We start from the raw sequence: 219,123 nt of genomic DNA, 5'->3' as shown, positions 1-219,123 counted from the left end.
AGTTTATCATACTAATGTTGAGCAAGATTTTGCTACTTACCCAAAGCTGATAAGTAGCAGAGCAATTTCTTAACCCAAGATCTCTCTGATGCTGAAGGTCATGCTCTTGACCTCTATGCCATACTGCCCCTCTTTAAAGCTGACCTTGAAATGCAGGTATGATTAGGTGATATAGTCAAGGGCTGTTATTTTAACTAATGGTTGACTATTTATTCAACACCGAGCTTCTCTACAAGGCACCCCTGCTTATTTGGCGATAAGATGCATTAAATATATTTCTATAAAGCTTCACTTTAAATTACTTAAATTAATGTCTAAATAGTGTCTGTATGATTAGATGGGGCATAGTGAAAGAAAATATCATCTATGTTTTTAGAGTTCCTTGGTCTTAAAAGCTTAAATGTTACAAATAATTAAAACCCTTAGCTAGCCATGAAATGGATTGAACAATAAAAATTAAATAGGCTTTAGGTAAACAATCTCAAATTAGCTGAGTTCTGTAATCATGTCTATTAAATGTTCATATTGTGAAAAACTATAATTTAGAATTCAGACACAATTTTGTATTTACAAACATCTCTATAAACATCTATTACCTTATCATTAAGAAAAATGTTAGCTTCTCTAATCCACACTCTCAAAAAAAAATAGCTGTTTTCTTTATGATTGGCAGCCATAAAATAAATGAATACCTTTCAAAGGAAATTTGGGAGACAAGTATTCTGCCACACTTGATTTTAGACTCTGAAGCCTTAAAAATATGCTATGAAGCACCAATTTAGCTTGCAAAATATTATTTACCAAATGCCCTGAAAAAAATGGATATTAACTTGTTAAAACTCTTTTAACAAGGGGAAGCAGTAAATTAGTAAGAGGCAAGCATTTCTTTAATTGGAGCCCATAATTGGGGGGAAAATTGCTCTGTGCAAACTCATCTGAAGTCACTGCAGTGGCCAACTATAGAAACTTGAAGACAACTGCATCCCAAGACAAAACTATGTTATCTTCAAGTATGAAAGCAAAGGTCATTTATTCAAGAAATATTTTCTTAGCACATACTACATTTTGCTCCATTCCTTTAGTTTATTTGATAAGCTATGTTCTTGATAAGCAATTAGGAATCAGGGAATAGAACAAAAACAAAACTAAAAACCATAGCAAGATTTAGATTTGAGTACGGGTTCTACCACTTGATGCTGTGTGACCTTGAACAAGTAAATACATCTTATTGAGCTCCAGTCCTCTCTTTAAATTGGAGCTAAATATTAATACTTGTTTCAGCTTTACCAGGTTTTCTGAAGATTAAATGCCCTAATGTCAGTGCCCTGCAAAGTACTAAGAGTCATTATTAATCTAATTATTGCATCATTATTTGATTATGTATATTTAAAAGATGTAAGAATTGCTTATTTAAAAGTTAAACCTAATCAAACCACTGTTCTGCATATTGAGAGGTACTCTGTCAAAGATCTATTTTACTAGAGCTTTGCTTCCCAGTATCTGCTTTTAACCGTTTATTTGTATTTCCTACTTGTTGAGATCATAAGCAAAAGGCAGACAAATTCTTTCATTCTGTTATTTGTTCACTCAAAAACTATTTATTAAATGCCTATCAGCTTCCAGGGCTTTGCTAGATGCTGGGAATATTGAGGTAAATAAGCCAGATCTGCTAATTGTCCTCAAGGGGCTATAGTATAAAGGGTAGAAAAGTCAGGGGGGAAAAAATGAGTGTGCGTGTGCTCAAGCCATTACTCTGTAGTGTAAATGCTGTGAAGGAGAGGTCCTTGACATTGTGGGTCATGGGACATGATGACTATATTCTCTAAGCAGAGATCATTATTCAAATGATCCTCCTCAGAAACTAAGCACTTGGCAGTAAACTCACCCATAACACACAGCTGAAAAAAGCAACTTGAAGTGCTCAGTGGTGTCAACCTCATCCATCCCTGTGTCTGCCGTATAGGCTCCTGCCACGTGCATAGCCCGTAAGGGGACTGGAGGGTTCTTGTGGTGCATTAGTACTGCTCCCTCACTGCGTTTGGCTGGTGTGGTGGTTTAAAGCTGTCTGTGACCCAGAAAGACATGTTCTGACATTTAATCCATTCCTGTGGATGTGAGCCCATTGTAAGTGATGAGGCTACTTCAGTTAAGGTGTGACCCAACTCATTCAGGATGAGTCTTAATCCTATTACTGGAGTCCTTTATACACAGAATGAGCGAGCAAGTGAGATAGAAAGCCACAGAAGCAAGAAGCTGAAAGCAACGAAACCTGAAAGAGGAGGGAGAGCCCAACAGACACCACCAAGTGCCTTGCCATGTGACAGAGGAGTCAAGGATTGCCGGCAGCTGGCCTTCGGGAAGAAAACATAGCTTTGATGATGCCTCGTTTTGAATATTTTCATGGCCTCAGAACTGTAAACTAATAAATTCCCTTAGGTTACAGCCAAGCTTTTTACACAGTATCTGCTTTGAGCAGCCTAGGAAACTAAAAGAGTTGGACTGAGCATCTTCTGAACCAAAACATGGACTTCTTGAGACAATTACAAGCTTCTTCTCCTGTATTGTCCCCTCACTCACCCATTTGCCCAAGGCTGAATTCCACTTCTATTTCATAACAAGATTAGAAGGAGTTGCAAAATAGGTACTATAAACATTGAAATCCACTCAAGAAAGAAGGTCTTTTTAAGAAGCTGTCAAAGAGAATGAAGCAAGCAGAATGATATATGAAGAAAAGCATTCCATTATACTCTTGTACCACTGCCATTGTCATTCATCCTGTCATTTATCTTTAAAAAGTCAATGAAGGAGAATCCAGATAGGGAAAAATGTGGTCCCTGCCATTGGGATTGGCCATGCTTGGAGGCTGACTCTAGGGCAGGGCAGCCTGAGATCTGTCAGGGCCATGTTTACTAACAACGTGATATTTCATTGAGAACCTGAGAGGAATAAGTAGGAGCCTCCATTGTACTTGAGGCTTGACTGTACAGGTGTATTCTTGTTTTTCCCAGGTAAAAGCAAGTAGTTACTGACTTTTAGAATCAGTAGAGACACTAAAGAGTGCTGAGCATAAACCGATCATAGTAAAGTGGGTAGAATCTGAGAGGACAGAAGACAAAATGAGATTTGGATTAGGAACTACTGGAAATCTTGAGATAACTATTATGATTGTAGCCCTTAATCATTGGTCAAACCAATAACCATAACCTCCTGCTTTCTTAACTGGAAGTATGAGTGTGTTATAAGGGTTAGTGCATGGCACAAGGAGTCCTCTTTTGATGAAATTCTCTACTACAGGTCTTAATCCTTTCTTAGCTTCTCATTGAAGGGAGGATTGAGGCAACTTTGGTAAAGTTTTAGACAGATCTCTCTGGACCTTTATAGGCTCAACTCCAAGTGTTTTACCCACATCGCTTTAAACTTTGGTTTCAGTGTCTTGGAGAGAACTTGGGAACTGAAGAACTGAGCAAGGGTAATCAAAGTCAGCTATTATGGTGACTCAAAGAGTCCTCTGAAATTTCAAGGAATAATTCCTCAGGCAGGCATTCTATTTTGCAACATAATTTGCCTCTGCCTAAGAGGTTGGTGGCATGCTTTCTAAAATAAGAGATGAATGGGTATCTTGTAAAGGCCCTATTAGTTACATTTAATAATTGAGGCAAAAGACTAGTCTGTGGGTTTTATGAATTTCCTACTGGGCTAAGAGTTTGATCACTCCAGGGAAGAGGTTCTGGAAATGCAGTAGGATCAGCAGTTGAGATTATGGCTTCTATCAACTAAGAAAGTCTGTTTTACCCATTTAATTGTAATTTGAGTTTCCCCTTTTATATCTAGTCAAGTTGAGAAGAGGCCACATTCTCCCATGGAGCTCCTTCAGGATTGGTGTTGGGAAATCTCATTGACATTGTTCCCTTTACTTCAGAAAATGCCCCCTTTGTTTGCAATACCTACTTATGTTTCTATCACAGTTTTTTGTTGGTTGGAGCAGGGGGGCATTTAGTTGATTGATTTCCAAGGTCATGAATTTATGTTTAGCAGAACCTTGTTTTTGGCTATAGCACCCTTTCAAAGCATTCTGCCAAGTGTTGAAGTTCAGAAAAGGAGTTATTTCCCCACTCAATCTTTTGCTCCCATATTAAATCCCTGATCCTTGGTTTAATTTCATTGACACAGTGTGAGGGTGGAGTGGGGGTAATACCTGCACATCCCTTTATTCCAGAGTGTTGCTGGAAAGTGCTTTCTATCCTGTCCCAGTCGTCCAAGGTGGTTTCATCCTTTCTCTGTTTACAAGTTTAGATAAGGGTCTAATCAATTTTATTAAGGAGCAGATGGCTTAAAGTAAAGATTGCCTTATTTTCCTAGTCATTTTTAATGCTAACTGGTCTAGAATGACAAGTTAGGCCCCCTAGATCATGCTCTGGACCTTCCCAACAGCCTTACCCATCCAATGTTTAGCAATTTCTAGACCAACTAACATAAGACCAATCTGGTAAACCAGGATTGTAGGGTCCCAGTAGAATTCTAAATACCTCTGTAAATTGGCTGATTTGCACTGGGTCTAGGGAAATCTTCCGTGATAGCTCTAAGCTCTGCTCAAGTCCAGGATTTAAATTCTGTGCTAGCATGCATGCCAGGTTCTAATTTTCAAAGGAGCCTGGACTAAATCACTTATTCTCAAGGGGTCATGAAGAAAAGGTAAGGGATAACAAGGTTCATAAGGAGAAACTGGTTTGGGTGGATATGGAGGAAGAGCTGGATAAAAGGAAACTGGGGGAGAAGTAGGCTCTGTTTGGAGTTCAAATCCCTTTGTTCTGTTTTTTGGTCTTTTTCTAAGGAATCTTTAAATAAGGTTATTGTGGAGGCAAGTTTGTCATCTGGCTGTCTCTGTATACAAATCAAAGCGTGCTTCCTGTTTTTTTCTGGGAGAGCTTAGATCCTTCCTTTTCTAAGGCATGTTTCAAGTGCACAATTCTGTTCATATCAAAAATTCCCCAAAGTGGTTACTGCAAAGACAGATTGTCCTTTGTCAGGTGCACCAATGCAATAGAGAAAGTTCTAAGTAGCAGATCATAGTGCAAGTGCATATAAGAAGCAGTAGTTTTAGCAGGTGGAGTAGAGGGAGGTTTCGAGCATGAAGAGCCTATTATGCGGTGGTCAGATGAAATATTTATAGACCACGTGTCTCAAACTCAGCAGAGCTCCCAAGGGAGTGCAAGGACCAGACAAACATCGGGACTGAACCAGGAGCAGCTCTTTGAGTGAAAAAGGAGGGTCTGAGAGGGAGATTTAAAACGTTAGAGAGTTGGGGGGAGGAGTAAAGTAAAAACAAATGGGGCTCTGATGATAGAACTGAAATAAAAGCTATTTAAATCAAAGTCCCAAATTAAGGGGAATTGATCTCCACATGAATTGCAGAGTTAACTTATAGAAAGGACGCAGAGGCTCAAGCAGTAGACACAGGTGGGAGGGGCTCTGTGTGGACCCTTCGTTTAGTCGTCGATGGAGACCACTGCCCCTGAGGGGCACCGTCTATATCTCCAGAGATGATTTTTTATAGAAATATAAAGGGAGTTCACTTTAGTCTTGTTGGTTGAATGGGGATTTGTCCATTTTATAGGGGCAGGTTTAGGGTAGGCAGGCTTTATTTCGTATGGAGTCGAACATAAATAGCTAGAGGCTTACCTGGCTATCTGGGCCAGCTGCCTTGATGGAGCTTTCAAATTTCCAGATTTCAAGAGGAAAAATCAAAGTTTATTTTTGTTTGGTTGGTTAGTTTTGGCTTTGAGGGGTCTCCCAGGGCTCTCTCTATATAACTTTGTTAGTTTACTCCTTCATTTTGGCAGAACAAATTCTTCAGAAACCAATCATGAAGTAACAAAAACTACTTTTTTAAGTGATGATTGCTAATATCTTAAGAAAGACTAAGAAAAATATTGCATTAATGAAACCAGAACAAAGTTCTATATAAAGAATGAATGCTTAGAATATACATATTATATATGTGGGTGTGTGTAAATATGCACATGTATGATGTATACACAGATATACACACATACAGAGAGAAAGGAAATACTCAACAGAAGAGTTGAAAATAAAGTTGCAAAATCTGTTCATTCTTTTATCCTAAATAGCTATGGTAAATGACCCTTTCCTTATACCACCACTCCTCTGCTATTTTTCAGACCTTACCATTTCTTGCTCAGATTACTACAATAGCCTTTTAGCTGATTTCCATGGTTCCAGTCAGTCCTTTTCCCTCCAAGTTACTGCCAGAATAATTTTTTGAAGGGATCAACTACTCTTGCCACTCCATCCCATTAAAACCCTTCAGTGATGACCATTACCATCAAGATCAGTTACAAATTCCTCAACTTGGCCCTTGAAGCCATCAAGACCCAGATGCTTCTCATTGCCCAAGACTTTCTATCTTCCCTCTCCTCCCCTATTTTGACTTTGCATCTGGCCACTGGGAACATGGAACTTTCCTCCACAGGACCATACTGTTTTATGACTCCGTGTCTTTACACACGGTCTCAGTTTGCCAAGGCTGATATAACAAATTCTATAGACAGGTTGGCTTAAACAACAGGAATTTATTATATCACAGTTTTGGAGTCAGGAGTCCAAATTCAAGGTGTCTACAGACCGTACTTTCTCTGAAGTCTGTAGTATTCTGGCAGTGGCTTGCCAGCAATCCATACCTCAATCTTTGCCTTCATCACCCTGGTCTTCTTTCTCCCATTTGTCTCCCACCGTGTCCAAATTTCCTTTGTTAATAAGGACTCCAGTCATATTGAATTAAGGATGTTCTCACTATAACCAATAAGATCTTTGAAAACCATATTCATAAATGTGTTCACATTCACAAGATAGGAGCTTAGGACTTGAACAAGTGTTTGTCTGGGCCATGATTTCATTCATAGCACCCCTGCCATTTCCCCTTCCTGAAATGGCTTCCCTATTTTTTTCTCCCAGAAAACTACTCCACATCCTCAGGCATCCCGGCCCAGTGATTCCTCCAAACTGTTGCCTTCCCCAGCCCTTATCATCTGTTTCCAAAGCAACCTGTGCACATTTCTACTCAACATTAATGCATTGTTTTCTAAGTGGCTACTCTTCTGAATTGTGAGCTTCTTATGGATGGGGAGTGGGCTCGGTCCACAGACACTCTTCTCAGCACAGTGAGTTTGATTGGTGGTTTCAGACTCCTCTCTCCATGCCGTATTATTGATCTTGACAGCACTCAGAGTTTTTTTTGGTACAACTAATCATAAAAATCCAATACTCAAGAACAAAAGAAATTCTGCAGGTAGTGCCCAGCAGACACCTCTGCTCGGGAGAGCACATTCAAGGACCATGTACCCTTTTCATTGTTACTTTCCAAAGTCATCATTTTCAGACATCATCATCACCCAGTGGAAAGCCTGGGTACCAGGGATCTTTTATAATGAGGACAAATCTGTTTGCCTCCAGCAGTTCTTGGCCCAAAACTGGGTCACTGCCACCCCTGTCACCTCTGATTGAGGTGACATTAGATGAGAATGATGGAAATTTGGAGCAGAGATAGGGAAGGAGAATGGCATTTCTTTTTCCTTTTCCTATCACAATGCTAGTCTTATGGTAGCAACTTGTCATTCCTGTGCCCTTCATTCTAGGTTATTTCTGATAAATTATTCTGATCACTCTATCCAGCCAGTCACTGTGGCAGATCCAGTCTTCTCATTTGCAAGCTCCAAAGTCTTTCTTTTCCTTTGTTAAAATTGATGATGCTGATTCTATTTTTTTACAAATTAAAAAACTACTATCATCTTTGTTTAGGAGACACAAGTTGGGTCATGGGGGCTGGGGGGTGGGGTAAGGACAGCGTACCTCTTATCTGCCACTTCTTCATGTTTTGGATTTCCAAATGTATAGGCTCATATAAGTTTGTGATCACTTAATCACTCAGAAACTGTTTTCTTATTTTAATATGGCAATAATAAGAATTCTCTTGGAGATTGCTGATTACAGACAAATTATCTAGAAGGCTTAACCCTAAGCCTGGCAAGTGGAGTGTGCTCAGTAATGGCAGCTACTGCTATTTCTACCTCTACTCATATCTCTGCTACTATTAGTTGAAGGGTTTTGAATCTCAGGGATGGGATGGCAAAAGGAAGTCATGACCCACAGATTTCACCCAAGTCCTGTCAGAATAAGCAGTAGAAACTTGATTACTGAGGTCTTAAATACACTAGTCTCCTTTCTTGTTCTAGTCTCTTCAGAATGTTGACAACAATTGAGCTTTCTTTGAGTGAGGCTCATGAAGCGTTTTGGGCATTGCCATTGTGAATTAAAAAATATATTTTCACCAACAATTAAATAGTAGGTGCACACCATACAGCTGAATCTGTATGTACATATTATTGTTGTTGTTGTTAAGAATTTAATGTTAACTTAAAGTTATGTTTGTTACATTGAGGGACAAAGTGGAATGAAGTTACAGCATAATTATATTTTCCTGCCATAAAAAGTGGTTCCAGGTTGTAGCAGTTTGATATGGTTATGAATTCCAAAAATAGATATTGGTTTATGCTTGTAATCTTATCTGTACCTGGGCATGATTGAGTTATGATTAGAGCATGGCAGAAAACAGAGTTGAGGATTTCTGATGTTGGAGTTCTTAATGTTGGAGTTTTATCCTGAAGACTTAAGCTGGAGCCCTGGGAAGTCAGCATGCAGAGGAAAGAGAAGCCAGCCCCAGAAAGAAAGGAACCTTGAACCCAGAGAAAAGCAAGCCCCAGGAACGTAGGAACCCAGGAGACCTGAACCCTCACAGACGTCGGCAGCCATCTTGCTCCAAATAGACTTTGGTGAGGGAAGTAAATTATGCTTTATGGCCTGGTATCTGTAAGCTCCTACCCCAAATAAATACCCTTTATAAAAACCAACCAATTTCTGGTATTTTGCGTAAGCACCCCTTTGGCTGACTAATACACAAGTATATACCATAAATATCCTATGCTAGCAATAAAACACTCAAAGTATTTTTTTATGCTCTTTCAGGGGTATCTTGACTGAAATCTAACCTGTGCTTAAATCAGCCTGTATTCTTTTCTCTTCTGTTTCCTCATCAAAATTCGGATTCAAGTAGATATATCCATAATCATCCCCAGGTTTGCTAATTTTGTTTCTTCCAACACCCACGTCCCTCCCTTTTTTTAAAAAGATTTATTTTATTTATTTATTCTCCCCCCTTCCCCTCCTCCCACCCTGCTGTTTTTGCTGTCTGTATTGTTTCTTTTCTCATTTTCTCTTCTCTAGGTTTCACCAGGATTCGATCATGGAGACCACTGATAGGGAGAGAGGTTCCCTATCAATTGCGCCACCTCAGGTCCTGGTCTCTGCTCTGCTTCAGCTTGACTCTCCCCTTGTCTCTCTTTGCATGGGGCACTGGCTCACCACTCAGTCACTCACGTGGGCACTTGTGCTGGTACTGGGTCACCATGCAGCACTCGTGCAGGCACTGGCTCGCCACACAGGCATGATTTCTCTTCTTTTTTCACCAGGGGGCCCCAGGGATAGAACCCAGGTCCTCCCGTATGGTAAGTGGAAGTTCTTTCACTTGAGCCACATCTGCTTCCCCCATGTCCCCTTTATAAAGGCTCCTGCATTCCTTAGCTCAGTCTCAGTCTCTCTCTCTGTCTCTCTCTCTCTTGCATGTATACATACACATATACACACACATAGGTAGGCTGGGAAATGGGAAAGCTTATTATATATTCTGTTTTCAAACCTACTTCTTTATCTGTGTGCAGCCGTCCTTCTTCTCTATAGCTGGGTAAAAATAAATTTTTTTTTTTTAAATTTACAGAGAATTTGGTTCTGCAAGTTGGCATTCGGTGTGCTTCCCAAATCCTTCGCCCCAGCACCCCAGCACAAGGGACATAGACTAGTGAAAAAGGAGAGTAAAATCATAACACTGGACTTATGGAAGGGACCTTTAAAGTCATGTCTCTTTATTCCCTTCTTTTACAAGGAGAAACCAAGCTCCAGATGGAGTAAGTTTCTTCAAGGCAGAACTGGAACTAAATGTCAGGCCTCTGGACCTCTACAGTAGAGATTCTGCCATTCACCCAATCACTTATTTTCAATTTAGCTTAAATAGCTGCTATTGCTCTCTGGTTATGTCTACAACTTCTTATGAATTTAATCACCCACTTCCCACCTAAAACTATCCAGCAGCTCTCAAGTTAAGAGTTGTCCTTTCACAAAGTATCTCCAGAGGACTTTATGACCTTATTTCTCTGATGCTATCAGTGCAGAATTCGGGCTTAATTCCATTCTCAACCCAAGTAAATCACCATGATAAGGCCAGAGGCAGGTTGGAAGAAGAGAAACAGGTTAGATAGAGAGAAGAGGAAGAATAGGCAAGGAATTGTGCATAGAAAAGCTCAAAGAAAATATGGTAAAATAAGGAGGGTTTGTTTAGTACTCAATTAAAGATTTCAATTTACATTTTTGCTGAGATAACTGAGGTATGTTCATTTCCCCAAAAAGGGCCTTCTCATCATTTGTCTGTAACTGCTTTGGCTGACAGCTTGAAACTAAATATTTTTAAGTCAATCACAATGAGAGCAGTGGAAACTTTGAAAGAACAGAGTTTGGACTCTATTTAAATTGACACAGGACTCCAGTCAAAATGAGCTTTGCCCCCATTTATAGACTCTTCTGAGTAAATTGCCCTTTACTGCATGTTCACACAGAAATAGAACTCGTTAGCATGGGTTATTTAGCGTGGAATGATTTCTAATCCATTGTGATGGAGACTCTATAGGTAGCACTCTTCCCTTGGAGTCAAGATGGAATCTGTGACCCAGCATGGGGCCCAGAGGAAAAGGAAAATGATTTGTGGTCATTAAAGAAACCCAGGTCTGTTCTGCAAATGATGGGCTGAGATGCTATCATGCTGGCCACATTTCAATTCAGGTAATTACAGCCTCCCACCACTTAAATCCCCTCTGTGATTGCAGTTGAGTACATTATCCAGTTTTCAGCCCATAAAAGCATGCCTTATTGCTCCCACCAATTGGTTTCTCTGAATTCTCAAGGCACTGCCTCAATCTCTCTCTCCTAAAAAGTATCGCTTTCTTCTCTGTATGAGAATTAGCTGTGACTGTGCCTCATCTCCTCTTCTCTCCTTGAGCTGGAACCAGCCCTCAAAGCTCTTGGCGTCTGACTCCAAGCTTCCTTTCCAGCCATATCCTACTCCTCCTGTCCTCTTCATCTCTTCATACTTTCTATTCCATGCTACTGCCAAGTGTTCATTCATTGACTCTTCTAATTTTGTTTTTTCTTCATTGGTGATCAAGTTTTTCCATTTCTTGCCTTTGGTTCATGCCCTTATCTTTCTGTAGAATATTCTTTACTGATCATCTCAGCCCAACACTCCATATGTTCAGACCTTACCCATCTTTTTCCAATGCCAATCTATATGCAACCCTCCCTTGCAGGAAATAGTTCTCTCTTCCCTCTCCTTTGCAGTGGAGCATATCATAATTAGTAAATATGCAATAAGTATTTGTCATATTAATGAGTTTCTCCAACATTATACAAAGTAAACAGAGTTGAATTCTGAGGTGTTGGCATATGCTATCACTGTTTTAAAAATATTTATCAAGAAAAGTGATCTCCAACAGTGAAATAACCATAAACACAAGAGTACAGAAAAGAGAGGATTATTTGCTAAGTATTATTTTGAATTTTTGCATAGTATTCAGAACATTGATGAATATACAAAAAAACATAAGACCACTCTAAATTGAAATGAGACTGACACACATAAAACAATAGTGACCAATGCATAGAACTATTAAATTTAAATTTCTATCACATGACAAGTTCTCTATTCCAATCTTCTTTTTCCAACATTTTCAAGATATGTAATCTTTTTTCGAATAGATTTTTACACAAGATATTGTGGATTAAAAAAGGTAGAATTGAGGTTGCTATGGTTGAAGTCAGGGTGGGGAAGTTGCAGTCTTACCACTTGTCCTCTTCACCTCCAGAACAGTTCTGAGGCTGTATGGAACATAGTTGCAAGTCTCAGATACATCCCATAATCTCAGTGAGTAGTGAAGCAATGTGGTTAAGAATGCCTCTTTTTGACCCTCAGTCCTTGAGACATGCTGTGGCCCAGTCCTTCCACAAAGAAGCTCGATGGCTTTAAACTGGACTTTCTGTGGATGAATAAGCCAGTTGTTTTGGGGCCACTCTCATCATCTGACTTTTCATTTAGGTCTTGTACCTCTCCTCTTCCCTAGAGGTTATAAAAACTAAAATTTCTTTACCACCTTGTCAAATTTAGATTCTGGACTCCTTGAAGTCTAATGACTGTATATAACTTGTTCGATAACTCTTCCTTGTCAGGCACGGGAGTAGGCAGACAGCACATAGCAGTGAACAAATACTAATTCCGTGCTCTCATGGAGCTTCCATTGGAATAGACAGTTCCAACACAGCACATAGCAGACAGTGAGTGTCTATTGTTTAAGTTGAATACTGTGTAGAGTATGTGTAATTTCCCTGAGGGAAGAGATTATGTCTCATTTATGTTTGGGTACCCTCAGTCTAATCTAGTATTCAAAAACAACTGATGGAATAAAATTATGTAATTGTGGCTCCTGCATCTAGATCAAAATATCTGTGGTGTTCTTTTGAGTATTGTACCAATTTCTCTGGCTATCCTGAAATGCTTTCCTCCATCTAGAATGCTTCTCTGACAGTATTAAACACCTTATACTTACCAGGTCTCAGTTAAGCCCTCTATACAGTGAGGAAATTAAACCTGAGAATAAGAAAAGGGCCAGGATGTTACCAAAACCTTCGTTTCTTTTCCCTCTTGACTGCCCAGAGTCTATACTTCTAACCCGTTCTATAGCCAGCCAAGACTTAAGATAAGCACTTGGATAATCAAAACTATCCATTCTGCTTCCCTGCCTAAAAAACATCATATTCCCCAAATCTCATCACCATGTGCCATTCACTTTGGAAAATATTCTTATAGAGTAAGGAACATTCTATTTTAATAATTCAGAAAGACCACTGACAATACAATTACTTATTCCTTATTGAATGTATTTGTATCATAATTAGTTTACAAAAATGAAAAAAGAATGAAAAAGAAAATAAAAACTTGCCACTGTAATACCCTATGGGGGGAAATTCTGTGCGATTTTTTTTCTGAAAAGAGAGCTATAATTCCCCATTTTTTGCAAATTATTTTTTCAGAGAACACAAAGATCAAGGTCAATGTCACTGTACCATTAAGCATAGTTGTCCTTACAGCTTTGGGCATGTTTTCAAATGCATCCAATATCTCAGTATTAGACTGTGTCTTAAAAATGATCAAATCAAGCCCACTTTAATGATATGACCTTAGCTGTTATCTCCATCATTCACATATGGGGAGGTGATAAAAAAAATTAGACATTGAATTATATGATATAGAATCTCATTAAATACCCCATCAGGGGGTAAACTTCTGCATCCCAACTTCACAAAGTTTTAAGATTTGTTTTCTAAAACAAGCTGTATATTTGAATCTATGAGAATTTTTTTGTCTTTGCAGAGGCAGGACTAATGTTTGATGGGAATGGCCCTTTGAAGTCATACAGACTGGGTTCCATCCTGATTCTCCTACCTGCTGGCACATAGGGCCTGGGGCAAGACATTGAACCTTTCTGAGCATCAGGGTTTCATTAGTAGATAGGAATACTTGGTTGCTTTAAAGATTATAGATATTGTAAATGAAGCCCTTAGTGTATGCCTGATGCAAAATCAGTGACAAGAAATGTTATTTTTTATTATCATCATAGGCTTAAACCAATCATGAGTGGCCTAGAGCTGGCATGAGGTTCATCTTATTCAGGTATTTGGCTAGGATTTCAGGATTCTGCTAAAAAAGGAGGCAACCAATAACATTCACTACATGGTCCATTTTAGAGCCAAATAGGTAACTTAATAGGCCCAGATGCTATTTGATGATTAGTAACAACCCAACCATCGTTCCATGTAATCCTGACCAAGAGAAGTGAAGCACTAATTGGACCAAACTTTGTCAGACTCATATTTTGGTGGTTCTAATAAATGGAGCCCTCTAATAAATGGAGTCTGATCAAATTGTTGAAGAAAAGAGAAATTGCACATCAGGAAAGTTAGTCTTTTGCTACACTTAATATAGTTCTTTGTTATAACCAATCTTAAGAGGGTTTTTGTTTCATACATGTAAATCATGGCTCCCTAAATAGAGAACTGCATCCCTGAGGGTAAAGATCAAGTCATATACCTTGGAATAATTATCAAATAGATCCAGTGTTTTTTATAGTAATCAAAGCATATATACCCAGAGTAAATAAATAAGTTCTCATACAAGCACAGACACCCTAATACCCACTGAATGCTTATTAAATGCCAGACTTTGTGCTAAATACTTTACATATTTATTTCATTTGATTTGCACTACAACCCTCTAAGGCAGTCATTTTTTTCCCATTTTACAGATGAGAAAATTGAGAGCGAGTTGGCCCAAGGTCATAAAGTTGGAGTCATAATTCAAACCCAAATTTGTCAAGTTAGAGCCATGCACTATTCTATGAAATATAAACAAATAAATAAACAAGTAAAGCTGGTTTACTGATTTTAATGATTCTACATTAAGGAATACATTAGTAGGGTTTTTGAAAATGTTTTATTCCAACAACTAGAGTCTTATTTTCTAAAAATATTGTTTCAATATTACTTTTTCAATAATGCTTGGCTCAGCAAGACAACTAAAAGGAAAAGAATAACAAATTTTGAGAAAAATGTTCTCTGGAATGTTGGATGAAATATGTCTCTATGAATCCAATATTAATTGGAAATGCCGGTTGGGTTGTCCTCTGGCAGAGAAATCCTAGTTTCTGCCTATATGCTCTTGGCCAGTGACCAAGGCAAGATATAGGCAAAAGAAGGAATTTTGAGTTGCAAAGATGGAGGAGGGAAAACAAACCATTTTAGGGGTCCCTGCACTATTCATGTTTTTTCTTGATCACATGGCATCTGCCTGCAGCAGAGGCCAGTAGAGCAGCCCAGCAGCCTGGGTCAGGGAAGGGATGCTCCTGGAGGCCATAGCTTCGTGCCAACTTCCTAAATGAATATTATAACTCCCTGTGTCATCTGGCAAGAGCCTGGCCCAGTCTTTGGTACTTTGTGAGGCCATGAGCTATGGTTGAAAGGAATGAGGGAACCATTCTCTGGAAGCTGTCCATACCACTTTAAGGAATAAACTGAAAACAGACCTAGATGCAGAGTTTCAGAAGCTACTAGAAGAACAAGGTGCAGAGAATCTGGACGAAACTCTAGAAACCACCTGGTATTTACAGTCCTTGCCAGGGCAAAATAAGTGCTCTGCATAGTTGTTCCGCAGCCAATTTGCAACTCCACACATCGGGACTTACTGACTCCCAAATTACAGGAAGGTAAGGCACAGGATATTATCAAATGCATATATATTATTCAAGAGTCTTGGAATTTAGAATCAATCCCATTTTTAAACCATCTAAGTTTGTTTCTAGTTTCACACTACTCATGCCCCACTACACTCTCCCTTCAAAAGGCAAATGCTATTAAAAATAAATAAATAAACAAATAAAAAAAAACATTAGAAGGTATGTGCAGGGAAATTTCTCAGAGAGGTCTGTTTCCTAGAAATCCCTGATCTCTGACATTTGATTGGTAAGTTTGAGGCTGTAACTGTAATTACTTTTGAACTATTAAGTTATATTAATCAGAGCAATTGACTTTCCTTCATGGAGTCTCCTTAGTGAGGGCTCCTTACTCTGATAAAATCTCTCTCTCCCCTATCCCTTGTATGATAAGATAACAAGCAATTATCACATTAACTCTGTGTTATGTGAAGTTGAAGGGAGCTGGGATTTCCTACTAAATTAGTCCGTATATGAGATCTTGACACCTTTAATTATAATGTTGGGTTGACTCAGTGTTCAATTTATTATCTATACCCCTGGAATGCCTGCAGGATATTTCTAAAAACCAGCAATGTGCTCTTTTTTCTTTTCCTGGCATATCAGACCTCTGGGAAAAATCAGTGTATGCAATATCATATAAAATGGGCTATGGGCAATAAGTAGAAAATTCAAATTAGCTAAAGCGATTCTAATGTTCAAATAATGTCATTTCATTTTAAAGCATTAACTGAAAAATATTGCGGGTGTTCAGAGATGTGGAGTAGTGAATTTCGAGAAATGATTTTGAAATGGAACCAGCAATACAGCAATTATATTCCAAAGGTTATGCACATGCTGAATTACTTGGGAAAACAATTAGAATGAAGATAACATGTAAAAATATGTCTTTATCCATATATGACCGTTCTAGAAACTGCACAGAATCTAGTGATAAACATTTTGAGCAAGTACCTTTTTGAACTTAATATTCTAATATTTTAACATTTTAATTTCTATCCCAATAAAAATAAAAATGACTAGGTACCTATGAATTTTATTTGAAGAATTTTTTTCTCTTTACACACCTGCACAAAATTTTAATATGGCATAAAATGATAAATCCAGTAATTATAGAAGATTTTTAATAATGCTTTAAAGCAGGCATGTATTCCATTGCCAAGTGGCAGGAAATCAAGACTCCCCGACCAAGAAGCCACGTTAGTGAGACATCCCCTAAGGAACAATGTTTCTTATGCAAGGCTATTAGCACAGTCCCATTTTCAATTGCATTTTCTTCTGTGGAAACCTGGAGTTATAAGGTTTGCATCCTAAAGTGTTTATGAGGTATGCTGGCTGGGTAATTCTTTTTCTCTCTCTCAGAAGCTTCATTAGGTAGAAAAGGCTTTTTGAGGGAGTATCTAGTAGGAAAGGGAAGCATAATTCACCTGTTTCCTATTTCAATCTTGGCCAAGTACAAAAGTATAGCACCTGCCATGAGGACCCACGAGGAAACTGCCCGTTTCCGATCCTGCCTTGTTCTAGAGGGAAGATGGCCCGGGCGTGGGTGCAGAGCTACAGACTTGCCCTGAGACCTTGTGCCCCCCGGCTCAGCGGACAGAGGCCCATTTAACACCGAGCCAATCAGGTTCTCTTTCCTGGGAATTTGAACTTCAGCCAGGAGGAAAAGAGATGGAGAGTCACCGAAGATGATGATGGTGGCTGTCTCGAGACAGCCCAGCACCTCCCGTTGCTGAGGCCCCAGAGCCCTGATCCTTATGGAATCTGCAGTGTTGAACTTTTTCTTAGGAGCCAGGAACTGGCCCAGGCCACTGGACAGAAGCTTTCATAATCTCTTGTTTAAGCAATCTTAAATGAGCTTCTCCTTACTTAAAGTTAAAAGAACTTTATAAATACCAGACAGCGTGGAGAAATCCTTCTTGTTTGTGCTATTCTGGTGCCCCGGAGCGGGCAGAGGGATTGCTAGGATTACAGGAGTTGGAAGCTCTTGTATTCCAGGGACGGTGGTGGTCGTTGAGGGGTGCAGATGCTTCTAGAGCCTTTCTGCACTTACAGATCACATCCAGTGCACTGGGAGAGAAGAGAGAAACAAAGCAAAAGGTATGAATTCAGACTGAGCATTAAATATAATAGTTAGAATGGTGTTGACAAAATATTAAAATGTCTAGAATATAAGTTACACTAAAAGTAAGCTATCCAGCAAGGTCCAAGTGATAAAATAGGATTGTGATCAATCAAAGAATGTTATGGGAATTAAGGGAAACATCTTGGACATTATAAATGAATAGGTTGTAAATGGCTTCCAGTTGATAAAAGGTCAAGGCTCCATGCAGGCAACCAGGCTCCCTGAGGTCTGTAGTTGCTAACACAGGAGAGGACATGGGGAGCTGGTGACCTGCCAGACTTTTCTGTGCCTTAGATCTCCAGAGGTCAATCAAATTTCCTTAAACTCCAGCTCCTTGGAGAAATATTCGCATCCAAAGGTCCTCTGAGCCCAGGAGCATCCTCAAAGTCATGAGCTATATTGAGGGACAATTACAGAACCTAGAGATATTTAAACTGGAGAAGAGAAAACAGTTGGGAGGATAGGTTGTCTTTAGGTATTTAAAGGATTGTTAAGTAAATTAATTGGCATGAGTGCTCAAAGGCCAAATTCAACAGTGACACTAAGTCCTGGGAAACATAGAGTTTCTAATCAAAGGATGTTAAATATACTATACAATGTGTCTAGGTGTTATATTTTTTAATTGAATAGGGAAGTTAGACACCAGGAAGAAGGAAATATTATCATGAAGTCAATTGCCTAAAAACAGAGGGCAGACAAGGAGAGTTAAGTCTCTGAAGTTGAGTTTAATTTATCTATTTATTATTTACACCTTCCTTTTTCCAAATTGAAAGTAAAAAGAATTCTGGTGGCTAGCAGCAGCATTTTCAAAAACAAAACAGAACTGGAGGTTTTTTAGTCAATTGTCATTTCACTATAAATTGGCAATGTAAACAGGCACATTTAAAAAATGGCTTTGGAAGTCTAGGTTCAATTAATAAAATATATACCTAGAATCAGGAAGGTGAAGTCAGACCATACCCATACATACAGAATTGATTTCATACAGAATTGATGAGCTGGTATCTATCCAAGGGAGGGCAATAATGATGATAAAGAAAGTTAGAATCCTGCCAGATGAAGAAAGATCAGTTGGAAAAATTAAGGAAATCTACCAAAGTTAAGAGAAAATTTGGAACAAAGTTGAAATGTGAAGAATGCATAATAGCTGCCTCCAGATACGTGTGGGCAGTTGTTAAACTTTTTCTCTGTGGCCTCCATGTATTTAACTAGGGTCAAAGAGGAAGGCACAGTTCTATGGAAGGGAAGACTCAGCTGAAAATTCAAACTATCCTGTGAAGTGTAGAAGTCCCCTGCACTGTTGAAGGACAATTGAGCAATGCAATGACTTTGAGGTACTTGCGGTAACTCACCAGTTCTAAAACTTGGTGACCGGAAGACTCTTCAGAATCTTTTCTTAATAAGATTCCAGACATATCCACCCATCTTTGGGGGTTTAATTGTTGTGTTTGATAGGTTTATAAAAATCTTAATATCACAGAAGTTTCAAGAAAAGCATGACAGTACAGATAGGCATCCACTTTGAGAAGCCTGGACAGCTGACCCAACAGTTTCATGGAAATCACTCTGTCAGCAAAGTGAAATTGATCTGCGCCTCAGAAAGAGATCATTTAAATTTAAAATGCAGGTGCTGATACTTCCATGTATCCACAGTCCTAACATATCCTTTCACTGTAGACAGGGATCTTGGGAACCCAAATTATAGTGAGAAGTGCTTTGCTAAGCCTGGAATCTTCTCATAAGGAGTCATAGTATGTTTGAAGCAGCCTGATGAGAGTCTAACACATTCACCTCCACAACCGAAACAGACAAGCCTCCTGGCCCAAGCAGGGCCAGTTCCCGTGGTCAAGACATTCCTCCCTGACCCGTGTTTTAGTGAGCATTCCCAGTCTTCCCCCATGGCCCTCCTTTATCTGTGTTTCTGTGGCAGAAGAATCCCAAATGGACACATGCAGGTTTTGGTCAAGTTCCCGGCAGGGAAGCCTCACAGCAATCCTCTTGAGGTGGCAGCAAAAAGGACCCCATCCTTTCTCAGGAAGTCCTTTTCTATTCAGGTTATCTTAGAGGCCCTGGTGAATGTTCTTCCCTGGCTGGTTCTCCTTCATTGTTCATTTCTTCCACTTATATTTAGTGAGCTCTGGCTGCTCGTGTGATGGGCTCTAAAGCTGCAACCACATCCTGGAGGCTGCCTTGCTTGATAGGAAGCTGTATGGTTGACTCTTTCCCCACAACTTCTGTTATCCAAAGTCAAGGGCTACAAAGAACAGAGAGCGCCTGTCAGGTATTCAAATGGAAGACTAGAAGAATGGCGAGCTATGCTGTGTTCCTCATTGGGCACATGGATCTGAGAAGATGATGGCTATGCACGGAGATCAGGTCAGCAGCTGTAATCTTAGATTTAGAGTTTGGGTGCCAGGTCAGAGATGAGAGAATCAATTTGAGAGGCATCAACAGAAAAGTGATAAGAGAAAGAGGACAATATTCATTGAGACAGCATCTGCCTAATGGATTATTTAATCTCCAATGCAGCCCACAGAGGCAAATTTTGTTATCCCCAGTTGGCAGATGGGAAATGGGCTCAGACAAGATGGTAACTTGCTTCAAGTCATATATTTAGAATGTGAACCCGGATAGGTCTCATTCCAAAGCCTATCCATTGTAAATTTACCTGTAAGATTGTGCAGAGGAGTGGTAAGAAGGAGAGGTCTAGTTCACATCTCCCTGCCCCATTACCCTCCTACTTCCCCATTACCACCACCCCCCTCAGAGACACACCTGGGCTCACCTAGAAGGAGGCTAAGAGAACCATAAATTTCTATTCCCAGGAGTTGCTTTCTACCCACCTATGGGTTTAAATCCTTGCATCTCTTATTTCCCCTTTATGTATGCCAGAACTCTTTCTAAGGACCAAATCATTATTTTGATTTGATAAAAGAAACTTTTAAAAATAAATTATGTTATTTTACGTTCATCTAAATCCTAAAATGCCCCCCATTCCTGCTTAAGCACAAACTCCTCTTGTACAGCTGGATACCTGCAATTACATTCTATTTTGGACATTGCAAACCAGTAAATATGCAGGACTCTAAGATAAATAAATTGCATTTTATTGTATTAATTATATTACATTACTCAAGTAAGGACATTCCTTACATTTAAATCCAAAATTTTCCTTGATTCTTTAGTTTAAAAAAAATCAACCAAGACCCGGTCATCTCAACACACAAATTACCTCTCACGTTTATTTCCTATTAAATAATCACAGAATTTTACTCATAAAAATACCCAAGATTTCCATGCTGAAAGGAGGACAGAGCAGAGGGAGGCCTGTGACCCCGTGGCTGTACTTGTAAACAGGTTCTGTGGGCTTCTTCCAGCGCTGCTCTGGAAATGCAAGCCTGTGTTTTTCATATATATGTAAACAGCCCAGTCTGACAGAGACTCATTATGTTATTTCATCTGTCAAGTGATGGGTAATGGTGATGAATCACCGTGGCTTTAAACCATTCTGCTGGTCTCTGAAAAGCACAATTCAGAGCTTGCCTTGGAGCAGAGGATGCAGCCATACTTGAATCGCAATGAATTTGCATGTCTGACCTGGAATCCTACCGAGGTTTAAGAACGACCTGCCAAGGTGAGAAGCAATGGATAGGTGAACCTCCAACTTCAGGAGTCCTCAGGACTCCTCCTTGCCTCGCTCTCTGCATTTCTTTTGCTTTAGCATTAAGTGATTTCTTCATGTTCTCTCCTGTAAATATCTTCCTCGGAGGTCTCAATTCCTAATCATTTGTCTCTGAACCATTTTCATATACCCACCGGGGAAAAAAAATAGTAAACTCCATAGAGTATTGCATACTTCTCACTTTGACCAGAGAAAAACACCTTGAGATTTCAGCCATAGTTTTGCCTATAAATCTATCAATTGTAATACACCCAATAAACTGTCTTTCTTACCACAAGCTGCTTATTTGACTTGTAGCTCTCCCCACAGTGAGATAAATATGCTGCAAGAGAGTCAAATAAAGGAACATCATACAATCCTGATTTTAAGATATATTTCATCACTTAACCCACTGATCAGTTGTATTACGCTAATTTAATTCTTAAAGAATATTTTTTATAAAAAGAATACTTTTTAAAATGTAAGTTGGAAAGGTATATTTCAAATGTAGTTATTTTAAACCAAAAGCTGTGCCCTCTAATGGCTAAAATATGTTGTGGGACAGACACGTTGAGAGTGTTTGAATATAATTTAATTAGGTGCTACTTAAGGAAATACCTACAATAAAAAACATTCTATATATAATCTTTTTTTGATTTGACATTTAAAATGTAAAAACCTGTTTTCTACGAATGTATGAATTTTTATACTGTAAAAAGTTAATTTATAATCTGGAGTTCACACTTGCTTTTATATACCATCACATTTCAAGTATCTGTATTTAATTTCCCTTTGGGGTGTGATTAAAATGACCTAAAACCCAATGGTGCCTATTTATAGGGTCTGGTAGCCGGTAAGTGTTCAGTATATTTGATATTTTTTATTGATTTGTTCGGGTCAAAGATGTGGTGGGGAGAGAAATGCATTTTAGTGAAACTGCACGGATCAGCCTTTGCCTTTTTTTGTTTAATAGATAGATAAAGGTAAATATCTATGCCTCCTCTACACTGAACACCAGCAATTTTCATCAAAACTATTGGGCACTCACTGTAGCGCCTGCACACGTCTGCCTGATAAGGTCAATCAAGCAAAAGCATGCTGTGAGGCTTTTGAGGGGAATCCTTTTGGGATCACCCATTGCACCTTATGTTTATGTTCCACTTAATGGTTAGAGAAATAAGCTAAAAACAAGCCCTACGAATCGTTCCAGACAGACAGGCTGGAAGCCATTCGTTTTCTTTCTTTGGGTTTCACTTGAAAGTGATTTCATTTCTACGCCACACTCCCCAGTTGAAGAAGACCCGGGAGGGAGGATTTTTACCTTTGAAACCAGCCCAGCCAACAGACTGAAATAAGGCAATGTCTCATGGCACAGTCTCCTGCTCCCTTCAGCCACTTACCCCTGGCTTTGCCCAGGGGATGTGGAAGTGATGGCATTGTATTCTGCAGAGAGCTGTGGCTGTGGCTACATTAGAAGCCAACAGATTTCCAGAAGCAGCATTTGTCACAAAAGGAGAGAGTGGTTTCTGCCCACCCTGTGATGACCTGTGCAGCTCACCAGCCACTTAGGTGAAGCCCGCCCCTAGGCAAAGGACTGAGAAGAGCCAGGCCGTTGTGGTGATAACAGTGTAGGTGAGAAATTAGGCGTCTATGAGTATGCATTGATTCCAGACATTTCTTTCCCTAAGGCAGTCTGTGATTAGTCGTGGAGTGAATAAATTCCATTACCTGTAAGGCTGAGAAAGTTTACGCATTTGGGACGGTCTTTATCTCCCCTTAGCTCTTGGACAGAGCAGGTTTGGGTGTTCAAAACATTGAATAAAGCAATCTGTGGTCAGTACAAAAAATATATCCCCAAATCTTATTTCTAATAAGAGAAAAGAGATTCACCTCGGAGAGTTAAACTCTCAAATCAGCAGGAAATAGATCAGAACAGAGAAAGGCAAAGTCATCTGAAGGGAAGAGAAGGGCTTCTAGGCTCTAAAACATGATTTTAAACGTATTGATTTTGGTAACAAATTCACAGAAGGATTGTGTCACTGTGAAAGGGTTAAAGTTGAAAGTAAACACAAGGAACAGTCTGGAATCAAATGAACATAGTCCTCTTCTTATCCTTGTTCTGATGCAAGAAAAGCAAGCCTTTAACAGCTCACTTCAGGTAATTTTGTTTCCTCAAATGGACATCACAAATACAGAGTTGGATGCAGTGTGTATCTGTTAGAGCCCATAGACTCAAACGTTTTGTGGACACATATACACATGCACACACAGTCATGTACACACTTGTCCTCCTATTGTGAGATAATTGCAGTCAATTGCTAATGGAAATAAATATGTGGATTAATTTAATTTTGTAGGTTTTTATTCCATGTTCAAAAGCAACATTTTGTGTATTCATCTATTCACTGTTTTTAGATGAAAGCGTACCACGAAACAGCAATTATGTTTGACAAAAACTGATGCCTGGACTCATGTCATTTACATTCTAGCAGAAATGACAGAAACAAATTTTAAAAGTAAAAGAATGACATAGAATGAATCACATTCTAAAAGTATTATCTGGTCAGAGCAATCAGCAGTGGGAGGCGTTTGTAGATGGGGTAAACTGAGAAGGCTTCTCTGAGGAGGCTCTGCTTAAGCTGAGGTTTAGAGAAAGCCTGCCAAGAGCCTGGAGCAGTGGGTCCCAAACAACGGACGCAGGAAATGCAAAGGACCTGATCTGCAGAAGAGCTCAGCCTCTACTGTGAAGGCCATTGAGGGTGGGGTGTGACCATTTGCCCAACTATGCACAGGTCAGTCCAGGGTAGCCTGTGCTGCCCTGGAATAATGATGGATAGTGTCTACTTTCACTCTCAGAAGTGCTTCTGATTGGACAATACATCTTATGGTCACCTTAAATATGGCTGAAGGGCAGTGAGTGAGAAGAGTGACACAAAATGCAGTAGGAATGATAGGGGAACCAGTTGATTCAGGCCAAGGTGGAAGGAGTTTTTCATTGAGTAGGAAACTTTTGAAGTGACTTCTTCAAAAAATTATCATGATTTTGAATTTTGTAAGGACATTACTTGACTCCATTCAACTTTTATACAACCCACACTTACACACTTATATTTATTATATGTTAACCCTCTACACCACTCCTCAAATTCAGATGAAAGTTCCAATTTTGCTGGTAGTTATGGCTGACAGGTACAGGGCACAGTGGAGACAGAGGCTGTCGGACAAGGCAGGAAGCCAGAACGAATGCGCACATAAGGTGGTGGCAGTGACAAAGTCTTCCCCAAATGCCTGGAAATTCCTCACTGGATTATTTTGTGCTAAGCAGAATTTTGTGACCAGCCATTCATCCTAAACTGAGAAGAATGCTTCAACAGGCAATATTGTGTCCATCACTCAGAATGATGGTGGTGTAGATGACTGGAAAATGGATCCCCTTTTGTGAATGATGTAAGTGAAAAGGAACAAAGACAGGGTGTCAAAACTGTGAAAATATCTGGGCACTATATCAACACACATAAGCTGAAAGGAGATGTTTTTCAAAAACACCAGAACTTCAACGAAAAGATATGCAAAAAAGCGTCCCGTGGTTACGGATGGAAATTTGGCATGGGACAATATAGAATGAATAAATCAGCCGTTGGCCGTGATTGTCAGACTAAGCATTCTAAACACTGCCTCCAAGTTGCCTTGGTCTGTGTTTTGAAGGCCTATTTAGTGTGCAAATGGATAAAGTTGATCAGCCTGCTGTAGACTTTGAGTGCCATAATGAAATTGAGAACGATGCTTCACCAAAAGACTACTGGAGTGGTATCAGTGGTGAAAATGGCCTGCAGGCTGACTGGGTGGGCAAGCATGAGTGAGCTTTCATTGCCAGACAGAGTGGTGATATGTGAATCTCAGAAAGATCATGCCAAATAGTTTGGTTGCTAACTATGTATTGACAAGGACAAAGTGGATAAGCAGTGCTATCAACTTTGAGTATCAAGGCAAATGGAAAAGCATGAATCACAGAAAGGCTATGTAAGTGGGTTGGAGGAAAATTTGGCACACAGATAGACAACACAAATATACCCTTGACTGTGATCATCAGGGGAATTGCAGCTGTGTGAATCCCAAAAAGACTATTTCGAAGGATTTGGTGGAAAATATGAGGTAAGAAGATTAAATGGATAAGAATCTTTCCACCTTTGTAGATGCTATAAAGATGTCCTCAACTCATCAGAAGACTGTCACTGTAGTAACTGAAACATAAAACAAGTAATATGAGAGTTAACTTTTAAAACCTGCTAAGGAAAAAGAAGAAGACAGATGGGATACAAAAGCAAAGAAATCACAGAAGATTATAATGGAAATGAAAGAACAGTAACAGGCGAGAAGAAAACTAGAGGAGAAAGCCAGAGGCAAAATGAAACAAGGAAATTCCCTCTGCATCTCCCACTGCCCGGCCAGCTGAAGAGGCCCTGCCTTGAAGCCTGGTCTATGAGGACACAAATCCTTTCAAGAGAGAGCTACCAAGGTCCCATTCCAGGAAGCCCCGTGTGCCAGCCTGAGCCTTAGTACCGAGTGGAGATGCAGAGTACCAAGAGGCACTCAACCACAGAATCCTCCTGTATGCCCCAATAGCATCTGTGAAACCACAGATACACCTGCCCACTATCCAGCAGAGGAAAATACCTATGTTGAATATGAAATTGACCTTGGAGCCACAGCCAAAGCTTCCTTGATTATCAGCCTGCAGGTGATTAATGACATTTTATTTGTCCCCCTTGGCATTACTACAAACATCGAAATCACAGAAGATGGTTGGTGGGGTGGCATGCATAAAGGCAGATGCGGGCTCTTCCAAAGCAACTCTGCAATGCTCTGGCAATAGAGAGGGCTGGCCTCCATTTATGCCATATTGCCAGAGTTTGCAAATCTTGATTTTTCCATTACAAATCAGGCCTTTTTTTGAAGGGTGGGAAAGGGAATATACATATTAGTTTTATTTTTTTAAAGCTTTTCATGAAGGTTTCAAAATGTTTATGCCAGAGAATTTGCTAATATTTTGTCATCATTCCCTAGAAGGACTTTGGCCATAGCTTATATGCATTTAAGGTATTTTCTTTTATTGCCAAATTGGCATACTGTCACAGGAAGCCATTTCAAGGGACTTCACTTCTCTTCAGGTAAATAGCACATGCTGATGTCATTATCGGTAAGCACTTGGGACCCCCATGGCCGATAAGAGCTGGAGATGTCAGGCATGACTAATTGTCCCAGGTAAGGAAGTGTGTCTAGTATCTTAGTATTTGGAGGATTAGGAAAGTGAGATTCAAGGTAAATATAGTAGCTATAAATTCTGATGGAAAAGCCTTTTTTTTTTCATGTTTGTAAGTTAAATCCAGTAGTATCTTTTGTTGTTTTAAGATAACTTCTTCTCTGCCTTAGCAAAAGATCCCAGTCTTTCATAGGTGCTTCTTTTCTTGGGTCATCCTCATCTCCTCACACATCCCCAACAACCCAGTGGCCAGGGAGGCCTCTTCTCTCACTCAAGACAGTTCCTTCTCCCCTACTTGTTTTTAGATGTGAACTGGGGGTTTTAATGATTAGGGTGAAGAGAGTTGTGATGGTTAATTTTATATGACTAGGTTATGGTGACCAGTTGTTTAGTCAAATAATGGCCTCGTTATTGCGGAGGTATTTTGTAGATGAATTAGCAACTACAATGAGTTGCCTTTCAGTAAAGGAGATTTCCTTCCATAAGGAGGGGGGGCCTCATCTAATCATTTGAAGGCCTCAGCAGCCAAGCACTGAGGGTTCCAGATGTCAGAAGGAATTCTGTCACAAGATCACACCCTTCACTTCTCCCTGTGTTTCCAGCATAAGAAATTGGGCCTCAAGAATTCAATATCACTCTCATTGGAATTTCCAGCCCATGGCCTGCCCTACACCATCACATGAGCCAATTCCTTATAGTGAATCTCTCTATAAACATATGCCCTTTTGATTCTGTCTCTGGAGGAGACTGACTGATAAAACCCACTGTTGGGGTTAACTTGTTTACCCAAGGTTAATGTCCTGCTCCAGAAGAAACTTGATTTTGACCATCATTTGGATGAATCCCTTGGCAACGGCTGATGTGAATAAATCCTTACTGCAGCCTCTGCTGTGTGTTGGTTGGGTTGTCGTACCTGTGAAAAGTGCAACTCAGCTGCAGGGGAGGAAGTGCCCTGTATTAGTCAGCCAAAGGGGTGCTGATGCAAAACACTAGAAATCTTCTGTGCGTTACAAAGAGTATTTATTTGGAGTAGGAGCTTACAGATACCAGGACATAAAGCATAAGTTACTTCCCTCACCAAAGTCTATTTCCGCATGTTGGAGCAAGATGGCTGCTGACGTCTGTGAGGGTTCAGGGTTTCTGGGTTCCTCTAGGCTCAGCTCCTCTGATTCCTGCACAAGGTCAGCTGTAGTCTATGAGCCTCTCTAGGCTTTGCCTCTCTCCACAAAGTCAGCTGTTGACTATCAGTAACAGCTCTGTCTCTTTCCCTGGGGCTCCAGCTTAAGACTTCAGCATCAAACTCCAACATCAGAAACTCTCAACTCTGTCCTTTGCCATGCCTTTTATCTGTGAGTCTCCACCCACCAAGGGGCGGGGACTCAATGCCCTAATGACATGGCCCAATTAAAGCCCTAATCATGCCCTCTTTGTTTTAAACTGTTAAAAGCATTTTTCTTATCAAAATAGTAAAGCTGTTTCTGCAAATATATTATATCAAGTTATGGGAATGATTGATTAACTTGACTAAAGTATGAAAGAAAATGAGTTAGTATTCCTACCAAAGATACTACTGGTGCCAAAGATACTACTGGTGCCAGTTCATGTCTATGTTGATGCTGTGTTCTATTTCCATTGATGATCACAGCACATGGCATTGATTACCTAATTGCTAAATGAGAAAATTCATTTCCTTTTAAGAAATCAGAATTTTAGACAAATTAACATTATGTATAAGCAGTAAGGTATATGTGTGTCTTTACAAAATATCATGTAGAAGTATCTCAATTATTTAGGGCATTCCTTAATAAATATGATTTATTTCCTGAAATGTATTTCTGAATAATAATTGATTTACCAGAATTGGATTGGTTTTATATAAAATGTATTTGCACTAAATTTTTGTAGCATATCTCATGGATACCATTTTTTTCATTTTTGATAAATTAAATATTCAAAATAAACATTTTGATCCACGTGTTGCTTCAAACTATATATTACATTATTCATGGTGGCAATTCCTGAAATCACCTGCTCAGTTTGGTGACACTTCTATATTTGTAAATAAAGTTGTTCTGATGCACTTATTTTATTATTTTGTTGGACTTAGCCCTCATTATTTAAAAATGAGATGAAAACATGAAGTGATGCTATTTGTTAGCCAAAACTGCTGATAATGGTAATAAGATGTGTTGTTGGGTTCTGTGATGATCTGGATGTGTTTTTGTGGCTTTCAAATATGCAAAGATATAAGTGTATATATATATATAATTTATGGAAAATAAATATTGAAAATTTGAGCAAATGAAAAAGCAGTTTCTTTTATCTTGGAAAATGCTATAAAATTTATGAAACTTGCCCCTGAGATTTACAGAAACCCCATTTTGATATTACATGCTAATAAGTTGCCAACCACTAATACATTTTAAGCAATATTTAAACTTAAGACTCTGAGTCTTTGGCATTTTAAATTATTAATTCTATGCCCCTATGGCCTAAAGTGACTTCAATACTTTCATACTTTCTAGTAATCAAAGAACATTAAATCAACAGTAAGATACCATTTAAACATGATTTAAAACTACCACAGCAACAATATTTTAAAATAGGTATAATTCACAGTGCTGGTGAGGTTAGTTGAGCTGGAATGTTTGTAATTGTTAGTGGCAGCATAAATTAAAGGGACTCTTGGGAAATATAGGAAAGCTATACGTATATATTTTGGGTGTGTTTTTTGACCTGGTCTTAGCTGGGAATTTACACTGTGGCAAATTCCAAGATTTAAAAGTATATGCACAAAGGCAGTGTTAGATGTGATAGCATACAAATCAGAAGAATCTACTCAATGGATTAAACTACAACTTTTTCAAATATATTTGAAGATCAAAGAGCCACATTAAAGATTGTTTAGATGATAAAAGATGCCAACAAAAGTGCATTTTCTGCTATAATGACAGTTAAATAAAATGATGCACAATGCAAAAATGACTACAGTGAACAGAAAAAGAAGAACATTAAAACAAATTTGGGTGGCGGGATTATTCTATAATTTAATTTTCCCTATAGTTACTGTAACTTCATAAGTGTGTTCATTTAATAAGTTAAAATATGATAAAGCAAATAAAGTGAGACAAGGTTTGGATTGAGTGTGGTAATTGTTACAGCATTTTATATGCTATAATGGTTGTTTCTAATCATTAAAGCCTATCTCACATGGTCTTTATCTGACATTATCTTCATCTGACACTGATGGAAATTACATGCCACACTGTAAATTAACTGGCTAAAATCATAACCTTTCCAGGGAAGTTTCTGAGTGAAAATACTTGAGGAAGAGATTCTTGCCAGCCACCTGAGTCCACTTTCCCTGAAACAAATTAAGGGAGCCAGCCTCCCTTGTATTTAAATATTCACTTGCAATTACAATGGTAAAAATGAGCATGTTTGATAGGCACTTGTGGGTTCTTCTGAGTAATGAGAGTAATAACTAAATGTGTGTTTATCAACAGGACACACTCTGATACTGAATCCACCCTGGCAATCAGAGAGATAGAGAGAAAAATAACTTCCCCACTGGGATGTGAAAAATGTCAGGAAATGAAGGTTTCACAGCAGAGTATTTCAGCTCAGGACATAGACAAGGTGGGTTTATATATGTCCTTCCTTAGGTTTACAGAATGTCAATTATTCATATTTAAGATCCAGGAACTCATAAACAAAAAATATTCTATTTGTTAGTGCAATTGTACATAGGCCCTTTTCTCTGTTGCTATCCAATATATGATATTCATTCTCCTTTGCACATTTTTCCTATCTTTTTCTCATGTGAATTATATTTATTAATGTGAGAGAATTATATATGTATAAGAGAATTATAATTGGCCACAATTTTAACCTACTTTTTAAAAAGTTTAAACAAATTAGAATCAGTGAACTAGAGTGAAAAGGAATGAAAATGCTCTTCATTTCTATGAATGGGATTAAAAAATGATGGCTATCTTTCAGGTAGTTGCTTCAATATTATCTCTAGTATTGGCTGAAATACAGAAAAGAAATTGACTAGAAGCTGAACGACAATGTTGACCTTTAAAATTTGCTTTTAAAAACTAATAATTATTGCCACTGTGGGACAAAATCAGTTGTCTAAACATTTTACTAGTTTTACCCAAATGATGTTATATTAAAATATCACTTTTTATACACTAGGAGACCTATCAAAAATGTGAGGGATCTACCCACCCGTCCAGTATTCAATACCAAAGGAATGCTAAATGTATCACCTTCTTCGGGATAAGTAGAGCCCTGTGGGCATCAGGGCAGCAGAGCAAAAATTAGTCTTTACATCTGCCTCTAAAGCCTGGGATCTCAAATACCCCAGCTTGTTAAGTGAGAGCTCTTAGCCCAATTTAAATGCAAAACTGAATGCTTTTGCCCAACCATGCTAAGGACCGCATCTTCACTTGGTTTTTAATTAGTCTGATTCACACCCAAGGACAAAGGGGCAACTTTCGATTTTTCCGTGTTCCAGCCAGGACTTGTTGGCTGAATTTGATTTCTCTCCCATAGGATTCTGCCTGTGGATCCCAAACCCTTCTCTGCAAGTAGGAAACTTTGCTCATTTTAGAAACCGAACATTAGCGAGTGCGGATCCCCACCTACTATATATAAAAAAATGGTACAACTTGGAGTCAGCAGCATGTTAAGAAGGAAGAATGTTTTATCTCCTCAACGGTCTTTTGTTAAATTAACTGCTGTTTCAGACATTTGTATCTTGCATAAAGTACACTGCTACTGAAGCAGTGTGCAGTCAGATATTATTAATATTTGTTTTTATTTTTTCACAGGATGATAACCACGTGAATTGGTAGGCTACTTAAACATTGTCAAGTGGCATGGTTAGGACAAATTGAGGTGGAAGTTAAACAATTCAAAATAGTTTTATGTTTCAAAATCATCTGTAAGACTGTTTTCCAAATAAAGGCAAAGTTAGTATTATTTTCTACTTCCTATAAAGCACAGTGAATAAATAATACTACCTTACATTTGTCTAGCTCCTTGTAAACATTGCCTGTTTTGTTTCCTGGGGGATTTTCCCTAAAAATATATTTACATATTATACATATTTATAAACCTTTTCCTCTAATCAAACAAATGGAAAAAAATATTATTTTCACACATACTCTTATCTCAGTTTTCAGTACCACTATGATATTAATTTTTCCTCATCTTCTATTATTCCCAGTTTTTGCCTCAAGTTTCTTACCAGTGTAGTCAGTTTCTCTCCTGACTTTCTTGGACTAATAGGCTTCAGTGCACATTTATGCCTGGAGCCAAGCATCTTGTCCTTCTTTTCCCCTTCTCATTTGGGTAGAACTCGTGATTTCCTGGATGGCGAATCCAATAGCAGGTTCATCATCATTCTGAATGAAAAGCAAGGACCTTAAGTACCAAAAAGATTAAGTGATTTGACTCACTATTCAGAAATCTACTGACAACATTAGGCTTAGAACTGAGATCTCCTTCCCAATGCCTGTCTCCTTCCACTTACAGGCATATGCTATTCTGGCCCTTCATCACTTGTCTCCTCACCTCTTCACAACACAATCGGATTGTTCTTTGACGGACTACCCCTCCCTGACTCATGTGCATGCCGTTGGAACTCTTAATCATGTCAAGCCTATATACAGTATTGATTAGTATCCTTCTTTATGTAGGAAGTAACTGAATCATAGAGAGGTTGAGGAACTTGCCAAAGGCTACACAGTTAACAGTGATGGAAGTGGGATTTGATTCAGGGCGGTCCTTGATCACTGTACATTGAAGTGTCCCCCTCACCCACAGAAATAGTAAACACAGCAGTAAACCAAGCACAGATGGATTGATCGGCCTCGAAACGCCATCATACACCAAGAGAGTAGAGTAGCTACTAACTCAGAGACAAAAATATATGATCTAGGCCACTCTTAGTAATCTGCCCTAATGATGGGGACTAATGGCATAAGAAATGTAGGAATGTTTCATTTCAGGATTTTTTTATATAACTGTAAGGTTATGTAGAGAAAGCAGCATGTTTAACTTTTTTGGTCATTTAAAAATACTATAGTGCACTTTTCTCATAGGTGCCTTTCATCATGTTCTGTGTTCCAAACTTATCGTTGTTACTAGAAAGCCCACTAATGATGTAATGATTAAACCAACATGAAAGATATCCTGGCAAAAGTCACTGGTCTTAGAACCAGCATGCCCCTTAGAGACTGTAACTTGGTTTCTGGAGAGGAGCTGCTAAGATTTTTCCTCACTGAGTAGTAACAGACATTATATAACTCATTATTACCCAGCTCTGGGAAATGAAGTAGGAAAGGCCCTGAATCTCTGAATTATTTCTGCTTGTGAAACAAAAGGGTTGGGATAATATTGTTTGGCAAATATTTTTAACGTCTTCTCCCTCTCTAAATCAACAACCAGTAAACAAACAACTGAGCCGACTCGACTCCTTGAACTAATTTTGCCATCTAGGATCCTAATTTGTTCTTACATGTCTATTTGATTTATGCTTTGTAAGCATTGTTAAGGAGCAATTCATTGCCAAAATGAAAAGTCCCATATTATAAGAGTCCCAGAATAATTAAACAATGATAACTCACCATCTTGACAATTCCTAACACAGCCGCTTTAACATTTATAGACTGTCTTTTCATTTGTAACACAATTCTTAGGGTCCCTGGAATCAAATTAATTTTGGTTATGAGTTATTTTGCTGGTATAATAATTGGGTTGATCTGCATGCCAGGATTTGCATTCATTTTGCTAAGTATTGATCTATTTAAAAATCTCAATTAGAAGACTATTTCCCCTTGGCTGCGTCTCTAGGGAGTTGATCACCTCCCATTTCAGAATTTCCTGTGTCAGTTGCTCCATCAGCAGGTGTTATTGTTTCTGATTAAGTATTCACAGGAGAATGACCATGTAAATTGGCTATTTGGCCTGTCATAAGGATAATTAGCATCATGTCACATTGCACTTTGTGCAACCCCTTAATTTTATAGAGGAAATACCTAATCCGGGGCATGAGAGGTGAATTGCTTAGAGTCACACAGCAAATTATAGTCGAAGAGTTATCTTGAAGTTCAAGGAGAGATGAAAACACAGCGAAGGGTCAATTCTTAATGGATTTGTCCTGCCCCTATCATGGAACTAACTGCCCCATCACCTTCACCGCAAAACCTAGACGATGCAAAAGTGTGGTTGCTGTTTGGATGGCATCTTCTTCCTTATTAAAACTGCTATTAGTAACTGGACAAACTGAAAAAATCGTACCAGCTCATTTCCTTGTAATATTTATCTCATATGAGTACTACATATGGCCCCTTGATCTTAGAGTCAATTTATTGGTTCCTACAAACCGTGACTATCACACTTAGGTTGTAATTTCTGAGTAGGTTGGCCCTTCCTTAATGAAAAACAAAAAACTTTATGGTAGCAAATGCCATTGTTTTCCACTAGCAGGCAGCACCACCTTCTGGACCACATGGGAAATAAGCCTGATTTTTTTACCAAAATCTCTTTTTTTTTCCTTCCTGACCTAGCATCACAATTTGTTTGCTAAAAGTCCTTGTATGTCTGTTTGATTCCAGTGTGCTTGATATGCGCCTTGTACACTGGCACTTTTTTATTTTACCTGTTGTCGTTTTTTCTTGGACTTAAACATCGCCAATTTCTCATTCAGCTGTGAAATTGGGTTTACTGAGCTCCAGAATAAGTTTAGAGACTCTCAGAACATCAGCTTGTAGGTGCATACCACAGTCAGCAGCAGCTTTTCAGATGCTTTCTCAGTAAATACTTAAGTTAGATCTACCTATTCTGCCTTTGACAAATTAACCCAAGCACTTGCTTCCAGTGGACAGGCTGTAAGGAATGATGACAAGGACAGAGGCCAGAAGAAAACCAGGCACGTACTGTTGTCCCTTTACTCTTACTTGCAGCAGCTAAGCTCAGAAAATGAAGGTGCTTATGACCCAAATCAAAGCCAAATGCCTCAGTGAATAGGATGCTTTTAGGGTGGAATGAGCTCCCGTGACCCGGCAAGAGTTCTCGCTATATAAGATGTGTTAGTGTGCCTTGGCCTTCAGGAAGCACACTGGGGCTCCTTGGGGGGATAGACGGACAGACATACTAGCATCACTGGGCACAGAAACAAGAAGCTGTCTGAACAAAAACCAAGGAGGAAGTACATCTTTAAACCCTATTGATGCAACATTGGCAATCCGGGAAGTAGGCAAGAGCCTCTTAGTTCATGATGTCTTAGAGCCAAAAATGCAATCTGCACTTAGGAACCCTAGAACTGGCTGGCGTACAGGAGAGGAGGAACTAGGGCAGAGTCTTGGGTTTGCCTTTCTGATTGTGTAGGCTTTGATCGTTGCCATATTTGTTTCTTGTTGCTTCTGTAACAAATTACCACAAACTGGGTGGCTTAAATAAACATTCTCTCTGGGTTCTGGAGACCACAAGTCTGAAATCAGCAGCACTGGGCTGAAATCATCGTTCAGTGGGGCTACACTTCCTCCAGAGGCTGGAGGGGAGAATTGACTCCCTCCCTCTTCCAGTTTCTGGTGGCCGCCAGCATCCCTTGGCTTAGGCGTCATCACTCCAATCTCTGACTCCAGGGTCACTCTGCCTTCTCTTCCATCTGCTGTAAGATCTCCCTCTGCTTCCTTCTTAAAAGGACACACATGACTATGTTTAGGATAGTCTAGCACAAACTAGACTACCTATATAGGACAAACTCCTCTCCAGAATCTTGACTTGGTCACATCTGCTAAGACCCTTATTTTCCCCATATTTATATAACATTCACAGGTCCAGGGGCTAGAATATGAATATCTTTAATATCTTTTGGGGGTGATGATAGGGGTATTTTTCAGCCTACCACACTGCCATGAGCTTTCTATAATAAAATCTCAAATCTTAACACTCCATTTAGGTCATCTAAATAATATATATTAAGTCAAGAATAGAAGTTCAATCAATAAGTATGGAATCCTGTGATTAATGATATATGTGTGCCCCATATGAAGATATGTATATATCCTAATATTTATTTTTTTTCTTTTTTTTTTGTCTTTTTTTCCAGAGATTCAAATCCCCTAAATATATCTTAAACCCCAACATTAACTGCACCTCCAGCACATTAGCATGAAAGTCTTATGAAGGGAGATCCCATCTGAGTCCAGATTCATCACACATAAACACCATTTCCAAAGAGGGGCCATCTGCCCTGGTAGTTAACCCCATCGGCCATGACCATAACTCCCATGGGTCTCTTTAGCCCTCACAGGAACCAATATCTGGGGGTTGTATCTGCTTTATCTGTCTCTCTGACTCTGCTCAGTTGTGCATGAGGGCAATCCTTCTGCCAGCCTCCAGACTCTTTTTTAGAAACTCGTAGCCATATAAACTCATTTCTCCTTTCCATTTCCCCCTTACTTTAGGTCAAACAGCATTTTAAAGTCATGGTATTTTATGTAGACATGGTATATCCTAATATTTAATGTGCCTCTCTCACTTACATTCAAAACTCCACAAGGGCAGAATCCACATCTCTATCGATCACTGTGATATATAGACTTCCTGTCATAGTGTGTAGCACATAGTAGGTGTTCATGCCATATTTACTGACTGAAAAAAAATGAATGAATCAATGAATAGATGGGTGGGTGAATGATTGTACAATAGGACTCACTTTTTAAGGGAGGGATTCATATGCTGAAGATAATTCTTTACAGAAGAGGAGATATTGGAATGCCATACCAAGTGGACAGGCAAACACTTCTCTGCTATGAATTTAAGGAAGTAAAAAAATCCTGAGTCTTTTTCTTCCCCTTTTGAGTAATGGTCTCATGGTTTCAGTCAGATTCACAGTACATTAAAATTAGAGAAACATTAGAAATCAACTTCTTCTTCATTTTACAGAGGTTTTTCAAGCAGACTGCATAAGATTTATATCAAGAGAGGGGAAATCAATCCCCAAGAAGTGCACCAAGAGGCAGTAATACTTAATTGGCTGACAATGGACTATTTAAGAGAGATATTTTTAATCAACGCCCTTAAAAATGAAATGACATCCAAGATAGTTTTAAATGACATTTCAAGTAGAAGTCAGGCAACCTAGTCCTGGGAGCCCGGGAACCCTAAGGGCAAAGGGAGGTGCATGTAAAAGAACTGGGGGTCAAGACACCTGAGTCTTCTTTGATCAAAACCCACAAGTGACTAAGGCACTTCCTGTGCCTCAGCTTTCCCGGTAGGCACTTTGTGGACTATCGCAGTTCTCCCAAGGCTGACAGGTGGAAACCATGATCGCCTTGTTGGTAGGTATGGGTCCCACTCCCACCCTCCAGCCCCTCCTCCTCTTACCCACATGCCTGTCAAGAAACAACTAAGAAAGGAACACACGTAATCAGAAACAAGGGCTGTTCCTTCCTTGAAACAGGAACAGACACTAAGAGGGACAGTGGGATTTTGGTCTGTTTTTGCTTGGTCACTTGGTTTGGCTGGGTACTTGCTTTTTAGGTGATCTGGAATGACAGCCAGAACCCACATTACAGAGGTGGCCCAAGTCTAGTCCGAAAGCCAACATTGTCCTTGTTCAGGGACCCAGAGCCAATCCCCCCCCCCCCGAAGCCTGAGAGCAGCCTAAGGCAGGTCACTCCAGTCAGAGACCTAAAGGCGCTTCACCCTACCATGGAAAGGGCTGCAGTTTCCCTGAGTGGCTCGGGGGAGATGTACTGGCCTGAAAGCCTCGAGGAGGGGTTGAGTGAGTCAACATGAGAAGGGCAAAGGAGACACGAAGGCTGACTTGTGGATGTGCAGTCTTTTGAGCAGGACAAGGGAACGTGCAAATGATTTGAACTCTTGTTTTCCTGTTCAATAATGCCTTTCAGGACAGAAATTGTACACTGCTTTGGATAGCTAGGAGGTGGAAAACAGATGCGACCAGGTGTCCAGGGAGGAGCCAGTTGGCCCTGCTCATTCCTTCCAGACTCTGGGAAGGGCAGGATGGGAAAGCAGTTAGAGGTGTAATTTCCATGGGCTGTGGGCAAGCAGCACATCCAAAGACAGAAGCACCCCCTTGTAGGCTTGGAAGAAGGTTCCAGTCCCCGATGAGTATGTACCACACTCATGAAAGAAGGTGTTCATGGGGGGAAGGGCGGGAGATGAGGGGAGTGGGGCATATGGGAATCCCTTATATTTTTGTGTGTAATATTTTGTGTAATCTAAGTACCTTTTAAAAAAATAAAAAACATATTTAAAAAAAAAGCCAACACTCACTCACTTAGAGACAGGAAAATGGAGACCCCAGGCAACACTGGGATATATAATAACTACACTTTCTAAAAGAAAAACTGAGCCAAGAGACAACAGCATATCTAGAAGGAAGGAGCCTCAGGGCAGTATGTAATATAAACCCCTTTCCTGTACCTCCAAAAAAGAAAAAAGAGCTGAATATATTATATGCAAGCTCATGGAATATCAATAGCCAGATAGTATCTTTTTTGATGTCATAATATTTTTCCTATATAGCAGAGCTAAAGCTTAAACTCTAGAGCAGGACAATAATCAATCACTAAAACATTTAAAGTATTAGGCAAACAGAAGGGTCTTCATTGTGAATTGCTTTAGCAAAATTGTTGATAGAAATTATATCTTCTATTTTCTTTTTCAATGCCTCCTAGGGCTTCTTAAATGTTGTTGTACCAGAGTAGTCCTTAAATAATTTTTAGTTTGTTTTTAATTTGGAGAAAGAACATTCTGTGTCTGTAGATAAAATGACAAGAATTGTCAAAAATAAAAATAAAGACCCTATTTAAAAAAACAACAACTGTGTATAATCTAACTTTTTACAGCAAAATACATCTGGTGGTTTTCATTTCTGTTAAATCCCACTGTGTAATGACTTTAGGTAAAGGAAAAGTGCATTTAAACAATGATTATAAGCGGCCAATGAAAATTGATTTGCCTAGCCTGTATTTTCCACAAGTGACTTTCAATTAATTGGGTTGGAAAAATGCAAAAAGTCGGGAAAAGTAATTTACTCTTGACTCATATCTACCCGAGTAGCTCCTTTATCCAAATAGCAAGGTGAAAAAACAATGAACTATACAACCTTTTCTTGCCTAAAATTACTGCTAAATATGAGAATCTGACTTTTAGTCTGTCAGCAGACCAGAAGAAAATTCAGAAGTGTTGTAAGACCCTGGAGAAATTTTAACCAGGGTCATTTTTTAAAAATGGTACATATAGTGAAAATTTTAAATTCAACCTACACTTCTAGGCAACGGTATTGTCCAGTACATAATGATACAGGTATCAGGCAAAAGAACCAAATATCTAAGTGCTCTCCTCATCTTTGCTGATGCCCACTAAATCTTTTGTATCCTTTGGGCTAAAAGTCCAGCAAACATCAAGAACTTTTAAGAGAAAATCTGTAGGTGCAGGGCAGGTGTATTTATGATCTGTTTATGTATCATAAACAGGTCCAGGTGTGCTCCACTGGATCTCTGGTGAACAGAGTCTAATTCTTACAGAATAAAAATGACAGTGCAGTGACTTTCTATGACAGAAGTGAACAGAACTGCCCTTGTTTGTTTGTTTATTTTATCAGAACAAAGGAAGTTCTCCTCACAATTGGTAACTGAGTAACAGTTAGGGATTTGAGAATAAGACTTAAAGGGTGATTTACTGCTCAGTAAGTCATCAGAGAACAATCAGAGAATCATGAAGGTATTTACCAATCTTAAAAAAATTTCCCCTACAGCACTACACTGAAATCTGTGCCATTGCTACCTGGATGCAAAGGATTACATGTTCGTTTTAAAACTATTCATTATACTATACTGGTATGGTTCTAACTCTTTTAGTAAGCATGTTCTATTAGAACATTTTTAATTTTCAGTCTGGGAATATATCATTAAGAGACTAAAACATGTGGTATGGAAGCATATATATTGTCTGCTCCCATTTGTAAAGAGGAAGAGGAGGAGAAGGGAGATTATCTTCTTAGTTTGGTAATAATGATATGAACACAGATTCATATTTTAAAAAATGAATTTCACGTTGCTAACCTTAGTTATCTGGGGAGAACGAAGTGCAATGGAGCAAAAATATCAAAGAAAAACTAGAATCTTATAGAAAAATAGACATTTTGTAATAGTAAATGAAAAGAACAAAATACAGTTTCAGTTATGCAATTGATGCAGATATTTAAAATTAAAATTTTACATTGAGAAAGCCTAAAAAGGAAAAACATACAAACATAAACAATGGTTTGTTTACAAGATACAATTGTGGGAAATTTTTCCTTCGTCTTTCTGTGTTTATTTTAATGTTATTTTCAAAAATAGTTGAATAAAGGGGAGCAGACATGGCTCAAGTTATTGAGCCACTGCTTCCCACATGGGAGGTCCCAGGTTTGGTCCCTAGGGTCTTCTAAGAACAAAAGCACAAACAACAAACAAATAAACAAACAAAACCCAACTCAGGGAAGCTGATGTGGTTCAGTGGTTGAGTGCCAACTTCCTACTTTACAAGGTTTGGGGTTCAAGCCCTGGCCCTGGTCCCTAAAAAAAAAAGAATAAAGAAAAATCATACTGTGATGTTATAGACCTAATTCTAAAGAAGCTAGCCAAAGTGAAGTCTTTGCTCTCCAATTATGACATACTGATTTTTGAAGACTGGATACTGAATGGCCATGACCAAGAGTGTGAAAACTTCCACTCTCCTGAGTAACTTTCAGGTCCAAAGAGCCAGCTGCGCTCAGATGCACTGGCTTGGTGGCCTCACTGCACTGAGATATTTAGTTCCAATATTAACTAGTTGGAGCTTGGAAAGACATTTGCCCACTTGGCCCTGAACACTGAGCAGGTTTGTTCAGAATATTGGACAGGACTGAGCTAGAGGGATTGAGCTGAAGTCTCTTTCTGATGCAAAGTTAAGTTGGTTTTCTATGGTTAAATGGCAAGCTTAGGTGTTCAAAGTACTCACTCGCAATCTATGTTCAAACAGACAAGCTCTGCTCCAAGGTTAACAATACCACAACAAATGTAAAGCTTGAAAAGGAGCGTTGTCTGCCTGTTCACTTGAGCCATCTGTTGTCAGCTGGATCCCACAGTGATGGAGAGAGTGAGTCTTCCGTGGAACAGCCGGGAGCACCCGTAATTGGTGCTCTAAGTACTCAAGCCAAGGAAGTGTCAGGTTAACAACCTCTAACCATCAATCTTGATAATTAATTGAATCTTGAGACAGTGAAGAGTCAATAGATTTGCTTGTTTGCACTTCTGGATCAAAGCTTGGTGAGGAGGTTATTTCTGAGTAAAATACTTCATACTTAATAGGAGCTCTAGAGAACCTTTAAAAGGAACCACTAAAAAGAGAAAAGCAAAAGGAGCAAGCCTTGATAGACAAGGTCTGATCTGACAATGGTGGTGAGGAAGAAATTTTACTTAGAAAATCAGTTTTTTCTAAGCCCTCAATATTAGTTAGGACTTAGAGACAGGATTTTGTCTCTAAATACCCTTAGTGTGACAATGGAATAAATATGTCTTCAATTTGATTATTGAAGGAAGATACCTTCCAGATCAATTTTTTCCACCTTAACTTTTCTCCCCTCTTTTTCTTGAATTCATGTTTTTCTTCTTTTTTCCTGAATCCATATCCATGTCTCTCCCTCCCTCTCTCCTTCCCTCCCTCCCTCCCTCCTTCCTTCCTTCCTTCCTTCCTTCCTTCCTTCCTTCCTTCCTTCCTTCCTTCCTTCCCTCCTTCCTTCCTTTCCTATCCTTCCTCCCTTCTTCTCTTCCTTTCATTCACATTCCTTTTTGAGGCCCAGGTAAATCCCTCCTTTTCTATAAAACCTCTCCAGCCATTCTAGCCCCCCGTCTCTTCACTTATAAATTGACACTGGTTATTCAATTAACAATGCCTAATCTTTAATCTACTTTGTAATACAGAGGGATGAATCTTTCCTAAGATTATGGCCACAACTCAAACTGCTTCTGTGGCACACATTATAGCCTGGGAAGTTTAATGAGATAATATATTCAAAGAAATTAGTACAATGCCTAAGACATAATAGTTGTTCAACAACCACTAGGTGCCCCCCTCTCTCTTTCCCCTTTTCTCTTTCCCCTTTCCCCTTTCCCCTTTCCCCTTGCCTTGGAACCAAGGCAAGAGTCATGAGGACAGAAATGAAAGAAATACTGATATTTATTCTGGGCAGTACAGTTTAGCCTGGAAATAGGGAGAATCTGAAGACAAGGACTGGTGAACATACATTTTCCACACTGGCTTTTGTTTTCTTATGGCATCATTTTGTATCAATTGCCCATCCATCCAGGCAAATAGTAAATGTAAATTAAAGTTTATTGAAAGAGTGTTAATGCACATAGCACCAGCCTACCTATCTCCTCTTCATCCTGCCTCTCTCAAGATGCCCAACAGCCTGCATTTCCCCAACTGATAGTATCGCCCCGCCTCTTTTACCTCTCCTTGTGCCTTTTATCTGTCCCTGTATTAGAGCACTTACCTTATCCCATATCAAGTTTGCTCTTTGAGAGCAGGGCCTAGTGTGATTCACCACTGAACTCAGAGTAAGGAGCCTTCCAGTGCTAGACTGAGTCCTGCTGGCTGGGTGACACTGAGCAAGACTTTTTCTAAGTTCTGTTTTTTCAGCCATCCTCACAGACTGTTACAGGGTTATTATCCAGACTGTGCAATTGGAGGTCCTGTGCCCAGGATTTCATAATTAATAAATGACAGCTTTGGTGCTGGAAAGAAAGAAAGACAGAGAGGGAAGGAGGGAGGAGAAGAGAGAGAGAGAAATGAAAGGGAGAATGAAAGAATGAAAACCGAAAAAACAAATTTTCAGTTTGCTAAATGCTACCAAAGCAATAAACCAGAAATGAATTGGCTTTTACAATACGATGTATTAAGTTAAAAGCTTACAGCTCTGAGGCCGTGAAAGTCTCCAAATCAAGGCGTCATCAGAGATGGTTTCTCACTGAGTTGCAGCTGTGGACTGTCAAGCCCATGGCAGTGTCAGCTCGTCTCTCCCCTCTCCTCCGAGCCTCGTTGTCTTTGCTTCTGGCTACAGTGGCTTCCTCAGCTCCTGGGGCCTTTGCTTCTGGCTACAGTGGCTTCCTCAGCTCCTGGGGCCTTCTCTCTCGGTTTCTGGTTTGTCTCTGTCTCTGCTTCTTTTTTCTGTGTCTGTGCCTTTTTATTCCTCTCTTAGAAGGGGTTCCAGTAAGAGAATTCAGAACCACCCTGGGCTATGCCCTACAGCAAATCTATCAAATGGCCCTTATCTGATCTAATCTAATGAAAAGGTTAACAATAGGTTCAATTTAAGCGCACAATTTTCTGAGGTCCACAGAAGACTAAAACCAACACAGATAGAAAAAAGGAAAGGAAGGGAAAAGGGGAAAGAGAAAAGGGGAAAGGGGGAAAGGGGAAAGGGGAAAGGGGAAAGGGAAGGGAAAAGAAGGGAAGGGAAGGGAAGGGAAGGGAAGGGAAGGGAAGGGAAGGGAAGGGAAGGGAAGGGAAGGGAAGGGAAGGGAAGGGAAGGGAAGGGAAGGGAAGGGAAGGGAAGGGAAGGGAAGGGAAGGGAAGGGAAGGGAAGGGAAGGTCTAAGAGACTTAAAAAAAAAAAGTTACTCTGTGGAAAAGCAAGTGCTCTCACATGTGAACAGTCACCCAGGCAAGACTTCAAGTTGTTAATAATTTTCATGCTTCAGGAAGGAATCTTTTAAATGATGCAGGTAGTTTATAAACTGTGATTCTCCTCCCTCCCGCCCCCCATCTCTAAATCCCCCCAAATCTCCCTGAAAAATTGGGAAAAGGGAAGGTGGTATGAAGTTTAGGCCAGTGAGGGAAGAGAATCATATGCTTTACTCTTAGTTCAACCAGATAAATTTAGATTTTCTCTGTTTATAAGATTGATACACAAAACAGTTTGATTAAAGGGGAATTCTACTAATGAAAGCTACCTTTTTTCAACCATTCCTGGAATCTAAGCCTCACATCTCTCTGATGAGGAATATAAAATCCAGGATCTACAGGTTTTGTCCAAAGCAACACAGCTTATTAGTAGTAGACTGAGAAAGCCTTGCTTCCACTTCACCAGTTCCTAAATATAGGAGCATTTACTGGCATTCTGAAACAGCTATGTAATGCCATCTTGTGGCTCCATTTGCCTGTTCTCAAAAAGGAGAATTAAAATAAGGAAATTCTTTCCTAACAGTGTTTGAATGGCTGAAACTTGATGCAGGAGCAAACATTTACTTACATGTTCTTGTAAGCCCAGTGCCTAGAGCAGGGCCTGGCCCGAAACTAGTAGGTTTCTCAAAATATTGGTTGAAATAACAAATGATGCATTGGAAATAGAAATTTTCAGGTGGCAAAAAGAAGATTCATGGAAAATTCCCATATTTGTTTCCAAAAGTATCTGAAGCCCATTTAGGAAGATAAATATGGTTCAAACAGTTCCCTTGTTGTCTGTTCTACAATGAGAGACTAACAGGTAACATATAACATCAGGTTCATCCTTGAGGGTTCAAAGAACTAAAAGGGGTGGCGGACTTGGCCCAGTGGTTAGGGTGCCGTATACCACATGGGAGGTCCATGGTTCAAACCCGGACCTCCTTGACCCGTGTGCAGCTGGCCCATGCGCAGTGCTGATGTGCACAAGGAGTGCCCTGACACACAGGGGTGTCCCCTGCGTAGAGGATCCCCATGCGCAAGGAGTGTGCCCTGTAAAGAGAGCCACCCAGTGCAAAAGAAAGTGCAGCCTGCCTAAGAATGGCGCCGCACACACGGAAAGCTGACACAGCAAGATGATGCAACAAAAGGAAACACAGATTCCCGTGCCGCTGACAACAACAGAAGCGGACAAAGAAGACGCAGCAAATAGACACAGAGAACAGACAACTGGGGTGGGGGTGGAGGGGAAGGGGAGATAAATAAATAAATAAATAAATAAATAAATCTTTTTTAAAAAAAAAGAACTAAAAGGAGCAGTAACCTCTATCAAGTTGCTGAGTTGTTGATATCACAAAATGGCAACATCATTCTCATTTGCACCTCTAAATAAATGGAGTTATTTATGTCAGCAGGAATCTACCAACCCATTCTTAGAGAAACAAGTTCCATATTTGATCACCTTCCCTCTCTGCTTTTAAGACAACCTCGGAAATCTTTCAACTTTTTGTAGATATCAGGGAAGGGATGTGTTAAGTTTTCTGTAAAAACGAAAAGATAGAAAGAAAATGACCCTTTTCTCTACAAGTATCTATTTTCATCCCTGATTCACATAAAGACTGAGGGAGGATTATTGCAAAGAGGAACATTAGGGGCCCTCAACAGTGGACTCTGAAGGACAAACTGAATATAGAGGCAATGGTGGGTGGATCCAGAGACAGGGCGTGAGGACACAAAACCCTCTACTGTACAGCTTTTGCTGGTATTCCTGGAGAAAAAGAGATGTTGCCTTCTTCTGGGTTCCCACAAAAGCAAAACCTGAAACAAAGATTCAGGTGCATGTTTTTCATTGGGGAAATGATCCCAGGAAGTTGTGTGAAGGAGTATGACATGAGATGAGGAAGGGAGGGAAGCTAGACCGGAGCCTGTTAACAAGGCGTTAATGCTGTGGGTACTGGCACTCAATCCTTCTGGGGTCCCTGAAAAACTATGTAGAACATGCACCCTAGTTATTCCACCAAAAGGCCAAGAAGCTGGTGCATTCATCCAGCAGCTTCTACTCTCCATTATTAGTTGAGGAGAGATCCTGAAGGCATCAACTTCCCTGCCTTCCAACCTGTCCTAATGTGAGCCAAACATGCTCGCTGAGCAGAGAAGTCCTCCTGTCAGAGCTGCAGGAAACCATTGGCATGTACTGGAACCCTTGCTGGTGAACTCAAGGCTGGGCTGAGGGCCATTGCTTACACTTCTCATATCCATCGACATCCCACATTAACTCTATCCTGTCCTACCACCAATGCTTCCTAGAGTTACCAGTCTCAAGTCATCCCTCAAATATGACTTACAACAGGAAGGTCAGTGGCAAGCTATAGTCCCTAAAACTAAAACCCATAACCATCTTCTGCCTCTTCTACCTAACATTCTAGATTTCTCTCACTACAGTTGTGTGCCCAGTGGAGTGACACATTGCTTCTCTGAGGTATCTGGGCTCCTGGTACCTTGCCTCTGTCAATCTCTGATTGCAGTAATTGTTTGTTTACTGTTATCGCCAGCCATGGAATCACCAAAAGACTCCCCCATGAATCCCCTGAATTCCAGACATACTTCTCGCTGTCCCCACTTTGTAGCAGCAACCACAGTCAGCAAGCACCACCAGCGAGGGAGATGGAGGAAGCCGCTGGCATATGCATGAGCTATGTGCAGTGAACTCTGGATTGGGGAAAAAATATATCAGTGGGACGCTGACAGTATGTGCCATCTCTTTGCATGTGAATGGAAAAAGCAGGGACATAAAACTCTAAATAGCAAAAACCCTCTTCCATATCCCCCTTTCCCCATAAAACATAATCAATTAGAAAGACATGACATACTTGTCAAGAGCATCTTTACCGCTGTCAATTCAAAGGAGATCTGTTCTAGCTTGGGGAAGTGAAAATGATTCCACCAGTCTTGGCCTGGCATCTCTTTAACCTTTAGAAAATCAGCAGCTATGGGGAATCTTACTCTACCTTCAGAAATCAGAACAGCTTTATGCATATGAGGAAAGGGATGGAATATTTTAAGAAGTTAAAACTCCTGCATGAGTTGAGTGCAATCTCAGAATAAGTGAGACGTGGTGTAAAGACAAAGTTCTCAAACCCAAGTAAAGCCTGGAACAGTCAGATTTCAGTGTGAAAAGCAACAGTTGGGGTTCAAACACTGGTTTCTGCCTTGGACTAACAGGGGATATTTAGGAAGATGTTTGTATTAGTCAGCCAAGGGGGTGCTGATGCAAAGTACCAGACAGCTATTGGTTTTTATAAAGGGTATTTATTTGGGGTAAAAGCTGACAGTCAGAAGGCCCTAAAGAGTCCAATTCAATGGATATGTGGGAGTACTGTATATTGTGTATATGAATTACTGCGATCTAAAACTTCTGTGACAATAAGCTTAATAATTAGGAAAAAAGATAAGAAAAAGAAAGGATGTAGACAGTGAGGAAAAGATGGAAGAAGTTGCCTGGCCAATTTTCATACAGGCAACACTTATTGCAGTGATGAAAGGCAAAACATCAAAAACAAAGCTTTTGCATTTTTAAATTTTTTGATAATTTTTTTTTTAATTTTTATTTTTACCTTAATTTTTCTAAATTAGTATGTATTCTATATCTAACCTTTAATCTCATCACTATATTCCATTTTACTATTAATGGAACCTGGCAATATATTGGGCTTCATTTTTGAAGAAGTTTTGGATCACAGAGAGGTTCAACAATGGCAGGGGAGGAATACTGATATGGGATGTTATTGACAGGGGACACATGGTTGGCAGGGAGTTCTACAGGGCATATATCCAAGGTACATAAAAATGTTTGGATATTTTCATAATGGTTACAATTGAAAACAACAACTGAGGGAGTACTGAGTTCCTAGCCAGGGGAGCTCTATCACAGTCCCTAAAGGAACAGCAACAATCCCCCAAGTGCAACGGCAAAGACCAAAAAAGAAGGAAGTCCAACAATGAGCCCTTGATACTAATGACTATGCTTGTAAGCCTGTGTGTCTGAAATAAGAACAAGGCCTAGAGCAGTAGGGTGCCTAAGAGTTACCTCTTGAGAGCCTCCATGTTGCTCAAATGTGGCCAGTCTCGAAGCCAAATGCAGCACATGAATGTGTTGCCTTCCCCCCAGTGTGGGACATTACTCCTGGGGATGAGCCTCCCTGGCATTGAGGGATTACTACCAAGTACCAGCTGATGATGTAACTAGAAAATGACCTTGAATAAAAGGGTCTACTTGTACCAGCATAATATCTCAGTCTACATATAATACCAGGAGTTAAAAATGCTTTTTGACCTGAATAAAAGAGTGAAATGGAAAGGACAACTGAGTTTATATGGCTATGAGTCTCCAAAATGAGCCAGGAGGTTATCAAAGGGGTTGCCTTTATGCACACCTGAGCAGAGTCCAAGAGACAGATAAAGTAGATACAACCCCAGGTATTGGTTCTTCTGAGGGCTACAGAGACCCACAGGTTCTATGGTCATGGCAGATGGAGTTCAGTGCCATGTCAGTTGGCCCTACTTTGGAGTTTGTGTTTCTCTGTGATGGAGCTGGACTCAGATATGATCTTTGTCCACAAGCCTCCCCTGTTAATTTTACTGGGTCTATAATTGGTGCTGGGGTTTAGTGTATACCCAGGGGACCTGAATCTCTAGACTGACCATGTGATAGCCAGGCCCTGAGCCTCAACAGACTTGCAACTCCTACACTCTGGTTTATTGGACTTACCCCACTCAGCTAACATGGAGGTGAAGAAGGTCAACTACCACATCAGGGAGCCAAGACTGCCTACAACTGAAAGCAGGAGAATTGCATCCAGCATCCATGTGGAATCTAAGCCCCCTCTTGATATAGAGGGGGAGTGGACACAACCATTCTAAGGTTCACAAGATGGAGGAATAGAGTATGGATTAGAGTGGACTTACTGATATTCTATTCATGAACTATTATGATTAGTAATCAAAAAAAATGTGGCATTGGTGTGGAGAAAGTGGCCCTGGTGGCTGCTGGGGGTAGGGAGTGGGAGGAAAAGATTTGATATCTATGATCTAATCTTGAATGAATGAATGGATAACGATAATTTAGAAAGTGATGTAAAAAAATGAAATAAGAAATGAAAAAGTTTGGGTATCAAAATTAATCATTTCAAATGTAGCATTGGTATGGAGAAAGTGGCCATGGTGGTTGCTGGGGGTAGTGAGTGGGAGGAAGAGATGCATGTGGGAGCATTTTTGGGACTTGGAGCTGTCCTGGGTGGTGCTGTAGGGACAGTTACTGGACATTGTATGTCCTCCCATGGCCCACTGGGTGGACTGTGGGAGAGTGTGGACTATGGTGTGGACCATTGACCATGAGGTGCGGTGGTGCTCAGAGATGTATTCACCAAGTGCAATGAATGTCTCATGATGATGGAGGAGGTGTTGTTATGGGGGGAGGAGTGGGGTAAGGACGGTGGGGGGTATATGGGGACTTCATATTTTTTTAATGTAACATTAAAAAAAAAATAAAGAGAAAAAAAAAAAAAAAGAGTCCAACTCAAGGTACCATATGAAGTACTTTCTTACCCAAAATCTGTTGCCACGTGTTGACGCAAGATGGTGGGCAATGTCTGAGAGGGTTCAGCCTTCCTCCTTCTCTTAAGGCTCCGTGGTCGCAGCTTCATCCAATCTCAGCTGTAGGCTGGCAAAAGGCTTGTTTCTCTTCCAGGGGCTCGTTTTTTCTGACTCAGCTGCTTTGTTCTCTTCACAAGGTCAGCTGTAGACTATGAGGCTCATCTCTCTTCCCAGGCCCCAGAATCCTCTATGTATCTTTTCTGCATATCTATTTCTCTGTGCCTCCAAGGAGACAGGGAACCAACCCTGCATGCCCTAATGATGTGGTGGAATCAAAACCCTAATCCTGATTTAATAAAGTAAAGGTGAAATCTCTGAATTTAATACAATCAAAGGAGTAGCGTGCCCAGAGGAATAGACCAATTTACAAACATAACCAAATTTATTTTTGAATCCAATAATATCAAAATGGCCACATAACAATTAAATATGAGCCAAATGTGACTAGGGTGACTGGGGCTCCCACTATGCTATCCTGTAACCTACCATGATGCCAGGGTTAGCACAAAAGACCTCAGCCCTGGAGTGATGCGTCAGCATGGTGATGTAAGACATGCCCTGGAAAAGCCTCCCCTCCGAATCAACTAATAAAAGAGGAGTCCCACTTGCTTGGAATCCCGGAGAACGTTAGAGACTAGAGAACACTCCACAAATGCTGAATTGAAAAAAAGATGATTCATCGCCAAGATCAGGTAGGAGGCTCCTGTCCTGGACCTACCCGTCCAGGTACCTCCCCCACACTTGTCCCTTGGGCCTGGGAGTCAGCAGAGGCAGCTCAGCCCAGGCCCTTCTGCCATGGGGGGACTAAAGAGGCACTCCCACGGGCACAGGGACCCAAATCTGCAGAGGTCCAGGGTGGAACACGAGCAGCTGAGGTGAGTGAGCCACACACAGGACAGCCCTCAGGCAGGGAGGGAGCGGGACTGTGGCAGAACTGTCACCAATAGGTGCGCAAATACTCAGTCCAGCCTCTGCGGACACAAATTGGACCTTTCTGGATTGACCCCATCAGGGTCCCCGAAGTGGGTTACCGTGAAGGGGAAGAAACCGGAAGCAGAAAAGCCTCACTCGGAAAAAACAATAAAAGGGAGCGTGTGTACCGAACTGGTATACGACGGGATGGATCCCAGAACAGAAAAGTGTAAGGAAAGTATGGGGAGAAGTTAAACAAATCACAGGAGCTGGGGAGAAAATCCTGCACACACACACAAAAGAACAGGTCAGGATCCCCGGAGAAGAAATAGAGGAAAGGAAGCTTAATCATGAACAAAGTGCGATCTTAAAACTGTACCACATGGAGAAGCATCTTCGGGACATTGTGTCAGGCAATGGTTTCTAAGACTTGACACCCAATGCATAGGCAACAAAAGAAAAAAATAGATAAATGAGACCTCCTAAAAATGTAAAAACTTTTGTGCATCAAAGGACCTTATCACAAAAGAAAAAAGTCAACATACTCAATGGAAGAAAATATTTATATATCTGATGAGTTTAATATCCAGAATAAAGAAATTCTACAATACAACAATAAAAAGCGAAACAATCCAATTGAAAATGGGCAAAAGACTTGAATAAAAATTTATCCAGAGAGGATATACAAATGGCTAAAAGTCACATGAAAATATGCAGAACATCACTAGCTATTCGGGAAATGAAAATCTAAACTACAAGGGATATTTCACACAAAATGGAATGGCTACTATTTAAAAATAAAAAAACAGTATACTGCAGATGTTGGAGAGGATGTGGAGAAATAGGAACACTCATTCATTGCTGGTACAATGTAAAATGGTACAGCAGTAACTGTGGAAGACAGTTTGGCAGTTCTTCAGGGAGCTAACTACAGAATTACCATGTAGCCTGGCAATCCTGCTTCTAGGGAGCAACCCAAGTAACCATCAACTGATGAATGGATTTACAAAATGTGGCATATACATACAATGGTATATTATTTAGCATTACAAGGAAACAAGGTTCTGGTTCATGTGACAACCTAGATGAATCTTAAAAACATTATGTTGAGTGAAATAAACCAGACATGAAAGGACAAATATTGTATGATCTCACTGATATGAACCAATTAGAATAAGCAAACTCATAGAGTTATAATTTACAACATCAGTTACCAGGGGCTGGCTGGGAGATGGGGAATAGAAATTTACAGAATTTCTACTTGGGTTGATTGTAAAGTTTTGGAAATGGATGGTGGTGATGGTAGCACAACATTGTGAGTGTAATTAACAGCACTGAATTATACATGTCAATGTGGTTAAAAAGAGAAATTTTAGGTTGTATATAGGCTGCCAGAAAAAAATTCAAAAGATAAAACATAGGACTGTATAACACAGTGAACCCTATTATAAATGATGGAATATAGTTAATAGTACAATTATTAAAATGTTATTTCATGAATTATAACAAATGTACCACAATAATGCAAGGCATTAATAATAGGGTGGTATATATGAAAAATACACCATAATGTGAACTATTGACTCTAATTATTATAATTATAATATTCTGTAATCAATTATAACAAAGATACCACACTAATGCCAAGTACTATTGAGGGGGGAGGTTTAAGAACACTGTATTTTTACATGATTTTTTTGTAAACCTACAACTTCTTTACTTAAAAATTTTAAAAAATTACTCATTCCCATCTCACTTTATTACATTAAAATTGATGACAAAATATTATAATTCACAGCAACAATCAGGCCAGATCTTGCTTGATCAAACAACTAGACACCATAACCTTGCCAAGTTGACACATGAAATTAACCATCACAACAGGTTATTGCCATCTGCTGCTTGATGAATTAGTTATCAATAGGATAATGGATAATCCATTACCATATGCATTATCATCTATCCCTTTGAATATCCAACATCCATACCCACACTTTTGCCAATGTAATTGACAAAAAAAAATGCTAGCACATAGGAAAATAAGTTTACTCCTTGGCCAAAATAAAACATCTCAAATTCATTTAATGCATTCAGCTTGAAATCCAGGATATTGGAAGGAAATAATTGGGCTCACACTGACTAGTTTGAGAATGCATAATTTGAGTAGACATATTCAACAAGCAGTAGAATCCTCACATTGAATATCTGACCTATGGAATAAGGGATATTATGGTAGAAAAGGCCCAATGGAACGGCAGGAACTGCCTTTACCTAGCAAAATAGTAAACCAAAAATGATGGCACATTCCTGGAAGAATTTCCAAAAAGTAGTGTCACCATCAAGTACTTGAAAGATACAAGGGTGGTGATTCCCACCATATCCATATTCAACTCTCCTGTTTGGCCTGTGCAGAAAACATATGGATCTTGGAGAATGACAATGGATTACTATGAACTTAACCAGGTGGTGACTCCATTTGCAGTTGCCTGTTTCAGATGTATGTTGAGGAAATCAACATACCCTTGGTACCTGGTATTAATCTGGCAAATTTTTTCACTTGATAACTGGTATTAAAGCCCAACAGAAAGAGTTTACTTGCATCTTCACTGTCTTACCTTAGGGCGTATCAACTCTCCAGCCCTCTGTCATAGTCTAGTCTGGAGGGAACTTGATAGTCTTTCCCCTCCACCAAACATCACACTGGTCCATTATATTGATAGCATTAAGCCAATTAGACCTAGTGAGCAAAAAGTACTCCACTTATTTGTAGAAGTACTCTAGACTTATTTGTAAGGCATTTGTGTGTCAGAAGATTAGAGATAAATCAACAAAAATTCAGATGCCTTCCTTCTCAGTGAAATTTCTAGGCATCTACTGGTGTGGAGCATTTCAGGATATCCTGTCTAAGGTAAAGGACAAGCTGTTGCATTTGGCCCTTTGTTCTTTCTGGAGTTTGGAGGCAACATATTCCTCATTGTGTGTGCTACTCAGGTCCATTTACTTATGGACTGAAAAACTGCTAGTCTTCAGTGGGACTGGAAAAAGAGGGCTCTTCATCAGATCCAGGCTGCCTTGCAAGCTGCTTTGACACTTGGGCCATATAATCCAATGGTCATGGAAGTGTGGATTTTGGACCAAAGCCCTGACATCCTCTGCAGATAACTACTCTCCTTTTGAGAAACAGCTTTTGCCTGCTATTGGGTCTTAGTAGAGACTGAATTCTTAACCATGGGCCACCTAGTTACCATGAGACTTTAGAGTTACCCATCATGACTGGGTGATGTCTGACCCACCAAACCATAGAGTTGGGTGTGCACAGCAGCATTCCATCATAAAGTGTGTGTGATACTGAAAAGCTCAGTCTCGAGCAGGCCCTGAAGGCACAAGAAATATACTTGAAGAAGTGGTCCAAAAGCCCATTGCCCCCACTCTCTCACATTACCTTCTTTTTCCTGCTCCACAGCTATGGCCTCTTAGCAAGTTCTCAATCAGTTAACTGAAGAAGAGAAAACTCAGACCTAATTTACAAATGGTGCTGCACTCTATACAGGTGCCACCCCAAAAACGGACACTTATAGAACTATAAACCCTTTCTGGGACATCCCTGAAGGAGAGTGATGAAGGCAAATTCTCTCAGAATTTGAACAGAACTTCAAGTAGTGCACCTGGTTGTTCATTTTTCTTGGGAGGAGAAATGGCTGAAGCTACATTAGTATACTGATTGATGAGCTGAGCTCAATGGTTTGGCTGGATCGCCAGGGAACTGGAAAAATTATAACAAAGAGATCTGCAGGAGAGGTATGTGATAGATCTTTCTGAATGATCAAAAAACCTGATGTTATTTGTGTCCCTTGTGAATGCTTACCAGATGATGATTTCAGCAGAGGAAGATTTTAATAATCAGGTAGATAGAATGATTTGTTCTGAAGATAACAGTCAGTCTCTTTCCCCAGCCTCTCCAGTCATTGCCCAATGGGCTTATGAACAAACTGGCTGTGGTGGTAGGGATGGAGATCATGTATGGACTCAGAAACATGGACTTCTTCTCACCAAGGCTGACCTAACTATAGTCACTGCTAAATGCTGAATCTGCCAGCAGGATATGCCAACTTTCAGTCTCCAACATGGAACCATATCCCAAGGTGAACAGCCTTATACTTCATGACAGGTTGATTACATTGGACCACTTCCATCATGGAAAGGGCAAAGCTTTGTTTTCATTGGAATAGACATGTTTTTGGTACAGATTTGCCTTGGCTCCATGCAATGCATCTGCCAAAACTACCATCTATGAACTTACAGTGTCCTACCCACTTTCATGGTATACCACACAGCATTGCTTCCAAACAAGGAATGCATTCCCCAGCAAATGAAGAGCAGGAATAGGCACTTCCTCAAGGAAGTCACTGTTCTTACTATGTTTCTCATACCCCTGAAGCCCCTGGAGTTATAAAATGGTAAAATAGCCTTTTGAAGACTCAGTTATGGTGCCAACTCTGTGGCAATACCTGTCAAGGCTGTGACAATGTTCTCCAGAAGGCTGTAAATGCTCTAAATCAGTGTCCATACTATAGTGCTCTTTCTCCTATAGCCATAATTCATGGGTCCAGGAATCAAAGCATGGAAATGGAAGTGTCACAGCTCACTATTACCCCTAGTGATCCACAGGGAAAAAAAATGTTCCTGTCTCTGTGACCCTATGCTCTGGTGGTCTAGAAGTCTTAATTCCAAAGGGGGAAGTGCTGCCACCATGAGACACAATAATGATTCCATTTAATTGGAAGTTAAGACCAGCACCTGGACCCTTTGCACTCCTTATGACTCTGAATGAGCAGGTGAAAAGGGTGCTGTACTGCCTTAAGTGACTGACCTTGATTCTCAAGAGAAAATAGGACTGCTATTTTCACAATGGTGATAAAGAAGAGTTTTCCTGGACTACAGGAGATCCATTAGGACACCTCTTAGAACTACCATGCCCTGTGATTAAAGGCAATGGAAAACAACAACAACCCAATAAGGCAGGACTACTAAGGTCACAAGCCTTTCATGAAGGTTTGAGTCACCCCACCAGGCAAAGAACCATGACCCACCTAGGTGCTTGCTGAGGGTAAAGTGAATATGGAATGAGTAGTGAAAGAGGGAAGTTAAAAATGGGTTATGACCATGTGAACAGCTGCAGAAGCAAGGATTATAATGGTTATGGGTATTTCTTCCTTGTTTTGTTATGAATACTTTAAAATATACATAAAGAAAATATCTTTGTTTCTTCCTTGTCTTATCCCCTTATCATATAACATAAGTTGTATTAATTTAATGTCTTATTTGAATTAAAAGATATCAAGTTTAAGAGTGAATAATATTCAAGGACTTGCATCCTTTTCTGGAGAAAGGGTTAGTACACTTCAGGTTGTATATGCTGATGCTGCACAGTTGCACTATGTTAGGTGAAAGTATGTCTATATAATTTTCTTTATTTAGAGATTAGGTATGGTTTAAGGAGAAGCATATTGATTCCAAGTTGACCAGAGGTAGACTGTGTTGGTTAATTTCATTTGTCACCTTAACCAGGTTATGGCATCTAGTTGTATGGTCAAGTAAGCAATGGCCTGATTTAAATCATTCATCAGTTGATTGCGTCTATGGCTGATGCAATCTACGACAAAGGAGATTGCCTTCAGCAAAGAGAGAAGTCTCCTCATTCAAACAGCCTTAAAGGGAGAACTGAAGATTTCATTAATCAGAAAAAAGAATTTCTATCTCTACTCCAGGCAGATATCTTCTCCTAGGGAATTCATCATCACCTTCATTGAAGATCCCAACTTGCAGCTTCTCCTGGGGAATTCATTGTCCCTTCACCAAATTTCCAATTTGCAGCCTGCTCTGAAGAAATTGTTCTTGCCAATCCTCACGTTACATGAGCCAATTCCCATAATACATCTCTTAATATTTACATATATATTTTTATATATGTATGTATCTCCTGTCAGTTCTGTTTCTCTGGAGAACCCTGACTAATATACTTGGTAACTGTTGTTTATCTAGGGTTGAACACATCAACTGAGATGACCTAATCTCACAATGTGAGATAATACATTTCCATATTGTTTAAGCCAATTTGTATCAGCTTTTCTGTGACTCAACACAACTTGACTGACCTGTTGCAGTAATAATAGTCATTTCTGCCCCCGCTTACTGTGAGCAATACAGTTGCTAAGTGTTTTACAAACATTTTCTCATTTAATCCTCACAACAAATATTTTTAAAATGAATGGTTAACATCCCACCCCATATTACAGATGAAGAAATGGGAACTTGAAGGGATTGATTCATTTTTCCAAGGTCTTATTGTTTATAAAGAGAGAAATAGGATTAAAGCCATTTCTGTCTGACTCTAAAGCCCACACTCTCTATAGCTATATTTTATTGTCTTCCATCCTGGAGTCTCAATTGCCTCACCTGTATCATGAAAGTAATGAAACCTAAACTGTCAAGTTGTCATGAGGATTGAGATGATTTGCAAAATGTCTGTTATATAGCAGAGATTCAATAAATTATTTAATCCCTTATCTTCACCTATCTCTTTCCTCTGTCCTACCCTAATACCCTAATAAAGTTATATACCTAAGGTAAAAGGAAAGGGATGCCTGCTATCTCTTTGGCCTAAAGAAAGAGGATTGTCTCATCCCTGACCAAATTCTGAATAGTGTTAGTGGAATATACTGGGTTTTCCTCTTTCTTAAGAACTCAGCCTATCTGTCTAATCCAGGAAGGCTCTAATTAGAGATTCTGGAGACACTTTCTAGAAATGCACTCCTCGAAGAGAACAGTGTGGGAGGGGTAAGATATGGGGACCACAAAATCACTAATATGCCTTCACAATTCTTCTAACAGTGTGTTGGTCTCTATCCTCTCTGGGCAGGAAGTCTTTTTGTAGGGACATTTTGTGATGTGAACAGTCAACCCACCTTCATTGCCAGTACAGTAGTACTGGTCACAGAGGAACTCTCCATCTCATGCTTCCCTACTGTTGGGGATTGAATTCTGTACCCCTGTTTGGACATGTTCTTGGTCTTGGTCTGCATTCTGGTGGGTGAAGACCCATTGTAAGTAAGATCTCTTCAAGATGTTCCTTCATTTAAGGTGTGGTCCAACTAAATCAGGTTGGCCTTTAATACAGCTTACTGGAGTCTTTCGTAAGTAGAGTGAAAGTCAGAGAAAGAAGCCACTGAGAGTAGTCAAAAGCTGAAAGTCAAGGGAACACAGAAGAGAAAGAAGATACTGTCATATGCATTGCCATGTGAAATAAAAGCCAAGAAACCCAAAAAATTGCAGGCTAGTGAGAAACTTAGTTGAAAGAAAGCCTTCCAGCTTCTGAGATCACCAGTCAACAAATTCTTGTTTTTAAGCCAAACTATGGTATGGTATTTGTTTTAGCAGCTAGCAAACTAAAACACCCAATCAAGGGATTGCCTCAGCCAAAGTACATTACTAAAAAGGACTTAAAAAATGGTCTTAAACAGAGATGACCTGAGTCATCTCATCTCTTTCTGCTCACCATTTACCAATGAGTAAGTAGGACCCAAGCAATATTTTTTGCAAGCTCCCAAGATACTGAAGCATATATACCCACAAACAGCAGCAACAGGAAAATTTAAATCTTTTTCAAAGTCAGAGTGGTTCAAAGACCCATCCAGAATGAGACTATCGAAGAGAGTTAAGAAGGTCCATTTTGAGTACAGTGTAGTGCAGTCCAGGCCACCAGTTATAGGGACAGAAAGGGATCCCCCCATTCCAACTTGGTCTTCAGCCTGGCTTGAGAACATCTGAAACTCCAGGTCAGCTCCAGAATCTGAAACTGGTGAGTTTGGAATAGTGTCAGATTGTCCCAAGACTGCTAATCTGTTAGAGAATGCCAGGAACTGAGGAAAACATGGGAGTCCAAACAACATAGTAGCAGTTATTTACTGAGTGAGGTGAATTAAAAGACTTTTTTTTTTTCACAGAGTCATACTGACTCAGTATCTCAGCCCCTGCCATTAGCAACACAAGGGACTTTTTGTATTGTCATAATCCCCCTGCATCTTAGGCCCTATTGTTAGGTCCTTAATGACCACCCAGGACACCTGCGTACACAAGGTAAACAGCTTCTCCCTCTCCTTCCTGTTCTTAACTGGGTTTGTGCCTCCACAAAAGTCAAATACAAACTCCCCAGTCCCCACTCTTGCTTGACCAAGCATTGCAGCTAAACCCATTTGGCACTATAAAGACATAGTCCCCAGATCCACTGTAACCATTTGCTTCCTGCCTCATGGTTGAAGTTAGGCTCCCAGCGTACCACTCCTCTCTGTTCTAGGACTTGTGAGTTCTATTAAACTTTTCATTCATCCATCTCCGGTGCCACTTATCCTTGCCACACCTATCTATATAAAGAGCCTTACAATACACTGAGCCTTACAATATTCCAGGACTTTCATATATATGCATTACCTCATATACACTTCCTAACAAACTTGAGAAGTAGACATTTTTATCCACATGGGTTCAAACTCCACTTCCGGTATCAAAATCCCTATTAGATTTTGTTACATCATGTAACAAATTATCACAAGCCTGATGGTTTAAAGCAATGCAGATTTATTATCTCACAGTTTAGCTGAGTTCTGTCCTTCAAAGTATCATCGAGCTGCAATCAAGGTCTTGGCTCGGTTGCATTTTCATTTGGAGGCTTGACGAGAAAAGTCCACTTCCAAGTTCGTTAAGGTTGTTGGTAGAATTTATTTCCTTGTGGTTGTAGGACTGAGAGCTTCAGAGTTTTTGGTTTGTTTGTTTGTCTGTTTTGACTGTCAGCCAAAGGATACCCATGACAACTTAGAGGTTTGTAGTTCCTTGCCACACAACCTTATTCTTAGGCAGTTCACAGTATGACAGCTTTCTTCAAGTCCATTAGGAAAGCAACAGCAAGTCTGCTAGCAAGACGGAGTCTTATTAATGGCAATCACAGGAGTGACATCCCTATACCTTTGCCATACTCTACGGATTAAAAGCAAGTCACAAGTCCTGCCCACAGTCAAGGGAAGGATTAGATAAAGTCATGAACACCTGGAGGCTGCAATCATGGGGTCCACTTTAGGGTCTGTCTCCCACTCTAAGGCTCATAGATAATTTCTTATAATAATGGCTAATAGTAGAAAGGACAAAGATTCAAGCCCATTCTTTCAAACATCAAATTCATAATCTTCCCACTACATTGTACTGATAAATTGGTTCTTCCATCAGTGAGAAAGCAGTGAAGCTATGGTGAGTGGGACTGCACCACTGAAAAGCAATCTGGCCCAGTATGCTAGGGCTACTTGCCAGCCTGTTCATTTGGGCCAGTGCCCAGGAAACAAGGGGGTTCTGGCTCATGCAAATCATGGCAAAATGCCTGAAATTGTTGACACATTAGGACTGCAGCCCAACCATGTAGACCTGGAAAACACACACAAAAACACAGATATAATAAGTAGAGGCAGCTTCTCTCACATCAGCAGCATGCCAAGAAGGCCACATTCTCCAAATGTAGATCGAATCCTGCCATCTATTCCCTACTTTGGGGATAGGCCATTTTCCCATTTTTGTCTTTCCAAACAACTCAGGATTAATATTTTAGCACCAGTTATTTAATCTAGATTATTCTGAACAAGTAGAATCCAAAACATTTGGTTCCACCATGGCATGACTTTAAAGACATTTGGATTGGACTTCTATAATGGAAAAAGCAAGGATTTTGGAATTCTGTCAACCACCTTTCGAAGACCATCTTTGCATTTAAATTGTTAGATTTATTACTGACTTCTTTGAGTTTCACCAGCTATACTAGTGGAATAAGAAAATCTATTTCTCAGAGTAGCAGTGAGTACTTAATGAGGGAGTAAGTATAGCAAGTGTAGTCCTGTGGGGGCTGGGGACAATGTTTCTTTGAGTGTGACCCAAAGAAGACCTGTATCAGCATAATCCAGGGTGTTGTTTAATCATGCAGGTTCCTCAGCCAGGCTCCGGAATTGTTGAGATGGAGCCTGGGAATGGGAATTGCAATCATCCAGGTGATTAATACCTGGGAACACTGATGGCCCTTAGGCTGGTGGAAGCATGCTTTTCTGCTTCCAGCACAGTCAGATACCTGCATGCTGTGAGGTTGCTGGGAAGTGCAGGGGTAAGGCACTACCACGGGGTCCAGACACCCAAAGTTTTGTCCTTGATTGGTTCTATAATCTCTGTGAAAATTTGGTTAATCACTTTTCATTCTCCATCTGCATAACAGAGGCTGGATTTTATAGTCTTTAAAGACCCTTCCAACTTCTAAGGGTGATTTGGTGATCCTACTCACATTCAATGTGAAACGCTGAGAATTGCGGTTTTCAATGCAATGATCCTAAACAATGTGCAAAGAACTAGACACCCCATTATCAAAAAATCTCCTTATGACAGACAAAACTGTAGAAATTTTAGGACACTAAGGAGAATTTCTTTCAAGCATGTGCCCATCTTATCTGTGTCCTCAGGATTAGAATGCTTTTAGGAGAAACAAAACATATGGAAGGAAGTTTGACAACAGTTTTTCTTAATGAGGATGCTGTCACCACTTTGGGGGTAATTGACTGTTTGTAGGGATTGTTTCTGTTATCACAATGATTGGGACAATACTAGAGGCTTTAAATGGACCGGAATCCAGGGATGTCTTGATATGCACAGGACAGCCTGACCCAAAGAAATATTGACCCATATCCTATAGGACTTCTGAATGTCCCAGTGGACACTGATATAGGTGAAAAACAATTTATACTCATAAATTTTTTAATAGTTTTAATGTAAACTGAAACACAGAAGTGGTTTTTGAACAATTTAATTTGCACTAAACTTTCAAGGAATGCTACCACAATGTAAATCACACTGAGGTTTTGATCAGAACGTTAACAAATGTTGTTCACCAACTCAAAAAACTTACTGCACTCTCTGAAACATTGTTCAAGGATTTTTTAGTCACTCATTCAAAACACTTATATTAGTCTGCACTTTTGAGGCGATTGCAGTCACTGGAATCCTATATACTCATGAATATATTTGCTTATCCCTTATTTCAAAATGTCAAATATAAATAAAAAACATTGACAATATTCTGTTGACTATTGCTTTATTTTTTTTAAACCATAATTATTTCATTAACAAGCACTAGTCTGCTCAAGTGTGTCTTTTGGGCAGATGTGGATAATCATTTTCAAATTAAAATACATATTGTGATTTCAATTAAGGAAGAAATTTTATTTTCTATAAATTTAAACACAGTATAGTAAAGGAGGTACTGCAAGCACTTGAGTAACACAAGGGACATTGGAAACTACTGGCTTAAATTTCAGTCCTAATATTCTCACTAAAATATAAATTATTGATAGCATATCTTTCCCTCAGAATAAGATGTGATGGGAGAAAAGGGAGTCTGGATGTGTCACGAGTTTGGGGATCAAACACATGTGGATGGCAAGTCACCATTTTTCCAAGAATACCATGGATTAAGTTGGGATAGTGCCATTTAGCTTTCTTTCTGGATATTATTACTTCCTCCCCAGAGCTTTTTGGCCTTGAGCATGGAGGAAAACAGTTACCCAAAAACCCCTAGAAAGGGAGATTTCCAAGAAAGCAGGACATGTTAAGAAAAACATATCCTGACTCTTGAAATTGAGCTTCATTTTATAGCCAAGGAAATAGCATATTACATAAGCTTTTTAAAAATGAACTGTACTGAGGTGACATTAACATCTTTCATTAAAATAAGAATTGATGAGGCTCAGTTCTATGTTCTCATTTTGTGAACCAGTGTGGCTTTGGAAGTATTTCTCAAATCTCAGCTTGAAAACCATATGGATGATAATTAAGGCGATGAGTTTTGTCGATGAACTCGAAGCTCATTTCTTTTGCAGATGACAGATTGAATAACAGCCTTTGTCTGAGGCTATAGGATGTCTGGGCAGTTATGCTATAAGAAAGACTGATGCTCTTCTGTTCAAGAGAGAATAACTTTCCCCAGACCTCCTTAAAGGAGAATGGACTTCTTGATTTTCAAATTGCCTTACCTCATCAGCTTTCTGAGACCCCACTGGAGAAAATGATTTCCACAAGTCTCCATCTTGGGCAGTATAAATGGATAACTTTGCCAGGGAAACTTGAAGTTTCATTTAATCCAGGGATTTTTAAAAAAAAAACCAAACATATCATTTTAGGATTTATAAATCTCTCTGAAATTTTTATGAGAACTCTGATCTCCCTCCCTAGAAATGACATATAAACCAAAACCAGCAAAAAATTTTAATCCATTGTATTGTATTACAATAAAAATGCATTCCCTTTACATAGACGATAAAAACAACTTTGACAAAGATACTTCCTCCTTTTCTCATGAAAAAGTTAATGGTCACTTACTGAAATAAGCTTAAAAAATTCAACCTATACAAACAAAGCAAAAAGTAACTGCTTATTCTGCTCAAAATTATGGTTTAATGAGACAACTCTTATTCTTGGAGCAGAAGTGTGAAGCACTCTTTGATGTGGTGACCCATGTGTCACCCTTGACAACCAAGCAATTTTGACAAGAGTTCCTGTCATCAAAACCGAGTTCCAGGCTCCAGTGTGTCGTCTGGCCTTGCTGGGACTTAGTCTTACCCTGAACATCACTGTCTTTGTAAAGCAGCGATCAGTGACTCTTTTGGCTTTGTAGATCATATGGTCTCTGTTGCAATCTCTCAAGTCTGCCCTTAAAAGCAGCTATAGACAAATGGGTGCATAACAATAAAACTTTATTCACAAAAATAGGCGGAAGGCAAAACTTTGCCTATAGACCAATCTTTGTGGACCCTTGCTATATTCAGTTCCCAAAGCAATGCTTTGAATTTCCTCCTTACACTGGGTGGCATTGGGCTATGCTGCTGGCCCAAATGGCTGCCTTGCTATGGAAGGGCTTTCAAGGAAGCAGGGGTTTAAACCGTCCCCTTGCAGTCAGCCAATGGGACATCAGTGTCAGCAAACTATCTTTGAAAGACAGTCAGAAACTCTAATTTAGGGACAGTAATTCAAAGAGTGCCATAATATACCGGAACTTTAGAGGCTCTCCAGGTTTGTTTTTGTTCTACTTTACGTTGTTTAACAGCAAAGGCTTTCAATGAAAACGCTGACATGCCAGAAATGTTTACTCTTTGATTCTTTACAGAAAAAGTCCCCATAATCCCTGCTTTGCAGCATTAATAATATTAGTGACTAGAATATGTCCCAAAAAGAATAGGCAATGCATAGGAGACCAGCCTGAAGCAGTGGGCATAGAGGTGCATTCTACTCTGTAACCAGTCTAGAGTTAAAGCCACTCTACAAACTAAATTACAGAATTGCAGCTCTGAAGAAGAAAGAGTCAACTGAACACTGAGTTTTAACTCCCTGGACTTAATCCTGAAGATTTAAAAGTTCCCAGAAACGTTCAAGGAGAGAATAAGTGAGGAATAATACTTTGGCAGAATAATAGTCCATAATGCTCCTGTTGGCATTTCTGAATTGGCTTGTTTTTGAAGGAAGTTTAAAATTATAAGGAGGGTTTGGAGGGAACATGGAACTTACAGAGGGAAAACAATGGAAAGATTATTTCTTGATGACCAACTATTTTCCCACAACTCTGCTTGGTGCCTTATAAGTATTAAGACATTTAATTCCCACAACCACCCTCTAACTAATACTAATATTTTCCTTATTTTACAGATGCAAACTCTGAGTCACGTAAAAGTTCAAAGCAATACAAAAAACAGTAACTATACTAACATCAGCCCCCACATCCTCCCAATGGTCACACAAGCAGTTCATGGAAGAGCAGGAATAAGTCAGATTCCAATGCACATTTTCTATCTACTAAAAATTTTTCCAAAGTAAAATGTCCTGTTTGGGATCATTCTAGAAGGAGCTCTCTAGACTACACTACTGGGAAGTTAAAGGAAAGAATTAATCAGAATTAGAGACCTCAGACACCACGTTGGTCCCTACATACTCTGCTCTCCCTTCCCACCAATTTCTAATTAGCATGGTCCATTTTGCCGCTCTCCATCTCAAATCTTAGGGATTGTCATGGGTATGTAGGAGGTTCGAGTGATGATATCTCACTCTAAGGCACAAGGCTCCCAATCCTAGGATCCCCAAAAGCTTGGCTTTACAGCTTCTCTAACCACCCTCCAAGGTTTCTCAGTTCCCCTGCAGACCTCTCTCTAAGACCTTATTGCTCCCTAATTTAAGACATTGCCTCTCCACACAGGATGAGGGATTCCAGACTTATTCTGCAACTCCAGTGCTTCTGCAGGATGTCAATTGAGTCCTCCTGTGCTTTAGCTCCCATGGCTACCAGTTGTATAGCAAATTCTAAATGTGCCATTTGCATCAAAGTCCTGGTGATCTGCATATTTATTAGGAACGATTTCCAGCAACAACAGTAGAGTGGCAGGAGGAAGAGGAGCACGAAACCCTACTGCTAGGGGTGGCCAGAGAAGGGGAGAGGAAGATGGGTATTTCAACCGCAGCTTGGTTTCTTGACTTGTGGTGTCAGGCTGTATTTCCTCCTAGATTGTCTAAACTAACCTCATTTTGTTAATGAGAATGAATTTTTATCCTGAAGTTTAGTTTAGGGGAGGAAAGCACATTCTCCTAAAAACTTCGTACTTTCTTCTTGATAATCATGATGTTGGTCTTGTGAGGGTAAAAGCCAGTTGCTTCTATTTGGGGATGTTGTTTGCAATTAATAAAAAATGCCTCAGTATGACCCATTCTAAGGAATGGTGACACATTCACAGACCTCTCACTCATTCTCCATTCCTGTTCATCCCTCCTGAAAGGGGAATTTCAGACTTTTAACACTCATGAAATGCTGCAATCAAGAGGCCCCATGCTGGGAAACCGACTTTGGCCCAGTGGTTAGGGCGTCCGTCTACCACACGGGAGGTCCGCGGTTCAAGCCCCGGGCCTCCTTGACCTACGTGGAGCTGGCCCATGCGCAGTGCTGATGCGCGCAAGGAGTGCCCTGCCACGCAGGGGTGTCCCCCGCGTAGGGGAGCCCCACGCGCAAGGAGTGCACCCATAAGGAGAGCCGCCCAGCGCGAAGGAGGGAGCAGCCTGCCGAGGAATGGCGCCGCCCACACTTCCCGTGCCGCTGACGACAACAGAAGCGGACAAAGAAACAAGACGCAGAAAAACAGACAACCGGGGGAGGGGAGGGGAATTAAATAAATAAAAATAAATCTTTGAAAAAAAAAAAAGAGGTCCTATGCAGAGACTTGGAAAATCTGCACGAAAGGTGACAGATTCTCATTTTGGTGTCAGTGTATTCATTCCCAATCCCCCTCTCCCCAAACCTACAATAATTATGGCTGAACTCTCTTTCCACCACAAGGTGGTAGTGTTACTGTGTAATATGTTTTGACCATACTGAAAGTCTGGTTATGAATTTATTTCCACAAAAACATCAGAAAAGTCACACACATTTCAAAAAGGAGTGAATGTATTCTCATAGACTATTTCCATGGAATTAGTTGAGAATTTATTTTACTATTAAATGTTTCCAGAAATTACTTTTTCCAACCAATAGTAAATTTCAGAAACCATGTTCCTTTAAATCTGAAGAGAAATTTAATACGGAAATGCCATTAATGTCATTGCCTCTATGAAGACTTTTGCCACCTGTCCCCTCACCTCTTATTACCCTTCCCCATGCAATTGCCTTTTTAAAATACCCCTTTACAAACTAAGGTGGATCAAGTTTCATAATTCTCAAGGAACCACTTCAAAAAGCCTGATACACCTCATGTTAGATAGACAAAATAATATCATTCAGATATCAGGTCCGACTGCTAAAATAGTAAAGGAACAGTTGTGTCTACAGAATCAAAGAGCAAGTGACAAGTCCCTTTACAACACCAAGTTATAAAAATAATCCATATTTCCTCAGATGTTGACCAGATGTGTCTTCTTCAATAATCAGAGGATGTGGTGCAATTTTGCTTAAATGTGTAGGTGTTAGACTCATCAATAGACTGCTAATCTATTACAGATAAAGGAAAATGACACAAGATACCTTTCTAATTATTTTTAAAGCCTGTTTTCAAACTCAACATCCTGTTAGCATCAGAATTAATATTGTCTTCAAAATAAGAATGTAGGGAAGAAGATGTGGCCTCCGCCTACCATATAGAAGGACCTAGGTTTGATCCCTGGGGCCCCCTAGTGAAAAGAAAGAAGAGAGAGAATTCCTGCATGGAGAGCCAGTGCCTGCGTGGACAGCCAGTGCTTGCATGGAGAGCCAAGTGCCCATGCAGTCAGCCAAGTGCCCACATGGAGAGCCGAGTGCCCATGCGGGTGCCCGTGTGGCAAGCCAAGTGCCCACATGATGAGCCTAGTGCCCACACGAGTGTCCATGTGGTGAGCCAAGTGTCTGTGCAGTGAGCCAGTGCCACCACAAGTGAGTCACACAGCAAGATGATGATGCAACAAAAAGAGAGATGAAAGAGAGAGTCAAAGTGAAGCACAGCAGAGACCAGAAATTGGGTGGTGCGATTGACAGGGAACCTCTCTCCACATTAGAGGTCCCAGGATCAAATCCCTCTGAATCCTAGAGGAGAAAGACAAGAAGAGAAGACAAAAAGAGAAATAGATACAGAAGATCACACAGTGAATGGACACAGACAGTAAGAACAGCAGGGGGGGAGGGGAGGGGAGGGGAGGGGGGGAGGGAGGGAAGGAGAGGGGAAAGGAAGTAGGGAGGGGAGGGGAGAGGGGGGGAAAAACAAAGCGTAATTTAAAAAAAAAGAATGTGTATCCTGTAAAGGTACCACTTTTTTCAAAGAATTTATTGATTATTATGCTAATAGTTGAGGCAAAATCATGAAATACATTTTTAAAATAATAGGAGGCATGGATATATTGAGAACTCACAATATGCCAAGAGCCATGGGAAATACTGGAAACAGAAGCTGGGGTAGCTATACTAATATCACATGAAACACACATTATGACAAAAACTGTAACAAGGGATAATGAAGGTCACTATTTGGCAATAAAATGATCAACTCAACAAGAAGACATAACAATTATAAATATGCATGCTCCTAATGTCAGAGGTCAAAAATACATGAAGTGGGAAGCAGATGTGGCTCAAGCAATTGGGCTCCTGTCTACTGTATAGGAGGTCCAGGGTTCGATGCCCAGGGCCTCCTGGTGAAGGCACAAGCTGGCTCACGCCGAGTGCTGGTCTGCATGGAGTGCAGGAGTGCTGCCCTGCGCAGGAGTGCTGGCCCATGTGGAGAGCTGGTGCAGCAAGATGATGAAATAAAAAGAGACACAGAGGAGAGAGAATAAGAGATGCAGCAGATCAGGGAGCTGAGGTCATGCAAGAGAATGATGACCTCTTTTCCACACCAGAAGGTCCCAGGATTGGTTCCCCAAGCCACCTAATGAGAATACAGCAGACAAAGAAGAACACACAGCGAATGGACACAGAGCAGACAATAGAGAGAGGGGAGAGAAATAAATAAATAAATCTTAAAAAAAATACACGAAGTAAATATTGGCAGATATGAAGGGAGAAATAGGTTTTATATTAATAGTAGAAAATTTCAATGACCACTTCCAATAATGAATAGGACATCTGGATAGACAATCAATAAGTATTATAAATAGAAGACTTGAACAAAATTATAAATCACCTAGAACTAACAGACATATAAAGAATAGTTCACCCAACAGCAGCAGAATACATATTCTTCTCCAGTTCTCATGGATCACTCTCCAAGACAGACTATATATTAGGTCACAAAATAAGTCTCAATAAATACAAAAATGATGAAATTATACAAAGTATCTTCTCTGACCACCAAGGAATTAACTAGAAATAAAAAACAGAGGGAGAACAAGAAAATTAACAATTAAATGGAAATGTTACAACTCACTTTTTAACAATGTATGGGTCAAAAAAGAAATTACAAGGGAAATTAGGGATAATTATCTTGAGGCAAAACAAGAAGAAAACAAAACATGCCAAAACTTATGAGATGTAACGAAGACAAAGTGGAGAGGGAAATTTATAGCTTTAAATGCTACAATAAAAAGTAGAAAGATCTCAAATCAGAGACTTATCTTCACAACTAGAGGACCTAGAAAAAGAAAAGCAAATTAAACCCAAAGTGGGCAGAAGTAAAGTAATAACAAAGATTAGAGCAGCGGTAAATGAAATAGAGAATTTTTTAAAAAAGAATCAATGAAGCAAAAAATTGCTTCTTTGAATAGATCAATGAAATCAAGCTTTAGCTAGACTGACAAAGAAAAAAGACAGAGAACACCAATAACTAAAATCAGAAATGAAAGGGACAACGTTACTACTGACCCCACAGAAATAAAAAGGATTATAAGAGGATACTATGAAGAACTGTACACCAAAAGATTAAACAACATAGATGAAATGGACAAAATCCTAGAAACACACAAACCTATCTACACTAACTTGAAAAGAAATAGAAAATCTCAATAGAGAGGCCAATAGTAAGTAAAGATAATGAACTGGTAGTCAAAAACCTCCCAAAAGAGAAAAGCACAGGATCAGTTGGCTTCAGGGGAGAATTTTTTCAGACATTCCAAGAAGAATTATCAATTTTGCTCAAACTCTGAAAAAAAAATTGAAGAAGAGGGAATATTTCTTAACTCATCCTATGAGGCCAACATCCCCCTAATACCAAAGCCAAATAAAGATGCCACAGGAAAAGAAAATTAGAGGTATTCATTATGAATACAGATACAAATATCCTCAACAAAATGCTAGCAAACTGAATCCAACAACATATTAAAAGAATTATACTCTATGATTAAGTGGGATTTATTCCAGGTTTCAAGGATGGTTCAACATAAGAAAGTAAACTAATGCAATACACCATTTTAATAGAACAAAGGTTTTTAAAAAGTATGATTATCTCAACTGATGCAGAAAGGCATCTGACAAAATTCAGCAAGATTTCTAAATAAAAACACTTAGAAAAATAGGAGTAGAAGGAAACTTCCTCAGCATGATAAGGGCATATACGAAAATCTCATAGATAACTACTCAATAGTGAAAGACTGAAAGCTATCTTTCTAAATCAGGAAAAGACAAGGATACCTAATGTCTCCACTCTTATTCAACATATTGGAAGTTCTCACCAGAGTAATTAAGCAAGAAAAAGAAATAAAAGGCATACAAATTGGAAAGAAGTAAAATTTCTTATTTGTAGATAATATAATCCAATATATAGAGAGAGAACCAAAGCATCTATAACAAAACTGCTAGAGCTAACTAATGAATTCAGCATGTGGCAGTTGCACAAGATCAACATGAAAGAAAAATCAATAGTGTTGCTTTACACTAGTAATGAACAATTAGAAGAATAAATGATGAAAAATGTTTCATTTACAATAGCAACTAAAACATATAATATCTAGGTATACATTTAACCAACAATATAAAGGACTTGTGTACCAAGGGCTACAAAATATTGCCCTTTATTTAGGCAATATTTGAAATAAATAAATGAAGGAACTTGTATGTTCATGGATTAGAAGGGTGATTATTACAAAGATGTCAATTCTACCCAAAGGCGTTTACAGAGTCAACACACTCCCAATCAAAATTCCAACATTTTTCTTTGCAGAAATGTAATAGTCAGTCATCAAATTTATATGGAAGGTAAGAGAGTCAAAATCGTCCTAAAAAAGAACCAGGTAGGTGGATTCACACTTCTCAGTTTTAAAACTTGTTACAAAATTTCAGTGATCAAAACAGCATTTTACTGGTAAAGGACAGACATATAGACAAATGGAATCAAATTGAGAGTAAGGAAATAAAAGCTCACATCAACAGCCAACTGATTTTTTACAAGGATACCACGTTCATTCAACTGATAAAGAATAGTTTCATTAACAAATGGTACTGGGAAAATGGATGTGCACATGCAAAGGAATGATGGTTCACCCCTACCTCACGTCATATTAATAGTTAACTCTAAATGGATCAAAGACTTAAATATAAGAACCAAAACTATAAAACTCCTAGAGGAAAACATAGGGAAGCATCTTCATAACCTTGTGTTAGGAAATGGTTTCTTAGACTTTACACCCAAAGCACAAGCAATAAGAATAAATAGATAAAAGGACCTCATCAAAATTTAAAACTTTTGTGCATCAATGGACTTTATCATTAATGTAAAAAGGCAACCTAGAGAATGGGAGAAAATATTTGGAAACCACATATCTGATAACAGTTTCATATTGAGAATATAGAGACATATCTCAGAGAACACTGCAATAAAGTAAATATTGCAACAAAGCAAGTCACATGAATTTTTTGGTTTTCTAGTGCATATAAAATTATTTTTACACTATACATAGTGTATTAAGTGTGCAATAGCATTATGCTTAAACACAATATATATTCCATAATTAATATGTGACAAAATACATGTTGTTGGAAAAATGGCATCCATAGACTTGCTTGACACAGTGTAGTCAACCTTCAATTTGTAAAAATGCAATACCTTCAAAGCACAATAAAGGGAAGTGCAACAAAATGAGGTTTGCCTGTGTAAAGAAATCCAACAACTCAACAACAAAATGCCAAACCTATTTTTAAAAATGGGCAAAAGACTTGAATAGAACTTTCTCTAAAAAAGACAAAAAATGGCCAAAAAGCATGATAAAAAGATACTCAACATCAATAGCTATTAGGGAAATGCAAATCAATATCACAGTGAGATACCATTTCACAACAAATAGAATGGCCACTATTTTTTTTTTAAAAAGGAAGGTAACAACTGTTGGAAAGGATATGGAGAAATAGGAATACTCATTCATTATTGATAGGATTGTAAAACGGTGCAGCAACTGTGGAAATCATTTTGGTGGTTCTTCAGAAAGTTAAGTATAGAACTACCATATGACCTGAAAATCTCAAATCTAGGTATATCCCCAAAAGAATCAAAAGCAGTGACTCGAACAGATATTTGCAAACCAATATTCATAGTGGCATTACTCACAATTGCCAAAAGATGGGAGCAACCCAAGTGTTCATCAACCTATGAAATGTTAAACAAAATGTAATATACAAATACAATGGAATATTATTCAGCCATAAAAAGGGATGAGGGTCTGACACATGAGACAACATGAATGACCTTTGAAGACATCATGTTAAATGAAATAAGCCAGACACAAAGGACATTGTACGATACTGCTGATATGAAATAGAATAAGCAAATTAATAGAGTCTGAAACTAGAATACACATTACCAGGGGCCAGGGTGGGGCAAAAAATGGGGAGATAATGCATAATTAGCACAGAGATTCTGTGGGATAATGGAAAAGTTTTCATAATGGGTGTGGTGATGGTAGAACCCCATTATGAATATAATTAACACCACTGAATTGTGTATTTGAATGTGGTTAAAAGAGGAAATGTCCTTTTATATCTGTGTTACTAGAATAAAAATTTTTTAAATAAACCCATAGGTCTGTAGAACACCAATAGTGTGGCCAGATGTCAACTATGGACTATAGTAATACAATTAAAATAATATTTTTCGTCACCTTTAACAAAGGTACCACACCAATGCAAAGCATTAAAATTAGGAAAAACTGTATTGGGGGCCAGTATATGGGAACTCTGTAATTTTCTGCATGATTTTTCTGTAAACCTACAGCTTCTCTAATAAAAAATAAATAAATTATATATTTTTTAGAAAACTTTCTCATATGCCACACATATCCTATTGGTTAAGATACTGAAAGGCAATGGAATGCCAATGGAATGGGGCATATATTAGACTCATTTAACCACAGAACAGTAGTACAGAAAGCGAGGTTGCTGGCACCAGGCAGTGGAGGGTCTTGGGACTTTGTTCTCCGTCTAGCAGGAAAAACAAAGTCACTACAGATTTTCGGGAGGAAGGTCAACATTGGAAGGTTAGTCTGGGCACACTGCAGGATGTGGTCGTGCAGGGTGGAGGCTGTCAAGCCAGTCAGAAGGCTACTGAAGCCACGCGGGGCCTGGACGGGAGCATCTGAACAGGTTACAACAGTGGTCCTGGCAAATTTAATTCAACCAACATTACATAAACTTCTATGCATCAGGCCCCAGAAAAGATAGTAGGCATTTGCAATCTAGTACAAAAGATCAGCATGTGCATGAGAACCTCTGATATAAGAGAGTGTGGTCATTTCTATGGCCAAAGAGCCAGTGTTGTCCTATGGGAACCCAGACTGAACTCTCAGAAAGGAGGGCCACATCACAGTCATCATTTAACTCCCTAGTCTATGGCAGTGCCTGGTAGTTTGAAGTGCTCAGTAAATATTTGCTGCATTAATTATAGCTGGGGAGATTAAAGGCAATTTCATTCAACAGGTGACATATAAGCTTGGTCTTTAGAAAGATGAGTATGTGGAAGCGGATGCGGCTCAAGTGATTGGGCTCCCATCTACAACAATGGGCGTCCCAGTTTCAATACCCAGGGGCTTGTGGTGAAAGAAAAACTGTCCGCACAGCGAGCTGGACCAAGCAGAGAGCTGGCACAGCAAGATGATGCAACAAAAAGAGACACAGAGGAGAGACAATAAGACACACAGCAGACCAGGGAGCTGAGGCGGCACAAGAGATTGAGCACCTCTCTCCTACTCTGGAAGGTCCCAGGATCAGTTCCCAGTGCCGCCTAAAGAAAAGACAAGTAGACACAGAACAACACACAGCAAATGGACACAGAGCAGAAAAGGTGGGTGGGCAGGGCTGGGATAAATAAATCTTTAAAAATCAAACAAACAAAAAAATGAGTACAATTCATTGATTATAATCTCACATCACTCTGACCCATAGTTCACCCTAGGCAAAAACACAAAGTTGGAACAAGAGCCACAATTTGCAAAGATTTTAGAGGGACTTTTCAAACCCACAGGGGTTACTTCTTAGAACATTCAACTAAACATAATAATCTAGCTGGAGTTAAGGAGGAGACTCTCTTCTCCCAAAGAATCGATTCTTTTGATTTGTCATGTGTAGCAGTTTGATATGGTTATGAATTCCAAAAATAGATATTGGATTATGTTTATAGTCTGATCTGTAAACTGGGTATGATTGAGTTATGATTAGAGCATTGAGTCCCCACCCCTTGGTGGGTGAGAACTCACAGAGATAAAAGTCATGGCAAAGAACAGAGTTGAGGGCTTCTGATGTTGGAGTTTTGATGTTGGAGTTTGATGCTGAAGTCTTAAGCTGGAACCCTAGGGAAAGAGACAGAGCCATTTGCCTGATAGTCTACAGCTGACCTTGTGGAGGAAACAGAGGAGCTGAGCCCAGAGGAACCCAGGAAGCCTGAACCCTCATAGACATCAGCAGCCTTCTTGCTCCAACATGTGGAAATAGACTTTGGTGAGAGAAGTAACTTATGCTTTATGGCCTGGTAACTGTAAATTCCTACCCCAAATAAATACCCTTTATAAAAACTAACCGATTTCTAGTATTTTGTGTCAACACCCCTTTGGCTGACTAATACATGATAAAGGAAGGATTCAGCACACTGTGAGAGAACTGTCAGTAAAAAGGAAAAAAAAAGTGTTATTCAATAATGTCCCTTTTATTTTATTAATTTTATTAATAAATAACTTCATTAATAATTCTATATCAATTTTCTATTTCTTGACCCCTTACTGGTAAAGTTTCTTTTATTTCAAGAGTCCAAAGAGTAAAGACTTCTACACATACACAAAACAAACAAGCTTTCTCACCTTAGGAGGGCAAAACCAAAGTGGCAGCACCAAGTCTCCAAATATAACCCCATCAAAACCCTCCCTGATTTGTAATCCAGCAAAGACACAAACGGCAGCCTACTGCAGGTATCTTTTCTCATGTGAGACACCAACAGGCAAGTTCCCCTATATTCTAAAAACAATATAAAAAGTACCAATGTTGTGTCATTTTTAAGTATCACAATATGGATATTTTGTATTACATTTTATGCTTTTGTTTCCTTCACTTATTGGAACTAATATAAATTATCTTGTGGAGTGAAAAGATTGAGACCATGCCTAGCGACAGCTTTTCCAGTGCTCTGTTTGTCCAAAGGAAGGGTTATTGTCATGTGGCAAATGTCCAAGAGCCTTAGTGTGCAAGAGCGTGGTCTTTCCAGAGCCTTCCAGCACATTCTACTGATTGAGACGTCACCATAATAATTTTAAAAATACTCCGAGTCCAATCCTGAATGTGTTCAGGCTACCTTAGATGCATCTGGGTTTTAACTCCAGCACTCTCCTGGGCTAATATAATTCTGTACAAGCCCTCAGCCTAAGTCTCATTTTCATACTCCATAAAGTCGGAATAGCGAGCCTCAGGCTGTTGTTATGAGGAGGAATCAGTCAACACCTACCCCCGAGGTGCTCAGGTAATCCTAGGCTTTACCTTCACTATTACCAGTGAAGTCGGCAGGAGAGCACAATTGAAAGACTAATGATTTCGCATTTGCCCAACGTTTTAGGCTTTCTGCTTGTTTCCTCACCTGTGTTCTAGCCTCACTGTAACCACAATGTAAGTGAAGTCATTATTATTGCCATTTCCAAGTTGAGCTAGATGGAGCCAATGGAGTTGTGGGGACGGCCCTCACATCACCCAGTTAGAGACAGAGCAAGGCAGGTTTGCCCAAATATTTCTAAACCGGGAGGTGCCTGGACCACGCACAAAACAGCCATAAGTAAGACCCACGCCATCAAAGGTTGCTCACAGCTCCCTCGGACCCCGGGCTCTGCTTGCCTGGACAGAGGTAAGAAAGCAATCAGGGCCTTTGTTTTAATCTTTTCTTCATCAAATTGGACCCATTCATGCTCAAGGTAAACAGCCTCAGGTGCCTTTTTACATTTGCGGATCAAAATGAGTCTTCTCTGTCTTCAAAAGGAAGTAAACTGCAGTCGTGCTGGAGAGTGTTGCCTCATTTTCCCATTTAATGAAAGGCTCATGTAAGATCTCCCTCTCTGCTTGGCCGGTCCTGATTGTGAACCGTCTTCCATCTTCCTTTGTTGCCTCCGAAGCGCTCTCAAGCGCTCTCCCGTTAGTTTTCTTGAATCGCTATCTCCAGCTAAACTCCACCTCCTTTGTAGACAGGGGCCATGTCTTTCCATTTTCTGCTACAGTGCACCTGGTACAGTGACTGGAACATAATAGTTGGTCAATAGATCTTTGTAGAATGAACGAATGAATGAATAAGAAAAGCACTCAACTAGATATCAATTATTAGTTCTCTGGACGTAATGCCTCTTCTTATGCATAACATGCAGACTAGATTAACTCTAGAGTCCTTTTCAGGTCTGTGTTTCTATGATTTTTATAATAAAAACTAAGGAAGGAGAGATGGAAGGAAGGAAATGATCTCATCTCTTGTGCCTTACGTCTTCATTCTATGTTCTTCTAAACACTAAAGTGATTCAGATCATCTGTGATACTGTGGCTTTTCTGAAATGTTGGGACACTTACCAAGTTTCCCTTGAGGGCACCGACACTCCTCCCCTGCCTTCATCTGATTTTCTTGAAAATGTTTAAGGCTCCAGATGAAGATCACTGAAGTGGCCAAAATGACTCCACATTCTCCATTTGCTCTGCCTTCCTATAATTCAGCAAAATGTCCTCCTCCTACTTTATTAGAAAGCTGGATCAGTACCCTATAATACAGGCAGGAATTCATGAGAATCAGATGTCTTTATCAGGAAACAATAAAGAAAAGGTCATGCAACGAGGCTTTAAACTGGCTGCGGAAACCAGCCCTTCGATTTAATGCCAGACTGCAGCAGCCCCTAAAGCCTGACATGCATTCTTCTTAATCATTGCACATCATCAGCACAACCAGCGTCTAGTCTGCGATAGCAAAGAGGGTGAGGACAAGGGGAGGGAGGTGAAGGAAGGCTGAATGAGTGGGTTTTGCTGACTCTTCTAACCACAGCCCTTGCGAAGTGGCTGAAAGCACTTTTTTTCCCATCCCGCTCCCAACAGCCTGTGAGCTTTGTTCTTGAATAAGGGGATATTTTGCTGCTTATCATCCATAGAAAGAGAGAAAGTGGAAGAAAACTCATGATTAAAGGAGATGATTGCACACTGAAAGCTTGTTTTGAACTCATCAACACAAAAGAAGTGTTTGGCTTCAGGTCCTCTTTGCTGCATTTTGAGCCGGTTGATATTTTGGGCTCTTATGCCAAATCTTCCATAAGGGAGACTTGGGCTCCTTTTGTTTTCTTTATCTGAGAAGGTCCTCAGGCATCGAGTCTTCAAGGATTCAGTCTAAACATCAGACTTTCGTTGGGAATGCAAATGGGGACGGCAGTGGCCAGCCCCTCTCCATAGGACCAATTAAAAACTCCCATGGCTGCTGCAGTGGCCAGAAGTGCCAAGGATAAGCTGTGCGGAAAATGTCGATTCCCAATGAGAGGAGGTGCAAACTTCTTATAACCTTTGGCCAATGGCTGCATTCTACCTCTCCAGATATTCTTATCTCTTCATAACACTCTACTCCAGCTACAAAGAATTTTTTCTCCACCTTTGTGAAATAAAATAGTACTACTCATAATTATACTAGTTGACTGGGTACTTATTAAGTTCCAAGCTCCGTTTTGGTGTTTTATATGTATTGTCATTTCATACTTATGGCAATAAATGATTATAAACATAGGTAGGAACTATTATTATCCCCATTTTCCAGATGGGGAAACTGAGGCCAGAGAGGTTAAGAATTTTTGTAAAATCACACAGCTGAAATGTGGTAAAGACTGAACTCAAAGTCATTCATTAGACACAAAGGCTCTGCTCTTAATTCTTTAGCCCCTTCCTGGAAGGGTCTGAAATATAGTTTAAGGTCCTCCCATTTAGATAGTCATATGGAAAAATACAGAGTAGTCCTTTAAGTTCAGATTTAATGAGACAAGGAATGTTAATTGAGAATAACCCATGTTACCCCAAGAAATGAGAACTCTGCAGCACAGTGATGCTAATCAATTTGAAAACAGGCAACAGTTGCTCTCATATGATATATTTCTAATATCAATGCCCAATTTCTTCTCTCTAAAGATTGGTGTATGGCAGCGGACTTGGCCCAGTGGTTAGGGCATCCGTCTACCACATGGGAGGTCCATGGTTCAAACCCTGGGCCTCCTTGACCCGTGTGGAGCTGGCCCATGCGCAGTGTTGATGCGCGCAAGGAGTGTCCAGCCACGCAGGGGTGTCCCCCACATAGGGAAGCCCATGCGCAAGGAGTGCACCCCGTAGGGAGAGCCACCCAGCGGGAAAAAAAGTCCAGCCTGCCCAGGAATGGTGCCGCACACACAGAAAGCTGACACAGCAAGATGACGCAACAAAAAGAAACACAGATTCCCGTGCCACTGACAACAGAAGTGGACAAAGAAGACACAGCAAATAGACACAGAGAACAGACAACCGGGGTGGGGGGCGGGGAGGGAAGGGGAGAGAAATAAATAAATAAAAATAAAATAAAATAAAGGTTGGTGTAATCTTGGAGAAAACTTGCTGCTTTAGAGATATCTTTGCCCAGGCATGATAACTTTAGAGTCAAGTCTTGGCTGATATTCTTCTCTGCAATGCCGGATGTTCTCATCCCCAGCTTTTCTCTACTGAGAAGACTGCTTGCTTGCATCTTGCTTGCAGAAAATCCCCAGTCTTGTTTGTCATTCCTCTAATTCACTGTAGGTATGGTTTATCAACTGAACTGTTTTTCCAACATATTGAATAAAAATATTTTTTGCAGTTTACTGGAGCTGGAATGGCTTCTCTTTCTTTCAGAATTTCCTGAGCAAAGATTTCCTTTTGCCACAATATTCGATATTCCCCCCACTCCAGCAGTGGAACACGTTCCATGGTACACTTCCTTCAGAAAGAAAAATTACTTTCTAAATAGGTCAAGGGCAGAAATATGACCACCAAAGTACCTACTATACCACCTTATCAGAACTCCTCCCAGACTAGAGGAGCTTTTCATGTCCAGTACACATTTCTTCATCCAATTCCCTCTCCCAAGAATGGCCTCCCTTCGTTTCTGCCCTTGGCAAACCTCTATTCACCCTTTAAGACAGATCAAATGTCCCTTTTCCTGGAGAAACCTTCTCTAAAGCTCCTGCTCCCATGTAGTCCTTCCTCTTCTCTTTTTCTGAAAAATGCTTTGTCTGAATCATCCTCAGAGCACTTCCTGGGGCTTATGCTTTTGCCTGTGCACATGACTGGCTGCTTCTCTGGACAGTTAGCTCCTTCCAGATGTAGGTCATCATCTCATTTGTAACCTCAGAGCATAGCATAATGCCGTCCAGTGCTGCATAGTCAGATTTGCTCTTAGAATAAAGGAGAAAGGCCTTGTAAGTTGCAAAGTGCCCCAGACATATTAGCTATTACCATTATTTCCCTTGAAGGCACATTCTGTCTGACACTCTCTCTAGGTTTAATATGAAGCATGGCTTTCTGGCTCCGTAAATACTCCTTTCCCTCAATCATCTGCACGCATCATTCCCTAACTATCTAAGCCCCACGAAGTCTCCAGCATGCTTGAACATTTGGAAAAGGATGAAAGTTCACTGAGTCCACCCTTCTGTTTTCTGTTAAGATCCCATGTGTTCAAGGTACCACAACTGTGTAGCAAACAACCTCAAAAACTTGTGATTGAGAGTTCCGGGAAAATGGCATCACTGTAGATAAGCACTGCCAAGCTCTTTCATAAAAAACAGCTGAGAAGGGGCAAAATTCTACCCAAGTGAGCTCTTTGGGGAATCCACAGAGCAGGAGGTTTCAGGGCATTGATCTGGAGGGAGCTGGACAAAGAGAATAAAGAGCCCAAGGGAAAACTGTGAGTTGCTCTCCCCGTGGCTAGAAACTGTTGGTGGCTAAGCCCCACTCTCAAGGCAAAGAGCCTTAGTGGATGCCCCCCCTCCTCCCCACTCTCACCAGCCAGCTGAGTGGGAGGAAGTGTTCCCCTGGGGGGGGGGGCGGGGAGGGAAGAGGGGTCTGGCCAAGGGTGGAGAGTGGTTTCCTTTCTGTGGGTTTGCACACCTGGGCCCTCTTAGAATCTCAGGGAGGATACCAGCCAGCACTGAGGTGGTCCTGGGAAAGCAGAGAGGGGAATCTGCTCAGGTAGGCTGTCATACCCAGCTGCCCTGGGAGAGAGGAACTTGGTCAAGGAGGGGACAGAGACAGGTCTCTAACTAGCCTGGCCACTGAAAACTGTTAAAAGTCCAACTTGCCTAAGGGGAATGGGGGCAGGAAGAGCCTGATAAATGTTCAAAAGCCTACCTAGTCTATAGGGTTGTTGTAGTGCAGTGGAGAATTTCTTGCTTTGCATGTAGAATTGGTTCAAGTCCTGATATCCTCTAAGAGAGGGGATGCAGGGAGAGTTAAAGCATGGAGCTGATACTTTATGATAGGGAACTTAGAGAATGAGTTTCCACTGTTTTGTTAAATGGTTTTTTGGATTTTTTTTTTCTTTCTCTTTCCTTTATTTTATTCACTAAGACTGGATACATCACCTGTGCAGGGTGATTCATTGATGACCACCAGCAACCTGAGATGGTCTCTAGAGCCCAAGAGGGAAGTCAATTTTTCCTGGGTTGCTTCTTTGTTGCTGCTTTGTTTCTTGTTTGTTGTTTTTCCTTTCTTTGTTATCTTTTTTTCTTTTATTTATTTTTCAACCTACTATATTTCTCTTCTTTCCTTCATTTTTCTGTCTTCTGAATTCTGTTGCTTTTCCTCCATTCTACCACTTTTTCTTTGGTCTTCATTACTTCTTTTTCTCTCTCATTCCTTTTTATTTCTTTCTTTCCTTCTATTCTCTTCTCATCTGTCCAGGCTTTTAATTCATTCTACTTTTTTCCTCTCTATTTTGTCTCATTTTTCCCCCATTCTACCTTTCTAAATTCTTATTCCTTTGTATTTTTTATCATTTAAAAAATAGCATTACTTATTTTCCTATCTCTTGCATGGTTCCTCTTCTGCCTTTTTTTTTTTTTTGTATTATTGTTACTATTATTCTTTTCTTTTCTTTTTTAAGATTTATTATTTATTTATTTATTTCCCCCTCCCCCCCCCCTCCCCCCACCCGTTGTCTGCTCTCTGTGTCCATTCACTGTGTGTTCTTCTTTGTCTGCCTGCATTCTTGTCAGCAGCACTGGGAATCTGTGCCTCTTTTTATTGTGTCATCTTGCTGTGTCAGCTCTCCATGTGTGCAGTGCTACTCCTGGTCAGGCTGCACTTTTTTCAAGTGGGGCAGCTCTCCTTGAGGGGCACACTCCTTGTGCATGGGGCTTCCCTACATGGGGGATACCCCTGCATGACATAGCATTCCTTGTGTGCATCAGCAGTGCGCATGGGCCAGCTCACCACATGGGTCAGGAGGACCTGGGTTTGAACCCTAGAACTCCCATATAGTAGGCAGATGCTCTATCATTTGAGCCAAATCCACTTCTCTTATGCTTTTCTTATTATTATCTCTTTCTTTTTCTCTGGTCCTAATTTTTTTTCAAGGGAACACAGACAACTACAAGGATATTGAGTAAGAGGAACCAAGTATCAAAAATTAATCTTACCAAGCACAAAGAAATAACAAAATAAAAACCTAGACTAGAAAGAAAAGTTAACCAACCATATAAGTCTATCAAGATAAACAGATGCCCAGACACCAACAAAAAATTACAAATTATATTAAGAAACAGGAAGACATGGCTCAGTCTAATTTACAAACTGAAAAACAGGAGGAGATGCAGAACATGAAACAACTAATCAAGGATGTCCAAACAAATAACATGAATCAACTTAATGAAGTTAAGGAAGAGATAAAGGACATTAAGAAGACACTGGGGGAGCATGCTGAAGAAATTGTAAACATACATAGAAAGATAACAGATCTGATGGTGATGAATGGTACAATGCAAGAAATCAAAAATACACTGGAAGGAAGTGGCTGTGGCTCAATCAGTTGGGCTTCCATCTACCATATGGGAGGCCCTGGATTCGCATCCCAGGGTCTCCTTGTGAAGGCAGGCTCACACGCACACTGAGGAGAACCACCCAGGCTGCAAGCACCACAGAGTGATGCCTGGCCCACATGCACCACAGAGTACCGCCCAGCCCGCAAGCATTGCAGAGAGCTGACTCAACAAGGTGATGCAACGAAAAGGGAAACAAGCAAAAAAAAGAATGCAGAAGAACTCAGCGATGACACAGAGAGCAGACAGCAAGCAAGCTGCAAGGGGGGGGGGGGGATAGGAAGTAAATAAAATAAATACAGGCACAGAAGAATGCACAGCAAATGGACACAGAGAGCAGACAGCACACAAAAAGCCACAAGGGGGGGATTAAAAAAAATACACGAGAAGCACAAAACAGCAGATTTGAAAAGTCAGAGGAAATAATCAGTGATGTGGAAGATAATACATCTGAAATCAGACAGATAGTAGAACAGATAGATAAAAAGAAAAATTCCAGCATGGACTTAGGGACCTGAAAGACAACATGAAATGCACAAACATACACATTATAGGCATCCCGGAGGGAGAGGAGAAGGGAAAGGGGGCAGAAGGCGTATTGGAGGAAATAAGAGTTGAAAATGTCCCTCTTTTAAGAGAAATGGATGTATATGTCCAGGAAGCTCAGCACACCTCAAACATTATAAATCTAAACATGCCTACCTCAAGACATATACTTGTCACATTGTCCAATGCTCAAGACAAAGAGAGAATACTGAAAGCAGCAAGAGAAAAGAGATCCATCACATACAAGAGAAGATCGATAAGATTAAGTGCTGATTTCTCATCTGAAACCACGGAGGCAAGAAGGCAGTGGTATGACAGAGTTAAGGTGCTAAAAGAAAAAACTTGCAGTCAAGAATTCTCTGTCCAGAAAAGCTGGCATTCAAAAATGAGGGAGAGTTCTAAATATTCACAGATAAACAGAAATTAAGAGAGTTTGCCGATAAGAAACCTGCCTGCCAAGAAATACTAAAGGGAGTTCTGCAGGTTGAAAGGAAAAAAAAAAAAAAAAAACAGGAGAGAGAGAGTTGGAGGTGAGGGTAAGAATAATTAAAATGATAAAAAGAGAAATAAGAACAGCATATGGCATACATAATCCAAAAGAAAATATGGCTGATATAAGTACTTTCTTCACAGTAATAACATTGAACATTAATGGATTACACCCACCAATCAAGAGACTCAGATTGGCAGAATGGATCAGGAAATATGATACATCTATATGCTGTCGACAAGAAACTCACCTTAGATCCTGGGATGCAAGGAGGCTGAACGTGAATGTTGGAAAACAATTGTACATGCAAACAATAAACATAAAAAGGGGGAGTAGCTGTACTAATATTGGACAAAGTAGACTTTAAATGGAAAACTATTGTAAGAGACAAAGAAGTACATTATGTGTTAATTAAAGGGGTTATCTATCAAGAAGAAATAATAACCATAAACATTTATGCATGTAATCAGGGCACCTCAAAATACCTGAGGCAAACACTGGAAAAAATAAGTGGAAAAATAGCTGCCTCTATAATTATAATGGGGGACTTCAATATACCATTATCACCATTGGACAGAATATCTCTACAGAGGATCAATAAAGAAACAGAGACCTTTAATAATACATTGGAGGATCTGGACCTAATAGACATATATAGAACACTACACCCAAATGCAGCGGGATACACATTCTTCTAAAGCACACATGGACCATTCTCCAGGATAGACCACATGCTAGGCCACAGAACAACTCTCAACAAATTCAGAAAGATTGAATCATACAAAGTAATTTCTCTGGCCACAATGGAATGAAGCTGGAAATTAGTAAGGGACAGAGAACCAGATTAGGCACAATGATAGGAAGTTAAACAACACACTCTTAGACAAGAAATGTGCCAAGGAAGAAATTGCAAAAGAAATTAGTAACTACCTTGAAACAAATGAAAATGACAACACAATATATCAAAACATACAGGATGCAGGAGAATGAGCAAGATGGTGGTGGAGTAAGGAGCTCCTAGAGTCAGCTCCTGCTATATATAGGGCAGTTAGTAAACACCCGGACATATCTGGAGCTAGCTGAAGAACTGTTTGGGGGCTCCAGGAGAGCAGAAGAGCATCCTGCAACATCCTTGAAAGAATGGAAAAAGGAGGCTGCCCATCTGCCAAGAAGATTCATAAGTAGAGCACTCCGTGCCATGGACACTGGTGCCCATCCTCGACTGCAGGCACAAGCCACCTTGGGAGCTGTTCCTTGGCTGGAATTGGAAGCTCCATTTCCCCAAAATGGGAGAGGAAGAGTTGGTTGGGCACCAACTTCAGCTACTGATGAGTAAATTTGGCAGGCTAGGGTATAATCCTAAGAACAGCTAAAGTTAAACTTGTCCAAGTCAGAAAGAAGCTGGTGGCCACCATCTTGACTCTGTGCCTGGGCACAAGGGGAAGCAGGGTGGACTGAAAATCACAGTGCTGGTGGAGACTGGATTCTTTCCATCCAGATCAGATTGCAGCTCCAGCCTAGGCCCCAGCCCCACCTCTGGCAGGGAGGAAGCTGGGGGACCTGAACCAGCCTATTGGGGAAATTACCAGCCAAGCCTCAGAGGCCTGTGATTATTCTACTTTGGCAGTGCAAGCCATCCCAGGAGCTGTTCTGTGGCTGGAATTGGAAGCTCCATTTCCCAAAAACAGGGGAGGAGGAAATGATTGACCACTGATTTCAGCTACTGATTGATGGAGTCACCTGATTAGAATATAACCCTAACAACAGCTAAAGTTTTAACCTGTCCAAGTCAGAAAGAGGCCACTGAGTGCCATTTTGACTCCACCCCCAGAAGCCGAGTTGACCAAAAATCACAGTGATGAAAAGAACTGGTTTCTTTCACCCAGATTGGCCTGCAGCCCTAGCATAGGTGTCAGCCCCACCTCAGGCAGGGAGGAAGCTGGTGGGCCCTGAAGCAGCCTATCCAGGTAACTGCAGGTACAATAGGCTGGCACAACTGAATAATCAAAAGTCTACTAGGGCAACCATAGTCATCTTGGACCCACATTGCATAGATTGTTGCCCACATCTGCAGCTCCATCCCCAACCCAGGCAGGGGAGAAAGGGACATGAAGCTTCATCAGTCTCTCTGGGTAACTAGAGTTTAGGCCTGAATGACTTGGATTATTCCACACAGCTGTAACACTGTCTCTACCCCTGACAAAGGAGAAAGCTGGGAGAAGCTTCATTAGTCCCTGGGGTAATGAGGGCAGCTTGAAATTCCACAGCTTGTAGTGACAACTATATCCTTGGTTCCTACTGCACAACCAGCAAGGGAGAAATGGCAGGAAGCCCTAAACTAAAGAGAGAAACTGCACCCAGAGTAAATACTAAGCTAGATGCCAAGACACCAACCAAAAATTACAGTCCACACGAAGAAACAGGAAGATATGACCCAGTTAGAAGAACAAGATAAGCATCCAGATGACATAAAGGAGTAGAGACAACTAATCATAGATGTTCAAGCAAATCTCAATAAATTCAATGAAGTGGCTAAAGAGATTAACGATATTAAGAAGACACTGGATGAGCACAAAGAAGAATTTGAAAGCATACATAGAAAAATAGCAGAACTTATGGGAATGAAAGGCACAATAAATGAAATTTTAAAAACATTGGAATCATAAAATAGCAGATTTGAAGAGGCAGAAGAAAAGATTGGTGAGCTTGAAGAAATGGTCTCTGAAAGTGAACATACAAAAGAACAGATGAAGAAAAGAATGGAAAAAAATGAACACGGTTTCAGGGAACTAATTGAGAGCAAAAAATGTGTGAATGTGTCACGGGTATCCCAGAAGGAGAAGAGAAAGAAAAGGGGCAGAAGGAATATTTGAAGAAATAATGGTAGAAAATTTCCCAATGCTATTGAAGGACATAGATGTCCATGTCCAAGAAGCAAAACATACTCCCATCTGAAAAAATATGAACATACCAGCTCCAAGATACATACTCATCAGAATGCAAATGCCAAAGACAAAGAGAGAATTCTGAGAGCAGCAAGAGAAAAGCAATATGTAACATATAAGGGATATCCAATGAGATTAAGTGCTGATTTCTCACCAGAAACCATGAATGCAAAAAGACAGTGGTGTTATATATTTAAGATACTACAACAGAAGAACTTCCAGCCAAGAATCTTATATCCAGCAAGACTGTCTTTCAAAAATGAGGGCAAATTTAGAATATTCACAGATAAACAAAAACTGAGAAAATTTCTAACCAAGAGACCACATTTTCAGATAATTCTAAAGGGTGTGCTACAGCCTGAAAAGAAAAGACAGGAGAGAGAGGCCTAGAAGAGAGTTTAGAAATGAAGATTGTATTAATAAAAGTAACTAAAAGTGTCTAAAGAGTACTGAAAATAAAATATGACAGATAAAACTCAAATAGGAATAAACTTAACCAATGATGTAAAGCACTTGTATTCAGGAAACTGCAACTCAATGTTAAAAAGAAATTTTAAAAAGCCCTAACTAACTGGAAGAACATTCCATGCTCACAGATTGGAAGATTTAATATCATTGAGATGTCAGTTCTACTCAAAGTGATAAACAGATTCAATTCAATCCCAATAAAAATCCAGCAGCATTTTTTAAAATTGTAAACCCAATTATCAAATTTATTTAGAAGAGTAAGTGATCCTGAATAGCCAGAAACATCTTAAAAAGGAAAAGTGAACTTTCCTCTCTAGACTTTAAATTATATTACCTAGCTATAGTGATAAAAACTTTATGCCAGCATGGTACTGGCATAAAGATAAACACATAGACCAATGGAACCAAATTGATGGTTCAGAAACAGACTCTCACATGTATGGTCAGGTGATTTTTGACTAGCCTGTCAAACCCACACAGCTTGGGCAGAACAGTCCATTCAAAAAAACGGTGCTGAAAGAATCGGATATCCATAGCCAAAAGAAGGAAAGAGGACCACGACCTCACTCCTTATTCAAAAATTAATTCAAAATGGACCAAAAACCTAAAAATAAAAGCAAGAACCATAAAGCTTCTAGAAGAAATTGTAAGAAAATATCTTCAAGACCTGGTGGTAGGTGGTGGATTCTTAAAGGAGACAAGAGGAGGACTGAAATGGACTGCTGATGGACTACTGATGTATGTAGAAGTTTTAATTAGCTTTACTGTAAAAGCGTGTAAATGTATAGAGTAGATGGCAATACATAATGAGTAACAGCTAGTTTATAAATGGGCATGTGACTGAAAATGGTAGTCTAGGTATGTAAACGCCACATGACAGAATGCTAGAGAATAATCTAGGAACTGAACAGCACAGTAAACCATGAGGTGGATAAGAATTGTGGCTGATGGTACAGATGCAAGAGTGTCCTTTGTGAGCTGGAGCAAAAGTACAGCACTATTGCAGGGTTGTGGGAATGTGGAGGACAATGGAAAGATACAACTGGAGCTATCTATGGTCTGTGGTTAGCAGTAATAATATAATATTATTGCATCTATGCCAAAGATGCACTGTGTTGATAATGGGACAGTATGGAAAACGTGTTCTAAATGTTTACTATGAAAGTGGTAACAGTCAGATGACATTATATTATTCGTAACAAATGTTCCACCACAGTAGATGGAGAGTATTGCTTGGGAATTCTGCACATGGGCATGACTGTTTTATAAATTTACAAATTCTGTCATAAAAAATATATTTAAAAAATAATAATAGGGTGGGTTGGGGGAAAAATACACCAAATAAAAGATAAGGACTACAATTAATAGTAAGAATTTGAAAATATTCTTTCATAGTTTGTAACAAATGTCTCACGACAATGCAATGGTGGAAGGTTGATGTATGGGACCCCTGTATAATGTTATGCATGTTTCCTTTGTAAGTTCACAACTTTTAGCATATACTTACTGTTTATGTATGTTTATATATAAATGATATAAAGATAATAATAATAATGGGGGGTTTTTGGTTAGTAGGGAGATCTTTAATCATTAATTAAAAAGTTGATAACAATGCAAGATATTGGTGGTAGGGTGAGATGTGAGAGTCCTATATGATGTTATAGATATTTGTTTTGTAAGTTCACAACTATTACTGTACACTTATTGTCTATGTATGTTTATGAGTGATATACTTCAATAATCTTTTTAATTAAAAGAAAAAAAAATTTTTAAACCTATGGGATGCAGCAAAATCAGTGCTGAGAGAGAAATTCATAGCCATAAACACCTACATTAAAAAGAAGAAAGAGCTAAGAACAAAGACCTAACTGCACACATGGAGGAATTAGAAAAAGAACAAAAAAAGTAACCCCAAAGGAAGTAGAAAGAAGAAAATAACAAAGATTAGAGCAGAGCTAAATGAAATTGAAAATAAGAAAGCACTAGGAAAAATAAACAAAAGCAAAAGCTGGTTCTTTAAGAAGATTAATAAAATTGAAAAGCCCTTAGCTGGACTAACAAAGAAAAAAGAGAGAAGATGCAAACACATCAAATAAGAAATGAGGAAGGGGATATCACCACTGACCCCACAGACATAAAGAATATCATAAGAGGATACTTTGAAAAATTGTATGCCAATTAGACAGATAATTTAGAGGAAATAGATCAATTCTTATAAACACACAAGAGCCTATACTGACAAAAGAAGAAATCGATGAACTCAACAGAGCAATCACAATTAGTGAGCTAGAATAAGGTATCAAAAACCTCCCAACTAAGAGTACAGAATCAGATGACTTCACAGGTGCATTCTAGCAAACATTCTGGAAAGAATTAGTACCAATCCTCCTTAAACTCATACAAAAAAACAGAAGTGGAGGTAACATTGCCTAACTCATTCTATGATACCAACATCACCCTAATACCAAAGCCAAAGATGCCACAAGAAAGGAAAACTATAGACTAATCTCTTTAATGAATCTAGATGCTAAAATCCTCAACAAAATACTTGCTAATCATATTCAACAACATCAAACGAATTATACACCATGAACAAGTGGGTTTCATCCCTGGTATGCAAGGATGGTTCAGCATAAGAAAATCAATCGATATAATACACTACATAAACAGAATGCAGGGAAAAAATCACATGATTATATCTATAGATGCAGAAAAAGCATTTGACAAAATACAGCACACTTTCTTGATAAAAACACTGCAAAAGATAGGAATAGAAGGAAACTTTCTGAACATGATCAAGGTATATAGGAAAAACCCACAGTTAACATCATGTACAATGGTGAAATCCTAAAATCTTTCCCTCTAAGATCAGGAACAAGACAAGGATGCCCACTATCACCCCTCCTATTTAACATTGTCTTAGAAGTACTTGCTCAAGCACTGAGGCAAGAACCAGATATAAAAGACTTCCAAATTGGGAAGGAAGAAGTCAAAATTTCACTATTTGTAGACAACATGATCCTATAAATAGAAAGCATTAAAAATCTACAACAAAGCTTCTAGAACTTATAAATGAGTTCAGTAAAGTCTCAGGTTATAAGATCAATGTACAAAAATCAGTAGCATTTCTGTACACCAATAATGAGCAAACTGAGGAGGAAATGAAGGAAAAATCCCATTTACAATAGCAACTAAAAGAATCAAATACCTGGAATAAATTTAACTAAAGAGAGAAATGACTTGTAACCAGGAAACTACACAAGACTGTTAAAGGAAATCAAAAAAGATCTAAATAGGGAAGTGGACATGACTCAACTGATAGAGCATCTACCTACCTTATGGAAGGTCCAGGGTTCAATCCCCAGGGTCTCATGGCCTGTGTGGTAAGCTGGCCCAAGTGCAGTGCTGCCACGCACAAGGAGTACTGTTCCATGCAGGGGTGCCCCCACATAGGGGTGCCCCATGCACAAGGAGTGTGCCCCACAAAGAGAGCCAACCTGCATGATAAAAGCACAGCCCACCCAGGAGGGGCACCGCACATGTGCAGAACTGACGCAGCAATATGATGCAACAAATATGAGATGAAGTTTCCCAGTTGCCACCTGATAATGCAAGCAGACACAGAAGAACACAGTGAAAGAACACAGGGAGCAGGCAACAGAGGGGGAGGGGAGAGAAATAAATAAAATAAATCTTAAAAAAAAAAGAAGACCTAAATAAATGGAAGGATATTCCCTGTTCATGGATAGGAAGACTAAACATTATTAAGATGTCTATCCTACCTAAAGTGATTTACAGATTTAATGCTATCCCAATACAAATTATCACAGTATTTTTTACTGAATTGGAGAAGCTAACTATGAACTTTATTTGGAAAGGCAAGGGGCCCTGAATAGCCAAAGACATATTAAAGAAGAAAAATGTAATCAGAAGAATCATACTGACTTTAAAACATACTACAAAGCAACAGTGGTCAAAACTTCATAGTATTGGCACAAAGATATACATATTGGCCAATGGAATTGAATTGAGAGTTCTGATATATCTCCTTGCATATAGAGTCAGCTGATATTTGACAAGGCCACCAAGCCTATTCAACTGATAGAAAATGGCCTTTTCAAAAAATGGTGCTTGAAGAACTGGATATTCATATCCAAAAAATGAGAGAGAAACACGATCTCATACCTTATACAAAAATTAACTCAAGATGGATCAAAGATCTAAATATAAGAGCCAAGACCATAAAGATCATGGAGGGCAATGTAGGGAAGAATCTACACAGTGTATTAGGAAATGTTTTCATGAACTTTATACCCAAAGCATGAGCAATGAAAGAAAAAATAGATAAATGAGACATCCTCAAAATTAAAAATTTTTGCACCTCAAAGGAGTTTGTCAAAAAGTGAAAAGGCAGCCTACTCAATGGGAGAAAATATTTGGTAACCATGTATCTGATAGGGGCCTAATAACCAGAATATATAAAGAAATCCCATACCTCAAAAATAAAAAGACAAACAACCATTTTAAAAATGGGCATGTGATTTGAATAGATACTTCTTCAAAGAAGAACTACAAATGGCTTCAAAGCACATGAAAAGATGATCAACATCACCAGTTATCAATGAAATGCAAATCAAAATTACGAGATATCATCTTACACCAATTAGATTGGCAGCTATTAAAATAACAGAGGGGGAAGCAGATGTGGCTCAACTGATAGAGCATCTGCCTACCATATGGAGGGTCCAAGGTTCAAACCCAGGGTATTGCAGAAGAATGGACACAGACAGCAGACAAGTAACAGAGGACTACAGGTGTTGGAAATGATGTGGAGGAATGGGAACATTTACCCACCACTGGTAGGAATGTAGAATGGTAGAGTCTTTGTGAAGGACAGTTTGGTGGTTCCTCAGGAAACCATAGAACTGCCATATGATCTAGCAATCCCACGACTGGGTATGTACACAGAAGAATTGAGAGCAAAGATGCAAACAGATATATGCACACCAATGTTCACAGCAGCATTATTCACTATTGCCAAAAGTTGAAAACTACCCAAATGCCCATCAACAGATGAATGCATAAACTATTGTGGTATATACATACAATGGGGTACTACCCAGCTGTAAGAAGGAATGCAATGTTAACACAAGGGATAATATGGATGAATCTTGAGGATGTCATGCTGAGTGAAGCAAGCCAAGCACTGAAGGCCAAATATTACATGACCTCATGATATGAATTAAGCAAATTGAGCAGATTCACAGAGCTCCAGTTCAGAAGATAGGCTTACAGAAGACAGAAACAGATGAAAGTTGTGAGCCATTGCTCTTTTAAGCAAAATCTGTGATAAGGCAGAAGGGTGTAGCTGTACAGAGAAGGAGCATAACCATGGTGCAGTGAGGCTATTGGGTTGGGTGGTGCTGTTTTATCAGGGGAATAGGGTGGGGAGGGTGGGTTGGACTATCCATGGATCTGGGAGGAGGGTTGGGAGAGGGAACAGGTGAACTCTGGGGATTTGTGGGGTAGGGCACACCCAGGACAGCTTATAGGGAGTGTGTGGGCATTCATTGTCATAATGTGTGGTATCAGTAGGTGGAGACCCACATATTGGGCAGAAAAGTGTTGGACTCCCATCCTGGGGAGCCCAAATATGTTCTCAAATAGAGGGCCAGGCATCTTTCAAGAGCAAAGACAGTACCTAAGAGAGGAGGACAGGCCAATATGTCAAGCCCTCAATGATGTTGCAAGTAACCATGAATCTTGTTCTTCAAAGAGTGAAGCTTGGTGGTTGCCATGGGTCCTGAAGGTAGAGGGAAGGAGGAATAGAATAGATGGAATATAGGGTATTTTGGGGGCAATGGAATTGTACTACATGACTTTGCAATGATGGATACAGGCCATGTTAAATTTCATCACAATTTATAAAAGTGGGGAAGCAGATGTGGCTCAAGTGATTGGGCTCCCAGCTATCATATGGAAGGCTCTGGGTTCACTTCCCGGGCCTCCTTGTGAAGGTAAGCTGGCCTCCACCCTTGGAGAGCTGACAGCTCATGCCCGCAGAGAGCTGACAGCCTGCAGCTGGGGAGAGCTGGCACAGCAAGAAGACGCAACAAAGGGAGATAAGCAGAAACAGAAGAATGTGCAGTGAATGGACACAGAGAGCAGACAGTGAGCAAAGTGGCAAGGGGGGGATAAATTTTTAAAATTAATTTATCGAAGTATATCACTCATACATAAACATACATAAGCAATAAGTGTATAGTAATAGTAGTGAACTTAAAAAACAAACATATATAACATCATGCAAGACTCTCATAACTCACCCTATCACAAATAACTTGCATTGTTGTTAAACCTTGTAAACTAATGTTTAAAGAGCATTGTCAAAATATTAGAACTAACCAAAGTAATTTTCCCCATCCAACCCTATTATTCTTATCTTTATATCATTTATATATGAACATACATAAACAATTAAGTGTATAGTAAAAGTTGTGAACTTACAGAGCAAACATGCATAACATCATATGAGGTCCCATATACTTCAACCTTCCACCAACACCTGGCATTGTCATGAGACGTTTGTTAAAAATTATGAAAGAATATTGGCATAATCTTACTACTAATCATAGTCTTTATCTTACATTTGGTGTGTTTTCCCCCAACCTACCCTATTATTTTTTTAAATATATTTTTTATGACAGACATTGTAAACTTATAAAATAATCATGCACATATGCAGAATTCCCAAATAACACCACTCCATCAACACACCAAACTATGGTGGAAAATTTGCTGCAGATAAGATAATATCATCTGACTGTTACCATGTCCATAGTGTATATTTGGCTCACATTTTCCATACTGCTTCATTATCAGTACAGTACATCTTTCACATAGATGCAAGAATATTATATTATTGCTACTTACCACAGTCCATAGGTCACTCCAGTTGTATTTTTCCCATGCTTCTCCACATTCCCAACACCCTGCAGTAGTGCTGTACTTTGCTCTAGCTCACAAAGGACACTCTTGCATCTGTATCATCAACCACAATTCTAATCCACCTCATGGTTTACTGTGCTGTTCAGTTCCTAGATTATTCTCTAGCATTCTGTCATTTGGCGTTTACATACCTAGACTACCATTTTCAGTCACATCCCCATTTATAAACTAGCTGTTACTCACTATGTGTTACCATCTACTCTATACATTTCCACACTTTTACAGTAAAGCTAATTAAAACTTCTACATACATCAGTAGTCCATCAGCAGTCCATCTCAGTCCTCCTCTTCTTATCTCCTTTAAGAATCCACCACCTACCACCAGGTCTTGAAGATATTTCCCAACAATTTCTTCTAGAAGCTTTATTGGTCTTGCTTTTATTTTTAGGTTTTGGTCCATTCTGAATTAATTTTTGAATAAGGTGTGAGGTCGTGGTCCTCCTTCCTTCTTTTGGCTAGGGATACCCAATTCATTCAGCATCATTTTGCTGAATGAATTGTTCTGCCTGAGCTGTGTGGGTTTGACAGGCTAGTCAAAAATCACCTGATCATACATGTGAGGGTCTGTTTCCGAACCATCAATTTGGTTCCATTGTTCTATGTGTCTGTCTTTAGGCCAGTACTATGCTGTTTTTACCACTATAGCTAGGTAATGTGATGTTAAGTATGGAGATGGGGTTTCGCTTTTCCTTTTTGTGATGTTTCTGGCTATTCAGGACCCTTTACCCTTCCTAAGAAATTTGGTGATTGTGTTTTCAATTTGTTTTTTCTAATGCTGGTGGAATTTTTACCTGGATTGCATTGAATCTGTTTATCAATTTGAGTAGACCTGACATCTTAATGACACTTAGTCTTCCAATACATGAGCGTGGGATGTTCTTCCAGTTATTTAGGCCTTTTTTGATTTCTTTTAACACTGAGTTGCAGTTTTCTGAATACAAGTGCTTTACATCATTGGTTAAGTTTATCCCTGACTATTTGAGTTTTATGTCATATTTTAATTTCAGCACTCTTTTGACATTTTTGTTACTTTTATTGATATAATCATCATTTCTAGACTCTCTTCCAGGCCTCTCTCTCCTGTCTTTTCTTTTCAGGGTCTAACATTCCCTTTAGTATTTCCGGAAAATCTGATCTCTTGGTTAAAAATTCTCTCAGTTTCTGTTTATCTGTGAATATTTTAATCTTGCCCTCACTTTTGAAAGACAGTCTTGCTGGATATAAGATTCTTGGTTGGAGGTTTTTCTCTTGTAGCATCTTAAATATATCAGACCACTGTCTTCTTGCCTCCATGGTTTCCTGTGAGAAATCAGCACTTACTCTTATTGGATATCCCTTATATGTTATGCATGGCTTTTCTCTTGCTCTTCTCAGAATTCTTTGTCTTTGGCATTTGACATTCTGATGAGTATGTGTCTCGGAGTTGGTCTATTCAAATTTTTTTGGATGGGAGTACATTGTGTTCTTAGACATGAATGTCTATATCCTTCAATAGGTTTGGGAAATTTTCTACTGTTATTTCTTCAAATATTCCTTCTGCCCTTTTCCCTTCTCTTCTCCTTCTGGGACACCCATGACACATATGTTTGCATGCCTTTTGCTATCATTTAGTTTCCTAAGAACTTGTTCAATTTTTTCCATTTTTTTCTTCATCTGTTCTTTCGGGAGAATAAATTTTTTTTAATTAAAAAAATAGTAAAAGTGTGTGGTCCAAAATGTTAACTGTAATGTAAATCATTGACCATGGTAATGATATTTCAATATTTGTACATCAATTGTAACAAATGAACCAACCATATATAAAATGTTATTAATAGGGCAAAGGGGAAAAGGAGGAGGATGTTGGGTATATGGTAATCCCCTATATTCTGTCCATGACTTTTTAAAAAACTTCTTTGAACACAAAATGAAAAAAATAAGACATTGGGGGAATAAATAGAAGAAAATGTCACTGTACATACAAAACAACATATCTTACAGTGATGAAAGAAATGGTCAAAAATTATTTTTTATTATTCTAATTTTTTATTTTCTTTTTCTTATTTTTTGTATTTTTTTCTTATTTTAAAAATTGTCATTATTATTTCTTTTTCTTATTAATTTTATTTAGTTATTTCATTGGTTTCATTTTTTTAAGAAGTTTTGGATCACAGAAGGGTTACATCCATGACAGGGGAAGGTCATTGTTATGGGGTGTCAGTGATGGGGGATACATGGGAGGAGGTTCACCTGGGTCATACTTACAAGGCATATAAATGTGTTCAAGTGTACATGGGGCATTTTCATGGGGGGGTGGAGATTCACTCCAAAACTGGAAGAACATCAAATTCCCATCCTGGGGAGCTCTGCCACATTTTCTAATGGAAGAACTAGAATTCCCTGAGTACAGGGGCAGTGACTAGTGAAGGAGGATGGTCCATTGATGGGCCCTTTATATTGATGACTGTATTTATGAACCTTTACTTTTGAAATTTAATCTTAGCCTAGTTTTATAGGATGCCTAAGAGTTACCTCCTGAGAGCCTCTTTATTGCTCAAATGTGGCCTCTCTCTAAGCCAAACTCAGCATATAAATGTATTACCTTCTCCCCAGCATGGGATATGACTCCTGGGGATGAGCCTCCCTGGCACCAAGGGATTACTATCAACTACCAACTAACAATGCAACTGGAAAAAGACTTTGACCAAAAGGGAAAGAAAAAAAGACAAATGAGTTTATATGGCTAAGAGACTTTAAAGTGAGTTGAGAGGTCATTCCAGAGGTTATGCTTATGAACATCTCAGCAGGATCTCCTTGACTGCCAAAGTAAATATTACCTCAAATAACAGGGTTACTCAGGGCTCCAGACACTACAGGCAGGGCAGACAGCTCAGAAGTTTGGTACACTGCCAGTGGGCCCTAATTTGGAATTTATGCTTCTCAGTAAAATAGAGTTGGATTTAGTTGTAGTTTGCCTACACTTGGCTCTTCTGCTCCTTTTATTTTAACCTATAGTTAGTTCTAGAGTTGATTGGTGTTCCAAGAGACTTAAATCTTTGGGCTGTCCATATGCCAGTTGTGCCCTGAATCGCAACAGAGTTGCAACACCTACTCTCCAGTTCATTGGACTTGCCCAGGATGACTAACAAGGAAATAATGATGGATAACAACCATCCCAAGGAACAGAGAGAGTCTGAAACTGCAAACAAGGTAGTCCCATCCATCTGCCCCATGGGATCTAAGCCCCCTCTCAATTGGAAGTGGAGTGGGCATCACCATCCCAGAATCCTCAGGATTTGGAAATGAATGATGGACTAAAGTAGACTTACTAGAATTCTACTATAGACTTATTGTGATTCCAGCAATGGAAGAACTTATATCACTGATGAGGAGGCAGTGGCCACTGGATGTTCTGAGGGGAAGGAGAGGGAAAAACAGGTGTAACATGAGGGCATTTTTAGGACTTGGGAATTGTCCTGAATGATGTTGCAATGACAGATATAGACCATTATACATCTTGCCATAAATTACAAAATAGTGCAGGGGATTTATGTAAACTATAATCCATGTTTAGTGGTTTAGTGAAAAAGCTCCAAAATATGTTCATCAATTGTAACAAATGTACTGCACTAACGAAGGATGTTGTTAATGTGGGAAAATGTGGGAGGGGTGGGAGCAGGGCCTATGGGAACCCCCTATATTTTTTATGTAACATTTATATAATCTAAGTTATCTTATATATATATATATTTTTTTTTTTTTAAACACCTTTGTGATACAAACTACCCATTTATTGTGTTCGTGAGTTTGATGGGTTAGAATCTGAACAGGACACAGTAGGGCAGGCTTGTCTCTGCTCTGCAATGTCTGGGGATTCAGCTGGAAACTCAAAACCTGGGGCTGGAATTATCTGAAGGCTCATTTCTCTCCTGTTCGACAGTTCATGCTGGCTGTCACAAGGGGCTTCAGTTCTCTTCACCTAGGCCTCTCTGCCTGGGCTAGTTTTGGACTTCCTCACAGAACACTGGTTGGTTCTCAGGAGGAGGGACCTCAGAGCAAACAAAGCAGTGAGAGAAAGAGAGAGAGAAACCAGAGAGGAGCCGTATTGCTTTTTATGACCTCGCCTCAGAAGTCATCCAGACTCAATTCCAACACCTTCTATTTTCTTAGGCAGCCACAAAATCCCATCAGTTTCAAGGGAAGGGGAAAGAGAGTCCACCTCTTCATGTGGTATGGCAAGCTTCTGGAAAATGATCTGGGGCCATAAATGTCGTGAACATTTTTGGAAAATATAATCTACCATAACATCTAAAGTAGGAGGAAGGACAAAACAAAAATTGTACACACTTCACACTTTGATTTTCTTGGCATGAGGTCTAAATGCCATTTCTGCACATTTCACCAGTGACTCTCTGAGAAATAAGGTTACATGGAAATTGTGAGGTAGCATGGCATTGTGGAAAAACCACAGGCTTTGTGGTCAGACAGACTTAACTGATGGACAGTTACTTAACCTCTCTAGGCCCTTCAAAATAATCATTTATAAAACAGAGATTGCAGGATTGGTGACATGACTAGAAATAAGAGGTAGCAGATGTGGCTCAAGCAGCTGAGCACCTGCTTCCCACAAGGGAGGTCCCAGATTTGGTTCTGGGTGCCTTCTCAAAACAAACAAATAAAGAAACAACAAGCAAACAAATGAAAAATCCAACTCCCGCATATGTGAAGCACTCCGTAGAGAGAAATTGTTATTATTTCTCTTCAAGCATCACAGGCTTCTATTACCACAAAGATGGTAGATCTGGTATTGATTGGGGAAGGGGAAAAATGCATAATAGCACAGAAAAGGTGGAAGGTATAAAAGATGTTGTGAGAAAAATCTTGCAAAGAAAGAGAAAAATAAGTCACTGAAGAGAAGTAGTGGCAATATTGATAACTATGCTACCCTGCCCTGCTTCACCTAGTTTCAGGAGTCCAATGGCTTTTTTTCCCCTCCAACCCATTTAAGCAAGCATAGCACAATAGCTAAGAAGAAAGTCTTAAGGCTCATCAAGATCTGTCAGCAGAGGGTGCTGGCATGGGCTCCTAACTGTGGGAGAAGTCTGCGAGCTGGTTGATGTCAGGTTCGTAAATGGAAATCAGCCAAGGAGGGAGTATATAGACCACAGAAATAAAAAAAACTGCCCCAAATCCGGGTGTCCTGATCCCACGCCAGGGAGCTTGTCACTAAACATTTGCCAGCCAGTTTTGTAACCTTGGGCAGGTTGTCTAGCTTTTTTAGGCTTCAGTTCCCTCATATACAATATATACAGATAATAATCCTCATGTTATAGGATTGTTGTGAAGTTTAAAAGCAATAAGGTAAATAAAGCATTTAACATAGAACATGATACAGAGTATGTTAAAAAAAAAAAACAAACACTAGCTATTATTGTTATTACCTCAATGGTACCACAGACTAGTCTGGTAGGTAACCAGAAAGAAACTTAAACCTTTCTATAAAGTTGGCCCTGCTGATCAAATAAAAACATAAGCTGGGAAACCTATTTTTCTTTGAGGGTAGAGAAAACTCCCTGAGATTTTTCCATAGACCTTAAGGAAATGAATGCTTTCCATTTCTGGAACTCATTTTAGGGCATGCTAGGAAGCCAGCATATTTTGATCCTAAGCTCAGCTCCAGTGGGATGTAGATTCTGACAAGCTTCAAAGAGAAGGTGGAGGGGGTCCCTGAGTCAGTCTGGACACACTGCTGGGGAAAATGCTGCTTCCAAAATGGGAAGCTTTGTGTAGGGCTGAAGTTTTCTCCATCCAGCCCCAGCCCAAAGGTGAGTTGTTAAAGGCATGGTCAAAGCCACACAGCTGGTTTTCCACTACCCATTTCCAGCTGTCTCTCAACCACACCTAAGCACAGAGAGATGGGAATACTTTAATTTACACTTGAGAAAGGTAAATGGGTTATTTTCGTCATGAATGAGGAGGCTCCCCAGCCGTATGCAAGCTACTAGAGATTATCTTTCTCAGCAATTTGTGTTTTTCAAGTCATTTCCCTCATCCAGACCTCACGGTGGTTTCATCTTTCCCAGCGCACAAAACCCAAAGAGTAGGGAAGCGGACTTGGCCCAGTGGTTAGGGCATCTGCCTACCACATGGGAGGTCCGCAGTTGAAACCCCAGGTCTCCTTGACCCATGTGGAGCTGGCCCATGCCCAGTGCTGATGCGCACAAGGAGTGCCGTGCCACGCAGGGGTGTCCCCCACGTAGGGGAGCCCCATGTGCAAGGAGTGCACCCTGTAAGGAGAGCCGCCAAGCATGAAAGAAAGTGCAGCCTGTCCAGGAATGGTGCCGCACACACAGAGAGCTGACACAACGAGATGACTCAACAAAAAGAAACACAGATTCCCGTGCCGCTGACAACAGAAGCAGACAAAGAAGAACATGCAGCAAATAGACACAGAGAACAGACACGGGGGGCGGGGGGAGATAAATAAATAAAATAAAATAAATCTAAAAAAAAAAAACCCAAAGAGTGACACCTCCTTATGCTTGCATCATTAGAAAGGGGTCTACTTTACCCATCTAGCTTAAATTTCTTCCTTTTCCTCCTCTACATGGATTCCTTTATTACCACACCACATAACGTGCCAATTTATTTGTGTTTCACTCCCCAGAAATATTCAGTGACCACTGTTGATGCAGTTTTTTGTGCCCTGCTTCCTAATTCTTCTTTCCAGGCACAGCTCAGGCTCCACAATAAGGCTTTCTCCGACCAAAGGAACACTCACTAATTTAATATTAGCAATTTCTAGTGTTTGAGAGCAAACTCCAAGCTGAAATAACTTGTTACATTACACAAATTTAAACCAACATGCATTTGAGCAGTTTATCACTAAAACCAGAGATACATAGCCCTATATATATATATATATATACACACTTTACAGGAAATATATTACCTATAGGTAATAAGGAAAAAATTATTATTTGGAAAAAAATGCTCCTAAAGAAAAGTCAATTGCTGGTACTGATGATAGAAATTAAGAAAAGTAAAGTGACCTAAAATAGTGATGATTTATAGTAAAAAGTTTGGGATAAATATATAGATGGAGTGTTGAATGTGGCAACACCCCATATTTATGACAGAAACAAGAAGAAGCAATTTCTGAGAAGCTTTTATCATGTGCTCTAGGCAGAATTTATTTTTATAGTTTATAAATGTCTTTAGTCTTGTTTTATAGAACCATTAAGGGTCTGACCAGGTCACTTAAATTTTTTTGGTTATGTGTTATTGAATTTTATGAGGAAAATTATAAGCTATAGTGGAATTTGAGCATTTCGTGGCTAGTGGAAGTCTTGGAATGTATCTCTCAAACACATCGCTAGTCTTGTGTACTTTAATCAACCTCAAAGACCTCATTGTTTATCCTTTTCCAACCTCAACCTTTGGGTATATAGCCTTGACCTCTAATTGTTTCCCGATTTTGGATTAAGTGTCTTAGAAATGACAGAAGTTCTGCGGGGGCAGTAACTTGCTGAGCCCACACTGGGAATCTAGAGCATGTTTACTGACTGGTGGGAACCCTCAAAAAAGTTCCAGGAAAACTCTAAGAATGTTCTTGAAGCTGCACTTGAATCTGTGGCAACACAGTGGATGTGAGTTCCAAATCGACTGTTTATTAGTTTTGCATCTTCTGTTAATAGTCTTAATATTTTCTGAGCCTCAGTAATCTGTGTATTTCATCATGTTTTGTAGAAATTATAAGCTTTGGAAACAGGACTACACACTCTACAAACAAAGGCACTTCCTTCGAGGCCCCTCTGATCCAGCTCCAAAATTGCCTGCCTACCTCCCCGTTTCCCCCACTTCTACCCAAGCTCCACTCCAGGGGAATCATGTTTCAATGAGGAACCAGTTTCAAAATATACTTGAAGAAAGACACACTATCACTCTCAATCTTATCTTCTTAGCAGCATAAAATCCTCCCAAAATAAAGGAGGGAAAGATTTTGGGGAGCCACAGAAAGGTAATACCTCAATTCCATAAAGATGTTTTCTCTTCCTTCAATCCATTCTTCTTGATGTTCGACAACCAGATGGCTCCTCCCCCGACTGAACTCAAAATTGTTCCTAAGGTGGAAAGTTGGAAGTCCTGCTAATTGTTTCAGAACATCATGGAGCTTTCATATATTTAATTCCATCATCCCAACAAGAAATATTTTTACTGGTTTAAAAAATGCATGCAGTATAAAATTAAGGTTCCAAGCACATATGTCCTCAGCAAAGCTGGCTGTTGAACTAAGCATGATCAGCTGTCTACAAATTTTTTTTCAGTGACACTGATTTTCATTCCTTTCATTGTTGTTGTTCCTCTTCTTTCCTATTGGCAGATAAGTAATAATTTTAACTGAAGGTTTAAGCAAAATGTATGTCTGCAATGCAAATAATGAAGTTGAAGACTGATCTTTAAGTCATGAGTCTGAAACAACTATCACCTTCCTTTTTTTCCCTGGGACTTGGAAGCTCATTTGGTAAAGGGAGGCACATCTGAAGGGATGGGAAAAATAGACACACAGCGGATTCAGGTTCAGAAGGTAGCAATGGGCTAAACAAGCAAAAGTAAAGCTCATGCTGAATTTGTTCCTAGAGCTGCTTTGAATGACCTTCCAAGTCCAGGCTACAGACTTTTAGCCCTTCCCTCTTAACAAGATCATGTCTCTCTTCCCATTTTTTAGCTGGCCCAAATGAATCGAGTTTAATGAGCCAAATTAAAACACCTCCAACACAGTTACCTTCTCTTTGACCTCCTTTCCACCTTCCTGCTGGATCTCAGTTCAAATGAAAACATTAATAGAGGACCAAGCTCCAGGCACAAGCATTTGTCTGTTCACTTAGGAGAGATGGATATCACCTGAGCAAGAAGAATGGCCTTGATTTTAGCAGCAAATGAAGACCCAGGCCTCTATTCATCAAAGCAAGTCCAGACATCTTTACCCATTATTAACTGGCAAAATCTCCTCTGATGCTTTACTTGTACCGTGATCCTTGAGGGAAACTGCCTATTTATTCCTCTCTATATCCAAGCACTTAGCATAGTAGGTGCTTGGTAAGTGTTTGCACAAGAAGAATTATAATCCTCCAAATGTATACCAGAGTTTCCCAGGTCAGGCCCAGAGACCAAAGGCCAAATGGCTAGGGTTTTTGATTCCTACCCTCTTAGACTTCATGTAGAGATCCTTGTGTCTTAACTTCCCAGATGCTAAAACAAATACCACACAATGGGTTGGCTGAACAATGGGAATTTTTGGCTCACTGTTTCAGAGGCTAGAAAGCTTGAGTCCTCCCAGGGTAGGTGTTTTCTGGCTGCCTGGCAATCTCTGGGGTTCCTTGGCTTTTCTATCCCATGGCAATGCACATGGCAATAACTTCTTTGTCTTTCAGGTTCTCTGGACTTCGGCCTTCTGGCTGCTCCTCATGACTTTTCTCTCTGCGGTCTTCCCTATGAGGTCTCCAGGAACAGAATCAGCACCCATCCTGATTTAGGTGGGTCCCACCTTAACTGGAGAAGCTTCATCAAAAGGTCCTACTTACAATGTGTTCCCACCCACAGGAATGGATTAAGATTAAGAACATATTTCTCTGGGGAGCCACCACACCCTAGCTTTAAGGGAGTTTTCACATGGAACCCCTGAACAACAGCCATGATAATAAAAAACAATAGCTAAAATGGTTGAGCTTCCACTTCCCACATGGGAGGTCCCGAGTTCGGTTCCTGGCACCTCCTGAAAAAAATGAAAACAAAGAACAAGCAACACAAATGGAAAAACCAACTCCAGGAAGCCAATGTGGCTCAGTGGTTGAGTGCCATCTTCCCATATACAAGGTTCCGGGTTCAATCCCCAGCTCTTGGTAAGTCAAAAACAAAACAAAACAAAACAAAAAACAACCAACACAACGGCTAACATTTACTGCTATGTATCAGGCATTGTATTCAGCATTTGTGTGTGTGTGTGTGTCTTTAATTCTTTCATTTCTTGTATTACTTTTTTATTTTTGAAAACGTCCTCATAGTTTTAAAAAGTTTTTTAAAGAAACTTTAGATTACATAAATGTTAAGTCAAAAGCATAGGGGAGGGAAGCGGATTTGGCTCAATGGATAGAACGTCTGCCTACCACATGGAAGGTCCAGGGTTCAAACCCCAGGCCTCCTGACATGCGTGGTCAAGCTGGCCCACGCATGCACGGTGCTGATGTGCACAAGGAGTGCTGTGCCATACAGGGGTGTTGCCCATGTAGGGGAGCCCCATGCACAAGGAGTGTGCCCTGTAAGGAGAGCCACCCCATGTGAAAAAAAGTGCAGCCTGCCCAGGAGTGGGGCCACACACACAGAAAGCTGACGCAGCAAGATGACGCAACAAAAAGAGGCACAGATTCCTGGTGCCGCTGACAAGAATACAAGTGGACACAGAAGAACACACAGCTAATGGACACAAAGAGCAGACACAGTGCGGGGAAGGGGAGATAAATAAATAAAAAATAAATCTTTTAAAAAAAGAAAAACATAGGGATTCCCAAATACCCCACCCCCTCAGTGTCCAGCATTTTACATGCCCTCACTCATTTATTTCTAAATTTCATGAAATTGGTAAAATTATTAATCTCCTTTCATAATGAAACAATTCAAGTGTAAAGAAGGTAAACCAGCTTCCTAAAGTAACACAGGTAGTGTGTAGCAGGGCCCAGATTCCCACACAGGCAGGTCGTCTGCAGAACTCACTCTCTTGATTAATATATAATCTCCAGTCCATAAAGAGACTTCAGGAAGTTGCTGTAGCCCTAGTATTGAATGCAAAAATGCATGTGTCTCTGTTGTCCTGTAATAATGGTTGTACTAGTTTCCTAGCTGCTAAAACAGATACTACACAAGGAGTAGGCTTCAACAATGGGATTGTATTGGCTCCCGGTTTCAAAAGCCAGAAGGCTTGCTTCCTCCCTGCTCAGTATCTTCTGGCTGGCCACCTATCTCCAGGCCTCCTTCATGGCCTCTCCTTCTTTCTGTTTTGAGTTCCGTTGACTTCCAATTTCTTGCTCTTATCAAGGTTTCAGCCTCCAATTCCAATTTCTTTTGCTCATAACCATATTGAAGTGCCCCCTCATCTTACCCGTCCTCATTCAGTTTGGACACATCTTAACCAACCACCTCTTCAAAGGTCCCCTGAACATGCCTTTTGTGGGGGACATGATTCTATCCCCAGTAAGGTTCACATAACAGTCAAGGCATTCTCAGAAGGGCCCAATTACCCTAACATATAAGAACCACAGCAGGAGGTGAGGAAAGTCCTTTACCCTCTTCCTACTCTTTATGAGAGTTGAGCAGAGAAGATGAGCCTCCACTTGGCACCCCCATATCTGTAGCTCTAGAGTACTTGTAAGGTATTCCAAAACCTCAAATGCCTGTGTCAAAGGATATTTGAGGGTGTATTTAATATTTTTCCAAGAGATGCTGTTTTAATGACTTCTTAATACTGAAGAAAAATTCCCATTACATTTATCAAATTATATTCATCTAAATATATGTACATCCTTGAAAATGTGCTTATATATCCAAAAAAAATTTGTGCTTTTGGAGAGAACTTCTCTTAAAGAACTATCTTTCATAAAATATATTTTTTAAAGTTATTCATTCAGCCAATACTGGAGTGACAATTATACCCTAGGCATATTTCCCAAGGTGCTGAAGTTGAAACCACTCCTGGACCCTCATATATTCTAATAGGGAGATAGTCATTATAGGAATAAACAAGTGGTGATAGGTGATACAAAGAAAATTAAAACAGTTAAGAGTGGTTGGGGGGCTATTTTCCATATAGGAGTCATTTGTACAAGAGTCTATATAAAATGATGGACTCAGTTTACAACGCCTGAGGAAAAAGTGTACCTGGCAGAGGAATCCAGAAATGCCAAAGCCCTGACAAGGCTGCCGTGGGTCCAGGGTGTGTGGGAAACCCCAGGGAGCTGGATAATGGGCTGCAGCAAAGGGCTGGGAGGCAGACTGTGGGTAGCTGGGGGTTACAGCTTGTAAAGCTTTGGTGAGAACTGTGCATTTTATCCTTGATTTGGAACTCTTTGGAAGATTCTGAGAAGGGAAGCAATAGTATCTGACTTATGTTTATTTTTCAAGCATCAAGCTATCTGAATTATGAGGGATGAACTGCAGGAGGGCAAAGATGAAAGCTGAAAGAACAGTTGGGAGGCAATTTAGAGTCTTGAACCAGGACGGTAGCCGTAGAAGTGATGGGCGATGACTCTTTTTGAATGTATTTTAAAGGTAGAGTCATAGATTAAATAATCACTCATTTTTGCCTTTGTTTGAAGGGGCAGTTCTGAGTAGATTAGGCTTTCTTAGAACCTATTCCCCTTCAGGATATCCCTGGACTAAAATTTCAGCCATGGGCATGTGCTGTAATTATGTCTGGAGCACCCACCTGATTATTGGCTGTTCCTAGTAGAGTCCGAGAGGCCTTCCTTCAACAGGGCTTCAGATACTGCTTCCCTCCAATTGTCTGAAATTACACTTACATTTCATGTGAGAATGTAATAATAATAAGGAGGAGGAGGAGGATTGGACACTCTAATGTGATTTTGCTAGTTATAGATGGATTTAATATACTGGTAGGCTGGTAATAATTTCTCATTTCTTAGTATCACAGAAGCCTCAGAGAGTAAATACAAAGTCATTCAAATCTACTTTAAACACAGGCCCGGTGCTGTAAAATGCCTTGTCGAGGAAATAGAGTTGTTCAAAGCTGCCATGTGAAATATTTTTTATTGGCAGAACTTAAATCCACGTCCCCTCAGCCCCCCCATCTGGAAAAACAATTTTCATTTGAAAATGCTTTGGATTACATGGTTAGCGAGAGCAATTTTTCTTATAGTTTGTGTGGTTTTGCTGAGGGGAGTACTTCCATATGTGCTGTGTGCTTTGATTGATGTTCACCTCTTCCAGCCCAAATATTGGCTCCTCTTGCTCAAACCCTACAAGTTTTAGGAGTTAGGAAGTGGTCTGTGATGGAGCAGTGCATTAGGAAGTTATTATGTTTGAGATCTCTGGGTCACATCAGTGTCTCAATTGGCATCCCTGGGGAAAAAATGTTGGGTGCACACGCTGGGAACTCTGGCTATTGCATTTTAGAAAATGCACCATGTGGCTAGAGTTCCTTCCGTCCCCCAGATGTCCCAGCCATATTACAGAGCGCTTGGTGTTGCCACATCCGTGTGTGCAATGTCACTGTCTGCCGAAACACCCCAGAAGGGCTCCCACGAAGGTGGCAATGAGACGAGGACAGAGCCAGGCTTTGAGAAGTGCTTAGAACTGAGGCTCCAGTGAAATGAAGTACAAATGTTGGACAACGTCCTTCTGCCAAAATGCAATGAGCTTTGGTTACTGAGTGTTAGAAAAGACAGAAGCGCTGCCTTGCACATGCGCCAGGAGAGGAGAAAGAGAACCCCTTTCCCAGACCTCCAGGTTCTCCAGATGACCCACCACCCACACAATTCCCTGCAAGACCATTCCCGAACCTTCTCCTATGGAGCTGATGGCACCACCGAGAGACCTCCCTCACAGCAAGATAGTAACATTGACTCCTGGGTGTGGGTGGTGTGACCGTTACAATTTTTGTTTTATGCTTTTATACGTTTCTGTGTTTTGACTTTCCCAGACTCAGCATATTGGTCTTGATTTCAGAAATAATATTTTAATTTTAAAAAATACTCCATATAAGTTAGAGGAGAGAGGCAAGCCGAGGAAACACAGGGGGCCGGAGTGCCTCCTGGGAGCTCTGCAGAGTCCACGTCCTCGTGCAGCCCTGGAGTGCCTCCTGGGAGCTCTGCAGAGTCCACGTCCTCGTGCAGCCCTGCTCCCCGGGCGCTCGCTGGGGTCTGCCCCTTGCTCTGGCTCCCGGAAGCCCTGGACTTCGTTATGGTTCTTCTGGTTTCTTCTAACGCTACATGCGTCACTTATCTGCAGCCTGCCACTAACTCACTACTTTTGGATGTGCCTGTGTCAAAATCAGATGACTCAATGAACCCCCTGATTGCTCTCAGCAGTCTCCAGTCTGGTGCTGCTCCTTGCACCCATTCACCTTTCCACAGGTGGTAAAACACAGTGGTCAAGAGCACAGCACAGCATTTGAAGTCAGGCTCTCCGCTTGAGACTCGTGCAGCCTTGGGTATGTTATTTAACCTCTGGCCCTTGGTTTCCTCAGTTGTAAACTGGGAATAATGTTGGTAGAGGCAATCCTGCACGGGCCTTCAGCAGCCCTGCATGTTCTTGCTGGGAAGGCCAAGGCCGAAGGTCCTGACTATCTTTATCTGGCCATTTCTCAGGTGCTTTTGCAGGGAGCAACCTTGAGGGTCGAGGCAATGATCCCAGTGAACAAGAAGCAAGTCTGCTTTCTCCTAACCCTAAAACCGAGGACTGCCCAATCTCAGTGTGCCTCTCTGCAACCTGCTCAGTGTGTGCAGGCATCCTTGATGGACCGTGGGACTTGGGGGGTATGGGGAAAGGGCACAAACAAATATGCAGCTCTGGCTACTGCTTGTGTTCGTGGAGGACAGTCTTCTGCCTCTGACCCAGACGTCTTGTGCCTTTGGTCAGCAGCCATGAAGCAGTAGCAGGCTGTCTTCTTAGTTGTACGTAGGCTATACTCCCAGACCTTGCACGCAAACAGTGTTGGCTACTTATTTTCCTATCTGAGGGTGAAGGCATTTGAATTAAATCCCTGGGGATGTTTCTTTGAGGACACTGGCAGTTTCCATTCCCTGCGCCCCTCTCTCGACCTCCCCCCAGGCCTGGCATTCCCCTAGCTAGATACTCAGCTGATGTTTTAGCAAAGCTATTTGGAAGCTGCCAAAGTTCCACTCACAGCTGCCACCCCAGGCTCTTGGATCTGTATGCTGGAGCTCTTATGGGGGAGAACGTTGATAAGAACTAAGCACTGAGTCTGTGCTGTCATCAAAAGGGCAGGAACCTGATGCTGAAATGTAAATGTGTTTGATGTTACTGTAAAAGTTCTGTGAAGGTAGCTAAGCTGCAAGTCAAACATTTCTTTCTGCAGAATCATTGATTGCGTGAAGGTTTGTTAATTTAATCCAAGTGGACTGAAATGTGGATTTATTAATTCTGGGTTTTTCACTATTAGGAAAAATCTCCCATATGTTACATCTGGTTTAGTTCAAAAGATAATTTACTTCTCTATCTGAATATTCTGCTCAAATAGTATCACTTGAACCATACCTTGATAATGTTTATGAAGCATTTTACTACTCCATGTGTTTTCTCATATATGTTATAATCTAAACTTCACAACCCAGTAAGTTAGATATTATTATGAGTTAAATGTTACTGACAAGAAAACTAAGGCTCAAAGTGGTTGAGAGATTCGTGCTCCTCCAGAATACCGCATTTTCTCAAATGCACACGTCTCAGATCTAGTTTTAGTTTGGACCACATCCACTTTTAAAAAACGGGGAAATGGCTGGTGTCAAGACTTTCATGTGTATTTAATTTTCAGACCTCTGGGACTGATCACAAATTCCCTTGGAACTATCAAGAACCACATCTTTTCATTACCTTGGCAACTCGTGCCAGATCTCCAATCTTGTCCTCATGAAGTATGCTTAGATATTGATGACACATGGGCCATTAAAAATAACACAGTTAAAAAAAGAAATCTCTGGGCTTTGGTAATGAGCAAGGTATGTCCTCAATGAATGTAAGCGCAAGGAAAGTTCACCTTTACTGCCCCAGCTGCCTGTGGCCCTTGGTGCCCCCTTTGCTTTCCTACCGGTCTGGGGTAGCCACTTTCTCCCCTCCCCCATTAAAACCTACCAGGGTGTTACATAAAATAACTCTTACCTGCTACAGCTCTGGCAAGGCCAATCAGAACTGGTCCTAGCCCTGGAGAGTTCTGTAGGCTCCTCACTTTAGAAGGAGTTAACCCTTTAGTTGCTGGTGCCTGGGTACCTTGGAGAACTCAGAGGAGGGTTGGGGGAAGGAGGGTTGTCTGAGGTTTAGGACAGAAGCAAGTGGAATTCATAGGATTCAGGGTGATGGTTATTTACAAAATAGTATAGAAGGGCAGAGATTGTAACATGGTGTTTAAGGTTATAACAATTGATAGAGCCAAATTGGTGAGTACCCATTAATTCAGAGCTCAGGTTTCTGCTGACAAGAATAACCAAAGTTATTGACTATTGATTTGTTTTCATTTCCCAGCCCCCACAACAAATGCCATACAATGGGTTAGCTTAACAAGAGATTTATTGGCTCCTGGTTTCAGAGGCTGGAGGGCTTGCTTCCTCCTGGCAGTCTCTGGGATTCTTTGGCTTTTCTGTCACATGTGCAGTGAACATGGTGGCATCTTCTCCTTTCTCCTCTGGGTTCCACTGACTTCTAGTTTCTTGCTCTTCCCGTGGCTCCTTTCTCCACGTCCAGTTCCTCTGCTTAGAAGGACTTCAGCCATCTTGGATTAAGGTCCACCCTCACTCAGTTGTGTTCACCTTAACTAACAACACCTCCAAAGGTCCTCCTTACATATGGAGTCACAACCCTCCATGGGGGTTGGAGCCTGAGCATGCCTTTTGTGGGGGACAAGACTCAGTCCTCAACATCATCAAATACCATGTCCACAGCAGGTGCTTTACAAGCAGTGCTTCATTTAAGTCCCTGGTGCTAGAAGCACTATCATTGACCCAGGCTGGACATTTAGTTAGTTGGTTGGTTTTTCGGCTGGAGAAAGGAAAGTGTATCAGTCGGCCAAAGGGGTGCTGATGCTAAAAACCAGAACTCTTTTGGTTTTTATAAAGGATATTTTTCGGGTAGGAGCTTACAGATACCAGACCCTAAAGCATAAGTTTCTTCCCTCACCAAAGTCTGTTTTCACGTGTTGGAGCAAGATGGCTGCCAATGTCTGCGAGGGTTCAGGCTTCCTGGGTTCCTGTGGGTTCAGCTCCTCTGTTTTCTCCACAAGGTCAGCTGTATACTATCAGGCAAATGGCTCTGTCTCTCTCCCTGGGGTTTCTGCCATGTCTATTGACCAGACTCTATTCCTCTGTGTTCTTCTGTGTGTTTACTTCCTGGGCTCCAGGATCAAAACTCCAACATCAAAAACTCCAACGCTGTCCTTTGTCATGCATTTTATCTGTGAGTCCTTACCCACCAAGGGGTTGGGTCTCAATCCCCTACAGATGTGGCCCAATCAAAGCCCTAATCATAATTTAATCATGCTCAGGAAGAGGCCAGTTAACAAATATAATCCAATATCTATTTTTGGAATTCATAACTAAAACAAACTGCTATAGAAGGCTTACTTCATTCAACTAATGAAGAGCTTAAATTCCAAACCCAGCCCGTCTGATTTTAGGGTCACAGCACTTCACCTGCGCCCTCTGTGCCCTTACTGAAGGAGGTGGCAGGAAGCTCCGTGGAGCATTAACCATGATGTGCGTTAGAGTAGTTTCTTTGCTACTTAACAAATCACTATGACCTTAATGGCTTAAAACAACACTCATTTCTGTAGGTCAGAAGAGCCCAGATTCATGCCCAGGCATTCTGGCCCAAGAGCACAGATATTTCATGGCCATGCCACACTGCCTCTCTAGAGAAGGGGACAAGAAAGAAGAACACACATAGATCATTCAGGGTGCAGGAAAGCCAGAAACCACGCAGGGGAAGTGTAAGATAAACAAATATTTAGCAATGCCAGGACAGTAACTTTAAGGATGGAAAGAGAATTCTGACGAGTATCTTCAGGCTGACAGTCGGTACCTAGGCAGGACCCACCTGGAAGGAGGAACCCCTCCCCAAGGTTAGGGTTCAGATCTCACTGTAAAAGGTGTAGCAGCCCACTGGATGACAGCGTTGGAAGGGTTACCTGGGTCAGAGTCATTAAGAAAGCAGGAGTGTAGGAGCACACATGTCTCAAGCAGGTGGGCACCTGCTTCCCATATGGGACGTCCTGGGTTCAGTTCCCAGTGCCTCCTAAAGAAGACAAACAAACAACGAGCAAAAACAACAAGCAGACAATGAGCAAAACAACAAGCAAACAGACAAGGGAGCCATCTCAGGGCAAAAGAAAACAAGAGCTTCCCCCTGGGGCCCAGGTGAGCCAAAATTGGTGGGCAGGCACACAGAAGACATGGAGGCAGAGCTGAGGCATTGCTGGAAGTGGGAGCTAGAGAGACTTCCTCTGAAGCAACCTAGTGTACTTCAGTGTGTGGCTTGGGCCAGGAGGGCTCCAGGAGGTTGCATGGGACTCTGGGAGGTCAGGCAGCGGGGCTGACTCAGTGGTCCATGCCTCTAGGACTGCACGCACACGTGTGGAGCTGAGATGAGTTCAGGGAGCAGTGACCTGGGGGACACAGGCCCATACTATCTGGGGGTCTTAGATATACCACTGCTACCTGGTCAGGAGTCAGGAATTCTGGAGGTCAGAAGTCCAGTGTCTGTATCACTGGGCTGAAATCAAGGTGCTGGCAAGGCTGCACTCCCTCGGGGTCTCTGGGCTGAATTCATTCATTGCCTCTGCCCCATGCTGGTGGCTGCTTACAGTCCTCGACTTGTGGCTACAGCATTCCAGTATACCTCCTCCTCTTCTCTGTGCAGTCTCCCGCTGCCTCGCTCCCTCTTTTTAGATAACTTTATTTCAAATTCGAAAAATATATAAAATAACAGAAAAAAGCAGCTCAACTAGTTAGGGAAGCATTACTCCTAGAAGTTCTCTCCAGGCCTTTTATCTCTTCTAATTCCAACTTCTAACTCAATTGTTCCTCTAGTGTTCAGAAAGATGGACGGATGACCACAGATTAATTAAATGTCATAGTCAAGGTCTCTTTATTAATGATAAAAATGAAGAAGAGAAAAAATGTTAAACATATTCACATCTCACAAAACCAAACCCCACATTCTTTTTCTGACCTTTAGCATTAATATAGCACAAACTTTTCCTTTGCACAAATCATTACATTGTTGTTGTTAACTGTAGTCTATAAATTACATTACTTATATTTTCCCATGCATTGCCACATTCTTAACACCTTGTAGTAGAACATTCTATACTTATATAATTAAGCACGGTCATCATCTACGGCCAAAATCATTCTTATCTATTCCCTATATTATCTTCCAGCTCTCCTCCAACTAACATTAATCTCACTACACTGCCCGTTTTAGCCACAATCACATTAATAAATCAACAGTGTTTGTTACATTCATTATACTGCATTACTGTGAAGTCAAATCATTACCATATATTTACCTTATGAAACATCCTACATACATCCGGTATCGACTTCCTCTTCTCATCCCACATTCCATCTCCCACCAAACTACATATCATAGTCCAACTCAATAAAGCCTCTCTCTTTTTTCTTTAAGGACACTTGTGATGGCACTTAGATACTATGCAGATAATCCAAAATAATCTGTTCATCTCAAGATCCTTAACTTAATCACATCTGCAAAGACTTTTTTTTTCCCAAAATAAGGTAACCTTTACAGGTTCCAGCTATTAGTGCATGGATATATTTTAGAGAACCATTTTTCAGCCTACCACACTGACATAACATATAAAGAAAAAGAGGGGAAAAAGAGAGAGAGAGAGAGAAGAAAAGAAGGCCAAGGTTCAACTCCTACTCTAAATTCAGTAGCTTGATGATCTTGGACAATTGACTTACTGCTCTAAGTCTCTACCTTTCTATCTGTGAAACAAGAGTAATAAGTCCTAACTGTGCAAGACGATCATGAAAGGAAAAATAATGCATGCAAAGTACTATAGCCCAGTGCCTGGCCCATGGGAGTGCTTAGTAAATTGTCACAAAAATAATGATCATCACAACCCAGGAACTTGAGGTAGACAGACTGACATCAAGGATGGTTTTGCCAATCCAGTAGAGGAACAGACCGCCAATATAACAGACCTGTTCCAAAGATGAATGGATAAGGGATCATAACTGATACCGTTTTTACGTAACTTTTTTAGTACTTATTACATTTTAACCACTGTCCTAAGCACTTTTACATTTAGACTTTTCAGTCACACTCTAAGGTAGGTAATATCATTATTCCCATTTTGCAGATGAAGAAACCAAGACACATGGTTGGATTAACTTGCCTATTTCACAGCTCATAAAATGTTGTAAGAGGAAACAGACTAAACTGCTGTAAGAAAGAGATCCCTTGAACGGTAGCTGTTTATTCTCCCTCACTTAACTGTTTACTTATAAGCGGCCCAGGACTGGGAGACATTCTGCCATTCTCAAAACATGGATTCCATGACTGGATCTAACAGCACTGCTTCAGCTCTTGTCATCTCCGAACCAGAGGTGACAAGGGGACAGGCCAGGGCACTGCAAATCATTCTTTTGGGGGGCAAGATTTGGAGATAGCAAAATAGGTTCACTCCTGCTCATTACCCAGAACTGGATAGGATTACCAGGATGGGGGCTCAGAAAAGTTGGAGGATGGCAAATTAGAAAGGTTTAGAGTGATAAGAACACACAGACAAGGTCAGAGAGTCAAGATCACAGTGATTTCATTTGCTAAAAAGAAAAAGAAATCTCTATTTCCAACATTCAAAAAATTCTGGGCAGAAGAACCAGCCGTCAGTACCTTGTTCGGGTCTTCAAATTCGCAATGCGATACTGTAATTGGCCTCCTCAAAAGCAGCACAGGCTTCCTCTTTAGAGGTGCAAGATCATGACAAGTTTTCAGCATTTTCTTCATTGCTTGCTCTCGTTTATGAGACCCCCCAAATCTTGATTTAATTTTATAAACTTTGCTTTTGGGAAATGAATGCTGAGAAATGAACAATCAGCATGTGTCTTTGGATAATTTGAAAAGAGAACTGACCCCAGAAAACCTGCTTCTTAAAAATTCTGCAACAGAAATGTTGGATTTCCATATTTCTATTATTAATATCTTTGTAACAATCCTCTGTAGTCTTTAGCACCATTGTGAAAATTAAAGTCAATAAAACAAAAGACCTGAAGGACAGCCATTATGTGGTAGAGCAGTGGTCCTTAAAGCGAGGTACATAGACCAACAGAATCAACATCAGCTGGGAACCCCCCTGAGACCTGCTGAATCAGAAACTCTGGAGTGAAGTCAAACCATTCTGATACATTGAGGTAGAAAGTCTGTGGCACTTGCTGAAAAAGAGCATATACCAGGGTCTACATCACTGACCCAGTGATTAAGCGTTTGTAAAATCCTCCATAAGCCTCAGTGTCAACATCTTTGAACTGCAGTTTCCTTGATTATCCAATAAATGTGATACCTCTCAGGGTTTTTTGGGAGACTGAAATGAATAAAGTATATAGAAGCACACTGCAAAAAGCCAAACACAATGAAAATAAATGGCATTGCAAAAAGCAAGATACTATAATAGAAAGAGCATTCTAGAGACTTTGAAATTAGATCTACATGTTAAATTTCTCCCTCTACTTGGAGACATTACTGACAGAAATACAGAAGCTAAAGAAAAGCTGTCTTATTATCAGCTTGTTACAAAACCAAGAGTCTGGCATCTCTGGAAATAAACTGAAGAATTAGCATTTTACATATTAAAATGTATGGTGTGTAAAAAAAGAATATAAGACAAAGTAATAGGAAATGAATGGTCCATCCAAAAGAAAAGCATAAAAATCCAGAAAACACGAATGAAGATGAGAATGTGGACATATCACCACCTTTTAAAAAATGATCTTAAAAATGCTTTAAAGAGATGAAGTCAAATACAGAGGAAAAAACTAAATGATATCAGGAATACAATGAATGAACATATGAGTCCAAGTGAAGAGAGAGGAATTTTAAAAGGGAACCAAACAGAACTAGCGGAGTTGAAGACCAAATCACTGAAACGGAAAATGTCCAGGAGGCTTTCCAGAATGGATCAGAGCTTGCAGAAGAAAGAATCCATGAAGTTGAAGACAAGATACTTGAAAGGAGTCAGGATGAAGAGCACAAAAAATTGGACTTACCCTGGTCAGCTAACAGGGAGGTGAAGAAAGTCAACCACCACACCAGGGAGCTGAGAGTGCCTGCAACTGCAAGCAGGAGAATCTAAGCCCCCTCTTGATATAAAGGGGAAGTGGACATAACCATCCTAATGTCCAACAGGCTGGAGGAATAGAGTATGGACAGAGTGGACTTACTGATATTCTACTATGAAACTATTGTGATTAGTAATGGAAGAAATTGTAGCATTGATATGGAGAAGGTGGTCACAGTAGCTGCTGAGAATAGGGAGAGGGAAGAAGAGATATGATGTGGGACATTTTCAGGACTTGGAGTTGTCCTGGGTAGTACTGCAGGACTGGAGGAGAGTGTAAACTACAATGTAAACCACTATCCATGTGGTGCAGCAGTGCTCCAAAATGAATGTATTCACCAAATGCAGTGAATGTGCCATGATGATGAAAAAGGTTGTTGATGTGGGAGGAGTGGGGTGAGGGGTATGGAGGGTATACGGGGACCTCATATTTTTTTAACGTAACATTAAAAAAAAAAAAGAAGGAAAAATAAAAATAAAAAAAATAAAATTATCAGAAAAACATTTTTTTTTAAGTGAAAATAGCCTAAAATACCTTCTGGATTTTGTTAACGGAACACTCCTTAATTCATTCTATGAACCCAACACCACCCTCATACTAAAGCCAGATAAAGATACCACTAGAAAACCAATATCTTTTATTAATTAAAATGCAAAAATCCTCAACAAAATGCTGGTAAATGAACCCAATAGCACATCAGTAGAATTACACAACATGATCAAATGGGATTTATCCCAGGTATGCAAGATAGGTTCAACATAAGAAAACCAATTAATGCAAAACACCATAGTAACAGAACAAATGAAACAAAAGACATATTATCATCTCAGTTGCTGCAGAAAAGGCATTTGACAAAATCCAGCTCCCCTTCATGATAAAAACACTTAGAGCACTAGTAATAGGAGGAAACTTCCTCAACATGATAAAGGGCATATATGAAAAGCACAAAGCTAACATCCTACTTAATTGAGAAAGACTGAAAGCTTTCCCTCTAAGATCAGGAACAAGATGAGGATGCTCACTCTCTCCACTGTTATTCAACATGATACTGGAAGTTCTTGTCACAGCATTTAGGCAAGAAAAAGAAATAAAAGGCATCCAAATTGGAAAGGATGAAGTAAACCTTTCCCTATTTGCAGATGATATGACCCTATATAAGAAGGGCCTGAAAAATCCACAACAATGCACCTAGAGCTAATAAATGAATTCAGCAAAGAAATAGGATACAAGATCAACACCTCAGATTCAGTAGTATTTCTATACACAAGCAACGAACAATTGGAAGAAGAAATCAAGAAAAGATATTCTATTCACTGTAGCAACTAAAAGAATCAACTATTTAGGAGTAAATCTAACCTAGGATGTCAAGGACTTGTACACAGAAAACTACAAAGCACTGCTAAAAGAAATCGAAGAAGATCTAAATAAATGGAAGGTCATGGATTAGAAACTAAATATCATTTAAGATTTCAATATTATCCAAAACAATTTATAGATTCAATACAATCCCAATCAAAATTACAACAACATTCATTGCAGAAATGGAAAAGCCAATTATCAAATTTATATGGAAGGGTAATTGACCCTGAATCTTGAAAAAGACATCTTGAAAAAGAAGAATGAAGTTGGAAGATTCACAGTTCCTGATCTTAAAACTTATTACAAAGTCAGAGTAATCAGAACAGAATGGTACTGGCATAAGGATAGACATATAGACCAATGGATCAAACTGAGAGCTCAGAAAACAACACTTACATTTATTTTTTTAATTAATTAATTAATTAATTTTTAATGTTACATTAAAAAAATATGAGGTCCCCATTTACTCCCCCACACCCCTCACCCCACTCCTCCTATAACCACAACCTCCTCCATCATCATGGGACATTCATTGCACTTCAATCCTTACCTTTATAGCCAACTTATTTTTGACAAGGTGGCAAAGGTCACTCAAATGGGGAATAGTCTCTTGAACAAATGGTGCTGGGGAAACTGGATCTCCATTTGCAAAAATAAAGAAGGAAGACCCCTACCTCACACTGCATACAAAAAGCAACTCAAAATGGCTCAAAGTCCTAAATATAAGAGCTAGAACAATCAAACTCCTAGAAGGAAAAGTAGGGAAATATCTTCAGGAACTTGTGATAGGCAGAGGTTTCTTAGACTTTACACACAAAACACAAGCAACAAAGGAAATCTAGTTAAATAGGACCTCATCAAAATTTAAAACATTAGAGCCTCAAAGGACTTTACCATGAAAGTAAAACAACAATGTCCTCAACAGAAGGAAATATTTGGGAGCCACATGTCTGATAAAGGTTTAATATGTAGAATATATAAATACATCCTTCAACTTATCAACAAAAAGACAAACAACCCAATTTTAAAAATGGCAAAAGATGGAGATCCACACAATAACCTAAAGAATATCCAATTCCCATCCTGGGGAGTTCTGCCAATCTATAATGGGACAGCAAGGATGCCCTGAGTGTAAGGCTAGTGGAGGAAGATGGACCATTGATGGGGCCTTGATATTGATGACTGTACTTTGAAATTTTTCTTTTGAAACTTAGCCTAGTATTATAGGGTGCGTAAGAGTTATTTCTTGAGAGCTTCCTTGTTTCTCAAATGTAACCTCTCTCTAAGCCATGATCAGCATATAAATGTATTACCTTCCCCCTACCACCACCCCTGGCATGGGACATGACTCCCGGGAATGAGCCTCCCTGGCACTGAGGGATTACTACCAAGCACCAAATAACAATGCAACTGGAAAAAGACCTTGACCAAGAGGGGGAAAGTGTAAAGAAAAATTAGCTTATATGGCTAAGAGACTTCGAAGTGAGTTGGGAGGTCATTCCAGAGGTTATGCTTCTGTATGTCTCAGCAGGATCTCATTGACTGTCAAAGTAAATACTGCCTCAAATAACAGGGCTCCTGAGGGCTCTGGAGACATCCAGACACTAAGGCAAGGTTGACAACTCAGGAGTTTGGTGCCTGTAGTGGTCCCCTACTTTGGAATTTATGTTCCCCAGTGTGGCAGAGTTGGACACAGTTGTAGTTTCTCTATACATGGCTCTTTTGCCTCTTCTATTTGAACCTATAGTCAGTACTAAAGTTGATAGGTGTATGTCCAAGAGACTTAAATCTTTGGACTGTCCATGTGCCAGGTGTGCCCTGAATCCTAATACAGTTGCAACACCTACTTTCCAGTTCATTGGACCCATCCAGGACAACTAATAAGGAGATGATGATGGACAATGACCATCCCAAGGAATAGAGAGAGTCTGCAACAGGAAGCAACTTAGTCCCATCCATCCAAACCCATGGGATCTAAACCCTCTCAATTCGAGGCAGAGTGCAATCACCATCCCAGCATCCTCAGGACTGGGGAATGAATGATGGACTAGAGTAGACTTACTGTTATTCTACTATAGATTTGTTATTCAAGCAATGGAAAAACTTTTACCATTGATGTGGAGGCAGTGGCCACAGAGGTTCTGAGGGGAGAGAGAGAGAAAAAGAGGTATAATATGGGGATATTTTAAGGACATTGGAATTGTCCTGAATGATGTTGCAATGATGGATACAGACCTTTATCAATTTTGTCATAAATTACAAAATTGTGTGGGACAGAGTGCAAACTGTAATATAAACTATTACCCTGCTTAGTGGCAATGTTCCAATGCATGTTCATCAATTGTAAGAAATATACCACACTAATGAAGGATGCTGCTGAAGTTTCATAGTGTTGGAGGGGTAGGGAGTGGGGCATATGGGAATACCTTCTATTTTTTATGTAACATTTATGTACTCTAAAATATTTTTTTAAATAAAAAAGTATTTTAAAAATTGGCAAAAGAGTTGAATAGACAGCTCTTCAAAGAAGCTATACCAATGGCCAGAAAGCACATGAAAAGATGCCTAGCATAATTAGCAAGCAAGGAAATGCAAATCAAAAACACTGTAAGATATCATTTCACACTGATTAGAATGGCTGTTATTGGAAAAAAAATAATAGAAAATAACAAGTGCTGGAGACTGTGAGGAGATATAGGAATGCCCATTTATTACTGGTGGCAATGTAAAATGGGGCAGCCACTGTGGAAGAGAGTTTGACCATTTCTCAGGAAGCTAAGTATATAACTACCAAATGACCCAGAAATCTTACTACTAGGTATATACCAACAGGAATTGAAAACTGGGACTTGAACAGATATTTGCACACTGATGTTCTTAGAGGCATTATTTACAATTGCCAAAAGATGCAAACAACCCAAGTGTCCAACAACAGATGAATGGACAAATGTGTTATATACATACAATGGCATATTACTCAGCTGTAAAAAGGAATTAAGTCCTGATATATGTGAAAACATGGATGAACCCTAAAGGGATCATGTTGAATGAAATAAGCCAGAAACAAAAGCAAAAATGTTGTATTAATAGACTAAACAATCTCATAGAGTAAGAACCTAGAATATAAGTTTCCAAGGGATGGGGTGGAAACAGGGAATGGGAAATTCAAATGTCTAGGGTTCTTTACTTGGAATGATGGAAATGTTCTGGCAATGGATGGGGTTAGTACAACATTTTTAACACAATTGACAGCACTGCAAAATATATCTGAATATGATTAAAATGGGAAATGTTAGATTGTATATATGGTTATAGATTAAAGTATTCTTTTAGATCCATGGAACTACACTACACAGTGAACCCTAAGGTAAACCATGGAATTTAATTAATGGTACATGTTGCAGTTTGATATTATTGATGAATTCCAAAAAGAAATATTGGATTATGTTTCTAAACTGATCTTTTCCTCTGGGCATATTAGATTATGTTGGTTTCAGAGGTTTACTTGATTAAGCATTAAGTAATCAAGTAAACCTCTTGTGTCAATAGGGCATTGAGTTCCCTTCCCTTGGTGGGTGGGTACTTAAAGATAAAAGACATGGCAAAGGACAGAGTTGAGGGGATTTTTATGTTGGAGTTTTGATGTTGGAGTTTGATGCTGAAGTCTTAAACTGGAGCCCTGGGAAGTCAGCACACAGAGGAAAGAGAAGCAAGCCCTGAGAAGAGAGGAACACTGAGCCCAGAGAGAAGCAAGACTTGGGAAGAGAGGAACCCAGGAAGCCTGAACCCTTGCGGATGTCAGCAGTTATCTTGCTCCAACACATGGAAATAGACTTTGGTGAGGGAAGTAAACTATGCTTTAGGGCCTGGTACCTATAAGCTTCTATCTCAAATAAATACCCTTTAAAAAACCAACCAATTTCTGGTATTTTGCATTGACTCCCCTTTGGCTGACTAATACAGTACAATTATAAAAATATGCTACCATCAATTGTAACAAATATTCCACATCAGTGCAAGGTGTCGGTGGTGGGGTGTTCTACGAGAATCCTGTATTTTATGCATGATTGTTCTTTAATCCCATAACTTCCCTAATAATGAAAACTATAAAAATAAATAAATAATGATCCTTTAGAATTTCCAGGTGGCAATAGCAGAACATTAAACAAATTGTGGGTGCTTCTGAAAAAGGAGCCCTGTGTAACCACACAGGTCATATGTGCATATGGGCCCTGGGTACCAGATCTCTAGGATTCAAAATTCTTTCCACTTCCTCCATCTCTGAATACTGATGCTCTTATATGCTACTGGCACTTGGCTTTATAAGAGCAAGATAATAAAAATTTAAAAATAAAAAAATAATATATAGGAGACCTGGCCAGGAAAGGAGACCAAAGCAAAAGCCCAGACTAACCATATCAAATGACAACTGTATTTTTACTTGAAGAAAAAAATAATAATTGTTGGAAGCCACTTCTAGTTCTTCTTATAAATAAGTGGTTTTTTCCAAGGTAATAGAATATCTTAGGGCTGTGATTTGCCACACAAGTGGTTAGCAGCACAAATCCCCTTTGGTCAATACTCTTCTCTAACTCTCAACAGGAAGATGCTAGCATCCTCCCATGGAAAGAGCAGAGACAAAATGAAACGTGTACTGAGATCAGAAGGAAAATCCACATTCTTCAGCATTTTCTGATTTATCAGTTAACCCCAGAGTGCCATCACGTAAAAATCACCGACATTCCCAGCATGGGGGCAGTCGCCATGATTGTAGTGATCAAAATGTCAAACCATCTAAGTAGCACAGTTGTCCACCTAATGTGAGCAAGGTGGCTGAGGCCACAGAGCTCTGGAAGATCAAAGTCCAAAAGCTTGAATCTCCCCACAGTCTCCTAGGATCCAGACCTGTTTTTCATCACTCAAAATTTATCCATTGTCCGCAACAACCTCCTTCCGTATGTGGTCATGAATGAAACGCAGGGGAAATGGTCTATGAATCTTTTTATCCTTGCCTTTGCTAAGGAATAATACTGCTTAAGTACTGCTATAAACCAAGTTTTTTTGTTAAATGTTGGCACCCTTGTCAGTATATAGGTGAGTGGCTACTCTTCATGGCTTTCCACAAAATCTCTACCAAGAGGTATGTTGCAATGAAAACAAAACGGAACCAAATTCCATCAAACATGTATCTGCAAGTAGGCAAACAATTCTACCACCGGTCCTTGTAAGCTCCAGAATGTCCCACTTGTTATCCTCAGGCCCTCTGACAACACCCTGTACAGAAAGGTAATTCCAAGGGAGAGCCACTGGGTCCCTAGAGGCACCTGGGGCTGCCCTGAAGGAATTAGTGTGTCAGGCTCGCTGGATTCTTGCACATTGTTTTTGCAAGGTGCAAGGGCTCATGCCATCTTTCTGATCAACTGTCACCTCAAAAGCCAGTCATTCCACCATACAAAATTATTTCTTTCACCCCCAATGCGAATGAACATAACTGTAGTGAGACTTTTGGGAAGGACATTTGAAAAGAACCCTGAAGTGTGGGTTCCTGGTTGGGTACTTTAAATGCTAACTACTGCCTCTAGTGTTGAGAAGCACTGATTCAAATCTGGGGACTCTCAGGGTGGATACATGTGGAAAATAGAGGTCAAAAATCGAAGAACCTGTTGAGAAACTAGTTGTGATAGCCCATGTGGGCTTTATGACAGGGAAGAAAGGGGAAGAAGGAGGAAAGCAGAAGTTCAGTGGGGTGGGGTTGGAATGCTAACAAGGTGCAAACGTAATGAGACAGGCAGTAAAGAAGTGAGAAAAGTGGAAAGACAGTTGCCTTCAGGGTTAAAATCAGAAAATGGATTTCAGAGGCAGGGCACTTCTAGATGTGGCATGGGGTACTGCACAGGAAGGGGTTTCTAAAGCTAGGAGAGACAAAGACCCTCTTTGTTGAGGAGCAGAGGGAGCCATCTGGATGCTCAGGGCAATGGGAGGACCAGGGATTCCCAGGAATCAAGTGTGCAAGTGGCTGAGCACCAAGGGAGGCATTTCTGCATAAGAGGAGACCCAAAGGGAAACGGTCAGTTCCAGAAAAGTGTCTTGCCAGAGGAGTCAGGAGATCCAAAACATGTTCTTGGCTCTGCCACAAACTAGTCTGGAGACCTTAGCCAAATTACTTTCTTCATCTGAAAAACAAGGCACCGGACTACCTTTATGATTTTATAATTCACCTTTGTCTCAGAATGAATGTGAAAACAAGACAAAATTTCTTAGGAAGAAATATATTATCCTGCACTTAATGTTAAGAGAATCTGTTGCCAAAAATAAGGTAGAGACAGGATCCATTTCCATGTGTTTTGAAGAAGGATCTAGGAAACTGGATTTACCACAAGCCCGCGAAGCACACAGTATGGTGTAATGCTAAGATGGTTAGTTATTTCAGTCTTCAAACATGGTGGCAATCTCATCGAACAGAGCTTTGGCGACGACTTATCTAGAGTTATTCACCACATTATAATGAAAACACTAAAACTGTAGAATGTGTGCAGAGAAGTGATGACCATGTGGGCTCATGTCACAGGGGAATAGAAGGAACTGAGAACATTTATTTAAAGAGGGCAAAGGATAGGGTCATCAGAAATACTATAGCTCTCTTTTGCTCTCTGAAGGGGTATCCTGTGGAAGGTGGGTATAGGTTAGTGTTTAAAGGAGGCAGGTATTAGATTAATTTCTTTAACAAACTGAAGTGTAACTAAAACCAAATTTCTGGGAATTCTCTAGATATCATTTGATTGATTGACAGTCCCTGCCCTACTCCTTACTAATACAAAATGAGTCCCAATTCTTGTGAAACATTTATCATGTGCCTACCATGTGCAGGAGATTGTGGTAAGGATGCTTCCTACACAGCCATCTGAAAAGAGAGCTAACACCGTGGAAATGTTAATAACTTGCCAAATGTCACACAGATAATAAGTGGTAGTAATGGAATTTTAAGTTGTTCCCACAGTTAAAACCCACAGCTCCTTATTCTGAACCACATGGCCACGTTATACTACTCCGCTTGCATAAAACCAACCAAAGCTCCCTGTTCAACTGCCTCTAAAATAAGATAAGCATATTTTTAATTAAAAAACTAGTTTACTAAATGCTGATAGATCAGCAAAGAGAACAGAGGTATCTTAAGAAATAGGGCACACATTGTATATAAATTAACCTCTATGAGTCTCATCATCTATGGCAAATAAATGTTCTTATAGATGGTTTAGCTGCTGACAGAGTGGTACAAGGGCCCACTTTAAAAAGCTATTTAAAAGTTAAACTTCTTTGTCAGAAGTTTACACCATGTAAGATTTTATATCATGGTCCAGTACACAAACAAACACAAACACACATATATAAAACTGAAAGAGAATTTCATTAACTTATACCTACTCTTCACTGTATTCAAAGTATTCTGATTTTTTTCCTTTTCTATCCTCTCTCTGTTTTGCTATGATTAATTTCTTGACTCATTCACTAAAGGATTGCATGCTACATTTTGAAAAATATAAACTCATTTTTCTAAGCATACCACATACCTCATAATATATTCTATATCCTATGTGCTAAAACCTTTTTTCCCCTGCTCTTTGAGATGATAGGTATTTTAAACTAGAGAAATTTCATTGAGCTGGAATTCATTATCCCAGATTTACGTAAACAAAAGTTATCTGCTAGGCTGTAGGCCATGAAAAGCACTAAAAACAGATTTGGGTGTGTGTTTAAGACCATTCAAAATTCACACAGGCAGTTTCCCTAACTCCTCGCCTTGGAGGGGATGGTCTGTTACCACCCTCCGCTCAGGGCTGCAGGCTGCATCTGCCGCCAGCAGGGGTCAGCAGAGAGCCGCCGAGCTTCTGCAGCGCCCCGCGGAGAGGCAGGTTTGCTGCACTTCCCCGAGGAGGGCTGGACAGAGAAGGGGCGTGGGCTTGGGGCGGAGGTGGCTGTTGAGTGGAAAGGCAGCTGGAGGGAGAGGTGCTAGCAAGAGGGAAGAAAATGAAGCTTGTAGACAGCAGCGGACCCCTGGCCGGGCCCGAGCATCGCATGGAGGAGGACTTCCTGGACGTCTGCTGCGGGGCCGGCCGTTCCCCCGCTGCCGTGCATGACTCACCGCAGAGCACTTGATTAGAGTTTGAGCGTCTTCCCCCCATCCCGGCCAGTGCCAGGCCCACACTGCCCTTCCCCGTTCCAAGACAACCCACTCTAGTTTCCAAATTACTCCCAGACTCTGCTTTCTCAGCGCTCAGAAGTTTCTGCCGCAAGGGCCTCCTTCCCTGCGCCCGGCTCTCCTGCTGTGGACCTGCCAGCATAGCCCTCTCCTCCCTCTCGCCTCGGCAGGCTTCTCGATTTTTCCTTTCCACCGTGCCACACTTCCTGGAAGCCTCCGGAATATGGGAACGTTGAGCTGGTCTGTTTCCCACGTTAAAATTTCCACAGGCAGCTCAGCCTCAGTGGCTCCTGTGGCAGTACGAGTCATCTCCTGCCTTCTGTCCACTTCCTTTCTAAGTCACTTTGCTTAAAACAGACATATCAACTGAGGCAAACAGCTGGCTGCTTTCTGAGGTCCAACTTCGTTCACTCCTGGAGTCCCAGGGTGACCGCCTCTGCGTGTGCCAGCTCCAAGTCAGCCCTGCCAAGCCCATACCTGACACAGGACGTGCAATATCTCAAAGACTCCCACAGCTCTGCAGTAAGCGGCAGCACCCCCACAGGATGAGAAACTGAGGGTCAAAGGGGCAAGTCTCCTGCCCAAGGTTGCTTGACTAGTAAGTGGAAAAACCAGGATTCAACCCCAGGGCTGTCTGACTCTGTTCACTCTTCTTTTTTTTTAAAGATTGATTTATTTATTTCTCTCCCCTTCCTCCCCCCACCCCGGTTGTCTGTTCTCTGTGTCTATTTGCTGCATGTTCTTCTTTGTCTGCTTCTGTTGTCAGTGGCACAGGAATCTGTTCTTTTGTGTGTGTGTGTCATCTTGTTGTGTCAGCTCTCCATGTGTGTGGCATCATTCCTGGGCAGGCTGCACTTTCTTTCGCACTGGGCGGCTCTCCTTAGGGGCGCACTCCTTGTGCGTGGGGCTCCCCTACGCGGGGGACACCCCTGCGTGGCACAGCACTCCTTGCGCGCATCAGCACTGAGCATGGGCCAGCTCCACACCGGTCAAGGAGGCCCGGGGTTTGAACCGCGGACCTCCCATGTGGTAGACGGACGCCCTAACCACTGGGCCAAGTCCACTCCCCTCACTCTTCTTACTCTTAGAAAAATAGGTGTAAACATTCTCATCATTGAGAGAGATGTCACTCTTCTCTTTGAATGCAACGATATTTCTTCAGGACTAAGAACTGAGAATAACCGAAATTCCTCATTTGCATTTGGTTAGCCAAGTTGTCAGGCTGGCGTGGAGGAGAATATTTAGATAGAAAACAAATTCTGGTCTTCAATGACTGAACGGCACTCAATACAAAGACACTCTCCTCACACACACGTACTTTCTCTCTCTCTCTCTGAAGTGGTGGCAAGGGGCAGAGCATCCTGTGCTAAGGAGAAGCATGGGCCTGAAGCTCACTGAGATCTGGATCTGAATGTTGACTCCATCAGCCAGCAGCTCTGGAAACTTGGATATGGCCAACTTCTCTGAACCCCAGTTTTCTCGGTTATAAAATGGGCATAATAATCATCAAATTACAGGACACTTGTAAAAATTGAAGATGCTAAAATATGTGATGGGGTCCCCAAACAGATGCTCCCCATTTCTCATTCCTTTCCACCTGGTGTGGCTAATGAGTACCTAGCTACTCAACTAGGAGTCCCAGCAGCAAGGGGGATGTCAGCTCCTTCATCCAATGTTTTTAGGGACCTTTTTAATGGTTTTCTCTTTCTCCTTTTATTCATTACATCAATGGGTGTTTCTTAATGAAAAAAAAAATGAAGGTGCTTCCTTAGGCATTCATTTAATTCTGTTACATAAAGACCAATATACAGAGTAAAAAGGTAATAGCGGTTTTTTGTTTGTTTTTAAGTTTCCAGGACGGGGGATTGAACCCTGGGGCCTGGATGTGGGAAGCCAGCATTCAAACCACTGAGCCACGTGGCTCCTGTGAACTGGTTTTTTTGTTCTCTGGCATGTGGCTTGTTTTCAGGATGCACTGGGTACCCAAACCCGTACCTCCCGTGTGGAAAGCAGGGGCTCACCCGCTTGAGCCACATCAGTTCCCCAGTAATAGCGTTTTAGAAAACTCCTTCCTGTCTCCTTTTTCCCAAGGCAGGGGTAGCAGCTGCTCAGCCATGCGGCTTCCCTTCCCTCCCATGAACGCACACCTTGGGAGATGTTTCCATGGCAGGGCCAGGCAACGTGCTTTCACCCCAAGTGCTAAGCGCCTGGCTGCTGAGCTGACCTTCACGGCAGCAGGGCTCACTCCTGAGGTGGCACGAAGCAGCGGGGGAAAGAGGTGGGATACAAGGAAGCCTGGATAAGGGACGCCGACCCAGGCTTGGCTTCCCCACGGCAGAGGGAATCACACTCAGGTGGATTCCTTTCCCTGGGATAGCCCACTGTCATACCCCTTTCCTTCACGGGAAAGTACAGGTCACTGCTGGGCCACTAAACCGGTCACCAGACTTCTCATCATTGTCTCCACTCTCTTTGAATCCAGGTCCTCCAGATTAAATTCTGAAAGGAGGATTCCAGTAGAAACTAGATGGAGACAGAGGAAATCCAAGAAGACTCTACCCACACACTTCATGAGGGTATGTTTGTTTCTTTGTTTATTTTTTCTTAAGATTTATTTATTTAATTCTCCACCCCCCTCCCCCCTTGTTGTCTGCTCTGTATCCATTCACTGTGTGTTCTTCTGTGTCCACTTGTATTTTCATCAGGTGGCACTGGGGATGTGTCTCTTTTTGTTGCATCCATCTTGCTGTGTCAGCTCTCCTTGTGTGTGGCACCACTCCTGCGCAGGCTGCGGGCTGCGGTTTCGCACGGGGTGGCTGTCCTTGCGCAGGGGCCACTCCTTGCATGGGGGTCACCCTTACGCAGGGGCATCTCTGCTTGGGCCTGCACTCCTTAGGTGTAGCAGCACTGCACATGGTCTAGCTCACCACACGAGGCAGGAGGCCCTGGGTATTGAACCCTTGGACTTCCTATATGGTAGGCAGACGTTCTATCTGTTGAGCCACATCCACTTCCCTATTTGTTTATTTTATTTATGGATTAATGATTGTGGGGGGTCTATGAAAACATTCTTAACTCAAAAGAGAAGACTGTGGCACCAAAAAGGAACAAAAGGAATTTACTTTCGATTTGTTGATTCACATAGGTTAAATTTGAGCAGCATTTACTTTGTTCTTTCAATGCCATTGAAGAGAATGTGGAGATTGAAACTTGAGATTATAGATGAGATAATGGGAGCAGAGACTGAAGTGAAAAGAGAGTGAGCTGAAAAGCAAATGGCAATATTCTACACATGTTTCTTCTGTCCTTTTATTTAAACCCATAATTAGCACTATGCTTAATAAATGTATGTCCCAGAGACTTAAATCTGGTCTGTCCAGGTGCCAGCTGAGCCCTGAATTTCAGCAGAGTTGTGTCACCTACTCTCCAGCTTATTGTGCTCACCTAGGACAACTAACAAGGAGAAGATGATGGACAATGCCCATCCCAAAGAACAGAGATGGTCTGTAACTGCAAGCAAGAGAGCTCCATCCATCACCTCATGGGAGCTAAGCCTCCTCTGTTAGAAGCAGAGTGGGCATCACCATCCCAAAATGCTCGAGACTAGGGAATGAACAATGGACTAAAGTAGACTTACTATTATTCTACTATAGACTTATTATTATTCCAGCACTGGAAAAACTCTTACCAATAATGCAAAGGCAGTGGCCACTGGAGGTTCTGATGGGAGGGGGAAGAATAGGTGTAATATGGGCGCATATTCAGGACACTGGATTTGTCCTGCATGACATTGCAGTGATGGATACAGGTCATTGTATATTTTGTCATAACTTACAAAATTGTGAGGGACAAAGTGTAAACTATATGAAAACTATAGACCATAGTTAGCAGCAGTGCTTCGATATGGGTTCATCAACTGTCACTAATGTGCCACACTAACAAGGGATGCTGTTAATGCGTGAAGGTGTGGGAGGGGAAGGGAGTGGGGCATATGGGAATCCCTTATATTTTTTATGTAACATTATGTAATCTAAAGTGTCTATAAAATTTTTTAATTAATTATAAAAAATAAAATAAAATAAAATAAAAACTGGCCCAGATCTTTGTCAGTAAAAGAACAACAATGAGGACAGCTTGAGATGTAAAAAAAAAGTGAATGGCAATTTAAAAAGTAACAGAATGAAACAGGAAATTTAAAAATGGAATGAAAATAATTTTTAAAAATTGTTAAACTTACAAAAATAGGGAAGCGGCTGTGGCTCAAGCAATTGAGCTCTCATTTACCATACAGAGGACCCAGGTTCGATCCCCAGGACCTCCTGGCAAAAAAAAGAAAAAATGCATCCCAGACCTGTGTGGAGAGGTGCAGCCCCTGCCTGATGAAGCAATGACACAACCAAATAGAAAAAAAAAAATTGTTTTACAAAAACATGAACCAGTACCATGGAAGATAATTTGAAAACCTCCCTAGAAGGTAGAGGAAAATGGTGACAAAAGGAAATTAATGAGAGAAAATAATAGACATGGATAATAGACAATAGTGATCTAACTTAATAATAATGTGTCTTTCAAAAGTAAGCCAAAATAAGTAAATAGTGCCAATAATCAAAGATTGAATCAAGCAAGATGTTGTACTAAGAAAGACTTGGTTCTACAGGCTGAAATAGCTATTTATGTACCAGCAATACAAATAAAACAAAAAATGGTCATATCATAAGTAAAATTTTAAATTACAAGGATATAGAATCATAGAAGAGTTCAAGGATAGAAAACAAAACTGGTTACCTAAAAGGAAGAAAGAATAATCTGGTCTCAGGCTTAATGTCTACAACACAAAATGCCAGAAGACAATGGTGCAAAGACCACGGAATTTTTAAGGAACTATACTTATGACACAAAATTACCAAAAATACATGGGACCTAGACTTTCTATCATTAAGTATAATTTAAATGACATCCTCGAACTGTGCATAACCAACATAAAAAAGATAAAATACAGAAAGGTGCATTTTAGTTGAACCAAAATATAGAATTCAAGATTAGAAAAGTTATGGTGTAAAAGGACTGGCAGCATTAAAACCACTAAAGCCCAAAATTGTTTCAATTTTTTGTAATATTATTATAAAAGATAACACAAATGTAATAATCAAAATAGGAGACACAAAATGTCTAAGAATTTTTAAAAATATAACTAAGTCTAAAATGATAGGTAATTACTACCAAACTAGGATGTGGACAGAAGAAGTAGTGAAATAAATACGAGATGTGTATCACATGCCCAATTTACCTAGAGTAGTGTCATTCAATATTATTTTACACTTGATGTGGGAAATGAATATATGCAATATATATTGCTATATATTAGATAGATAGACTCCATCTATCTTATATGGAAAGATAAGAGAACTGTTTAAAGTGAAAAAGCAACCATTACCAAATGGACAATTAAAAATCACAAGAAGAAACACACCAACTACAGATATTTCTGGGATCTATATCTGAAAGGAGAAACAGTAAACTGATTCCAAGGTTACTTCTGGGTAATTTGATTACATGCTTGCCTTCCAAGATTTTTTTTAAAATGGACTTGCATTATTTTAAATAATATTTTAATTAAAATTTAAATGAGTAGGATTGAGTAGATGGAGATATGGAAGAGCAACTGGCCGCTTAGAGATGCTTAACACAGTATTGTGGGGTTTTTTGGGAGACAGGAGGTGAGATAGGGGAAGGGGAAGATTATGCCATCAAAATTTATATGCGATTATCACCAACTCGCGATTAGTCTGGTTGAATCAAAGGATATGGACAACAAACGTCATAGAAATGGGGCATCAGCTGGGTTCAGGCAGTAAGGTGAGTGGAGTGCACCTCACTATACCAGACTAAAGAATTCAGACTTTATCCTAGAGACTGATACCAGAAAGTGAATCCATCAGATTCACCCAGTGAATCTGGGTGCCTTTTCAGAACCCCTTGTGACATGATCCTCCAGGAAGTCACTTCCAAACACTCAGAGGAGGTAAAACCAGTTTCCTGTCCATGCTACGGTCAACAGAGAGCCCCTAAAGATTTTTGAGGAGGGAAAGGGCATATGGAAATAATATTGTCAATAGTTATTGAGAGTGATTTTATCATTTTGACCAAATGAAAAAAGCTACATTTCACACATTTTATTTCCCAGTAGCAAATTAACTTTTGTATGTGTAGATTAAGTTGTGTCAGTTTGGATCATTATTTCTATCCCAGTCCTACCGAATTTACACATTATGGGATTTCAGAGAGAAAACCCAGGAGAATGGATACCTGGATGAAATTATTTGGGTGTGGGTTTTGAAGTGGGTTCCATAGTGTTAAAGCCAATTGTGGCCAGACAGTGCCTCTTCCCACATCAGGTATTATGCCTTAAAATTCCTGTAGGGTGCACATGAGAGGGTAGGCACTGTGTTTTCTAGGTAATAAGAAAAAAAAAAAAAAAAGATTTGGGAACCTGGCTTACCCATAGTTATAATTTCAGGGGGAAATTAATAAACTAAATTGTTTGTATTATCTAGTTAATAGAATTTCAAAACATGGTTTTATATGCTTTATGTCCTTGGAAAAGTTATTTTATTAACTGTATCTTACTCATCCAGTATAAAGCAGAAACTAAAATGCTAAGTCATAATAAATCCAAATTGAGAGAAATACTTTGTGACTTTTAAACATGACATTGTCATTTATGTCTGAAGCCTCAGGGGAACATCAGTATGAATCCAACAGGATGAGTTCTAAAAAGTTCTAATAAAGGAAACAAGATACATAAATAGATATTTTAGATGAAAGGTAAATGCCACAGGAGAAGAGAGCCTGCACTCAAAAGCTATGACTTCCTTCTTGATGAAAGACTATTCATTCATTTAGCACATGGGTGGCAAATAATAGCCATGCTCAGTAGATAAAACAGTCTTCAGGTCTGACCTTATGGAGAAAGGACCATTTGATGAATCATTTTGGAGCATATGTAGAGAAGCGAACTCTAGGTGAAATAGTGTGAACAGAGGAAAAGCAAGGGGGAAATTCAGGACACATAGAGGAAACGGGGGACATGGTTGCATACTACTGACTGTCAGGGGCATAAGAGAGAGGAAATGGGAGAAAACAAGGTTAGAAAAGGAGATAGGGCCCATACTGTGGAACGTCCAAAGAGTTTGGACTTCTTTCTGAAGACCTTGGGGAGTCCTGGATCAAAAGGTGACTCTTGCTGAGCTATTCAAAAAAACATTTATCCTTTAAAACTTGTAGGTGCACTTGTCTTATGAAGCTTGGTGAGCTTTTGACATAAAATATGGCAGAGGATAAGGCAGTGGAAGACAGAGAAACATAAGGCAGCCACAGACAGGGGGACAGAGGGGAGAGGTTAGACAAGTCAGGCACTTAAGCAATGTTTGGCTGCCCAGGAGAGCATCCAAAATCTTAGCACATGAGTGGCATCTGTCTACACTGGCAGAATCTTCTTCCTGCTCGATTTCATTACATCTCTGATGATATCTTTGAGAAAACCTTGCAAATGCAACCCAGGTGCCTCATACTATTGGTCCTGAGAATTTGCTAGAATCCTAACCCGAATGAGAAGCGAACTTTGTTTTGTACAAACTTAGTGCCTCCTCATCTCAGATAGCATGTGGAGCACTCTGCTACCAAGCTTCAAAACAACAAAATCAGACTGTCAAAGGAATGTGCACTCCTTGAGGGCAAAGGATGACTTGTCCATCACCACATCCATACCTCCTCGAAAAGGTCTGACACATGGTAGACATTCATTAAACATTTATTTTTATGAACAGCCAAACAAATTGATTGACCAAAGGGAGTTTGTGATGTCTAGAAAGAGAGAACCTGCCAAGCCACGGGCCTGCTTTCTGCAAACTCACAACAGCTCATCTCCAGTAGAGTCTCTGTGAAGACATACAGCTTTCCACATTTTCCACTTTTGACCAAATTTTAAGGAATACTGCCTACATAAAAATGAACCATCCATAATCCCTTCTCCAACTACTGGAAGATCTATCACTTGTCCCAACATCTCCTTTCAGGTCCTTTTTCTGAGCACCTCTACAAGGACACAGTTATAATTCATCTCACAAGAAAGGATCACTTAAGGCGGTTGTGGCATCATTTTAGCAGTAGAAAACTAGTTACGAGGTGGCAGAACCTTCTGGAGTGGGCTGCCAGTCTGAACCAGAGAGTAGGGTGCCACTCAGATGAGTTTTAGGAAACAGAGGTTTATAAGATCCTTGTACATTTTTTTTTTCATGCAAAGATGGAAGTATAAAATTTTTAAATCAATTTATGTTCCTTAAGCATCACTTATTTTGCCCATGAAAAATTATATCTAGCATACATTACATGACAATTAACAAAATTTCACTTGCAGGCAGATCAAAATAGCAGTAGCGGATGTGTGGTAGTAGCCATTCTGGCATGACACTGGTGATTAGTCTTTCAGCCACCCCTGGGGTATATATTCCCAATACATTACTTCAAAGTTAACTAACATAAACCTTCCCTTAGGTCTGGGTTAAATCAATAACTCAACCTCTTTCATTCATTCATTCATTCATTCATTCACTGATTTGTATATCACAGGAGTCACATTATATCACAGACCATGTAAATCCAATATGATGGAGGATATCAGAGAAAATTTTAGGAAAAGTAAAAGACAGGACAGCAAAAACCAGTGAAGCTATCATGCAGGTCACTCATCATGCTAATTTATTCTGGTCCAAAGAGACAGCTGAGATAGGAATGCTAATTTTTAAATTAATATTTTGAAGAGATAGTGCCTGTGTTTCTCCCGGTGAGGGAAAAAATCTGCCTGAAACTTTGGTCTTGAATTTATAGAGTTCACCTTCTTATGCCCTGACAGAATGTGGCAAATTCTAGCAAGCATCATGACTATTTGCCTTCTCTTTCGTGTACAGAGGCACACTGGCCTCTGAAAATCCTCTTTTACTTTATCTGTCTCCCTGTGTAGACTTGGGTTCCTACAAATTACTAAAGCTGGAGGGTCCTCTTTGCAGTTATCGCGTAGTATCTTGTTCAGGTTTTTCAGATAGCTATTTTATAATTGCCTTTGCGGAGAAAGAGAGGAGACTCAAACAACAGTTCAAGCAATTCAGGCTTGAGGAATCACACCCTTGGGGAAGAAGCCATCCTTCCACTATGCCAGGGCACTCCCAGCCCCGTTTGATTTTCTTTGCTGGGAAAAATAGACCACTTTCCAAGTTATTCCCTTAAACTTAAGATGAATTGAGCACAGCAAATACATTGTACATGTCTGGATGTCCTGATATTTTAGACTCCTGCGCTGACTCAAACACCCTTTGCCTTCAGAAAAGATTAAGAAGTAAGAACGAGGGGGGAAAAAAAGCTGCTGAGGTCCCATTGTCAAGGATTTCACTGCAAAGCCAATATTGTCCCATTGTCTGGCCTGTCCCAGGTGGATCCCAAGACTTGATTCCCTTTGATGTCAAAATCTGCCCACTCAGATCAGTTGAATGGTGGCCTCTAGAAAGATATGCCCATGCCCTAACCCCTTGGACTTGTAACTGTGACCTTATTTGGACAAAGGGTCTTTGTAGTTTGAAGTTAATGATCTTGAGATGAGTTCTTCCTGGATTACCTGGGTGGGCTCTAAAGCCAATGGCAGGTGTCCTCTTAAGAGGGACACAGAAGGAGATTACACAAACACAGAGGGGGACCAAGTGAAGATGGAAGCAGAGGCTGGAAGAATGCAGCCCCAAGCCTGGAAACACCTAGAGCCACCGGGGACTGGAAGAGGGAAGGGTGGAGTCCCTCCAGAGCCTTTGGAGGGAGCCCAGCCCTGCTAAAATCTTGGTTTGGGCACTTGGCCTCCAGAACTACAAGAGTACAAATGTCTATTTGTATAAGTCACAACATTTGTGGTAATATATTATGGCAGCTACAGAAAAGTTGTACAATTAGGAAATTGAAATACTGAATATTTCAAAATAGGTCCAATTACCAAAGTTGATGATGTGAACTGCCAGATGATAGTAAATGAGATACTGGTCAAATCTTTCAGCACAGTACCAAGCACAGAACACTTGCTCAAAAAATCAGCTCCCACTTCATTCTCTGAACTTCAGTTCCTTCACCTTAGACAGTTCCTTAACTTTGAAAGTTATTATGTGGAAGCAGATGTGGCTCAAGTGATAGAGCTTCTACCTACCATATGGGAGGACCCAGGTTCAATTCCTGGGGCCTCCTGGTGAAAGAGAATAAGAGAAAGCATGCTTACATTGCAAGTCAGTGCCGCATGGTAAGCCATGGCCACATGAGTGCCTGCATGGTGAGCCAGTGCCCTGTGCAAGTGAGTCATTCACCAAGATGATGACACATCAAAAGAGAGACAAGGGGAGAGTCAAGGTGAAGCACAGCAGAAACCAGGAACTGAGGTGGTACAATTGACAGAGAACCTCTCTCCCCATCAGAGATGTCCAGGATCAAATCCCAGTAAATCCTAGAGGAGAGAAAATGAGAAGAGAAGACAACAGACAACACAGGCAGCAAAAACGGGGGGGGAGGGGGCGGCGGCGGGGGGAGCAAATAAATAAACAAATCTTTAAAAAAACTTATTATGTAAAGTAGGGCATGGCATTCATGAAAAAAAAAATGTGATTTATATGTATAGGACACTTTCCCACATAAGAACATTACTAAATGTGAAATTAAGCAGGTTCTCAAACTAAACATTGGTCTTAGTTTGCCAGAGCTACTATAATTAACACCACAGACTGGTTGGCTTAAACAACAGGGATTTATTGTTTCACAGAGTGGATGCTAGAAGTCCAAGCCAAGGTGCAGGCAGGCCATGCCTTCTCTGAAGTCTGAAGTCGGTAGCATTCTGGTGATGGTTTGCCAGCAGTCAATTCTTTGTCTCCTTCACATGGCAAACTGTCTCTTTCTGTCTCTTCCTGTGGCTTCTGCTTATGTCTCTCAATTTCCTTTGCTTAAAAGGACTCCACTCAAACTCGATTAAAACCCACCCTGATTCAATTTGACTTCACCTTAATAGGATCTTTGAATATCCTACTCACAAGTGAGTTCACATCTAGAGGTCCAAAGTGGTTGAAGGTGGAGGAGGTGGGGTAGAACTTGAACCTGCCTTATGGAAGACATGATTGAAGCCTCAACAACCTTGGTATTTCAAAGATACTTTTAAGTTATTAATACAATGGAAGTCATGCGTGTGATGTAGACTGTAGCAGTTTGATATTATTGATGAATTCCAAAAAGAAATATTGGATTATGTTTGTAAACTGATCTTTTCCTCTGGGCATATGAAATTATATTGGATTCAGAGGTTTACTTGATTAAGTAGGACATTGTGTCAGTAGGGCTTTGAGCCCCCACCCTTGGTGAGTGGGGACTCTCAGATAAAAGGTATGGCAAAGAACAGAGTTAGGGGTTTTTGATGTTGGAGTTTTCATGATGGAGTTTGATGCTGAAGCCTTAAGCTGGAGCCCCAGGAAGTTAGCACACAGAGGAAAAAGAAGCAAGCCCCAGGAAGAGAGGAACCCAGGAAGCCTGAACCCTTGCAGACATCGGCAACCATCTTGCTCTAACACATGAAAATAGACTTTGATGAGGGAAGTAACTTATGCTTTATGGCCTGTATCTGTAAGCTCCTACTCCAAATAAATACTCTGTATAAAAACCAACCAATTTCTGGTATTTTGCATCAGCACCCCTTTGGCTGACTAATACACAGAACTAGCAGTTCAGTATTAGAAACGATGGATGGTTATTTGTGAATGTATGACACTTAGAACCATGAAATTATCCAGATGGACAATTTGGTTCAATCACGTATGATGAAGAAAAAAAATTAAGTTAGTAATGAGACACAAAAATAATCCCAAGTATATTTTAATATTGATTCAAAAATGTCAACTCAACAGAATATTGTTGAGCACCAACTATAGTCACATATGAGAGGGACAGAATGATAAAGGCATACAATATTTCCTGTCCTCAGGGATAGTTGGGAAAATAAGTTACCAATATATGAAAAATTTTAATTATAAAATTTACCAAAAATAGAATGTTTGAGATATAGTAAAAAGTAGTACACAATTGACAAATCATCAGTAAACCAAAAGTGACATAAAAGCCCCTAGGGCTGGCAGCCTCGACAATTCCTGAAAACTGTTGGTTGTGTGGCGGAGTTCCCAAACTCCGTGTTTACTGGAGGTGTGGTTCCCAGGTCCATATCCCCTAAACACCCATAGCCCACCCTCCACAGGCTCACATACCTTGAGTCTGCAATATCCTGGACTTCCCATTCCCGAATCCTGAGGACTTCCCATTCCCGAATCCTGAGGTCCGTCTGAGGTCCATGATGACCCTAGCCCTCTGCCTTTTTTTTTTTTTGAGCTTGGAGGAGCATACCAGCTGGCTTGGGGAGAGCCTGGGAAGAAAGGAGAGGCAAATTTGCTGAGAAAGCCCAATTTACCTAAAAGCCCTGGGATAGGAAACTTGGTCTGAGAGAAAGTGGAGTCAGAAAATCAGTTAGCCCTCCCCTAACACCTAAGGGGGAGGAACTGTAGGACGTGCTTTCCAAGCTTCCAATTGCATAGTTGGGGTTTCTGGTGAGGTGTAGGTGCTCTCTCGCAGGAAGTAAAGAGTCATTGTCTTCTGTGTTGAGTTGGTTCACCAAGACCCACTTGAATCTCCTACTGGACCCTTCATGCAGCTTTCCTGCTACCCTGGGAGAGAGGAAAGTGAGGAAGGGAGAAAGGGGGAAGGTCAGATTCCCTAAGCATTTTATTTAACTGCAAAGAGGATTTCTAGCTTGAAACTTTGCTTTTTTTTTTTTGTTCTTGTAGTTATTGCTGCATTGTCTCCTGGTTTTTTCTTCCTCTTTGCCCCCCAAGGCCCTTTTTCTTTTCTTTAGTTTTTTTCTCTTTTTCTTTTTCTTGCTTGCTTCTCCTCCTTTTTTGTCCCCCCCCCTTTTCTTCTCTTTTTCATCCTTTCTCTTCTTTTTTATTTTATTTTTATATAATAGGTGCTACAGGGAGCACTTCACATTTACTGTGTTTCCTCATCCTCCATTTCCTCTTTTCTGTGTATTGATTTTGGCCACCAACGCTATCGCCTTTCCTCTACATCTTTCTATGCTCCATCATCTATTGTTTCTCTTTCATTCCACCTCCCTTTGTTTGGCCCCCAAATGGTCTGACTTTTAATTTCTAATACCTTTGTTCTGTTTTCTGTCTTTTATTCACTTTTTATATTATAGTCTTTCTTTTCTCTTTCCCTCTCTCATGAAAACACTGGCCTTTTAATTCATACTATATTTCTCCTCATATTCAGTCAACTGTCTCATTATAGGTACTCTACTTACTGTTATAACTCTAAATAGCTTACATGAGTCTAATATCCATTCTCCTAGATCTCACATGGTTCCTCTGTTAACATTTATTATCAATACTACTTTCTACATTTTCTTTCCTTACTCATTTTGCTTTCCCTGGCCCTAATATTTTCCTTCAAAGTGAACCTAGCCAGCAACAAGAAAATAGAATAAGAAGAACAAAGTGACAAAAAGAAGACATAACACTTACACAAAAACAACAACTAATTAAAGCCCAAGACTAGACAAAGAAGCTAAGGAACTGATTAAACCCATGAAGACAAAATGATGACCAGAGAGCGACAAAAAACTACAAACCAAATGAATAATCAGGAAAACATGGCCCAATTCAATGAACAAACTAAAAACCAGGAAGAGGAGCAGGACATCGAACAAGTAATTAAAGCTCTCAAAACATATATTAGCGATGAATTTAATGAAGTGAAGGAAGAGATTAAGAATAAGAAAGGTGGACTTGGCCCAGTGGTTGGGGCATCCGTCTACCACATAGAAGGCCTGTGATTCAAACCCCCAGCCTCCTGGATCCATGTGGAGCTGGCCCATGTGCAGGGCTGATGTGCACAAGGTGTGCCGTACCATGCAGGGGCGTTCCTGCATAGGGGAGCCCCACGCGCAAGGAGTGCGCCCTGTAAGGAGAGCTGCCCAGTGTGAAAGAAAGTGCAGCCTGTCCAGGAATGGTGCCACACACACAGAGAGCTGACACAGCAAGATGACGCAACAACAACAAAAAAGAAACACAGATTCCCATGCCACTGACAACAACAGAAGCGGACAAAGAAGACGCAGCAAATAGACACAGAGAACAGACAACTGGGGTGGGGGGCGGGGGAAGGGGAGATAAATAAATAAATAAATAAATCTTAAAAAAAAAAAGAATATGAAGAAAACCCTTGGAGAGAATACAGAAGAAATTGCAATTGCAATCATACATAAAAAGATAACGGATATGATGGTGATGAACAGCACAATTCAAGAAATCAAAAATACACTCTCAGCAAATAAGAGCAGATTAGAAGAGGCAGAGGAGAGAATTAGTGAGGTGGAAGATGTACATCTGAAATCAAACAGATAATAGAACTGATCGATAAAAAGAAAAAATCCAGCAGGGACTTAGGGGCCTGAATGACGATGCAAAATGCACAAACATATGTATTATATGCATCCCAGAAGGAGAAGAGAAGGGAAAGGGGACAGAAGGGGTGTTGGAGGAAATAATGGCTGAAAACTTCCCAAATCTAATGAGAGAGATGGATGTACATGTCCAGGAAGCACAATGCACCCCAAACACCATAAATCCCAACAGGCCCACCCCAAGACATATACTTGTCAAATTATCCAATGCTCAAGACAAAGAGAAAATTCTAAAAGCAGCAAGAGAAAAGAGAACCATCACATACAAGGGAGGCTCCATAAGATTAAGTGCTGATTTCTCATCTGAAACCATGGAGGCAAGAAGGCAGTGGTATGATATAGTCAAGGTACTAAAAGAAAAGAATTTCCACCCAAGAATACTCTATCCAGCAAAGCTAGCATTCAAAAATGATGGAGGGTTTAAAATATTCACAGATAAACAGAAACTAAGAGAGTATGCCAACAAGAATCTTGCCATTCAAGAAATACTAAAGGGAGTTCTGCAGGAAGAAAGAAAAAAAAACAGGAGAAGCAGAGTTGGAAGAGAATGTAAGAGCAACTAAAAAAACAAAAAGAGAAGAAAAAACAAACAAAATATGACAAACACAAATCCAAAGAAAATATGGCTAACACAAATAATTCCTTGAAAGTAATAACACTGAATGTCAATGGATTAAACTCACCTGTCAAAAGATTCAGATTGGAAGACTGGATAAGGAAATATGACTCATCTATATGCTGTCTACAAGAAACACATCTTAGACCCAGGGATCCAAAGAGGTTGAAAGTGAATGGCTGGAAAACAATCTTACAAGCAAACAATAACCAAAAAAGGGCAGGATTAGCTATATTAATATCAGACAAAATAGATTTTAAATGCAAAACAATTGTGAGAGACACAGATGGACACTACATATTAGTGAAAAGCATAATCTTTCAAGAAGAATGAACAATCATAAACATTTATGCTCCTAACAAGGGCATCTCCAAATTCGTGAGGCAAACACTAGAAAAACTAAGTGAAAGAATAGATGCCTCTACAATTATAGAGGGGAACTTTAATACACCACTATCAACTTTGGACAGAACATCTCAAAAGAGAATCAATAAAGAAACAAAAACTTCTAATAATATATTAGAGGAGCTGGACCTAATAGACATATACAGAACATTACACCCGAATACAGCAGGATATATATTTTTCTCAAGTGCACATGGATCATTCTCCAAGATAGACCATATGCTAGGCCACAAAGAAAGTCTCAATGAATTCAGAAAGACTGAAATCATACAAAATAATTTCTCTGACCACAGTGGAGTGAAGCTGGAAATTTGCAAGGACAGAGGCCCAGATTTTGCACCAAGATATGGAAATTAAACAGCACACTCTTAGAAAAACAGTGGGTCAAGGAGCAAATCTCAAAAGAAATTAATAACTACCTTGAAATTAATGAAAATGATAACACAACATACCAAAACTGATGAGATGCCACACAAGCAGGGAAATTTATAGCCATAAATTCATACATCAAAAAAGTAGAAAGAGGGAAACAGACTTGGCCCAATGGATAGGGCGTGTGCCTACCACATGGGAGGCTTGCAGTTCAAACCCCGGGCCTCCTTGACCTGTGTGGAGCTGGCCCTTTCACAGTGCTGATGCACACAAGGAGTGCCCTGCCACTCAGGGGTGTCCCCCACGTAGGGGAACCCCACGTGCAAGGAATGTGCCCCATAAGGAGAGCTGCCCAGTGCAAAAGAAAGTGCAGCCTGCCCAAGAATCTTGCCACACACATGGAGAGCTGACACAACAAGATGACACAGCAAAAGAAACACAGATTCCCAGTGCTGCTGATAAGGATAGAAGCAGTCACAGAAGAACACACAGTGAATGGACACAGAGAGAAGACAACTGGGGGGAGGGGGAGGGGAGAGAAATAAATAAAAAATAAATCTTTAAAAGAAGAAGAAAGAGCTAAAATTGAAGAACTAAGTGCACACTTGGAGGAATTAGTAAAAAAACAACAAAGTAGTCCCAAAGAAAGAAGAAAGAAAGAAAGAACAAAGATAAGAACAGAACTAAATGAAATAGAAAATAAGAAAGCACGTGAAAAGATAAACAAAACCAAGAGCTGGTTCTTTGAGAAGATCAATAAAATTGACAAACCCTTAGCTAGACTAAGAAAGAAAAAAAGAGAGAAGATGCAAATACACAAAATAAGAAATGAGAAAGGAGATATCACCACTGACCCCACAGAAATAAAGACTATCATAAGAGGATGCTTTGAAAAACTATATTCCAACAAGAAGGACAATTTAGAGGAAATGGACAAATTCCTAGAAACACATAAGCAGCCTATATTGACGAAAGAAGAAATTGACGATCTCAACAAACCAATCACAAGTAAAGAGAATCAGTCATTAAAAACCTCCCAACTAAGAAGAGCCCTGGGTCAGATGGCTTCACAGGTCAATTCTATAAAACATTCTGGAAAAAACTAACACCAATCTTGCTTAAACTCTTCCAAAAAATTGAAACAGAAGGAACATTGCCTAACTCATTCTATGATGCCAACATTACCCTAGTACCAAAGTCAAACAAAGACACCAGAAGAAAGGAAAATTACAGATCAATTTCTCTAATGAACCTAGACACAAAAATCCTTAACAAAATACTTGCTAATTGTATTCAACAACACATTAAATGAATTGTACACCATGAACAAGTGGGATTCATTCCGGGTATGCAAGGATGGTTCAACATAAGAAAATCAATCAATGTAATAAACCATATAAACAGATTGAAGGAAAAAAATCACATGATCATATCTATAGATGCAGAAAAAGCACTTGACAAAATACAGCACCCTTTCTTAATAAAAACACTGCAAAAGATTGGAATACAAGGAAATTTTCTGAACATGATAAAGAGTATATATGAAAAACCCACAGCCAACATCATTCACAATGGTGAAATCCTAAAATCTTCCCCTCTAAGATCAGGAACAAGACAAGGATGCCCACTATCACCCCTTCTATTTAATATTGCGTTAGAAGTACTTGCTCAAGCACTGAGGCAAGAACCAGATATAAAAGGCATCCAGATTGGAAAGGAAGAAGTCAGAGTTTCATTATTTGCAGATGACATGATCCTATACATAGAAAACCCTGAGAAGTCTACAAGAAAGCTTCTAGAACTCATAAAAGAGTTCAGTAAAGTCACAGGTTATAAGATCAATGTGCAAAAATCAGTAGCATTTCTGTATACTAACAATGAGCAATTGCAGGAGGAAATCAAGAAACAAATACCATATACAATGGTAAATAAAAAAATCAAATACCTAAGAATACATTTAACTAAAGATGTAAAAAGTTATACACAGAGAACTATACAACACTGTTCAAAGAAATCTAAGAAGACCTAAATAAATGGAAGAATATTCCCTGTTCATGGATAGGAAGACTACATATTATTAAGATGTCTATCCTACCAAAACTGATCTACACATTCAATGCAATCCCAATAAAAATCAACACAGCATTCTTTAATGAACTAGAAAAACTAGCTATGAAATTTATTTGGAAAGGAAAGAGGCCTCAAATAGCCAAAGACATATTGAAAAAGAAAAATGAAACTGGAGGAATCACACTACCTGACTTCAAAATATACTAGAAAACTACAGTAGTGAAAACAGCATGGTGTTGGCAAAATGATAGACACACTGACCTATGGAACCAAATTGAGAGTTCTGATATAGATCCTTATATATACAGTCATATAATATTCATAAGGCCACCCAACCCTCTCAACTGGGAGAGAATAGCCTCTTCAACAAATGGTGCCTAGAGAACTGGATATCCATATGAAAAAGAATGAAAGAGGATTACCAACTCTCACCTTATACAAAAGTCAACTCAAGATGGACCAAAGACCTAAATATAAGAGCCAAGACCATAAAGACTTTGGAAAGCAATGTAGGGAACCATCTACAGGACCTTGTAATAGGAAATGGCTTCATGAACTTCACACCCAAAGCACTAGTAGCAAAAGAACAAATAGATAAATGGGACTTCCTCAAAATTAAAGCCTTCTGCACCTCAAAGGAGTTTGTCAAGAAAGTGAAAAGAGAGCCTACACAATGGGAGAAAATATTTGGTAACCATATATCTGATAGGAGAATTATATCCTGCATATAAAAAGAACTCCTATATCTTGAAAATAAAAATACAAGCAACCCACTTAAAAAATGGGAAAAAGATTTAAACAGACACTTCTCCAAAGGAGAAATACAAATGGCTAAAAAGCACATGAAAAAATGCTCCAAATCTCTAGCTATTAGGGAAATGCAAATTAAACTACAATGAGATACCATTTTACTCCCATAAGATTGGCCACTATGAAAAAAACAGAAGGCTACAAGTGCTAGAGAGGATGTGGAGGAATGGGAACACTGATCCACTGCTGGTGGAATACAGAAGGATCCAGCCATTCTGGAGGACAGTTTGGCGGTTTCTCAAAAAGCTACCTATAGATTTGCCATATAACCCAGCAATTCCACTGCTGGGTATACCAAGTAGAACTGAAAACAAGGACACAAACTGATATATGCACACCAATGTTCATAGCAGCATTGTTCACTATTGCCAAAAGTTGGAATCAACCCAAATGCCCATCAACAGATGAATGGATAAATAAAATGTGGTATATACATACAATGGAATACTACTCAGCTTTAAGAACAAATACACTACAAACACATGTGATAACATGGATTTATCTTGAGAACCTTATGTTGAGTGAAGCAACCCAGGCATTGAAGGACAAATACTACATGACCTCAATTATATAAAATAAGTAAACCAAGCAAGCTGCCTCAGAGAGCTAGAGACTGGATGATAGGCTTAAAGGAAATTGGGGGGAAGAGGAAGGTTACAAGCTAACACATACCTGGGTGAAATCTATGATAAGCTGGAGGTAAGTATTTGTACAGGGAAGGGATAAAATGGGGGCATCGGGATATCTTTGGGTGGGGCTTTGTGAGCTTGAGGGTGGCTAGAGTTGGGAGGATGGGTAATATTGCCCAAGAAATTGGGGGTAGGGTGGGGGAACATATGAACATAGGAGATTGTCAGGTATGTGGTTGAGAGTATAATGTTGAGAAAACTTTTTCAAAAATATAATAAGGAAGGTTACCTGTTTAAGATGCTTAAAGGGGAGAATCTGACACATGACAGGCTTCTAGGGAGTGTGTGAGTGCTCCTTTTGTGACAGTTGGTTATATCATTGGCTGGAGACCCATATAATGAGAGTGAAGTAATACCCACATCCTGGGGAAGAATGATATTCTCAAATAGAGGGATTTGTATCTCTCGAGAAAAATGCTGGCTCCCAGTACATTAGAGCAGTTGAGCATGTCAAGCCCTCAACATTGTTGCAAGTATCTCTGAACATGGCCCTTCAAGCAGTGAAGATTGATTGTCACTGTGGGCCCTGAGGGGAGGGGGAAAGAAGTATTAAATAGATGGAATCAATGTAACTGTGGGGCAATGGAATTGTTCCACAAGATTATGCAGGATGGATATAGGACATGTTAAATTACACCAAAAATGTATAGGGGGAGGCAGACTTGGCCCAATGGATAGGGCATCCGGCTATTACATGGGAGGTCCGTGGTTCAAACCCTGGGCCTCCTTGACCCATGTGGAGCTGGACCATGCACAGTGCTGATGCGCACAAGGAGTGCCGTGTCATGCAGGGGTGTCCCTCGCGTAGGGGAGCCCCATGCACAAGGAGTGCACCCCGTAAGGAAAGCCGTCCACTGTAAAAGAAAGTGCAGCCTGCCCAAGAATGGTGCTGCACACATGGAGAGCTGACACAGGAAGATGATGCAACAAAAAGAGACAGATTCCCGGTGCCACTGATAAGGATAGACATGGTCACAGAAGAACATACAGCAAATGGACACAGAGAGCAGACAACTGAGAGGGGAGGGGGGGGAAGGGGAGAGAAATAAATAAAAAATAAATCTTTTTAAAAAATGTATATGGGCTTATAGGCTAAAATGTAAATCATAATGCAAAAAATAAGATAACTAAAAATTTAGAAAATTGTATAGTCTAAAATATAAACCATAATGTAAACCCAAGTGTAACCTTGTTTGAAAGCTATTGTCTCAATATCTGTACATCAGTTGCAGTAAATACAGTATGAGCATGTAAAAAGATTATTGCTGGGGAAGGGACAAAGTGTCTTATGTTGGATATGTATGAGTACCGTATATTGTATATATGAATTACTGAGATCTAAAACTTTTGTGAAGACAAGCTTAATAATTAGAAGAAAAAGAAAAAGAAAAAGAAAGGACATAGACACTAAGGAAGAGATGGAAGAATTTGCCTTGCCAATGTGCATACAGGGCAACTCTTATTGCAGTGATGAAAGGCAAAACATCAAAAACAAAGCACTTTTTCATTTTTTAATTTTTTGATACCCCAATTTATTTTTACTTTAATTTTTCTAAAATAGTATGTATTCTATATCTAACCTTTAAACCCATCACTATATTCCATTTTACTATTAATGGAACCTGGCAATATATCGGGCTTCATTTTCAAAGAGGTTTTGGATCACAGAGAGGTTCAACAATGGCAGGGGAGGAATACTGGTATGGGATGTTATTGATAGGGGGCACATGGTTGGGAGGGAGTTCTCCAGGGCATATATCCAGGGTACATAAAAATGTTTGGATATTTTCATAGTGGTTATAGTTAAAAACAACAACTGAGGGAGTGCTGAGCCACATTCCCCAATGGAACAGCAACAATCCCCCAAGTGCAATGGCAAAGACCAAAAAAGAAGGATGGTCCAAAAATGAGCCCTTGATACTAATGACTATGCTTATGAGCCTGTGTGCCTGAAATAAGAACTAGGCCTAGAGCTACAGGGTGCCTAAGAGCTACTTCCTGAGAGCCTCCATGTTGTGCAAATGTGGCCAGTCTTGAAGACAAACTTAGAATGTAAATGCATTGCCTTCCCCCCAGCATGGGACATGACTTCTGGGGATGAGCCTCCCTGGCATCAAGGGATTACTACCAAGTAGCAGCTGATGATGTAACTAGAAAACAACCTTGAATAAAAGGGTCAACTCAGACCAGCAGAATGTCTCAGCCTACATGTAATATCAGGAGTTAAAAATGCTTTTTGACCTTGAATAAAAGGGGGAAACAAAAGGACAAATGAGTTTATATGGCTATGAGTCTCCAAAAAAGAGCTGAGGGGTCATCGGAGGGGTCACCCTTATGCACACCTCAGCAGAGTCCCAGAGACAGCTAAAGTAGATACAATCCCAGGTATTGGTTCTTCCAAGGGCCTCAGAGACCCAGAGGTTCTATGGTCATGGCAGATGGGGTTCAGTGCCATGTCAGCTGGTCCTACATTGGAGTTTGTGTTCCTGAGCATGATGGAGTTGGACTTAGATGTGATCTTTGTTCACAAGTCTCTACTGATACTTTTACCAGACCTGTGGTTGGCACTGGGGTTTAGTGTATACTCAGGGGACCTGAATCTCTGGACTGTCCATGTGATAGCCAGACCCTAAGCCTCAACAGACTTGCAACTCCTACCCTCTGGTTTATTGGACTTACCCCAGCCAGCAAACAGGAAGGTGAAGAAGGTTAACTGCCACACCAGGGAGCCAAGAGTGCCTACAACTGAAAGCAGGAGAATTGCATCCAGCACCCATGTGGAATCTAAGCCCCCTCTCAATATAGATGTGGACTGGATATAACCGTTCCAGGGTCCACAGGATGGAGGAATAGAGTATGGATTATTCATGAACTATAGTGATTAGTAATTGAAGAAAATTGAGCACTGATGTGGAGAAAGTGGCCATGGTAGCTGCTGAAGGTAGGGAGTGGGAAGAAGAGATATAATGTAGGGGCATTTTCGGGACTTGGAGTTGTCCTGGGTGGTACTGCAGGGACAGTTACTGGACATGTATGTCCTCCCATGGCCCACTGGGTGGACCGGGGGAGAGTGTAAACTATAATGTGGACAATTGACCATGTGGTGCAACAGTGCTCAGAGATGTATTCACTAAGTGCAATGAATGTCCCATGATGATGGAGGAGGTTGTTGCTATGGGAGGAGTGGGATGAAGGGGGTGGGGAGTATATGGGGACCTCATATTTTTTTAATGTAACATTAAAAAAAAAAAAGACCAAAAAAACTAAAAAAAAAAAAAGGAAGTTGGTTTATTTTATTCAACATCATGTCCTCAATGTTCACCCATGTTGTCATATGCATCCTGATTTTCTTTCTTCTTACAGCTGAATAGTATTCAATTGTATTATATACCACATTTTGTTTATCCATTCATCAGTTGATGGACACTTGAACTGTTTCCATATTTTAACAATTGTGAATAATACTGCTGTGAACACTGGTGTGCAATGTCAGTTCACATTCTTGCTTTCAGTTCTTCCCAAAGAGGATATACAAATGGCTGATAAGCATATTGAAAGATGTTCAAGTAAAATGTGGTATATATTGATATATATGATAATTTGGATGAAGCTTGACAATATCATATTGAGTGAAATAAGCCAGACACAAAAGGACAAATATTATATGATATGATTAATTTGAAATAATTAGAATAAGCTAACACAAAGAGTCAGAATCTAGAACATAGGTTACCAGGGGAAGGGGTGGGAATACAGAATGGAAAGTTAAAATGTACAGGGTTCCTATTTCAAATGATGGAAATGTTCTGATAATGGGTAGGAGTGATGGTAACATAATGCTGTGAACACAACAGCACAAAAATATACATCTGAATGTGATTGAAAAGGGAAATATTAGATTTTATATATGCTAACAGAAAAATTAACAGAACTACACTACACAATCAGTGAACCCTGAGTTAAAGCATGAATTATAGTTAATAGTACAATTATTTTAAAAATATGCTATCATCACCTGTAACAAATGTTCCACACCAAAGCAAGGTGTTAATAATAGGGTAGTATATGGGAATCTTGTATTTTATGCAGTTTTGTTTTATAAACCCAAAACTTCTCTAATGAAGAAAAAAAAAGTGAAAAACAGAAAATACCAAGTGTTGACTAGGATTTGGAACCCTCATGCTTTGCTGGTGGGAATGTAAAATGGTATAGTCGCTGTGGAAAATATTTTGTTGATTCGTCAGAAAGTTAAACACAGAATTAATGGACGACCCAGAAATTCTACTCATAGGTATATGCCCAAAATAGTCAAAAGCAGTGACTCAAAAGAGTTGTGTGTACCCCAATGTTCATCACAGTGTTGTTCAATAGCCAAAAGGTGGAAACAACCCAATTGTCCACCCATAGATGAATGCATAAACAAATGTGGTTTGTGCATACAATCAACAATTAGTGTGAATAAAATAGACTTGAAATCCTGATGCATACTACAACATAGATGAATCTTGAAAACATCATGTTAACTAAAATAAGACACAAAAGGACAAATATTGTATGATTCCACTTCTATGATGTCTTGGTTTGCCTAAATGGCTATCACAAATAACAGCTAATGATTCTGGCTTAAATATTAAGAATTTATTGGCTCACAGTTTCGGAAATCAGAAGTCCAAATTAGTATTAGCAGCACCATTCTTTCTTCCTGGAGATTGTTGTGTTCAGGGATCATAGTTTCCTAGATGCTAGGACAAATGCCATACAAAGGGATGTCTTAAAAATGGGAATTTAGTGGTTCACACCTTTGCAGCTAGGCAAAGTTCAAAATTGAGGTGTCAGCAAATAATGCTTTCTCTTCAAATACTGTGGCATTCTTAGGCTGGCTGCCAGTGATCCTTGGTCCTTTACTTTCCTGTTGCATGGTAATGCATATAGTGACATCTTCTCCTTTCTCCTCTGGGTTACATTGATTTCCAGCTTCTGGATGCTCCCCATGACTTCTATCGCCAAATGACTTTAACTCTGCTTATAAAAGACTTCAGGGAAACGGACTTTGGCCCCGTGGTTAGGGCAACCGTCTACCACATGGGAGGCCCGTGGTTCAAGCCCCGGGCCTCCTTGACCCGTGTGCAGCTGGCCCATGCGCAGTGCTGATGCGCGCAAGGAGTGCCACGCCACGCAGGGTGTCCCCCGCGTGGGGGAGCCCCACGCGCAAGGAGTGCACCCATAAGGAGAGCCGCCCAGCGCGAAGGAGGGAGCAGCCTGCCGAGGAATGGCACCGCCCACACTTCCCGTGCCGCTGACGACAACAGAAGCGGACAAAGAAACAAGAAACAAGACACAGCAAAAAGACACAGAAAACAGACAACCGGGGGAGGGGAGGGGAATTAAATAAATAAAAATAAATCTTTAAAAAAAAAAAAAAGACTTCAGTAACCCAGATTAAATCCCAACCTGACTCTAGTCGGGTCGCTGTTGAACTGAAGGAACATCTTGGAAAGATCTTATTTACAATGGGTCCACACTCACCAGAACGCAGACCGAGACCAAGAACAGGTCCAAACTGGGATGCACCATTCAGTTCACCACAGGTCCCTTGACTTTTCTGCCATATGGCAATGTCCTCTCCTTTCTCTTCTGGGTTCCTGCTCCAACTTCTCCCTCTGGCCTTCACTTTATTTATTTATTTATTTTGCACACATGCGTGTGTGTGTGTGTGTGTGTGTGTGTGTGGGCTTAACTGTTGTTGTTTTTTTCCCATTTTTTTTAATTTTTGTTTTTTTATTTATTTTATTTTATTTTTTAATCATCTTTTTTAAAGCTAATCAATCACACAAAGCATTACATTAAAAAGCGTAAGAGGTTCGCATATACCCCACTCCTCACCCCCTACCCCCATTGGCCTTCACTTTATAAAGTCTCCATAGTCTGGATTAAGATCACCTTGCTTCATATGGCTACAACCTAACTAAAAATAATATCTTCAGGATATTCTTTTTGATTAAGAACATGTATTTGTCAGGGCATATAATTCAACATACCATATACAAAATATCTAGAATAGGCAAATTCATATAAATATAAAGTAGATTAAAGATTCCCAGGGACTGGGGGAAAAGAGAATGAGGAATTTTTGCATAATGGATATAGAGTTTTGGTTGGAGTAATGAAACATTTTGGAAATAGTAACACAATATTGTGGATATATTTAGTGTCATTGAATTGTACAGTTAAAATGGTTTAAATGGCAAATTTCATGTATTATATATTTTACCACAATAATTCTTTTTTAAAAAAATGGATTTGAGATTTCAAGTATAGGAAGGGAAATACTGGATAAGTACATTAGAGCCCCTTGTAAATTGCATGCTGTATAATTGGAAAGGATTAACATTACAAAAAACAGGAAAAGAAGCTGGGATTCTGTAATAAGACTGTTATGTGATTATTTTACACCATCTCCTTAAAACATTTGAAGATTAATTCTTCTAGAAAGTAATTTTTTTGTTAATTCGGGGCCTGGTCTCAGGTTGTTAAGTTCTGTGAAAGAATTGGAAGAGAGAAAATTTAAGTAAAAGTCAAAGGAATAAAGAGCCTCTACGAGAAACCAGAAGTGGGAGAAGGAAAAATACTAAAAGAACTTTCACAGAAGTTAGAAGGGAATTGCGAGCAGGACATTGAATACTAAGATAAAAGGCACATTTCAGATATGATTATAGGAAACACATACTGGTTTCCCTCAGAATCATCAGCACAGATTCCTTAAGCTGAATCTTCCTTGTGGAAAAGATTGAGGCTTCCTGTTAATAGCAGCCTTAATAAAATGCTGTATGAGACAAATTGAATAGATGTCGTTCTGGCTATGCCAGTTTATTCAAAGTGTTGAATAGAATGGTGTCTTGTGGGAAATTCATCAAAACAAAAATGTTGTAGAAACAAGGAGTGGGTATTGTTAGGAGACAGTCCTCCAAGGGACTGATGTTTCTACACCTCAGGCAAGCAGAGAGGTACTGACTCTCCTTGTTCCACAATTTATCAAACTTGTTTGTCTTAGTGAACAGCCTCAGGGAGAGAAAAAACATCTCCCTCCAGAGTATATTGTCCAGGATTATAAAGGTAACATCTTCCACTGGGGAAGATCAAGCATGCCTACTGTGGATTATAAAAGATTCAAGTTTCCCTAAGGTCAGAGTTACTTCAGCCATGACGCAAACCCACCACAGCATGCACCTCAGACGTTGGGGACAAGTAAAATAAGTTCTGACTTTTTCCAGCTTTTGATTCGAGATGTATCATAGTAAAACTACCTACAATCTAAGACAAAGAGATCAATCTTAAAAGTAGACAGAGAAAATGACACATTTAGAGTATCAGCTGACTTTTCAACAGGAAGGATAGAAGTGATAGGGCAAGCAATGACAGCTTTAAAGTGTTTATAGAATATGCCTGGCAATCTAGAGTTTTATACCCAGCAAAAATGTTCTCCCAAAATGAAGGTGAAATAAATCTGCTCCTGGGCAATCAAAATTTGAGAGAATGAGGCAGAAAATCCTTATTGAAAAAGTGGTAATGCAAAAAGGAATCTAAATGTTAATGAGAAAGATTTTGAATTTAATGGCAATAGAAATGTGAAATATCAAAATGACTGGAGTGCAGCTAGAGTAGTACTAAGAGAGAAATATATAATCTTAAATATATATATTATTGAAAATAAGAATAAAAATCAGTTACTTACCTATCCATCTCAAGAAGCTAAAATAATAACAGTAAACTAACCCCAAGGAAAGTAGAAGGGGAGAAGGAAATAAATGTAAGAGGAAGAAAACAGTGAAATGGAAAATATAGAGAAACTCAATAAAGCAAAGTGTTGGTTCTTCGAAAAATTTTAAAAAACTGAAAACTTCTAGCCAGATTGAGACAAAAAAAGAAAGAAAAAATATACAAAAATCCTATGTGCAGAATAAAAAGGGGGACATTGTTACATAGTGTCAAGTTTTTAGAAAATAATAAGAGGATAGTAAGAATAACTTTATTTTTTTTAAATGAACATGTAGGTAGACGAGAAAGCATCCTTAAAAAAATGCTGTTTACCAAAACTGAAATTAGAAAAAAATAGAAACTTTTAACAGACTTATATCTATTAAAGAAATTTGATCTACAATTTAAAACTTTCCCACAAAGTCTAGATGATCTCACTGGTAGATTCTTTCATACATTTAAGGAGGAAGTAATGCCAATATTACACAAACTTTTCTAGAGAAAAGAAGAGAGGATACTTCCTAACTTGTCTCATGAAGCCAACATAATCTCACAATAAGGGGGAAAAAAAGTTACAGACCAAGGTTTCTCATGAATATAGACACAAAATTCCTGACCATAATGTTAGCAAAATAAATCCAACACTATATAAAAAGAATAATATATTATATTTAGTTGGACTTATTTTAGGAATGGAAGTTGGCCTAACGTTTAAAATCAGAGTAACATACTATATCGACAGAATAAAAGATAAAAAGTGAATGATAATAACAGTTGCAGAACTATTACATAATAAAATTCTCCATCCATTCATAATCACAACAAACTCCCAAGGAAAACCCTCTGTTAACCAGAAACAGAAGGCCCCTTCCTAAATCTATAAAGAGCATCTACAAAAACACCTATATATACTTAAAGTGATATTTCTACCAAGTGCCACCCATGAAGTTAGGAATGACACAAAGATTTCCACTATCTCTACTTTTTTCAACAATGTTTTAGCAATACTATCCAGGACTGTAAGATAAAAGAAGAAATGAAGACTATTAGAATTGGAAAGAAACAAAGAAAGTTGCCATAATTTGCAAACAAAATGCTTTTATATATGAAAACCCACAAGACTACGAAGAAAGAATATTAGAATTCATAATTGAATTTACAAGATTGCTGGTTACAAGGTTAATATCCAAAATTCAGTTGATCTTATATACCAGCAAAACACAATTAGAAAGTAAAAAATTTTTAAATAACATTTACAATAGCATAAAAATATCAATACCAAGAAATAAATATAATAATGTGCAAGATCTTTACAAAAGAAGACTATAAAACATTGCTGAAACCTATTAAAGAAGTAATACATAAATGTAGAAATATAACATGTTCATGAATTGCAGAATTAAATGTTTAAAACATCAGCTCAACTCAAATTGAACTATTGATTCAATGCAATGTCATTGAAAATCCCAACAGGCATTCTGTTGTTGTTTTTGGTGGAAATTGATGAGCTGATACTAAAATACAAATGGAAAGGCTCAGCAGCAAGGAATAGCAAGTATAATCTTGAAGAGTCCCAGAACGATGTTGCAGGATTAACAAATGAAAACACAATAGGAAGTCTAGAAAAAGATCAAAACATATCACCCAATTACCACAAAGGTGACAGAAAAGAGCAGTGAGGAAAGGATGATGGTTTCAATATTTACTATTTGGTCAGCTGTAAATTCATATGAAGAAACATGAAGTTTGGTCTGTACTTTAAAAATCATTTCTAAAATACACCAAGGAACTAAATCTGGAAGGTAAAACTATTAAGTTTCTAGAAGATCATACAGGAAACTATCTCAACATTCACTAAGATTTCTTCAACAGGACACAAAAATCCCAAAAAGAAAATATTGATATATTGGACTTGATTAAAACTAAGAAATCTTTTCATCAAAAGATAATATTAAGTGAATGAAAAAGCACAAAGTGAGAGGAGTGATTTGTGATATAAATATCTGAAAGAGGATTCATGTCTAGAATGTATAAAGAACCACTACAAATCAATAACAAAGTTGTGGACACATTTTTAGTGAGAAAATTACTTGAACAGACATTTAACAAAAGACAATATTCAAATGACCGATAAACATATGCAAAGATGCTCAATGTCATTAATCATTAAGCGTACACAAATCAAAACCACAATGAATTACCACTACACACCCCCAAATAGTTAAATTTTAAAACTGCCGATACCAAGTATTAGAAAGAATGTGAAGCAACTGGAATTCTCACCTATTGCTGGTGGGAATAGAAACTGGTAAAACCACATTTGGCAGTTTCTTAGAAAGCTGAACATAAACATCCCCTATAACCCAGTAATTCTATTTCTAAGTATGAAAGGCACTTATGTGTGCCCCAGAAACTTTCTTAAATTGACATTATTCTTAATTGCCCAAAGCTGGGAGGAAAAAAAGTCCATCAGTGATTAAACAGTTAAATAAATGGTGGCATATTCATCATAAAATACCAACAGCAATGGCAAAGAACAAACTACTGATACACAGAACAGCACAGATGAATCTCACAAATATGTTAATAAGTAAAAGAAGATTGATGTGAAAGAGTGCACTCTGTTTCCTTTGAATAAAGTTCAAAACTAAGCAAAACTCATCCGTTGTAAGATCAAAGTTGCAGTTACTTCCTGGGGAGAAAGTGCCATATGAGAAAGGGCTTCCAGGGCACTGCAAATATTCTCGATTTGAGTGTGCTGCATAAATGTGTTAATGCAGTCAAAACGAAGTGAGCTAAAAAGTTAAGATTTGTGCAATTTACTCTCTGCTATATACTTCAACAGAAAGTTGACCCAAAGTCCTTTTGCGGCACTGACAATAATTTCTCATTTTAGAGGGGAAAGCATTCCTAAGAAAAGCAGTCTAAGAACCCTCTCTCCAAACGTGGTTTAAAATCAATGCAAAGGGGGAAAGAATAAATAGAAATGAATGGGAAGTCAATTACTCTTTTGTGTCAATTGTAATTACGATTCCTTCCCAGAATTTTCAACAACTTCCGTGCTTTCACTGAGTCTTTTCACCTCGGGCATCTAAGAGGCTACTCCGGCGCTCCCTGGAGACACAGCACTCCCGTGGCCACAGCTGCGGATCCCGTTTCTGTCTGCAGAGTGCTTGTGGAGGTGGGTGTCCACAGCAAGGCAAGTAAACAGTCTGTGGTTAACCCCAAATCGTCTTCATTTTCATGTATTGCTGTTTCTGCACCAACAAGTCACCCATATCATACTTTCTCATATCCAGTTTCCTTCCCACTTTCCCTCCCCCTCCTTCTCTTTCTTAGAATAAATAAATAAATAAAGCATCCCCACCAATTCTCCGAGATTGAATTGCCAGCTGGTGGGTTAGGATATCTACATAGTTTTCAAGGTAAACATTCCTCAGCTGCCTTCTCCTCCAAACCATTTATAAGCCAATAATATCTCCCAACCCAGAATCTACTTCATTAAAACAAAAAAGTCTCAGCTACTACTCTCTCTAGGGAAAAAAGAACAATAACAGGACTATTCTTGGCCAAGGGAGTACCCTTGGGCCAAGTCTATCTATCATTGGGTTGCAGTTTGATACTTGGAAGTTCTTCTTAACAGCTATTTCTTTGTCCTCCTATTTATAAAAAAAATTTTTTTTAAAGTTTGAGATCACGAAGCCTTTGTAACTATCACGGTTTGTTTCTTATGGGCTTTTTCTCAATCTTGAGAATATTGACATTGAGGTTAGAAATTTCATATTCAGTAAAGATATTTCTGATTAACCCAAAAAACACAAGGAAAATATCATTTTACCAAATTTTCGGTTACAAAATTGTCCTTCTTCGGCCTGGCAGTTGGAATGTAGCTATAAGCAATTGTGGTATCTTTCATTTACCTCTTTAAGTGAGAGCTCAGCTATTCCTGGCAGTTCCAGAAACCAGAGCTCCAATTCCTTTTTAGTATGTGGCAAGAGCATTACACTAAAGCAGAGCAAAGCAAAGCTGTTGAACCAGGCAAAATTATAAACTCATGTCTCCACAGGTGTGAAATGCCTCAGCAGCAGAACAGGCTTTCACTTCTATGAACCCAAAAGACTTAGAGACCATCTTTTGTTGGCTAAACATGGTTGACTTGACAGGATGGACAAAGAACTTTGGTTGACCACAATTGTGTCATCATCCAAGGTGTCTTCAGCTGAAGCTACCGTCTGTTGTTGATCATTGTCTCTTCATGCTGTGGTAGTGGAAATAGAAAAGGTGCAGCCAGAACACTTTTATTTTTTTTCATTTTTTAAATTTATTTATTTTTTACTCTTTTTTTATTAAAAGTTAATATATCGCAAAGAATGTTACATGAAAAAGCATAAAAAAAATCAAAAACTTAAAAGGTTCCCATGTACCCCACTCCCCATTCCCCCATCCCATCATTTTTGTAAGTTGTATTTTTTGAAGATACACACATCACACACAAAAAAGTTACATTAAAAAATATAAGAGGTTCCTGTATACTCCCCACCCCCCACCCCACTCCTCCCACACCAACAACCTCCCCCATCATCGTGGCACACTCATTGCACCCCGTGAACACATTCTGGAGCACTGCTGCACCACGGAGATAATAGTTTTTACCCTGTAGTTCACACTCTACCCCAGCACATTCAGTAGGTTAAGACAGGATATATAAAGTCCATAATCTGACCCTGCAATATCATTTAGGACAACTCAAAGTTCCAAAAATGCCCCCACATCACATCTCTTCTTCCCTCTCCCTGACCTCAGCAACTATTGTGGTCACTTTCTCCTCCTCAATGCTACAATTTCTTCTACCACTAGTCACAATGGCAGAACATTTTTATAACCAGCACCTCCAGTACTCCAGGCCTCCAGTACCTATACTGCAAAATGCCCATCACATCACCACTCTGTCATCAGCATTCACACATGCAAACACATAACTTTTTTTTACATTTTTGGGAGACTATGTCTGATTACACTAAGACCTGTTTTATGAGCTGTCCTCACTTTTCTCATTGTTGAATTGTGTCCCTAAAACAATATGTTGAAGTTCTAACCCCCAGTGTCTCGGAATGTGACCTCATTCGGAAATGGGTTGTTGCAGATGGAACTAGTTAAGATGAGGTCATAATGCAGTAGGGTAGACCCATCATCCAATGTAACTGGTGTCCTTCTAAGAGAGGAAGGGACACAGACACAGAAGAGAAGAATGCCATGTGACAATGGAAATGGTGATTGAAGTGTCACATCTAGAAGCTGGGGAATTCCAAGGGTCACCAGCAGACACCAGAAACCAGAAGCCATGAAAGGATTTCTCTCACAAGTTTCAGAGGAAGCATGACCCTGTTGACACCTTGATTTTGGACTTCTTGTCTCCAGAACTAGCTATGGAGCTTGTGCTACTTTGCTTAACAGCACAAAGAAACTAAGGCACTCATGAAACATATTTCCATGCAGTATCCTGGATCTTGAAGATGCCATGGACAGGAGGGAAATGTTCCCTCAAATCTATACTCCACTACTACACTCACTCATGCAATTATTTTCTTATTCTTTTATTTCATCAAATATTTAATAAGTGTCTTTAGAACTCATGTCCCAGTCCTTGTGCTAAACCTGAAGCTAGAAAAATGAACTTTTTTTTTCAAGAAGTTCAGATAAACAGAAGTCAGAAAAAGGAAAAAATATTTATATCATGGCAGAAGAAATAGTAGAGATATGAGTCCCTTATTCTAAATATAAACCAATTTCATGCCATTATCCAAATAATATATGTAACTAAAGACAAGAGTTACAAGGGGCTATTTTCAATACACTCTTACTTTCCAATGTAAAGATTCCATTATCATAAACTGTTTATGAAGACAAATCCATTTGAATCAATTCATACAAAATAGAATGGGCCAGATCATAACAATAGTTGGCTGGTTTTCTGTTCCATTATACTAAATCATAAATTTGACTAACTCATTCTACTTTGAAGTATGATTTACATCAGGTATATACAGTCTTAATAACATTTTCACTTATCTTTCACCCTTGTTCCAAAATAGATTGGAGGTATCCAATTCGCATTCATCTATAGGTGGATGGAAACTACTATGGGAGAAAAATGTGAGTCAATTTAGTAAAAAAGAAAAAAAAACAAAACACAAAGTAAAAGTTGCCCGATCCTGGATTAGAGTGGACATTATTCACTTCACTCCAAAACATTTTTCTTAGCTGTGCTGGCTTATATTTTGCAAGGTAGTTGAGGAGAGTGAAAAGTTACTTCATGCTTATAGAAGACAAGACAATAATAACAATAGCAAATGAGTGGGTTTTCTGTAGCAGGTATTTTGCACATGTGACTCAGGAGCCTTCCTCCTTCCTGTCTTGGGTGATCTCCTTGTACCTGGCATCTAATTCTATTCCATGGACAGCAGCTCTTATATAACTTGAGAAGTAAGAACAGAAATGTGGAATCTTCGACCTCATCTCAGACCTACTAAATTAAAATCAGCATTTTAACAAGATTCCCAGGTAACGTGTGTACATATTTAATGTTTAAGAAACTCTGTGTTTACTAGAAAAGGTGCGGTATTCCTCATTCCTGGTTTTGCCACAAGATTCACTTCTCCACTGCTACTGGGGCTACCTGCCCCTCTTGGGGCCTCCACTCAGTCTGCACATGGTTGTTGTTTCGAACGCTGAGATTAGCTTCTGCTCAATGGCACTGTACCCAAGCTGGCCTCAGAGGAGAGACATGGATTGTCCCCGATTGCTTGTACTGCCTGCTCCCTTGATTCCTCCCAAAACCATGAATAAATGTCTAAGTATGGAAATGACTGACCTTCCTGAAGGTTTGGGAACAGCTTGTGGGAGCTGCAGCACAGGAAAGGGGTGTGTGAACAAAGAACCAAAAATGGTTCTTAGATCCTTAGAGGAAAGAGATGACATTGATCCTTTCACAGGAGGCTTCTATTGAGTGCCAAGTTCCTTGTCTTGCTTCCTGGTCATCTTTCCCTCCAAAACATATGTTCTTTTCAATATTTTACAGGACAAATCTTCACTTATCTTCAGGAAAATTCCTACCTCCCTGTCCCTAAGGGTTATTCGCACCCTGGAAGCTGTCCCCTCCTCCTACAAAGATTATAATCCAAATGGTTGTAATCAGTCTAGAATAATATCATGAAGGGCTTCAGTAGAACAATCTAACACAGATTTTGGAAATCCCAGGCAGTCCCTTTTTGAGGGCTCACCAGTTGTGCAACTTGAAAGTAGACCTTCCTTCCTCCCTCCCTTCCTTTCTTCTTTTCATATTGGCTATTAAACAAAACAATGCATCCCTTTCCCACAGCTTCAATTCTCTGAGACACAAATAATATTTCATGGAATCCGAATTTTCTTAAGGAAAGTGAACATTTTTCAAATGGCAAATTGGCTTGCAAAGATTTCCCCGGCCCAAATAAAAACTGTATTTCATGTTTCACCTAGAGAGGCTTCAACTTTCTTTCTGGATTTCCAGATGCTGAATCATTCTCAGGAGGGACCTGTGCCAAGAATCTAGCCCATTTCTTATCCTTCAATTCTTAATGTACCATCAGGGAGGCCTTCTAAAGTAGGTCTCTCTTGTTATTCTCTATTAAAGACACTTAAACATACATACACACAAAATCTCTGAGCTTTATCTACCCTAATTTGAAATGGTTTATTTACTTGTTTGGGTGTTTATATCTGCCTATGATGACTGCAAGAACCATGTCTGTCTCATTTATAATTGTTTCACCAGTACCCAGTATAGTATCTAGCCCAAAGTAAGTTCCCACTTATGTGATAAATGACTGAGTGAACACTGATGGATGATTTTAGTGTTCTCCTCCCTTGATGGTGAGTATTGGTTCTTCCAGTCATTTCTCAAAAAAACATGGCTCAAGACTCTGAGCCTTCAGATAGTTCCCTAAGTGTTCTAAGTTCCTCTTGAGATGCATTACTCAGAAATAAAGAAAAGAATCCACATGAAATCTGACCATGTGTGAAAAGTAAAGAACTGTTTCCAGTCTAGATACGTTCATGGGTACTATGAAGCTCGTTTCCCCCATGCACTCCTGAGTTGGATGGGGTCTATATTTACTCCACCTTTACAGATTTGAGCCCTAGTTTCCCAAGGTTGCTGTTACAAAATACCATAAACGGGATGCCTTACAACAACAGAAAGTTATTGTTTTACAGTGCTTCAGGCTAGAAGCCCCAAATCGAGGTGTCATCAGGGCCATGCACCCCTGAAACCTATAAGGGAGGACCCTTCCTTGGCTCTTCCTAGCTTCCGGGGGTTTGCTGGCCAGCCATGGCAGTCCTGGCTTTGCAGCATGTCAATCCCTCTCATTTGTAACATGGCCTTCCCTCTGTGTGCCGGTTTCTGTGCCCCTTCTTATAAGAACACGCCTAGTCATACTGAATGAAGGACACACCCTACACCTGTATGACCTCATCTCAACTTTAATGAGCCCATCTACAATGGGTCTATTTCCAAGTGGATTCATTCTGGAGTACTGGGACTTAGGAAATCAACATATCTATTTGGGGGCACAATTCAACCTATTAAGACATAGAAACTGAGGGAAAAAAAAGGAAGTGCCACTTATTCAGGATCATACCACCTTTGGTGTCACAGAGTCTGAAATCAGTGTGTCTACTAGAATGGGATGAAGAGAAGGCATTTCAATAGAATTGTTACACTGGGATTGACACGAACATCCCTGTGCTTCTTTTGCCATTCCACTTTTTGTGTGTCTTATAGTAATAATTTCCATTTTTGAGTGCCTCCCATATCTTTCACTGAACTTGGTACGTGTTTTATGTAGACTATTCCTATTCTTCCTAATAGCCCTGATCTTACAGAGGAGGAAACTGGAAATTTGCAGTCCACAGGTGGGAAGCAGTGGAGCAGAGACAAAAAGGAGGTCTATCAGATAGCAAAGATTGTGCTCCTGCCCCGCAGCAGGCAGCCACTACGTTCTGCGACCCTTTCTCAGAACTCATCTGCACAGGCTCTACCATCCGTTGGCCTTATTTTCACATAACAAATATGTGAAAACTGCACATTCCTTTCTGTCCCTTTAAAAACTATTTCTCTTTTTGCCCTTTCCATGAACTTCTTCTCCCTCCCTCCCTTCTCTCCCCCAAAATGTCCACAAGTAATTACCTGAGGTGGGCAGGAAGGTCAAGAACGAGAGACTGTGGAGACTGATGAGTTCCAGATGGTGCTGTGGTGCTTGGGGGCAGGGTGGGGGATTGATCCAGAACCCTTTTCCCCTCATCTCCTCTCTTCCCATGAAATCCATCTGTGGAATCATCTTCAGGAACCGCTTTTATCATACCTGGACCCCTCTCCCCTTCAAAGGCCAGTGTCTTCCCAGCATCCTTCAGTTGCCTGGCCTCGACTGAGAAGCCTGCCGGGCAAGGGGCAAGGCAATGGTATGCTAGTAGCTGGCTCCCCTGGGTTGCATATAATGACTTCCTCCCAAAGAGTACAGTATGAAAAAGGGGAAAAACGAGTAACTTTATGGTGCAGTAACCTGACACATGCTATTTCAGCCAGGTGGCAAAGGTCAGCATGAACAGCCATAAATCAGGTTGACAGTACGTCCCCTAGATATGATGTGATGAGAATAGCACTCTGTCAGCTCCCTCCAAAGAATCCATAACCATAGTCCAATAATTTAAAAAAAAAAAAAAATCTGGCAAATTCCAGTAGAGACGCATCCTACAATATACCCAATCAGCACTCCTGACAACCGGCAAGTTCCTCAAAAACAAGGAAAGCCTGAGAAATTGTTACAGCCAAGAGGAGCCTAAGAAGATGAGGAAACTAAATGTAACATGCTATCCTGGTTGTGATCCTGGCACAGTAAAAGGAGAGTAGGTAAAAACTAAGAAAATCTGAAGAAACGATGAACTAGAGTTAATGATGTACAAATATTAGTTCATTGTAACAATTATATGGCAGTAAGATAATAGGGCAAATATATATGGAGGAACATGTGGGAACTCTCTACTATCTGCTCAGTTTTTCTCTACTCTAAAACTGTTTTTAAAATAAAGTCTATTAATTTTTTTAAAAATTAGCATGGCCACTTTACTACCATAAAAACAGCATCAACAACAACAAAAAAGCAAGAAGTCCTGATTTTAGAGCTTGCTAATTTTCACGACGCAAATATTCCACCATGGCCAATTCCAAGCAACCAACACAACATCACTGTACACAGAGTTTGGAAGCAATGAATAGCACTGGCTCATGCAAGTCCTGCTATCTGCCTAGGCCTGACTGCATTTCCTGGCCCTTGGTGAGATTTGCTCTGTCCCTAGATTTCAATCATCTTCCACCAGAGAAGAGGCTTGGATGGAATCTAGCCTGCTGAAGCATACCACTGGATTAAGGCCAAATTTGGGTGGCGTCAGAGGCAATGCCAGGAAGGAGAAGAGATTACTACAAAGATTACTCCAGATAAACTTGTAAAACTGACTAATAGAGCTCCCAAATCTCTCTCCTCTATTCTCTTCCCCTCTGACCTTTACAATGACTCTGGTTTTAGGCAGAGAAACTGGCTGAAAAAAGGCTCTGGAGCATGAAGGTCCATAGAAGGTTCAGAGACCCAGAAGTAACTCAGTGTGACTGGAGCTCAGAGAGAGGGAGAGGTGATGAAACAGGAAAATGAGTTGGGGTCAGCTTCTCCGGTGCTACAAGTGCTTGCTTCGGCCATTCTCAGTACCACGCCTATCACTTACCTTAGCACTTCCTTGGTGCTCTTCTCTCCCTGGCCTGCCTGATGAAAGCCTTAAGCACCCTTCAAGACCTTGTTAAAATGCCACCTCCTTGGTAAAGCCTTATCTGACGCCATTTCATACCTCGGTCAAGTAGCACTCTTGGTTCAATCTCCTGTTAAAGAATGCACCACTTTTTAATACAACTACCTATTTTACACTCCACTTTCCCCCTACCTAACTCCTCTTAGGCAAGGGTGATGCATTAACTCATTCCTGTATCCCAGTGCCTGCCCAACACCTGGTAGAGACATGTGTATGAAACAATAGAATAGGGTACACCAGAATAATTAACTTCTGGTAAACCAAAACCACAAGCTAAAAAGAGATATCACTCTAAGAACAGATTTTTCAGGTCTCAACAAGCAAAATGGGGAGTATTCTTGAACCATCTCCAAAAGGGGTCACCTCATGCTGCTAAAAGCTTCTGGCCTGGATGGCTGCTCTTCTACCTTTGGAGCCCTTGGACTCCTCACATAGTCTCATCTTCTTGGTTGTAATTACTCATTATTCTTGGCTTTGAGGATGTAGTCGTAGAGGCAGGAGGTCTGAATGACAACATTTGACCTCAAGTTTTTTCAGATTTGCCGCCCTAAATTATTTCTGCCCCCAAGCCGTCAATCTCACACCTCACTGAAGAGTTCTTTTTCAAAGCTGATTTGCCCAAAGCACGTGCCCTAGTCCCTAATGTTGTCTCCTGTGCTTTCTTTGCACAATGGCAACTGCCTTTCCCGCCTGGGGAACTCCTCCTCTCTGCCGAGGCCTGGTGGTGCTTCCTGGCCTGCGGCCCGCTTTGCTCTGTCCTCCAATTCCAATTGTCTTCCACCGGATTGGAGGCTGGAACTGAGCCTGGTGTCCAGGGCTGTGAGAAAGGGTGGTTCCCCAGAAGGATGGCACCGTGCATGGGAGAACAGCTGTGAGGGAAATAAAGGAACCTGTGTGACAGCCTGAGTCCCAGGGCTGGTGTATGGGCCTAGAGAGGCAGCCCTGAGTGTACTCACACTTTCCCCCTCAGCGCAGGTCCTAATCTCTCTCTCTCTTTTTAAAGCAGATTGATTCACACTCCATACAATCCACCCAAAGCATACACTCAGTGGCTCTCAGAATAATCACAGAGGTGTGCCTTCATCACCACAATGAATTTTAGAAACCCATACTCCTTATACCCCCCTATTATTGACACTTACCATTTCTGTGGTGACTTTGTTACAGCGGAGGCAAGAATAGTAAAATATTACTGTTCACTATAGTCTGTAATTAGCATTAGGCGTATTTTCCCCATATACTACCTCATTAACGCCTTGTAATAGTAACCTACATTTGTTCTAGTTCACAGAAGAACATTCTTATATTTGTACTACTAACCACATTCATTGTCCATAAGTGTGCACTATGGTATACAGTGCCAGGTTTCACCCTCTGGCTTCCCTTCTAGTGACATACATGACCCCAAATCTTTTGGATCAAGAAATCATCTAGGCGGCGGACTTGGCCCAGTGGTTAGGGCATCCGTCTACCACATGGGAGGTCCGCGGTTCAAACCCCGGGCCTCCTTGACCCGTGTGGAGCTGGCCCATGCGCAGTGCTGATGCGCACAAGGAGTGCTGTGCCACGCAGGGGTGTCCCCACGTAGGGGAGCCCCGCGCGCAAGGAGTGTGCCCCTAAGGAGAGCAGCCCAGCACGAAAGAAAGTGCAGCCTGCCCAGGAAAGATGCAGCCCACACGGAGAACTGACACAGCAAGATGATGCCACGAAAAGAAACACAGATTCCCGTGCCGCTGACCACAACAGAAGCGACAAAGAAGACCCAGCAAATAGACACAGAGAACAGACAACCGGGGCGGTGGGGAAGGGGAGGAAATAAATAAAATAAAAAAAGAAATCATCTGGAATCCAATTTTCGCTATAGAACCTCTCCTCAGAAAAAAAAAAAACGGTAATAAACACATTCGAGATGTTAGCTTAGAGTCGATGAACAAGGGCCAGATTCTCAAGTGCGTCTGTGTTTTCTATGGGGGAAGAAATGAGGTCATCCGAGGAGTGGAGGTTACAAAAGAAACATGTTTTGCACCACCACACAAAAAGATTTTTCAGGTACTTACAGCTGACCAAAAAAGGAAGAGAATGCCCCTGGAGGAAGTGATCCTTGTCCCTGGAAAGGTTCAAGCAGAAGGCAATTCCCCCTTGCCACAGTGTTGCTGACCCAGGTAACTTGTCACCTCTCTTCACGGCTCCAAATTCTATTCTACTACAACACCAGAAAACTCTGCCTGATGGCCTTCGGAGCAGGCACATTTTTAAACACCTAAACATGCTAGAAATGGTTGTGAGACAAATGACCATGTACTGCAAGCCTTTCAGATGAAAAGAGAGGCTGTCAACTCTAGGTAAGCTTAGCAAAAAAGCCCTACAATTTACATGCCAACTGTTAAACAGAAGGATCGAGCCATGTATATATAGAACCTTGCACTTTTCTTTACTACTCATATCTCTTGGAACTCTTCGGGAGGCTTTAGATCATTTCTTAGAAAACAATCCACTCGCCTCCAGCCTTTTGTGTAGACTTAGAAAAAGGCTGGTCTGTCAGGCCTTGGGCTTCCTGCACGGTTAGTAAGCACAGTCCCACGATTTCACCAGTGGTGAGACAGGAGATAAAGAAACCCACCATTTCTTAAAATCTCAAGGCCGGATGCATACTCTCAATATTTATTAGAGATATATTTGTTTCCCAGTCTGAAGGAAGGCAGATGTTCCTCCAAGGGGTACATTTAATTAATTTTACCTCCACGTCTGGAAGAGGGAGACCAGGTGTCCCGAGTGACTGGCGAGGTGTGCACGTGCTTCACCGCACCCTTGATAATGCCCCAGTTTCTCTCTCCTCCGCCCGCTTCGTTGTTCTTCCCGGACATCTCCCTTCATCTGGCCAAGAGACAGCTGTGGCCCGAGGATGGCCCAGGCCCTTCGGGCTGCAGTTCCTCCCTGGAAAGTCAACACAGCTGCAAGCTTGGCTGGCAGACTCTAAAAAAGCCACCAGGAGTTGCAAGTAGAAAACAACTGGCCTTTTGTGAAAGAGCAAATTGGCAGAGGGTGGCAGGTCAGCCCTCTGTGTGTCACTGGCGATCTTTGCCACAGCAGGCTGGCTGGCAGGCTGGTTGAGCTTTAAGCTTCACAAATAACCCAGATTAAAAGAAAGCCACAGAACTGCCTGATACCTCTCAGGTACACAGGGGCGTCTCCACATCCTAAACTGTGTGGAGAACTGGTGTGGGCAAGGGAAGTCTTAGGATATCCAAGTCTTGTTCCCGGGGATGATTAGCGGTACAGGCAGTTTCATTCTAGCAGCTTGTATCCAAACAAAAGTTCAGCACGATGACAAACACAGAGCTTTTTTTTTTCTGTCCCTGAGCCAGAATTTTCTTAGTATTTGCATAATCCGCAGTGCTGGGGGAGAGCCTGTCACTCCTGCATTCAGGTCACTAATTGAGAACGTATGTGCCTGGGTCCCACCAAGCCAGCCAGGCCTATGTCATTTTGCACGGGGAGTTTTCTCACAGAAATTTTTATTTCCACACAATAGAAGAGGGTGAGTACAGTTCCAGGTCAAGGCAGGACCTCAGCTCCCAAAGGGCAAGTTGGTTTCTTCCCAAGGCTTCGGTAGGCCCCCAGCTGTGTCCCCAGCCCTGTCAGTCTGGGCCAACATTTTTTCTCTACAACCCTCCAAAGCAGGGCAACGCAACCGAGGTCCTGGGAAACACCACTCCTTAATTCATCTGCGCCGGAGGGCTGAGGAGAGGGGTGGGGGAGAAAGAAGGGAAGCTCTACTGGGATTGCAGCAGGGCTCGTTTGCGTAGAATATTTCAGTGCTTGCCCCTGTGGTCCTCAGGGAAGATCTTGTCAACTCCCTGGTTTACGGGAGAGGAAAGTGGCCAAAAGTAAAAGTGAAGTCAAGCCGAGACCTTCCTTGCTTACCTCCTAGCACCTGCACAGCTCCTTGGACCCCGTCGGTACTGGGTAAACGGTGGTGAAATTCTACTTAAGAGCCGTGCAGCATACTCATAGCAGGCTACAACTTGAGCCCAGGCTTTCAGGTTATCAGCCAAAGATTCCTTCCCCTTTTCCAGGGACAGAAGACCAATTCAGTTTGCGTCTCAAATACTTTAATGTCCAGCCTTGCTCATCTTTTTAAAAATTAATAGCAGAGTCTATGTGACCAGGATGGGTTTTCATATTTTACTCAACCCCAAAACTGGGAAGAGCTCACGACGAGAGGGAGCAAGAGTGAGCGCAGTCTAAGGGGGTGGACAGTGTCCTAAACAGAGAACCTTGGAGAAAAATGCTCAGTCCCAGGCAGATCTGAGGCAGACAGTGTCCCAGAGTCTTTCTTAGCAGAATGAAACATTTGCCTTCCAACCACGATTATTATTTTTCATTAAGAAGTTTTAGATTACATAAATGATACATCGAAAATATAGGGGATCCCTATATACCCCACCCCTCTCCCTCCCACACTTCCCCACATTAACAACATCTTTCGTTAGTGTGGTACATTTGTTACAAGTGATGAACACGTATTGAATCATTTCTACTAACCATGGACATAGTTTTCATTATGGTTTACAATTTGCACCGCACAATTTTATAGGTTTTGACAAAATGTATAATGGCCTGTATCTGTCACTGCAATGTCCTGCAGAGCAATTCCAATGCCCCCCAAATGCCCCATGTTACCCCCATTCTTCCCTCTCCCTCCCCTCAGATCCTCTGGTGACCACTGCCTTTATATCAATGTTACAAATTCTTCCATTGCTCGGATAACAAAAAGTCTACTTCAGTGGTAGTTGCATTCCCCTTATGTTTGTTCATTCTTCAGTCTTAAGGATTAGGGGATGGTGATGTCCACTCTGCTTCTGACTGAGAAGGAGCTTAGATCCCATGGGCAGTTTGGTGGAACTATCTTGCTTGCAGTTGTAGATATTCTTTTTGGGGGAATGGGCGTTGTCCATCATCATCCTTTCCTTAGTGGTCCTGGGGAATCTGAGGAACTGGAGAATGGGCGTTGGCTGCAACTCCGCTGAGATTCAGGGTTCAACCGGCATAGGAACAGCCAAATTTAAGTCTTTGGGACATATATTTAACAGGTATAGTGCTAATTATATGTTCAAATAGGGGCAGAAGAGCCATGTGTAGGAAAATTATAAATGAGTCCAACTCTGTTACATTGGGGGGATCGGCTACCATGTATTCCAAGGTAAGGCCCACTGACGGGGTTTGAATCACTAGAGATTTAAGTACCTAGAGAGTGAATGCTTATCATTATTATCTCTAACTAGCTGTTTGTGCTGCAAAACTTACTATCGTAATTTTTTTCTCTGTTCCCTTCATGACACCCTAGAGCAAAGTACAACTCTAGGCCCATAAGCCTGGTGAACCACAGGGGAAATGAAGTCATCTCTAATTGGACTGAAACTTAACATTTTGCAAGCACATTAAGTAAATGCCGTTCACTGATGCCAATTTCGCAGCCCCTATTAGCTGCTCACATCACATTTAATCCCAACATTCCTCTAGCTCTACATTTTAATATACATAAATATGACTCCAAGCAATGTAGAAGAAACTCCATGTGAAGGAATTTCCCAAGAGCAGTGCCAGCAGTGCCATTCGCATCCATTAACTGAGCGCAACCGGCAAACAGCAGTTTCACATTTCCTATTTAGATATCTTTTGTGGACAGTAACGGCCAGGTTCCCATTAAGGCAAAGTGTCAAATCCAGCAGGGCCATAACAGGAGTGGGCTCAGACCCCAGATGTACTAAGTCCCCATAGCTCTTGCCTCTTCCCAAGTGAGTGGCCCCAGATAATCCCTTCTGCATGAAGTGGGTGTACTTCTGGTCATAAGCATCAAGTTAAACCAAACCTACAACTATGTAAGCAATGGAGCGGACTAGGGGTCCATGCCCAAGCCAAAGTCAGCATGGAAAGTATGGCCCTAATGGACCTCCTCGGCTGTGAGGGAGCATGATGACAAACTGTCCAACAGGGTCTCTCCTTCCTTCAGGAAGGAGGTCAATTGAATTATATCCTTGCTCAGAGCTCCAAGCACAATGTACCCATAAAGTTACTGCAGCTGCTGGTACCCTACAGTGGATGATCCTTCAACCCTGAACCCATGAAGCCTGCAGTTACAGGCTTAGAGATGCACGGCCTGCACCAACTCACAGTGATTGTGACGGCTTCCAGGGCTTTTGTTCTTCCCCGAGTATCCTTTTCAAACAACCACCTAAAGTAAATACGGCAAAATGAGTTTCATTCTCCAGTGTCAAGTCTGATGATTATAGTGATGAGAATTTTGAAACTGTGTTTGGGTTGTGGGTGAAAACTCTGGGAGTTCATTAGAAATCTACTTTTTAATCTTAGAAAGGTTTATCTATTTAGAATTTGCTTTATTCCAGAAACTGTGCTAAATGCTAGAGATTCAGAGATGAACAATTTAGACTATCTCTTCTTATGCAAAAATTTCAGCAGGAAATACAGGCAAAAACAATTTGTGACACCTTTTCTTCCCCCTTCCTTGTAGAATCTCATGTGCAATTTTGCAGGTAGTAAATTGCCCATCTAAAAACATTTCTCAGTCCATCTTACAGACAGCAGTGGCCATGTGACACAGTTCTGGCCTATGAGATAGAAATAGAAGTCTTTGGGTGGGACTTCTAAGGAATCTCTTAAAAGGGGGACAGTTGACAGACAATCACAACCATTTGCTCTTGGCCCTTATTTCTTCTTGCATTTGGAATAAGTACACAATGGCAGGAGCCCCGGCATCCATTCTGAGAGTATGAATACAGGACCCCACCATAAGTATGATAGAGAAGAAAGGTAGAAAAGGAGCTTAGGCCCCTGATGACATTGTGCAGCCACCATATCAGCCATAAAACACCCACCCCCAGATGTCTTGATTTATGAAGGCGCAATGAATTCCTATCCTTCTAATGTCATCCTTAATTGTGTTTTCTTTTATAATAAAGCAATGTTACTTGGGAATTCATCAACTGGATTCAATCACTCATGAAACACAAAGGAAGAAAGAAATTAGGGAGATTATTTCAGATTGACAAAAATGATATGAAGGAAATTAACTGACACAGCTACCCAGGAGGAAGTCACTTAGGACAGGAGGATCTAGAAAGGTCTCTTCAGGGAGTGATATTTGAGTAGAAATATGCAAAGGAGGAAGGAATCAACCCACAAACAAGCTTTCCAGGCAGAGGCAGCAGCAAACCCAAAAGTTTAGTGGTAGCTGGAAATAGCTTTTCCTTGCTTGAGGGAGGGAGAGTACGTTGTCTTTTGGATGGCACCCAGAGTGAGGAAAGTGATTTTAGATAGAGTTGGAGAGGGGAGCAAGAACCCAATAATGCAGGAGCTAGAAGATCGTGGAAAAGATTTTAGATTTTATTTGTTATGCAATAAAAAGTCCGTAAAGGGTCTTAAGAGGAAAACACTATGATCTAATACAGTGTTTCTCAACCTTGGCACGACTGACATTTTGGACCCAGTATTTCTCTTTTTGTACAGGGGACCTGCCCTGCACAGCGCAGGGCGTTTGGCAGCACGTCTGGCCTCTACTCATAGATTCCGGGAGCACCACCCTGAGTTGTGACCAGATACTGCCACATGACCTCTGTGGGGGGGTGGTGCTTACCCCTTCTGAGAATCACATCTCTCATATATTCTGTGAGGAGAGGGGTCAGCTTGAGAATGCCAAGAGGGGAAGGAGAGAGACCAGTCAGGAGGTTCTTATTAGTGGTGCAAATAGGAGATGGCAGGGGCCAGGGCTAAGGGGTGGCCGTGAAGGTAGGGAGACGTGGACTGATGTGGAGAAGTGCCTGACGGAACTTAATGATATATTAAATGTGATGGTGGGAGCAGGTGGCAGGAGAGCAAGAGGAGATAAAGGCGTGACAGAGGTGATAGCAGGCGTTCAGCAAACTGTCCACATTTTGCTCCTTGGCACAGAAATGACTAGATTTTTCAGCCCCCCCTTACGGCTGACTGTGGCCACATGCCTGAGTTCTGGCCAATCAGATGTGGGCAGAGATAATGTCCACCCTTGCTGGGCCTGGCTGTAAGAGCTGAGGCGTGACTGCCGTCCAAGTACTCCCCTGCTTTGCTGGAAGAAGCGAAACACCTAGGACTCCAGCACCACGTGATGGAAGGAGCCCAGATCCCGGAGGAAGAACTTGGGGGAGAGTTTCCCATGAGAGCTGCCCGCCTTGAATCGGACAATGACACCATTGAGAAATAACCTTTTATTGTGTTATTGCGGCTCATTTATTTGCTGCAGCTTCTAGCGAACTTTAACCCAGCTAACATAAAAGCCTAGCTTTTAAACACTGCGTGTGAGAAGCTTGAAGGGGATCAGTAACAATGACCGTGGGAAAGTAGGAGGAGAATCAAGATTTGAGTTCCAATATATTAAATTGTATATGCTTATTAGATATTCAAGTGAATATCAAGGTGTGAAATAGGCAGTTGGATCTAGATAAGTCAAAGATGGAGAAATGCTCTGGGGAAATCATCAGCATGAAAAAATGTGTTTAAACACGAAGGATCCAATGGTTTACACTGGAAAAGGTCAAATAGAGATAAAAGAAGAAAATCCACAACTAAGCCCTGAAGGGTAACAGCACATACAGGTCAGCTCAGGTAGGAAGTGCCAGCAGAGGAGATTGAGGACAGTCTGAGAAGGCAGAGGAGAGACAAGATTTTGCCTCCTGGGCCTGCCTTGGCAGCACTGCCTTAGGGACTGAAAATTCATTTCCATGCCCCCCCCCCCCCCCCCCCCGCGATGCAGTGCTGGAGGATGTACTCGTGTTGCCTGCCCTGCTCAGAACTATTTCAGGGATCTGACAGAGCACACAGATGGGGCCCATGGAAAGAAGACAGCTGATCCGATGTAGTACTACTCAGCACAAAAAGTACTGAGCTGTCAAGCTATGAAGCCACGTGGAGGAACAGTCAATGCACACTGCTAAGTGAACGCAACAAGTCTGAAAAGGCAATGCATTGCCAACCACATGACATTCTGGAAAAGGCAAAACTGTAGAGACAATAAAAAGATTAGTGACTGCCAGGGGCCTAGGGGGAAGGGAGAGGGGCGACCAGGTGGAGCACAGGGCATTTTTAGGGCAGAGCAACGATTCTGTATGATATTCCCATAACGGTGGATACATGACTGGATGAATTTTTTAAAACCCTGGAACTGTACAACACAAAGACTAAACCCTAATGCAGGCGATTTGATCTTACTTCATAATAATATACCACCATTGATTAATCAATCCTAGGAAATGTACCACACTCATGCAAGATGTTAAAAGGAGGGGAAACTGGGAGGAGGAGCACCGGTACACGGGAGCTCTCTGTACTGTCTGCACAATATTTCTGTAAACCTTAAACTACTCTAAAAAATAAAGTTTATTAAAAGAAAAAAAAAAAAAAGGAAGACAGCTGCGGACAGGTTGAGAAGACAAAATGGGTAGAGAGAGGGATGAGACCAGACAGAGAAGAGGTGGCATTCCCTGCTCTCTGTCAACAACCAGCAAAAGCCGGCTCTGGTCAGTAACCAAGATCTGCAGGGGAGACAGCAGGTGGTCTGGGGTGGGGAGAGGAAGTCGGGGAGGAGGGAGGAGCTTTTCTTGGTTAACGGATGTTTTATTATGGTCTGTGCATTTCTAAAGCCCCCTGGTGTTTACCAGGAGCGCCGAGAGGAGTGTGGGAGAGTAACTCCTTGGTGGTTATGTTGGGAAGGGATCCCCACAGGAAGCAGAGCAGAAGAATCGAGAGTAGCGCACTCTCGGAACAGTCCCACCATCACAAGCTCTGGTTCACTCTCAGTCCCATATCAGATCTTGTATCCTGGTTTGGGAATTGGGAAATATGGTTACCTGAACTAAATATCTTCTTAACCAACTAAGCCATGGGGTCAAAGACTGAACTAAATATCTTTTTAACCCAAGAATATCCAAGAGTGCAGCATATCACAAGTGACATAATTTGCATCCCAATTTTTTTTAACCAGGTATGGGGCAGAGCGAGAAAGAAGCTTGTATTCACTGAGGACTTAACCATGTGTCAAACACTGTGCTATGTTTTTTACAGGTGTTTTTCTCAATTAAGCCTTACAGCGAATCAGGAAAGTAAACATAATTATGATCCCCATTTTGCAGATGAAGAAACTGAGGCTCAGAGAAATAAAATAATTCACCTAAGTTCACATTGCCTGTAAGGTGTGAAACCCACAAATGCATTTGCTATGTTGCTAGGAATTTCACAAACTTTATCTCCATTGTGTTCACCTTAAAAATAAGGAAAATGAGGACTTGGCCAAGCTCACAGAGAGCTAGGATTTGAACTTCGGCTTGTCAGTTTTTTCCACTGAACTAGTTTGCTTCTCAGGATTGCTTGGCCCCTGGTACCTCAGGATGCATGGATTACTGTACATGATGGATAAGAAATCAGACTGGATTTTTTTGGAGCAAACTCAGCCACCGAGACCGCCAAGGTTGACTGGCCTGATGTTGGGAAGCAACTTTTACTTTGGTTCCCAGTAACTGTGTGGTTCCAGCTGGTGACAAAAACTCCTGCTCTGCTCTAACAGATAAATGGCCTCCAGGCTGGAAAAGCAGTACTGACCAGCAACTCATCAGGAAAGGGAGACTCCCACTGATAAGACGGAAAAGCACCTAAAGGGAATTTGGCCCAAGCAGCATGCACCAGTGGTTACCCGACTAATTTTCAGCATCAAAGTTTCCAGCTGCAGCCAAACATGATAATATTTCCAAAACCATGATTTTGGAAGTAGTTGAGGATTGTGGTTAATAATATAAATACAGGAATGTTCTTCTACAGGGTGTTAAAAATGTGGTGTTACATGGGGAAAATATACCTAATGTAATTTATGAACTGTAGTTAACAACAACATTGTAATGTTTTTGTAGCAAAAGCAAAGTTGCTACTATATTAATTCTAAAGGTAAAAAAAAAAAGTATAGGGTTTGGTTTTGTGAGATATGAATATGATTAAGCATTTTTTCTCTTCATTTTTTTCATTAATTAAGAGACCTTGACTATGTCATTTAACTAATCCCTGTTCATCTGTGTATCTTTCTGAACACTAGAGGACACCTGAGTTAGCAGTTGGAATTGAATGAGATAAAGGTGCCTGAAAAAGAACTTTTTAGTAGTAATGTTTCCACAATTTGTGGAGCTGCTGTATTAGACAGCCAAAGAGGTGCTGATGTAAAGTACCAGAAATTTGTTGGCTTTTCTAAAGAGTATTTATTTGGGGTATAAGCTTACAGTGACAAGGCCACAAAGCATAAGTTACTTCACTCACCAAAGTCCATTACTACATGCTGGAGCAAGATGGCTGCTGGTCTCTGCAGGGTTCAGCCTTCTCCTTCCCCTTAAGGCTCCATGGTCCCAGCTTTTCGAATCTCAGCTGTAGGCTGACATAAGGCTTGTCTTTCTTCCTAGAGCTGGTCTCTTTCTGGGCTCAGCTGCTCTGCTCTCTCCACAAGGCCAGCTCTAGTCTATCAGGCGAACAGTTTGGCTCTCTCCTTGGGGTTCCAAAATCAAAACTCAACTCTCTCTGTTCTCCTTCTCCACGTATTTACTCACTTGTCTTTGATTGAGCATCCGTTTATATAGCCCACAAAGGGTAGGGTAGGGGCTGGGACTCAATCTGAGTCACCCTAAGGGCATGGTCAACTAAAGCCCTAATCTTAATTTAATAAAGTAAAAGTGAAACCTCTGAATCTAATACAATCTAATACACCCAGAGGAACAGACCAGTTTACAAGCATAATCAATATCTATTTTTGGAATTCCTAAACAATACCAAACTTCCACAGCTACCTTTTCTGTTTTTATTTTTGTGAACTTGAAATAAAGTTGTTAATAAAAAAAATTTTTTTTCAGAGAAATGTTTCCAAGGAGTTACGTGCCAAGGCAGGCCAGATCAGAAACACAGCTGAGAGGTAATAACCAGCAGAAAGAGTCTAGAAGACTTCAGTGAGACCACTCCAAGTTTAAGGACAATTTGGATTACCTAACACTTATCTAGGGAAAGTAACACTTGGTAATATACCTGAAAATTAGATTTCCATGGAACACACTTTGGGCATATCTGAAGGAAACACCTTAAAGTTTTATAAAATTCACTGAGTATTATATATAAAAAATCTGTCAGGTTACATGCCATAGGGGCTAAATCATTGGGTAGGCATCCCAAAGATACCCCTGCCTGCCCCTGGCATGGTTAGTGAGCTAATAAGTTCCACTTTTTAAACTTAGTTTGAGCTACGTTTTGTCGTTGGCAATAAGAGCTCTTTGGATGAATACATCTGTTTCAGTTGTGGTTCTGAGACTTAGTATTTCAACTTTTAAATTTCAGCCAGAGAGTATCTGTTCATCATCTCAACCACTTAAAAGTCTCCTAGAAATCTGCAAATACTAGTTGCCCATCTTCAAAGGACAGACAAAAAGAAGGAAACTCTCTTAGTTTTAGTTTGCCAGAGCTGCCATGTTGAATGCCACATAATGAGTTGGCTTAAACAACAGGACTTTATTGGCTCACAGTTTAGAGGCTAGAAGTCCAAATTCAAGATGTCAGCAAGGCCATGCTTCCTCCCCAGGTCGGGAGTGCTGTGGTGATGGCAGTCCTCCATCACATGGCAATCTCTTCTTCACTCCTCTCTGGCTTCTTCAGACTTCTGGCTTCTACTAACTGAGTCCAAATTTCCTCTCCTTATAAGCTTCCACTCATATGGATAAAGGCCCAACTTGAGTCAATCTGGCCATACCTTAACTAATAATATCATCTTCAAAATATTCTCTGGAAGTGGATGTGGCTCAAGTGATTGGGCTCCCATCTACCATATAGGAGGTCCAGGGTTTGATTTCCGGAGCCTCCTGCTAAAGGCCAGCTGGCCTCACAGCATGCTGGCCCACGCAGGATTCTGGTCCATGCAGAGAGCTGATGCAGCAAGATGACACAACACCAAAACAAAACAGAGGAGAAACAATAAGAGATGCAGCAGATCAGCTTGCAGAGGTGGTGCAAGAGATTGAGTTCCTCTCTTCCACTTGGAAGGTCACAGAATCAGTTCCTGGTGCCACAAGCAGACACAGAAGAACACATTCAGCAAATGGACACAGAAAGCAGACAGTGAGGACAAAAACAATGGGGTGGGGGAGGAATAAATAAATCTTTTAAAAAATACATCCTATTCACAAATGGGTTCACACCCTCAGGAAAATGGGTTAAGCTTTGAACAAAACTTGTGGAAGACATGATTCAACCCCCAACAAAAACTAATGCCTCATGTTTTACACATGAGAAAGGTATCCTTTTTCCTATGTATTAAGAGCAAGTGACCTCTTAGGCTCTGTTCATCTATCTTCATCCATTTTTCTTTTTGTTCCTCAGACTGAATATTCTCAAGTGATCATATCTTCAAGTTTTATATGGTGTCAGATTCAGTTTGCTCGTGTTTCATCAAGCATATTTGTGTCTATATGCGTAATGGATATTGGGTTGTAGTTGCCATGAGATGTCTTTTACTGGTTTTGATGTTAGGGCAATACTGGCTTCATAGAATGAGATGGGAAATGATCCTTTGTCTTCCATTTTTTGAAAGAGTTTTTGGAGGATTATTGTTAATTCTACTTTAATGGTGTGATAAATTTTACCAGTGAAGTCATCTGGTTATGGGCTTTTCTTTTATGGGAAGCTTTTGTGTGTATGTTATTAATTCAATCTGTTTACTAGTTATAAGTCTATTCTGGTTTTCTGATTTGTTCTTGAGAGAGTTTCAGTAGTTTCTGTCTCTCTGGGAATTTATCCATTTCATCTAAGTTATGCAATTTTTGGTACACAATTTTTCATAGTATTTCCTTATAATCCTTTTTCTTTACATAAGGTAATGTCCCCTCTTTCACTCATAATTTCACTAATTTGGGTCTTCTTCTTGTTTTCTTGGTCTGCCTACACAAATATTTGTTGATGAGGAATCCAGCTCTTGGCCTTCAGAGAGGATAATTTTTAATAAAGTAGACAAGGTGACCCATTCTGTGGGCACCAATCTCTTTTTCAAGCTACTCTTATCATTCCCCAGTGTGTTCATAAACAAAATAGCCTTGGTGGTAGGATAAAGGCTATGTATGGATTCAGAAACAGGGACTATCACTCACTAAGGCTGACACAGCTACTGCCACCGCAGAGTGTCCAAACTGCCAAGAGCAGAAACCAACACTCAGTGCTCATTTTGGCACCATTCCCCAACCTAGTGACAGGGTGATTGCACTGGGTCGCTTCAATCATGGAAGGGGCAGCATTTTATTCTCACTGGAATAGACACAAACTCTTGCCAAACAGAACACTTTATCCACTGTCATGGTGTTCTACACAGCATTGCTTCTGAACAAGAAACCCACATCACGGAAAATGAAGTGAAGGAATGGAATGGGCACATGTACGTGAAATTCAATGATCTTGCCATGTTCTCTGTCCTGAAGCATCTGGACTGATAGAATGATGGAATGGATTTTTGAAGACTCAATTATTGGGAGAGGATTATGGGAAGATAGCAGAGTAGGAAGCTCCAGGAATCAGTCCCTCCACCAAAATAACTATTGAATTGGCAGGAACTGCTTAAGTCAACAATTTTGAAACTCTAGAGTCTAATGGAACACTGTGTAGCATCCAAGGAGGAGCAGGAGGAAAAGATTGCTAAATTGTATTAAGTACTGGTGAATTTAAACCTCCTTGCAGTGGCTATAATCCCCCATTCCCCAGGACATGGCGAGCTGCTTGGACTCCTGATGCAACTTTCTGGAGCCAGGGTGAGACATAATGATCTAGTCCTCCAAACTCCAATGGTTTTGTCGGTTGGTTGGTTGTTTCTTTGTTTTTTTTTTTTATCTGATTGCTGATTGTTGCTTTGTGATTAGCTACTTCTGATCACTGGGAGCCAGTTCTGAGGGTAGTGACTTTTCCAAACTCTATTGAGCAAAATGTAGAGGAATATTAAAAACAGTAACTTTCCTCAAAACTACAGGAAACAGTTCAAAGGCCTCATTAAGTAGGCAAGTGCTGAATCAAGAGAATGCAGCTTCAAAATCCATAGAAATACCTCATGGTGCCATTGCTGAACCCTTCTACATCTTACATGGTGAAACCCAGCTTGCACATTCATTGTGGGTACCTGACCTTATTTCAAAGGGAGCAGAGTGGTCCCTGTACCCATACTGGGGTACATGTATGTCAGTTCCAATCTTTCAGGTGTACATCCGAGGGACTGAACTGCAGAACTTGTCTCAGGAGTTTGTCCTCAGGGAAGGGAAGCAGCTTGCAGAAAATTGACATAGATTGAGAAAAAAGTCAAAATGTCCAGGGACAGAGGTCTACCCTGCATTAAGTCATATAAGAGAGCACCCAAGAGGGTATAGTTTCCAAGGGAGTAGAGGAGACAGTCACTTGAACTTCTGTAAACTGTAAATGGGATAATTCCTAAGGCTACCAGCAAGTACAAGCCCAGGAAAAGCAGCAGACTCCATGACTTCACCCAGGACCAGATAAGAACAAGAGGACCCTACAGTTTCTATTTCCTCATGCTGATTTTCTTGATAGAAGACCTTAACCCTGAAGGAGACCACCATCCACAGCAGAACCAATTTTCAAAGGTGCTTTTTGTTTGGTTTGTTTGTCTTGATCAACCCCTGGCACTCAAAATCTCTGTCATACTACTAGCTGGATACAAACTTCAGGAACAGACATCTCAGACTAAATCCCAGAGTTAACACTTTAAAATATTAAATGTACAGTATGCAACAAACAATTACTAGTCAAATGGTGAAACAGGAAATGATGGTCCATTCAATGGAACAAGATTAAAAATCCAGGAACCATCAAAGAAGAGGATCAAACTTTAGGTTTACCAGATGGACTCAACAAAAAGAGATAAGCAAGTCAATTAAAAATGAGCCAGGGAAGCGAACTTGGCCCAGTGGTTAGGGTGTCCGTCCACCATATGGGAGGTCTGCGGTTCAAATCCCGGGCCTCCTTGATCCGTGTGGAGCTGGCCCATGCACAGTGCTGATGCGTGCAGAGTGCCATGCCATGCAGGCATGTCCCCATGTAGGGGAGCCCCACGCACAAGGAGCATGCCCCTTAAGGTGAACCGCCCAGTGCAAAAGAAATTGCAGCCTGCCCAAGAATGGCGCTGCACACATAGAGAGCTGACACAAGATGATGCAACAAAAAGAAACACAGATTCCCGTGCCGCTGACAACAACAGAAGCAGACAAAGAAGAACACACAGCAAATAGACACAGAGAACAAACAACTGGGGAGGCGGGGGGCAGGGGGAGGGGAGAGAAATAAATATATAAATAAATCTTAAAAAAAAAAAATGAGCCGAAGACTTGAATACACATTTCTCCAAAGAAGATAAACAAATGGCCAAAAAGTACATGAACAGACACTCAACATCATTAGGTATTGGGGAAATGCAAATCCAAATTGCAATGAGATACAATTTCACACGCACTAGAATGGATACTATTAAAACAAACAAGTGAAGATATGGAGAAAATGGAACACTTGTTCATTATTGGTGGGATTGTAAATGGTGCAACTACTGTGGAAATCAGTTTGGTAGTTTCTCAGAAAGTTAAGGATAGAATTACCATATGACCTGGCAATCCCACTTCTATGTATATACCCAAAAGACTTTAAAGAAGGGACTTGAACAGATATTTGCATATTGATGTTTCATAGAAGCATTATTTACTATTGCCAAAAGATGGAAGCAACCCAAGTGTCCATCAACTGATGAATGGATAAACAAAATGTGATATATACGTACAATGAAATATTATTCAGCTGTAAAAAGAATGAAGTCCTGACACATGCTACAACATTAATGATCCTTGAAGACATTATGTTGAGTGAAATAAACCAGGTAGAAAAAAACAGTGTATGATCTCACTGATATGAAAAAATTAGAATAAACAAGTTCATAGAGTCAGAAACCAGAATGTAGGTTACCAGGGGATGGGGTGAGGCTAAGGAATGGGGAGTTTATGCTTAAATTGTACAGAGCTTCTATCTGGAATGGTGGAAATTTTTGGTAATGGATGGTGGTGATGGTAGCACAACATTATAAATATAGTTAACAACACTGAATTGTATATCTGAATGTGGTTAAAAGAGGAAATGTTAGGTTATATATGTTACTACTATAAAATTTTTAAATACGTATTCACAAGACTGTTCAACATAGTGAATCCTTGAGCAAATGATTGACTATAGTTAATGGTATTATTATAAAATTTTTCTTTAATCAATTGCAGCAAATGAACCACATTAATGTAATGTGTTAATAAAAGGGTGGTATATGGAAACTCTGAATTTGATCCATGATTTTTCTGAAAACCTACAACTTTTCTAAAAAAAATTTTTTTAATTCTCTTTCTTTTTTTTTTTTTGAAAGTTTGACCATAATGTGCCTTGGTGGGCTTTGATTTATCCTACTTGAAATTCACTGAGCAAACTTCTTGGATGTGTAGCATCAGGTCTTTTTCTTTTAGAATTTGAGAAATTTTCAGCAATTATTTCTTCATATAGTCTTTCTTCTCCTTTCTCCCTCCCTTTTTCTTAGATCCCCATTATGCATATGCTGGTATTCTTTATTGTGTCTCATGGATCCCTTAGGTTCTGTTCATTTATCTTCATTCAGTTTCCTTTCTGAAAAATCTCCAGTGATTCTATCTTCAAGTTTTCTGATTTTTCGTATCTGCTGTTTAGCCCTCTAGTGAGTTTTCATTTCATTGATTGTATTCTTTGATTCCAGAATTTCTATTTGATTCCTTTCTTCTATATCTTTACTGATATACTCTTTTAATGAAATAGCATTCTCATACTTTCCTTTTATTCTTGGAACTTATTTAAAGTACTGTTTTTAAGTCTTTGTCTAGTAAGTCCAATATCTGGACCTCCTCAGGAACAGTTTCTATTGATTTCTTCTTTTCTTATGTATGTCCAGTGCATTCTTGTTTCTTCTTCTGTCTCTTAATTTTTAGCTGACAAGCATTTTAAATAACATAATGTGGCAACTCTGGAAATCAGATCTCCCCCCTCTGCATGGTTTGTTGTTGCTGGTTGCTGTTTGTGGTCATCATCATTGTGTTTCTGCCATTTGTTTGTTTAATGACTGTCCTGAACTGATTCTTTGAAGCTTACGTGTCTTTAATGTGGCCACTAAAGTCTCTGCTCAGCTCACTTAGTGATCAACTAATAACAGAGATATCCTTAAATTCCTGGAATTATTAGTTTCCTAGCATTTGCCAAGAGGCTCTGTGCACATAGAACAAGCCTTCAATAGGGAAGCAGTTTAAAATTCTGCCTTTGTCTTCACCACTTGTTTGTAGAGAGCAGCAAAGTCAGGCAGAGATGACAGCTTAGGGCCTTCCTAGGTCTTTTCTGTCTTGCACTGTCCTACACATATGTGTAGCCATCTAGAGTCCCCAGAACATGATGGAACTTTTCACAATCCATATGGATCTCATTTCCTAGCTTTTCTGTTTAAGGTTTTCTGTCAGTATAGCAGTTTGATATAGTTTATGAATCCCCAAAATAGATATTGGATTATGTTTGTGAACTGGTCTGCACCTATGGGCATATTAGATTTGATTAGATGCAGAGGTTTCACTTTTACTTGATTAAATAATGATTAAATTTTGATTGGGCCACATCAGTAGGATGAAAATGGCATGGCAGAAGAGAAGATTGGAGTTTTGATCGTGGAACCTGGGAAGTAAACACATAGAGAAGCAGATATGTGAGGAAGGTGAGAAGATTCAATTGGACACAGTAGAGGCCCAGGGAAGAGAGACAAGCTGTTTGACTGATAGTCTATAGCTGGCCTTGTAGAGAGAGCACAGCAGCTGAGCCTGGAGAGAAATGAGCCCCTGAAAGAGAGGAACCCAGGAAAACTGAACCCTTGGCAGATGTCAGCAGCCATCTTGCTCCAAAATGTGGCAATAGACTTTGGTAAGGGTAGTAACTTATGATTTATGGCCTGATAACTGTAAGCTCCTACCCCAAATAAATACTCTATATAAAAACCAACAGATTTCTGGTATTTTGCACCAGCACCCCTTTGGCTGAGTAAACCATCAGCCTCTTGTTAGTTCCATCTTTTATCACCACCTCAGACAGCTACGGTGCTTTAAACAATTGCTGCTGATTGGTTTTGACAAATGCTCATGGAGAAAATGTCTTCTGATTGAGGTCTGAGTCAGGTCAATGGGGGTTTCAAAAGAACTGCCAGACTGATCAAATAATGACATTTCTATGACATTAGAGAGTTTGAAACCCTTCTGCCCTGCTCCAGTGCTGATAGACTGCTGTTATTCTCCCTGGTTGTGGGCCTGCTGGTTTTCAAGTCTTCTGCAGAGATAAGGTGAGGAAGATGGGACTAAAGCAAGTTAAAATACTACAAAGCCATCTTTGCTTGCTGAGGTTCAGGCATTTTGCTTGAATAAATGCTTCTTGGATAAGTGTAAGCCTTTGGTTCATTTCCAGAGTAATGAGAAGTTGACTTTTACAATTTTTTGCCAATATTCTTGCTACTGTTATGGAGGAGTAGTTTTCAGAGGTCCTTACTCTGCTATTCCTGCTGTTATCACAACACCCAATTCTTTAAATTGGCCATCCAAGTCCTTATCAGACTTTACCCAAAATTAGTTTCTAAGACTGAAGAAAAGCAGGTGAATGAAGGACACATGTTCCAAATTCCTTAATCTTGGTGCAAGAGGAGCCTCCTCTGTTGGGAAACTAGTAAAATATTAGATTATAAGATTTAAAGATGATGTGTTTACAACATATGGGAGGAATGATACTTCAGAAGTAGAAGGAGCAGAAATGAGAATGACTGAAGGGAGCTGAGAATGGGGAGGGGGTGGATCTGAAATCTGAACGGGACAGCTCAACAGCCTGCTGAATGAGGGAGGCCTTACAAGCCAAGCAAGACTCTTAGCTTTATATTAGGGATTGTGGAAAGTCATTGAAGAGTTTTATATTGAGGTGATATGATCAGATTTATATTTTAAAAGCTCTCTCCACTGCATAATGGAGAAGGATTTGGAGGATGATGAGAGTGGATGCAGACAGAACCATCAGAGGGCAATTGCAGACGTTCAGCAAAGGGCCTTATATAGCTGAGACTAGGGTATAGTAGTAAGAAAAGAGAAACATGACAGATTTGAAAGATGCTTAGAAAATATATTTGGCAAGTCTTGGGGCTTGTGTTAACCCCACTTGCCAGGCATCCTCATATCTTCCAGCTGGGCTTATTGCTCCTTTTAATATTAAATTAAATTAAAAGTTTTGGTCATGTATCCATCCCAAGTATGTTGGGAAATCCAGCACTCCCCTGCCTGCCTCCTCTACCTCCCCTCCCCTCCCCCAACATCTTCAAAGATTTTAAGGATGGACTTATTCCCATCACTGATTTCCTGCCTTCACTGATTCCTATAACTCTGCCTGATTTTCAAGCATCTTGTCTCTGCTTTCTATATTTCCCCAAATGTGGAACATGGGCTCTGCTTCTTTGAATTCTCAAAACAAGGCTTGCACCCAGCAGATCTTGCCAAATTCCTAAAGTAACCGATGAGGCTTCCATCATAGCATTACACAATCTATAATTTAATATTAAACTTCCTTGCTCTGAGCCATTCTGCCTCTAAGAATTACTCCCAGCCTTATTTAGCCTTTGGACGTGAGCCTCTCACGATATTACAAGGACCTCTCATTCTGTCCTCCTTTTTATGGACTTTTTCTGCCACCTCTAAATGTTGCGTTCTATTTACACATTCAAATGGCCTATTACTATGTTTTTTAAAGTCAGTTCTTTCTCAAAGAAAAGAAAAGTCTACCTTTGCCTTAGGGTATCTCAAAATCATCAGTGGAGTTTTTCCAATATACCACCATGATCTCATCTCCACGGTTCATTGGCCTGGGGTGGGCCTGATTATCAGCACTTTTTAAAAGCTCCCCTGATGATTCTAGAGTGCAGCCTGGAATGAGAACTACTGCAAGTTCTTGAACACAACAGGAGAATGGGTGGTACTGGTAAGGGCAGGATGGATGGAGGATGACTCCTAGGTTTCTAACAGGGCAACTGAGTCGATGGTGGAGCCATTTGATGGGAAAGACCCTGAAGCAGGATCACTGTGGACAGGAGAAGCAGCTGGGGGATGGCTGTAAGAGTTCAGTTTGGGACATCTTGAGTCTAAGCTGTGCTGGGGCCAGCAGGAAGTATTGTCTGGAGCTCCCGACAGAGAATTTGAGATAATAAGTAGTAATTGAAACCACAGGAGCAAATGAAATTCCATGGGAGCCATATGTAGGAGGCAAGTAGGAGAGACCTAGGACAGGCTCGATGGAAACTCCAACACTGAAGACTGGAATGGAGGAGGGAGAGCCAGCGAAGTGGATGTGGCCAGCTAGAGACCAAGAGAGGAAAAGCAGCAGTGCAAGTAGGCGCCTGCCCTTCTTCTGAGCCCTTCTCATTTCTTTTCTGTTCTATTAACCCTTAATAAGGAAAATACCCCCTAGCCTGCTAAAGAAGGTGGAGATTTGTTAATAAATAGCAAACTTGTCTTAAAATGTAGGAACCTTTAATATAGCAATGCCTCTTCTAGAAATGTATTCCAATGAATGTTTGTAAGCAACATTTCTCCTTCCAGGATATTCACCTCAACAATCACTGTAGCAAAACAACCCACATATCCAACAAGTGAATGGCTAAATAAAAGAGAGCTCCGAAGGGTATTCAGAATATGTTAAATTTTAAAAGCAGTCCACAAAACAGTTAATTTAAAATTGCTCTTTTTTGTTAAAAACATATATTTATCTTGAACAACCAGCAAGATGGTGGCAGAGTAAGGACCTCCTAGAGTCAGGTTCTGTGACAGGTCACTTAGTAAACACCCAGAGCTATCTGAAGTTAGCTGAAGAACCTGTCTGGGAGCCCTGGAAGACCAGAAGAGCATCCTGCCACATCTTTGAAGGAATGAAAGGAGGAGACTGCCCATCTGCAGAGAAGACTCATAAATAGAGCACTCCACGCCGGTGCCCATCCTCCACTGGAGGCACAAGCCACCTCAGGAGCTGTTCTTCAGCAGGAATTGAAAGCTCCACTTGCCAAAAATGGGGGAGGAAGAAACAGTTGGGCATCAGCTCCAACTATTGCTGAGTAAATTCAGTGGGCTAATGCATATTCCTGAGAACAGCTGAAGTTTGAGGCTGTCCATATTAGAAAGAGGCCAGGAGCCACCATCTTAACTCCATGCCTGGCATGAGGGGAAGCCAGACAGACTGAAAATCCCAATGCTGGTGGGGAATGGCTTCTTTCCATCCAGAACAGATTGCAGCTCTAGCTTCAGGGACCTGCGTCTGCCTCTCCAGGAAATTACTGGCCAAGCCGCGAAGGCCAGTGATTACCCTGTTCTGGTGGCAAGAGTTGCCCTAGGAGCTATTCTGTGGCTGGAATTGGAAGCTCCATTTCTCAGTAACAGGGGAGGAGGAGATGGTTGGCCACTGGTTTTGGCTACTGATTAGTAGACTTGGCTGGCTAAGGTATAACCATAGGAACAGCTAGGATGTGAATCTCTCCAATTCAGAAAGAGACCAGTAGCTGCCATTTCACTCCACTCCCCAGCCTGAAGGAAAGACATGATGGAAAATCACAGTGACAGTAGGAACCAGTTTCATTCACCCAGAATGGCCTGCAGTCCTAGCCTAGGTTTCAGCCCCATCTCTGGCAGGGACGAGACTGGTGGGCCCTGCACCAGCATATCCAGGTAACTGCAGGTACCTTTGGCTGGCACAGACTGAATAATTGGAAGTCTACCAGGGCAACTGTGGTCATTTTGAACCTGCAATGCATAGATTGCTGTCCACACCTGCAGCTCCATTCCTGCACCAGGCAGGAGAGAAAGGGGTATGAAACCTCATCAGTCTCTCTGGGCAACTACAGGCTAGGCCCACATGAATTGGATTAGTCCACACAGCTGTGACTCTGTCCCTACCCATGGCAAAGGAGAAAGTTGGGAAAAGCTTCATCAGTCCCTGGGGCAATGAGGGCAGCTTGAGCCTCCATAGCTTTTAGTATCAACTATATTTGGCTGCTGCTGCACAACCAGCAAGGAAGAAAGGTCAGGAAGCCCTAACTAAAGAGAAAAACTGCACCCCGCATAAATACTCTAGTAAGCCAGATGCCAAGACACCAACAAAAAATTACAATACACACCAAGAAACAGGAAGATATGGCCCAGTTAAAGGAACAAGATAAGCCTCCAGATGACATAAAGGAGTTGAGACAACTAATCATAGATGTTCAATTCAAACAAATCTCCTTAATGAATTCAATGAGATGGCTAAAGAGATTAAGGATATTAAGAAGACACTGGATGAACTCAAAGAAGAATTTGAGAGTATACATAGAAAAATAGCAGAACTTATACAAATGAAAGGCACAATAAATGAAATTTTAAAAACATTGGAATCATATAACAGCTTATTTGAGGAGGCAGAAGAAAGGATTGGTGAGCTTGAAGAGATGGCCTCTGAAAGTGAACATACAAAAGAACAGATGAAAAAAAGAATGGAAAAAATTGAACAAAATCTCAGGGAACTTAAAGACAGCAAAATACATGCAACATATGTGTCATGGGTGTCCCAGAAGGAGAAGAGAAGGGAAAAGGGGCAGAAGGAATATATGAAGAAATAATGGTAGAAAATTTCCTAACCCTATTAAAGGACATAGATATTCATGTCCAAGAAGCACACAACATATGCACCAAAAAAAATCCAAATAGACTAACTCTAAAACACATACACCCCAGAATGTCAAATGCCAAAGACAAAGAGAGAATTCTGAAAACAGCAAGAGAAAAGCAATGCATAACATATAAGGGATACCCAATAAGATTAAATGCTGATTTTTCACCAGAAACCATAGGCAAGAAGACCCTGGTATGATATATTTAAGATAATACAAAAGAAAAACTTCCAGCCAAGAGTCTTATATCTGGAAAGATTGTCTTTCAAAACTGAGGACAAGATTATGATATTCACAGGTAAACAGAAACTGAGAGAATTTCTAACCAAGAGACCAGATTTTCAGGAAATGCCAAAGTATGTGCTAGAGCTTGAAAAGAAAAGACAGGAGAGAACGGCCTGAAAGAGAGTCTAGAAATGAAGATTATATCAATAAAAGTAACCCAAAATGTCAAATGATTGGGGAAAATAAACTCTGACAGATAAAACTCAAATAGGAATAAACTTAAAAAATGATGTAAAGCACCTGTATTCAGAACCCTGCCACTCAATGTTAAAAGGAATCAAAAAAGGCCTAAATAACTGGAAGAACATTCCATACTCATGGATTGGAAGACTAAATATCATAAAGACATCAATTCTACTCAAATCGATATACAGATCCAATACAATCCTGATAAAAATTCCACCAGCATTTTTTTAATTGAAAACACGACTATCAAATTTATTTGAAAGGGTAAGGGGTCCTGAATAGCCAGAAACATCTTAAAAAGGAATTCTCATCTCCAGACTTTAAATTATATTACCTAGCTATAGCAGTAAAAATAGTATGGTACTGGCATAAATACAGACACATAGACCAATGGAACCAAATTGATGGTTCAGAAACAGACCCTCACATGTATGGTCAAGTGATTTTTGACTAGCCTGTCAAACACACAGCTCAGGCAGGACAAGCCATTCAGCAAATGGTGCTGAAAGAACTGGATATCTATAGCCAAAAGAAGGATAGAGGGCCCCTATCTCACACCTTATCCAAAAGTTAACTCAAAATGGATCAACAACCTAATATAAAAGCTAGAATCATAAAGCTTCTAGAAGAAATTGTAGGAAAATAATATCAAGCCCTGGTGGTAGGTGGTGGATTCTTAAAGGAGATAAGAGGAGGACTGAGATGGACTACTGATATTTAATGTATATAGAAGTTTTAATTAGCTTTAATGTAAAAGCCTGGAAATGTATTGAGTGGATGGTAGCAAATAGTGAGTAATAGCTATTTTATAAATGGGGATGTGGCTGAAAATGGTAATCTAGGTATGTAAATGCCAGTTGATAGAATGCTAGAGAATAATCTAGGAACTGAATAGCACAGTAAATCAAGAGGTGGATGAGAATTGTGGTTGATGTTACACATGCGAGAGTGTCCTTTGTGAGCTAGAGCAAATGTACATCACTACTGCAGGGTGGTGGGAATGTGAAGAAGTATGGGAAAATTACAACTGGGGTGACCTATGGACTGTGATTAGCAGTAATAACGTAACATGCTTGCATCTATGCTTAAGATGTACTGTGTTGATAATGGGGCAGTATGGAGAATATGTGCCATATGTACACTATGGATGTGGTAACAATCAGATGACATTATTTTATCTGTAACAAATGTTCCACCAAATAGTGGTATGTTGATAGATTGATGTTGTTTGGGAATTCTGCACGTGTGCATGATTGTTTTATAAATTTACAACTTCTGTCATAAAAAATATATTTAAAAAATAATAAAAGGGTGGGTTGGGGGAAATACTTTCATTAGTAATATTTTGACAATGCTCTTTAATCATTAGTTTAAAATATTTAACAACAATGCAAGGTATTGGTGGTAGGGTGAATTATGAGAGTCCTGTATGATGTTATGCATGTTTGTTTTGTAACTTCACAACTACTACTATGCACTTACTGTTTATGTATGTTTATGTATGAGTGATATACTTCAATAAATTTATTTTTAAAATAAGTAAATAAATAAAAATATAAATTAATTATCTATCTATATATATCTTTATGTTAAAAGAATGTGATAAAATATATTGACAATAATTAGCTCCATGTGGTTGGATTGTGTGTGGTTGGATTATGGATAGTTTTGCCTTCATTCTGCTAATAAATATTATCTAAAATGAGTATCTAAGCCCCCTCTCAATCTAAAGGTGGAGTGGACATCACCAACTCAGGGTCCATAGGATGCAGGAATAAAATATGGAATGGAGTGAACTTACTGGTATTCTACTACAGAACTATTGTGACTAGTAGTGGAAGAAACTGTAGCATTCATCTGGAGAAAGTGACCATAGTAGTTGCTGAGGACAGGGAGAGGGAAGAAGAGATGAGATGTGGGAGCATTTTGGGGACTTGGAGTTGTGCTAAATGATATTGCAGGGACAGATGCTGGACATTATATATCCTGCCATAACCCACTGAATGGACTGGTGGAGAGTATAAACTACAATGTAAACTATAATCCATGCAGTGCAGCAGTGCTTTAATGTGCTGGAGGTGCAGTTAATGTTGGGGTTTAAGATATATTTAGGGGATTTGAATCTCTGGACTGACAATGTGATAGCCAAATCCTGAGCCTCAACAGACTCCAGCACCTACAATCTGATTTATTGGACTTACCACACTCAGCTAAGATGGAGGTGAAGAAGGACAACCACCACACCATGGAGCCTAGAGTGATTACAACTGAAAATGGGAGGATTGCATCCAGCATCCAGGTGGAATCTGAGCCTCCTCTTGACATAAAGGTGCAATGGACACAACCAATCCAGTGTCCACATAGAAGAGGTGGCATTGGATTGGGAAAAGTGGACATAATGGACAAAGGGTATGGGGAAAGGCAGGAAGAGATGAGAGGTGGAGGCGTCTTCGGGACATGGAGCTGCCCTGGATGGTGCTTCAGAGGTAATCACCGGACATTGTAAATCCTCACAGGGCCTACATGATGGAATAGAGGAGAGTATGGGCCATGATGTGAACCAATGTATATGAGGTGCAGAGGTGCCCAAAGATGTACTTACCAAATCCAATGGATGTGTCATGATGATGGGAACGAGTGTTGTTGGGGGGGGGGGAGAGGGGGGGTGGGGGGGGTGGGGTTGAATGGGACCTCACATATATATTTTTAATGTAATATTATTACAAAGTCAATAAAAAATAAAAAAATTAAAAAAAAAAAAAAAAAAAAAAAAAAAAAACAAAATGTATTCACCAAATGCAATGAATGTGCCACAAGGATGAAAGAGGTTGTTAATGTGGGAGGAGTTGGGGGGTGGGGTATGGGGGATGTGGGAACCTCTTATATTTTTTAACATAACATTTTTTGTGAACTATGTATCTTTTTTTTAAACAAAGGACATTTAATAAAATAAATAAATAACCCCCCAAAAAATAAAAATAAAATGAGCCTCTATTAACTGTGTGATAACAATAAGAATGAAGATGATAAGTTAAATAAGGAAAAAACCCACAAAACTCCAAGCCAAACACCAGATAGAGTTTTAAAGTGGTGAGGAAAGTCTATTTAAATTAAGAATTAATTCTGCTTCATTAGCAATCCCTCCAGAGATGTGTGCTTCTCCTCTAAGGAGTTCCTTGGATAGACACAGCTAGGAAGTACAAATTGAAATTAAAACTGAGAAAAACAAATAAAGGTTAGTGTCATTGGAAGCAATGCATTGTGGAATAATGATGGAATAATAATGGAATTGTTGGCTAGTGGCCAACAAGAACTTTCCAAACAGCTTGCTTGACCTCTGTGGGGTCTGAGGCTGTGGACATGAAAGTTAACTAACCCCAATCATGTCACAAAATGTGGCAATTGCATGGACCCCCGCCAGACCAGAAAAATATCTCACTTGAAATAGGAAATAATTACTGGGTATGTTTGATACATAAAGTTGCATTTGAAGTCACACTAGTCACCCCAAAGGGTATTCTTTTGTTCTGCATTTTCATTCTTGGAGACACACCATGATTCCATTTTGGTAAAGTTTAAAAACAGGCACCAACTCATCAGTAGCGTTAGACTCCCGGCGAAGCGTCATCTTATGGGGTCTTACCTGGATGAGACGGGGGAGGGAACTGGGACTGCCTTGTTTCTTGATCAGTGTGCTGTTTGCACGGGAGAGTTTACTTGGTATATAGGCATAGGGCTATATAATTATGATCTTTGCAGCTGTGTGTGTATGTTATACTTCAATTTAAACAGTTCATTACAAACAACAATAATTATAAACCCATTGTAGGTGAGAACATGGAGGCTGCAATTTGGATTTCCCTATGTGTTAATATTTCTCTGTGATTTTACACTACTTCTTTGGAATGATATTTCCTCTGACACCTAAAGCAAATAGATTTCTTCCTAGTGATCCCCGAGTGATTTGAATAATGAAAATCAAAATTTACTATGAGAGACCTTTGGCTTCAGCTTTCCAAGACAGTGATACTGAGGAAAATGCAGGTTCTTCTGTCCAATGCATTTTATTAACCAATTCCCAAGAAAACAGGTTTTCAAAAAGAGAAAAAGTTTATTTGTTAGCATAGCATAGGTAGTCAGTGTCCTACGGGGCCAAAATCTGCCTCTCCAAACAGCAATAATTCTGATCATTGTACAGCAGGCAGGTTTAACTGAGTGTACGCTTTGAATGGATTGCACAAAGCATGGGACTGTATTTAACACAGGAAATCCAGGGGTGGAAGAAGGACTCCGGTTAAGAGAACAATATAAGAACATTCCAGGAATGATTACAAATATGTAATACTAATACAGGATGCTATGAATTGAGTGGTTGGGAAAAATACACCAAATGTAAGATATGGCCTATAGTTGGTAGTAATATTTTGATGATGCTCTTTCATAGTTTGTAACAAATGTTCACAACAGTGCAAGGTGCTGGTGGTGGAGTGAGGTATGGGAACCTGGTAGGATGATATGCACATTTGTTTTGTAAGTTCCCAAGTTTTATTATATATTTATTGTTTATGGAATTCATAAATGAATGATTGTGGCAGTCTGAGATTATTTGTGAATTCCAAAAAGAGATGATATTTGTAAACTGGTCTGTTCCTCTGGGTGGGATACCCTTTGATTGTATTAGATTCAGCTGAGGTGTCTTTGATTAAATTATGTTAAGATTAGGGCTTTGATTTGACCAGTTAGTAGGATGTAACTCAGGCTTGAGTTCCTGCTCCCAGGTGAGCTATATAAACACACTCACTCAGACACATGGAAGAGAGAGAGAATTTTCTTCCTATGGCCTCGGGAAGAGAGACAAGCCCTCTGCCAGCCTGCAGCTGAGATCGGAAGAAGCTGGTCCTACAGAGCCTTAAGAGGAAAAAAGAAGAGACCAGGCCCGCCATCTTGCTTCCACATGGCAGCTGACTTGGTTGGGAGAGCAACCTTGAGTTGGACTCTGTAGGGCCTTGTAACTGTAAGCTTTTACCCCAAATAAATACCCTTTATAAAAGCCAACAGATTTCTGGTACTTTGCATCAGCACCCCTTTTGCTGACTAATACAATGATAGACTTCAATAAAATTTTATTTTAAAAAAAAGACAGGTAGGTTTAGGCTAATGAGTAATTGAGGTGGAGTTGGCTCAGGTTCCTTAATTAATAAACATTATAGGGACTGAACAAGATGGGGAATGGGTACAAAATGGGGGTCAGTTACAAAGTTTTTTATGGGCTTCAAACAGGGGAGGATGAAGTGGTTACATTTCAATAGAAATGTTCATATACAAGGGTAAAATCAATCTGGAGTAATCATCATAACAGCAGGTCTTAGAAATGACCACATACAAAGGTAAGATTCCTTTGGAATAATCACAATAGCAGGTTTTAGTTATAAATGATCACATACAAAGGGTGAGGACATTCCAGCAGTTTCAGTAATTTCAGATATTAACCTTTGGCTATTTTATAATATATGGAAAATTGAAAAAGGCATCTATATAATGATACAGCAATCATAGTTACTTGTTAATTCTTAACCCTCAGTTACAATAGGTACAGCCACTCAGAGACCTAATAGATAACTGGGGCTTCAGGTGTTTCATGGCTGGACTGTGCATTTCCTTGGATGGAAGGGGTTCCAATAATTAAAGCAAAGGTTCAGTTAACGGGACTCCTCAGGGAATGGAGAGTTCAGGAAAACTGAAGCATACTTAGTACCCAAAATGTGAAGTCACAAACTCTGGGTTTGTAACTTCTTGGCTTTGATGGGTGAAATCCATTTCACTTCCTTTTTACTACTTGTCTTAGTTTCTGGAGCTGCTATGACAAAACAGAAACATATTCTCTAACAGTTCTGAAGACCAGAAGCCTAAAATCAAGGCATCAGCAGAGCCATGCTCCCTCTGAAAGCTCTAGGGAAAAGAAACGAAAAAGAAAAACTTCTTCCTTGCCAACTCCAGCTTCTGGCGGATCCAGGTATTTCTTGGGTGGTGGCAGCATAACGGCCATTCCTGTCTGTCCTCACTTGGCTTTCTTCTCTGAGTATCCTTTTTTGTCTTTTATAACGAAACTCACATTGGATTAGGGCCCATCCTAATCCAGTGCAATCTCATCTCAATCCCAAATCTGATTACATCTGCAAAGATCCTATCAGGTCACATTCTGAGTTTCCAGGTGGACGGGAATTGGGGCGGGGAGAAACGGTTCAACTTTCTACTCAGCTGTTTGGTAATCCCATTGTTGTAGATAAGTCTAAAATTCTTGGCATGTCCTCGAAGGATCTGAACAGGTTGTTTCCTGCTTCCCCTGCAGCCCAGCTGATGTATTTCCTTTCAGTTCAGCACCTCTGACCACACGTCTGTCCACCAACATGCCCCTCTGTGCCCACCACAGGGCCTTCGCAAGGACTGTCTCTGCTGCCACAGTCACTGTTCTCGTGCAGCCCCATCTCTCTAACAAATGCTGATCCACCCGACCCCGCTCCTCACTGTTTCATGAATGACCACCTTCCCAAGACTGTAAATCCCTGAGGGCACGGCCCAAATCTGGGGGTTCACACTTCATCCCCAGTGCACAGCCCAGTGCCTGGCAAGCAGCAGGAACTCCTTTTACTTTTCACAAACGTTTGGTTGACATCAGTCCTCCCACTTCAGTCTTGCTCTCACACCTTGCAAAATTAAGGAATTAGATTAGGTATTGTCTAACATTTCACCCTACTAAGCTCTGAGTGTTTGCATTTTCTCTTCAACTGAATATTAACCAGAAAATATTATATTGCTGCAGCTGGGAAAGCCTTTCACAACTGTTTTATTCCTCCTCTCTGTTAATAACTGGATTTTTGACCCAAAGCCTTGGATCACCTCGTAGACTATTATTATCTAGGGGTGTTGGGATATTGGACTTAAGTGATTCTGGATTATTCCCCTAACGTTCATTTCTAAAAAAATCCCTGATACCATCTGTATTTCATGTAGTTTATCTTTTCCTCCTGAAAGCAAGGGGTTGAATTGTAAAAGTTGGTTCTATTGAGGCTACCAATTAGCCTCCAGGTAGCAGTGTTTAGTTAGAGATGCCCTGTGCACAACATCCATTTTCTCAGCCACACTGAGAAGAAATCATCTTACCTGACCCTGACATGCATCAAATGTTTCTCTTTTGCTTGATTCCTCATTTTCTCGGAACTTGGAATAATTCTATTGTCCTGTTTCACAAAATCCTCCTGAGGGCGGGCAGATGCAAACCACCAGGGAATGACCTGATGAAGACTGAGAGCACCACAAAGAGACATCAACCGCAGCAGAGCAGGGACACCTGCAGAGAGTGCACTAGGGGCCCACGAAGCCCAGGCGGGTTCGGGGTGCTGCTTTCAGCTCCCCCACACTGAATTATTAGTAAAGGCTTCCATCCCCCACAGGCGTCTTTTTTCAATCATCACAAAAGAGGGGTTTTCTTGGCTCCAGCGTCCCTCACCACCCCCCACTCCGTCTTCCTTTCATTCTTAACAAAGGTGTCAAGGAACTTGCAAAACTGTAACCGGCCAATCCTGTCACACAGATACTTGGAATTCTTCAATAGCTGATTTTTGCCTTCAGGGCAAATTCCAAAGGCCCTTCAAACTCTACTCTTTGCCTGCTTCTTCAACCCGCCTTCCCACCAGCCACAGCCCTCCACAGGCTGGCGGGCTCTCCCACGGTTGCAGTGCTCCCACCCAGCCCACCTCCAGCTGAATCGGCTCCTGCTGGCCGTCACTCCCTTCAGGAAATTTCCAGACACCGCCTCCCGGGCCTAGACACCTCCTCTCCTCTTTGCTCCCACAGCACCCCAACCCCTCACCCCGCGCACCCACCCTCCACCTTGCATTCTAATTGTTCATATTTCTGTCTGCCTCGCTTGGGGAAAGGGACAGTATCTGAAGCATGGGAGAGTTTCAATAAAAATTCACTGGGCAAATGAATGAAGGCATGGTAGATGTTACATTGTAAGGCTCAGTTCAGAACCCGTAACACCAAAAAAACACAATGCGCATGAAAAACCAAAGTCTCAGCATTAAAGAAAATCCACTTTTCAATACACAGACACCGCACAAGGAATTCTCGGAGGCAACCTTCAGCCTAGAAAGCTCTCAGGACATCAGAAGCCACAGAAGCAAGAAAGGCAGAGTAGCAGAGAACACCAGGTAAGAGGCAGGAGGGCTTTCCTCTTAGGTTCCCCGAGTGCTGCAGAAATCGGAATGCACCCTGGTTTCCCTGCCACGCGACAGGGGCTGAGGCTGGGCAGCTCATGAGGGCTGCCGCCTGCACAAACAGGACAGCAGGAGCCTGTTCAACAGCTGTCTGGTCCCTATGGTGACGGCTGCAGTAACACGTTGTTCCCGGGAAAGTGGAAAATATGCTACGAGAAAAACAGACCATGCCTAATTTACAGCCCAGAGAAAGGAGAGATGCTGGGACAGGCAGCACAGAACACGCTGATTACCCTCCAAATCTGCACAACAGGATCCGAGGGTCACCAAAGGCGGGGAAAGAAGCAGGCAGAAGTTAAGCAGCAGCGTGGCCTCAGCCCAAGGGTTGCTCTGAAGCCCTCTGCCTTCCCAGGCTTACCGGCTGGGCATGGGCTGTGACTCTTTCGGGACCTGCGTGGCTTCCTTTTCTCCACGGTGTTTCTGGGGTGATTCAATTCCTGTGAATTCCCAGGAAAGCACCACCTCGTCCCATTTCACAGCTTGTTGTTACAGAGACCATGTTTGACTGTGTCCCCCTACTCTGGTAGGTCCAGGGAGGCTTCCGCTGCACTAGGCAATCATGCTCATTAAAAACAAAATGAATTTGCATGCAAAAGCCCTGGCTTTCAGCCCTTACCTGTCCGTGACTTTAGAGAAATCATTTACCCCAACTGAATCGCAGAATTCTCTTTAAAGTAATAGTTCACAGAGTTGTTGAGTAAAATAAAGGATCCTAGAACTTTAGAGCTCATTATGTCCATCAAGTTAATTTTACTTGCTCGCAAATTAAAAAAAAAAAAAGTGTTCAAGAAAGTTGAAGTGCCCTGCCAGAGTTAGCCGTGTTGTCAGAGTTCAGATCCAAAATTGAAACTTGCGGTTTTGCTCTCCAGGGCTTAGTTTTTACAACTATAAAAGGAAGTGGTTGCACTAGATGATATCAAGGTCCCTCCTAGCACTCAGGAAGGGAGGGCGGTGGAAAAGCGGGAACCGAAGACCATGACCTCATTATTTCACACCTAAGGAGAGGAGCAGGATTTGTGGTGCTGATTAGGGGGCTTACCTTCTTGTCGGGGCACAGATCATAAAGGGAAGCCCTTTGGACACCTGGGGTTCACTCACTGCACCTTCTAGCTCTTAGTTGTTTTTGTTTTTTTTAACTATGAAGCAACAAGGTGGAACTCATTTGAACTTTCAGATCGCTTCCGTTTATTAAAGGCTATGGTCTTTCAGATTAGCATGGTAGGTAGATTAAAAAAGCAACAACTGCTTTTCTCTCCTCAAATTTATCTGACAAAAAGATTTTTTTTTTTAGGTACTGGGGTCATGGCTTGAACCCTTGGGACTTCGTATTTGGGAAGCCAGTGCTCAATCACTGAGCCATATCAGCTCCCCTGAATTGGTTTTCTCATTTGTCTGTTGTTTGTTTTGTTTTTAGGAAGCACTGGGGACCAAACCGGCAACCTCCCATGTGGGAAGCAAACGTTCAACTGCTTAAGCCACGTCTGCTCCCCCTACCCCAGATGGCTCCCTTGTCTGTTTACTTGTTGTTTTTTTGCTCTTTGTTTGTGCTCATTGTCTGCTCATTTTGTTTTGTTTTTTTGCTTCCCATGTGGAAGGCAGGCACTCAACTGCTTGAGCTACATCTGCTCCCATGACAGGGGGATTTTATACACACTCCTAACCCTCATACCCTAAGTCAGTCGTGTGTGTGCTTATTTCATTACCATTCTGAAAACATTTCCTGGCTTACCTTCAGTATATTATATGTGTTTTCCTTTTCATCTTTGTCACCATGATCCAGATGCCAACTTTTATCATCATTATTTATCACTTTATCATTACCTTTATTAAGAAAAATAACATACATCTATATAAAAATCCCCCCCTTCGGCTTTTTGCGTGCTGTCTGCTCTCTGTGTCCATCCACAGAGCATTCTTCTGTGTCTGTATTTGTTTTTTTATTTATTTCCCCTCCCTCCCTTGTGGCTTGCTTGCTGTCTGCCCTCTGTGTCTGTTTGCTGCACGCTCTTCTACATTTTTTGCTTGTCTCCTTTTCCGTTGGGTCACCTTGCTGAGTCGGCTCTCTGCAGCGCTTGCGGACTGGGCAGCACTTGTGGGCCTGGCAGCACTTTGCAATGCTTGCAGGTAGGGAGACAATCCATGGCGTGCGGGGGGAGCCTGCCTGCATAAGGAGGCCGTGGGACATGAACCCAGGGTTTCCCATATGGTAGACAGGAGCCCAACTGATTGAGCCACAGCCGCTTCCCTCAGGGAGCTTTTATTTCTTATTTTATTAGGTCCTTACAATTCCTCTACAAGGATAAATTCTCAGATACTAATATACCCATTTTACAGATGTCAAAACCTGTGAATAGAGATAGTAAAGATACCAAAGAAATGATCCGTCAATATCTTTGTGACTATACCCTTTCATTCAAGAACTTTGGAACCCATTCATCACTTAATATCAGATTTGACATCAGAGTACATTATTGATTCATTTGAATTGTTGCATCTGAAGCAACTACAGGCATAATTAAAAAGGTGAATTTTTGGCATCTTCCAAAATTAAGAGTAATTTTTCTACGAGAATTTTGCTTCAATTTCCCTGGGTTAAAAGATGGGACATAGCTGGGCCCTGAGCCTCAGCAGAGTTGTCACACCTACTATTCAGTTCGTTGGACTTATCCAGGTCAGCTAACAAGGAGGTGAGGATGGACAACCACCACACCAAGGAACTGAGAGAGTCTACAACGGCAAGCAGGAGAATTCCATCCATCAGCCAATTAAGAGGTGGAATGGGCATCACCATCCCAGAGTCCTTAGGATTGGGGAATAAAATACGGACTAGAGTGGACTTGCTGGTATTCTACTATATAATTATCGTGACTCTAGCAATGGAAGAAATGATATCATTGATATGGAGACAATGGCCACTGGAGTGGCTAAAGGCAGGGAGAGGGAAAAAGAGGTGTAATATGGGGGCATTTTCAGGACTTGGAGTTGTCCTGAATGATATTGCAGGGACAGATACAGGACATTATATATCCTCCCCATAGCTCACTGAATGGACTGGGAGAGAGTGTAAACTACAACATCATCTATAATCCATGCTGTGTAGCAGTGCTCCAAAATGTACTCATCAAAAGCAATGAATGTACCACATTACTGAAAGAAGTTGTTGATGTGGGGAAAGTGGGGGGGTGTGGGGAGTGGACCATATGGGAACCTCCTACATTTTTTAATGTAACATTTTGTCTGATCTACGTATCTTTTAAAAATAAATTTAAAATATATTTTTAAAAAAAGAGAGAGATGGGGCAAGAAAAGACGAGAGACGTTTTATACCCCAAAGTCATTCCCCAGCTCTAGGCTCTATATTGAATGATAGGAAACAGAGTAGGATTGGCATCACAAGTCCTGGGCTCTGCCATGCTCTGCTCATGCCTCTGAGCAAGTCACTGAGCACCTCTGAGCCTCGATTCCTGTAAAATATCAAAGAGGGGTGGGAAACCCTCTATGACAACAATTGGGGCTCCCGATTAAATGAGATAGCATAAGTGAAAACTTAGGAAACATTAAAATGGTAGACAAATAAAAGAAATTCTTAATACATCTATGTTTAGGTGCCAAAAAAAGAGAAAGAAATTTGTCTATGCCTTAGAATGATTCATATATTGACCTGTCTTTGTCCTCAGAAAACCAGAATCATTGATTTATTTCAATTAATTCACCATAAATCTAGAAAACCCCTTTGCAGGGAGATTAGCAGATAGATAGATAGATATGCTGGAAGACTACATTTACAAATATAGCTTTATAGATATAGCTCTAAGCTAGGAAATGATTAATATATGGCTTGGAACCATTATATCAAAGGAAGTTATTTGTTTACTTATTTGCTAAGAAATTTAGATTTTGCTACTAAGTGGAATAAGATCCTGGGAAGTTTCTTCCTTTCTCTGGGTTTCAGTTTCTTTATTGTAAAATAAAAGAAAGGAACTAGAAGATCTCTAAGACCCCATCCAACTCTATTGTTCTATGAACCTAAGAGTGGTGTTTATTGCAGGCAGGACAGGTAAATTTAAATGGGGAGAAAAAGCATAAAGAGCGGCCACAGAACATGTGTTTTCTGGGGTGTCCAGCTCTCTGGGATACCCAAACCACTTCTCATGCTGACACAAGGGTATTGAGGCCCCTGGACAGGGGTGGCTGGGAGGGAACAGAGGCAAGTCCAGAGCGAGGCCAGGTTGGCATGGGCCCAGGCCAGGTCTCATTCCCACGTGTTGCCCAGGACTCAGCTGGTTCTTAAAGTTTCTCAGTTATGGAAATCTTGTCATCACTGCTGCTCTGGATATCAGCTTTGGCTCCGACTCCAGTCAGATGTGGGTTGTGGCTTTTGAAATTTGGAGTGGATGAATTCAATTATAAGGAACCTGGAGGAGAGCTAAAAGAAAAATCGAGTTTACATGGCTTCCCCTGAACCCTAGAACTGTATATAGAAGAAAATAAGAAGCAACGAAGGGGGTGGCTTTGACTCATTGTTATGAAAGCCAGATGAATGCCTGAGTCTGCATCCCCTCCTGGGGTGTCTGGGGAATGGACAAAAGAGGTCTCCTTCATTTATCCTTCCTGTTGTTTAATTTCCATGGCCAAGAGAAAATAGGAGAAGGAAACCCAATCTTTACGCATTCAACAAAAATTCCTAAGTCCCACAATTTACCAGGGAGGGCATAAGCACCACGGGCACGAGAGCAAATAGGCACCGCGAGTCCTCCAGGTGGGAAGACTTACAAGGTGACCTGCAAGGTGCATTCCACTGGAGAGGGACCGTAGTGAAGTCAGGTGTAACCCTTTTACCATCCAGTCTCACCTACACAAAGAACGTTACCACTATTTCCTCCTCTTTTTTCCTACATCTTTGATTTTTCTTTCAAATGGAAACTTTTCTTCTCCTTGCATTTCTAATACATTTTTTAAAGAAGAAAAAACAAACAAAAAGACCCTCTCTTCATCCCACCTTCCTCATCAGTAACCACCTATGCAAGTTATCAAATCTTCTACAACTTCCACAACAGCTTCTGACACCAACTGCAAATACTGCAGTGACTCAGTCAACTCAATTCCGACTCTTAACTATTCGGAATTAGGGTTAGAAATTAGGGCATGGGAAATGGACTTGGCCCAGTGGTTAGGGCGTCCGTCTACCACATGGGAGGTCCGTGGTTCAAATCCCAGGCCTCCTTGACCCGTGTGGAGCTGGCCCATGTGCAGTGCTGATGCGCACAAGGAGTGCCACGCCATGCAGGGGTGTCCCCCGCGTAGGGGAGCCCCACGCGCAAGGAGTGCGCCCCGTAAGGAGAGCCGACCAGCGCGAAAGAAAGTGCAGCCTGCCCAGGAATGGCGCCGCCCACACTTCCCGTGCTGCTGACAACAACAGAAGCGGACAAAGAAACAAGACGCAGCAAATAGACACAGAGAACAGACAACCGGGGGGGGGGGGGGGGGGAGAATTAAATAAATAAATAAATCTTTTTTTTAGGAAAAAAGGAAGAAATTCAGGGCAGTCCTCTAGGAGATTGTCCTTTTGGTGCCCTTTCACAAGTTTAGGGACCCAGGCTGCCTGCACTTGTGACCAAGTGGCTATCAATTCAGGGGTTCCCACCACTCTCTCGGGTTCGAAAGTTGACTAGAATGATTCATAGAACTCACTGAAAGTTCTATACTTATAGCAGCTCTATTAGAGTAAAAAGATACAAATAAGAAGAAGTCAAAAGAAGAGACACATAGGATGTATGTGTCAAACATAAACTTTTGTGTCCTCTCCATGTGGAGTCAGAATATGTCACCTTCCCGGCACAGCAGCAATGAATTTTCTCAATCATGAAAGTTCATTGGAGCTTAGAGTGCCCAGAGTTTATATGGGGTCTATTAAGTAGGCATGACTGATAGAATTAATGCCCTCGTGGTTGAGCTCAATCTGCAGCTCCCTTCCCAGAGGTCATCGTCAAAGCCCCAATCCCCTAATCCCATGGTTGGTCTTTCCGTTAGCATTTGAACCATCAGGCTTGGTTGTGGGTCCAATAAGAAGAACAAAAGACACTCCTGATACAGGAAATGCCAAAGATTCACAGGCTGCTTCTCAGGAACTGAAGACAAAGACTAGACACGTTTTTCATTATTTCCAATTCAGTGGTGTAAATTATACTCACAATGTTGTGCTACCATCCTCACCATCCTTTGCCAACCAAAACTTTTTCATCACCCCAAAAAGAAACTCTGTAGTAATTAAGCATTAACTCTCCATTCCCTACCTTACCCTGCCCCTCTATTCTAATTTCTGACTATGAATTTGTATATTGTAATTATTTCATGTAAGTGAAATTATACGGTGTTTGACCTCCTGTTTTTGTGTCTGGCTTATTTCACTTGACATGATGTCTTCAAGGTTCATCCAGGTTGTAGCATGTTTTGGAACTTTATGCCTTCTTAAGGCTGAGTAACATTGCATTGTGTATATATGCCACATTTTGTTTATTCATTCACTCATTGATGGACAGTGGGTTACTTTCACCTTTCAGCAATTGTGAATAATGCTGCTATGAATATCAGTGTGCAAATATCTCTTCAAGTCCCTGCTTCCAATTCTTTTGGGTATGCACTTAGAAGTGACCCTCCCAGGTCATATGGTAATTCTATACTCAAGTTTCTGAATGAACACCCTAGCAGTTTACCACAGCAGCTACATCATTTTACATTCCTCCATTCTGTCTTGTACCAAGTGCAAACAGGTTTTACTCCACCACTTCACAAAACCACTCTTTACCAGGTCGCTTATTACCTCCACTTTGCTGAATTCTCAGTCCTCATATGAGAACCTAACAACAACATCAATAAAGTTTATCATGCCCCTTTCCTTTGTATGGTTTCCTGGACACCACATACTCTTGGTTTTCTACTACCACATTGGTTGGTTTTTCTCTAACTCTTTCGATAAGTCTTCATTTTCTCCAAGATCTCTTAATGTTGGGAGCCTCAGGGATTTGTCCTTGAACCTCTTCACCTTTGTGTTCTCAAGGCTAAATATACTTTAATTGCAAATGTTACCCAAAACATATCTAAAGCTCAGATCTCTTTCCTGAACACCACATGGCTATATCCAATTTCCACTCAGATGTTTAAATGACACCTCACATTTGAAATGACCCACATACTGACACTTTGCACTCAACATGGCTCTTCATTTCCTCTTATTCACAGCCTTCTTGGTTTCAGTAGATGGCACATCTATCCTTCCAGTTGCTCAAGCCAAAAACTTTGGAGTCATTCTTGACCATTCTCTTTCTCTCATACACCTCACTCAACCAGGAAATCATACTGACTCTACAACATAATCAAAGTATGCTGAGAATCTCACTTCCCCACACCTCCACTGCTACCACCCTGATTCTCTTTTCTGAATTACGACAATGGTTTCTAGCTTCCTAACTTGTTAGGCAAGTGCAAATGGGGTCTCTTCTAAGCATGGGATATGGGTTAAGCATTAAGATTCAATATAGAAGGGTGAAACTTCTAAGAATGAGTAAGAAAAGAGAGACATATGTACAGACAAAGGGCCAGAGAGAGGAGAAAAGAGGGAAAGGTATTACAGGCAGCTTTCTGCTTCTCTCCATTGCCTGGAATAATTGCCCTGTTAGACACCTGCTGATTTTGCCTGCCCCATAATCCTCCCCTTCTCTCCGTCCCAGCACCCACTTGTCCTTTATGCATTCCCCTTTGTATGGCCTGGTGAAGGTTTTTGGCTGGATGGTCTACCTACTGTCACCATGTGAAAATATTTAATAACATTGGTGGTTTTTGAGATCTTCTAAGGAGAAGCTAGATATCTGAATCTTTTTGTGAAATCTTCTATTTTTTATGATATGCTACATGTCAAATTAATCAAGCCTAGGAGTTGCTAGACAAATCCAGCCTGTGGTCCGACAGTGCAACTTTTGGCTTTAAGCATTATCCAATAGAGCACTGTCTTCTAAAATCGTTGCTCATTGATTATTGGTAATTCAATATGCAAAGGTGTTTGAAAAGCCTATCTTCTATGCATCATGGGATTTGCAGTTTTCTCCTTCTTATGTAATTTTGTTTAAATGGAGCCAATAAAAATAAAGGTCTAGAAAAACCAGTGGTTCTCAAACTCCAGTGTGCATCAGAATCATGCTTATTAAACACATACCAATGGGCCTCACCTCCAGAGTTTCTGGTTTAGTAGAATTATGGTGGCCTAAAATGTGCATTTCTAATAAATTCCCAGATGATACTGCTGGTCCAGGAACCACACTTTGATGACCACTGGTATAAACTAAAGCCCATGTCTCCATTATTTAAAAATTATTTTTAATGAAGACAATTTGCTGCAGCTGTTGACTGAACAAATCAGGGAGAAAGCCCTGCTGAGTGTTCTGATTAGATTCTTCCCAGATGAGTAAGATTGTCTTAACAGAGACAAGTCAATGTATCAGCCTGCAGACCACAAAAGTGCACTAATCCACACAGATCCACATCTGTGGATGATATCATTGAGTTAGCTTTCCAGAAGAAGGATGACATCAGGCATGCTAAATTCAGAGCTCCAACCATAGCTAATTTGCTTTGGCCCTCCTTAGCTGTTCTTAAAAAAAATTGGTGACCCCAGATGAGACTTGAAGGTGTAAAACACAGGACTTAGTCATTTATTTATCAGGATCGAAACATGGTGCTGGCAAAACTATGTCAGAAATACAAAAAAGATGTCTTCTCTGCCTCCTTCCTGTTGAGTGTTACATCCAAATGCTCCCTCCTGACTCTAAGACTGCTCATGTTGTTCCGTCTTTTGGAAATACTCTTCCTCCCACTTCTACTCTGGTCAAACCCTGGTTACCTCAAAAATTCATGTCTATACCACCCTCTCTGCTCCTGTACTTACTGTAGAGATGTGTTTTGAGGCTTACCTGAGATTAAATATATAAATATATGCATCCATTAATATGTTGTGCATAATAATTATATTTATAACTATATATTTTACCTATACTAAATATATTTATGTGTAAGGATATTTAAATAAGAATATTTATTTTAAATATAATACCTATTTAGATATATAATTATCCAGCACAAAGCATGGCAGAAAGAAGACCCTTAGTGCATATAAGCTCTCTTTCTCCCCAGAACACCATCCTAAAAAAACAAGAGATTGAGGTGAGTGCCTTTACAGAAAGAGGAGTTGTTTTATGTTGATCCAGTGAGGGGGACAACCTAACCCATCTTGGGGGAGTTAGTGACTGTTTCACAGAGGAGTTCATTTCTCAGTTGGGTGGGGGTTGCATGACCCAAAGAGGTTTTGTCAATTGAATATGGGGAGTAAAAGAGGACAGTATCTCAGGTAGAGATAGAAAAGTTTGAAAGATCCCTCAGGCTTCTTGGAAATGGTATTATATGCAGTAGTACATGGGCCAAGATGAACAAGAGATGGGCTAGGAGTTGGGTTGAGGCCAAGCTGTGATACACCTTGGACTTAATCATTGACTCCAGAGGATTTGAAGCAAGAGAATGTTATAATTTGTTTTGTTTCTTAAAATGATAATGTTGGCAGCAGAGTGTAGAGTTGTCTGGAATACAGAGTGATTGGTAGCAAGAAGGTGAGGTCAGTGGCTATTACGATGGATGAAATGACAGATGAGTGCTCGAAAAGACAGTGGTGATCACATTCTACAATGGCCCCAACTGAATGGGAAAAGCAGGATTCACTGAAATAAACTTGGGTTATGAAATAAAAATATTACAAATAATAATGTAATTTAAAATATAGAAGGTATGGATTTCAATATTCAAGTGTGGATGTGCAAAAGCTATCACTCACATATATATTTAAATCAACTTACTTTTGGTTTCATGTTCCAAGCCTTCTGCATTAGCAGAAAAGCACCTCAATAGTTCTTGGGGTTTTTCTTTGCACATTCAATCACAGGTCATGTCAGGTTCCCAGGATCTTATCCAATATAAGGAACCAGGGAAAGGATCAGCTCTGGTACACAGTAATCTGCTCCCAACTCTAACTGATAAGATACACACATCCAGCCCCTCTGCTACTTGGGCCACACTTGAAGCACAGGGAACTCAACATTACTTTCGGTTTTTGGTGCTGCTAACCAGTCCACACAGGTCCTCTGTTTTTTTTTTTTAATATACTCTTCTTTCTTCCTTCACCCAAATTCTCATGTTTCTTCCAAGCCATTCTGCTTCTTCTTTCTTAACCTTCTTATACCTTTTACTGCCTCTCAACACTCTAAATACTCCTAAGGATCTAGGCTTTTGGAAAATCAAGGGTAAAAATGGAGAATTGTTCTGCTTTTTTTCTGTTACTTTCTCCCCTGTGATAAATGAAATACAGAATCAACCCCTTGCGTGAATGGATGAAAGAGAAAAAAGAAAATGGAGGGGTAAGATTAGAAACTGTGTTGATTTGATAAAATATTATCCAGTCACAATGGTAACAGTGAGGATGATGGCGATGATTACGATGACGATGCTGCCCAGAAAATCACTTGACTTACTAGGCACTATGCTCAGCATTTTGCAATCCTGAAACAATCCTGGACCTATAAATTATTATCCTTATTTTACAACAGTGATTGTTGAAGTGCAGAGAAGTAAGCATCTTACCAAGGATTACACAGCTAGTGAGAGGCTGACCTGGAATTCATAGTTAAGTCTGCCAATTCTAATTAGTACCTTGTATTCTTGAACATTATTCTAATCTAGTCAGAAGATTATTTCCTGGAAATCAATCCCTCAAGGACGCACACGGCCTCTTCTCACTCCTCTCACTTCTTCTGGGGTCTCCGATGTGTTGGTATTTCCAAATGCCCTTGCAATAATTTCACTTCTATCTCTAGATTCTATTCGAGGGTTAATACCATTACTGATACCAATGCAAGAAATGTAGCAAACGTGAGCAAAAGTATTTTTGCAGATTGAACAAGGTCTTGAAGAAGAAAAGTGTATTCACCAATCCCCAAATCAGGAATATAATTTATCTGCTTTTTGATGATAAATTGTTTAAGTTCCCACACAAGAGGCATCAAAATATTATTTCACATATTATATTTCTAGCAAATGGTCAAGCTTCCAAAAAGCAGACATGGTGATTCTCTCTCTAAACATGATGTCCTACAACTTACAAAAGCTAGCATGAGCCATCAGCGCATCTGGAAAAATGCCACATGATTTGGGTATGTGTACTTGGTGTTTACTAACTATTCAAGTAAACGTATCTAATGGGTGGGACTTGCTTGTCCAAGCCAGTTAGTGCTGATACCAAAGAGGTCAAACATAATCATGATTAAAAGTGATAATGATAGCAGCTATCATTAACGTAGAATGTTCTATGTGCCAGGTACTGTTCTAAATGTTTGACATAGTCTATTCAATGTATATCAGTTAAAGAGAATCATGACATATGTAAACATGAATTTCTATTTACTATATAAATTAACGTAGACTCTCATGAAGAAACTGTATTTGTTCTTTGTATTTTCACTGTCAAGAAAATAAATCATAACCAGATTGGACAACAGAGTCTTTTGAGCATGTACAAATTGTCTGCAGATGGTGGTTACAATAATTTCAATTTTTGTCCAAGATCTCATGAAGCAAAACAAGAATCTGTGCCAGGAAAGAGCCATCTAATTAGGCCACCATGTGTCATGAATGAGCAAAGGGTCCAGAGGACATTTCACTCCACAACCCTCTTCCACTGATTATGAAACCCAAAGATATGGAATTGTTCCTCTGTGTCAACATTGGAATTTAATGAAACCATACAATGATGACAGTAAAAAGAATTGGCCACTATGTGCCTAAGTTTTGAATGTGTGAATTAATCCAATGTTACTTGTCCAACAACTTCATCTTTTTAAACTCTAATCAGGAGCTGAAACACACACACAATTCTTGTGGCTAGTTCCCTCATGTCTCATTTAGAAACTTTGCTCCAAATGGCATAATGGAGTCACTCGATTTTAACACATTTAAGCTTAGAAGCAGCAAAGCACAATAGAGAGGCCAAAATGCAGGATTCTGATACATTCATAGCAGAAAGAACGACTGCTGATAATTGAGGGAAGAATGAGAGATTCTTTTGTTTATCTATCCAACAAATACAGTTTTAGCACTTCTTTTGTGACAGGAACTATGCTTAGTTGAGGAGTATAACAATAATAAGACATGGTGTATTCTTTCAAGAAATTCATATAGAAGGTGAGACAGATAAGTAAATATTTGGCAGTCAGAAGGCAAGGTTGCTGACATACATAAGATGACAAGAAAAAGGAGGAGATCTTTTCTTATTTCAGGAAATGATAAGGAACAGAGTATTATTTCAATCATCTATCTTCAGTGGCTAACATGTGTTACACCCATAGAAAAATGATCTATAAATATTATTGAATCAAATCACTTCTCTTAGCACTCAATCTCAGTCTCCACTGATTTCTTTCTACTCATTATTGATTGAATCTACTCTATCTTTCCCATGTTCGGCTACCTTATTTTCATTATAGACTTTATAATTTTATCAACTTCCAAGGTTTCAGCTATTACCTGGATGGTCATGACTCCAAATTTTTCTTTACAACCCAGAAAATGCTCCTGGACTCAACTTGGAAGTCCAATTGCCAAGCTGTCATTTCCACTGGGATGTTCATCTCACAGTCATTTTAAAATCATCAGACCCAAACCTGAATTTATCCAACCCTAAGTCCACTACAAAAACCAGCATCACCTCACACAGTCCTTTAAAATCACCCAAGTCAGAACCTGAGAGAGGTCTTTACTTCTCTACCTAGTTTAGCTCCCTACATCCAGTCAAGGAAGAAGTTACAAATATTCCGTATAATTTTCAAAATATCCACTTTTCCCTACCTCCTAGCATGGAAAACATCATTTCCTGTGACTCCTCTCTTGCATTCCTCATCTGGTATGCATTCTTATTTTTCTTAAATCTCAACTGAATCACATCAACACTTAAAATGCCTCCTTTACAAAGTTTTGATGGTACAAGATTAAAGTGATTTCTTCTTTGCATGTTTGATAGAATTTACCAGTGAAACCATTTGAATCTAAAATTTTCTTTTGAGGAAGTGTTGTAAATTCAATTTCTTTAACAAATATAGGGCTATTTGGATTTTCTGTTGTTTATTGTATCAACTTTGTGTTAAATGTTGGTTTCTTCTCGTTAATTTTGGTAAGTATTCACTAAATTTGACCATGTAATCTAAGTTGTCAAAGTTTAGCACATAAAGTTATACAGTATATTATCTCATTATATTTCAATTATTTTTAAATCTTTAATGATACCTTTCCCATTCTTAACCTTGGTGACATATATTCTCTTTTTTTTCTTGATCCATCAAATTAAAGGTCTGTCAATTTTGTGGATCCTTTGAAGAATCGGCTTTATTTTTTTTTTTTTTTTTTAATTTTTTTATTTTTTATTGACTTTGTAATAATATTACATTAAAAATATATATGTGAGGTCCCATTCAACCCCACCCCCCCACCCCCCCTCTCCGCCCCCCCAACAACACTCGTTCCCATCATCATGACACATCCATTGGATTTGGTAAGTACATCTTTGGGCACCTCTGCACCTCATATACATTGGTTCACATCATGGCCCATACTCTCCTCTATTCCATCATGTAGGCCCTGTGAGGATTTACAATGTCCGGTGATTACCTCTGAAGCACCATCCAGGGCAGCTCCATGTCCCGAAGACGCCTCCACCTCTCATCTCTTCCTGCCTTTCCCCATACCCTTTGTCCATTATGTCCACTTTTCCCAATCCAATGCCACCTCTTCTATGTGGACATTGGATTGGTTGTGTCCATTGCACCTTTATGTCAAGAGGAGGCTCAGATTCCACCTGGATGCTGGATGCAATCCTCCCATTTTCAGTTGTAATCACTCTAGGCTCCATGGTGTGGTGGTTGTCCTTCTTCACCTCCATCTTAGCTGAGTGTGGTAAGTCCAATAAATCAGATTGTAGGTGCTGGAGTCTGTTGAGGCTCAGGATCTGGCTATCACATTGTCAGTCCAGAGTGAAGAATCGGCTTTAGAAATTGCTAATTTTCTCAATTCTTTTCCTGCTTTCTATTTCATTGATTTCTGATCTTATCTTTATTGTTTCCTTTCTTCTACTCACTTTGGGTTCTCTGTGCTCTTCTTTTTCTAGATTCTTAAGATAGCATGTTGTTGTCATTGATTGAGATATTTCTTTGTTCTAATATGAGTAAGGAATTCAAAACCATGTTTCCCCTCTAAGCATTGCTTTAGATATATCACAAATGTTAATATGTATTTCGTTATCATTCAATTCAAAATATTTCTTAATTTCCCATGTGATTTCATCTTTTACCCATGAATTATTTAATCCCATTATGCCAGAGTATACAAATTATAAATATTCTATCCTTTTAGTTGTATAAAGACTTGTTTTGTAACTAAACATATGGTCTATCTATGTGAATGTTCCAAGTGCTCTTGAAAACATTTATTTTATAATTGTTGGATGTAAAGCTTTGTAAAGGTCAAGTAGATCCAGGAAGTTTGTAATGTTTCCAGATCTTCTATGTCTTTATTGTTTTTTGTTTATGTTGTCTAGTTCTATAAATTGCTGAGAGAGGAGTATTAAAATCCCTGACATTATAGAAAAGTCCATTTTTCCTTTAATTCCATATATTTTTGCATTATAATTGCATTATAATTATACATTGATTATTGTCAGGTCTTCTTAAATTTTTCCTTCTATCAAATATTCCTCCTTATTTCTTTGTCTTTGAATCTATTTTATCTGATATTACAATAGTCACTACAGCCTTCTATGTTCAATAGTATATCTTTTTCCATCCATTTATTTTCCACCTATTTTTCCCTTTATTTATATATTTAAAGCAAACCAATTTGATACATATTAATAAAGCATACAAGTCATCTAAAGGATATAATCAATGGTGTTTGGTATAATCACATAGTTGTACATTCATCATTTCAATCATTATTAGAGCATTTTCATTATTTCAATAATAATAAACAGAAAACAGACAAACTAGAAATTCTTCACCTCTCAATCTCTCTCTGTTTCCCCTGCTGTACATAGCTGCTACTTATGGCTATTCTTGCACAATTATTTATTCATTTTTTAAGCAGCTTTATTGAGATATATTCACATACCACACAATCTATCCAAAGTGTATAATCTATGGCTTTTAGTGTAATCACAATGTTGTGCATTCATCACCACAAAAAAAATTTAAAAACAATTTCATTACTCCAAAAAGAAAAACTCCACCCCCCTTAGCATTCCTTCCTCAGCCCTATATAACCAATAATCTAATTTCATCTTTATAAATTGATTTATATTTACATTATATATAAATGGAATCATACAATATGTAGTACTTTGTGTCTGGTTTCTTTCACTTAGCATGTTTTTTCTGATGTTAACATTTTATAATATTAACATATATTTGTTCAGCTTCAAAACGGTCTTATATACGCAATTTTATCCATATTCATATTTCACATGTGGTTTGATTTACTATGCTATACTGTTCCATGTTAAGTTTTTTAGCCTTCCTTTTAGTAATATACATGACTTTAGACTTTCCCTTTATACCACTTTCATACCCACATAATACTACTGCTAGTTATAAACATTATGTTGGCTTTCAACATTTTCTATTCATTTCCGAAGATTAACACTCATCTGTTTTTACCAATTCTGTACAATTTAACCCTCGGCTTTCCATGTGCCTTTATTTTTAAAGTGTGATTCTTATAAGCAGCATATATCAGTAGGTTCTTCCTTTGTTCTCCATTTAGTCAATCTCCTCTTAATTAGAGTGTTTCAATCATTAATATTTAATATTATCTTTGTTGTTTTAAACATAAAATATTTATTTCATTAGAGTTGAATTTGAAATAGAATCTATCTGCAAAAAATGGAATAATAAGGAACAGATTTATACTTTCCTAAAACGATATGGTGAAAATACATGAAACAATGTTTCTCATAACATTGGTAATGAAACAATTGAGGATAATAATCTGAGAAGAGAAGCAAATGAGATGAGCACTATGCTTGTTCCAGTTTCTGCCTTGGCAGAATATCCAACCTATGGCTTAGGTTGCCAATCTCAGAGAGAAGCTGTCAGACTCAGTGAGATAAGAAAATAAAGCCAGAGTATGAAGAGGTCAAGAAATTGAGACTTCACAAAACAGAGTATCAGAGAGTAAAAAGTTGCACAGAGGTTAAATCTTGGCGATGTATAGTGACGCCCTGTCAATTACTTGACCAATTATTGCTCAGTACATTAGTGTAAGGGAACTCCTCATGGGTAAGTAGAGAAACCCTGAAAAATAGTATTAGTAACAATCAATTACTGACACTCATGCACATCCAGAAATTGTCCCTATTACCAAGAGTCAGACTGGAAAATATAAAGACACTTGGGGTATTCGTTACAGCACATTAGAGTACATTGCCTTGTTATTAGGGAGAAAATAACTCTAGACTGATGATCACTGCTCCTTCCCACCTTTTTTTTTCTCATTTTTAAATTATGATCTTTTAAAAAAAAGATATATAGATCACACAAAATATTACATTAAAAAATATAGGAGGTTCCCATATACCTCACTCCCCACACCCCCCACTTCTCCCACATCATCAACTTCTTTCATTTGTGTGGTACATTCATTTGATGAGTACATTTTGGAGCACTGCTACACAGCATGGATTATAGTTTACATTGTAGTTTACACTCTCTCTCAGTCCATTCAGTGGGTTATGGCAAGATATATAAGGTCCTGCATCTGTCCCTGCAATATCATTCAGGACAACTCCAAGTACCGAAAGTGCCCCAATATCACACTTCTTTTTCCCTCTCCCTGCCTTTAGCAACTCTCGTGACCACTGACTCCATATCAATGGTTTAATTTCTTCCATTGCTAGTGTCACAATAATTCTATAGTAGAGTACCAGTAAGTCCACTCTAATCCATATTTTATTCTTCCAGCCTGAGGACCCTGGGACGGCAATGCCTACTCCACCTCTCTATTAATCTGGTTTATAGGAGGCCTTGTAAAAATCCAGAAGCATGGATTCAGAAACAAACTAATAAACAAAAACAGAAGAGGAAAAGAAAGGAGAGAACATCTTCATGTAATGGGGAAGTAAAGCAAGGAAACTCTAAGGATCACCATCCGCCAGCACCAGAACTCTACAGTCTTCAGAAAGAGAGTAAACATTCCCAACATCTTGACATTGGACTTCTGACCTCTGAAACCATGAGCCAATATATGCTTCTTGTTTAAACCAACGCATTAGGTGGCATTTGCAATAGTAGAATAGGCAAATTAAGACATGCACTGTATTGGTGATGTGTCCCCTTATTTTTCTGTTATCTGAAAATGTCTTTATTTTGCCTTCAAAATACTTTTCGAAGATATTTTATTTCTTTATTTTCACAAACATTTCCCCTTCTCCACTCACTTGGTGTATTGGTCTGCCAAAGGGGTGCCAATGCAAAGTACCAGAAATCTGTTGGCTTTAATAAAGGGTATTTATTTGAGGTAAAAGCTTATAGTCCCAAGTTCGTGGAAAATCCAACTAAAGGTGCCAACCATAAGAGGTACTTTCTTACCGAAGTCAGCTGCCATGTGTTGAATCAAGATGGTGGGTGATCTCTGCTGGGTTTCAGTCTTCTCCTCTGAGCTTCCTCTTCTGCTTGAGGCTCTGTGACTCCAGCTTCTTCCCACTCTCAGCTGCAGGCTGGCATAGGCCTTGTCTCTCAGAGATTCCTCTATCAGTCTCAGCTTTCTTCCCAAGGTCAGTCATAACCTATCAGGCAAATGGTCTATCTCTCCCTGGGGCTTTATCTGTTTGAGCCTTCTTCTTTCCATCATGTGGTAGGATAAAAAATGATAAAGTTCTCTCCTCTGTGTGTCTTCTTGAGTGAGTGTCCATTTGTATCAGATCCGCCAAGGGGGTCGGGAGTCATCAGTCATGCCTTATTGATGTGGGCAAATCAAAAAAGCCCTAACTCAATCTTAACAGATAATCCAATCAAAGAATTTAATGCAATCAAAGGGCCCAACACATTGGGTCCTCATAGGGGCCTATCCTTTCCACTGGCTTTCCCAATGGCAATTCTCTTGGCTCCACCTTCAGTTAGTATCTGGGTGGTGACCAAGTTCCAGACTTTACCCTCCAAGAACATTGGGATGATGGCCACAATTTCTCTAATCTCTGGGGTACAGTCTCAACCCCCTTAGTATAATAAGGTGTTGGCAACATTCTCCCTAATCTCTGGTATACAGACCCAACCCCCTCAGAATATTAGGTGGCAACTGACCCTCCCTAATCTATGGTTAGTAGACCAAAACCCCTCAAAGTAGTGGGGTGGCAACATCATTCTCCCCAACCTATAAGGAACAGGTCCACACCCCTCATAACAGTGAGATGACACCCTCACTTCCCCAAACCTATGGGAAACAGACCTGTACCCAAAGTGGGGTGGCACCTTAACTCTCCCCAAACACTGGAGAATGTGCTTTCCCTCTTCTGTAGCCTGGAGTGGTCAAACTCTACCTGAACAGCAGGTTGGAACAGTCACCCTCTTCAAATGCTGGGGCAAACTTACCCCCTCCATACACATGGGTAGGGTCCCTCTCTTGACCAAAGGAGATATCTTAACTCCAGACCTCAGCTTTCATAGTTTTCCTCTTAAAGCTCTTTCCCTTCCATCTCTCTCCTCCTTAGCCCTTTTAGTCCAGACTGACAGTGGTTTCATTCATAGAGATCTTGCAAAATGCTTGTTGGTTTAGATTGTAGGAAACAGGGGTCCAAGACAGCAACACTTTCCATGAGTGTTTCCTGGATAACTGCAATTTCAATCCTGACTTACAAGTCCTAAGTTTATTTAATTCCTCTAATGGGGCACAATCATCTGGGGGTTTGATTTTCAGAGTCTTAGAATTTCCAGAATCGGTCTCTGGTTTCCTTGTGCCCAACAATTCAGTTCTCAACTTATCTCTTTCCTCTCAAATTTTGTGATAAATTGCAAGGAGAAGCCAAGCAACATTTCCCACATTTGGGTTGGAAATCTCCTTGACTAAATGCCCAAGCATATCACTTTCAAATTCTTCCTTCTTTCTAACATTAGGAGTCAATCTTGCTAAGTTCTCTGCAACTTTAAAATACAGATTGGCTTTCCTCCATTTTCTAATAGTAGTTTCATCATTTCCTTCTAAGGTCTTATCAAAATTAACCTTACTACAGATGCAACTGAAAGAAGGTCCTCATGCTTTCTGTCTGGTTGTGACAGCCAAGATTGAATGGTGGAATGCAGGAAATTCTAAAAACATGGGGAAGGGGAAATAACCTTTGCAACTTAGAAATAAACTTATAAACAGCCAAAAAAATTAACCTTAGATGCCATATTCTTAATCTAGGCCCTTTTCATCAAGCATATTAGTATTTCAAAAAAATACCCCTTACCCATTTATAAAACTATTCCAGCATTTGTGATCATTGCAAAAGTACAATCCCACTCCTGGTACCAAATTCTGTGTTAGTCTGCCAAGGGATGTCAATGTAAAGTACCAGAAATCCACTGGTTTTTATAAAGGATATTTATTTGGGGTAAAGCTCACAGTCCCAAGGCTGTGGAAAGTCCAGTTCAAGGTACCATAAAAGGTACTTTCTCACCAAAGTCAGCTGCCATTGTTGAATCAAATCTCTGCCCAGTTTCAGCCTTCCCCTCTGGGCTTTCTGATTATGATTCAATATCTATGTTGGTTATAGGTTTGTTGAAATTTTCTACTTCTTCTTGACTCAGTCTGGGTAAATGATGTAGTTCTAGGAAAATCCTAGATAATTTCTCTAGATTATCTAGGATTTTTTGGCATACAAATGTTCCTAATTTCTCTTAAAATCCCTTATATTTCTGAAAGATTAGTAGTAATATCATCATTTTCCCTTCTGATTTCTGATTTTTAATTATTTGCATCTTTTCTCTTTCTTTTTTGTCAGTCTAGCTAAAGGCTTGTATTATTGATATTTTCAGTATTATTGATATTTTCAAAGAACCAAATTTTGTCTTATTTATTCTTGCAAATTGTTTTTCTAGTCTCTATTTCATTTGTCTCCACTTTAATCTTTATTTCCTTTTTTTCTGCTAACTTTGGGTGTACTTTGCTTTTGCTTTTCTTGTTCCATAAAATGTAAAGTTGGTTTATTAATTGGAAGTCTTCCCTCTTTTTATTACAGTCATCCATGGCTATAAATTTCCCTCTGAGCACTGCCTTCACTGGATCCCATAAATTTTGGTATGTTGTTTCTTTTTTCATTTGTCCCTAAGTATTTTCTAATTTCCTTGTAATTTCTCCTTTATCCACTTCTTATTTAAGAGTGTGCTGCTTACTTGTCACAAATTTGTAAAATTTCCCCTTTTCCTTCCATGATAGATTTCTAGCTTTATTCCATTGTTGTTAGGTTTCCTTTTATGGTTTTAATATTTTAAAATTTATCTAGACTTCTTTATGTTCTAACATATGTATGATCTAGACAGTAGAATGAGCTATGTGTGTTTGATAGAATATGTATTCCACCATTATTGGGTGAAATATTCTGTATATGTTTGTCAGATCTCATTGATTTATAGTGTTGTTCAGGTCCTCTATTTCCTAATTGAAGTTCTATCTAGTATTGAAAACAGTACACTAAAATTTCCAACTATTATTACACAATGATTAATTTCTCCCTTCAAATGTGTCAATGTTTCCTTCATACATTTTGTCAGTTTGCTATTAGATGCATATATGTTTAAAATTGTTAATTCTTCTAGTTGAATTGACCCCTTTATCAGTATATAATGTCCTTCTTTGTCTCTTTTAACAGTTTTGACTTAAAATCTATTTTGTTTGTTATTAATATAGCCACCCATGCTCTCTTATTATTACAATTTGCATGAATTATCCTTCCATCCTTTCACTTTTAATCTCTTTGTATCTATAGATCTGAGAAGGATCTCTGGTAAACAGCATATAGTTGGGCAACATTTCTTTATCCATTCTGCCAATCTTTGCCTTTGGATTTAGTGTTTAATCCATTTACATTTAGGTAAATTACTGATAAGGATTTACTTCTGATATTTTGGTAATTGTTTTTTTAAGTCTTACACTTTTTTTCCCTCCTTTCCTCCATTATTGCCTTGTTTTTTGTTCAGATGGTCTTTTATATTGAACCATTTTGAATCACTTATCCTTTCCTTTTTAGTAGATTTTTTAAAAACTATTTTCTTTATGGTTGCCATGGGGATTACATTTACCATAATAAATCTATTCCAATTTAGTTTGTATTAATTCAAACTTGACTTCATTAGCCTGCACATGCACAGTACCTATATCCCTTCATCCCTCCCTTTTATGTTGTTCATGCAACAAATTACATCTTTATACATTGTGTGCCTAGTAACAAAGATTTACTCTTGTTTTTTATACATTCGAATTTTTTTAAGTCTTGTAGCAGTTTGGTATTGTTCATGAATTTCAAAAATAGACATTGGATTTTGTTTGTAAACTGGTTTGTTCCTCTGGGCATATTAGATTTTACTGGATTCAGAGGTTTCACTCTTAGTTGATTAAATTATGATTCAGGCTTCAGTTGGGCCACATCAGTAGGATGTTGAGTCCCTGGGAGAGAAATGAGACCTATCCCAGAAAACAGTTGATATTGGAAGATGTTGGGACTTCAGAACCTTAAGAGGAAAAGGGAGGCTGAACCCTTGCAGACATCAGCAGCCATCTTTCTCCAACACATGGCAACAGACTTTGGTGAAGGATGTAATTTATGCTTTATGGGCTGGTAACTGTAAGCTTCTACCCCAAATAAATACCCCTTTATAAAAGTCAATCTGGTACTTTGCATCAGCACCCCTTTGGCTGACCAATACAAGATTAATAAGAAGTAAAGACAGCATTACAAATAAAAAATAAGAATACTGGTTTATATATTAACTCATTTTTTATTTACACTGTAAGTCTAGTTTTTCATCCAGCATCAAAGTACTGCCTAGGGAAGCAGACTTAGCCCAGTGGTTAGGGCGCCCGTCTACCACATGGGAGGTCTGCGGTTCAAACCCCGGGCCTCCTTGACCCATGTGGAGCTGGCCCACATGCAGTGCTGATACATGCAAAAGAGTGCCGTGCCACACAGGGGTGTCCCCCGCATAGGGGCCCCACGCTCAAGGAGAGCACCCCATAAGGAGAGCCACCCAGCGCAAAAGAAAGTGCAGCCTGCCCAGGAATGGTGCTGCACACATGGAGAGCTGACACAACATGATGACACACACAAAAAAAACACAGATTCCCATGCCGCTGACAACAACAGAAGTGGACAAAGAAGAAATATGCAGCAAATGGACACAGAGAACAGACAACTGGGGGGGGGAAGGGAAGAGAAATAAATAAAATAAATCTTTAAAATAAAAAAAGATACTGCCTAGTCTCCTTTCCTTTCAATATGAATGACTTCCTGTAGCATTTTTTATAAGGCAGGTCTAGTGACAATGAACTCCTTCAGTTTTTGTTTGTCAAGAAATGTCTTAATTTCTTCCTCATTTTGAAGGACAACTTTGCCAGTCTATTATTTTTGGGTAACAGTTTTTTAAAGCACTTTAAATATGTCCTACTGTGGCAGCGGCGGTCTGAGCCTGGCCGAGGGACGGAGGGCCGTAGGCCAGGCGACTCTTCCCGGAGGCGAGGGCGAGGCGGGAGACTTGGCCGAGTCTCCGGTGGAGGCGTGCAAGGTGTGGAGGGCGGCGGGGACGAAGGAGACGAGACACCCTTGCGGAGTTGTAACAGAGCCCTTTATTCGGGGATGTACAGAGGTTAAATAGGGCTGTCGCGGGGGCGGGGCGGAGCTCTTACTGGGATGCCCTATAAGGCGTGCTGGGGAGACCCGCGGCAAGGATTGGCTGTGGGAGGACACGGAACTGCAAGGATGGGAGGGGTGCTGGGAGGAGTAGGCGTTTGGGCAGCGGGGGACAGGGGTGTATTTGCTAGGGGAGAAGGCTGGTACATGAGGTGGGAGAGGTGGCGGCAGGGGATTGGCTATTGCTGTTGCTGGGGCTTGAGCTTCTTAGGCTGTGGCGGGAAATAGACAACAAGGCAGTTGCGTAGGGGGGGGAAGGGAGCAGGAGAGGGAGGGGAGGAAGAAGGGTGGAGTGGCAGGGGCCGACCAGATGTTGCGTTTAGGCGGGCGATTATGGGCGCAACCTCTGCTGGTGCTTGGACGGGCTTGAGGGACGCGGCCGCCCATTCCAGCCGCCCTGTAGTAGGCCTGGGCAGGCTGAGGGCTTGCGCCCGTGCCAGCCACCCTGACCCCTGGCTCCAGGCTACGCGTATGCCTTCCGCCAGGGCTGGCCGTGCCTAGGGAGGCTTGCTGTCCCACATCTACCACTTCCTTCTTGCTTCCATGGCTTCTGTTGAGAAATAAGAGATTCATCTTATTGAGAATCCCTCAAGTATGACACATCACTTCTCTCTTGTTGCTATTAAGAATCTGTCTTTGTCATTGGCTTTGGTCAGTTTGACCAAATTATGTCTTGATGCAGATCTCTTTGGGTTGATTTTGCTTGACATTTGTTGAGCATATTGTATTTGTATATTCATACCTTCCAACAGATTTAGGAAATTTTCTACTTTATTCCCTGATATATTTTTGGCCATTTATTTCTTTCTTCTCATTCTGGGACTCCTATGATGTATACATTGGTTTGCTTGATGGTATCCCACAGGTTCCTCAGCCTATGCTCATTTTTTTCATTCTTTTTTTTTTCTTTCTACTCCTCTACTTGGATAATTTCAATTGTTTTGTCTTTGAGTTTACTAATCCTTTCTTCTCCCTTCTTCAATCTAGTCTTGAAAATTCACCTATATTGAATTTTTCACTTCAGCTGTTGTACTTTTGAGCTTCAGAATATCCATTTGTTTCTTTCTTATAATTTCTATCTTATTATTGAAATTCTCATTTGCTTAATATATTATTTTCTTGATTTCATTTAGTTCTTATTCATCCTTTCCTTTAGTTCTTCGATCCTATTTATGAGAGATACTCTAAAATCTTTGATTAGTAGTTCTAGAGATGGCACATCTTCTGTAATATTTTCCACTGAATTATTTTTTCCTGTGCCTGAACCATTTTTTTTCTTGCCTCCATGTGTATTAGTCAGTCAAAGGG

At 40.3% G+C, this 219,123-nt stretch overlaps 1 long non-coding RNA gene across 2 annotated transcripts; it reads right to left on the bottom strand.

Annotated features, from left to right (window-relative positions):
- Positions 1-14,658: 14,658 nt before the first annotated feature.
- LOC111760297 (uncharacterized) lies at positions 14,659-195,658 on the bottom strand. Of its 2 annotated transcripts, none has more exons than XR_011647403.1 (3): positions 195,421-195,658; positions 136,333-136,487; positions 14,659-17,567 (listed from the first exon to the last, which is right to left on the bottom strand). It is a non-coding gene; the product is annotated as an uncharacterized lncRNA (long non-coding RNA). The 2 variants fall into 2 exon arrangements; XR_009183478.2 differs by lacking the exon at positions 14,659-17,567 and adding an exon at positions 131,804-134,537.
- Between the last annotated feature and the right edge of the window lie 23,465 nt (positions 195,659-219,123).

Source organism: Dasypus novemcinctus, chromosome 25, assembly GCF_030445035.2.
Source record: "Dasypus novemcinctus isolate mDasNov1 chromosome 25, mDasNov1.1.hap2, whole genome shotgun sequence".
In the NCBI taxonomy this organism is placed as follows: domain Eukaryota; kingdom Metazoa; phylum Chordata; class Mammalia; order Cingulata; family Dasypodidae; genus Dasypus; species Dasypus novemcinctus.
The sequence above is the reverse complement of the archived record's forward strand: the minus strand, read 5'-3'. Positions and strand labels throughout refer to the sequence as shown.